Genomic DNA, 283818 nt, shown 5'->3' on the forward strand with positions numbered 1-283818 from the left:
TATCATTTCCCTGCAGAGTTTTCCTTGTGCATTTATTATTACTGCAAATATAGTTATTCTATTATATGCCTGTTATAAAGAAGGTGAAAAAAGAAAAACCACCGTCTAGAAATAATTATTTTGCGTCTTACATATTTCCATTTAAAAACAGAGGATGAGCATCTACCTATGTCAACAGATTTCTATATGGACAATTTTTGAGGACCGCATTGTGGTCTCCTGTGTATATACTAATTAAGTTAACAAGTGTATTTTTTAGGCTTCCAGATCTAATTCAAAAGCGTGGGGTTTTTTTTTAGATTTTATTTATTTATTTGACACACACAGAGAGAGATCACAAGTAGGCAGAGAGGCAGGCAGAGAGAGAGGGGGAAGCAGGCTCCCCGATGAGCAGAGAGCCTGATGCGGGACTCGATCCCAGGACCCTGGGATCATGACCTGAGCTGAAGGTAGAGGCTTAACCCATTGAGCCACCCAGGTGCCCCAAAAGTGGGTTTTTTTTTTTTTAAATGTAGTCGTTAAACAGTCTGGATATTGAAAGAGTTATGCAGCCTGAAAATATATTTGCAGCATGATGTTAGGCAAAAAGGAGTTTACCAAAAGTGTATGTGTGCTGTCACTAAAACTATTTTAGAAAATTCTGAAGAAGAAATGATTGAAGAACATACATTAAAGTGTAGTTTGCTATGGTGATAAAATTATATGAGTTTTTTTTTTTTTTTACTTGTCTCTACTTTCTGTGTTTTCTGGCAGTGTGCAAATAGCACTTCAATTGAAAATAATAGTTTTTTAATATCCCATGACAGTGAAAGTAGCTCAGAGCTTGCAGTTGAAGAGTGATTGTCCCATCAATAATTCTGCTCTCGGGGAGCCTGGGTGGCTCAGTCAGTTGAGCATCTGCCTTTGGCTCTGGTCGTGATCCCAGGGTCTGGGGTTGGGAACCACATGGGGCTCCCTGCTCAGCAGAGTCTGCTTCTCCTTCTGTTCCCCAACCCCCACGCTCCTGCTCTTTCTCTCTCTCAAATAAATAAGATCTTTAAAATTTTTAAAAAATAATGCTGCTCTTGAATCACCTGAACTTTTACTAGAATGACAAAACTAGATTAGAGACTCTCCACTGCTTCTCTCAAGAGTTCCACCAAACAAATTCGGGAGAGGTGGGCTCGGAGAGGAGTTGACTCTGGGAAGGCCCGGGCCTGCTTGCCCGCAGAGCAAGCACGAAAGCAGCGTGTGTCTCCCACTCCTCGGGCACCTGCTCTGCAGAGGGAAGGGGTGGTGGGGCCGGCAGGGCTCCTGGCCCCTGGAAAGACCCTTGTTCCCTAAGAAAGCGAGGAAGGAGAAGGTTAACATGTCCACTTAAGCGGCCACTTCTCTCTCATGAATAGAAAAGAAAATCGGTTTCGTGTTTCTGATTTCTCCCCTCAAAAAGCATCTTTCCCAGTGCGAACTCGATCGACTGGGGAAGCTAGCCTGAGCCAGCTGCAGCTAACAGAGTGTGTGAAGCGAGACGTGAGCCAAGATCAAATCAATGTCACACAAGCGGTGATGACCTTGTTTTGTTCGTAAGGGATGCGAAATAGAAACCCGCTTCTCCCTCTTGTGAAGTAAATCGAATAAATTGAAGACAGCCATTTCAGTTTCAGTTTCTTTTAATAAGTTCGAACACGGAGACAGTGTGGGGCAGAGGCCACACGCTGAGGGCGGGCAGGAAGGCACCGGGGGCTACGGCCTCCCGGGGGCCAACCACTCCCCCGCACCTGCTGCTGCCTCTGGGCGCCTGCCTCGGCAAAGCTGCCCCTGATCCACCCGCAAGCCAAACCAATCAAGAGGCCAACATTTTGGATACTGATGCCTCCCGAAGGAGCTTATCCCACTAAAAATAGGGCCTCTGGAAACCACCCCAATGCTTGCTGCTCGCGAGGGACCGTGGAGCAGTATTCGAGAATCCCTAAATTCTGCACTCTCTCTCTCTCTCTCCCCCAGCAGCTAGCTTTCTTCTCAGACCATTTGTCACGGAGACATTCAGGTTTCATGACCTCACACGCATTCTGTGCCCTGTCCCAGTGGAGTCCCCGCTCTCTGCGCCCTGATTCCCTGCAGGGACCTCCAGCCGGTGTCCGAGTCCGGCACCCTCTTTCTGGAACCACATGCCCTGCTCCGTTCCTGCTCCCTGCCGGAGCTCATTCACTGTCCCTTCTCCACATCCTCTGTCCCCCATCCTGGCTTGTGTTTCTCCATAGCCCTCACCCGTATCTGAATCTACCGTGCATTTGCCTGTTTGTGGGGTCTCTGCCTGTCTCCCCTACTAGAATGTGAGCCCTGTGAGGGCAGCTCATCGATGCAACTTCTCTTGTAAATGACAATTAAAGAATAGCCATCGACAATCGTCCGCCGAGGGACTCGTGCCCATCCACCGGCCCGTGGCCCACCTGCCTCCAATCTACGCAAAAACCACTGGACGGAAACAGTTAACCCCTTGGGGAGTAGCATCAGAAACACCAAGTGCCATCGCACGAACTGTTATTTAGAAACATTGCCACTGGGACACCTGGGTGGCTCAGTCGGTTATGTGTCTGCCTTCAGCTCTGGTTGTGATCTCAGGGTCCTGGGATCGAGCCCCCCTTTGGGCTCCCGGCTCAGCAGGAAGCCTGCTTCTCCCTCTGCCCTTCCCCCTACTTGTGATCTCTCGTGCGCTCTCTCTCTCAAATAAATACATAAAATCTTTAAAAAAAGAGAAAAACACTGCCGTTGTTCCTTTTAATTTGGCCGTATTGAAAAGTCACAATTTGTTTTCATTCTCTCCCCTTTCCTGTTCCACATTCCAGATGAAGATTTTCCATCACCACGTTTTCTGGTTCGTTTTGCGTTAGTCACCCGACAATTTTCATGAAACAGGTCTCCTAGTTGATTAAGGACAGAGTCTCTAATCGTCCTGAATCATCGTTTCTGTGACTGAGCTTCCACCAGACGCCATCTGAACAAACACGCCGTAGCGCCACACACTTTCAACAACAAGAGGAACTTCGACACGGAACCATTCTTCGGTTTCTGACGTTCTTTGCTGAAGCTGTCCTCCAGAGGCAGCAGAGAAGGACACACTGGCCGCGCTGTCATCTGCGGTCAAGGAACTCTGAACATAGGCAGTTCCTACCCTCCCATCGAGCAACACCTAGAGCTGTGCCCAGCAGTGGACAACCGTCAGAGATCCAGCGTCAGCGGCGTCCGCCCGTCCTGTTGGAGCCACCGAGGGAGAAGCCTGTGTGCCTGGCAGAGTCATGGAGGTCACCTGGGACAGAATTACGAGGGCTGGAGATGGGGTCTTGATCCTCACACCTGCTCTGCAGCCGCAGAAAACTGTTTGACTGCTTGCCTGTGTTTGTTTATTCCTGCCCCTGATAGTCACACTAACGGGAAAGAAAGCTCTTACGGCAACGACAAGCACAGTGCTGGCCGTGACCATGCAAGGTGGCCAGGCTGGTCCGCACAGGTGCCCCCGTAACACCATCATGACAGTGGGGAGAGCAGAGCTCAAGCAGATTGGACAGGGGAACATGGGGTCGGCAAGTTTTTTCCCGTAAAGGGTCAGATCGTAAATCTAGTTGTTGCTTGAACAACATGAGTCTGAACTGCACGGCTTCGCTGACGGGCAGATTTTTTTTTTCCCAATAAAACGCTACAGTACTATAAACGTATTTCCTCTTCCTTACAATTCTCTTGACCTGTTTTTCTGTAGCTAACCTGATGGTACGACTGTAGTACCTAATACATGTAACATACAAATAGGGGTTTCGGTGGTCAGTAAGGCTTTCTGTCAAAAGTAGGCTATTAGTGGGGGCGCCTGGGCGGCTCAGTCAGTTAAGCGTCCGGCTGTTGATTTCAGCTCAGGTCTTGATCTCGGGATCATGAGATCGAGCCCCGCATCGGGCTCTGTGCTCAGTGCAGAGTCTGCTCGAGACTCTCTCCCTCTGCCCCTCCCCCCATGCTCACTCGCTCTCTCTCTGTCTCTCAAATAAATAAATAAAATCTTTTTTCAAAAAAGCAGGCTATTAGTCATTAAGCTTTAGGAGGTCAAAGTTATATGCAGGTCAAAGTTATGATTTTGTGGGGTGGGGGGTTAGTGCCCCACCCCCCACGTGGTTCTAGCGTCAACTGTATTTTAGGTTTTGTGGCCCTAAATCTCTGATGCCACTACTCAGCTGTGCTTCTGTGGGGTGACAGCCACTCAGACAACATATGAACGGAAATCTACGGTTGTTGTCCCATTAAAACGTGAAATACAGGTGGGTCCCTCTCACCGTAACTGAAAAATGGTATTACAGATTCAAATATGAAGACACATTAAGGAGAAATATTAATTCTTTTTCAAACTTGCATTATATAGTCAACAAATAATTGAGCACTGAATACTTCGGGTGTCGGGGTCACAAAACTAATGACACGCTTGCTCTGCTCAACCTCCTGACAAAGCAGCAGAAGAGGCAGATACATGGCAACAGGGCAGTGGGATTGATGCTCTCACAGGAGCTGTACCGGGTCAAGGTCTGGCGAGGAAAAAGGATGAGGGGACGCATCCCCCGCTCAGACTCAGAGGGAATGGGAGCACGTGGGCAGGTGGCCTGCGGCGGGGAGAGGAGACTGGGCGCCAACAGCATCAGATCCCACTGTCGCCTTCCCGCGTGGGTCTCAGAGCCCGAATGACCAAAGGGGTCGAGGCCAGAGGAGCGGGTATCAAACGCATCCAGATGGAGCCCACCAGCAAGTTTCCACTCTGTCTGGTGGACGACGGCGCACCATTAACAGAGTTTAGGAAGGGAAAGGACTCTATCCAGTTGTTGTTTTAGAAAATTCGCTCCACTAGGTGTCGGACTGGAGAAAAGAGACCATTTGAAGGCTTTCTCCAGGGTGGGGTGAGAGGAGCTTGGGGCCAGAACCAAGGCAGGGCAGTGGCCATGAAGAGGCCTTTGACATGTGTCTAGGTCTCGAAATCCAGGAGACCTATTGGATCCAGGAGCAGAAACAGGGGGTGAGCAGAAAACTGAACCCCCGTCCAAATAAAGTCTGGAGCCCGGTCAACAGCATTGTACCAACGTTAATTTCTTAGCTTGAATAAGTCGTGCGGTGATTATGCAAGGTGTTAATGTGAACCCGGGCTTCTCCCAGGGGGCTGTGCGGCTGGTGAGAACACGGAGGGCGGGGGGTCACGTCTGTCCTAGAAATATGTTTCATTGTAACCCTTTGTGTTACAAATAAGTCATTTTTAATCCATAGATGCTTCAAAATAATAATTTTACATGATACCTTAAATTGGTAAAGAAATGACCAAAGGTAACCTAAGCTATGTTAATGTTCGTGTTCAAGAGGAGAGGTTCATCTCTGGCTGTTTGTGATGCAATATTTCAGACTAAACTTTCTCCTTCCAGATGAGTAATTTGATCAGAAGCAAATGTGTAATTTGGGTAATAAAGGAGAACCCAGGCTCAAAGCTAAGCAGTGAGTGTTGATTCCCATGGGGTCAATTCAAAGGAAGAATTATGAAAATGCAAACAAGCAACCCCCCAGGGGAATTATGTTTGTGGCAGGTAAGGAAAAAATTAGGAGAACGGGGAAGGGAGGTCAGAATGAATGAGTGCTTCTTAACTGGTTTTTCAGAGCAGAGTCCATCTAGATTACCCAACTTTGGGGAAACATGGCAAAAAGAATACAGTTGTAACCCCTCAGTGGTTCTTGCAATTTCTTAACAATAGAGGCAACTTTGGGAACTATTATAGGATCTGAAAAAATATTTATGTAAGTTTATCTGTCCATTCTGTTTCACTTCATTTTCTTTTCTTTCCATTAACTTCACAATCTGAAAATTAATATTTTAGAGACGAGAAAGCATGTCTCATATGCTTCCCTTGTTATAAAATGAAGCCACACTCACTTGTGCTTCTCTCCACTGTTCATTGACCCTTCCCTCTGTACGCTTGGCACAATTTGATGGTTGGAATGACTCTTGCCAAAAGTAATGCTGGCTTTTTTGGAGGTGGTGAGATTTGGGGTGATTTTTTTTTTTTGCTCTTTATGTTTTTCTATAGTACTTGAATTTTTAATAACACAAAGGCGTCATCTGCAGAGAAAAAATACAATTCATTACTTAAAAGCGAGAAGGCCAGCCTTACTTGTGAATGTGTTGGGGGTTCTTCATGGGGTTCATGTGGAGACCACAGCCATGCTATGGTCCCCCACATGGGGAGAGCCTTAAGGTAGAGAAGTTGACGGCATTCCAGGATGTTCGAAGTGTTCTATTAAAGTTGAAAGTCCATCTGTTGGCCTGAATGTGTCCAAATCGGTCTGAGTAGTGAGTTAACTGTTGCCAGGGCATCTGTCCCGATGGAGGTGGGGAGGGTCACCATGCAGGCCAGGTCCCTGGGAGCTTCCTAGGGAGCCCTCTTTGATGGACTTTCAGTCCACAAAATCTCCTTCAATGCTGAATATTTTTTCCCAGCTGTCTTACCACATCCCTGCCATTAATATTCCTTTACTATTCTTATTAGTAGCTTATCCTACTACATATATATGCATAAGTGACACTGTTTGCCTATGGTCCAGAAAACTGAATCCCTACCTATATATTACAATTTATTTATGAGCATTTTATTTTAAAATTATTTAAACATTTATTCACTTGACAGAGAGAGATCACAAGCAGGGGGAGCGGCAGAGGGAGGGGGAGAAGCAGGCTCCCCGTGAGCAGAGATTCCCATGGGGCTTGATCCCAGGACCCTGGGATCATGACCCGAGCCAAAGACAGACGCTAAACTGACTGAGCCACCCTGGGGCCCCAAATCTGAGCATTTTAAATACAGAACTGTGAAGACATTTTCACAATATATGAAAAGAAATGCATAAACTATGAATCTTGGAACACTGAAAAAATAAATAAAATTTAAAAAAAAGAACTGCTCACTACAAGCAAATTTTAATCCCATGAATTTAATGTTATATTAATAATAAAGATCTATAAATACGGGATTTCACAATATAGGCAAACAAAATAATCTCATTCAAAGGCAAAAGGATATTTGGTAAAAGTACACATTCTTATCAAACAACAGAAACTTAAAAAACTAGAAATTGAAGGATGTTTCTAAGCTTGGTACAGAAAATGACTCAAAGAAAAGGTGAAACCTATAGTGTGATCATTGAATTTAGTCCTCAGTATAGTAAGAAACATCAGAGACGACTGGCTTCACCCATCACCCCTTCCCCCTCTTTGCCTGACAGACCTTGATTTTGTTCCGTTTTCTCTTCCTTTCCTATCCAGCCACATGCCACAGGGGAAGGTGACCAATCCCACCCCGGAGAAGTAAAAACAGATATCTAGACAAAATCTTGTGCAGGAATATTCAGGGAAGCTTATGCACAAGGGCAAAAAGGAAGAAACAGTCCAATGTCCATTGGTCAATAAATAGATAAATTATGTGATATGTCCATAGACTGGAAGATTATTTGTCCCTAAAAAGGAATGAAGTTCTGGGAGATATTACAACGTGGGTGAACCTTAAAAGCAATGCTGAGTGAAAAAAGCCAGACATGAAAGCCCACATATTGTAGGATTCCTTTTATATCAGCTGTCCGGACTGGATAATTCCGTAGACGCAGAAGGTCGAGCAGTGACTGCTGAGGGCTGGGGGGTGGAGGGGATGGGGAGCCACCACCAATGGGTACAGACTTTCTTTTTGGGGTGATGGAAATAGCCTAAGGTTGATTTGGGTGATAAGGCACAACTAGGGATTTACAGAGAGTTGTTGAATTATACAGTGAAATGGGTGACTTGCTTGATAGGCAGATTAAACCTGCTACCAAAAAATAAGTGGAAGATGGAGAAGTAGAGAGAACAAATATGACCTTGGTCTTCTGAGGGACTTAACAGGCCCTTGATGGAAGGGGAGAGATTAAACATCGAGGTAAGGCAATTGTTTTAAGATAGGATCATGACTGCGGGGCAAGAGCCAGTGCCTGGAGAGAAATTGAAAGGACAGAATTGTGACTGAATGTTCTAGAAGAGAGAAGATCTGACGGCAGATCTGATGAGACTAGCCCCAAGCGAGAGGGCTGCAGGGGGCCTCCGACTGCACTGCTCCTGTGATCTTGCCTCCTTCTAGGAAAAGCAGTGCCTCTTTGGAATGAGGTCAGTCCTGCTGCCCAAGTGAGGGCAGACCCAAGCGGAGTCACGCCTGAGGTGACCCCCGCTCAGAGGACACACCCCGAGAGGCTCAGGGGCCGCACCGACTGGGAGAGACCCCGCCCCACTGAGAAATTCTACCCGGAGGGGAGGCCGAGACTGGGCCCATGCCTTGGCGCAGGGCTGCCTCTGCGGACCCTGTTGGAAGCCTCCCTGCACCCTGTTCCTCCCCAGAGAGAGGGAGGAAAGAAGGAAACAGGGCTTTGGACCCAAGTTCTAGTTCAATTCTGTAGGTATTTGTGATAGGTTCACATGAGGTGTTCACATGAGGAAGCAACTGGCAAATCAGTCCATTGCATTTTACATACATTTCTGGACTCATGGATAACTATTCCGATTCCGTCTTTTGCTTTTATCAAACATGTAGAAACATCAAGCGAGTCTGGATTTCTGCTACAAGTTGAAACAGTTTTCCTTTTTGCAGTACTTAAACAATCCTGCTTAAAATAATTTCCTAACAATTAACTCCAATAATACACATTCAACAGAAATAGAAATCACGAATCTCCTAACTCTTTCCTGCAATCAGTGGGAATTCAGGGTTAAAACTGGGGACACCTGGGTGCTTGGGTAGCTCAGTTGGTTGAGCAACTGCCTTCAGCTCAGGTCACGAGCCTGGAGTCTTGAGGATTGAGTCCTGCATCGGGCTCCCAGCTCCACGGGGAGTCTGCTTCTCCCTCTGACCTTCTCCCCTCTCTCATGATCTCACTCTTAACTCTCTCTCTCTCTCAAATAAGTAAATAAAATCTTAAAATAAAACAAAACTGGGGATGCCCAATGGTTGAAGCCAGAACAGCTTGTCTTTACCCATTAGGGGTTCAATAAATATTCCTTGGCTTTAATTAACTGGGTCTGAGGAAGAAAACATGGTCTACCTATACTTGCTAACGTTCTCTCATTCAGCCAGGTGGCTGGAGTTTCTACTTAATAAGACAACAGCATATTCTTCCCGCACACTTACAAAGCCCAGATGGATGCAAGTGGAAAAAGGTCTTCCCCCACTGAACTCTTGATTCAGGATGTCAAGATCAATGAAATAAGTCTTTTGAACCATTTTTAATGAGTTGGAAAACAATGAGCTCATAAGTAATCAAGTGAATAAATTATTTCTAGTTCAACAATCTCACTTGCTAAAACCTCCAGGACGAAAGAGTTCGTACCAGAGAGCAGTGGCAGAAATGTTTGGATTCGCAGAGAAGGAACAAAGCAGGAGGTCACCCAGGTAGGTCTCCTAGGTTATGGCGTGGTGGGACAGTAAGTGGCTGAAGAAGGGGGTTAAGAGGATGGAGAGGAAGTAAAGAGGGACTGCAGAGGCCCGAGCACGTGTGTCCACACCACCACGTCCTGGTGCTGTGTGTGTGCTCCCATTTATCCTTCTCAACAACGCACACATAGGACTCCCATTTTACAAATGAAGAGAAACCGTTTCACAGAGATAGGCCATTTACCCCAGGTCATCCTGTGTGGAAGCCATTTGGGAAAAAAATATGGCAGAACTTGGTAACCAGAGAGACGTGAGCAACAAAGATGGCCCCTGGGTTACGGGTGCAGATGCCACTGGCAAAACCCAGAAAGGTAAGGAGACAAAGACAGCACCTCATCTGTTACTGAGTGTGGACCAGACCCCTCCATAGAGAGGCCAGGTTCTCTAAGATCTATGGAAACCCCCTCCCAGCTACGTCCCCTTCTACTACTCCCACACTGCAGAGGCTCTAGGCAAACTGGGCGTTTCTGCTCAACCAGGCTTGGGTTCTTCCCTGTCCCTGAAACGTCACAGACGTCACACTTCCCTTCTGAATCACACCATTTTCAGTCTGTTAGCCTGGCTCCTCACCTCCCGCACTAGGTAGTGACCACATGAAGAGGAAGCTTCACTCAGAGCCTAGAAATATCCCTGGTACACAGTAGGTGCTTAATGTTTCATGAGTGAGGGCGTGGATGCATGAATCAGGTTTAGGGCCCTTATCTGACTGACTGCTATATATCTCCACATTTAGCAAAGATAAATGAGAAAGTATGTTTTAAAAAAAATATATGAATGGAAATTACACCATTTCCATGATTGAAGTGTGCAATCCCATTCAAATAAAAAAGCTCTTCTATGTATGTTTGACGGAACCTTCCTACTTACCCAGGTAAGAACTCTGCCTTTGCGTGTGGGGTGGAGGAGGGAGAAGGGAAGGGGCCAGTCCTGGAAAGTCGGGGACTGGCTCCTGTCCCAGGTTTGCCCTTCGCCAGCTGGGAAGCCAGAATGTCTCTGGGCCCCGGTGCCTCAACCAACCCCCGTGAGGAGGATGGTGGTATCCACCTGTGGGGAGCACGGAAGGATAAGAGAGAACTTACATGCGAATAATTCAGTGCAGTGTCTGCCCACAAGAAGCACTAATACGCAGACCGTCACCGTGAGCAGCAGCGGTTAGAATGGAGGCTTGCTTGCCAGCCTGAGCTTAGGCAGGTCACCCCCTCTGTGTCTGAGTTTTCTCGTCTCTAAAATAAGGACGGTGATACCCGCCATATCTTCATTGGGTTAAGAAAACACAAGGAGGCTTCGTAAATAGTCAAGACAGTTGTAGAAGTCTGTTCTTCGGTGCCCGGGAAACCGTGAGAATGCATGGCATGCCCTGTCACGGATACCTTCTGGAACCACATGTTTTACAGGGACGAGAGCTCACGCCTGAGGGCTGCTTCCTTACCTCCAGCAAGCATCTGTTCCAGGGACTGGGGCCACGAGGGGGCTCCAGCAGCAAGGAGGACACCAGGGCACCGTTGACATTGGGGGCTGGAGAATTCTCCAGTGCGGGGGCTGTCCTGCGCACTGCAGACTGTTTGGTGGCTTCCCTGGCCTCTCCCCATTAGATGACAGCAGCAGTCCCCTCCCTGCTTATCCCCCGTTGTTAACAACCCAAATGTCTCTAGGCATTGCTCAACTTCTTCTGGGGGGCAACACCACTCCGCACTGAGAACCACTAACGGCGCATCCTTCGACAGCGCCCTGTGCTGAGATAACGTCCTTTCCTTAGACCATCTGCCTTGCAGATTCCCCCTGTATCTATACCAGGAGAGCTTGTACCTAAATGTGTGTCTGCCAGCTCTTTTCTCATCTGGCTAAAATCATCTGGTAACAGCGGTGTAGTTCCTACGAGAAGACGTGCTCGGAGTGACCGCTTTTGGAGACGGTCCCAGGTTGGCGTGGTGGTGAATTGTAAATGGTTCTGAGCCGCAGAAGAGACAGAGACAGTCTCTGAGAGAGGTAAAATGTATAATGAAGGCAATTCGGGAAAGTCTTGAGCCCCACACGCTGCCCTTTGCCTGTGGATAAATAGGGTCTGTCCTGAGGATCCGCGATTCCTTTCTTGTACCTGTTGAGAACGCTTGAATTCACTTAACATGAAAACCCAATTTCTCAGAAGGAAAATAAGCAAATCTAGGTTTCTGCTTTCCCTGCCAGAGCTTTCAGTTTCCCTGGGAAGCTTCTGATCACTGTGAAGATTCTGTGCAGGGAGCAAATGACGTCGCCCATGACTTGCGTGCTTAAAAACACGCTCTCGGGTACTTCAGCATTTCTATATCGGGTCAGGTTCCCAGGTATAAAATAACGTATCGCGTACAAGATGGGCCTGCCTGACTTTCTCCTCCGTTATTTCTCAATACCAGCTTGATTGCAGTTTCTATTATTGGAAAGTGCGCAGTATTTACATACTTGGCAAATACCTCCAGAATTTAATTTCCTCTTGTCACTACCTCTTCTTAAAGAGCTGTGTCTTCCCCTCCAGTTGAACCGTTGAAACAAAACCTCAGTTTGCTGGAGAAAGCAATGCTTCCTCTCCAAAGATTCTTTTGGTGGGTAATGAGATGATTAGTACAGTGGAGTTTTACCACTGGTACTTTTAACTGAGACAAAATCAGCTATTTACACTTGGCTACGAAACAGGAAATCTCTCTCTCTCACACACACACACACACACACACACACGCACAGAACGCCCTCCTGTTGGCCCCTTTGCCCAGAAGATATATGGACATACAGGAGTCAGCCACCCTGAGGCACCAGCGGTGAATCTGCCATTCCTTTGGTTATTCTTGTTTCTGGTCTCCATGGCTATGAACCCGTTGTATTATTTTTATACAGCGCAGTCCTATGAACACAAATGTAGCTGGTCCTCAGCCTGAGAAACAATTTGTTTCAGCCCTGGAAGAAAACTGATTATGTTGAATTTATTGAATTTATTGTATTTATTAAAACTGATTATATTGAATTTATTGGAAATGGCCATCATTTCCTAAGGGATTTTTAAGAGTCACATTATTGACACACTGATTTTTGCGACATTCGCTGGACTGGGAATTTAAGCAGGTGCAAGTGACGATGCTTTGGTTGTTCCCCTATTCCCAGGCAGATGATGCCGCTCTTGGCTGCCTCCTTAGAAGAGGCCCAGTAAGCTTCTTCCTGGACCATATTCACGTTCACCCCATTCCTCTTCTGTGTTGGGAAACTCCAAGTGTTTCGTTTGACTTCTTCCTCTGAAATCCATAAAAAGGAGAACTGTCAGCCCTGCACCCCACACATGTTCTGCATTTCCTCTAATCTAACAGCTTATTACAACAGCCACTCCCTTCTCCTCCTCCTCATGTTACACCATCTCCTATCTGCTTTCTATTTTTCCCTTCTTCTTTCTTTCCTTAATTCAACTTTAACCTGCTGTCCTCCAGGTACTTTTCAGGTTCTGAGGATGCAAAGGAGATCTGTGTGCAGCTTGAAGCCCAAGGACTATACATAAGATCCACTAATCCATAGAATCCAAGGCCAAAGATAGACATTCTAGAACTTTCCATGTTAAAAAAGGCAGTTGCATAGAAATGGAATGGATGCTGGCGAAAAATGCTCCACGGTATAAACCTTTTAAAGATGTTCACTGTTATTGGGTATTTTGTAATTTTGACTTGACAACAAATTGGTGCTGTAACAGGCTTTTCTTTCTGATATGAGGCATGTTGCTCCAGCCAGAAAGTACCATGGAAATTTGCAAGACACAAATAAATGTTAAAACAAAGTTCGTCAATTGGAAACATAAGAAATCCTTTCTGAGAGAAAAATATCTCATTCGTAGTATGTTCAAACTTCTCACCTGTTAGGCACTTACAAAAATGTATTTTGAGGAGCACCTGGGCCACTCAGTTGACTGAGCATGTGACCCTTGATTTCGGCTCAAGTTGTGATCTTGGGGACATGAGATCGAGCCCCATGTGGAGTCCTGCCTTGGGCTCTGCATCCAGCATGGAGTCTGCTTGGGATGCTCTCTCTCCTTTTCTCTCTAGCCCTGCCCCTCCCCTGGAACAGTAAGCAAGTAAGTAAGAAGGAAATAAATAAATAAAATCTTTACCAAAGTGTATCTTAAAATGAAGAGTGAATGAGTACATTTTCCCCCTGAATACATAAAATAAATATCTGTGTATCTTCAGGCTCGTCCTTCTATCCTTGAGACTCATTCTAACTTAGGCCGGCTACAAACAGAACAAAATGCATGAGCTCTAAGGCCCAGCTTTCAAACTACAGAACACAGAGATAACAGGACAAAGAAATGTGTGAGCTTCACTCTGAGGAGGGAGGCATCAAGATCTTCAAGTGTGTACTTCTTTTGGCTATTGCTATTGACGGAAAGATCTAAACACACCTTTGTGAGTGAATCTCTTGTTTGTTTGTTTTTTTTATTTTTTTCAAGATTTTTATTTATTTATTTGAGAGAGACAGAGACACAGAGAGAAAGCACAAGCAGGGGTGGGGGTGGGCAGAGGGAGAGGGAGAAGCAGACTCCCTGGTGAGCAGGGAGCCCAATGTGGGATTTGATCCCGGGGCCCTGAGATCATGACCTGAGCGAAAGGCAGACACTTAACCGACTGAGCCACCCTGTTGCCCTGAATCCCTTGTTTAAAGAAAGAACCCAACATCTTGTTAGACTTAATGACAATCATAATCACTTATCAAATACTTATGTGCCAGACACTGTGCTAGGAATTTCACACATAGGATCTCATTTGCCTTCTCTTTCAGAACCCCCAGAGAGAGTTTGCTTGATCTGGCCCCAACAAGAGAGAGACCCTTGAAGACATCGACTTGCTCAAGGTCACCCAGGTGGGAAGTGGCCTCACCTGCCTCCATGGAGGCTGAGCTCTGGGTGGTAACCTCCTTGCTCTGCCGCACATCATTTGGGGACAGGGACCACGAAGGCAGAGACAGTTCCACCTGCATTTTTACCCTCAAAATGAATATGCCATATCAGTAGAGAACAGTGGGCGTTACAGGACTATTCCTCACCCAACCCATCAAGCGCAGTCAATTGACTAATTTAAATTTTTGAAAACACATCAGAGTCAGACTTTCTGACTCCCCATGGGTGCACCAAAGAAAACAGGCGGTATCATTGGAAAACATCGGTGACTGAGTGAAATGTGATTGAAGACAGTTTCATAAATATGCCAGCTGATTTTCTCAATAATTATGGTTCCCTGATTTTTAATCCAAGGTCAGCATCATCCCTTCGCAATGGGAAAAATACAATGCGCTTTTCACCCAAGTCGTCAGCAATTCTATTGGTTGCTCTTTTGTTCATCCAATATCCCAACTAATGTTTTATCACATCCTTTAAGAAATCTATCATTTGCTTTAAAAGATAAAATATAAGGTAATGCAGTTTATAAAATAACTGAAGCATGTCCCTAAATACAGTCTTTCAACAGTAACACGGCTACCTAAACAACAGATACTGATATTCTCATTATCGGTCTTTTATATCCTATAGGAAATTAGTCAAGTAAAATAAGATAGAGTTATTTGTTTTTGAAAGCCCTGCCCTTCACTGTTTGGGTAATATTTGAGGAACCATTGTGCAAGAAGCACTATGGATTCATGGGGATAAAGGAAACACAGAGTAAAGACAATCTGTAGTTTGCAAAACCAAGAGAATTTGGTGCATGTTGTAGGGCACCTGTCCAAAGCTGCCTAATTTCCTTCTCCTGATTTAACAAACAGTGATCACCTCACACCAAATGTACTCTGGAACGTGTTTTTCAGGAAAAGAAAGCAGCCTCTGCCTGCACAGTGAGTGATTGTCAAGCTAGGAGCCAGTTTGTTCCTAGAATAGAGCATGGGGACCAGGTCCCTCAGTCATGAACCAAGAGACTGATCTGTATATGGGAACAGTGAGATTTTCATCAGGACGTGAACATGTCACGTAAGCAGTGCTAGATAGAACGTGAAGAAGAGAGACATTGGGTGCAGGGTGGAAAAGGTGTTGGGGGTTGGTGAAGGATTTAAAAAGTTACCCTCCAAACTCAGGAGTCAAATTTCAGTCTTTTAGACATATTGGTGAGGAGAGAAGGAGGCCGAAATGAAGGGAGAAAGAAAGAAATGAAAGGAAGGAAGAAAGGAAGAAAGAAAAGAAAGGAGGAAGAAAGAAAGAAAGAGAAAAGAAAATTCTCTGTAACTTTGTATCCCTGAAGTAGAGCACTACTCACTTCAAATCTGTAAGCAGTTAGAAAGAAAGTAACCTTGCTTCCCGGGAACACTTTAGGATCATTGTTTGATGTGCCCTTACAACTTATTTGACAGTAACTCGATGCTGATGTATTTATGCTAGAACTTGGGATGCATAAAGCCTTGACAGAAAGCATAGGAAATGTTGAAGAAAAGAAAGGAAAATCATCAACTGTCAGAAGGGAGAAAAAAAGCGGAATTTTGACTGCCTTACGTTCTAATTTTAAAAAGTCATCATGATTGTGAAATATATTTCTTTTGTGGTCTAACTTTCTAAATGTTTTGCCACACAGTGAGGATCCCGCTGCTCCAAACACTAGTAGGAGAGGGGACCTGCCATGTGCACCTGCTGTGGGCCAGTGCCCACACCTTGCAGGCATGCTCTCCTTTAAAGGGGATTCTTTAAGTAGGATTTTCTGCCAGCACTATTTGGTACCAAATATGAGAGGAACATTTCCCTCTCAAATATGAGGGGAGAAATTCTGCCTTACAGAACAGTGTGCTCTGATGGCGAAGAGTGTGTTGTCCGTTACCACAAAAGCCTCTTTGTGACAGGCCTGACACAATAAAAGCCATCACAGCAGAAGCTGTATCCTTCTTTGTGGATGGGTGTGAAATTATGCAATGCAGAACCCCAGCCTCCTCCTGCTTTCTTGCTTGTAATACCGGTTTGCATTCGCAATAGTTTAAAGTGGTCTGGAGCCGGGGAGCTCATAAGATATAGGAGACACAATTAATAGTAACTCCCATACGCTTCCCTTGGAACAGGTTTGCCGACTTCTGGACTGTTCTCCTCACCGCTGGTAACATAAATATCACCTCCCCAATAACAAAAAGCCACAGTTACAAAATATATATCCTGTCAGGTGTAAGGTTTCTGCCAAGATCAATGAGAAGAGCTTGAAGGTCTTGGAGTCCCACGTGGAGTTCATGAACTGTGCGCAGTCACATGGCTTTTCAAGTCTGAAGACACATCGGAAAGGATTTTTCATTCACTCATCCACCTGCTCGTACATCTGTCTAACATTTATTTCGGGACTTCTGTTCTGAAGGGACTTCCCTTGTGCCAGATCCTGAGTTGGGCTAGTTCAGCAGGGAAGGGTCAAAGACTGGTGTCAAGGTTGACAATTACATCACCTCTCCAAAAAAAAAAAGAGCTACAGAAACATTGTATTAGATCATAATTGAAGCAATGTTAAATCCCTGAAGGTTATAATTATATCATAATGTAGGAAAACGCCTTTGTTCTTAAGAGATAGATAGTTAGGGGTAAAGTGTCATCATGTGTACAATTATCAGAAAGTTTGTCAAGAAGTATGTATGCATGTGTGTATCCTATATAGAGACACGTGTATACAGAGCATATATTTCTTCTGTAGAAAATATATTATGCGTGTGTATGTATCTATACAGAAAAATCAGATGTTATAAAATAGCAATCATTGGTGCACCCAGGGCCAAGACAATAGGGGTGTTCATTATATTTATCTTGTACCTTATCTGTGTTTTTAAATTTTTCACAGTACAAAATCGGAGGAAAATTTCTCATCTCTGACTTCAAGGAGCTTACTGTCTAGAGAACAGAATTTTTTTCTAATAAAAAAGGAAGAGAAGGGAAGACTAAATTTTAAAATGGAGGATCAGAAGTCTTTGGAAGGATGTTGAAGCTATTCGATCAAGCTGCAAATCTTTGGCAAGGTGGCTGGTATCAGCTGCACACACAAACTCAACTAGAAACAAGGAAGGGCCATGGCAGATGCACTTGGGTCCAGCAAAGCCCACAGTGGTTGCTCCCAGGAGGCAGACCTTGCAAGGTTCCTGGAGACCAGACTCCCTCACCGTCCAGCCGCTGGAGAGGGTGGTCTGCTGTGGCCTCAGTTCCTCAGAGATGGCAATAACCATCCACCAGCCGGAGCCAGGCCACAACCTTCATGCTACAGGTGCCTCCAGTCAGTGAGCGATGGCCCAGTAACACTGGAATGGATATTTAGTAATGGGGAAAGTAGAGAGGATGTTGAGGAACACGAATCAGAAGGAAGATGCAGCAGGGCGCCTGGGTGACTCAGTTGGTTAAGCTGCCAGCTCTGGGTTTCTGCTCAGGTCGTGATCTCAGGGTGGTGAGATCCAGCCCCGCCTCAGGCTCCGCACTCAGCAGGGAGTCAGAGCCTGCCTGAGATTCTCTCCCTCTCCTGCCGCCCCTCCTCTGCCTGTGTGCATGCACGCTCTTTCTCTCTCTAAAACAGACAGACAGAGATAGAGATAGATAAATCTTTAAAAAACAAAAGAAGAAAGAAGATGGAGCAAACACCTCTGCTTTGTCTCTGTTCAGGAGGACTTCACAGAAGCTAATGGAAACAGATGAAGCTGTACAGTTGGCCGGCCAGGCCTGACTGGACCAGGGGTTGAGGGGCTCTTCCCTGCCGCTGTGGCAGGTTTGGCTGTGCTGTGAGGCTAGAAGCCTGAGCTTTTGTGTTGGCGTCAGTAACACAAGAGGTAGACGAGAGAAGAGCAGCAGAGGGGTCTCTTGGGAACGGGCGGGGACTGCAGATGTGAGAACAAGGCACGGGGGAGGGTCCGATGACCTTCCCTCCCCCCACCCCGCCTGGTGGTGACTTGGCCCAGAAAGCTGAGGTTGTCCTGCAACCCCTGAGTCACCCAGGATGGGATGAGGGCCAAGCCGTCTCCCCAAGGACAAAGGGCCACCTGCAAAGCTATGAAGCATAATCCTCCTTCTGTCCCCACTACATTACTGCTGCAAGGACGTGGCCCCATTCGTGGTTAGCAAGTCCCCCCCTCCCCGCATCGTAAATAACAGTATCCGAAGTCAGGAAGGCCCTCTCGGGAGTGGAGAAGAGCCATGATGGACTTGGAGGGAATTTTCTCCACCTTGACAGGAGCTATAATTCTCTCCCCATCACTCGCCAATTACGGATGCAGGACTCAGAGCTCAGGTGTTCGACCACAAAGCCCGAGTCCTTTTGTGCTGTGTGGCCGTGATTTCCCCAAACCGCAGGATGCTGCCTCACCATCAGACCTGGAACAAAGGTTTCTCTCTACCCAGTCCTGTGCAGTGACGTCAACACATTTGCTGGGCTTTCTAATACCCCCCACTTAGAGCTCTTGACCTTATAATGCTTTTGGTCTAGGGGTCACCTCACCTCATCTGAACCGTGCCCCCATACATGGTCCTGCCCTGACCTCTACCCTGTTTGCCATCTGGGCTTCCGGGCCCAGATTTCTCTGTTTGGTTAGATGTGTTCCATCATAAGAGCATCAGCTTGGAAATTCCAGTGGGGGCCTTGGTCTGGCTTGAAATACCTTCTTATGCATTTTGAGTCCCAGATACTGTGCAGATCACCTACAGGGTCTCTTTTAGTTATAAAAATCACTTGGCTGGAGCTTCTGTTAACTCTTTAAGTCAACTGAGTCTATCCCACTTGCTCCTGTTTTTCAGAAAGAACTTTTTTTTTTTTTTTTAATTTGACAAAGCTAACCCCTGCTCCATCTTTTGGGCTCTTTTCTACATCTCTGAGATCTTGTTTTAATTATTTTCCCCCTTTTCCTTGGAGAATGTTTTGATCACTCCCTTTTGGGGCTCCCTGTTCCCAGCCAGCACCTCCAGTCTCCTTCCCACACTCTCACAGACCGTGAAACCCAAAGCACTTGCTGCTACCAAGAAAAGTGGCCATAGAACGTTTTAGGGACAGGAAGACTCTAGGGCTTGTACCGTGTGCTTCCAGGGAAGCCAGCTTGGACCCTGGGTATGACCCTACACCAGAGATGGGCGCTCAACCCAAAGGCAGCTTTTTCCCAGCTGGACACCAGAGAAGCCAACAGTGTATGAGGTGGCTAGACCCAAGTTGTGACTAAGAGAAACCCTCCAATCAATCCTGTCCCAGAAGCACGGCTCTCCAGTACAACCTGAAGGTCATTGACCTGTTGAGTCCTGACCTAGGAGGGTCTGTTTTCCAGTTCTTCTGCCAACATGCTGTACCTCCCAGTGTGGAACATCCTGGAGGCAAATGGCTTCCATGCTTCTAACCTCACCTCTTGAGATTATCTGAGGTGTGCTGTTTCCCTCTCCTTGCTCCTGTACCACTTCCTGTGGGATGTCATGGGCAGTGGGGTCAGGGAGCCTGACTCTACACAGGCCATGGTGTTTTGTCACCCCTCAACACATGAGCAGAGCTCAGCACATGTATTTGACCAAAGCACTCTCCTCTCATTTTGAGTTTCTTTTAATAACACCACCGTTTCATATCTCCACAGTGCCTTGGATGACTTCCTTTCTCAACTTCTGTGGTGCCTCTTGAGTTTGTTGTCACCTTCCTGTTCTCACTGTCACTACCGTCAAGCATGTAGATGCTTGACTTTCTGACCTCATGCCTCTCCCCACCAACCTATCTTACAACGTTCTTAATAGGCAGTGGTTGCTGGGCATTCTCACAATGATAATTGTTGGCTCACGGAAGTAGTGTTTTGTGACTTTAAAAACACTTAGAGGATATTCAATTTGGTTGTCCAAGCTCGAGGTTCTTATTCAAGGTCAGAGTAGACCAGGGACACATACGTCTTCTATCTTCACAGACAGAGTCTTTCTGTTGGAGCTACAGATAAGAGCTTCTCTCCTCCCATATTCTAGAAAACTGTCTTCTCTGTCCTATGGACCAAGACAGGAAAATCAAAGCTCTTGGCAAACACAACCCAGTGTTTCTATGATAAAAGGTAGAGGAAATGCCCCTGGTGTCAGAATGGGGGCCGTGGGCTCAGAGAGAATAAATGAGTCAGAGATACCTCTGAGAATGGGACCCGGAGAGCCCACACCAGAACCAGCACTTCTGTCTCTCTTTACATTTTCCTCTTTCACAGCCTTTAGCTGGAGATTATCTGTTTGGTATTTATGCTTTCAAATGCTCACACACAAGTACAAAAGCACGGTCTAATTGATCGAACAGAATTTTAATGCATATGTAATCATATTAAATGACTAAAATAAATTAAATGGCTTTTTCTTTTCTTCCCCTATTTTTATACAAGGGTGCTAACTTTCTTAAGGCAATTAAATACCTTCTTATAATTTAGACATTTTCAACATTTAGAAGCAGCAATGGTTTGCCCGAAATGATAAGCACAACTCTATTAGACTATTTCAAAAACAATTTTAAATTATTTTCTTTCATCCTTCTTTGGCCAGACTGTGGATGAGGAGTTGACAACTCACATTAAGTGATAAGAACAAACCGAAGAACCCACAAGTGTCTTTCCTCATGGCTAAGCAGTTATTGAGGGGGGAGTTTAGATGTTGGCTAAAGCTGTTGGAGCCAAGGGTCAAGGATAGATGAAAAAAATGGCAAAATTGGAAAGGCAAACTGGACCAGACTGCCCCTAAGTGCTGAGCAACTTGTCACGGGAAAAAGAAGAAGCGATCTAGAAGGGGGAGAGCGGAAGACAGCCGGATAAGAGGATGAGCCCGTGTAAAGCTGATGTCTTAGACTTTGGGGGTCTGGGGAGAGAGAAGGGTAGGAAACATGGCTGCAGGAGCAGAGTGAGAGTCTGAGAGCAGGAAGGAATGGGGAAAGAGGATTTTTAAGAGAAGGTAGAATGTGTTAGGAACGTACTCCTTCAGAGGCACGGCAGTAAAGGGTCAAGTTCTTTTGCTTACTATAGTCCTTCTGAATGAGATTCTGGCCAAAGACTGGCCTTAAGATGAACAAGAGCTGATGCCTTTTTGCAGGTTAAATTTACAAGATAAGAGTCAAATTAATTTGGGAAGACTGGTGTAGGCCTCCCTGCTCCCCCAGAGAATTTTTAATGGCTGATTCCCAGATGAAACTTTGTTGTGGGGTGTGGAAGCAAAGAGGCAATTTGCTAGACAATGGCCAGTGTAAAAGTCTAAATTCACAGATACTTAGACTTGTAAAAAGTCCAAATCCACAGATACTTGTGGACTAGAAGATCTTTCTTGTATTGCAAAGTTTCCTTCTAACCCATACATGACCAGACTTGTCTATGGGGTCATTTAAATTTCTTAATGCTTGTATTCCTCAGTATCTCTTCCCTTCGAGTGATTTCTAAAAAGATATCAATTGATTCTGTCCCTCCCCATTGGCTTTCATCTTTTTAAGTAACATCTTTCTTAAGCAAAACCACTTTGCCTGTACAGGACCCAGGAGAGAAAACGTCCAAGAGAAGCTAATACCATCGAGCAGACCACCCTTGAAGTCCAGGCAGGTTAGTTATACCGTGTTTGTGGAGCACTTTTAGACCTCCGTTTCCTCTGACACTTGCTGGTCGGGTTTCTCAGGTATTCATCTTCAGGGAAAAAAATTAGAAGGAAAAAGATTGACACATGGTGCCCTGCTTGTGTTAAGGGTTCAAAGGATGGATCTTGGCAGAGTGGATGGATATTGGGTGGATGGTGGGTGAAGGAGTGGATGGATGTTGGGTGGAGGAGGACATGGATGTTGGGTTGATGTTGGGTGCAGGAGTGGATGGATATTGGGTGGTTGTTGGGTGGAGGAGGAGATGCATCCTTCCCTCCACAGCCAGCCCTGTGGTGGGGCAAGGAGGGGAGATAGAGACACACTGGGTCCTAGAGCGTTCTGGCATGAAAGAGGACAGACAAGGAGGTAGACTGAGGTCTAGGGTCTCTATAAAGCAGTCAGGCTTCTGGGCCAGACTTAGGAAGTAACTATGGGGACTGAACATTTAGTAGACTCTTCTGGAGGCCAGATGCCAAGTTCTGAGTCCTCTGTACCTATAAAAACTTTTTGTTCTCATAAGACGGACTGTATCTCTTGTCCAGTTGGTTTTTAATTGCTTCCCAGCACTCAGGTGACTGATGCTTTTTCTGGTGTGTTTTCTTAGCCTATTTTCAGTGAAGGGGGAAGGCCCAGGACTAAGAGGGGATTGGACCAGTGGTGCTAATCTGCGTCCCAGGAACCCCAAGCTTCCTCCCAGCCCCTAGTGACACCATTTCTGTATGGCCTGGGCTTTGGGTCCTGCAGCTCTCTCTGGGTCTCCCCACCCCTGCTCTGCAGCCCAGAGGTAGCCAGATAGCTGGCCTTTCCCCCACCTCCCTCCCCTGCAGGGCCTGGAACAGTCTCCCAGGCCCAAGTCTGTGGTATCAATCACTGCATTTGTTGGAATGACGTGGGAATGGATCCTTTCAGGAAGAATGAACCCATCAATTATTCTTCATTCCAGTTATCAGCTTGGAGTAAATCTGTAAATATTATTCAAGGACCTTACCTATAAGAACTGTATGAAACTCTAGACCCATTATAATTGTCTTCATTCTCAGAGTGGCTCATGGTAGTTTAAAAGTGAAAAAGATCTGTTATGGGAGAGGGCATGGTGCCCCCCCTCCAAATTCATATGTTGAAGTCATAACCCGCAGGACCTCAGAATGTGACTGCATTTGGAGACAGGGTCATTAAACGGGTGATGAAGTTAAAATGAGGTCACTGGGGTGGCTCCAATCCACCGACTGGGGGCTTTATTAGTGGAGGGGATGAGGATGCACACACAGAGGACAGTCACGTGAAGACATAGGGAGAAGAACGCTGTCTACAGGCCAAGGAGAAGCTGACCCTGATGACACCTTGCTGCTGGCCTTGCAGCCTCCAGGCCTGGGAGAAAATGACCCTTTTTGAGCCCCCCCCCCCCAGTGTCTGGTACTTTATTACGGCAGCCCCAGCAAACAAATATAGGGTCTAAACCCCCAACTGCAGGGGTAACTCCCCCCCAAAAAGGTGACTCGGATTTTCTAGTCATCCTTGGAGCAGGAAGGGCAGGGCAGGGGCAGGAGGCAGTGCAAAGAGGAAAGGAAGAGGGTCCATGCCCAGGAAAGTGACCCCGAGTCTCCCCGCAGAAGGCCTGCAGCGGGACCCCACCTCTGACATTTGAGAGCAAAACAGAAGCCCCTACTGAGGAGACTAGGGTTGCATTTAGAAGGAGATGACACTCTCACTCCCCACACATCCACGGAGTTACAACTCTAGGTGAGAGCCCAAAAGAAAAACCATCATAGCAAATGCAAAAATGCAAAATGCATCAAGAGTCTGAGCTCATTTTGCAAATGGGAAACCAGCAGGTCCAGCGTCATAAGAACCTCTTGCCACTCACAAGTCGGGAAGCAGGGGACGGGGTAGGGCCGTCCCGATCTTGGATCCAGAAAGGCAACCATGGCTTCTGGACTAGCTCCCTTCGAACCTAGCGGCAGTTTCCTGCTTTCCACTCCAATCACGCCCCCGTTTGTGCCTCTAAAAATGCAGGTAGCTGCTCTAAGGGCCCTTTTTGTACGAAAATGCCATGGTTTTGATTCATAATGATGATTCATAGTGAGTCAACAAGAAAAAGGTTGAATTATGTTCTGATGGTTCCACTTAAGAAAACAGGCAAATAGGTACCCTACAGTAGAACCATTTCCATCAGAGTTAAGAGAATTCGAGAACCACTTTGTTGTTTACAGAGGTAAGGTTCAGATCCCGGGCAGGAATTTAGTGGGACCTCTTATTCCTATTGGTGCTCCATGGGGATGAACTGTGCGTGTCTCTGCAGCATTAAGAAGACTACATAGCATGCATTTTCAAGGTCAGGAATTTCCACGGGTTGAAACAGCACATTGTTTCAGTACGCATAACAGCATGGAAAGTTGACATATCATAGCTAACCCATCCCGGCTTTCTTTCCAAAGCGGGACTGTCCAAGTAAACAAAAACCGTGTATTTACAATGTAGTTAGCACCTTCCTTCTGAAGAAGTCAGTGGTTTCCAAATACCGAGAATTGGTAGATACTCTTATCTGTCTTTACATTATTTTAAAATTGTGATTATTTCAACATTCAAACCAAAGGATATGAAGATTGTATCTCTGTCTCTTGCCTCTTAGGTAAAAAATGCATTCATTTCTTCTTGCTTATTTACCCCTCGAATAAGGTAAGAACAAGGTGGCAGGACCGGCAGGCGTCTGCCTGCTTGACGCCCGGTGTGGAGCGCAGGGCAGACAATGGAACGTGTGGGAGAGAAGTGTCGAAGGCAAGTCCCTCTGCTCAGGGCCTACTGGCTTCGCTTCCCATACCAGGACCTTTCTGGACTCTAGGTCCTTCTTTCATATATTTCATTGGTTCATTTTCATTCTAAGATAAGCATTTTAAAGAGAAAGAGAGGCACCTGGGGGGCTTAGTCGTTAAGTATCTGCCTTCAGCTCAGGTCATGATCCCAGGGTCCTGGGATGGAGCTCTGCATCAGGTTCCCTGCTTGGCGGGAAGCCTGCTTCTCCCTCTCCTACGCCCCCTGTTGGTGTTCCCTCTCTCACTGTGTCTCTCTCTGTCAAATAAATAAATAAAATCTTTTTAAAACAAAAAATAAAAATTTAAAAAATAAAGAGAAAGAATAATTCTCTTAGTATGGAGTGTGTGGAACATTTGAACCACTGACTTCGCTCTGTGGTTTCCTGCAGTGACATCATGTTCCCAGACCTCCTGTCGACAGAAGCCGATGCTGAGGCCCCTCCCTGCCCTGAAGAGGACCCTCTGATCCTTCCTCCATGTCCTCTCAGGAGAACACGAACACGTATGCTTCCATTGCCTTGTTCAACACACGTTCGTGGGAGGCCTGTGGGGTTTAGGTCGATTCACAGAGTATTGGAGTTACAAGGAATTTTCAAAATAATCAGGACCAAGGCCTTCAGTTTGCAGCCAAAAAACCAAGGCTCTGAGCCAAATGACTTGCCCAATGTGGAGGTTATGGACTTGCAGGTGGGACTGGAATCCAGTCGCCTAGGTCCTGGCCTGAGACACTGGGGGTGACCTCTGTCTCTGCTGGCTGCGGTCCAGGAGTGGAGGGGAAAGGCACAGTGCTGCTTCTAGTGAGGAGGACCACCCCTCACCACCCAGCCCCCACCCCCACAGAGCAAGCACTTCCCACAGCCCAGGGCTCAGAAGCTTTGCACAAGGACACAGCTTTGCATTTCTGCAGTGTGGCCAATATGCTTCTTCCTTTAGCCTGGGATTCTCCTCCAGCCCAGGGAGCCAGGATGGTCCACAGAACAGGAGACCGAAAGAGTCACTCCTTAGCTTTTGACTTTGTTTTCATTTTTTTTATTGATAAGACACAACATAAAATTGTACACTTAGTTTTCAGCGGACAATTTATGGCATTAAGTACATTCATGACGCGCAAACATCACCTCCATCCACGTCCAGAAATTTCCATCATCTCAAACCGAAACTCTGTCCCCATTAAAAGAGACCTGCCCCTGTTTCCCTCCGCACTGCCCCTGGCCATCTCTGTGATGCTGTCTGTGAACTTGTCTATTGCAGGTGCTTCATGTAAGTGGGATCACACAGGATTTGTCCTTTGCGTCTGGCTTATTTCACTTAGCATTATGATTTCAAGGTCTGTCTGTGTTGTAGCACGTGTCAGATTTCATTCCTTTTTCCATAATTTTTTTTTTTTTTTTGCTTTTTAAAAGTGTTTAACTGTCACGAAATACATGTAACATCAGATTTGTCATCTTATTCATGCAGTGGGGAGTACGTTCATATTGTGCTGTAACCAATCCCCAGAACCCCCCTGGAACAGCGGAAAGTCCGTCCTTGTTAGACAACTCCCCATCTCCCTGTGCCCCCATCCTCTGACTACACCATTCTACTTTATTTTTTTTTTAATTTTCTCAGTGTTCTAAGATTCTTTTTTTTAATTTAATTTTTTTTGGTGTCCCGATTTTTTCTTAATTTAATTTCATTTTACCATTCTACTTTCCATTGCTATGGATGTGCCAATTCTAGGTACTGCCTGTAAGTGGAATCATGCAATATTTGTCCTTTTGATTCCGACTTTCTTCACTTGACATAATGTTGTCAAGGTTAATTTTTGTCATACCATGTATCAGAACATTCCTTGTTAAGGTTGAAAATATTTCATTGTATGAATGTACCACAGTTTGTTTATCTATCCAGTTATGGGTGGATATCTGAGTTGTTTCCACCTTTTAGCTACTATTAGTGATTCTGGCTTAGCTTTTGATATTCAGAATAAACCAAGGTAATGGTTGATGGGAGTGAGGTTTAGAATTTCCAAAGCTCAGAGTTTATGCCACGAACAAGAGTTTAGTGAATTTGTTATAATGTAAAAGACTGTTTCCCTCCCTAAACTGGAAGTGGGGGTGGGGGTGATGGGGGGGTGGTAAAGGGGGGCTTACTGCCCAGTGCATCAGTCACCAGGCAAGCCCTGACCGGGGACAGCAGAACCTCCACATCAAAGATGTGGACATCCAAGCATTGAGGAAATGAGAGCAAGCCTCATTTCTGGGGGGTGGGGAGCCCTTCCAGATTTCCCCTAACTATAAGAACATGGGCCCTTAGAGTGGGGATGCTTGTGGCGGGGGCAGAGTAGGACATCAGGAGCAAAGTCCTATGGGCTAGAACATGAGCGTCCATGTGTGATACCATCAAGGATTCTGTCAGGGTTCACAGGGGCCTGTGGAAAGGGTCTTCCCAAAGGACTATGGGCACCATGAGGCATGCTTTTTCTAATCAAGGCAGAGAAGCAACACTGAGGTTCAAGTTCAAAGAAGTATAAGCAGAAATGTGAATGCTCTTGATGTTCACAATGGTGATGTCATCCCTCTAGCTCCTACTCAGTCCCCTTTCTGCCTGTCATCAAAAGGAGGAAAGAATGTGCATAATTTAAGCCACAAAGAAATAGGCTCCCTTTTGACTTAAAGAGGGAAAGAAGAATTAGTCCCTCTCTGTCCTGAAAAGACAGGAGGGAAATGTCAGTGGATGGAAATGACAATGAGCCACTCTGGAATTCTGGGAAGCTGGACGTGGACCCCAGGCTCTGGTCCTGGAGGGACACTGACATTTATTCACCTGCATTGTGGTTTCCCATCTATAAAACGAGGAGCTGAGGTCAGATGCTTTTTCTCACCCCCGCCTGATTCAGCGTGGAGAACTTCTTTGTAGATAAGCTCTCTGATTGCCCCTCTCCAAGTAGGGTGTTGGTCCCCTGACCAGCAGCATCTACCCCACCCGGGAACTTGTCAGAAAGACAACTTCTCAGGCCCCACCCAGATCTACTAAATGAGAAACCCTGGCACCAGGGTGGGGCCCAGAAGCTCTGTGGTTTGACCAGCCCTACAGGTGATCTGGGAGTGCCTCTGAGTTTGAGAACCACTGCTCTGATACAGATAGAAGGCTGTGTTGGTGGACTCTGGTAGGCCCTCACCACTTCACCGCCGGGAACGATGGTAAACATGAATAGCACTTACTCGAGAATAACTAGACGCTAGGAGAAGCAGATGAGACTCATTTTATTTGGTAATCAAGCTGCACCAAAGGAAATAAAATTCCCCAGTTTTCAAATATGTAATGCCTTCCATTTATTTTAATGCAGTTAAATAATTTTGGTTTTTTTAAAAGAACAGTGCTATAGGTAACCAGACATCTCTAACTGATTAAATGCAAAAGACACAAAAATTTTTCACAGGTAGATGACGTCCTATTATAATTAAGTTACAGAAAGATCATTCCAAATTATTTTACACAGGCCATGTCACTGAGTTCTTTTAGGGGGATAACCTGTAAAAACAAAACATGTTTAGATTTAAGTAGATAGATGATACACATAGGCATAATGTTATAGGAGTAAATATTATTTTTTTTTCCTTTAAAGACAAATATAATCCCCCTAACAATTTGCAGGTATGTACATTCGTCTTCTCTAGCTCATTTTCTAGTACAAAAAGGCTGACTAAGGTTTCCAGTCATGATATTCTTTGGATAGGAGACAAAGATGAGCTCTGTGTTATCAGCTGTGAAACAGAATGTTCTTCTGAGTTGCTGCCCTGGCTTGTTCTCAGAGTAAGAGAATGTTCTGTGTCTGGGGTGGTATTATACCCTGGGAAAACCATCTCACCCCCCACATCCAGGAGAGTTTTTATATTTCAGTGTAGCAAAGGCCAAGCTATGTGTTTGCTTTTGTTAGTTTTGTTTCCTTTTTAACTCTACAAAGTAAGCTTTGCTCAGGGGGCTTGTCACAACTGACCTATACCCCATTGCTTTCAAGTGAAGAAAGAACATCGTGTTTTTTCCTGAATTAAGGTTCTTAATGTTAACAATCACATTTTAAAAGAATTGAAGGATTTAAGTGGTACCACTGCTGTCCCCGCCCCCCACCCACCCACCCCCACCAGGGGAAAAAAAAGTACTCACAACTGGAAAAAGGCAAAGTATACTGGAGTGTGTGGGCCCTTCCAGCCCTGAGATGGTCATGGCTGCCGCCTGGAGGAACTTCCTGCTTCCTGTGCTTCTGGGAAATGAGGCTCAGGGCATCAGGTGACCCTCAGTTCTTTCCTTGAAAGCCAGCCTCCCTGTCCTCATCAACGCACATCACATTCCCCTACTTTTATTCTACATCCGTACTCACGATTGTCTTTCCTGATGGGGGTGTCCAGGAACTTAAAACCCTACTGATTGTGTTCCTTCTATGGCATCTTCAAGGTAGAAGGTGTCTACCTGAGCACAAGGGTGAAAATCATCCTGACCCCTTTCATCCATCCAGCACCAGTGAGCTCAGGATCTGCCTGTCAAGCCCCAGGAGGAGGAGGAAGAGCTCTCATCATACTCAGCCCTGCAGGATGGTTATGTAGCTGGGGGTGACAGTCCTGTCCACCACCCGGGGCACAGAAAAGGGTCTTCCCCAAGGATTCTGGGCATCATGAGGTATGCTTTCTTTAACTGAGACAGAGAAGCAACACTGAGGTTTAAGTTCAAAGACATACAGCCATGTTTTTTCTAGCTCTCCCACCAGCAGCCAGGTCCCAGAGTCAACTGCGGTCCCTGTGCTGCAGGAGAGCCACGAGTCACCTCCTCCTCCAGGACCCTGTCCCCTCGGGCTGTCTTTCTCCCACCTCATAATCTCTCTGTCCCCTTCACTTGCTCCTTCTCTCTCTCTCTTGCCCAACCCCCCACTGGGGCAGCCCCACACTTCAGCCCCTAGCCCTCCGCCTTCCTGGCACTCAGTCCCCATGTAGCATGGTCACACTTTCTGAGGAGGAATACAGCAGGCCCTGTTACAGTAGAATTTCACACAAACAACTAATAAGTTTGTAGTATAAATGTGTCCCCCTTATTGCACAGTGCCAAATATTTACTTTACTTGGTTGACAAGTAAATATCACATGAAACAGACTTAGGGTAAAAATTCTTTATCTGAATTCAAATTGAATTAGGTGTCCTGGGTTTTATCTGCCAACCTTAAAATGATCTCATCCAGTTTCGGGGCTTTTATGCCATCTAGATCCTGACTCCTCCTCAAATGCTTATCGCCAGCCTGGATCTCCCTTTCCTGGACTTCACACTCCTGCTGCCTACGCCCCATTGCCACACGGATAATTAATGGATATCTCCACCTCAACACATCCAAAACAAGTCTCATCTTTACCTCGAATACTTGCTCTACTCACAGGCAATTTTGTTCTTATCTGCTTAGTCAAATCCCTGAACTTAGGATTCTTCTCTTTTCTCATGCTTTGGTCCCAGTGTCTCTTGCTGGATCCCTCCAAACACCCCCTACTCATCTTCTGCTTCGACCTGGATCCCACACAGTTATTTTTCTTAACATACCAGCAAGATTCTTTGGAAACGTCAGTCATGTGGTGTCACCTTTCAGCCCATCCCCCCGCCAGGCTCCCCATGCCACTCGGCCTAAAAGCCCCAGGTCCTCACACCATCCTGCAAAACCCCCATAACCCAGTACCCTGGGTCCCCTCACACGTTATCTGCTCCTGCTGCCTCCTTGCTCCTCCAGCAGGCCAGCATGTTCCAGACGCTTGGTTCTGGTACCCTTCCTCCCTCCTGGAATGCCCTTTGCTCAGATACCCCTCGGCCAGGAGAAGTCCTGCCCCTCCCCAAATCTTTGCTCAGATCTCACCTTCTCAGGGTCCCTGGGTGATTCAGACAGTGATGCGTCTGCCTTCAGCTCAGCTCACGATCCCGGAGTCCCGGGATCGAGTCCCCCATTGGGCTCCTGCTCAGAATGGAGCCTGTTTCTCCCTCTCCCTCTGCCCCTCCTCTGGCTCATGCTCTCTCTCACTCACTCTCTCTTTCAAATAAATACATGAATAAATAACCCTTCTCAGAGTGGCTACTGACCACCCTGGGCACCCCAGACACCCCTTTCCTGACATTTGCCATTTTTCCAGGGACAGGAACTTCTACGGTCCTATAACCAGACTCGTGAAATGATCATTCCTTTCCTGGCTCTTCCCACCAGAAAGGCCCACAGCCCCCAGGAATCTTTGCTTGGTTCCCTCAAGTGCACCAGGCACCCAGAAGACAGCTGCCTCACGGTGGGCACGAATACTTGTAGGATGACTGAGGGAGTGAAGTGCAGCTTGGGGGACCAGAGATGACCAGAGATGACTGCAGGAAACGCCGCCGCGGGTTGGAATCATTATTTCCCCAGGGCACAGTGGGTGGAACAGAAATTACTTGCAGAACATAAATCTCCCTTCGAGTCCTTCCTTCCCACCCCTTCCCACCCCTTTTCTATCCTTTGAAATTAAATGCAGGCGGGTTCAACGCAGGAAGAGGCTGCCCTATTTCTCCAGTTGGGTGGAGCCCCAGGGAACTGTGTCAACTCCCCACACAGCCACCGGGGCAGTTTCCAGAGATAAGCCTTCCCGGGGCCAATCATTAACCTGCTGCCAGCAAAGGGCTGTTTGTTCCTGGGTGCGGTGGCTCTGTCTCCGTCTCTGAGGAGTTAACAGACCCAGACGGAGTCCCGTGACACCAATGGGATGAATGAATTTCACTGCAGCAGGGGCTAAAAGCACTATCACTTGGTTCTTCATAGTTATTTTCTGGGGTGACCTGGTCAATTTAAATTCCGGAGAAGGGGCACCTGAGTGGCTCAGTCGGCGAAGCGTCTGCCTTCAGCTCAGGTCATGATCCCAGCGTCCTGGCATCGAGTGCCACATGGGGTTCCCTGCGCAGGAGAGAGTCTGCTTCTCCCTCTTCTCTGCCCCTCTGCGCTGCCCCTGCTCATGCGCTCTCTCGCTCTGCACTCTCTCTCAAATAAATAAATAAAATCTTAAAAAAAAAAAAAAGTTCTGGAGGGTCCTGAGAATGTCACTTTTGGGGGGTGACATACGAGAAGAACTGATCCAAGCTGTTTGCTGAAGGGACTTATGCATCTTGAAAAAATAAGACACGAGGGAACCGGGTGGGGCCTTATCCCTGACCCCACTCTCTCCAGCAGGCTCAGGACTCGCTGCACTTGGCGAGCGTGTGATCCTGGGCAAGGTGACATGGTTTCAGGGCACAGGCTTCAAGCTAAGTGACTTGGATGAAGGTCCATCTCTACTTCCCTCTTGGGATGCTCTCAGCCCTCCTGAGCCTCAGTTTCTTTCTTTTTTTTTTTTTTAATAGGCATTCTATGCCAAAGAGATATTGTTAAACACAAATGAAAAATGAATGTAATTACTTAGCATAGTGCCTTGAATGTAACCAGCACAAGATAAACTGTAATTATTTCCATGTGGGGAGGAAGTTAAGTGCCAGATGCTGGCTGCTGGGTTCAAAGAAAACAATTTAGTACTAAGTTTTCCCCCAAAAAAGTGCAACTCATTTCCCGTAAGAGTGTGGTTTTGCTTCAGTGAATATTTGAAAGTCAGGTAAGAGTTTACTTCTCTGTCCTGGCCAGACATTTTGCTGTTCCTATGGTGATAACATAGGAAGCCTGTAATCTTAAAACAACTCGTAAGTCAGCTGTGTATATGTAACTGGTTCCTAGCAATATTTACCTGTCATGTCTCCAGAGAGTTGGTATTAAGTAGTAGAAGCATGATAAACTAGATTATTTTTCATTATAAAGAAGACTAAACTATAAGATCGAGCCTTAAAATAAAAGAAAAAAAATGAAAATAGACCCCTATGGAAAAACACACACACAAAACAATTGCACAAAGATTCTCTGAAAAAATGCCAACTATTTCAGTTTCTACTGATCATCTCAGGCCGTCTTACCTACAATATTCTTCCTGAAGCCCTTTTCACAAACCAAAGCAAGGCTCAGTTCCTTCCTAGGTGGCCTGAGCAAAGAGAAATTTACTTTCCTGTTAATATCGGGCTGGGAAAGCTTCAAATCTGTTGTTTTTGAGAAGAGATCTAGAGTTTTTTCCTGGATAACAAGTGGAGAAATTGGAGTGAAATTTTCTCCTTTCAGCTTTATTTATGGGGAACAACATACGTAACAGTGACAGTCCCCACAGTGAATCCACCCATACAAGGTCGATCTGACCATTAAAACAAGAAATAGAACATTACCAGTATCTCTCCTTATCCTTTACCATTCGCTGCCCTCACACATCTCCAAAGGTAACCACACAGACTTGTAACATATAACCCAGGGGCTACTTCTCTAGGTTTTAAACTTATCAGTGGAATCAAAGAATGGGTTATCCCTGGAGTCTAGCTTCTTTGCGTCAAAATTTTATCTGTGATTTTTTTTTAAAGATTTATTTTAGGGGCGCCTGGGTGGCTCAGTCATGAAATGTCGGCTTTTGGCTCAGGTCATGATCCCAAGGTCCTTGGATGGAGGCCCGCATCGGGCTCTCTGTTCAGTGGGGAGTCTGCTTCTCCCTCTGCCCCTTCCCATGCTCATGTTGCCTCTCTCTCTCTCTGTCTCTCTCTGTCAAATAGATAAAATACTCAAAAAAAAAAAAGCAGAGTTAAAAAAAAAACAATGATAATAAAATAAAGATTTATTTTAGCGGTGGGGAGGGGTAGAAGGAGAGGGAGAGAATCTCAAGCAGACTCCCTGGGTGAGCATGGGGCCTGACTCTGGGCTTGATTTCAAGACCCTGAGATCATGACCTGAGCAGAAACCAAGAGTCAGTGGCTCAACCTACTATGCTACCCAAGCACCCCTGTGATATTTTGTTGTGTTGTTGCATTTACTTGAGTTTCTGTTGGGTGTATGCCTCAATGTATAATTGCTAGGTCATGGGGGATGCATAAGTTCCACTTTATCAGGACACATGACATGGCTATCCGAAGTGCCCCATCTCTTTCTCTGCCTGCAGGGTGTTGTTCTAAGCACCCCATTGTCTCAGCAATGCCTGGTACATTTCATTTGGATGTTGGCTATTCTGAAGGACAGGGAGCAGTGAAGTTGGTCATCCTTTCGAATGTGTGTTGATGAGTTGGATACTCTCCTTTTGTGAAGTGCCTACTCAGATTTTTCACATTTTCTATGGGGTTGACATTTTCTTCCTGATTTGAAGGATACTTTAATACATTGTAGATAAGGACCCTTAGTCATTCAAATAACAAAGATCTTCCCACTCTGGGTAGCTTGCCTTTTGACTCATAATGCTGTATTTTGATGAGCAGAACTTCTGCGTTGTGGAGTGATCCAATTTGTCAGTCTTTTCCTGTATGGTTAATGCCTTTTGAATCCCATTTTCTTATCCCAAAGCCATGAAGATAGTTTTCTATTTTGTCTTCAGGATGCCTTACTGCTTTATCTTTCACGTTGAAATCTGCCGTGCACCTGGGGATGACTTCTGTATGGTACGAGGAAGCAGTCAAGTTCTATTTTTTCTGTGTGGCTATCCAAATGACTCATGAACACTTTGTTTGTTTGCTTGTTTGTTTTACTAAGTATTCCTCCCCAACTGTCCTATAGTGCTACCATCGTCATAAATCATAGGTCTATTTCTGGGCTTTCTGTTCTGTCCCATTGGCCTGTTGTTTATGGCTGCACTGTCTTAATCAATGTAGCTTTTAATACACACCCATAGCTCTTGGATCTGAAACGGTGGGTCCCTCCTTCCTTGTTCTGCTTGGCCTTTTATGCTTCCATGCAAATGTTAGAATCAACTTACAGAGCTGCTAGGTTTGAATGGATTGCATTGAAACAATAGATCAGTTTAGGGAAAATTTACACCTTGACTTGAATATTTGAGTTTGTGTCCATATTATTCCATTGATTTAAATCTTCTTTAATTTCTCTTAGTAGAGCTTTCCAGTTTCTTACCTAAACGTCTTACACATCTTTCAGTAGATTCATTCTCAGGTATTTGAGTTTTTTGATGCTATTGTAAATATGTTCATTTTTTAAAATTTCATTTTTTTCCCCTAATTATCCATTAGGGGTGTACGTTCAGGTGATGCAAAGCTGTGTGACAAACTTCCCCACGCTCAGTGCTGCAAAATCACCACCATTCTATTCCGCTCTTAGTGTCTGTGGGTGAGCCAGACAAGGGACCACGAGAAAGACTTCCTTCTGCTCCAACATGTCCCGGGGCTCCGCTGAGAAGACTTGAACAACTGGCGGTGACTCACATGGCAAGGGCTTCTTTGTTCCTCTGAGGGCACTGGGGCTGGACTGACTCACAGCCTGGTTTCCTCTGGGACTGTCCACAGAAGCCCTTCATATGACCTCCCATGTGCTTGGGTGTCTTACAGCTGAGCTGCTAGGATCTGAGAAAGGGGACACCGGCAGCTACCCTGCAGAGCCCAGGTATGTTGCAAGAGCCAGGAGGAAGCTGCCCAGCCTTTTCTGACCGAGCCCTAGGAATTCCACAGCATCATTTCTATCACCTTCTATCAGTTACCGTCTAGTCCGAGGGCCACCCAGATACAAGGGGAGGGGAAGGGAACGGCAGCTCTTGATGAGGGAGTGATAACCTATAGTGCAGAACAGCATGTGGGATGGGATGGCGACGTGGCCGGGAGCATCTTTGGAAAATACAGTTTGTCACTGACGCCAGTGCGGGGACCTGCCAAAGTCACTTATTAATTCTAATAAATTATCCATAGGTTCTTTGGGAATTTTAGTTATCGAAACATGTCATTCCAAGTAATGGATTTTATATCTTTTTCTCCAATCTTTATACTTTTTTTACTTCTTTCACCGTTACTGGTTTCTTCGTGGTCGCACCCGTGATTCTGTCATGCAGTTGAACCTGCTTTCCCTCCAATCCTGATAGGACTAGTTTGAAAAATGTTCTTAACAATGACCCAGACAGTGCTAAGATTACAAAGACAGGGTGGGGCGGGGGAGTGGTGGATGGTAAGGGGGATGGGGTAAGAGGGATAGATCTTCTTCCTCAAAAGAATAGCCATAGCCTCCTCATTCATTTCCCCCTCCTCTAGGCTCAACTATAGAATTGGCTTGCAAGCGTTTATTTCACAATTTAGCCAGGCGTTGGTTGTGAAGACCTCCAGCCAGCTGCTCCAAGTCTGCCTCTCCTGACGGGCAAAATCCAGTGCCTTGGGCCACGCGAGGGCCTCTGGGAGACGGCTGGTGGCCCTTCCTGTGTCCTGTAGCTTCACCTGGACCCAAGACTCAAGTCCTCGAGACAGGGTTGTGCCGTGGCAGGGACAAGGGTGGGTGTGGGGGCTGGGGCAGGGAACACTTCAGTCTCTCCCTCGGGCCCACATCTCTGAGCCCCACAGGGGGAGGAATGGAGAGTGTGCACCCCGCCTTGGGAAAAGCCACCCCCAACTCCAATAGGACCGAACTCCTCAGCCAGGCTCCTCCCCACACCTGCTTTCTCCAGAAACATTCTTTCTATGTCTGTGTGCCCCAAACAAGAGCAGATTTATTTAATCAGGGGCAGGACAGGATGGCAATTTACTAATCATCTTAAACTGCTTACACCACACACAGCAGATGAACTCGAACTAAGACCTGAATTATGGAAGGACGGGCCACGGGGTGGAAACCAGAATCATGAACGGAAGCAGGTGACATGGCAGAGGGAACAGACCGACAAATTCCAGTTCATGGGCAAATGCCAAACACCCAGCCCGAGGCACAAAGGGTCAAGGCTTAGGACTGGGTCTCACCGAAAAACACCCGCAAATGGTCAGGGTAAGTACAGCGAGCGCTTCACATGCGAGGCACGCACAAACGTTAAAATTGGTATTAAGACTGTGAAATCTGAGAGACATCGGGAAGAAATTAACAAATGATAGTGAGGGGGTGACGAGTGGCAGCAGATTAATGCACGAGGTCACGCGTGAGCGAGTCACAAAACGGGCTTCTTCGGAGACTCTCTCTTAGGGCATCACCCCAAAGGAGAAAAGCTTGTTTGCGGTAATGGTGGGACACTACGGGAGGTCAAGAAGCGGGTCTTTGGGGTCAGGCGCACCCGGGAGGCAGTCCTGCCTTTGCTCACCCGCTGTGCAACCTTGAGGAAGGGGCGTCACCCCGCTGGGCTTCAGCTTCCTCATTTACAAAACAGTGGCAGAGGGGGTTCCCACACCAAGTGCGTAGTACTGCCCAGTAGTGGGAGCAAGGAACGGTCCGCAGGAAAGGAAAGCAGGAAGCAGGCGATATTCCACAGAATAGTTATGAAAACTGTTGTACACTGAGTAGGTAGATAATTTGGAAAGCAGTAAGAAGATAATTATGAAAATCCTGATGAGCAACTCCTTTAGGACATACGACATAAAAATACGATGGCATCTTCTAGATGATTATAGACAAAATATGCACGCACGTGAGCAAGGACGGGGAAAGAACACAGTGTACATGAACATGAGGAAGGTGATTTTATGGGGAGTTGAAACTTTTCCTTAAATGTGTTTATTACACAAAGTTGAAGAAGAGGTTTCCGCGGTCAGTTGTGAGGGGGACGCCGCAGCAGCAGGCAGGGGAGAGGAGAGGCTGCTCACAGGTGCCTCGGAGGAGAGAATCGCCAGTACAGTGTGGGGAGGAGGAGGTGCCGCAGGAGGAGGGAGCCTCAAAGGGACTCTGAAATGACCCCCCACAGATGCAGGGGACCAGCCTTGTGCGCGTGCACGTGAGACAGCACTGGGCAGCCCAGGCGGGGTTGGGGCCAGAGATCGCCAGGGGCCTTAGCTCATTTGGGATGCAGTGAGCGTTTGTCCACGAAGATGGTCATCGGGTTATGGGGTAAATGTGTCGGGGGCTGGGAGCCAGATGCCAACCAGAAGCAAAGGTCTGTAAGTCGTCTTTGCTTTAATGAGTGGGTGGAGTAGAGGAGACAATCATGATTTTTTTTTTTAAAGATTTTACTTATTTATTTGACAGAGAGAGAGACAATGAGAGAGGGAACACAAGCAGGGGGAGTGGGAGAGGGAGAAGCAGGCCCCTCCCTCAGCAGGGAGCCTGATGCGGGGCTCGATTCCAGGACCCCGGGATCGTGACCTGAGCCGAAGGCAGATGCCTAACGACTGAGCCACCCATTCCCAAGAATGATCATTTTTTGAGGTTCTACACTACTTCAGGTGTTTCCCATCTACTGTCTCATCATGAATTTTAGGAATGAAGCTGAGGGTCTAAAAACTTACATGACGAATTGGGATCCTTTGGGGCTCTTGGATCGCTCTGTGAGTGCAACACCTGACTCTTGATTTTGGTTCAGGTCGTGATCTCAGGGTCGTGAAATCGAGCCCCGCCATCTGCTTAATAGTCTCTCTTCCTCTCTTCTCTCTGACCCTCCCTTCTCCCCACCCCCTAACTCTCCCTCTCTAAAAGATAAAATAAATAAAATAATAAAAAATAAAAAGAATTAGGAGCCTTTGTTGCAAGTGACAAAGCTAACTTAATGAGGAAACAACTTCTACAGGGGACTGTGGTGGCACCCAAAGCCAGAGATGAGAGAGGGGGAAACCACATTCCTTATTTCTGTTTTGCACAGGCTGCCGGGTAAGGAGCAAGCCGATTGGAGAATGGTGAGGGCAGAACAAGGACACCCATGGAGACCATTTTCTTGTTTACAGCCTCTTGGAAATCAGTCACGAAGCTAAGCTTTGTTGAACTGGCCATGGCTTTGGCTTGCAACCAAGATAAAATGAGTGATCGTGGAGAAGAGATGTCGCATGCCTTTTGCCAGCTTTGGTCCGGGACTCCAAGACTTTCTTCAGGTAAAACTGACTCTCTGTGTATGAACTCAAATGTATGGCGTATAGACAGACTTTTAATAACTACACTTAGAATAATGAACATGAGTTTAAGTAAAAATTCTCTTTTTAGCATTTTTATGCCAGTGGCATTTCTTTCAGACAGGCTTTTCATCTGAAAGCCTGGAGAAGACAGTGGAAAGAATTTTGAGGTGGAATCATTAAAAAGGGAGTCTTGGCTTTAGCTGCCTCTTGTTAGCTGTGTTTTCTACGTAACTCAGGTCAAGTGGACCCAGCCTTCCCAGACTCTGAAATGAGACTGTCTACGAAATGAGAGATGTGGACTAAAACAAGTACTTCTCGTCTTTGATGGGCAGATGACGGTCCCACCTATGTCATTAAGATGCAGTTGCTGATTCGCGAGGTCTGGGGTGGGGCCAGAGACTGCATCCTGCCATGCTTCCAGGAGATGCCCGAACGAGGGTCCACAAGCACACTTGAATTAAGTTACCCTCGGAGGTGTCATTAGGCTACAAGCTTAAATGGTTGCCAGCTCCAGAAAAGCGTATGTCACAGTAACAATGAATACTTTATTTTTTAAAAATGAAAATGCTTGAGTTTTCTGTTTATAAAAGGAATTCATGCTTATCAATTTTTTTTTTAATCACACAATTTTTAAAATGCAAGTGTGGAGAATCATCCAGGGTTAAATGTACCACTCAAAATAGTGTGCTCTCTTTTCACTGGGTGGTAAAGAACCCAGGTGCTAAGTTCCAGTACTCCTGCGTATTACCTCGTCTCTTCAAATCAGATCATGAGGCTGGTAACTTTTTCCATGCCTGGCCACTCAGAGTTCCCTGATTTGGACGGGGTTCCTCCTCTTGTGGTAGATTTGCCCCCCGATCATAGGATTTCCAGCTGCTTATTGCCCAGATCCAGGAAGAGGGAAAGCTTTTCTAATCATCCCTGCCAGATTGAATGGACCTGAAGAGATCTAGAAGAAAAAAGAGATACCTGAATAGTGAGAATAATTTTTAAGAGACTTAAAACACAATTCCCAGCTAAGATCATTAGAGCTGTTGGACATGGGGTCCTGCGTCCACGTTAATGTTTGGGGAATGACTCAGGACATAATCACCATTGATGGAGGAGGAAATCTTGCCTCATTCCTCGGCACTCTCCTTCGTAATAGTTAATGTTATTTGAATGTTTAATGTTCACATTAAAGCTATTTGAATGTACTTAAAATGATTGCAATAATAACGAAGCCTTAAGAGCTTGCCGGTCATTACAGACAATATATGAGACATTTTCAAGACTCAATTAGAGCTGATTGAAATATACAGCTATTAAACATCAGATTAAAGATTCCAAACATCAAATTGACTTTGCTATTTACACATTTTTCTTTGTCTACTTGGAACCGCCACAACTCCTAATTTAACAGACAGTGAGGTAATTATAATCGCAAATCTATGATATGTTCATATTTTATAATTTGAGGAAATTTTCGAAGTGTTTATATATTTATATGGATTTACTTATATTTGTAATCATAATACCAGGCAAACAAAATAAAGCAAAAGTGTCAGCGTTCAGCTAACAAGGTGTTAAGAGAACAGGCTGTTTGAAATACTCATTAATAACTCAACCGTGTAGTTTGGCAGTTAAATATACAGTATGTAAGTTAGCATTTTAGATAAATGATCTTCATCATCTTAAGTACCAAAATTTAGGTTAAAAAAAACTTTTCTGAAACACATAGCATTCCCTCTTTAACAGAGCATTCTGAAAATACTTTAATCTTTGGGCTACAATATGTGAAATTATCATCAATGATCCTTTGCTTCTGTTCTAAGTCGTCAATTCTTATGATAATTATTAAGACTAATAAGAATAGTCTTGTTCTAACAGTATGGCTTTGGAAACCTTGAATCATTGGGTTTTTACTCATAATCATTTTCTTCTAAAAAAGTTATAAATATTCATTGTTGACATTTTTTCAAAATGCAATAAAATATAAAGAAACAATAATAATCACCCTAAACCTCACAGTTTGAGAAATAATCATTAACAGTTTAATGACTTTTTTGTACACCCCATGAGCCTCCACGGACTTGCATGACAAGTAACCACGTACTGAACAGAAATTTGTTCTCCACAATTCAGGAGGCCAGGAGTCTGAAACAAAAGTGGCAGCAGGGTTAGTTCCTTCTAAAGAGGCTTGAGGGAGAATCTGTCCCACGTCTTTCTCCCAGCTTCGAGCAGTTGCTCGAACACAAGCCTTGGCATTCACTGCCGGGCAGACACACTGCTCCAAGCTCTGCCTCCAAGCCATCCCATGGCCTCATTCTCTGGGTATCTTTCTCTCTTTCCTCTCCTCTTCTTACAGAACACCAGGCCTTGGATTTAGGGCTTGTCCTAATCCAGGATGAGCTCATCTTGACTAATTACATTCTCAAAGACCCTGTTTCCAAATAAAATCACCTTCTGAGGTTCCGGATGGACATGAATTTGGGGGGGGGGCACTATCTGATCCATTATAGGCCATGCAATAGATATTTGTGTAATTATAAAGAAGAGTTTATGTTTTATATATAGCTTAGTTCCCTCTTCACTTAACATGTTGAGAAAGTTTCCTCATGTCTCTCAAATGCAGCATTTTGAATTTAGGTAGTATGTTCTAGTACATGAATGTCACATCATTTATGTCCCTAACATGCTACTTCAGACATTCAAATGGTTCCCAGTCTTCACTATCATAAATGGCTCTGATGGATCTACATGTATCTAAATCTTTGAGGTCATTTCTGCTTATTTCCTTAGCATAAATTCCTGTGAGTTTAATTATTGGATAGAGAGTCTGACCATTTTAAAGACTCATGATAGATCTTGTTTATTGAATTCCAAAGAGAATGTACCAACTCACTGTCACCAGCGAGAGAGAGGAGAGAGCCCATCGTATGGCATCCTCTTCACTTGTAGGGCAATTCTTTGAATGCTTGACAAGTGGAAAGGCCAAGAAATGACAGCACTTCTTGTATTTTCATGTGAGGTTGCGTATTTGTCATTGTTGATGGTTCTTGGCTATTTGTGTATCTTTTTTTGGTCTGTTATAATTTATATTTTTTATGTCCTTTTATTTGTTTGTTGTTTAAAGTAGGTTCCATGCCCAGCATGGAGCCCCGCCTGGGGTTTGAACTTGCAAAGCTGAGATGGAGACCTGAGCTGAGACCAAGAGTTAGACATTTAACCAACTGAGCCACCCAGGCGTCCCAGTTTATGCCTTTTTAAGTTTCTCCACTGATCAACATTAATTTCTTACAGTCTTGCTGATTGAACTTGCCTCTTGCTCTCACCCCTTACGTTTGCAGTGCCCTAAGAATCCTCAAGCAGACTTTCTGCTGAGCATGGACCTGGACTCAGGGCTCCACCCCAGGACCCTGAGATCAAGACCTGAGCCAAAATCAAGAGTCGCTGCTTAACCGACTAAACCACGCAGGTGCCCCGAAATAAATGGGTTTTCAAACATAATTTGAAAAGTTATGAGAACTCTTTAAAATTGCATTGGCTGTAAGAAAGGTCTTGCAAACATCTTTTATAAGCATTTCTCTATGGCCAAATTAATTTTCACATGGATATTAAAATAAACCATTTTCACAAATGGGTTTTCTCCTTGATCCGCTTTCAGACTCCTTTGTAATGTCTTTGATGTCCTTCATCCTCTGCCTCAACCAAGTCCCATCTCCCTCCCTCCCACCACACACCATCAACACCCCACATACCCCTATGGGACCCAGTCCAAATCCCCTTTCCTCAACCATGAATGCCCTCTTTCCCCCCCACCCACCGTAACTGAAAAACTTTTCCATCTTCTCTGTTCTCATGGCATACAGCCTTGTTTTGCTTTTAGCAATTGGTAGGTCTGAGTAATTCTGCAGTGTGGTCTAGTTATACATGAGCATTTGATTTTTCCCTGTCGATCATAAACATCCAAAGACTGGGAATGAACGCAGGAGTCATACCTAAAAACTCAAATGTTATTGGCCACTACGGTTCCAACGGTGAACATTTGAAGGGCATACCTTTTCACTATTTGGAGGTTGAAATAATGTTGTGGGAAGGTTAGAGACCTAGCATTTCTGGGGTCTGAACAGCCCGCCCTCTTTTAAAGTTGGATGACACTGTTTCCTCATCAAGGTCTGCCCTGACCCTCTCCAACACACTTCATGTAAATGCCACGCGCACGTGCACGCCCGAGTGTGCCTGAGTGTGCCTGTGTGTGTGTGTGCGCGCGCCGGAGCGCGAGCCTGTGTGCAGGGGTGATCGATCCTGGGGGGCTGCTCTGCAGGGAGCGACTACATGGACCTCAGAGCTTCTTTCTGCCGGTTCTTAACGTCTCTCCGATCCCTGCGTCTCCAGCATTATCTCCTTGAAGGTGCTCCGGGGCTCTCCTGGGTGGAGAGCCACCTCCTTCTCAGCACAGCGCGGCGGCAAGAGGTGAGGGGGGGGGATTGCAGAGTGCGGGCATCCTCCAAAACAAAGCGGTCGCAGACTTGCTGAATTAAAACCGAGCCAGCTGAGGACGATTTCCAGGTCGCCGCGCAGCCGGGGCCCGAGTCCGTCCGCGCAGAGGCTGGAGAAGCCATTTGGGCCCGGGGATGCAACAGGATTTGGGGAGCCGCGGGCAGGCAGAGAAAGGGCCACCTAGCGGGCTTTGTTTCTGGTTCGGGCAGGTTCCCGAGCCACAGATTTCAAACGCGGAGCCAACCGGAGCCCTTCCGCGCACTAATTGGAAGGGGAAGGGAGTGACTCATGTTACACCAGCCCGTATCTTCCCTCCCCGCAACTGCTAAATTGTAGCTTTAAAAGGAAGTGACATGGGGTGGGGAGAGACGTCAGCTGAGGACCACTTTTTTTTTTTTTTTCCCCCTGAAGGGTCCACCCCATGGGTGGAGTCTCGCTTTTTCTTTCCAGTGTTGGCTGACTTACAGCTCCTATAAACTAGTGGCAATTTCTGCACCCCAGCCTGCTCCCTTTCAGTTTCTGATTTCTGAGCCCATGTGCCAGGGGCCGCCAGAAAGGAGGTATGTGCTGTTCGAGCTGTTGGCAGGCGACTTCACCTCTGGGCGTGGCGGATGTCTGTGTCTCTTTCTCTCTCCCTGCTCTCCTCTCCTCGGCTGGACCTCACTAAACCTCTGGAAGGGGTAGGTACAGAGCGAGGCAGAGTGGAAGGTGGAGAAGGAAGTGAGGCGACCGCGGGGACGTGGAGGGCGCAGAGCCTGAGAGGCAGAGGGGTTCGCGCCCTTTCTTTGTGCTCCGCGGGGCCAGCGTGCCTTTCCCTGTTGTGATTTCGCTGCTGCTCTGGGCTGAGCCCCCCACCCCCCACCCCTGCGGCCCCCTCCCCTCGGGGGAGAGCGTTTTCTCTGCCCTAGAAGAAGCCCGGGAGAAGGGTTCCTGTTACAGATCGGGCTCCTGTGTCATGCAACACGTTCTTCCGTCCCTGGCGTTTCTATGGCAACCACAAAAATAATACTACACAAAAGGCAGCCCCGATAGAAATGGATTTATTTGTCTCTCGGCCGGAGCCTGCTGCTCTCCGCTGCCGTTGCCGGGGCTCGCTGAAGCCAGCCTGGCTGCGCCGCTACCCCTCGTCACTTTCATTTTGGTTTTTCCCTATGGCAGGAGGGCTGGGGGAGGGGTGTTGTCAAGGAAACGGGCATGTGTAATTACCTCTTTATTTACTTAATTTTTGGCCTCTGAATTTCTCCATCCTCTCTAGGAATTAGAGAAGGAATGATTCGGTGTTTGCGCGAGTCCTCAGATCTGGTGTGTTGTAGAAAAGCAGGACAGTTCTCTAGATGCGATTCGAATGCTGTAACCAGACTAAGCCGGGCGGAGCACTCACTTACGAGCTGAGATCCTTGAAAAAAGTTTCAGAGGATGTCTGGCCCTCGGCACTGATAGACGCATGATTATCTGCCTCACAGGTTTGCCTCGTGGTCTAAATATTCAAGAGGGTTCTTTGCTCTAGCAGGCACTTACTGGGCACAAAAATCTAAGTTCAACAAGTATGAGTGAGTAACCCAAGGTAACCAACAGCAGGATTCTCGGTGACTTGCGTGTCATGCTCAGATACGGTCCCCTATGCGATCAGCTCTCATGAAGGTGAGGGTCTGTAGACCTTCTCTTTTTCAAAATTAGGAAACCATTAACCCAGCTGTGATTATTCCTCAAGTGTCTGCAGTTAGGAAAGAGTATCAAGGAGTGTGTGTGTGTGCGTGTGTGTGTGTGTAGGTGGGCAGGGACAATGGGGACAAGTCAAAGTCCTAAGTTAAAAGTACCCAATCTTACTTTCCTCTCGGGGGAGAGAAAGAATTGGTTTTCAGGAAAAATATACAGCATGAGAGAAGAGTACCATCTACCCAGGAAGGAGCCAAGTGAAACAGGATTGGAATCACGGACACATCTGCTAGAAAGATGCACTCCAGATGGGCCTGTTAACAGGTTGGAGTCGAACGGAGGCTTTTATTCAGTGTATCTGAGGAAATATTTAATAATGGACACCATTGCCCTGATTCGGGCTCCCGAGTTAGAAATTAGCCTTTATGAGACAGATCGATAGTCCTCTCATCCTCGATTCTTAAAATTATCTCTAATTTTGAATAAAGATTTGTGAAGGTTGCTCAGCCCTCGTAGTGCCTTCCTGCTACTGCAGCCAAAAGCATTACTTAGAAACCTCAGAGTAACCCCTCAGCATGGAAACAGGAAGAAGGGGTGGTTTTCATGAGGTTCTGGGCAGAGATCCTTACCTAAACATGCTATTATCTAGGACTTACCAAACTTACTACAGTGCAAGAGATCTCAAGTATTACAGATACCAAGCTTATCTGAAGAAGGGGACTGCCCAGCATGGCAGGAGACTACCTGGAACCAGAGTTAAAGCCCAGAGAACTAGTTAAAGGAGATAAAGTGTAGAGAAGGGTCCTTAAAAAGCACATGACTCTCGCTTTGAAAACGCATTGCCAGTACACATGGCATTGTCGGCTTTCATGAACAGTAGGCTTTCGATGTTTGCAAAGAGCTCGAAAAGAAGTCTTACTAACTTAACTGTTTTTCTGGCTTGAAAAGGGTCCTTGAGGTTGTAGATTTACCCCATGACCCTGCAGAGCAGGTGGCCATTGTGTAGGTCAAAGTGTGTGATGGAGTTTCTAGACCTAGCAATTTCACAACAAAAAAGCCTTATTGGAATGGCGTTCAAAGGGCAAGACTCGTTTGGTAGTGTGGCTAGAAATAAATAAATAAATGCTGCCCTGTCAATGGACCCTGAGCGGAGGTTAAGAACATAATCGGCAGCCTTGACGTGGGGACGGTCAATGGAGCTAGAGACGCAAGGCAAATTCAGGGTCCCAGGAAGGAGGCTAAGTAGATGTGACGCCAAAGAAGGGACTTGTGAAGTTGGAGCCAGTTGCCGTGGGGCTGGGACCTCACGGTCTGCAAGGCTCTGGATTGGGTCCCCAGGTTGAAGAGCCACCAAACCGGGGTGACGACAGGTGCTGGAGAGCAGGAGGCCCGGCAGGAGGCAGACAGGAGAGCAGACGCGGTGGGTCTGAGAAGAACATGACCATGATCGGGACGAGGGCTTAACTGTTGGGAGGGGAGGGGATGGACAAGTCAAAGGGGAGAAGGCAGAGTTGTCCCAGCTAACGGGGGTGGGGGCTGAGAGACGGAGCAGGGTTCTCCGCTCTTGTCCGAACTGGGAAGAAACGTGTCTTTAGTGTGGAAATAGGGCCGGTGTACTCGGTGCTGGTGAATATAGATTCGGGGACAGAATTTTGTTTAAACCAGAAGAAGAAGGAAGTTGTGAGTAGGTGGTAGAATCCTACCCGATCCAGTCATCTTTGAGGGGAAGGCCAAACTTCCGATTTAAATCAGACCTTAAACAAGTAAGAAATCCAGGAGAGGGAACCCCACCTGCCCCTACAACATCATCCTGATGATACCTACCGTCGCCATCACTTTGAATTACGGCTGCTCAGATGAACATGCGGCCAGTTTATGACATTTTGTGCAATCTGCTCTATTCTCAAAAGGAGGTCTAACGGTATGTGAAGACTGCAGTCACATTTCTAAATGGTTTTTGAGGCTTATGTGTTTTGGAAAACCTATGTGATCAAGCCTGGCTTAATAATCACCCAACACCACCCAGAGCCTGGGCAACTCTAATTCCATAGACTTTGTCCAAGACAGAATCCGTTTGGAAAGCAAGTGTTAGGACTCTGAAATTTGGCTTCCTGGTATGGACAAGGGACAGCCACAGCTAAGGCTGTGGAAAGCAAGCTCACATCAGAAACTCATTTTTAACAACATTCATTGTATCTTGTAGCCTTTTATGGTATTCATTGTATCATTGTATTGCTGTGTTCTTGTGTCTGCCAAGGGCCATGGACACAACTAGGAGCAAAACTGGCAAACAGAGTAAATAGCTACAGTTTTCAAATGTCTAAAGGGTTTTTTAGGGAGATGCTTCTAATGATGGAGTAAGGAGAAAGATTGTAAAAGCAATTTTTAGTGAACATTATCATGGAACGATCTATCTAACCTGTCTCCTCTATTTTCCAAGATGTACTCTTGCCCCACCAAAGATTTTCTACCTGTTTTCGATTTTGTCTTCACTTTGTTATTCCAGTCTGGTTTGTTCTACTTTGTCCTGTGTTCCTAAATCCTACTTTCCAGTCACCCTTCATTCATTCATATATATACGCGCTTACATCATCCATCATTTTGTTCCTTCACTTAACAAATGATATTGCCTATCATGTGTCAGGCACTGTAAATTACGGATATAGCAATAAATAGGAAACCAGTTCTTTCCTAAAGAAGCTGAGGAGCAAACAGGGAGACAAATGTGGAAACCGTCCCTCAAACCGGGGACAGTTATTTTGAGAGAGGCATTTTTTGGCTAATGGCCCTGCATGCTTCTTTCATTGAACAATTTTATATATAGATTGTGCTGGGCGGAGAAGGAAAGAGTGGTTAGTTGTTTGACCATGGTCCATTTTATGACTTTCTTGTATCTTTCGCACTGGTTGAGTTCATGACTGGTGTCAGGAAATGTTTGTCGATTAATGAGACGGGAAGAGGTGGGATTTCTCACCTTGGAGCTATAGGGGAGGAGAGTCCAGAAGACTTACCCGGTTGTCTTTCTGGAAACATAACTTGAGCCTTAATCTCTCAAAGTTCCCTCACAGCGACTTACTTATCGACTTCCATGGGACCGTAGCTCCCTCAAGATGGACTTCAAGTGCAGCATTTTTAAAAGAGGAACTCCCACTGTCCTCAAAATTACATGCCCATGGGTTTGCCAGACAGCCCCTTGTCATTTAGAGCTAGATTTCCCATCGTGCATTGCAAGTCCTTGTCTCCTTATGACAAAGCCAAGTAGGTTTCAACACCTCAAATCCAAATAGCCAAAATAAAGAATGTTAAAACCTTGTTGGAGTATTTATCCTCTTCATATTTCCTGATGTCGTGACGCTCTGCTCTCATTTGATTTCTGCCTTCAGCATGGAAATCATATGGCCAACATCTCCAAGTTCACCCCTGCTGCTTATCTGAGCTTCAGAGAAAACATTTAGCAAGTCCCCCTTCTTGTTCGGTAGTTTGATCTCTGATGAGGTCAGCTTCTCCCCCCAGCAGGAAGCCGTTCCAGTTAGCTCTGGCTGGCACACATCTCTCTCTTCCGAATTTGGGTTATACCGATCCGCTATTCCATGGGTATTTCTGTGTTGGCTCCTCTAGGAAAAGAGGTACATTTTGGGCTTCATGGGAGTCTGAAGCTGACCCCTGAAATTCCTGCAGAAGATCAGTCCTCGGGCTGGGGGGATGGCAGGTCACCTGCAGAAGCCACTGGAGATGCTCAGGGGAACACAGCCAGTTTGTAGGTCCTCTGAGAATGGTAACAGCTCTCTTTAACGAGGACTTCCGTGTGCTCCTCTAGTCCAGAGACCTCCCATCTCAATTCACATTAGCCTCATAACAAATCAAGCAGGTAGAACTATTACCACTCTCATTTTATGGATGCAGAAAGTAAGGATTAGTGAGTTATTCACCTGTTTCCTATTAACGAGCAGAGGTGAGATTTGAACCAAGACCGCTCAGCGGTGTACCACTGCCCGCTCCATGCCGTTGGTGCTGTATTCATCCATCTGTGCCCAGGGCCAGCACAGTGCCGCGGACTGAGCAGACGTGTGGCCCTCATTCCTGACCTCCTGATCGGATCTCTACTATGCAGACCTTCCCCGGTATCCCTTTCAACCTAGTGTTTGGGAGCTGCAGAAAGACTAGAAGGTCTCAGTAGTGGTTTGAACCTGGGGAACTGCTGGGAGCAGAGCCTGGAAGACCAGCTGCTGTGGTTTTTCAGGGAGCTTGGTTGTTCCGGTTTAGCCAGAGAGGGGGTCTGGTGGGGAAGGGCAAGGTGGGGTCTGGTGGGGAAGGGCAAGGGCCCTGTGGTTCAGAGCTGAATGACCGTGCAGGACATAACATCAAATTAAATATGAACTGTTCTCAAAACGAGTTGCTTTTAAGATTCATCTGTTTGTTTGCCAGAGAGAGAGCAAGAGCCGGAGGGGCAGAGGGAGAGGGAGAGAGAATCTTAAGCCCACATTGCACTGAGCGAGGTGCAGGGCTTGATCTCATCATCCTGAGATCATGTCCTGAGCCAAAACCAAGAGTCAGATGCTTAACCAACGGGGCCACCCAGGTGCCCCTCAAAACGAATTTTTAGCCACGGACTGAGCCCTGCTGAGCACTTGCTCCGGAGGACAACTATGCTGGCGGCTTGAATGGCTCCGACGGCCGTGAGTAGAGAGGCAGACTTTCTTTACTGTTGTTGCTTGTCCACAGATCTATCCTCGCCTGTAAAGGCAGAGTTTGATCTGGAAAGACACTGCCTGTGCTTCTCTCGGGCAAGCTGTGAACCGAGCACGGGCGAAATGAATGGACTGGGAGCAAATCTGGTCTTTTCCCATCTCCGTCGGCCCCCGCGTGAGCTGTCACCTCGCTGTGGGCAAGGGTTAACCTGGGCTGATGAAATTTTCGAGAGCCTGTGCATCCCAGGCGCTGCTTCCCACGATGCCACGGCCATCACACACCGTCAGCGCCGTCTGCACCTTCCTCCTGGGCCCACTCTGGGCCCCTTTTTCCTCTCTTCTGCTCTCGGAGGAAGGGCAGGTTGCACAGACCTAAGGTGGTGAGCGGCTTCCTTCCCCAGACCTGCGTATCTCCCACCTCTGGCCTCTGTTTTCACGACATTCATCCTCCAACCCATCACCGTCCTTCATGAAACGTCACTCCAGCCACCATGGCCTTAAACGGCAGTTTGCTCTTTCTGGTTCGATCCTAAGGACGGCCTGGGTGCTTATTGGTGGCGGGGGCTTTCCAACTGCACTGTTACTAGCACTGAATGGAGTACCTGGCACAGAATGGGTGTTGTAGCCTCTGGAAAGGCGGGACAGGGAGCCAGGGGGCAGATTTGCCTCATCTGAGCCCCACCCGCACCCCGGCCAGGTCCTTCCAGGCTGACATTCCTTTGGACACATTCTTGATCTGGGCGCTGTTGACATTTGGGGCCAAGTAATGCTTTGTTATGGGGCCATGCTGGGCCCTGCAGGGTGTTTGCCCATATCTCTGAGTCTATCAGTGGAAACCGCCCCCCCCAACCCCTCACACCAGGAGTGACAGCCAGAAGCATTCCAGTCATTGCCAGACGTCCCCTGGTGGGGCAGATACCTGCCCTTGAGAACCTGGGGGAACTCTGGACATCTGACCTTCAGAAACCGGGTCAGCGGGCTCCAGGGTCCAAGCAAGCACATCTCTCCGGACTGACTTGCACTCACCAGGTTCACAAGGACCGCCCCCACCAAAGGGGCAATTTATTCATTTAAACTGACAACGAAGATTTGAAAAATTATAAGAAAATTAATGAGGGGCAGACGTGTAACCATGAAGTACTCCAATCTGGCCCAGTCCTCGGCCTTCTGCTCATGTGGTCCCACCCTCTCAGCCTGGGGGGCCTCAACTCCCCAGTGGGCAGGGCAGCCCCCTGGGCGGGATGGATTAGCATATCTCCAGAAAGAATTGTGAGAGTGCTTCCTTTAACCGGCTTCTGGTCTGTCTGTCGGATTTCCTGATTCATTCCAGTTTCTGAGCCAACCAGGGAGCTCCACACCCCAGTCTCACTGGTTATTTATTTGCCTCTTACCACCCTCCCCTCCCAACTGTGAAGGCATTTCAAGTCTCCCCTGCCTTCTTACTTAGGCCAGAGGGCCCTTTCCCAGCGCGTGCCGGAACCGGCCCCTGCTTCAGGTAAGGCCCTGGCTCCCCGGCCCAGTGCCTGGAAACGCTGGGCCCCTGTCCCTTCCTTTGTCGCCCTTTCAGGACCCAAAATATGGGCTTGGGGCGGGAGGGTTGTCACGGCTCGAGTGAGTCTGCTGTTCCAGACTTACACGCAACTCCAGAGTCCTCTAGGGCATTTCTTACCGAACCTTCCATGGGCCAAGTGCTGTGGGTACAAACATCAACCCAACAGGAGGGCTGCCTACAGGATAAGACAGGAATTTAAAAAATAGTGCATATACTCGCATGATGCATTCTTTCCCACAAATTCCCTGGACTTTCTTTCAGGGTTAAAGGACCTTCCGTAGCTTCACATAAATGAGCAGAAATTCTACCCTGAACCCCAGCATCGTGTGGAAATTTAAGAAGCTGCTCAAGACCCAGTGATATAATGAAAGTATTGTGGTGTCACTGAATTCCTCCTTTGGCCTCCATTTCTGGTGGGAGAGTGGGGTTCAGGTTTAAGTAGCGGAAACAGGGAGAGAGGACCACAGAGATATTTTAAATGTGCCCGATTGTTTTAATTATTTATATTGGGTCCAATTTTAGCCAAATTGCGACTTCATCCCTCCCACCCCACTCCTTCTGTCCTCTCAAATGACTGAACTGTGATTTGTCTTTAAGACAGTCTGGTCTTAACAGCTTTGCTCTGGCTTGGCTCCCCAGAGAAGATGTGCCTTTCTGGAACATGTGCTCTGCCAGGCTGGGATCTCGTTGTGTCCTTTGGGTGTTGGGCAAGCAGTGAGCTGCAGTTTCCTAAGAATGGGTACACCATGTGACTCGACCCTGCCTGCCTCTCTGGGCAGGGAGAGGACTAGCGGACTGGCCATCAAGGTGGCCTTCTGTTATCAAAGGCCACAGGAGCATTGCAGTAGCCAGAATCTGGAGATGGCCAGGCCTCCCTTTCTAGAAACTTTCTGCTGGGCCACAGAGATAGGGGCCTTTTCAGGGGCCATGAAAAGCAGCATGGCAGAGGGAGGACCAGTGTAGGGTGGCAAAGCCTGGGTTAGGTCCCCAACCCTGTCCACCTGCTTACTTTCTGTGGGATCCTGGCTTCCTTGAGATCAGGGGCTGTTTCTGGGTCTGCACTGGCCCCAACACTGGGAGGTAGCCTTGCATGGCCTTTCTGTCCTCATTTCTCAAACTGGTCGGGGAGGAGGCTGGGGTAGAGGCCAACATCTTCAACCACCAGCATGGTGGGGCCATTTTGGGGGTGTGTGAACACATGTGCAGAGCCGCAGGATAAATCAGGCTCATGTCACCCAAGCGTTTGTTCTGCCGAAAGATCCAAGATATATTTTAATTAAAAAAAAAAAAAGAACGTGAACATGCCATGTTATAACACAAAACATTTACATGAACTTTTAGGGCAAAACACGCTTGGAGGTTTGTATGACTTTAGGTCATCCCTCCAGATTCTTCAGTTAGCTTCCTCGGCTGACGGGAACATCCCTGCAGAAAGTTTTTAGAGGAAAACGGAGCTGGATGATCTCTAAGTGATCCTTGTGGGAAGGAGTCGGTCAGTTTATCATGCTGCCCCTTCCACGCCTCTCCTCTTCACTGTTGTCACTAAACAGAGTCTTGGGGATGGGAGGGGGGGATGGGGCAGGCGATGAGTCATCCATGGGGAGTGGCTGGCCTTGACTCTTCTTGTCTCTCTGTTCCTGATGGTATCATCGATGGAGGGTTGCTTGAGTCCCTCTCTTTTTTGCCTGTGGTCACCCACCATTCTGGACTTTCTTCCCTTTTACTGGAATAACCCTCTGGATTAGCGCAACGCCCATTCTGTTCTTTCTAATCTCTCTTTCTCTCCCATTGCCTTGACAGTCTCTCTCAGGAGTTGCTTTAACTCCTACTGCTTATAGATATCTTTTGTCTTATCACCCGTTTATGATACATTACCTCCTGTTCTCATAAGGATTTCTGTCACCGGGGTTATTTTCTGAAATTTGAACAGAATAGTCAGGCCTGTGAAATTTGCCAATTCAAATGTTCCCAAGCTGTCCTCAAGGTTCCCATCACTTTAAGGGTCCCACGCCTTTTAGGGGTTGAAGAATAAGCCAACCCAAACCTCCTGCCTTAAATAAGAAGCCCGGGTGTAGGCAGACCTTGTTATACTAGAGGGAAAGAGGAGAGCCCAGTATCTAACTACCCCCAATAAACCACTTTATTTCTCTTTACAATAAGACGTTGGTGGAGGAAAAAAAAATCTGAACTGTGTACTTTGCCCAGGCACAAGCAAACCAAGTTTTATTAGATATATTTGAGAATAATAAGGAAGAAGGGTAGGCTTCTCCTGTGTGTGTGTGTGTGTGTGTGTGTGTGTGTGTGTGCGCGCGTGCACACCTGCGCGCATGCTCTTTTTAAAAACCACGTTTTTGGGCCACCTGGCCGGCTCAATCAAGAGAGCTCGAGGTTAGGAGTTCAAGCCCCATGCTGGGGATAGAGATTACTTGGACAAATAAAACCATGTTATCAAGTGTGGATATGCTGTATCACTTGACCCAGTGTTTCACTGAAAATGCAAACCGTGCCTTCAGAGTCTCGGGGTCCCATGGCGTGTGCGCGTAAGGAGCACTGCAGCATATTCCGGTGAAATTCCCACTTGAATATTCGTGTGACGCAGGGCAGGGCTGAAAGGGAAAATGTACTCTGGGATCACGGGGAGTTTATTGTCTAATGACGCCTAAAACAGCAAGTCTGCCAAAGCACACTGCATTTAAGAGATGGTAGAATTTCTAGTTGGTGACAGATTGGACCACGTGGCAGATAGCCCCACATCTGCAGTGCATGGTGGGAAAAATCATGACTGAAATCCTGTGTACTTTGTGGGGCTTAATCTGATGTTCCCTGAACCTACTCACAGAGCAAGTGCAATCCTGAAGTGACGAGCTTGACAGGCTCGGTTACCTGTTGACCTGGGCAAATGGTGACAAAGAACTAATCGATAGCAGGGGAGGAAACGAAAGAAGAGTCAGCTAAAAAAAACTGTCAGTGGTTGCAAATCACTCATGTCCGGTCGACACGGGGTCCTGAGCCCTTGGTGTGGTGTCCGACGTCCTCCGCTTACGAAAGCAGGACAAGCCAGAGGACGCTGGAAAGAGGGCCACCAGAAACAAAGAATGGTTTTGTCCACTTTCTTTTCGGGCAATTTCGTTCTAAATTTTAACTTTCCAGAAAATTATTTCATTCAGAACAAGTTGTCCCCTGGCTGAGATGGGTGAGGAAGGAAATGGCGACAGATAACATTGAGGTGGCCAGCTGCTTGCTTTTGGCCACAGCCCTCCCCCGGGGAAGCTGGGCTCTGAGCTCCAGGTGCCAGATGGAGTATCCTGTTTGGTTCTTACCCCAGGCTATGGCAGAAGGAAAGGGGAGGTAAATCAAAGGAAGGAGCAAGCCACCATGGAGCTGACTGGGGGAGGGCATCCTGAGCTAGCACGCGTCCTTGGCCTCGGATGCAGAGCTGGGCACGCAGTGCAGAGGGTGCAGAGGAGTATCACGCTGCTGTGAACAAGGGACTGTGTCTCCCTCACTTGAGTCTGGTCTCAGGGTCTCTGTGGCAGAGTCTCACCCATATTCTCAACCTTGCCTGTCTGTTAGAATTGCCCACCTTGGACCTACGGATTGAGTCTCTGGTTCCTTGATTTTTAAAAAATGTTTTTTAGATGATTCTGATGGGCTGGGAGAATTGGAACCATCTGACAAAAAAGTGGTGGCTTGGAAGACAGTGACTCTGGAGGAACAGAAATCCAGAGCCAGGACAAGGGCGATGAGGATGATGATGCTAGCTAGCTATGTATAAGGTTCTCATGTGCCAGGCGGAGTTCCAGAAACGATGAATCCTTACCATGACCCCATGAAGTAGGACCTTTCATCTCCATTTTACAGACGAGGAGACTGAGGTTAAGTCATTTGCCCAGGGTCGCATAGCCCATAAAGGCAAACCAGCTCCTTGTCTCTTGAGTCCCTGCTCGGGTATGAAGGTTGACACTTGGCAGGACTCAGCCTCTTCAGATCCTCGGTACGGAAGGTTCCGTGCTAGAGGAGTGTAGCAAGGGGCAAACGGTCTGTGTGTAACTAGAGTAGCAAGAGTCTGGTAGGTTCTGTTATCTCTGACCAACACAGATTCCTAGAACAGAGGTCGAGATAAATTACTGAGGTGTCCCACATCAAATACAGCTTGGTAGCATTCCATTTTTAGCTGGATTTTGGGCAAGTAAAATATCCCACCTGACTGTAGGGGATGCCACTTTGTTAGTGATGATGCCTTAATCTGGGTGTGGTGTGGCAGCTACGTTCCCCTGACTCTGTGGTGAACTTACTAATACACCGTGAGCTGGGTGTTTGTCTGTAACGGTGTGGTGCGTGTGACTGGCCATTCAGGTCACTCGTGTTATGAATATTTATTACTCCCCTGCCACGGCCAGGTCCACATGTGGACACTGTGGATCCCAGATGAAAACACAAGCGCCTAAGGCACTCAGGCTTGTAGGAAGGCAGACAGATACGCACAGGAAAACATTTACCGATGTTCCATGGCCTTGGTACTGTGCTGAATCTTTTACATCATTTACTCATGTGGTAAGGGACCATTACCATGAAGTGGTTAAGTCCTTTAACCGTGGACTTCACAGTGAAGATAGAAGGGGCCATGAGAAGACCGGGAGAAAGGCGTCTGGAGTTTAAGGGGAAGCAGCGGGATTGTAGTCTCGGGCAGGGTTTGGAAGGACGGACACAGGCTGGGAGGAGAGGGAGGGAGGGCATCAGGTGGAGGGGACAGAAGAGAGGGGAGAGAAGGTGTGCCCTCAGGGGAGACTGTGCTGACCTCACTGCCTGGCCTCACTTTCCCTTCTAAAAACACACTGCAATTCCGGGAGACTGGCTGTTAGCGTTTAAAATTCTCTCCTCATCGTGCCCTATCCTGTAGCAGGCTCCTTGAGGCCTCTGTCCAGGGGTGGTGCCTCGGTCAGTAGTTGTTGGAGGAACAAAAGGCATCCTCTGAGGAGGGGGCCCTTCCAGTGGGAGGGACTGTCACCCCGATCCTGAACAGCATCCCGGCTGCAAGCCGCCAAGCCGGTGGGGCTTTAGTAAAAGAAGACACTGACCCTCCTTCCCCAGGAGAGGTTTCTGCTAGCGTGCGGTGGGGTTCAGTACCAGTCCCACACGCGTGCGGTGTCAGGTGGCTGCGGGTGTTCTTGACGGTGGCCCACCCGCCGGTGCAGTTGGGAGAACAGAGGTGAGGGTCCAGTGTCACGGCTCTGAGCTCGGTGCTCGGCTCTGGCTGGTAGCTTGTAGCTAGAAGCTATGGAGTCAGCTACTGACGTATTTTTTTTTAATGAACCCCTTTCCTGGAGATTTTTGTTTACTTTCTGGCAACTCTTAAATGCCTTCTTGAGTTGGGTGGATTTGAGGAGCTGCCATTGGGACGGCAGGGGGCCACCGAGTGGGCATGGCCTCGTGGGTGTGTGACCGCCAGGGTCACACAGGGACTTGCACTTGGTGTGAGATTGTGCGGTCGCGTCTTGAAGTTCTTAGTATGTTTTGAACAAGGGGCTCTCCATTCTCATTTTGCCCTGGGCCCCCGAATTATCTCGTCCATGTGGCTTTGAGTCTAGGGAGGTGTATTGGATGTTGGTGAATGCCAGGTAGAATGGGAAGATGACAGTCCTGCCCTAAATCTGGGCAGCTTTTCAAAGGCAGGACCCTGTGAGACAAGATGGCCACAAAAAAATAAATCCGTGATCACCAGCAGCCCAGAGCGGAGGGGCTACGGCTATCGCCACTGTCATGTCGGGTCATCTCGGCATAGGACGGATGGTTGTTGCTTAGCAAAGCTTGTGGTGATACTGTCCCCAGGTTCTTGACCTCTGGCCATGTGACTAAGCCTTAAACTGAATCTTGCTAAGACCCAGTCTGAAGAATGGCTCTCTGTGGATGATGTTTCCATGGTTTTTTGGGAGCAAAATAGAACCACCTTCCAACATAGGAAGATGCCCAAGACAAAGACTAAAGTTGCCTCAAATAAGGGAAATCATTTCTGGTGATTGTGAGAGATTCTTGCTCGGCTGTGTCCGTTGAAGTGTGTGTGATGTTTTCTACGTGTTGGTTTGCCTTTCTGACTCAACACATTAAAAAAAATGGATATTTCATGTTTTCTATCAAAAACATCAATTTTATATTCAGTAGAAGGTAGCTTTTTAAGTGACAAAATTCTAAAAATTGATACTTGGACACTTTGAGGTATTTGTGGACATTCTGCCAACCCTGTTTGTAGGAAATTTGCTTTCCAATGGGGAAGCATAGAGAAATACAATGGTGACGTTGCTGCCACGTTAATTCAGTTATCTCTGTCAAGACACATCACTTTTTAAGGAATGCAGTGAATTTACGGTTTCCATCTCTGAATTGTCATTCTCGATCTTGGCGATCTTGCGGGGAAATTGGAAAAGTATCGTAAGACTGGAAACAAGTAAAATTCCCTGTTTCCATAAGTGGGGAGATGTAAGTACTAGAGCCTTTATTCTGGTATGCAGCACTTGTCCCGAATGTTTCAATTTAGTAACTAATAAATAATCACAGGAGCCAGCCTGCCGCCACTGAAGCTATATCATGCTGAGTTGACTTAACTCATTTTGTTGGTACCATTATTGGGTGAGTCAGTTGGGAAAATGGTGGTGCAAAGGCGTTATTTTTATTTAAGTAAAAATATAACAGAATGTACGCTAACATCTTTGTGCATATGATAGTGAAACCGGGGTTTGGGATACCAGCTGGACTCAAGAACTAATGGGACAACAAAACAGGCTTGTTTTTATTTCCACTGTGAAATAGAAGACGGAACTCATGCTGTCTTTCTTTTTTTTCTATTTTATATCTCCTTCTCATTCATTCCTGCCCACATTCCTTTTTAATTTTCATGAAGAAAATTAATTTGAATCAGTTCCTCATATTCAAAGGATTGGCCTGTCATTCTTTTTCATTGTTGGGAATTCAACCATTTAAAAAAAAAATTTTTTTTTCCATTCATTCATCTAATTTTTGGATGACTTTTTGAGATCTCCTTTACATATCATAAAATTCACCCATTTTAAGTTCAATGAGTTGGGATGTTTATACAGCAATTTATACATACAATTGTGCAATGGCCACCAAAATCCAGCATAGAGACTTTGATTATCCTCAGCGAATTCCCATCCCTTCGCGTGTGCTTCTCACTTGTCCCCTTATCCCCATGTGATCAGCAACCCATTTTCTGTTTCTGTAGTTTCTCCTTTAACGGGAGCTTCATGTCGATGGAATAATTCACTGTCTAGTGTTTTCTGTCTGGCTTCTGTCATCGAGCAGGGTTTTCCGAGGCCTGTCCAGGTGTTGCACGGCCCTGTAGTCTGTTCCTTTGTTTTGTTGAGCATGACTCCATAGTGCGGCTAGACTGCGTCTCATTTATTCACTCACCTGGTGAGGGATCCGTGGTTTGCAGCATCCATCCAGGTTAAGTTTACCACTTTTATTCCTGATCCAAAGGATGGGTTACAAATAAGTCACTTTTTCCTCGCTACATCATCCCTACCCCCAGAATCCCACTTGAGAAACACGAACATGCATAGGAAGGGCTTGGAGGAAGCAAGAGGCAAGCTGCCTCCCGCCGTCCCCGGCCTTCAGCCTCTCTCTCTCTCAGAACAGTGCAGCAGGGGTTTGGAATTGGATGCTGTAGTTCAATCGAGTTAACAGCTCTGACTCTGGGGAAACAGCAAGTCCCTCCCACCTAAAACTAGACAATAGGGAACATACATTCCTGACTTCTGTCCCGATTCATTTGTCTTCCAGCCAAAAAAAATGTAAAAATTTCAGTGTTGCCCATTAATGAGCCCATTTTTTATACTCAATTACTTATCTCTCCACTGGTTTCTCTAACTAAGTGAAACTTTTGGCAACTCACCAGATTTCGTTCATAAGCTCTTTCTGTAAGCGTCTACCACGCACAGCCCTGTGCTGGCTCCTGGGGGATGGGGTAAGCCACCAGACACCGGGCCTGCCTCAGGGAGCGTTGCTCCTGGGAAGCATCGTCCGCTTCTGCTCCGTTTGGCTGTTGAAGGGCAGCTGACTTTATAGCTCCAGTAAAATCTCTTTCACATATTTGAGCCCTGAAATTTCATCAGAATTTAATCACAGTGAGTCTGCCCTAGGAAATATAGCCTATTATGTACTTTAGTGGGTCGCATTGATAGTAAGGAACATAAGCAGAGTTTTCAATGTCGGGTATTTAGAATCCTTGACCTACTGAAGGTTTTCTCTGAATCTTAAGCATAGAGCCCAGTTATGCTATATGGTAGCAATAGCTTCTCTTGGCCTGCATGCCTACAGTTGATTGCCTCTGCTCTTTGAGACTGACTGGAAGACTTAGGGGGAGTAAATATCCTTAAAGCCTTTGCCCACAGGCTTCTCTTAGGATCGAATGGTGAAGTCCCATCCTACCTTTATTTATGGTCTAGGGTCACAGATATCATCCAGCTTAGGAAGATACAATCCACATCCTTGCAGTGTTCTGGTGAGCACTCCCATCATGCCCACAGACATGGCCACTGCCATCTTGCTCTGTTCCCTGGGTGAGGGTAGGGTGCCTTTTTTTTTGCAGGCTGAAATTCCCCTCTAAGGACTTACCCATTACTTTTTTCCCCCACAATGTCAGGACATGTGTGATTATATCACAAGTAGAGTGAAACTGACTATGTTTATGTTTTGTCATCTGTAGGGCCAGGAGTTTGTTTTGCCTTTTTTTTTTTTTTTAAAGATTTTATTTATTTATTTGACAGACAGAGATCACAAGTAGGCAGTGAGGCAGGCAGAGAGAGAGGAGGAAGCATACTCCCCACTGAGCAAAGAGCCTGATGCGGGGCTCGATCCCAGGACCCTGGGATCATGTCCTGAGCCGAAGGCAGAGGCTTTAACCCACTGAGCCACTCAGGCGCCCTAGTTTGTTTTGCTTTTTAAAACAACTGTATGAGATAGAATTCATACCATAAAGCTCACCCATTCAAGTGGACAGCTCAGTGGTTTGTGTTCTCTTCAGAGTTGTGCAGTCATCACCACGATCTACTTTTAGAACATTTCATCACCTCAAAAAAAATTTAAAAATTAAAGAATAAAGAAACCATACCCAGGGGCAGTCACTCTCCATTCCCCTCTTTTCCAGCCCTGGACAGCCACTAGGGCACCTTCTGTCTCTGTGATTTTGCCTATTCTGGATTTCTCATACACAGCACCATACAGTATGTGGTCTTCTGTGACTGGTTTTTTCACCTGCTCTAATGTTTTTGAGGTTCACCCATATTATCGCATGTATCAGTCATTCACTCCTTTTCATGGCTGAGTAATGTTCTATTGTGTGGATACAACCATTTTGTTTGTCCATGCAACAGTGGATGGACATTAGAGCTGTTTCCATCTTTTCGCTATTATGAACAATACTGCTATGAACATTCACATACAGGGTTTGGGTAGACTTCATGTTTTCATTTCTTTGGGGTACATACTAGGACTGGAATTTGGGGATCATGTGGGAACTCCACTGAACATCTGGGAAACCAGAGCCGGTGCTTTTCATTCACTTCCTAAAATCTTTGGGAGCCTAAGGAAACAAGGGTATTTTGCATAGATGTCTCACACCTTCAAAGCCAAGTCCCTTTGGTATTCAGGCCTATCTCAAAATGTTATCAGAGACTTGGTACAGGAGAATATTATGCATGAGATACCACAGAGAAGGGATGAAGAAGAAACTGTCAGAAGGGCTGTTGGTACAGCTCAGGTAGTGGTGATTATGTGGGGTTTTATGATGGGGAACCAGGGCTGTGTCCTGTCCAACCTGATGTACTTCTGTACTGCCCTCGGGATAGTAAAAATTGTTGGGTGTGTTCAGCGGTGTGTGCCTTTTTCTTTTTGTTTCTTTTTTATTTTACTTTTATTTACTTTTCTTTTTCTTTCTTTTTTTTTTAAATTTCAAGTCAGCTCCACGCCCAGCATGGGGTTTGAACTCATGACCCTGAGATTAAGAGTTAGCTCTGTATACTGAGCCAGCCAGGTGCCCCAGTGTGTGCCTTTCTCTGAACAGTTTTAAGACACCAGCTTTTTTGAGTTCAGGCATTGTATTTCCAGAACTCTCGACTCTGCCAGGACTTGCTTTCTGTATTGAATCCATTTTTTGTTCAGTATTTACTGAGTCAGTATTTACTGATCTTTAAGAATTAAATTACTGTTTGAATAAAGCTTAGATCAAGGATCAAAGGAGTAAGTCTCCAGCAATAACCATTGCTCAACTAAACTTCTGTCTGTTTGAAGGGCCTGTTGAAATGGTACCTTGAAGTTTTGTAAGAATGTATTTCCCCCCATATTCCCTGATATTTAATTATTTCTTACTCTGTACAGAGGAGGAACATAACCATGAAAAACGATAACAATGAATTTTCATATACATAAATTACCTTTTAATATTTTGTAGAATTTAAAACCAGTTGTCTTATTTTTCACCCCCAATAGTTTTGTGGAGTCGATTGCTGGGAATGATAGAAAAGGAAACTGGAAGCGCAAACTAGACAAATCATAGAACTTCGTTGAGCCTCCATTTCCTTATCTATAAAATGGGTACACTGATAAATCAGAGAGCATTGTCAATACCAACTAATGTGCAACATACTTAAGTCTGAAAAGTATGATGCAGAAGTTTGAGTTTTTTGTTTATTTTGTTTTGAACTAAAATACAATACCCAAGTACAGTAATGATTTACCCCAACACTCTTCTACCAGGAGTATTTACCAGAATAAAGAAGAAATTACTGTTTTCCATGATCTCTAACTGAGAACATCCTCTGGGGTGTTAATTGACCATTTTGAAAAGCAATTTGTTAATATCTGGGAAAGCTAAAGGTGTACTGTTAGACTAATGTAGCAATTCCAATGCCAGTGGTCATTAATGATCTTTAAGTCATACAAAAGAATTCTTTTCTGCACTTAGAACAACTGGATGCATAAAATTTCAAAAAATAGTGAGTGTAGAAAGGAAATAATAAAAGGATTCAACTATTATTTATATACATCTTTATAACTAAAGACTTACATATTGTCTGTGAATACAGATACATACACTAGAAAAATAGAGACAGAAGAAAACACATGAATTTCAACCTCAGATTAGGGAAGTGACTTCAATATCTATAATAGGTTAATCCTTAAAACACACACACACACACAAACACACACACACACACACACACACAGCAGGGCACCTGGATGGCTCAGTCAGTTAAGCATCTGCCTTTGGCTCAGGTCATAATCTCAGGGTCCTGGGATCGAGCCCTACATCAGGCTCCCTGCTCAATGGAGAACCTGCTTCTCCCTCTCCCTCTGCCATTCCTCTGACTTGCTGTCTGGTTCACTCTCTTTGTCAAATAAATAAATAAAATCTTTTAAAAAAACCCACAAAGCAAACATGATTAAACAGCAATGAGGTAAAATATTTTGTATGTTTTGTGTATTTAAAATATTTCAGAAATTTTAAAAAGTTTGGTGGCTTATCATCCAGACTATTTCCTAAGCATAGAGATATACTCCTCTTGTCTTACACAATTTGTTTCCTGCCATACATACTTTTGTTGATTGTGCATATTATAAACATCTTTTTGTCACTCAATATACTTTCTCGGTGTTCTTCCTGGCCCTCCTAAGTCTTTCTGTTACAATGTAATTACTTGCTCAGAGAAGAATTTTTAGAGGAAACAAAACGGCTTGTGCTTCCTCTTAATATTTTACAATTATTTTCCATTTATTCATTTGCAATTCAAAGTGATTTCTCATTCTCTTCCGATATATTTGGTTCCTGACACTGAAGGAGCTCATAACCTAAAAGCAGAGGTAAAATTAAAGTCTGGTTTAATCAGGGCACAAAGAATCCTTTGAGTTTCTTAAGCAATTCCTCAAAACTGGGCATTCACAATGTGGAATTTTAACTTACTATTTCCAAAAATAGCCATCAAACAAGTGTCAGTTGGAAAGAAAATTCTCCTATCCTGGTGGACCTCATTCAGTCCCCGGCTGCTGTCCATGACTCCCTTCAATTGTCCCTGTGCCCTAGGATGCCCTGAGCTTTGCCTGTGTCCCAGGAGGCCCTGCGGTTCTCTGTGTCCCAGGATGCTCTGTGGTTTGCCTGTGTCCCAGGAGGCCCTGTGGTTCCCCGTGTCCCTGGACTCCCTTTAGTGTTCCCTGTGCCTGAGGCTGTTGGTGCTTTAGCCAAAAGTGGCCCAGGGGCCTTGTGAGGCTTTGCTGTCCCCTCTGGTCTTGGAAGCATTCCTGTTCTGGGTTCTTGAGATGCACCAGTTAAGACAATTAAAGCTCCGTGCTGTGCTAGGATTTCCATTCCCTGATCTCTAGTGGGTAACGTGTCCTTTTACAAATTTGAACTATTTTCCTTGTTGCAGAAACATCCTCTAGATAGATAAGTGCAATACTGAGCTAGCAGGATCCTTACAAGCACTGAGAGTAATTCTGGGATCCTGGAATGGGAGAAGTATGGCCCAGGCAGTGACTTCGGCCTCCGTCTTGGTTTCCCTCATCCCTGTCTGAGATTATGTAGGCATGGATGTAGCTCCACAGTAGAGCTTCCCGGTTTCCTATGGAATCGTAACGAGGGATTGGTAAAGGCTGGTCTGTGATAGGCAGTAAGATTTGCTGCCTCTGAGAGAGAAAACAGCATCTGGTCGAGGGCCAGGGAAGAAGGAGCCCTCCGAGGTTTGTCCCTACACTGCGTGATGGGGCCAGTCACCTGACTCTCTTGACGGCCTGTGTTTCACCTCTATGATGAGCAGTTAGAGTTGGCCCCTGTAGTTCATTTCTTCTCTGTTGATTGGTATATAAGGGTTGGAGTTATAGTGTGAGCTAAAGGAATAGGTAGGATCTTTCACTAAATGCCTTGGATACAACTGGTTCAATATTTGGAAACAAGTCCGTTTTGATCTACATGGATTATCACAGCCCAAAATAAACGTCAGATCAAATAGTTAAGAATAAAAATTAGTTATGGAAAAACAATGACCTATGTTTTCTGCAGGGTGGAACCTAAGGATAGAGGGATGCATTTTCTAACTCGAACTTCATGAAAGAAATCACAGTTCTTCATAATAATCTAAAGCTCCAATGAGCTAAAAATAAGAGCAGGCAAACTGAGAAAAATGGTCATTCTAAATGGACTAGGAAAGACATTATTCTATTTAATATATGAAGAGCTCATGAAAATCAATATGCAAGAGATAAATGGGCAGTAGATAAAAAGGAAAGTCAGGAAGAAAAAGCAATAGTTTAATGAATGTTAAAAATATCTAACTTTACTTGTCACCCTGAAAAATGCAAATTAAAACAATGAGACATACATTTAATGAAGAGTGAGTCTTGTTTTCCTTGTTCTTAAGTCAGAATTCTTATTTTTGACAGACATGTGAGGAAATGAGTATTTTTGTATTTTGCTGGAAGAATGTAAATAACTACAAACCTTTTGGAAATGGATTTGGTAATATTTACCAGATACCCCTTAAACTGCTCCTTGGACCTAGAAATCCTACCCATGCTAAGGAAATAACTGAAAAAACAGAAGAAAAGTTACTCCCCAAATTATTAATCATTGCTTTATTTATTATTAAAAAGGCAAAAAGAAGTTTAAACAGATAACAATGAGGCAGTAAGATAATAAATAACTGAAGAGTTATTTTGTGATAAATGAATGTTGAAAATTATCTCACTAAAGCGGAAGAAAAGGACATAGGAAATTGATTCAACCTAAGAGCTCAACTGTATTTAAAAACAAAAAGCCTTCTGCCATGGTTGTACCTAGCAAAGAAAAAAAACATAAAAAGTCTATGCATTCACCAAAGACACTGTCTTTGATGATTATAGGTGCTAAAATTTCTGTATTTTAGAATTTTACAAATTTTCTATAATGAATGTGAATTACTGTTATGATTAGGGAAAGGGGAGAGATTATCTTTATAAAAATATTCCATGACTATGACTCAGTGACTTACATAGTATAATTTTCTTTACTTTTACCAGGTTTGTGTTTTATTTTATATTTGTATTCTTATTTTTTTTTTAGATTCGTATTTTAGTAAAAAAGTCTTTGTTTAAAACCAAACAAACAAAAAACCAGTCCACTCTAGTCCCAACCAATATCTGAGCTCCCCTGAGGAGGTTTAAGCAGGTAATTTGCTTTCATTTTAGTTGTTTTCATGTCGGTTTGATATATGGCTTCATGCAATTTTAGCATTTGTAGACGAGGATTCCCTGCTCATTACACAACGTGATGACTTAGGGAGGAATCATGGGGGTTATCTGCATGGCTTTTGCAAGGAGAATAAATTGTTAGGTCACCTGCCCTGTGCTTTCTGTAATGGGAAAGAAACCTAGGACAGTGTCAGTTCATACTGTCGCTTTTGCATTTTGCTTTTGACGATCCAGAGTTATTGCTATGAAGATCAAATTACATTAGGTCATCTAGAGGTGCAGACTGGACCAACATTTATTGAGCATCTATTTATTCCTTTAAGAAATGAATGGGGTGGGGGTTCATCCTGGGCCGGGAAATCTTACTCAGTATGTGCTGTAGTTTGTCGAGCATAGTTCTGACCCACATAAGACACAGAGAGGTGGGGTGCGTGCCTGGGTGGCTCAGTGGGTTAAAACCTCTGCCTTCAGCTCAGGTCATGATCCCAGGGTCCTGGAATTGAGGCCCGCATCGGGCTCTCTGCTCAGCAGGGAGCCTCCTTCTGCCTTCCTCTCTCTCTGCCTGCCTCTCTGCCTGCTTGTGATCTCTGTCTGTCAAATAAATAAATAAAAATCCTGGGTGGCTCAGTGGGTTAAGCCGCTGCCTTCGGCTCAGGTCATGATCTCAGGGTCCTGGGATCGAGTCCCGCATCGGGCTCTCTGCTCAGCAGGGGGCCTGCTTCCCTTCCTCTCTATCTGCCTGCTTCTCTGCCTACTTGTGATCTCTGTCTGTCAAATAAATAAATAAAATCTTTAAAAAAAAAAAAAAAAGACACAGATTGAGGTCCGGAGAGAATCCCCTGCCCTTACCTTCAGAAGCCTAACGCAATGGTATAAAGTTAGAACAAGACATATGAATCAATGAATCTTTAACTGAATGGATGAACGAGTAGCTTCATGGGCAACCTAATGAATGAATAAAGCCATCAATGGGTTAATGAATGTTTACTCAGATCCAAGAATACCTGTCCCGGATTCTACCTCATGGAAGTTGAAAAGAACATCACTGTTCTCACCAAGCAGAAGAAGAAAAAGACAGAGAAGAGGCTGTGTTTCGCGGTTGATCGCTGCTGTTATTTAATGAAACTTTTCGAGGAATAGTCCGTCCGTAGTGACCCCAAAAGCGCTGTTCCTGTCTGAACACTTCAATATTCTGTGGTCGTATTTCAGACCTCTCTAGCAACAAGGATACTGTAAGTCAACTTATTTTGGGCCCTCACAGCCAGCAGTTCTGTCTTCAATAAATGATTCATGTCAGGAAAGCATTTGAGTGCATTTCTTTTCTAATAAGTCTCTCTTCAGGTCCATTATGCATGAATCAAGTCAGGGAAATTGCCTGGGTTCATTGGCATCCCTTTATGAAAATCAAAGAATGAAAGATTTAAAATCTAGCCTTATTGATCTCCTACCTTTACCAGAAAAGGAAGAATTGGCAGCAACAGGGCCTCCCAGAACCCAAGGGTCAAGGATGGTTAAGGAACAGTGAGGAGGACAGAGAGGGATCCAGCGGAGTAAGGACCCCACTCACTGGGGCCTGAGGCACAGAAGAAAAAGCCACTTGCTTATTTCACCCAAAACTGGTTCCCCCAAGTGGACCCTCCCGGAGCCCTCCCCCGATACACACGACGAACCCCAGTGATAATGACAGAGCCAGCGGACTGCCTCCTCTAAGCCCTACTCCCTGGTCGAAACCCCAGGGTATCAACGCCATGGCCATTTCTGTGAATCCCAAGCACCATCGTTGATGCAATGGAGAGAAGCAGCCCCACTTCCCATTTTCTGAGCCACAAACTTGAGTGAAACAGAGCCCGTGCACACGCCTGACCTCCCTGAACTCTCCCACCGCCCTTATCTATGGTCAGTGGTCATATCCCACCGACAGATGGGGAAGCTGGCACTGTGGGAAGCCGAGCGGCCAAGCCGGGGCGGACGCGTGGATGGTCCAGAGTCCAACTCAGACCCAAGTCAACACTGGTGCTTCCCTCTCTCTACTTCCATCTTTGATAGCCGCTGAACTCATGAGGGCTCTAATCCAGCTGATACAAGCCGATGCAGGAGAAGCTCCCAATCAACGTAGCGCCCCCTTGTCTGGGTGCAAACAGACTAGGTGAGCTGTTGTGTGGAAGAGAATCCCACGCCATGTGGTTTTGTTCCATAGCCTTCAGGCTTCGGCGACTACCACGTCACATCTTCTCGGCCTTATCACTTCATACCTAATGCTTGGAGCAACTTTACTGGAAAATCAATGCCAGACAATGGGCTTGGCTATCTCTGGTGGGTCAGTACCCCTATCCCCACGGTCTCCTGGCCTGGCTACTTCTAGACCATGTGGGGTTGTTTGGCCCAACTGGAGCCTGCTTAAAGGTGAGAGCTCCTAAATACTGACGAGATGAGGGTTGTACCCCCTCCCACCATGGGTATCAAGAATGAAAACATTAAATTATAAAACACATGTCAGGAAATTTCCAACGAAGTTTTAGGTTGGGCTGTAAGTCTTCTTTTAAAGGCTTTTCATTATTTGTTTTTGATTGAGTTTTGAAATATTAAAGATGAGATTTTATGAAAAAAATTTAGGTACCGTGATTCGCTGGTGACCTAAGTTGCACCGTAAGTTGGCCCCAACCTCACCTTGCTCAGAAGTCAGCCTCCTCAAAACTGCTTCCTGGTGGATACAGACATACCTTTTATCTGCTTATTCTTAACTTATTCCATATCTCCGGGAAAGTACTGGCATGTTCAGAGGGCACCAGGACAACCGTGGTCTTGATCTTATTAACACTGCTTTTTATTTCTCTTCAGCGACATAAAGGCAAAAGTCCATATCATGAGTTCAACTTCTTTCTCCCATACAGTTGAGAGAGCTAAGGAACTAAAGAGGGCCTCAGAATCAATGGTTTTGAACAATCTTACCTGAGGACAGGAATGGGGACAAAATCAATTAAAACTCTTGAGTCGACTTTGGGGGGCGTCTTACAACTCACTTCATCTCAGGGTCATCCCGGATTGTGTGGATGACAGAAAAGGTCCAGACAAGGACTCGTTACAACAAACAGAAGAGGGGGGACTGGCTGGTTCAGGGGTAGAGCGGGCAACTCTTGGTCTCGGGGCGTGTACGTTCAAGCCCCGTGTTGGGTGTAGAGATTGCTTAAAACTAACAGAAGAAACCTCGAGAACCACAGTAGAAAGATGAGTAAGACAAGATGGTAGATGCTTTGGGGTCATGGGCAAAGCAGCTGAAGGGGAAGGAGACGCGCCAGGCAGCCTGGGCGCACCGGCCGGCTTCAACTAAGGAGCTCCTTCCCGCCGGCGGAGCTGGGCGCTCTCTTCTGTGCGTTCTGCATGTAAGCGAGGCCCACTCCTGGCAGGAGGGGATTGTTACCTCCATCGCACAGACACACACACTGAGGCGAGATGAGAAGCCCAAGGTCACGCAGTCAGAAAGTGGGGATTTAAACCCAGCGTCTGCCCACAGAGCGGCTCCGTGGCTGGCGTGGCCACGCCGCTTGTCACGGCCGGCGTGGGAAGGAGAGAAGTGGGCACCGTGAGACCGCAGGCCTGACCACGTTGCCTTGGTGACAGGAGGACGAGTAGGAGGTGGTTTATATACTGAATAAAGCTCTCTTTTTTGTGTGTCGGTGCCAGCTGGTGCTGCATCTGCCGCACGCCTGCTTCTGTAGGCCCAGAGCTGGTCCCGGGCCATTTCCCCACTCGGAGAGGCCTGAGGGGATACGTGCCCAGGAGAGCCTCAGCTTCCACGTATTTCCACACGTGCCCCCCCACAGGTGTGTCACGGACCAGCAGCCGCCACCCCGCAGCGGCAGCCGTGGAAGAGAGACACCAATTTCCATGCAAACATCCATCCTGCCTCCCTTCCGTATTTAATACGGAATTAATAAGCTTTCCTTATTAATTGGAATATTCTTACTTAAAGCAGGAATGTCGGTGCTTCCCCGTTTGGAAGAGGAGTTTGCCCTCGTTTCACCTCCGTGTTTGGTTTCATGGTATTGGACTTTCGGGAAACTTCCAAAACTGAACATCATGTAACAAGGCATTTTCCACGTCCCCAGCAGAATAGTTCGCACACTCTGGGCTGTCACGAAGGTGGCCGGCCGGGGGGCGCCCTGAGACGGCACGCACGCCGTGAGGTCAGAGCCCCCCGCGGCCCTGTGACCGCGGGGGAGCTGGACTGGGGTTTAGAAAGGTCCCACATGGCTCCGGAAAGAGGGTGTGACTGAGGCTGTGGGGGGACCGACCGGCTGGGAGGTCGCTTGCACCTCAGGGTCAGCCCAGCGTCCAGAATGGGACCGTGGATTGAAATATGACATGGTGTTCTGAAGGCCAAGTGCATGGGAAGCCTCGCTACCTCGGGCTTCCTGGGTCCAAAGCAGCATCGTAGCGGTCGGAGCCTAAGCCTGAGTCTCAGACATTTAGTTACTCTTTGAACTTGACACGCTCCCTAGTCTAACTAACCCCGTTTCCTCTTCTGTAAAATGGGGGAACCGTGACTCCCCCGTGGGCTTTTGTCACGGGCAATGACGTCATGTGTGTAGAACATTGGTGTGCGGTTCCCGTTGCACCGGTTACTACTCGGAAAATCTCCTGTTTGCCTCTGGACGTTTTCATCTCGTGCTTGTTACAGCTACAAAAGGCCTTAGAGAGCATCGGATTTAATTTCCTTCCATCTCTGTTCTCCAGACAGAAAAAGTTGCCTAGGTTATCCATCGGTGTTTGCCTCTGAGTCTTGGTCTTCTTGGATTAGATAGAAAACCTCTTCAGAATGTCTTTTTCTCGTATAAGCTACTCAGAACCAACTATGAAATATAAACTTAGACGCCTCGACTTCCTATAGACTTACGTTTTTATCATCCTAAAATTAGACTTCGGGGCCAGAGGCTTTGGGTTCTCACTCAGAGGATGGAAGGAAAGCGCTGAGCGTGATTGACGACTTCTTCGGAGCTTGGTTCGGTTTAATGGACATCCTGCACGGGCCAGGGATGTTGGACAGAGGACTGGCCCATCAAATTTTAACAGAAGCTAATTGTAATCGGCTTCTGCCAAACCGTGTGATGAGGATGATGTCTTTAGCTGAGCGCTATTTCAGTTAGAGATGGTCCCAGAGACAGTTGCATTTGGTCTAGAACACTTTCTCTCCTGTCTTGTTTTGGGACTTGAGCCAATCCTAGTCTCAGGAATCCAAAAACTAAATTTATCCTTGTTTGTCAGGACCAAGTGCTAAGTGTCTGCCTCAGGCTTCCACAAGTTAGTCGCTGCCCTCTTGGAGATCTCTGCGAAATTCGTTCAGCCTCACGGAGAAGGTGGGAGCTGACGGTTCCAAGAGCAGAACACACCTCACTCATTTTCCCTGGGGCTGCATCCATGTCCCTCTCCTCCGGGGCCGCCGGCGGCCCCGGGCATTCTCTGCCTTGCCGACCGGAAGTACTGGTGCAGAGACGAACTCACCAGCTAACCCCATGTTTGCTTAGTCCACGCTGCTCTCTGCCAGTCCCTGTAGTTTTCCTTTTCTTTTCATCTGGTCAGCCGAGCCCCTTTGAGAGCCCCTCTGTGCAGGAGCTCAGGAAGAGGGAAGGAGCCGGATCCCCTGAATGAGGAGACCCCATTGAAATAACAGGAAACTCGGGTGGGTGAGGGCATCGGTTTTCTGTATGAGAACCAGAGATGGTTCGATCTGTAAAGGATCTCAGAGGTCACCTACTCAATTTCTTCTTAAGGAGGAAGATGTTGAAAGAGTCAGGCCAAGCCCAGACTCCAGGTTGGCTGACTTGTCTGAGTGTGTGTGTGTGTGTGTGTGGAGGGGGGTTGTGGGGGAGGGGGCGTATACATAAAACCACTGCTGTTAGTGTTTTCCTAAGGCTTTCTTTGCTTCCAGTACTTTTTCTATACTTGATTTTAAAGTTGTGAACCATATATATATATATATATATATATATATATATATATGTATATATATAAATTTTGGGTCCTTTATCTCGTAATAGCATATTGAAAATACTCTCATTTTACTACAAACCTATTATAGTGATACTTATTCAACCGTATGGGTTTCCCATCATTCACTTTATTGTTTCCTCATGTTGGAAATATAAGCAGTTTCTAATTTTAGGTGCTTATAAATCATGCTTGCTGAAGATCTTCGGGTAGAGAGAATTTTTCTAAAAGTTAATTTTGTTCTTAAGAGAGTTTTCTCAGAAGCCGCGTTACTAGACGAAGCGGTGTGAAGATGTGTAAGGTCGCTCTAAAAAGCCCGCGTGGTGGTTCTCACACTGAGGCTCGGAGCCCCGCGGAGCCCCGCGTGACCTCGTCTCTTTCAGCATGGGGTCTTAGTATTTTCCTTTGGAATGTAAAAAATAGGTTTTGGTTTGTTGGCTTAGTATTTCCAAAATCTTTTCTCTCTTTTCTGTTTCGTGACCTGTTCTGGGGTTTGGAGTTAAAAGAGCCTAAATAAGGGGTTGTTTTGATTTCGGCGATGATGCTAAGTTGGTCGTGGCTATTATTTGAGCAATTCACTTGGACTGATTTCTTTGGAAGAAAGGCCTCCTTCTTCTAAAACCCCGACCTGGTTCAGTGCCGTATGTACATGCAGCAAACAAGCCAGCCCTTCAGACACACACGAGCGCAGGAGCTAATCCCCTTTCTCTCTTCCCGAGTGTAACTGAAGGTCGTGTTTATTTCATAGTTTCGGAATAGTGACGAAGGCAGACGCTGTCAGTCTTAACCAAGGGTCTCCTGTTTGTGGCCTGATTGAGCGCTTTAGGTGGAGGTTCTCTGTGTCTATTTGGAGGACGATGCAGTTTGCATTCTCTCGTGGGGACATTCCGAGCTTTCTTTATTTGCTTATGTTTCCACTGGAGGAGGTCAGCGGCCAATGGCACCATCTGCTTGACCACACAGAACTCGCTTCGGGAGTCCCTGGGAGCGGAGCTGAGCAGCTGTGGGCAGGCCTGCGGCTCTGCGTCCCGAGAGACAGCCGCGAGCACTCTGTGGCTTGCCCTTTCTCTCGTTCTGAGGGCCACTTCTTCACGCCTGCAAGGACTGTTCCAGAATTAAGAAGGTAAAGCCTACGGGAGCTTTTGTGATCGCATCGTTTCCCGTGTCTGAGTCACTTGTGGAAAAGGAGAGGTTAGAATTAAAACAGCTGGGGGAGGAAATGTTTTAACACACTTGAAGGTAAATGAAAGAAAATGTCAGGCTCTGGAAATGTAGTGAGAGAAAAACTAAGTCGATTTCTCTCTCACTGCTTTCCCAGAAATGCCAGAGTAATACCTCTTAGCGGCTCCCCCTGGCCTCCTTATTTTCTTGCAACCACGGAAAAATTCTCCCGTTCCTTGGGCGCTCCCTGTGTTCCAGGCGCTCTGCTAAGGGTGTGACGTTCGTTTGGAATGTAAAACATAGGTCTTGGTTTTTTGCTCAGTATTTACATTTCTGGATTAGCCTTGATCGTCACAGCAACCTCGAGTTGATTTCACCGACAAGGGAGTGATTTCTAGAGCCGTCAAGTGGCTGAGCCTGGATTTCCAGCCGGAGCTGCCTGACTCGAAAGGTCCCCTTAGCCTTTCCTGGTCTCTAATGGTTGTGCTGTGTGGCCTTTCCCAAGCACCTGTGCCTGCATGCAAGGTGGCCCCCGGTGGCCTCCACGTTGCAGAATTTCTCTTGTCTGTGGCTCTTGGACTGGATTGTCACCTCTGCCCGCCCCTGCCAGGGGCTGCCAACACTCCTGTTCTTTCTCCTCAAGTCTGCGAACGATACGCTTGTTCTCCACCAGCCACCTGTGGTTTCTCCCCTCGTGCACCACCTGTGTCCATCATCTGACCACATCTAACCGCAAGGCAGGCCGGGATGGGGGTCCATCCACCTCTCTGCCCCGGGAAGGGGAAGATCTCCTTCTCATTAGTGAAAAGAGTGATCGGTAGAGGAGAAAAAAGAAACCACCATAATTCTTCTGCCAGAAACTAGCCACTATTAATAGATGTCTATGACTATAGAAATAGATGGAGATGTGAATGATATAAATATACACATTATTATTTTACAGACCTGAATCATGCTTCTTTGTTAGCCGTTTTCACTCAGTATATTCTTACATTCTTCAAAGGCCTGGACTCGCTGGTTTAATGTGTCTGTGGCATAGTTGGTTCATGGCCACTCAGCATCCCCCGTGTGTAACCCCTAGGTCTCTCCCGCCCTTGTATGAACGACCTTTTTAGGCTTTAGGTCCTGGTGGTACACAGGGAGACTCCTTCCACGGAATAAGGAGCCTCCTCCAACATTAATGACAGATGTTTCAAGCAGCTGGGAACCAATTTAACATAGACTCAGGAGGAACCACGTGCCCTCAAGGACTGCCAGAGACTTTGTCAAATGATGAGTTAAATTCCAAATCTGCTAACCCCTCAGTGGCTGGGAAGTAACGGTAATTTGGAGTGACCTATTCTCCTTGAACCCATTACAAACCCCGGTAACAGGAGCTTTTCATCTATATTTAAAACGCTGGTTCAGTAATTTTCAGATGATGTGTATTAAGCTCATGGGTCAGACTTGACCTTCGGAAAAATTCAAATAATGTATACAGATTGGTTTCCTGGCATTTTTTTTTTTTTCCTGTTCTCTGTGCTTTCCTTTAAAATGTCGTGTGTCAGCAGTTCCTCCTCAATGTCCCCCTCACTCCCCAGACTGTGATTGGCTTGAGCTTTAATATCTGGCAAGTGCTCCCCACTTCTGTTCTTATCCACAACCAACTTGTGCTTCAAGCCCTGATCACGTCATTTCTTCCCTCTGTCCCCTCCTCACACCTGACCTGTGTTGGTCTCTTGCAGCCGGATTTCGCTTGTCACAGGTGGGAAGGGAATGCCCGGTAGTGTTGGGCTTGAATTCTGCACCTGCCGTGCCTGGAGCCGGCACTTAGGGCCGGCAGGTGAGTGCCGGGCCGGCCGGGCCGGACTCTTCATTGTGTAAGAACCCACGACAGATAACGGGCACATGGCTTCTTCTCGGCTGCCCTTGATGATAAGAAATATCTCTGCTCACAGAAACAGAACAGGGCAACAGCTTCGTGGTTATTTGCTGGTTTGTAAACTCCTTCGATCATTGCTCTCATCGTCTGAAAAATAAAATTCTTTGTCATTTCCTGGCTTCACATAAACGACGGAAGTGAATTTGCCAGAAAGGTTCTCCCCCTAACATTCCAGGTAGTTACCAATCCAAGAGGGAAAGAGGCAAACTATTTTAAAATATTTTCAATCTACCTGTGTTCGCCCCTGGAAAAATCTTTATACCATCTTTTCCCCATATGGCACTAAATTGGCTGATTACCACATTCCAGAAAAGGTTCTTTTATTCAATGCAAGTAGAGTGATTCCCCCAGACCTCCATCTGGAATGAACTTAAGACTATGACACATATTCACCCAGTAGACGCCTCCTTAAATAATTTAGCCTCGTCTCTTTTGCTATTCAGTCGTAGGACAAAGTCAGTAAAATTGTTTAATAACCTCGCGGCACTGCTAATCTTTCCTTTTTCAGGCAATTCCTTAGCTAGTCCTATATTTTGCTCTCGCCTATACAATTGAGAATCAGTTTAAGTTAAAAAAAAGAAAGAAAGAAAGAAAAGCAATCGTTTCCATGGAATCCTTTTTTTTTTTTTTTTAAGTTTTTATTTGTCAGCGAGAGAGGGAGTATGCATGAGCAGGGGGAGGGGCAGAGGGAGAAGCAGGCTCCCCACTGAGCCAGGGGCCCGATGTGGGACTCGATCCCAGGACCCTGGGATCATGACCTGAGCTGAAGGCTGATGTTACCTGACTGAGCGCCCCAGGGTCCCACCTCCCTGGAACCTTGATCCCTCTTTATTGATAAAGAGAGACTCAGAAGAGTGAATTTACCCGAAGATCCATGACCAGTTAGAGGCATGGCAGAACTTCAAACCCAGACAGCTGAACCCGCACTTAGCCGCCACCACACCAATCTAGGAAGAGGGTTTGAGGAAGTGCGGGCAGAACCAAACCACCCAAACCCACCTGCCTGTGATTCCCCTGAACCATCACGGGTATGGCATTAGAGTCCCCCTCCATGTGATGCTAGTAAGGGTTTTACTCAGGGGCATGGTGGTCCCTTGTCTTTTACAAGGACAAAAAATCTTACATTTCCTTTTTAACACCCTACTCCTGCCTGGACACCGAGGAAGACTGCATTTTATCCCCTGCCTTTCCAGTGCCAGTTGACTTCCTTTTCTTAGTGTTAAGTCAGCACACAGAGGATTTGCCGAATACTCCACCAATCCTAGAGCCCGGAATCCTAGTGAAGAACCATCCTTCTTCTGGCCAGATTGTATGGAAGCTTTTAGTGGCTAATGTAGGGACAGTGAATAAAGCACATGAATATTCAGCATCATCCTATCGCTGCTGCCGAACTGTAAAGCAATGTGGCTCCTCGAAGTCAAGTGCATGGAGAGTGGGCTGCCGGCTTAATGCCTACCCGTTCGCGAGAGGCAGGGAATGTTAGAACAGGGTGTGTCTGAAAGAGCTGGGCAACCTGGAGATGTCTGTGGGACGTGCCACCTGGGAAAGGTCAGAGATGTGGTGCATCAGTCTCTGCAGGGGCCTGGCTTTGTGCCCGAGTGCAGGCCTTCTGGGAGAGTGGGGAGTCTCCGCGTAGGCAGGCCTAAGGTTAGTTTTCATTTCCCCCCATCAGAGATGTATGGAAACTATGCATGAGTACTGGGTACGTTCCAGACTGTCTAAGCAAGTGTGAATGTTCTGGAAGAACATACCTCATGTCTGTTCTCCTGCCCAAGACTATCTTCAGAACCAGTCTGGATGGCCAGACACAAGCCCCATTCTGCACTTGGAGCCTCACTTGTGATTCTGAACTTCAGTGAAGGCTGTGCTCATTTTTGTGTTTGGGGTCATCTCCGGGCTGCTCTGTACAGCCCAAGAGGACACCCCCCACCCCCGGTTCACACCCCAGAAGCAATGCAGCCCAAGCAGGTGCACAAGAAAGAACTCAGGAGTAAAACAGAGCTACGATTAGTTATGGTCTGTGACAACTGTAGGCAAATCACCCAACCCATGAGTCATCTCAGATTCTTATTCTGAAAAATGGGATAATAATAATACTCATTATTCATGGGATTCATGGGAGGCTTAAAGTGGTGAAGTAGATGTGAAACTATTACATAGATTCTTTCGTGTTATTAATAAAGACTGCAGGGAAGTCCAGGGTCTTCCAGCTGTGACCGTACAGAGTTCATCCTAAAGCTTGAGCTCATTTCTGGGCAAGTTTGCAGTGCGATTCTGCTTGTAGGGGCATGAGGCTGTGATGCCTGACCACTCAGCTTTATTTATTTTCCCACCAGAGTATCTGCACCTCCTGCCTTTACACTTTTTCTCCAGGCTCGATTCGCCACACCATGAAGTCATATCATTATGCCATTTTGGGTTTGGAGACTGTGAGTCTGGTCGCTATGCGTGTTTTGAGTTTCTTTCTGATTTTAGAATATGTACACGTGTGTGTGTTCACACGCCTGTGTGAGAGTGTGTGTGTGTGTGTGCATGTGTGTGTCAGGGGGTGGGGTGGTTGGGGGTGCTTCTCTTCCCTTCATCGTTGGTTATTTGTGTTTGCCCGTATCTCAGAGTCCCTTCCTTGCCCACCTTCGTTAAAGTGTTCCACCTTGTATAGATACATTTTTTTCAAATTAAGCTCCAACTATGTGCCAATGACTGTTCCAATGGTTGGGGAGAAAATGATGATTTTCAAGGTAATTGTGTCCCCGGGAGAAGTGACAATGCAGTGCGGGAAGGCAAACAACTGGACGAGCGCCAGGAGAGGACACCCCGTGGCATGCTAGTACAGGGACTTCGGGAGGGAGCGCCCACGTCAGGGACCACCCCCATCTCTCGCAGGCCAGGCTTGCCAGGAGAAGAGACGCGGTGGGCGCGGGAGCTGGAGGATGGGAAGTGGAAGCGGGTGGGGGAGGGTGTTCAAGCAGAGATGGCAGCAGGAGGGAAGGCCCAGAAACACAGCCGCTGCTGCGAGCCCCAGGGACAGGGTCCCGCCCAGTGGCGGAGCCGGAGGACTCCGGAGAAGCTGTGGAACCCTGGCCAAGTGGCTTGACCTCTAGGGTCTCGGTTCCCCCCTCTAATAGCAGCAACTAACGCACGGGGCGTTGGACGATTAAAGGAACTATTCATTTTTAAGGGCTGACACTGGGCCTGACCTGAGTGAGCTCCATGTAAACCCTGAATACAAATAAACCAGCTCACGTACAAGATGTTGAAGCTTCAGAGCATCTTTTTAAGAGGTGTTTTTTTTTTTTTTTCCCCTGACTCTAAAAGCACAGACAGTTTTTTGTAACACGTATCATTGGTTTGTGTTCTAGACGCTGTCCCGAGTGCTGGGCCTTTTTCCCCTCTGGAAGGATTCTCCTGCGAGTGTTTATTTGTCGGGATAAAAGCGACCGCGCGCCATGGACCTCATCGGGTTGCTGAAGTCTCAGTTCCTGTGCCATCTCGTCTTCTGTTACGTGTTCATCGCCTCGGGGCTCATAATAAACACCATCCAGCTCCTCACTCTCCTCCTCTGGCCGGTCAACAAGCAGCTCTTCCGGAAGATCAACTGCAGACTGTCCTACTGCGTGTCCAGCCGTAAGAGCTTTCGCGCGTTCTCCGTGTGCGCCCTCCCTGTGCGGGGTCCGACGTGGGGCTTCGAGGGCCCCCCCCCGGGCTTGCCCTGTGTCCTCAGCCGCTTCTCGTTCTTTTCTCGTTTGTTTCGGGTTTGAGATGACTGTGTCGTCCTCACCCTGAGCCAAACTATTTCCTCAGCGTGTCATGTCAGTAGCCCACGATTCGGTTCAGGCCCGGAGGGGTGATCTCCCGTGGCAGGTGCACGGGCGTTCTGTCTCTGGGTTTGTAGTCTTCCCCCTCAGAAGCAATCGGCGTGAACAACTCCTTGGTTACTCTCTCGGAAACAGCATCCGTGTGTAAGGGGATGGCTACGTATGTGTGGCTCTCACGTGTGGATACGAACGCAGGCGGGTCTCCGAGTGTCTGTCTAGACCCATGATACATACTCGTATTCTTTAAAACGAAATGACAATATAACATAGTGTTCTCTTTCTTGCATCTTTTCTTTACCTCTTTATTTTGAGAGAACTGTACATGGATGTGGGATTGTAAGAAATAGCACAGATTGCTGCCGTCTACCGATGGGCCAGCTGTCCCCAGTGGGAGGGAACCCCTTGCATCCCGCCAGGATGACGTCCCAGCAAGAAAACCGACACTGACACAATCCACCAGCCTGAGTTAGATGTGTCCATTTTTATATACGTGGATGTGTGTGTGTATGTGTGTGTGTGTGTGTGATTACGCTAGACTACTTTAAACATGACTCATTCTCCTGGCCTGAATTTTAAAACCGAAATGAAAAGGAATAAATCAGAATATTGGGAATGTCCAGAGATGGATTTTGTGGTGGATTGGCCTTAACTTTTCCCTAGTCTCAACAGTAGAGAATGCAGTAGGTCATTACCAATTACAGATGTAGGTATGAGTGTAATAAAAAGGATGAGATCTTTCAAATCAAGCAATTTAAAAATCTCAGCTCTGTGACATTATGCCAGGAGTCCGAAATTATTGGTATCTTTCTGAAGCCCTTTAAATGAAACAATCAAATTTGAATTTGAATCACAACAATACAAGCTGCAAACGATTATCCAAATGGATTGCTACTAATCCAATCAGTTATTTTTTAAACTTCGAGATACTAACTTGTGAGAAAAAAAAATGATAGAAACATCCTTACTCGTGGTTTCTCTCACCAACTCAGACCTCGCACATAACGTCTGATGCTCTTTCTGATGTGGTGTCTGTGCTGACCCCCTAGGTTAGTGTGTTTTACACAAATACGTCTTGAAAGTATTCCTAAGATCATCGAGGCAAGTTATAACGGAAACAGGAATCTTTGTTCCACGTGTCTATGCATGTCGGGTGCACAGCCATTCAAGGCAAGAGGACGTAATGCAAGTTTCTTTGTCATACGCCGTACTCTCACATGGGTCTGCCATCGTCAGAGCAGGGCAGAGGCTGTAGGAGGTGGCCTGGGCCTAAACTGTAGCTGTGTGAAGAGAGAAGAGTTTGCATAGTCAAGAGAAGGTGCTGATTGTCTCACATTTACCTTCCTATTTTAAAAAAATATTTCATTTATTTATTTGCCAGAGAGAGAGAGACAGAGAGAGCACAAGCGGGGGTGGGGGGCAGGGGCAGAGGCAGAAGCAGGCTCCCAGCTGAGCAAGGAGCCCCAGGTGGGACTCGATCCCAGGACCCTGGGATCATGACCTGAGCTAAAGGCAGAGGCTTAACCCACTGAGCCCCCCAGGTGTCCCATACCTTTCAATTTCGAGTGGCTTTTTATACTCTAGCAAATAGGTATCTACTTAAACAACATTTAACAAAGCAAAGCTGATTGTGCTTTTCACTAAAACCCGTAATTATGTGATTTGTATGTACCTATGAGATTCCAAAATCTGTCAGTTTGCAATTTGAAATCAAGTCTGTTAGCTCTGTCCTAACCCCGGCCAAGTTTCAACCAAGTGGTTCAGAACTGGGTTTCTCATTTGGTGTCCAGGAGTAAGAGGGAGAGGTAGAATTCGGGATCAGAGTTCCCAAGAATTTTGCTTGTAGTGGAGAGTGAGGACACACCAAGGTTACGGGCAGGATCATGTCAAGTTCTTCTGAGGCTGCTTCTGGTGGAAATTCAGATGGGCAACAGAGTCAGAAAGCAAAACAGATTTTTATCCATCACAAACTGATCAAGTTATTTTAAGATAATTCCAAATGAAACTTGGGAACTAAGCATCCAAGACCGGCAGCACGTGCCCCCACGGGCAGCCTCATGGGAAGGCCTGGCAGCCCGTCCATCCGCGGGCGGCTCCCTCACGTACACCCGCGGTGGTCTGTGCCCACGGCCCCAGAGCAGAGCTTCCACGGGCCATCTGAGAAGACACGGAGCCATTTTACAGCCTTGGGAACAGAGAAGGGAAGGAGCGGTCCCGGCCCCTGGGAAGAGAGCAGGAGGTAGAAGGTCAGGGTGATGCTGCCTGGGCTCGGCTTGTGGGCACCTCATTGTAGTGAGTCCCATGCAAATTCGGGGCTCATCCTATTCCCAGATTCTCTTTACCTGTTGCCCTAACACGTGTTACACAGCAAAGCTGCTCCTCTTTCCCCTTCCACGTGCCGTCTGTGGTTGGTCGATTTCTTTATACCTGAGCGCTTCGCGACGACGGCGACAGAGGACATGAAACAGACAGACTGCTGGCCGGTGATGGTCGCAGGCTGTGGGTCGCAGGCTGTGGGTCGCGGGCTCCTCGGCAGCCTGGACGAAGAGATGGCCAGGTTCCTTCTATGGCTTCTCCCTCCTCCTCTCTCTCACTTGAGATGAAAACTGTTCGTGGGGTTTAATTGTGTGTTCTGGTGTATGAATCACTCTAAAGCTTAGAAAACCAGCAGCAGCCATCATTCGCCACTGATACTTTAAGAAAAAGGCAGAATAAGTTGTTTCCTGGAGACTCAGACCGCCCTTCCCATTCACGTTTTACTAATAGGGCTCTGTCATCATCCCGTTCTCTTCCAATGTTTGTTAAGAGCTTGGTGTTGTACCAGGTAAATCTGAAGGAGTCAGCAGCCCTGGTGTGGTGAAGCCGGCCTGGGAAAGGCCACGCTGATGTGAGTGACACGTAGAGACAAAATGCAGCCAAGACAGCTCTACCCACAAGACACACAGCACCGAGCATTTCATTCTGGACGCCGGGACTAACATCAGGCATCCCACTTGGAAAGCGTATTTAATCTGGATGGCTGGGTTTGGGATGGTTGCTTTAGTTGACTTCCGCATAGATTTGGAGGCAGGAAAGGCAAAGACAGCAGGACAGCTGGGTGAGGACGGGCAGGGCGGAGCCAGTCTGGCAAGGGGAGGAGCCGGGAGAAAGGGACATCGGGAAGCCCAGCAAGGAGCAGAATTGAATTACCTTTCCTTTGCACAGGATGTGCCTTTTAGTAATAGATGGCCAGGACCGGCTGGCTTGTTTTTCTTCCCCTCTGACACTGCAGGTTAAAAAACAAACCAGAAAGATGAAAAGAACCTATTAATGGCAGAGGTTTTTTTTTTTTTTTTTTTTTTTACTGTTTTTTTTTTTCCCCCAATTTATTTATTTTCAGAAAAACAGTATTCATTATTTTTTCACCACACCCAGTGCTCCATGCAAGCTGTGCCCTCTATAATACCCACCACCTGGTACGCCAACCTCCCACCCCCCCGCCACTTCAAACCCCTCAGACTGTTTTTCAGAGTCCATAGTCTCTCATGGTTCAACTCCCCTTCCAATTTACCCAAATTCCCTACTCCTCTCTAACGCCCCTTGTCCTCCATGCTATTGGTTATGCTCCACAAATGAGTGAAACCATATGATAATTGACTCTCTCTGCTTGACTGATTTCACTCAGCATAATCTCTTCCAGTCCCGTCCATGTTGCTACAAAAGTTGGATATTCGTCCTTTCTGATGGAGGCATAATACTCCATAGTGTATATGGACCACATCTTCCTTATCCACTCATCCGTTGAAGGGCATCTTGGTTCTTTCCATAGTTTGGCGACTGTGGCCATTGCTGCTATAAACATTGGGGTACAGATGGCCCTTCTTTTCACGACATCTGTATCTTTGGGGTAAATACCCAGGAGTGCAATTGCAGGGTCGTAGGGAAGCTCTATTTTTAATTTCTTGAGGAATCTCCACACTGTTCTCCAAAGAGGCTGCACCAACTTGCATTCCCACCAACAGTGTAAGAGGGTTCCCCTTTCTCCACATCCTCTCCAACACATGTTGTTTCCTGTTTTGTTAATTTTGGCCATTCTAACTGGTGTAAGGTGATATCTCAATGTGGTTTTAATTTGAATCTCCCTGAGGGCTAATGATGATGAGCATTTTTTCATGTGTCTGATAGCCATTTGTATTTCTTGATTGGAGAAGTGTCTGTTCATATCTTCTGCCCATTTTTTGATGTGTTTGTCTGTTTCGTGTGGGTTGAGTTTGAGGAGTTCATTATAGATCCTGGATATCAACCTTTTGTCTGTACTGTCATTTGCAAATATCTTCTCCCATTCCGTGGGTTGCCTCTTTGTTTTTTTGACTGTTTCCTTTGCTGTGCAGAAGCTTTTGATTTTGATGAAGTCCCAGAAGTTTATTTTCGCTTTTGTTTCCTTTGCCTTTGGAGACGTATCTTGAAAGAAGTTGCTGTGGCTGATATCAAAGAGATTACTGCCTATGTTCTCCTCTAAGATTCTGATAGATTCCTGTCTCACGTTGAGGTCTTTTATCCATTTTGAGTTGATCTTTGTGTACGGTGTAAGAGAATGGTCGAGTTTCATTCTTCTACATATAGCTGTCCAGTTTTCCCAGCACCATTTATTGAAGAGACTGTCTTTTTTCCACTGTATATTTTTTCCTGTTTTGTCGAAGATTAATTGACCATAGAGTTGAGGGTCCATATCAGGGCTCTCTACTCTGTTCCACTGGTCTATGTGTCTGTTTTTATGCCAGTACCATGCTGTCTTGGTGATCACAGCTTTGTAATAAAGCTTGAAATCAGGTAAGGTGATGCCGCCAGCTTTAATGGCAGAGTTTTTAAAAGGGGCCGGGGTGGAGGTCAGGGAGGACAGCCGACGACTTTAGTGATCCAGCCAGGAAAGGGCTGCTGCTAACACATAGTGCAGAAACTCCCTACCCCCCACCCCCCGCCGTCCCCACCCCAACCCCGGTGCCCTGCTGCCAAGTTCCCTGTTGTGCTGACTCGCTGTGTGGCTGAGCTGCCCTGTTGAATCCTCCGGGCTGTGAGACTCATGGTTTTCCGTGTGTGTCCGATGCACAGCTCCAGGGGCAAGACTGCATGGTGGCGAGGGGGCAGCGGACATGTGGAGTGCCGAGACGCAAAACATCTGCCTTCCTGCTTACAGCCTGCCTCTTCTTTCTTCCCATTAGGGCAGGTAACTCCTTGGATAGGTAACTTCAAAACATGAACTATATTTGAATAAACAGGATGGGGTGGAATGGCCCAGGATTCCAAGGTTTTTCTGATAATGGGTCTAGATGTTCTGTTTTTGCACTTGGGAAGATGTTTCCTCCGTCTTCAACACCCCTGGCTCTCCCCCTGACTTGGTTATCGGCCACTTTACTAATAGTTGCCAGGAATCAAGCAGGAAGAGAGAAGCGAGCCTGTCCTCACCGCCTGTACCACCACTGTGTGTCCTACCTTGAAACAGACATTGGTTTTCCTGCTGTAATAATAATAGGCATTAGCAGTGGACTTCGGGATATCTGAGCCACGTTGGAGCTGTGACTTAAGAAGTGGGGCTCAGCAGTATGGTGAGCTGGGCAGAAGTTGGTCTATGATCCTCTCTGGAAGGATCTGAGCTCAGTAACTTGCCAGAACAGCCTCAGCAAAGGGACGTGCTTGCAGGCAGGTTGGAAGGTACGAGATGCCCAAGGAACTGTGTGTCCCAAGGCACGGAATTCCCGGGACGTGGGTGGAGTTGAAGATCCTGGAGACAGGGAGGCAGCTCCGTCCTCTTAAGTCAAAGCGGTTCTTGACCCAGCCAGCAAGTGTCATTGGTAGGAGACTGATCCATCAGAAAAAGGGTCGCTGTGACCTTTTCCAACAGGACCTTGGGAGAAACATTGTGTCCTGTTACCTTGGCAGCTGGCCGGATCTCAGCCGGCATGTCTCTCTTCCCAGCCTGATTAATGGCAAGGCTGCCTTTCTCATTTAATCCAAACTGATTTGTCAGTCTTGCTTCGTGGAGAGGTTTGACTCCTTCACTTGCTGCAATAGTTTCTCCTCTGGGACATCAGCGAGTGTTTTGGTTAGGTAATCCCAAAGCCTCTCGTCCTGCTCCCGCTCATGCAATCTGGGCTTCCGCTGACAGGAGGGTCCGGGTAGGAGCTGCCGATAGCTCTGCTGGGAGCCACGGCTGGAAATCTGGACGTCATCATCAAAGGTCTTCTGGCGAGGCCTTAGCAGGTCCCAGGGGGCGGGCGCCTCCCGGAGCTTACAGATAACTGGCTGTAGAGGGCCACATAAGCGGAAAAGCCTCCAGCAGGCGCTCTGTCCTTCCCCGCAGCTGTGTGATCCGACCGTGGCTTTGGTGAACGGTCAGAGGGAAGGGCTTCTGCAGACCGGTGACAAGTGTCGCAGCGCTGCCTGGAGGTTAGCAATCGGACCCGAAGGCAAAGCCCAGATCCCTGAATAGAGCAGGGGCGGAGGGAGGGGTGCCCGCATTCCTCCCAGGAGGGCTCTTCCTCTCCTCACTGTCACCCTAAATGTGCTGGTCTCCCCACCCCCCAGCTGGCAGGAGCGAAAACACGGCTGGCTTCGCCTGCAGTCACCCTCTGACGGCCTGACCCGCAGGTTTCACAACCTCCGCAGTGATGTTTGTCGAGTGCTTTGGGGAATGGGCAGAGAGCATCTTGTCCTCCTAATTTCTGTTTGTAAGGACGATAACCTCCTTGTCCACCCAGGAGATGACAGTGGAGTCCTAGACTGGATCCATGAGAGAAGAAGGATCAAGCAACAGAGATCCTCGGCTAAGTAGCTCCCCCTGCCCCCGGCAATTTTTCCAAGTTTGGAGCCCCGACCACGTGCAGGGCAGAGAGGCTGCTGGCCCAGGATAACACAGGAGGTAGAGGGGCTGTGGTTCAATCTGGGACTCCTAAGAGCAGTGATACCTGGCGTGGCCTGGGAGCTGAGGAGCCTGGGTCCCGAGCTGAAGCCAGATGTCCCCCTGGGGACTATAGTAAGTGACATTCCCTGGCACTACGGAGAAAGGAAAAGAGAAAGGCAGTCATAGGAGGAAGTTATTTTCATTCCTAATCATTGCAATCCCTGCCATCTCTGGTGTTGATGATGTATTAGGCATCACGCTAAATCTTCTGTATCCATTACACGGGTTAAGCCCATAATCCCTGTGAGCAGGCGATCCCCCATTTTGTGGCTCAATTAACTGAAGCTCAGAGAGGTCAGGTGACTGGTCTAAGGTCATAAATACAGCTAGTCATTAGGAGAGCTGAGGTCCCCAAATGCATTTGTTTCTACTGTATTCTGCAGCAAAGACAGTACGTGACAAGAGTTTTTAACACCCGCGGCTAATGTCCAGCAAACACCTGCTAGGATCACGCCTGGGCATGCGGTCACTGTCTTGGTCCCTGGTGACCACTCGGGCACCTGTCGCGCTCTGCCAGGTGTTCTTCCACACACACGCGTTGGCATTCATTCTAGGGGTCCTACATGTCCCCAGGAGGAATGAAGGGGACCCAACGGCTGCCCTCAGAGGAGTCCAGCCTCGTGGGGAAGACGTGGGACCCAAACCATCGTGGAGCAGGTGATAAAGCTAGGACAGAGGTACACAGGGAACACAGAGGAAGAGACGGTCCATCCTGTGAAAGGGTCCCTGTTCTACTGAAGCGACGTCACAGGCCAGGGGTGAGGAAAGGCGGAGGTTTTGCAACATCTTGGCAAGAAGAGGAAAGGAGGTCTAGCCTGAGGGAAAAGCATGTTTTAGCCTCACCAAGGGAGGAAGCTGGTTTATTCAGGCCATCCCGCATTGAAAGGAGAGGCACCGACCAAATGTTGAGACCAACCTGTGTCTGCAGACTGGCCCAAATGGACAAGGCCACAGCCGCCTCACAGGGCCGGGAGGACAGGAGGACAGGAGGACGGGTGAGCAGTGGGCTTGAAGCCCCCGGTACCATAGACGAACTCCCACGTATTTGTGCTTGGGGATTCCAAGCACCGTGAACATTAGTTTATATCAGGATTTATTTTTGTCTTGCTCTGAGAGGCATTGTTCAAAATGTGCCTTGAGAAATTGTTAATTTGTTCCTTTTGAAAAATCTGTTCACACATAATCTTCTATAGACAGATACCCAGCTGGGTCATTATTTCTTTGAACCATGTTACACCCCAAGGATATAATATGAAGTAAAAATAGAATGATGCCAAAGTATAGAGTAAAATACCAACCTTACAAATATCGACGGGAAATCAGTTTATCGGAGTGCCATTTTTAGGAATTATAATTAAGGATGATTTTTTTTATTGCATTTATATTTTCTGAATGTCTTGTATTTCATACAACGAGCGTGCCTTACAAAGAAACAAAAACAAGAAAAACCCAAACACCCAAAAGAACTAAATAGAGAAGGGCTTATGGGAAGGAGTAGAGGGGGAAGATATTAAGGAGCCCTTTGCAATAAAGGTGGGGTGTGGCCGGAGTCCTGGGGACCAAGGTGACGATTTCCACGCTCTGCTTTCCTATTTTTCAGACCTGCGTACAACATAATGAACCCCACCCACAGCAAAAACAGTAGTGAGTCCATAGAAAGGAAGTAAGAGGGAAGCGTGACCCCAGAGCCACATGCTGGGGTTATGGGTTGAATTGTCACCCACGTGCCTGGCAAAGTGGCTTGATTTAGAAACAGTGTCTTTGAAGACAAAAAACTTAAGATGCGATCAGTGGGGTGGGCGTTAATCCACTAGGACTGTGTCTTTACAAAAGGGGAAATTGGGTCACAGCGACAGACGTGCACGGGGCAAAACGATGTGAAGACACGGGGAGAGGACCCGACACGGAGAAAGGACCCGAATGGGGCAGTCTGGGGCCGATTCTGCACGGCAGCCCCGCGGGGAGCCGACCTGTCTACACCGTGGTCTCCGGCTTCTGGCCTCCAGAACTGGGAGGCAGTGTTGTGGGTGGGAAGCACCGCAGTTTGGGATACTTTGTTGCAACAGCCTGGGAAAACCAGTACACTTTCCTTTTCTAAGTCTCTTCCAGTCGGGCTTTACTTTGCGCTTACCGGTGGAGGGAAACTGCGGCGCCAGTATGTGCGGACCCTGGGATTTTTCCTCGCCCTCCCCGCCCCCCTCGCCCTCCTCGCCCTCCTCGCCCTCCTCGCCTTCACCGGGCTTCTGCTCACCCACCCGGCCTTGCTTTACCGGTAGCGCAGGAAACAGAGGATGCAGATAGACTGCCCTGCTCTCATTCATGGACCAATCCCAGGAATCCCTCTTCCCACCTCTCAAAGTCAGGGACCTCCCATGAGTCCGGTGGGGCTGGTAACAGCCGATGAGGAGGACAGCGACACGCTCACCGGGAGGGGGTGGGCCCACGTGCGTCCGGCCATGAGTGACATGTGGGTCTTCCAATGAATGGAGACGGGGGCTGCTCTCTTCTCAGACCCTGTCTGTCTTGTATTTCCAACTGGCGTTTATTTTTTATCACTTTGAGTACACTATTCAGGTCCAGAACCGCTTTGGCTAACCACCAAAGCCACCTGCCTGGGAAAAATAGAATTAAACGGCCCTTCAAACCTGGAGAAAGGTCTCAGAAGTCAGGGAAAGGGAATTGCTTACACATAATGCAATACTTGGGTCTGTCTGAGTAACCATCTCTCTGGCTATTAAAGGGGGCAATCCATCTTCTCTTCCTGCTCTTTGCCTTGCATAAAGAAGTCATAGCAAATGAAACAATCTCAGGGAGGCATTCTGTCCTCGCTCCCATGTGCCTGGTTTTTGTAGTGTCAGGGATCAAGGACGGTGCCTGCCCAGCTTCCTGCAGATTCAGTGTCTTCTCCTCCTAATTGGTGTGATGCTCCCCGACAGCCAGCCACTGCTGTGGAAACCATCTTATCGAGAACTGGGCTTTTACTTTGCGGACCTTTCCCACGCAAAGCTTGTTGCCAAAGTAGCTCTTTGTACCAGCACCATTGTGTTTATTTAGGGTCTGCGATCTGACCACAGCGGCCCATTACCACCTCCATTCGTCAAGAAATAGCACCGCTGTCCGGTTGGTGCTCCTGGAGATGGGAAGCGCATCCACTATCCCAATGGTCTTACCTCACGTAATGGATTCAGGAAATGGGGTTTGATAGGCAACACTGGACTTTTTTTTTTTTTTAATTAACATGTAATGTATTATTTGTTTCAGGGGTACAGGTCTGTGAACCATCAGGCTTACACATTTCACAGCACTTACCATAGCACATACCTTCCCCAGTGTCCATAACCCAACTACCCTCTCCCTACCCCTTACCCCCCAGCAACCCTCAGTTTGTTTCTTGAGATTAAGAGTCTCTTATGGTTTGTCTCCCTCCCCAGTCCCTTCTTGTTTCATTTTCCCCTCCTTTTCCCCCACGACCCCCTGCCCTGCCTTTCAAATTCTTCATACCAGAGAGATCATGTGATAATTGTCTTTCTCTGATTGACTTATCTCGCTTAGCATAATGCCCTCTATTTCATCCATGGTGGTGCAAATGGCAAATTTCAGGTTTTTCTGATGGCTGCATAGGAGATATATATATATATGTACACCACATCTTCTTTATCCATTGATCCGTTGATGGACATCTAGGTTCTTTCCATAGTTTGGCTATTGTGGACATTGCTGCTATAAACATCCGGGTCCACGTGCCCCTTTGGATGGCTACATTTGTATCTTTAGGGTAAACACCCAGTAGTGCAATTGCTGAGTCATAGGGCAGCTCTATTTTCAACTTTTTGAGGAACCTCCATGCCGTTTTCCAGAGTGGCTGCACCAGCCTGCATTTCCACCAACAGTGTAGGAGGGTCCCCCTTTCTCCGCATCCTCGCCAACATCTGTCGTTTCCTGACGTGTTAATTTTAGCCATTCTGACTGGTGTGGGGTGATATCTCATTGTGGTTTTGATTTATTATTTCCCTGATGCTGAGTGATGTTGAGCACTTTTTCATGTGTCTGTTGGTCATTTTTGTGTCTTCTTGGCAGAAATGTCTGTTCATGTCCTCTGTCCATTTTTTGATTGGATTATTTGTTCTTTGGGTGTTGAGTTTGATGAGTTATTTATAGATTTAGGATCCTAGCCCTTTATCTGATATGTCATTCGCAAATATCTTCTCCCATTCTGTCGGTTGTCTTTGGTTTTGTTGACTGTTTCCTTAAGGTATCTAAGAGTAATGTCGCTGTGTTAGTGTGTTTAACTTGAGTAGCATCATTTCTGTTATCTTAAGTGTATGTTTGGTTACGTGTGTGTGCATATATGTTTTATGCATAGTAGAGGGATATATAAATATACGCACACCCACATACATATATAATCCTTTGTATAATAAATTACTTTATATTTTACGTAGAGTGCAAATTTCAAGTGAGGGTAGTAAAGAAACAGCAAATTTGGTAATACACATGTGATCCTGAATTGTCTGAGCAGATGTTTGTCTTTGAGCAAGGCATCTTAGCTGTTGATGTGGTTTATAAATAAATTACTCCTCAGCCAAGGTTCCCATTTGTTTTCATAAGCATTAAATTTCACTTGTGACTTAAGTTACAGCTTTCAAATTAGGTTATAAGTTTGACTTTGGTGTCTCGTCACTTCATAAGACCATGGTGTGCGGTCTCCAAAGTGGGGTGGGTATTCCCTAGGAGGCAAACAAGACAGGCCATCTGGGTATAGAGAGAAATTCATGTTTCTGATTTATGTTTCCTTTATCATTATACAGGGATAAGATAAAAGACACTTAAAATATGTTATGAATTTTATAAAGCATAAAATTTGCATGTGCTAATGGTGCATATTTAATTTTTTACTTAAATAATCACAAAGCATTTGTAGGCCTGAGCCTATGGGTTTCAGTCCCAGCATTCTGGAGATAGAATTTAAGTATCACAAAGTTTGAGGCAAGGGAGAAACGGGCTGCATAGACACAAGTTCCAAAGCAGAGGAAAGATGAGTGGCAAAGCCCCTCATTTCCTCTACTTCAGTCGATCTTGGGTCCAGAGGGGAGAGGAAGCATTTCCAAACAGTTCGAGGCATCCCTGCTCAGCCCAGTCTCTCCGAGGTCTTCAGAAAGGAATTAAAAGTATTGGCCCACCTCCACATTTTGTTTCGAAGGAATAAAAATTCCTAGAAATGCCTTGGTGTTTTATCGTAATTCATAAAATACATACGAAACCGCCATCTGTCGCAGTGCAGAGAGGCCATTCTGTGGAAACCATTGAGTCGAGTGTTTTCTCTCCTGTTCTCAGGCTGCCTTCGTAGTCCGCATGTAGCTGTTTTTGGGTCGATTTATTTGCATGACTTGTGTCTGGGGCCATGGGAAGGGGTGGGGGCAGGAGTGCCCTGCTCTGGTGTTCCCGAAAGGAAGCTGCGTTGGGAACTGTGTGTCCTGGATTCCTGTGTGCTGGCCTAACCCCCTTGGTGACAGGTCCTTTGTTTTTCCACTTGTAAAAGAGAGAAAGAGAATTTCACACGCTATAAAAACATAGGGTGAAGGCATTCTTGCGGTTAGGATGCACTTAGTCAGCAGGCGTGGGCCAGACGGTGCGGAGTGTGTCCTCCAAAGAGCTCTGATACCCTGGGCTGGGGGAGGAGGACGACGTGGTTGGGGGGGTGGAGGGATTGGGAGGGACATGCTAGGGGCCGAGGAAGACCCGCCTGGGAGGCGCCATAGCTGTGTCATTTCTTGCAGGACACTGTGTGGAGGAGGGATGGATGGGGCCCACAGCCTTGGGAGGAAGGAGTCGGGCCTGTGCAGAAAGGCGCCCGCAACACGGTCAAAGGCCTGTGGGGACAGGAGCTGTCTGGGAACAGCAAGGCAGGTGGGAAACGCTGAGCCCCTCCCGTGAACCCCGAGGAGCCTGGGAGAGCTTCCCTTCAGGGGACAATGTGTCGCAGGTCAATGTGTGCACGGAGGAGTTGTTCCGATGACCTTTCGAGTCCCTCCCAGCGTTAAGAACCTGAGTCAGGAACATTTATCCCGTTGACAGGGCTGGAGGGCGCCTGCCTAGGCCTGGGGGCTGAGAGAGAGCGTCGAAGGCTTTCTAATGAGGCAGCCCTCTGAGTTTAACGCGGGCGTACGGGGCCCTGTTTCAGAGAAAGTGGACCAGATGGAGATACGCTGGACGTTCAAGGCATGTTTACCCCCTAAAGGAGGGGGAGGCTGGAGTGGCATCAGTTCCCTGGGCAGGAGGAGGAACATCGTCAAAAAGGAGGCCTACTTGGGTGACCGCTTTACCTGATAATGGCTCCCAGGAGGGACATGATGGGCGCGGAGTGGAGGGCTTCCCCCCTCTGCCTCCTTCTCCCCCTGTGCGGGTCCTTATCTGCCCTGAGGGTCTTGAAGGTGACCAGCTTTCAAGTTTGCCTCTAACCGGCAGGGTCCCCAGGCTGTGGGACTTCCAGCTTTATAATCAGGACAACCCCAGGCAAATTGACAGGTTAATCTCTGTAACTTTGGTCAAGGGCAGGAACCCAGACCAAAACCTGTCTCCAGAACTAAGAAATGAGCTAATGTTCACCATCTGCTCCTTGTGGGTGATCTTAGGCCTAAGACAAGAAACACTATGGCTGTGTGCACTCCCAGGCACTAATTTTTTACTTAACCTGCCTTTTATCTTGTGAATTCGCCACCTCTCGTTGCAAAAGGGCTATCTTGTGACAGACCCCCTACCGTGACATTTTAGTTTGCACATCCTCTGTGCAAACACCACGGCTGATCGTCCTGGGTTTTGTAAACATGGGTCTTCGTGTACCCTGCTTCACCTAGTCGTCCTTTCTCAGTGGGGATGAAGGAGCTGTGTGCGTTCAACAGGAATTATTTTAACGGGAGACTTCCGTTTCGAGGTTGACTGTGTCTGGCCAACGTTGCAGCGGGAGGTCCTTTTCTTACCCTTCTCGTGATCATTTAAGCCAGGGCTTGACTGGATGGGGCAGTTCCTGGCTGAGATGGGCAAGTGGAAAGCCATCTTTCATGTCATTTTCACCAAACTAATGGGTGTGGAGCTCAGGACTGTTTTCTTGGGACAAAAGTGGGGAATGCCACATTTGAAGAATAAGGGGATGCCTTCCAGCAAAGGCACTAGGCGGGTGCAGGGCGCAGAGCACTGGTTAGTGTGTGACTAAGGACCTCAGGTCTTCATCAGGAAGCTCTGTCTCAGTCCCACCATCTGTGAAGCCCGTGCTGGCTCTTCCCTCAAACCCTGGAGAGACGAGTCACTTCCTTCCGTGGGGCTCCCTGGCCCTTGTCCCCGTCCTGACTTACCTTATTGCTGTCGGGAATGTGAGCTCCTCAGGGGCAGTGATGTTTGATTGGGAGTCGTCCCAGTGGCTGGCCCCCTCCTGGCACGGAGCAAGAGCTCTCCCTGTGACGATCGTCACATAAGTCGGGGGACCCCCCTGGCCTGGAGTGAGCCACTATGCACATGGAACGCCCCGCTTGATCCTGAAAATATGCAGGGGTGGGGACGGGAGGACCCAGCTGGACTCGTTGCGTTTCACTGTTTCTAAGTCATAATTACTGAGTGAGGCCAAACCTGTCTCTGGAGTACTGATCTCGTGTAACACACAGGAGGGAACAGAAGACCATGTGACTCACTCTTGAATAATATGGGAGAGACCTGAGTATTGTAGGATTTCAGTTACTCTCATCTGGACGAGTCGGGGAAGGCTCTAGAAAGGGAATGACATCAGCCAGACCCCAGAGAACAGAAACCAGGGGTGAGGAGAGAGGCAGAAGGCACGTGTGCCCAGACTCCCACTTGCGTGGGGCCGAAGCAGCTGTCTGGACTCGACTAGCTCACGGTGCCCCGATGCAGGGAGGGGGGCTGGGATTGGCGTCCACCAGCCACCAGACTCAGCTCCCTTAGCTCCTCTGCGCTGGGCGCTCTGATTGTTGGTAGATGAGTTTTCTTCTCCCAGCATGGCTGCTAGGAGCTTCAAACTCTCATTCTAATTGCTTCTGCTACCGAGGAGGAGAGAGCCCCCCTAACCCCAGCTCCAGGCCTGGCCCAATCCGAGTCACAAGCCCATCTCTGTAACCAGTAGAGCCGACAGTCCCCAGTGCCAGCTGCTAAGATACTCCAAGTCAGTTATGACCACAGCAGCACAAACTTACAGTGTATCATATTATGAGACAAAGGTAAGAACTACTCAAATCTCGCCTCTCCCTAATTAGTGTATTGCATTTTACTATTACGTCTCTTCTGGTGGTGATTTACACCATGGAGGCAGCAAATCTGTACATTGGGCTCTTGTCTTTCCCCTGGAGAGCTGGCTGGGAAACATTTTCCAGCACGCCACTGTCTGCACCGTCGCTCTGGACAGGGAGGAGTATGGAAGTGACCTTGTGCAGGTCACATGCCCCCCACTGAGTGTGGGCTTCTGTTACTCAAAGAAAGAAGGACCCACCTGGTCAAAGACACCAGCCATGACAGCAGGCGTCTAGGGGTGGACGAGTCGACAGAGGGCCTTGCCAGGGGTCATCATAGCACAGGCCCAGGGGTGAGCAGGGAGGGGGAACCAAGATGACAAAGGGACTCACCCTGAAAGCCAGGTGCAACCTCGCGGGGAGAGAGGTCTTTGCACCAGGGACCCCGGACGACCCATGCTGGAGTGGCCCGGGGTGGGGCAGGGAGTGGGCAGTACTGGCCACGCCCAGACAGGGAGGGCTGTGCCAAGGGGGTTGGGGTAGCCCTCAGCCAGGCAGAGGGACCGAAGTTACCAGCTGGATTTTACTCTGTTCCAAGACTGTGGGTTGTTTCTCACTGGAAATCTTCCGGGGCCAAATGGAGCAGGTGTCCCTGCCAGGTTGTCGCTTTCCCCAGGGTGTTTGGATGCTCATAAATATGTGACTGTTCCTGTGCAATGCGTAGCTTCAGGTAGACGGGGCAGATCCGAGTCCCATATCTCCGACAAGAGGCAGGATTGGTGGAGAAGAGGAGAGATGAAGTCCAGCACCTCCCCGTCGGGGAGCTCACACACGCTTGGCCCTTTGTGTAGACGAGGGAAAGGCTTTCATCCTGGGCTGGGATATGGTCGGCACCGCTGCAGTGAGCCTTGAGCACAGGCCTCCGTCTCAGCCCCCAGCAGCACATACCCCACCTGACACCCCATACATCTTTGAAAAGCAAACGTGCAAACAGTGGAAGGCCCTCCGAGTCAATCTGGTAAACATCTATTGAGTACCTACTGTTAGCAGCTCCCAGGCATTGTGCTCTAGGTGCTGGGCACACAGAGAGGACTGAGACCCAGGTTCTGACCTAAGGTGCCTTGTGCCCCATCTCTGTCCTCTGCACCCCCCCCCACCCCGCTCCAGTGGCTTCCCAACAAGAGGACCGTGTTTTCCTGGGCACTTGTGTCTTTGCACGTCTCCACACCTGTGCTTGCTGTACTCTGGCCCCTGGCATGCCTCCTTGTTCTATCTGCTCGTCGTCCAGAAATGTTGAGTCAGGCCAGAGCCAGGCTGATGGGAACGCCAGGGAGCCCGGCACAGCACATCCTGAGGACGGTGCGGCAGGTGGACATGAAGCCGAGCAGGTGTGGGAAGGGAACCCACGCTACTTAAGGCAGGAGGTGCCGTCACTGAAGAAATCACCTTAAAAGAGAGCTCTGGAGGGGCACCTGGGTGGCTCAGTGGATTAAGCTGCTGCGTTCGGCTCAGGTCATGATCTCAGGGTCTTGAGATCGAGCCCCGTATCGGGCTCTCAGCTAGACAGGGAGCCTGCTTCCTCCTGACTCTCTACCTACTTGTGATCTCTCTTTCTCTCCCAAATAAATAAATAAACTCTCCAAAAAAAAAAAGCACTGGGGTCCCAGATGCTGCCCGAGCATTTCTGGAGCTTTCTTGAGTGGAGCTAGGCGGGTGCATGGGGAACGAGGGGTTGTGTGAAAGCCGTTGGGCTGCGTGCGTGGAAGCCCGAGCATTCTCGCGGGTGGGCAGGGGTTGTCTGCCCTCCTGGGGCAAGAGGGCTGTGTGCTTCACACGGTCCCCCAAGGACAGAGAGACGGGCTCGGGGTGGCCTCTCCGGCTCATGGCTTTCTTCCAAGAGCCCAGAAAGCATCGCGCTTTGCTTCCCTTGTGTGTGAGTTTATTCTCACCCAAGCCCACGACCCTGACATGGGGCCGGAAGACTTTGAAACCCGTATCGCCGTCTAGGCTTTGGGGCAAGTGTGTTACGGTCTCCGTCGACGGGCTGCGAAGGATCCTTGTCCGATCGGAGGCAAGCACGCTCTTGGCAGCCTCGCGGATTTGGCTCTGGTTGAATGTCATTGTCTGTTTGTTTTCTGTAAGCCTGTCAACAGGGCGAGGAGCCGCGGAGAGAGGCAGCTTGTCTGAGCCGGATCAGCTTCGCAGCTCTGGGGGCAGAGAAGGGTTGACAGCCCTTCATGCAAGGGTGTGCACCGAGGTTTTCCTGCGGACACACATGAACTGATTTTGTCTCCTTCCTCTGCTCTGATGCGTATATTCAGCGGTAATGCTGTATCCATAGAAAAAACCGGGTACATAGACTGGGTACATACACCGGGGACATCGTAGTGGGCAGGGAACTGTATATGGAGACTTGGAGAGTTTGAGCCACCAGGAGGACCCTTGGGATTTTTATTGTGGTTGAGGTGGGAGAAACGGCTCTACCCAGTGGTTCAAGTGACTGAGCCTTTTCCATCTGGCAAACGTCTCTGTACTGCGTGTGTGTGCTTGACACCAGGACGTAAAAGACAAGGACGTTGAAGGCTCAGAAAGAACTTACTGTGGGTTGGAATCCGGTTGCCGTCCATAGCAATCTGTGCCAGAAGGCCAGACCTGAGAGCACACTCATGCTGAGGCACCGGGATATTTCTGTGTGATTCCCAGGAGGGCCTGGGCTGAACCAGAGTCACTGGGGATTTATGAATATTGTGTAGATCCAGGAATGTGCAAAGTAGCAGAGAAGGAATGAGCTGTGACCTCCAGGAGCCTGAGATCCAGCACGTATCTGCCCCCTTGGTCGGACACACATTCCAACCCCTAGATATACAGAAACTCAGCTCTGGGAAGTCATTTACAAACAAAGCAGCAGATTTGAAGCGCCTCGCTCGGGGGGGGGGGGGGGGGGGGGGGATGCAGGGGAGGGCTCCTAAGTTAAACAGGATTAGTGTGTCTTGCAGAACTGTGAAGATGCCTTCCTTATCAGTATTAAATTGTATTTAGGTCTGTAGAAATGAGAAGTGTCTGTAGATACTCCCTTTTGGGGATTTAAGTCAGTTATTTAAAATCCTATATCAAGGCCATGGTTGTAGCCTCCCTAAAGGACCGACTGTCCCTGGGAAGCTGAATGTGAAGCGATTTTTGGATTGTTTTGAGGCTGCAGTTAGCTGGCCCTGTTGCCTTTATCTGAGTCCTACCTGAGGAAGGCAGCAGAACAGGTTTGGGAATCTCCAAAAGCCTAGTTTTGGAAGACTCCAGCTTTGCAGTCTGGTCCAGCACAGTTCGGAATGTACTTTTACTGAGTCCTTCCCCAGCGAGGATTCTGGTGGCCGAGGGCAGGCCCCAGGCTCACACTGCTGGCCCCAGGACTGAACAGTCTGGCAGCTCCTCTGGGGTGTGGTCAGCCAGAAATGGGGCATAAAGAGGGTCACAGAGAGCAGACTGGAGAAGTGATGTCCCCCTGTACCCCGCCCCCCAAGGGTAGGTGCACCCGTTGACCTTCAGGACCCAGGCCGGCCAGGCTGGTTTGGTTTCTGCAGCCAGACGACTGCTCAGAAGCCCCAGGGCTGAATGACCCCGGACCTCCCCACAGTCCCTGCCTCACTCGTCTCCAGGCTTCTGCCTGTCTCCTTCCATCCCAACGGCCACCTTGGGATTTGAACACACCACTCAGCCTATTCTGCCTCTGGCATTTCTGTTCTTCAGCACATCCTCGTCGGGTCTCCAATCCCTCCTCTGTATCTGGGCCTCAACTGGCCTCATTGATTCACTCAACAAACATGTGCTGAGCACTTGCTCAGTGGCCTAGGAGCGGGGCAGACGACGGAGGACACCTTCCCTCTCCCTTGGAGCTCCCTCCCAACCCCCGTCGTGGGCATGGCTGCTGACCCTCCAGGAGTCGCCTAGCCTCTGACAGCCTCTTGCTGCCCCAGTGGCCCCCGGACCTGAGCCCCCTCTCTGACCGCACCCTGCCCCGTCCGCACGTGGGTCTCGCCCCAGGTCTCCCGCAGCCTGTGCTCTCAGACTCCCCTTGTTGGACCGAGCGCAGGCTCTCAAGAAGGGCACTAAAGGAAACAAAAAGAATGATTCCCTCCTCGTGCCTTTGTTAACATTGTTAGCATATTTTATTGCTAAATTTGTGAAGACTTTTTCTAGGGGCTTAGCGACATCTTCCTCGCCAGTGAGTGGTCTCTAAACCCTTTGCTCCCCAGGCGTAGAGATGGATGTGGCTCTTGGATGAATTCAAGTCAGGCAGCGAAGGAGGAAGCGGACAATCCCCTCTGGGCTGGGCTCCGGGGCCGACTCGGGATTCTGCTCCTGCCTTTCCATGGAGAGCAAGCGCTGTCTACACCCTACACCGCAGGTTTCGACCCCCTGGGGGTCGCACCTTGGGAAAGCACCGCTCTGACCTCTTACCCTCAGGCTTCCGCCTGATTTAGGGGCAGCTGAAATTTTTCCATCCGGCTCGCGTTTCTGTTTCCTTGACGGAGCCAGCCTTCCCCGTGGGATGCGTGCACACGCTTCCAGTAAGGGACACACTGTCCCCTCTTTGCGGGGAACCCTTTAGCACGGCTCCTCCATGTCGATGACATTCCCGGTGGCGGGGCCCATCACGCGTCGTGTCTACTTGTGACCTGCTCCTTCCTGTCGGGCTGTGAGAAGCTCCCCACTTCGCCCTGGCCGCTGTCTGAGGGTTCCAAATTCCGAATTTATGGACTTCATATTGACTTTTGCACCCGATGTAACTACCTGGAGGAGAATCCTTTATTTAAGCCAACCAACCACAAAGAGTTTCCCTTGAGTCTGTATCATTATTTTCCATTTCTTCGCATTTTTTTCCTATAGCTACGACTCTTGAAAGTCTATAGCTAGACGAGCAATAGTTCCTTTGCACCCCAGTAGCTCAGGGTGGGCGTCGGTGGGTCTGGGTGGGCGCTGACGCGGTCTGCGGAGAGGGATTGCCCCGCGCCCTTACCGGGTTTCATCTTCCATCCCGCGCGTGCTGCGGAACAGAAAAACCAGCTCAGCTCAGTGGTGTCGGCGCTGTCTGGCGTGAGTGTGTGTGTGTGTGTGTGTGTGTGTGTGCGCCTGCCTCTGTAGACCAGAGTGCATGTGGCACACCCCGGTGTGGACAGCAAGGGAGGCCGAGGTGGGAAGAAGGAGGAGCGTCACCCGGTTGCAGAGATGGAGAGATGCACGCGCGGCGCGCGCTCCCTGCGCCCGGGCGGGAAGGCCACGCGGGAAACGTGCAGAGCGGCGTGTGCCGTCGTGGACCCGCTTCCTTTCCAGTCCCGCGCTGTTTTCCTTGGCGGCTGATGTTCATATCAAACAAGAAAGACTGAGATGGAACATGGGCGCTTGGCTTCCAGAACACCTGTTTTTTCCACTGACAGCTCCTGCCTTATTGGGGTGGGAACTCAGCCTCCCCGGGTTTGAACGAGCCGAGCAGGGCTGCGTGTAGGGGAATTGAGAGGCGAGGAAGCCGTGGCTTTTGGTTCTCCTGGTTTCCCTCTTGTTAGCATATGTAAGTCAAATAGCTCAGGGCATCTCTTGGCTGATTCTAAACCCCGTCTCTCAGGTGCCAGCTCCTACACAAGCCCAGACTGCGCTCCCCCTCCCGGCTGCGGGCAGCCCTCTCACCAGGGGCTCCGGTGCTGCTCAGACCCCCCCTCCGCTTTCCTTGTTCTGCCCCCGGGCCACCGTTTTTGTTCCCAGTGACTTCCCACCTGCCTCGCCCGTGTCCAGCTTCCGCTCCCTCTCCATCCCCTTATCCTAGTCTACCATTTCTTTCTTTCTTTCTTTTTTAACCAGAGGAATACAACTTTCTGAAATACTGATCTATTTTTTATGTCGATGGCTGATGGCGTCCGTCTGCACCCAGCCTGCCCCTCACGTCTCTGGCATCGGAGCTCCTCACAGGGACCGCTGTCTGGCGTCCGGGCACATGTTCCAGCCGCGCGGAGCAGTGCTTTGCACCTCGCAGCCCTGATAAATACTTGTTGAAAGAAACGATTCAGGGCATTATACTAGCGCTATCTTCTTAGAGAATGTGTTTACCCAGCTTCACAGCCTCCAGAGCAGAGCCCAGTGTCCTGAATGACAGTTGGTACCAAAACAGCCTGGAGGCTGATCACGTGACCTGGGAGGCTCTGTTCTCTTCTGCTCCGTTCTGTGCTGTTTTGTTTTCTCGCTCAGATCTGCCCCGGAGTTCGGCAGGGTCCTGGTACCCCCTGGAGAACAAATGGGCGTAAGCCAGGGCACCAGGAGCAAGAGGGGCTTTTATCTCTTCTGGGACTGATTCCATTGACATTGCTAAGCAGCCAAAGACATTTGAGCCATTTTACCTCCAGGAGATTTCTAGAATCACTAATGGATTGCTCGCTTTTCTTTGCAGAAGAGAGATCAGATCAACTCAGTCTGCATAGATTTTGTGGAAACATGAGACTAATTCGCGTCTGCGTTGGAAACAGTGTCTGGATAATAGCTTTATACTTTCTAGGGACCCGGGATTTCCTTGGAATCTTCCACTGCGTAGCTAGAAGGACTACCTTTCAAAGCCCATTTTCTCTCTCTTGTTCTGAGTGGAATTTCAGTTGTTCTGTCTTTGACCTCGTGGGTTCTTTTCCTCTGCTTCTGTCCCGCTCGGCCCACCCACTGACTTTGTTATTTTGTTGCTGCTTTTTCAATTCCAGAATTTTTATCTGATTCTTCTTTGCGTCTTTTATTTACTTGTCCAGACTCTGCTCTTCATTCCTTCCAGTGTGTTGACGGTTCCTTGTTGAGGGTATTGCTCAGAATCCTTACTCAGGACCCTGGTTCAGGATGGCCATTTTAAAACTCAGGTCGGAGGAGCCGAACGCCTGTGGCATCTCGGTGCTCACGGGTGTCGCTTGTCCTTCCTCATGAAAGCTGAGACGCTCTGGGTTCTTGGAACAGGTAGTGATTTCTAGTTGTATCCTGCACATTTGGGGCATCATGTTTTAGACTCTGCATCTCGTTTTATTCTATCTATTTATTTATTTTTTTAAGATTTTATTTATTTATTTGACAGACAGAGATCACAAGCAGGCAGAGAGGCAGGCAGAGAGAGAGAGAAGAGGAAGCAGGCTCCCTGCTGAGCAGAGTCTGACTCTTGGGGCTCGATCCCAGGACTCTGGGATACTGGGATCATGACCTGAGCTGAAGGCAGAGGCTTTAACCCACTGAGCCACCCCGGCGCCCCTGCATCTTTTTTTTTTTTTAATATTTTATTTATTTATTTGACAGACAGAGATCACAAGTAGGCAGAGAGGCCGGCAGAGAGAGAGGAGGAAGCAGGCTCCCTGCTGAGCAGAGAGCCTGATGTGGGGCTCGATCCCAGGACCCTGGGATCATGACCTGAGCCGAAGGCAGCGGCTTAACCCACTGAGCCACCCAGGCGCACCCCTGCATCTTATTTTAGACCCGTTTCAGCACGTGTCCTCTGACACCGTGTTACTGGGGGAAGGGCTGCCATCTTGCAACTGCCCGCGAGGGTAAGTGCCGGGGCCTCATCGTACTCCTACTGACACCCTGAAGGCTGGAAGGGTGCCTTGCTGGTGCGGAGCAGAGGAGGGTCAGACTTCCCACCAGGTCTCCCCTGACAGCACCTGAGCGCATGGGGGACTCCGAGGCTCATTCCCCAGGGAGGCTGGTGAAAGTCCCCGCTCCCCAGTCAGCCTTCCCAGACACCATCCAGCTGGGGAGGGGGAGGTAGGGAGGAAAACTCTGTTACAGCCAGAAAGTGGTCCCCCACCCCCACCCTCACCTGGGTCTTTGCTGATGTGAATCAGGGTGGGGCAGTGGTTTTTCCATGTTTGCTTGGAACGTTTTCTGCCTTACCCACTGCCTATTCCCTGGCCCCTTAGCTAGAAAGAGGAGACAAGGGTGGGGGGCTTTTTTCACCTACATCCCATTAGCTTTTCCACGTTGTCAACAGCTACAGCACCCAGTCTGGGACATGTGAAAAAACCATATAAACACCAGGGAACTGACCATCGTGTTCTCCCTCTGATCCCAAGAAGGCTCCTGCCTCCTCCTCTCCAGCTTTCGGAGCCTCTGTGTGATGACCGCAGGTGGCCGAACGGGAGAAGTGTGTGTCCTCCACTTTGCCCCAGGTGCGAGTCCGGAAGGACGGCTTTCATGGCCTGTCTTCGAAGAAACAACTTTGAAAAGGAGCCAAGAAGCAACGAAGAGAGAGTTTCACACTGGCGTGCTTGTTGTTGTTGTAATTTTAACTCTTACAGTGCCCGCCCCCAGGCTATTCTTCAAAATTGACTTGACTTTCTCGGTTTTTGTTTTATTTATTTATTTATTTATTTTGTGATCTGCCAATAGGAAGATTCATGCTGCCTCTTCCCTCCCCTGAAAATGTCACTGCTTCCTGCTTCGGACGCTAGGGACCCGTCTAACTGATCCTCCATATCAGTCGGATGTCTTGAGTAGAAATAAGCTGGATGCCGGGTTCACTGCCATTGATAAGATGAACTTCAAGGCCTCTGTTCCTCTCTCTGGGGCGTGTTTGTTCTTTCAGGTTTCTGACTTTCAATGTGTCCTTTTTGGTCATTTTCGAGAGTGCCTGACTGATTGACCACAGCTGATGCAGGAAGAGGATGCTGTCACCTCAGCATCGGGAAACTGGAAGGGGACTCATGACTGCCCTTGCTCCAGGAGACACAGAACTGCCCTTGCTTCCTCTTTTGGCCGGCTCTGGCCATTTGGCCTCACTGCCTCAGTTTCTCTGGCTGAGCCTAGAGAGCAACTTGGTCTGGGACCTAGAGGTCAATGGCACTTAGGTGCCCACTGTCTGAGGTTGGGCAGCCTGGAGGGAGGCAGGTGGAAGGTGTATGTTTTAGGAACGGTCATGCCCCTGGATCATGACTTGTTTGACCCTGGGCAAGTCTGCACTGCTGCGCCGTTCACACTTGCCTCACAATACAGAGTGTCCACAGCTAAAACTTTTCTGCACGCACCCTTCCGCGAAGAGCCGTCATCCTTTCTCTGCCCCCGTGTCAGATTCTTCTTGCTCAGTCGACAGGCTGAGGTCAGGGCCAGTGCCATCTTTGGTCTCCCTCCAGCACTTTCTAATCGATAGTGCTGTGTAGGCGTTCAAACTGGCTAGACTTTTAAAGTTGATAATCTTTCAAGTATGGTGGGGAGGTGGGGGTGGAACCTGTTTTCTTTTTTCCTTGTAACTACAACTCACTCATTTCTATAGCTGATTCTGTAGTAGTTACACATAGTCAAGGGCAGGGGAGAGGGAAGGAATGAGAAGTTCTTCACAGCTTCGTTTCACTGCAAGTATGCGCTTAATTCTGGAGGAAAAGTCTTGCTTCTTCTATTAACTACATCTGAATATAGGTGTGTGTGTGTGTGTGTGTGTGTGTGTGTCTACTATACTTTACACCATAGCACACAAATTCTTTGAATTTGAGGGAACTACTTTTTTTTCTTAAAACAGCAGCTGGTGACAAACAACTGTAGATCAGTTTTGATTGACATTTTGTTTGCTTTTTTGGATTGAATTAGCATTTGTAAAATTGAGGAGAGTTAAACTTAATCACACCATAATGGGATAATGAGAACGGAGTGCTGTTCTAGGTGATTGTCTTTGATAGCCAGGTAAATACAGAAGGAAAAGGAAAGTTTGGGTGGGGGTGAGGAAGTAGCTGAAGTGTTTACCTTCCAGCCTGGAGCCACTTGCAAACGTGGTTGTGTGAGCATCAGATTGAAGGCGTCTGTTGTTATCAAATCCAGTAAGATGATAAATAAAGGCAGTGGGTCAACAAAGGCAGTTTGAGAACGCAATAATTGAGACTTCTACCCAAGGCCAACTTAAAGAGCATTTTCTCAACTATCAGACATGTTTAAAATATATTCGAGAGAGACTGGGCGGCTCAGTCTGTTAAGCTTCTGACTCTTGGTTTCTGCTCAGGTCATGATCGGAGGGTTGTGGGCTGAAGCCTTGCGTGGGGCTCTGTGCTCAGCAGAGAAGCTGATTGTCTCCTTCTCCCTCTGCCCCCACCCCTGCTGGCATGAGCTCTCTCTCTCTCTCTCTCAAATAAATAAATAAAATTTTTAACAAATATATATATATAGACATCTATATATTCTATACATATATATTCTATACATATATGTATATACATATTCTATACTGATGTAGAAAGATCAATATAGAATATATATACATATATGTATAGAATGTTAATAAACATTCTATACATAATACATATTACATACATTCTATATTACATAATACATATTACATACTATTACATATTACATACTATTCCATACTATACAAAATACATATTACATACATTATGTATTACACAATACATATTAACAAATGTTAATAAACACACAATCCCTTTTGTATAAATTTATTAATATGGAGATTAAATGCGTTCAACTCCCGAATACAACTGAGGAAAAATTTAATTTTTCAAAACACGTCGTCCCAGCCCATATATTTGGAATTGAGAATTAAAAGTCCAAAATTGTTTTCCAATCATGGAACCTAGAATCAAAATTAGATAGAAATATCTTTTGACCTGGGGGCCACAACCGCTGTTATGAGCCCTGATTACTGCTTATTTATGTTAATGGTATGCAAGTCTTTGCACAGCCATCAAAGGAGGACTTGATTAAATAATTTTGTGGTGAATTTCGAAGGTCAGAAGAAGGGTGGGATGAAAATACAACAGAAGAACGCAAACTCCACGGGAGCAGGGAGCTGGGCAGCGCGCTGGACAGGCAGATCATGGGACGTCTCCTACAGGACATGGGGCCGTGGGTCCCATGAATTCCAGCCAGCACAGTTCCATGAATTTCCAGCCTTTCATTATTCATTTAACAGACATTTGTTGAGTGTCTATGACATGCCAAGCACTATATTGGGTGCTTTTTAAGAAAGAGTAAGACTCAGCTCTGTGCCCTAGAAAAGCTTTCAGTCTAACAGTCGCATCAGGGGAGAGGGAGAGAGAGCATCGACGATTACAATGCAAAACATGTTCCGGTTACTAAACGCTGTATAACACAGAACCCCAAAATGCAGCTGTTTAAAACCACCATTCCATTAACGCCTGCCGATGCTACAGGCCATGACTCTGCACAACACTCCGTGGGAATGGCCGTACTCTGGTCCAGGGAGTCTGGCTCTCGGTGAGAAGCCTCCAGAGCTGGGGTCTAGAGTAAGCTGGTGGTGTCCTACTCACTCATGTAGGGTTTACGTTGGCTGTTGGCCAAGACCTCAGCTGGGCCTGTCTGTTGAGCGCTCTCTCCAGGTCATCTGGCCTTCCTTGTGGCAAAGCAGCCTCAAGGTGGTAGGATTTCTGAGCGGGTCATTCAAGGCTCCAGAATGTGTGTCGCAGATCCCAGGGAACAAGGTGCTCTGCCTTTTACGACCCAGCTGTTGGCCAAGACCTCAGCTGGGCCTGTCTGTTGAGCGCTCTCTCCAGGTCATCTGGCCTTCCTTGTGGCAAAGCAGCCTCAAGGTGGTAGGATTTCTGAGCGGGTCATTCAAGGCTCCAGAATGTGTGTCGCAGATCCCAGGGAACAAGGTGCTCTGCCTTTTACGACCCAGCCGTGAGAGTCCTCCCTCACTCACACCAATTCTGTTGGGCACAGGCATGCTAGCAGCCCTCTCAGAACTGGGGGCCGGGGGGATTTGACTCTCCCCCTCAGTGGTGGAACGACCCCATTCTAGAAGAGCATGGGGCATAGGAGACGTTGGTACAGCTCTCTGTGGAAAACCCAACTGGTCGCAGGCTAGTAATTTTTAAATATGTCTTTGACAATCCTTTCTGTAAGAAGTAGAACTCAATTTTCAACTCTCCAGTGTGGGCTGGTCTTAGTGACCCTCTTCTAGCAAACAGAGTGCTGGAAATGATGTTCTGTGACTTTGGAGTCCTAAAAAAAGTGTATCTTCTGCCAGTACTCTCTCTCCATCTCTCCGTCTCCCCCAGCTCCCACCAACCCCCTCCCACCCCCACCCCGACGCCCACTCCCATTCCGGGGAGGCCAGACACCGTATCTTGAGGACATGCAAGCTGTCCCGAGACAGGCCCGTGAAAGGAATCGGGGCTGCTGCTGTCAGCCGCGTGAGCAGCCATTCCCTTCGGCCCCAGTCAAGCCACAGCCGACATCTTGTCTCCAGCCTCCCCAGAGACTCCAAGCCCAAATCCCTCAGTCTTGTCAGCCCTAGATTCCTGACTCCAGAAGCTGTCGGACATCATAAATGTTTTCTGTTCTGAGCCATTCGGTTTGGAGGTACACTTGTTCCCAAACAGTAGATAACCAGTTCATCTAGAGGAGTGAGTATGTTTGGGTGTTTATAGGAGAGCCACCTTGTCTAGGCGTGCTGGACCAGGAAGGCTTCCTGGTGGAGGAAGCATATGGGCTGAGTCTTCAAAGGCTCAGGCTGGGAACAGCAGGCTAAGGCATAGGAACCTGGATATACCACAGAGGAGCAATGGAAATAGGGAAAGAGTTATGGGGAACAGTGACCCAAGTCTAACTCATTGTCTGTCAGATGGGGCCTTCCTCATGGACCACTCGGAGACTGAAGAGAGCTAATATATTCTAAGGGGCAGACCAGGACCTGGGCTTAGCTGGGGTGCAGTGTTTCCCCACCCGTCTCCCCCAGTCAGCCTTAGCATCACTCTCCCCTGGAGTTGGTAGAAGGGCAGCTCCAAGCCTGCCCATGCCCTAGACCTAAGACTCTAGGCCAGGTCACCACCTGTAGATGGTACCAATGGCCTGTGAATGTTTGAGAAGCCCCCCTGCAGGGGACAGACGTGGGGTCCCGCTCCAGGGCCCCCGGCACCTCATAGGAAGAAATCATGGCAGGGGAGATAGAGACAGCAGCCTGGGGAACCAGGGACTCATAAAAGGAACAGAAAACCATGCTGCCTCGTGGTGACATATGACTTTCTTACTTCTATCTTCTATTTTTAACCTGAGGTCCTCTTTGAATAAAAATAAAACTTAAAAAAAAAGGAAATTAGTTTCTGTAATTTCCTCTTCTTTTGGTACTTTGCCATCTCCCTTAGGACCGCAGCGCTCATTAATCTAGTCCCAAGGCAAATCGTCATTTTTCCTTAATGACTTCCTAACCTTCGCCTTATCTGATTAGGCGTCCAATTAAGTCTGCCTTGAAAAGCCTCCAGGACCCTCGCCTCCGTTGGCTGATTTTCTCCAGGAAGACCTGGAGGATCAATAGTGTGGAGGAGGCTGGGCAGATCCACGGGACAAGGTTTCCTTTGTATCGCTGCTCTGTGCCTGATGACTTCCTCCGCTCGGCCGGTCCCCTGGCGGCAGACAGCAGGGGACAGGCTCTGCAGGGCGCTGCCGCGCTCCGGTCTCTGCTTCTGGGAGGTGGTCTCGCCTTGGGCTCACCAGTCTGCAGGCTGGATGTGTCAACCCAGCTGTGACAGGGACTCGTTATTCTCCAGCAAGGTGGTCAGTGATCTCCATGTGGATGAATCTGGATGAATCAGAAAGGGTGGCCGAGCGGAATGGCCTTCTCGGAGAGGAGAGCCACGGGATGGCCACGCACCAAACCGTCCGGGAACAGATGGATCCCCTTGGAATTCACACATGTCATTTGTTTGTCCCTGACTCTTCTTCTTCTTTTTTTCTTTTTTTACTCATTTTTAAAATTCAGGACATTTAAACTAAAAAACAAGCAAACTCAAACCGTTCACCTGTTTTTCCTACCTCTGACCCTCCACTTCTGGCCACCACCCGTCTGTTCTCTGTACTTATGAGCTTATATTTATTTATTTTTAGATTCTACATGATATTTGCCTTTCTCTGTCTTAGTTCACTTAGCATATGACCTTGAGGTGCATCTGTGTTGTTGCAAATGGTAAGAGTTCGTGCTCTGCTATTGGCGAGTAATATTTTACAGTATGTATTGTAAATATGCATATGTGATTGTATTATAAATATGTAAATATATGTATATTTACAATATCTACCATAAATATATGTAAATTATAAAAAATATATACTTACACACACCTCACATCTTCTTCACCCATTCACCTATTAATGGACACTTAGGTTGTTTCCCTGTCTTGGCTACTGTAAATAATGCTGCACTGGACATGAGTGTACATATAGTGCTTTCCTTTTCTTTTGGGTAAATACCCAGAAGTGAAACTGCTAGATCATACGGTAGGCCTATTTTCAATTTTTTGAGGATCCTCCATACTGTTTTCCCAAGTCGGCGGCACCAGTTTACATTCCCACCAACAGTGCCCAAGAATTTCCTCTCTCCCCATCCTTGCCAACACCTGCTACATCTAGTCTTTTTGAAAGTAGCCATTCTAACAGGTGTGAGGTGGTAGCTCCCTGTGGTTTTGATTTGCAGCTTCCCGATGATGAATGATGTAGAGCATCATTTCATGACCCTGTCAGTCCTCTGTACGTCTTTTTTGGGAAAAAGTCTATTCAGATCTTCTGCCCATTTTTATTTATTTTTTATTATTTTTTTTAGATTTTATTTATTTATTTGAGAGAGAGAGAATGAGCATGAGAAGAGGGAGGGTCAGAGGGAGAAGCAGTTTTCCCACCAAGCAGGGAGCCCAATGCGGGATTCGATCCTGGGACTCCAGGATCATGAACTGTGGGAAGGCTGTTGCTCAGCCAGCTGAGCCACCCAGGCACCCTCTTCTGTCCATTTTTAAGTCAGATTTTGTTGGTTTCTTTTGCTCTTGAGATGCAGGAGTTCTTTGTATATTTAGATAGACCCTATCAGATATATAAATTATTTATTGAAATATCATCTCTCAGTCGGTGGGCTGCCTTTCCGTTTTATTGATGGTTTCCTTTGCTGGGCAGAAGCTTTTTAGTTTGATGTAGTCCCGCTTGGTTGTTTATGCTTTTGTTGTTTTTGTCGCTTTTGGTGTCAAAGTATCATTGCCAAAACCAATGTCAAGAAGCTTACCACCTATGTTTTCCTCTAGGATTTTTTTTTTTTGCATTTTTTAAAATTTCTTTTCAGTGTTCCAGGATTCATAGTTTATGCACCACACCCAGTGTTCCATGCAGTACGTGCCCTCCTTAATACCCACCACCAGGCTCACCCCTCCCCTCACCCCCTCCCCTCCAAAACCCTCAGTTTGTTTCTCAAAGTCCAGTTTCTCATGGTTTGTCTCCCCCCACACCGATTTCCCCCAAATCCCTTCTCCTCTCCTTCTCCCAATGTCCTCTGTGTTATTCCTTATGCTCCACAAATAAGTGAAACCATATGATAATTGACTCTGCTTGACTTATTTCACTCAGCATAATCTCTTCCAGTCCCGTCCATGTTGCTACAAAAGTTGGGTGTTCGTCCTTTCTGATGGAGGCATCATACTCCATAGTGTATATGGACCACATCTTCCTTATCCATTCGTCCGTTGAAGGGCATCTTGGTTCTTTCCACAGTTTGGCAACCGTGCACATTGCTGCTATGAACATTGGGGCACAGATTTCAGGTCTCACTTTCAAAAGTCTTTAATCCATACTGAGTAATTTATGTGTTGTGTAAGAAAATGGTCCAGTTTTACTTTTTGCATCTGGCTGCCCAGTTTTCCCAATACTATTTACTGAAGAGGCTGCCCTTTCCCACATTGTGTAGTCTTGATTCCTTTGTCCTGGATTAATTGACTGTATCTGTGTGGGTTTACTTCTGGGCTCTGTCTGTTCTGCTCTGCTGACCTATGTCTGTTTGCCAATCCTATACTGTTCTAATTATTATAGCTTTATGATATAGTTTGAAAAAGGGAACATGATGCTTTGTTCTTCTTTTTCAAGATTTCTTTGGCTATTTAGGGTCTTTTGTGGCTCCACACACATTTTAGGATCGTTTGTTCTAGTTCTGTGAAGAAAATGTCATTGGAATTTTGGTAGGGATTCATTGACTCTGTAGATTGGTTGGGCGTAGTATGGACATTTTTAACAATATTAATTCTTCCAATCCATGAACATGGAATAGCTTTCTATTTATATGTGTCTTCTTCAGTTTCTTTCATTATTGTCTTGTAGTTTTCAATATACAAGTTTCCCACTTCCTTGGTTAAATTTATTCCTAGGTTTTTAAATTCTTTTTGATATAATTGTGACTAAGATTGTTTTCATAATTTCTCTTTCTGATAGTTCAATATTAGTATAAGGAAATGCATCAGAGTTGTGTATTGATTTTGTAGTCTTAACTTTACCGAATTCGTTTATTAGTTCTAACAGTTTTTTGATGGAGTCTTTAGGGTTTTTTAAATATAATATCATGTCCCCTGCAAATACTGACAATTTTACTTCTTCCATTCCAATTGGATCCCTTTTAATTCTTACCTAATTACTCTGTCTAGCACTTCCAATACTATTGAATAAAAGTGGTGAGAGTGTCTTGTTCCTGATCTCAGAGGAAAGCTTTTAGCTTCTCAGCATCGAGTATAATGTTAGCTATGGGCTTGTCATATATGGCCTTTATTATGTTGAGCTCTTTTCCTTTTATGCCCACTTTCTTGAGAGTTTTTAATCATAAATAGATACTGAATTATATCAGGTGCTTTTCTTTTTTTTTTGCATCTACTGAGATGATCATATGATTTTTATCCTTCATTTTGTTAATGTGGTGTATCACATTGATTGATTTGGTAATGTTGGACCAAGCTTGCATCCCTGAAGTAAATACCACTCGATTCATAGTGTATGATCCTTTTAATGTATTACTGAATTGGTTTGCTAATATTTTGTTGAGAATTTTTACATCTATTTATCAGGGATATTGGTCTATAATTTTTTTTCCATACGACATTCTTGTCTGGTTTTGCTATCAGAGTAATGCTGGCCTCATAAAATCATTTTGGAAGGGTTCCTTCCTCTTGTGTTTTTTGGAAGAATTTGTCCCTGATCCCTTGCTAGGAAAGGTGCGACCTCTTGTATACTCAGTCAGCATAATAAACGTGATTACTAAGGAGGATGAGAGGCACAGATAAATTCAGAGTATTCTTGAGCAATCAAAGAATGAGATTATGCTGCACTGTGACATATGCTTAAAGACACACATTTTCTTTTCTCTCCTTGTCTAGTCCCGGTGTGATAAGACACTGGTCAGAGATGGGAAGAGAAGAAGAGAATGCAAGTCTTCTCAGATAATTAGAATTTTACTGCAGTTATTTGGGGGAATGAGATGGCATATTATTTAAGATACGACTCTCTGAATCAGCCAGCCACCCCATTCTTTACTGGCCTGTAAAAGCTTTACTATAGTGCTTAGTACACAGAGCTTAATTAAAAATTTAATAATACTTATTGAGTATCTTCTATAGGAGTGGTAAATTTAGTTAACTCTAATATTAGTCCATTATTCGACTGCGATTTTCTCATGGAAATGAAGCACAGTTCCACAGTCTCCTTGCCAGGTTCTAATTCCAGAGCTGAAGATTGATTGTCTTTTCCTTCCTTCCCTCCTTCCTTTCTTGCTTTCTTTTGTTCTTTCTCTCTTTGTCTCTTTTGTTCCTTCTCTCTCTCTCTCTCTCTCTCTCTCCTTCCCTCCTTCTTTCCTTTCTTCCTCCCTCCCTTCCTTCCTCTTTCTCCCCTTATGCCTAGATTCATCCCAGTTCAAGGTTGGGTTTCCCAGAAACACTCTTTGTGTTTGTCTTTTTCTCCATCCCCGTATCACTCTGCCAGTGTTCAAGGCTGGTGGCTCTCCAAGATTTGAAGGGGCAAGCTGGTGTTCTCGGAGGCCAAGAGGCATAAATTTTTCATGCAAGAATTCGCATGGTGCAGGGGGGCCTAACCCCAAGCAGCTTCTGCAGCGGTGGTGATGAGCATGGCCGTCCCTCCGCTGCTCTTGGCCAGTCAGTAAGGGGCTACTGTGTTCAGCTGTACCAGTCAGGTTCCCTTGAAAAGGAGTCGTCAATGTCCACATCAACAAAGAACCTCCACAGAAGCACCTAACTTTAGAGGAGGGTTTGATTCCAGAACTGGGTACTACAGCCAGGACAAGTGAACACATAAATCTGCTCTCCCAGCAACCACGGCTGGAACCTCAAGACACGGTGTCTGCGTAGGGCTACGGGCCTTCACTTTGACCTCTGCAGCCCTGTGCCCCGAGCAGGGCGAGAGCCACAGGAGGGTTGGGCATGCCAAGAAGACGCGTGGAGGAAATGCAGCCAAATGCCTGCTGAAGCTGTTTGCCGTCCGATAGAAAGGGCCTGATGTGTTTCTGCAAGTCTGATGCCTAGTCTTGTAACGTGTTATTTATGCAGAAGAGACACCAATTATTGTTTTTTTGTAATTTCTCTGCAATTACCAAACTGGAATCTTTTTAAAACCTGCATTGTTAGGCATGCCATGTCCAGATGTTCTGTACTAAGCCAGTGAACCATGTTGAGAATGTAGACAATCTGTTCCCGAGGCCTACTGCCCTGTGGATTTCAAAAACAACTTTCAGGACTGCAGAGCATGAATTAATGTTAGCCATAATTCTGGAATATCTGAGCCTGAGAATATTCTGGAGTTCAAAATATAGACTCTTGGACACTACAAGCTATCTTTCCCTTAACAAGCTGTGTCGTCCCTGTTCCTCTGAAGACGTCTAAGAGCTCTGGCTCATTTCTCCTGTTAACACACACACGCTCTGCCAAAGGAGAGGGAGAAAGCAACAGGGAGTCAGTGTTCTAGGGGCTGTCCCAAGTTCTTGAGCAGACTCCATGCTGAGCAAGGAGCCCTAAGCGAGGCTCGATCCCACAACCCAGAGATCATGACCTGAGCCCAAATCAAGGGTCGGACTCTCAACTAACCGAGCCGCCTTTAAAATGAGGAATAAGGCAAACTCTTCCCTCAGCATATCGGTAAATGCAATGGAAACACGCTCAGTTCTTTGTCACGGGAGGGGGAAGGGAAACGGTAAAGTTACAAAATACACAGCGAGTGAGGAAGAAAGAAGTGGAAAGCCAAGGAAGAGCAACAGTAAAAACAGAAGTGGAGAAGACATCCTCCCCCGGACAGAGAAAACATTAAAATGGAGGGAACAAGGCCTTCGCCTGAATTTCGGTGAACTCTGCCGGGTTGTTCACTTTGGTTGACCGTGAGGCTAGGACCAGATTTCAATCAATCACTAATGAATATTGATGATGGTGAGCCCAGGAAAGTCACTGTATTCCCAGAACTTGACGCCTGCAGGCTTTAACCGTCTGGCCGGCGCCTTCTGCCGGGACCCTCCACCGGGAGGAAGAGCCGGGTCATCAGGCTCTCCTTGCCCTGCCCCCTCCACTCGCCCATTCTTTCCAGGAGCTTCTGCAAGATGACTGCTCTCAGTTAAGAGGAGCAGGGAAACTCCAGATCTGGTTTCGAGATAAAAACAGGAGCAGGTGCCAGTCAGGGTCCGGACCCCCCCTCAGGCCGGCCCCCCGAGGCAGGAGGGAGCGGGCCTGTGCTCTGAGAGATTTTTCCAGAGAGGGCAACCAGGTTTAGACCTTGGGAATTTTTCCCAAGATTACATGGAATAAAACATTAGGAAATCGAGATTAACAGGTGTACTTACCTTCATCGGGAATTACTCACGATGCCCGGGAACACGTGTTCCTTTGCAGCCCTCTAGAGTGAGGACAGGCGTTGGGTGCCGAGAGCCCTCTCTGAAGGTCTCATCAGCACATTAAGTGTGCTGTCCTGACAAGGCTGTGGGGAAGACACCGATGTGTCTCATTTTTTTCCAAATGACCCATCTCCCCAAACGTTTGTTAATGTCACCCCCCCGAGTGTTACTGAATTGGGGTTCCATGGAGCAGAGTATGGGAATGTGCTTTTGGGTGTAGGTAAAGTCTGCACATGTGGGTCCAGTGATTAGCTTTTCTGGAAGAGGCTTGTGACCACACAGGCCCGCTGTGTGCCAGGACTGCCCAGAGGGCTGCGTCCCACAGACAAACCCCCCCACCCCACCCCAACTTTGGCTTTTGGTCTCTTCCATTTGAAGAAACACGGAGTCATTTTCTTCTCCAAAGCTCGACCTCTCCATTTCCTCCTTCCCAACCTCACACCATCTTTAAAATCATGTCCGCTTAAGTCCTTCCTGGGCTGAAACCCTCCAGTGGCTTCCCATTTCATTTAAAATAAAACCCAGAGTTCTTGTGGTTTCTGAGGCTGGCCTGGCCTGGCCCACGTCCGCTGACTCACTTCCTGCCGCTCCCATCTCACACCTTGTGCTCCAGGCTCTGTACCCTCCTGCTGGGACCTGTACGCATCGGGCACCCCCCCACCCCCTTCAAACCCCACCCCGACCCCGGCAATATTCGCCTTTTTGGTCCACTCTGCGGTAGACCCTTCCCCAGCTACGTCCTGATGCCTTCCCTGGCCACTTGCTCCTGCCCTCCCCGCCGCCCCCTCAGCCTACCATATTTTCCCGGACTGTGCACACCACTCCTGCTCCCTCAGTGTTTCCTCCCTCGTGGACAAGCTCTAAGAGGACGGTTATTTGTTTTTCTCGTTCACGGAGGAATTTCCAAGGGCCTGGAGCCCGGCTGGCCACCCAGGGAGTGCCCCTCAAATGTTGCTCAGGGACTGTGTCCCGGTGGAACTCTCCCTGCCCGTCACCTTTCCAGTGTCTTCTCTCCTGGCTTCTAGGATTTAACACATGAAGTTGAACTCTGACGCTCTACTCTGGTATTCTGCTCTACCCCGGCTGCTTCAGACCTGCCTGGGGATGCGGGTCCTGCACCCCAGTCCAGCTGCTCAGAGCCAGTGTCCCCCACACAATCGCTGTGTGACATTTGATGTGCTTTCCCGCTACACTTGGCACAGACCCTTTTCTTCCACCTTTTCAGACTTTCCCTTCTCTTACTTCTCCTGATTTCCCTCCAACCTCCCAGATGCACGAGCTCCTGGATTTTTCGTAATGTTGCTTTAAATATTCAGCGCTTGGTGTCCACAGTGTACCTTACCATGTCCCTCCCTGTTGCATTTCTCCATCTCCTCGAAAGAGAGTGTTTGAAGATGGTGAACGCAATCATTCAGGAAGGAAGTCAGGACTTTCCTTCTGTTCTGTGACTGTGGTTTCCTTGAGACCCGTTAAGCTGCGCTAGTCCTAAAACTCCGATACCTGGAGGCAGTCTTGGTTATCAGGACATGTCGCAGCGTAGGAATTATGAAACCTTGAAGGAGAGGGAGGGGTGCCCGGGTCCCCACGCAAGAGTGGGCAGAGCCTTACCATGATCAAAATGCTTCGGGGTAAATGCGACTGGACTCAACCTTGAGCAGCATCACATTCAAGACTTGGCTTGATGCCTGATGGGAGAGACTTGACCCGCTCGCTGCCCACTGCACCTGCCATGAGAAGGAGTTGGGGGCGACTGCAAGTGTTGAATGAGCCTGTCGGGAGTGGTGACCCTCCCTAGGTCTAAAGTTTCTACACGTGTGAAGTTTCAGATCTGAGAGATAGAGGATGGCTTTCCTAGAATTATTGCTCATTCACAACAGTCAAAGACAACCGAGGCATGGCACAGCCGGATACATTAGACATCCCAGTGTTTCTTGTCTTCCTCTGGGTCTCTAACTACTTCATGCGGTTCTAGCAAGTATGTTTCCTCTGCATAGACCAGGAATACACTGAGGGAACTGACGTCAAGTGCGTCTACAAACCTCCTTTGGCCTTTTAAAGATGACTGGTTACTGGACGAGATACTAATTCTAACGATCATGAAATCCCTGTAATTCTAAGTGGTTCTAGAAGTAGGAATGACTATGTATTCATTGCGGGACATACCACAATGAATGTTTCTTTGGAAAGCGTCTGTTCCAATTTGCTGTCCAGCCCAGTTGTTGTCCTGGGATGCTTGTCGTCTCTGGATAATGACTTTTTCCCCTTTCGGCCACTGGAAAGAGCTAGAATCCTACCCTGAAAACAGTAGCCAGCTTCTCATCCTGAGTTACTCTTCAACTTGATTTGGAGTTAAATGGGAAGTTTGCTTCAAATTCCAAATGTTTCCAGCATGGTCAAATTAAACTATATTTTATTCTTGTGAAGAAAAGAATTTAGGTCATTTTGGACATAGATAATGTTGAGATCTCCAAGAGGCCCCAATACATAGTCTCCTTCTCAGTTCTTTTCCTAAAAAATTCGAGAACTTGAGCAAAGACATGGAGGATGGTAGCCAGAATGTTTCCTCTGTCCCTGATGGAGCCTGTTGGAAGCTATAGCTTTGTAAAATCCAAATGGGCCCACTGACCGAGTCTCGGAATTGAGCAGGCAGTGCTGGCCCAGGGCAGCCTCCTAAGATCAAAGACAGCAGTGCCCAGAGAGTGTTGGAATGCTCAATTACCCCACTTCTCCTAGGTCAGGTGAGTAAACAGATGTTAGGAGGGCGGGCGTTTGCGTAGAGAAACCAGAAGTGAAGAGAGGCTCCCATCTGAAAGGCGAGAGTATCAGATCACTTACCGTGGAAAGTCTTTCATTCATTCATTCCTCAAACGTTCACTGGACCTCTACTCTGTAATAGGCACCAAGTCTGATGACATAAAGATGAAAAAATGTTTCTTTCCTCAAATAATAATAGTCTTGTGGAGAGCTCTCTCTCTCTTCCTCTCTCTCACATACGCACACACACGGGAATGGTGAAAAAGTTTGGGAGTGAGGCTGATCTAGGACATGAGAACCACTCATGTAGGTTCTTTATAACACGCTAAGGGGCTCTAACTATACCTTGCAGATTAGTGCTGTCCGTTAGAAGTATAATGAGAACCACATATGCAGTCTTTAATTCTCTGGTAGCCACATTGAAAAACTAAAAGAAACAGGTGAAATTCATTTTAATAATATATTTTATTACCATAATACATTCAAATTATCATTTCAAAGTGTTACCGTATAAAACACTGGATGGCACAGCTATAGACACCGATTATTAACCCCATTTTACATGTGGAGACCTTGAACCACCTTGAAGGGAACGGACCCGTTTTCAGTATGGCTGCTAAGGTTACTTTGCGCACTCTTGCTCTATGAGAATAAAGATTAAACCAAAATGAAAAATTAAACTAAAAATTAAAACCAACTAAAAACACTGAATAAAAAAGTATTTTTGAAAATCTTCTTCAAAGTAGCAAAATGGTGTCAAGGTAGCAGGACATACCAGGCAACATCTAAAGGAAGAAAGGAGCCAAGAGAGTTCTGGTGATTTTGAAGGTGAGGAAGAGAGAGAAGAAAGTCACCTTGGAAACGTGGGGTGAGCAGAGTGCATAAAACAGGATGGTCACTAGAAGTCTGGGAAGGAGAGCAGTGTGCCAGCCCATACACGGTACAGCTCTGGTCCCAGTGGCGTAGGCTTTGGGCCTCAAGGTGGAAGCACCATTTCTGCCTTCAAGACTGAAGAAAAGGTTCCCAAAGTCATCCTAGAAGAGGTTGAATCAGTGATCCAGCCCAGTCTGTGCTAACTCCAGAGTTTGAACTTACTGAGGGAACAGTAACCTCCTTGGGGCCTCATTGTGTCCACATTAACTGAAACTCTCTTCTGCAACAACATCTTTACCCTCTGGGATGACGCAGATGCAATCTGTCAGCTCGTGTAACCTCTATCGGACGAAATCTCAGTTATTGATATTTTAAACGTCAATCGGCAAAAGTCAAATGCAATTTAACCTTGACTGTGTCCTTACCCTAATGACTCAATTAATGTCTCCAGGACTGTGACAGGTGGGAAATGTATATATACATCTTTAATCTTGTCTGGCTCTAGTTTCACCAGCCTTCAGAGCTGCGGGGAGTGGAAAACCTCTCCACGCGTACCTGAGATATTTGTCCCCTTCTCTCTCTGCCGCTTGGCATCCTAACTTCCGTGGTCTGGAGGCTTGGCCCCCTTGATCAGAGTCTTGCTTCTCTACACTCGAGTTTATACTGTGATGGTATAATTGTCCCAGTTTTGTTCAGTTCCTAAGTACCAAATTTCTACCGTTCGACCCATTTCTTCCCATTAATTTGCATACAGCAAAGTGGTTAAGAGTGTGGGGTTTGGGTCCACTGGGCCTAGGTTGAGTCTGGCTCTGTGACCCTAGCTGTCTACTCAAGTCCTCTATGCTTTGGTGTTCTCATATGTAAAAAGGGTCTACTATAACTGCTTCGTTCAATAAGATAATGTTTGTAAACATTGTCGCTATGCGTAGCCCATAACGAGCACGTAGTCTATACGCTATGATACCTGGAAACCAGGTATTAGCCTTGTTAATGTTATGTGTCCTTCAAGGATTCAGAAATCAAGGTAGTGATGCAGGGGTATTTTGAACCCAAGAGTAGCAGCGACTCTAACTGAGTTCTATTTGTGGGGAATCTAGATTGGAAAGACTGTTTGCCTCTGAATATATTTGTCAAGAACAAAGAACAAGCAGTGACTACCATTACAGCCTTAGATTGGAGTCTGTTGGCTAAAACAGATCAAATTATGGCTCAAGAGCCAATGCCTTTGACTCTCCTAATAATGGCTTTCTTTCTGCTGCCTTTCCCCTAGAGATGGGTATTTCAGGTCATGTTGATATCATTCCTTTTCCTGCTGGACCTACTAGGGCTTGGCAGCTGCTGATCTTCCCTTCTCGCCCCCACAACTGCAGTGAGATTTGAGGTGTTTGGAGGTGCGGGTGGAGTGGGATTCCTTCTGCCGTCCTGGTCAGCATCTTAAGACCAGGTGTCTGACAGCACCTCGGTTTGCTTTCTTCCTGGCAAAGTGTCTCAGTGACTCTGTGGATGGGCTATCGAGGACTGACACCAGCTGAAAGGCAGGAGAGAACATGCCAAGGGCAGAAACACAAACGGTAGCTTATGTGTCTTCCAGAACATTCTTTTACGCAAGAAATGGAAAAGGATCAACACACCCTGCCCTTTTTAAAATTTTTAAATTTTTTAAAAAAGATTTTTATTTATTTATTTATTTGACAGACAGATCACAAGTAGGCAGAGAGGCAGGCAGAGAGAGGAGGGGAAGCAGGCTCCCCGCTGGGCAGAGAGCCCGATGCGGGACTCGATCCCAGGACCCTGAGATCATGACCTGAGCCGAAGGCAGAGGCTTTAACCCACTGAGCCACCCAGATGCCCCAAAATTTTTTAATGTTTTAAGAGTGGTTTAGGTTTATGGGAAAACAGAAAGTACAGTTAGCTCCTATGTAAGCCCCTGCCACCTGCCACACACACACGCGCACACACGCACACAGCACACACAGAGTTCCCCGACCATTAGCATCTTGCATTAGTGTGGTTCAAGACACTATCATACACAACAGTGTCACTGCCCTAAGACTCCTCTGTGGCCCACCTGTGCACCCTTCCCCCACCCCCGCTGCCTGTTGCCAGGCACTGTTCCCAGACGTGCTACGATGAGGGCAAACACGCATCTCAGCACGGATCAAATGACAAAATGGGACATAGAGCCCAAGCCTGCCCACGTACTGAGACTCTGGAGGCCAGTGCCAAGGTTGCCATTAGGCCTCTGCTGAGGGGATATGGAATGGGTTGGAAAGGGATTGTGGGCGGGAGGGAGCCAAGGGAGGGAGCCCCAGGCTGCGCCCACCAGCACTCCTGGCCTTGGTCCTAGAAGTGAACAAAACAGAGACCCTGGGCAGGTTACAGACGTGAGCCTCAGTCTCAGCACCATGTGTCGAATACTAACCCTGGCAGGTGGCCTGGGGCTAGGTAACAAGGTAGAGTATGTGACAAGCCCAGCTCACGGCCTGCACCTGGTGTGTCCTCTCCCCTCCTCCCTCCTTCCTTGACTCCCCTCTTATCTCCTGCTCCATCCCTCATGTCCTTCCTCTGTCCCCCCAATCCCCACACACCGCCCCCCAAGTCAGCCTGGGCTGGGGTTACCTCATCTCCGTTCTCCTGAGTCCAGGATATGCTGGAGCCCCTGCCTCACTTGGCCTTGGGCTCTGGCGGCTGCAACAATCAGCCATCACAGCCGAGCTGCTGGGGATCACGGGGGACGCTCACAGATGGCAAAGCCTCTTACTACTTGGCCTTGATGTTCCCAGGGCTGTTGGGCAATTAGGGCTCAGTAAGGGGTCGTTGTGCCTACTCGCTGGCTTCAAACCTTGATTAGGTAAAGCTCAACCAAACCCCAGTAAAATGATTTCTCAGGGACCTTTGAAATATTGGGATATAATTGAAGCAGAAATTTATTATTTAACAACTGCTAAGATTCTCCGAAACACGTGTTCTGCACATTCATGAGGCCACACAGGTGAGAAAACGCTGCCACCAACTGCCGGAAATCCCCAGTGGCAGCAGGACTCCTGCTCCCCCAGAGTCATGAGCTTGGGGAGCCCTGTCCCTTCCGTCTTGTCATCTGTAGAATGAGGGAGTCGGGCCCATCTCCAGATGGCTGTCGGGGTCCCACGAGGTGAGGTTAACGAGAGCCTGTGGGACCCTGGAGGGTGGTCAGCCCTGACAACTTCTAGTCCATCCAGAGCTGCCTTCCCAGACCCTCCTCAGTGCTCGTTGCCATGGCGACGATGGTAAGGACTCAGACTGCCAGATTTAGCAAACAAAAATTCAGGCTGCCCAGTGAAATTTGAATTTCAGCTAAACAATGCAGAATTTTCTCACATGAGTACACCCCAGATATTCCATGGCTCATACTTTACTAGAAGTGTATCTTTGTTTTACTATTACACGAGACCTACTAATGCCGAAAAATAACTTGTAGTTTATCTGAAATTCAGTTGTGCTGGGCACTTTGTGTTCTGTCCGACAACTTAACAGGGACAGACTTACCTTGTTGAAAACACGGTGAGATGTTTCACTTGAAATGGCTGATGTTAGGACAGATTCCGAAGTAACTGTTAGCCTCATTTATCCCTTTTGAGAGAAGAATACCCAATTTATACGTTATTCTCGATAATTAAAATTTGCCCCACTGTAGTTGGTCCTGTACTAGAAAAGGCAAAGTTAAGTACCCTGTGGCCTCCTAGGCTGAGAGGAATGTCTCATGCAAAGAAAGGTTTTTGTTTTTGTTTTTGTTTTGTTTAATCTCTACACCAAAAGTGGGGCTCAAACTCAATACCCCAAGATCAAGAGTCGCATGCCCCTCCCACTGAGCCAGCCAGGTGCCCCAAAAGACGGTGTTTTAAAAAACAACTCCAGAATGGTTTCTTCCTCATATGGCCCTACAGATTATTTTGAGAATTGTGTGTATTTTAGCATCTTAATTTTTTTGTATCCTTTTCAAAACTACAATTTATGTATTTTTCTGTGGATGATGAATCGGAGTTATGAAAATAGGCCTAATTATACCTCAATGAGGGCAGGTGAGAGGAGGCAGCAAATAGGTGAAAATTAAGAGCAGGTATTTATCTTAAGTAAATTCTAAAATTTGCTTTAAATGCTCTTAACGTGATTAGCAATTTCTTAATGTTACTTAAAAAAAAAAAAATGCTCTGGGCTAGAGGACCCTACCACCCTCGACTGATTTTTTGACATAATCTGGATCTTTGTGAATTTCCTCTTACCTGAAACTCACACCTTCCCCAGGTTGGCGAATGACAAATATTTGTCTGCACAAGCCCTGTTCTGTGTGCTTCAGGCAGCAAAGCAACCAAATGGGCAAGGCTCCACCCTCCCCCGAGGGAACATGTGCTCTCTGGGGGGGTGAATACCTACCAGGGAAGCCTCCAGAACGTGAGAAAGAAGAGAATCAAGCTGACCATCACCACGACTACCTGGAGGTTCTTTTGCAAACATTCGTCTTACTTAATGTTCACTGCAATTTTCAAGTGACAGTATATCACTCTTTTTTCACAGAGAAATCTGAAAGCCAGAGAGGTTGAGTAAGAGGCAGATGTTACAAAGCTGGAAAGCCATGGAATGAGATTTCAAGGCAGGTCTGTGGGACTTCAGTGTACTTCAGAACCGAGTCCCTAAACAGGGGAATTTGGAAGAGACAAGTTACTTGTAATGGAAGGGGCTGGGGGGCATCAAGAGAAACTTCCCACGTAGATCTCCTTTGAGCTGAGACCCGGTCAACAGAGAAGCTTTTGACATGCCATGGAAAGGAAGGGCTTTTGGGCCAAGAGATGAACTTAAGGAAGAGGCCAGACTTGGGGGTAGGTAAAGAGTTCTAGGTGGTTCCAGGAACTTGATTTTAGCTCAAGGTGTGTGGAAGGATGAAGAGGAAGAGCCGGGGTAGGCCAAGCAGTAGGACCCAGCTAAGGAGTCTCACCACCTCTGTGGATGGGGGGGACCCAACAAGCGTGTTGACAAGGTTAAGCGGGCATTGGGCACAGACTGGACGAGAGGAGACTGGGCACCACTGAGAATGGAAAAGAGGTTGGTTAGCAGCAGACATGGGTGAGGTAGGGCTGGGGACCAGGGCGATGACAGTGGTTGGCAAGGAGGATGTCATGGGTTGACCCGATGACCCATGAGTGCGCCGTAGGTTAAAATTCCTGCCACAAATCAATGTTTGTTTGCAGAGGAGCCCTAGAGGTAGCAGGAGGAGGGATGGACCTCCCCCTAGGCTGGTTGTGCGTGGAAGACTTAGCACATTCCAGAGTCTGATCCTCAGTGTTTCGGGCTATGACATTTGATTTATTATTATTTTAATCAGGCTCCAATGAACTAATATTAAGCCATCTTATGCTACACTTATGTATGAAAATAAGAATGCAGCTCATAGTCTATTTCTTAGTGGAGACAGTAAGATGAAGCGAATGCTCATCTTTGCTGATCAAGACGTTTTTGCCCTGAAGGCTGATGTACACTGGAATTCACATCACATTCAGGAGGCAGATGGGTACATCTGCCATCTCAGCAAAGGGACTCCATGGTTATGCAATGGTAGGGGTGTATCAGCCCCGTGGGCAGGCCTTGCTTCTGTGTGACCAGTATGCCTTCTGGTTGATTCACTCTTTCTGCAGCTGTGTCCATTTCTTTACCTGAAGCTGGGGTCTGCGTGTTGGCCAGAAGACCCTTTGTTCTCTTTAAGGTGACTTCTGTTCATCTCTGCACTGTCATTAACATGTGTCTTACAGGTCTATGCGGAGAATGCCATCTTGTGCCTTATTTCCTGGTTCTTTGGCAGAAACTCAGTGTGGAATGTGGGTTTTGCCCACGCGCACATAGTGTACACGCAGCTTATGAATTGTGACTTCCATTCAAGGTTAGAGGGAAAGGCCCCTTGTTTTCAAGGAGAACATCTGGTCCTGAGGCTTAACGAGGGTAAAACATCTTTGTGTGTATGGGTAGGTAAACACTTCAGTATGACCACAGCCTTCAAAGTTCTTGGTTTTAAGAAAGCCTTCTTTCCTTAAAACAACTTAGCAAATAATTCTGGGAGAACCATTGTGATGGAGACCTTAGGAACAGGTAGTAGAAGTCTAAGCTTCCAGACACCTCTGGAAACATAAATAGCCCATTTTGGTCGTAACTCAAGGAGGCAGAAGAGACCAGAAGCCCATGAACTTGCCATCACAAAGCAAAAGACACAGAGACCCCTTCATGAGTCAAGGGCGCTTCAGAATTTGGGGTCACGGGGATTTGGTCTGGTCTTGCAGGGCACTAGGGCTTGAATCAGAGAAATAGGGAGGGGTCAGTGTGTGAGGGGTTGGAGGAAGCAGAGGGGTAAGGGTCTTTTCCCTTAAGAGTTGGCTGTCAGCCAGACCCTTCGAAAAGTGTTGGTAAATCCCCATTTCACCTGGGTGTTACTGACCTCCCTTCTGTAAGAGAATTTGGAAGATTTCTGCCCGTTCCTCCCCATGACTTATAGGGACCTGGCAGAAAAAACACTTAGCAAGTACGGAGTCACTCAGTCAAGGTCAGAAACATGGTCCACAGCCAATAAATCACCAAACAGTCACCTAGCTTTTATTTACCAAGCACGGACACAGGAGCGTCACCACAAGCTAGTGGTGCCATTTTCCCCACTTTAGACATCAGGAGGGTGAGATGGGGGACTGGAGCTCCCCAAAGTCACTCTGCGGGACAGGGTGAGGCTTGGGGGCCCAGAGTCCGTGGCCTGGACTTGATGTGGTGACTGCAGGGACAGGGGAGGAGCAGCATATTATGAGAGCTCGTTTCTACTCCATAGCGGGAGCAAAGGGGGAGCAGAGAGATGGAGGCTTTCGCTCAGAGGACATTAGACCTTCCTCTAAATCGCTTAATAGAATGGAATTGAAGTGCAAAGTATTCTCAGATTGTATTTTACTCTTCATCCCTCTCCAAAATTAAAATGAAAAAATGGAAATCCACTTGCAGGTTTACTCTGCATCTCACACGTGGATGTCTCACTAAGACATTTGTTTCTTTCTCCTCGCTGCCTCTAGAGAAGTGGCAGTGAATGCTTGAGGCAGGACTAGAATGTTTTGGGGAACGCCCTTGACCCTGCACTCATTGCCTCCTCCACGTATGCTTGTGTGGGAGAGGGAACGTGTTTCCTTTCGCTTTTTTTGAAATTACAGAACATATAAATAAACATGAGTAGAGAGGACTGGGAGGAAGCCCCAGATTCATGGCACTTCGATGTGACTTTAAGTATTTCGTCTTAGAGGCTGTGGTTTTTCAGGTGAATCCCGGACATGGTGTGTCCTGAAATGCCACTCCGAATTACCACAAGGTGTGTTTTCTAAGGAACAAGGACACTGTAAAACAAACTCAACATTATCCCCACTGGCAAAATTAATACCTCTCGGCATCGTGCGATACCACCCAGATTCAGACTTCTCCAGTGATTTCCGAGCGGTCTTGTTTTTGTTTTTGTTTTTAACATTTGGAGTGTTCACGTCAGGATTTAAATAGGGTCCTCCCACTTGTTAAGTCTTTTTCTTTTTTCTTTTTTCCCCTTCTTGCCTCTGTCCTGCGGAAGGTTCCGCATTCTGGCTGCGTGAGTGCTCACAGGGTGCGGTTTCACCTGCTCCTCTCTCCCTCCACGGGAGCCTGGGGGTTAGACATGAATGCTGGGTAGATCCGGACGCGGTGGTTCTCCAAGAGGAGTCCCCGAGGCAGCGCCTTTTCTCACTGCGGGCCGTGTGCCTCCTCACAGTGGAGCGTGGTTTTTAGAGAACAAAACTGGTTGCTAATGGTGTTTGCTGAACCCGAGCTACCGCTGCTTCCCAACCTGCTGAAGTTCGATTTCTTATCTTGCCCAGCACCTGGAAGCGGTCGGAACCTCCTTTGGTGACTGAGTGGGAAAGTGTTTGAAGGGGACAGGCGGGTTTGGGAGAGAAGAGTTGGGGCAGGGAATGAGGACGGAGCGACCCAAGGATGTGCCGTGCCAGGGGGAAGCTCGAAGGCCAGGGTAGGATAGCCCTGTTACCACTACACCAGTCCTAGCCAGGACTGCAGGATCCCCTCACTTGACTGATGTGTCCCAACCCCAGCCCCTGTGTCCCCACCACCGGCCCCTCCCTCCCTGACCCTTGTTTCTCAGCTCTCTCCCCAGGAGGTCCAGACCAGCTGCTCAGAGCAGGAACCTTAGAATCTCTCCCTAACCTTCTCTTCTCCGGTACCCCATCCAGCCTACCGCAGGCCCTGTCTGTTCCACCTGCCAGAACCCAACTCACCCTCCAAGTGCCCACACTCTCTACCCTCTCCCTGGCTAATCACACAGCCCACTTGCTGTCCCTGGTCCCCAACCTGAACCTGCTGACGTTATTCCCCCTGAGGCTGCCAGTCACCTCTTAAGTGTATTCCTAGTTCCAGGCACTGGAAACATCCCCATGTACAAAAGCAGCCCTTGTCTGGCACAGACCATATGTAGTTAGAGCACAGCATGATTGCACTAAACTGCTGTGACAGCCCAAACGTCCTCGGAGCCCTCGTGAGAGATCGGCTTCCCGCCCCACTCTGGCCCCCTTCCCCTCCTGCTGCCCACAGGCCTGACAGCCATCTTCCAGGTTAGATGTTTCTGTACCTGCGTGTTTATGTCTCCCCTGCTGGAATTCGCTTGCTCCCTGTCCCATTCAAGCACCTCCAACTGTTCTGGGCACCCAGTGGGCTCGGGATTTGAAGACTGGATAAGTACGGTCAGTCACATTTCCAGGACTGGGAAATCAGGTGACACCAGTGCCTCAGCTCAGTAATCTCTGAGCAGCTCACCCAAAGGGAGTTTCACGGAGCCAGGCATCAGGGCATCAGAGTGGAGCAGTGGGACTTGGGATCTAGACCCTTACTTCCCCTCTCCTCCCTCTGAAGGTTTTGATTGGGGGTGGCAAGCATAGGGCTTCTCCTGGCTTTTCTATTCCTCACTCGAGATGGTCGTATTTCTTGACGTCGTTTGGACTTGCCGAAAGATGGACCCAGTTGGAAGCAGAGCCTGACTCCGCTTGATAGAAAGCTGATTTTCCACCCCGACGTTATCACTCTATTGTTCATACTTTAAAGACTTGGAGCGCTTTACTGCCTGTTCTCCATTCACCCCTGGCTCAAAATCTGCTGCCCAATTCCCATTGCCTTCATTTGGAAGGATGTGTGTATGATGGGGAAGGGAGGGGTGGCAGCCCCCCAACCCTAGCCCTGCCTCCTTCAGGCATCTGTTTTCATGGCCCCTTGTTGCCACGTGCTCAAGGCTTCAGGGGAAAGTTACAATGTAGCAACATTACCTTTTTACAATTTGAGCTTCAAGTCCATTCCCTCTGTACCCTGCTAAGGGCAAAGCCTGCCTAGAAATAGGCACTTCATGGGGGCCGAGAGGGGCACAGGGATGAAAGAGATGGCTTTGCACGATGCAGAGCCCTGCTGCCTGGCTTCCCAAACTTTCCCTCCTCCTCCCCCATTCTGCGGAGCCTTTATAGACATTGTTTTCCATGAACGTTAACAGCACAGGTGTACTGTGTGTCTGCGTATGGGCGTCTTGCTTCAGCATCATCCGAAGGTCTGGGCATGGAAGTGGGGAAAGCTAGAATGCCCCCAGGTTGTGGACTGAAGTGGAGCGAGCACAGCAGGCTCCCTGTCTGGTGTGGCCTGCAGGGAGCCCCGAGAGCTGCCTGTGGCAGGAAGGCACATGGTGGCACACTCCCTGGAAATGGTGCAGATAGAAGGAAGTCCAAGCAGTGCCCCAATGAGTGGAGCGCACTTAGCATCAGGAAGTTTGGAAGACCCGGGTCTGTGGCCTGGGATCTGAGATTTCTTGGAAATGGGGACCTGTGCTGAGCCTTGGAAGGCTGGATAAGAAGACGCATGAAAAAATGTTCATCATCACTAGCCATCAGGGAGATTCAAATTAAAACTACATTGAGATATCACCTTACACCAGTTAGAATGGCCAAAATTAGCAAGACAGGAAACAACATGTGTTGGAGAGGATGTGGAGAAAGGGGAACCCTCTTACACTGTTGGTGGGAATGCACGTTGGTGCAGCCTCTTTGGAGAACAGTGTGGAGATTCCTTAAGAAATTAAAAATAGAACTTCCCTATGACCCTGCAATTGCACTCGTGGGTATTCACCCCAAAGATACATTTGTAGTGAAAAGAAGGGCCATCTGTACCCCAATGTTTATAGCAGCAATGTGCACGGTCGCCAAACTATGGAAAGAACCAAGATGCCCTTCAACGGACGAATGGATAAGGAAGATGTGGTCCATATACACTATGGAGTATGATGCCTCCATCAGAAAGGATGAATACCCAACTTTCGTAGCAACATGGACAGTTCTGGAAGAGAGTATGCTGAGTGAAATAAGTCAAGCAGAGAGAGTCAATTATCAAATGGTTTCACTTATTTGTGGAGCATAACAAATAGCATGGAGGACATGGGGAGTTAGAGAGAAGGCAGTTGGGGGAAATTGGAAGAGGAGGTGAACCATGAGAGACTATGGACTCTGAAAAACAATCTGAGGGTTTTGAAGGGGCGGGGGTGGGAGGTTGGGGTACCAGGTGGTGGGTATTATAGAGGGCATGGATTGCATGGAGCACTGGGTGTGGTGCAAAAAATAATGAATACTGTTATGCTGAAAATAAAAAATAAATTAAAAAAAAAAAAAAGAAGTGGTGGGAAGACAGGAAGTGGGGAAGAAAGAAGTGTGAAGCAGGAGGAACCCGCTCCAGCCACATTTGCAGTTTGTTGGGGACACGGTGAGTGGGGCGTGGGGAGTAGGCAGCTGCCCAGTAGGGTCTGGAGGTGGACAGACGGGGACCAGTATCTAGATCTGGTCTCAGATCAGAAATCCCAGCCTCTGCATCAGGCCCCATAACATGAAAGGTGCGTTTGGTCACTTAAGTCTGTTCCTTTTTATAGTGTGTGTCTGCTCCATGCCTGTAGCAAGACCCCCTGGGATCCGCAGCTGAGACCAGACCTTCCTGTTTTCTCAGCTCCCCAAATTATTCGGTTTCATATTTTTATTCCAGTTTTTGCCCAGGGCCTAGAGACTGCCGGGTGGGTGCCTGTGACTTGATGGATGTCCCCCAGGTGAGAGGTGCAGGACAGGTGAAAAGGAGCGTGTCCCCTCCCAGACCCCCCCGTTTTCCTCCTCTTCCTCATTCTTATAAACAGCCAAACAGGTGCCTCTGCCTCCCTCCTCACTTTCCCTCTCATCTGTCCGCTTCTCGTCTCCGATCCGTGATTAAGCTGAACGGAGACAACAGAAACAACTCTGGGCTCCAGACCCAGTACCCCTACAGCCGCCCACCCAGCTCCTGTCGTCCCGCGGGCCCCAGAAATCAAGGCCACAGATTGGGCGTTGGCAGGTCACTTTCTGCACCACACACCCCTCCCCCAAGCGGAGTCTGCACAACTGGCCGAGCGGGGTGTGGCCCCTGGTGTAGCATTCAGGGCTGTCTGAGCCCTCGGGGAGTCACTACAGGAAAAATGAAGACCGCAAAACTGGGCGATCTGAAAGGTTTTAAATGGGGCAAAAATATCAAAAAGTGCTGCATCGTATTGTAGAAAGTTTGGTGGTTAATCCTGTCTGTCGAGAGTTTGTGACTGCCCCCGAAGGCCCTGCTGGCTCACTTGGCATCCCTGGAGGACCAGGTGAACGGGGCGTCCCTTCCCCTCCTGCCGGGAAGGAACGTGCAGGGGGAGGCTGCCCGGGGTGGAGGGAAGGGCGCAGGATGAGTCTGGTGTCTGTGATGCGGGGACTGGAGGGGAGGGGAAGGGAGGGACAGCGGGATGGAAACCAGTTTTAGCGATAAGGTACTGATAAGGTCCCGGGGACCGGAGGAAATCAGCTTCCCTGCCTACTGTTTTTTGTTTTGTTTTTAAGATGCCACCTATTGATTTGACACAGAGAGAGAGAGAGAGAGAGAGGGAGAGAGAGGGAGAGCGCACACAAGCAGGGGGAGCAGCAGTCAGAGGGAGAAACAGGCTCCCCGCTGAGCAGGGATCCCGAAGCAGGGGCTCAATCCCAGGACCCAGGGATCATGAAGGCAGACGCTCAACCAACAGAGCCACCCAGGCGCCCTCTCCTACCTTTAGAAACAGAGTTTCACGCTGTGAGGGGGATGCCTCCTTTTCTCCTGTGTCCCGTGCATCTCCTCCATCTTTAAACAAATACGTATCTTTCCATCTAGATCTATTCTGAGGTCAAAGTAAAAGGGCTTGAGGGCTGGGTCAGCCCTGTCTGTGATCATGGTGATATGGGAATGTTCTCGAGGACCCAGACAGAATGTGAGTCCCGAAGTGACTGAACTCCTGGGTGTCGCCCCACTTGGCCAGCGAGGTGAGGAAGCTGAGGGGGGCTCCGGGGCCCAGAGGGGGCTCCTGGCTGGGCCACTGCAGAGCCACTAGAGGCCCCAGGAGTGCAGAACCCGCTGTCGCCATGGCGTCTGGGCCACTGCAGAGGCCAGCAAAAAGCCCGCCAAGTCCCTAACCTGAGGCAGTGGCCCTGGGTAAAGGGATTTCCAGGTCAGAATGGGAAAGGACTCTTGGCTGGGAGAGAGGCAGAGAAGAAGAAGGAAGGGCATCTCCCAGGTCCCTTCTGAGGTCAGGGACCAAAGTTTTCCCATTGCCACCAGTGAAGGCCGATTCTAACCTGTAGCCACGTGTGCCCAACCGGCGAGCAGGTGAGGGGGACTCCAGGGTCTGAGGATGCCAGGTGGGGATGCCTTGGTCCGTGCATGACGCCCCTGCAACCGTCATACATCCTATGTGGACCAGTCACCACTCGCTTTCTCGGAGAGCAGGAACAGTCTGATCAAGGAGAAACGGGAGGCATCCCCCGGATGCTCTTGGTAATGAGGTGCTCCATGAGGACATCCCTGAGGGGCAAGAGTGGCTTCTTCACGCTCCAGAGTTTTCTGCCATTCTTTGACTTTTCTGTCTCATGGCCCTTAGTTCCCCACGGGCAACTCAACCTCACGGTGACAGGTTCCTTGGCTCACCAAACAGTCACCACACACAGTAGGGCCAGGCCTGGGAACCTGGAGGTCTACATGTTTTCTTCACCTGACAGCACCTGACCTGGAAGAGTCAAATCCCAGCCACTTTCCCGAGCGGTCTTCCTGGGCAGGGGCCTCAGCTCTCCCGTCTCCTTGTGGCTTCCTACAGTCTGGGGCTCCGGGGCCCGGACAGAATGTCCTCTCCGTGCTTGGGGACCTGAGGGGCCAGACCCTGAGGGGCCGTGTCCACCAAGAGACCCTGCACTCGCTCACCCTAATAGCCCAGGTAGGACTGACACACTACGGTGGTCTGAGCCGGGCCCGGGGAGCCCCCGCGAACGTCGCCAGCTCACGGAGAACCCCCTCATGTTAGCACAGCAGCCTCTGGACCCTTGTCTGCCGCTGTCAGAAGGAGCCCCCCCGCCCCCCTGCTTCTGCTTGCGTTTTGCTCGGGTGCATCGTTTTCATTCCTAGCTGTACCATCTTTTAATTAACTGCTCAATGACCGGCCCCCGTTCTTGTTGGCTCAGAGCTCCTATGGCTTTTTCCTGGTTGCTTCACGAGGGTTGGTTTGGGTACACGGACGAGATGGTAAATGCTTTGGGGGCAAAGACCTTATTTCGCTTCTCTCCTATTTGCTCTGGTAGTGTTTGTCGTTGACTCCCAGCATCGTAATGCCGGCTGAGAGGTGTGCAATCCACGGCGGCTGGCAAGCGATTTCCCCCCGAACCCACAAGGGAAGGACGCTGCTTCCTCGCGGGCGTCCTTGGCGACAGTCACCTGCCCAAAGTCCTGATCAGAATCGTCTGCACGGTGCCCTTTGGCAACTTCCTCAGTTGAGTTGGAGGTTCCTGAGTGCAAGGAGATGAGGGAGGGAGAGGGTTGGAGCCCTCACAGAGGGACAGGGTTGAAGCCCTCCCGGGATCTGCTGCCACCCTGGGCAGGTGGTGGGAGCAGGCAAGGCGGGCTGTAGACGCTGCCGCTGGCAGACCCCCCCAGAACCCCGTGCGTGAGGACCAGGGGTGCCTTGCCTGCCCCGAGCCCGGGCGCCATGGTGCAGGGTGCATCTCCCTCAAATGACAGATGTCCCCCCTCACATGGGACCAGCCTTACCACGCAGGTGCCCTTCAGCTAGGAAGATGGGAGCAGCCGTACCACAGGGTAAAGGAAACCTTAATTCATGGTGGTATTTATAAGTCGTGTGTCATTCCCTATAAAAGAACATCCAATGAAAATATCAGTGGGGAAATCATTCAACTAAAGATAAAAGCTTTCTCCGTATCTACCATGTTGGGTGTTGGGACCAGGGTGCCGGAGGCTCCAGAGGAGGAGACCCAGGTGCTGCCCGCAGGATGTCACAAGGTCATTGGCATTACTGCCTGCTCCATGGGGAATAGTTATGGAAGGACACGCGTGGCCCCAGCCTGCAAGGAGCTTAGTTGTATCGGTTCAGGCGGCAGTACACACACCCTCTCCTGCTCTGTTGGTTCAAGCGCACATCGGTAGATCTTTTCAGAGGGTGATCTGGAAATATCTGTACAATTTTTAAATATGTGTACTCTTCAATCCATAATTCTACTTTTGGGTATATCTGTGCTGGAGAAATACTTTCACAGATATTTTTGTCTAAAACGTGCATTTTCAAGGGTGTTTATCGCAGTGTTTATAACAATAAAAAAGCAAGGGGGAAAATCCTAATCAATGGCAGAATGGCCAAATAAATCATCTATGTCCGCCGCACGAACAGCGTTGCAGCCCGTGTGTTACTCTTTATGATGCTGTCATTCTGGCTCTTTTTGACCTAGAAAGAACAAAAAAGCAAAAAAAACACACACAAAAAAACAAAAAACAAAAAACAAAAACCCAAAACAACAGTTTCATATATTGAACATATATTAAAACGGGGATAATAATAGTGCCTCCCAGCCTCAGAGGGTTAACGTGAAGATTTCACACAATATGACGTGCAAAGCCCTTGGAGCCGTCCCCAGCACACGGCTGGAGCGCAGCCAATATTTGCTAAATCACTATGAATATGTGTCAGCAGGGAAAGATCCAGAATATACCATTTGGAGAAAATCACTATATGTATATTTTTACAAAGGTCGATAAAGTATGAACCCATTTATGGGTGGGAAACACATGAGTGCGTGCGTGTGTGCGTGTGCGTGTGTGCGTGTGTGTGTGTGTGTGTGTGTGTATCTTTGTGTAAATGCCTAGGAGCAGGACTAGGAGGCTTCCTTCCAGACTCTTTCTAATGGTTAACGCTGGACAAGGGAGCGGGTTGGGGACAGGGAGGAGGACGTGCCTCATCAGGGTTCCATGGGGGGGCAGAAATGCTGGGAGCTCCGTGGCCGCCTGTGGAGCGACAGGTTGCAGGGACTGGTCCTTGTTCAACCACAGGGCTGGCCAGGCTGCGTGGGCAGCTGGGGGTGTGGTCTCTGCAGCTCATGTTGGAGCCTGAAGCCCCGGGGAAGGCAGGCAGGAAGGTGTGATGGATGTAAGACGAGGAGATCAAGAGGTTGGAACCCCAAGCACCGTCTGAAGCCCTACGAGGACAGACTGAATCCCAGGTCAGTTGTCATTGCAACTGGTGTTGATGGCGTGAGGGCCCTGCATGGACCAGCGGACACACACCTGGCCCAGGAGTCAGGGAAGCTGCAGGAGGGGGGTGTTAGGAAGGGGAGGGCACATTGCAGGGCCCCCCTCGTCTGCCTCTTTGAGTTGAGGAGGTGAATCAGCCAATCAGTAGCAACGTGAGTGACTTACACTTTCCTTCCATCTGTCAGACCTCCCAGGATTGTCCCTCGTGCCCCCCCCCACCTTAACTGGAAACAAACAAACAAATCAAAAAGGAGTCTGGGAAATGTAGTCCAGCCTAACCTAATGGACAGGTCACAAAGCCATCAAAGGGAATTTCACCTTTTCCTCTGTATACTTCTGGATGTTTAAATTCTTCCACAATGTGACTCTATAAATGTATTTATTGTGAATAACAAAGAAACTGAAAGCCTTTGGTAAAAGGAAAGAAAACTCTTCTTCCCGGTGAGATTTAGTGCTTAGTTATACAGCTAATAGTGCCCTGAGAACCGATTTCTCCACTGTTAGCTGGGGGCCCTCAGCACCATCCCTGGGCCCCAGCACCCTCGCGCCCTGCTTCTGCCCGGCTCTTCAGTCTGTTCCCACTTCAGCCAGAGCGAGCTTTTCAAAATGCAAATGAGATGCTGCTGTGTGCCTATTTAAAAATGCTCCAGTGGCTTCCCGTTGCCTTCATTATGAAGCCATAAATCATCGCTCCCCACTCCAGTCCAGAAGCCGCTGGAACGTTCTCCCTCCGTCTCTCTCTCGGTCTGGCTCCGGCTGGCTCTCCTTCCCCCACCCCTTCCTCTTGCCTTTCGTGGTTGCAGAGCCTTGCGTATCCTGGTAATAGAAGGCTGGCCACTTACCGATCCCCTACTACGTGCAGCATTATGCTGGCTGCCTTGACGGCCGGCGTCATCTGATTTAATAACCTCAGCTTGGCAGAAAGTCCAAATGCTTTTCATATCCCTGTTTTGCAGACAAGGACAGGGAGGCTTAGGGGACATTGAGAAATGAGCCAGTGGTGAGTGGGACGCCCCAGGATTGGAGCCTGGTGTGTCTGACCCCCATATGCATGAATAGGACATTCAGCAGCCCCCGTCCTGTGAACGAGTCTTTCCTTCCCCGCCCCACTGCCTTGTGAATGGAAAACTGCCCCCCCCCACCCCCAGGCGGTCGGCTCCGGGAGGGTAGGCATCCAGGCCACACCTCCACCTGGCGTGGTGCTTGCACACAGTAGGTCACTGGGGTTCGTTACGCGCATCGATACGCCGGTGCGGTGCTGGGCTCTGGACTCAGGCCAGCGTCAGAAGAACCGGACGATGCAGTCCTTGCACCCAGGGCTGTGCTTTGTCGTCGGGGAGCTGCTCTCACGCTGGGTCACAAGCTGCTTGAGGTCCTGGGGATGGTGCTGGGCAGGTGTTCATCGGCCCTGCCTCGCCGCTGATGGGGAGCGGCGGAGCCCAGAGAGGCATCCGGGAGCTACTTGCAGAACGACAGTGGGATGTGATTCACAGGGCTGGCCACCCTTACCTGGCAGACTCCCATGTTGTTCTGCTTTGGGGGTTTATCAGTGCTCTGTGGCTAGTCCTGGAGTGGATTGGTCCAGCCCAACCTGTCTCTTAGAGGAACTCAGTGCAGCAATATTAGCGTCCTTCTACCAGGTGGTAACAAACTGTCCCTTAGTCCTGGCCAGCGCTGCTCCTGCCCCTCCTGCCCTCCCTATGCACCTACCTTCTCCTTCCCGGACTTGCCACATGAGGTCCCACTGATGTCACCACCTGGTGGACAACTGACTGCGGACTTGGCATTTTCTCGGAGGAATAGGCAGACACTTACTTTATGGTCCAGTAAGGGGAGGATGTTGGTTCGTTTTGAATGATGATGCTGGATCCCGAGTGGCTGACTTGCTGGGACTTTCCTCTGAGCTTTGTGTGTTCTGCCCCCACTGTGTCCTCTGCCTGCATCCTCGCAGAACCCGTGAAGTGACCCATTCTAAAGATTAGCACTGCCTAGAAACTAGCCCGTGATGCCTTCTAGAGAGTTCTAGTGCACCTGTTAGAAAGCATCTGTGTCCAACCTCAAGGAGAAAGGTTTTAAAACATAGGTTTGCCTGGAGTCAGGATTGCACCTGCTTGTCTGCGTGTGTGTGCCCGTGCATGTGTGTGCCTGTGTGCGCATGTGTGGACGGGGTGGGGGGTGAGTGAGTCCTCTGCTAAATGTGTACCCCACTAACCGGGGATCAACAGGGCTACGGCCTTGGCAGAGAACTCACACCCACCCATCCTCCTGTTGAACACCTTCAGCTTTCCAAATTCTCCCTAAAGCTTCTATGTAGATAACAGTTTTTACCCAATGTACAACTCCTTCTCTGGGCAATTTGTACCATATAGACAGGCATTTCCTGAAGCAACCAGGCTGGGAAGGGGTCACCAGGACTACAAGCCCTCCCTGAAGAATAAAGTCCAGTGGGTCCTTATTGCCTGCAGGAAGCACTGCCGTTTTCCAAGTTCCTACACAGAGTATTTTAAGTTTCACTCAGGCCCACAGTGTAACGGCTCTAATGGAGCCTCGCTTCCCCACACCCTGGGTCTTCATGATTTTGGGTGCACACGAGCCTCATGAACAGGAGAGAGAAATGAGGTATTCATTCCTCTGATGGAGTTTGTAAGTATCCTGATTAGTCATTTCCCAGGATCTTCAGAATTCTGGGCATCACCTCATGCTGCCTCTCAGAGCGCAGTAAACACGAGGGCGCGCGTTCCTGATGCAGTCGGGCTTCCTCGCTGACTTCTCCCCAAGGCCCTTAATCAAGGAATGCAAAGTCGTTTGGCTTCTCCAAGCTTCCTCTCCTTCCCTGGATCCTGCAGGGGAGTCTTTCTTATTCCGCTTCTGCTTCTAAACCACGTCAAGGATGGGGGCCTCGGCGGCAATGGTGCAGACCTTGACCCTTACAAGTTGCTTTCTGCCCCAGCCGGGAGGGGAGAGCCCGACTCCAGCCGCGTCCAGCAGAACCGAGCCTTGCTCACCACGCATGCGCGAAATAAACGTTTGTCTGTTGTTGTGGTTTGTTCCAGAGCTGGTGATGTTGCTGGAGTGGTGGTCGGGCACGGAGTGCGTCATCCACACAGACCCCCAGGCCTACCCCAAGTATGGAAAGGAAAATGCCATCGTGGTTCTGAACCACAAGTTTGAGATTGACTTTCTCTGTGGTTGGAGCCTGGCCGAACGCTTTGGGGTGTTAGGGGTAAGTCGGATTCCCGTTTCCCCCCTCGCGCATTTCCCCTGTTCACTGCTATGACTTGCCTTTTTGCTCTCCGTCATTCAGGATTACAGAGGCATTCGCGGTTTCCACCTGACGGAATGCTCTTCACCAATTGCTTTGCATTCCCGCTTGGAATCAAGATGAGCGTCTTCATGAGCAATAATGATACTGAGTCGGCCATTATCACGTGCTAGATATGTTACACGCAATTTGTTTCTTGACTCCTTGCAGAGACCTTTATGAATAGATGCTATGTAGACCCCCTTTTTTAAAAAACCCAATTATAGAGGGTTTAAACCATCTGCTCGAGCTCCCACAGTAGACGTGGGTTCGGACTGGACTCATGGTTCGAGGCCACTCCGTGTCCTTCATCTCTGCTAAGGGACAGTGCCTCACCCCTGCCTTTCCTTCATTGTGGGCTTAAGAACGTGGAACCCCCAAGCCACAGAGTTTCAATGGCAGAATTCAGAATAAATATGAAATTCTGTGTCCTCCAACTAGTTGGACCTCTTGCATGCCTTTGGGGCTAGGCTCCCTTAGCGGACTTTTGTCACCTCGGAAACGTCGAGGTGTGTACTGGTCACACCTGGATCAGATAGCCGAACCGAAGCTGTCTCAGTGGGGAGCTGTTGCAGTGGGGCTTACACTGTGGGGTGGGGGCAGTTTGCACCTGAACTTGGGGTTCATTTGCACGGGGAGCCGCCCCTGCGGACAGCCGTGGTGTCTGCTCACGTCACGTTGTTTTTGGCGGACCAGGCGGGACACGTCGGGTGTTCAGAGTGGAGGAGGTAGAAGACCAGCAGAGGAGCTGGGGTGACGGAGTCCCGGGTCTGACCTGGAGGGGAGGCTCCGTGGGCTCAGTCCCCGATGAGCCTGCGGAGTCTCAGAGTGGCCAGTGGCATGGGGGGCCCCTTTGACTCGGCCAAGGAGACCCTTGGTGAAGGAGGACAGTATAGCCTGGGGCACATTTTGTATCTGCTTTTAAACACTGATGCACTTTTAAATTGGGGGCAAAAGGAGAGAGAAGGAAACATGCTTAGAACCGAGTCCCATTGACATCTTTGGGACCAAGGATAGTCCTTATGATGCCGTTAAACTATCAAAAGGCAAGGGGGAGGTCTTTAGCCGTTTTTCAAGAAATGGAAGCAGTGAGTTCCATCACTGTTGCTGCCTTGAGACTTCTAGAAAGCCGCACGGCCTGTGGCTGAATCACTGGAAGGATTTCTAGGAAAGCAACAGGCCCTCCTGCCAACAGTGTTCTTTGTTTCCCTGTTTATTCTTCCAGTTCCAACTCGGTATCTGTGTACGCATGTGCGCTACGTGTATTTTCAGGAACAAGACGGAACATTCTAGCATCTGCCTTTCTCCGTTTTAGAGACCCTGGGCAGAGAGCTCAAGTAGAGTTTTGTGGTTTTATTCTGTGCAAGAGGAGACATCCCCCTAAAATGTCACCCCCCGAGCCCCGTTGTGGATGCGGGTGACTGTGACTGGGCACCTCGCGTCTTTGCACCCTGACTGCCAGCTCGTCGGTTCTCCTGCCTTAGAGCTGGACTTCCCGGCGTGCTGGCGTCCCACAGCCCTGGTTCTCCCTGGGGGCTTGGGCGACGGGTGGTGTTTCCCGGGCTTCCCACGTGGCTTTGAGAGGTGCCCAGGCTCCGAGTGTGAAGGCGCACCCGGCCCGGGGCAGGAGGCTGTGGCACAGCAGGCTACTGGACCTGCAGGCACCGGCCCGTCCACGTTGCCTTGGCATCTCGACGACCACGAGCTGTTGCTGGGCGCTGTTCCCTGCCTTTAACCGATTCCTAAATCTTGTCGCGTTACTACTATTTACACTTCATCAATAAACTCCTAAATCATTGGTTCCAGGGTAGTAACTAGTAAGTCTGATTTCAGAGCTCTGCTCCTTACCCCACGGGGCGTCAGGAAGAAAAACTGCGGGAGCCTCAGGGGCCCGGGGGCCTTTACATCCCAAAATGACCAGGGCCACCTGGGACAGGGACCAGGCTTCCAGTTCCCTCCTGGCTTGTGGTCGTCACGGGCTCGTTCTGAGGAGTGGGAGCGTCAGTACCCTCGCTGGGTCAGGGAGGGACTCGGCAGGAACTAACAGAGTGAAGGCGCAACAGCAGCTCACAGACGCCCGCGGCCTTGGGGAAACAGGCACAAAAAGATGGAAAGGGTGCCCTCTTGCCTTGTGCTCAGGGAGGAGTAACGTGGAGAGGGGACCCAGGCCAGGAGAGGGGACCCAGGTCTGAGAGAAGGTCCCAGGCCAGGAGAGGGGACACAGGCCCAGAGATGAAGAGGCTTTCAGGGAACGGGAACACTACCTCCATGTCACTTAGGGTCTCAGGTCAGAGACTTTGGAGTCCTTGATGGAGTGACAGCTTGAGCACAGCGCTGAGACTGTGGAGGGCCACACGGTGGTTAGCGGGACAGCCGTACCGCCAACAGCACAGAGATGTTTCTCTTCCAGCTGTGGTTCCGTAAGTGAACACCACAGTCACCGGGCTGCCTTTCTTACTATTGAAAACCGAGCAGCCGGGGTTGCCGGTGGAGGGGTGTGAGCATGGTCGTCTGAGACTGTTCTAGAAGTTTGGAGGTTTAGAAGAGCACCAGGCTGCGAGGTAGACAGGTTGAAGCCTCAGATGGGGGTGACAGGTGTTCCCCTGGGGAACTCTACCCCGTGGGGCTTCTGGTTTTCTGGATTACTTGCTAATGTGCTTCCTGGAGCCCCGGAGTCCCCTGCCAGGACTGGAGGGAGGGTCTAGACAGGGGCAGGAGGCGGCCACCTTCCCCTTTCTGCCAAGCTCCGTGCACCAGCCCGTGCAGTAGCTACACGTTCTGAGAACGGTTCACGCTGGCCAAGGAGAGGCTGCCCGGACGGGACCAGGGAGACATCGGTGACCTCTTTCAGGGTCAGGGGCTGGGCCAAGTCAGGGGAAAGCTGCCGGACCCTCCTCCCAGGGGAATGCCCTGTCCCCGCGGCAGGGAACAGTTTCCATCCCTGCACGCTGCTGAAGCAGCTGCGGTCCAGCGACGGGCCATGATGCCGGGTGAGCTGCTCTGGCCCTTTCCACGGTGGCCCGTTGATTCCCGCCACTCTTCGGAGGACACGGAACAGCAGCTTGTTGCAGTCGTCGTTCAGCGGTATCCTTGGTCTTAAATCACCTTCTAAGAAAAGGCACCTGATTGATCCCTTTTTAAAAATAGTGCGTGACACTGAGATCTTTCTGGACTCTGGGGAGCTTGCTTCTCAGGAGAGAAGGTTCCTCACGGGGCAGTTTCTGCCCACACACGTAACAGCCCAAGAGGAAGTAAGTTTAAATTGAAACAAGTGAAATTTTGCCAAAATTCTTGAGAATGGGGTAATATGAAATTGCTTGTAAGGGGAAAAATGATAGGAGTTTCTTAAAAAGGAGAAAAAGGTCTTTAGAAATTTTGTAAGCATCTGAGGCCCCATACGGTCATTTCCAGAGGCCCTGGTTCTCCTCAGAACTGGCTTTCCCGCCTGGGCCCAGGCGCCAAAGGCTCTGGCTGTGACCTTCGCAGAACGCGCCGGCTCTTTCCTCCCTGGGGAGGGCCCGGCCTGTAGACAGTTGAGAATCCGTTTCTCACAAACTGTGGTGTGCGGTGCTGAGCCTTGGGGTTTCTGAAGCTTCTAGTGTATCGGTGTCCCGCGGTAGGTGAAACACATCCGCGTCACTTCACTGCGGTCGCGGCTTACGGTAGGCTCCCCACGATCACGTTTGTGGGGTCCCCCAGCGGCCCCGGCCCCCGGTGGGCGCTTGGCACACAGCGGCCCCTATGGTCAGTGGTCACCGGCGGGTGGGGGCAGTGCGGCTCGGAGGTTGACCTGGAGGCCACTTGCAATATTTCTCTTCAGATCGTTCAAGAGGCCGCATATGTCACATCTGTGGCAGCGTGACAAGCCACCAAACAGAGCCACCGAAGGCCGCGGGTCTTACCGCAGGTTGTGTGGTCTGGGGTTCAGGCGCAGCTCAGCGGCGGGTCCTGGCAAGGGTCCCTCCTGAGGTCACCCTCGAGCCGCCGGCCAGGGGGGTGGTCTCCTCAGAAGGCTCACCGGGCCGGCCACCTGCCTCCACACCCATCCCTGTGTTTGTTGCCAGAGCCCTGAGTGTGTGTGTGTATATGTGTGTGTGTGTGTGTGTGTTTTCTGTAGAAAACAGTGCGAGACGCTGTAAGATACAAAGATGGGTGTGAAAATACAATCTTTGCCTTCAGTGACTTTATAACATCTGAGGAGAAGTGAAGAAGAGACATAAGTGCCTGTCACAGGACACAGGGGGTTGGAGGGAGCAATGACATTGGGTTGACCGTGCTCACTTGGGGCGACACCAGCATACTTCACCACAGAGCAGTCGGCCCTACGGCACCATTTTGGGGGCCCCGGTCATTCCCAGTGCCCCCCACCCCTTTGTTAGGTGAGGAGGGCCTGGAGGGCTGGGGGACGAGCTGGGGTCGCTGTGGTAGAGGTAGAAGATGGGGGGGCAAGTTTGGGTGTGGGGGCAGCTCTGCTTACCAGACTGTGGGGAGGAAGTTCGATAGTTTCACAACTGGTGTCCTGTTCTGGTGCTTAGGAGCCCACGGACTTTTGGCCGCCAGGGACACAGGAAACTTCCAGAAGGTGATAACATTGGAACAAGTCCTTGAGGGCATGCAATTAGAATCAGTGGAAGACTGATGTGAAGGGATGATCACGAGGCAGCGGACGGAGGTGGGGAGACCGTGGGTGGCACGGCCCATCATGAGCAAGCAGGCGGGCGCCATGTTCCTGGGCCGCACGGACGGGCTCCTCTGCTCTGGGCCCGGCCAAGCATGCACGTTAGCGGTCCCGCTCCCTTCACTGGCCCCCGCGCAAGGTCCCTGTGGGCTGGTTTCAGACTTACTGAGGGGTATGGGCTGCTGCTGTTTTGCCGAACGCTCCTGGCTTCTCGGTAAAATGACCTGCAGATACCCCAACACCCCAGAAAAGCTCCCTGGAGCTGAAACTAGAACAGAACCCCAGCCGCTGGGGTTCTGGGTTAATTTTGCCAAGATGCTTCCGGTCCTTGACGTTAAATATGATGCTTTCTGTGAAAGGTGACGTGTTTCCAAAAACCAGCATTTCTTCAAGTTTGATGGTGGAAGGATCGCTTTTCTCCCTAAAGGTTTTTCGCAGGAAAAATGTCAACGCAGAATTGTTTAGAAAGGCTACACGGATGTGATTTCCTATAAACCTCCGCCAGTTTTAACATCCTCCCAAACAGTGGGTTTCCTCTGTCTTGTTTCGAACACGTAAAACTTAGCAGAAAAGCAGAGAGTCTGAAAGATGAAACTGTGCGTTCCGGCTCAGATATCGAGAGCAATTCTTTCTTTTCCCCTCTGCTTACTCCAGAACAATTCTCTCCTAAGGGTGGCAGGGGAGGGACAGATGCGTAGGCAAAAAACCGCAATGTCTCAGCGTCCCACAGATGTGGACTTGAACCCTGGCTCCTGCATTGGGGAGGAGAACCTTGGGGAGGTTATCTGACTTTTCTGAACCTCAGTTAATAATTCCCATTGCGCTGTTGTAAGGGCTTAGTGAATAGACAGGGCTTACTGCATATATGTACTTGTTTAATGAATATGATCCTGGCTCAGGTGCCTGGCACAAGTAGGTGTGCAATAGTGCTTAGTTTCCTGACCTCATGAGCTCCCCTTCCCTGAGTCCTTTCTTGTAGTGAAAAAGAGGATAAAGTGCGGAAGACCGAAGAGAGAGCAAATGTTTTACGAAACGGGATTTAACCATTTAACCGCAGCTAGATTCCCGCGCGACTGACATCCACCATCCTTCTTATGCAAAGCAAAGTGAGCTTACACTCCTTCTGTCGCCGTTCCTTCACACACGTTTGTCAAGTTCCTGTTGGCTACAGAGAGATGAGACGTTTTTAGATGTGGAGAAGTGTTTTTCCTTTTTAAAGATTTTATTTATTTATTTGAGAGAGAGAGAGAGCGAGAGAGAGAGAGCAAGCATGGGGGGCGGGAGGGGCAGAGGCAGAGGGAGAAGCAGACTCCCCGCTGGGCAGGGAGCCCTCATGGGCTCGATCCCATCACCCTGGGCTCACAATCGGAGCCTAAGGCAGATGCTTAATGAACTGAGTCCCCAGGCACCCCCAGATATGGGGAAATGTCTTGTGTTTTCTTTTCCATCACATACACCTGCGGCTCTGGTTCCTCGGCTCCATTACAGTGGGTTTGCCTCACCCTCGATGCCAGGATCCTATGAGTGCGTGGAAACCTGGCCCCCACCCCACCTTCCATGGCTTAACCAGCAGCATCCGTATTGCGCTCGGCACCACCCACGACACTGAGAGTGAGCGGGCCGCCGCTGTGGGCCGCCAAGCAGTCACCCGCCAGGTGTGCTGGGACCTGGTGTGAGGCCGAAAGGAAGCGGAAAGAAGGGTGAGGGCCTGAGACGCCTTACAGACCCGGCAGCCAGGTGCGGCGGCGGCCAAGGAAAGAGGTCAGTAGCTCAATGGAAGGACAGCGGCGTCCTGAGCTCGTAACCGAATAAATCCCTGGAGATGCTGGGGTGCGCTCTGGTTTTTAAAGTGTAGAGCTGAGGTAGGCACACCAAGGTGTTTTTAATTCTTTTTAAGCTTTTATTTATTAATTTGAGAGAGCGCGTGTGCAAGAAGGAGCAGAGGGAAAGGAACCATCAGACGCCCTCCCAGCGTGGGGCTCCGTCCCAGGACCGTGAGTTCCCAACCTGAGCTGAGATCGGGAGTTGGACGCTTAACTGACTAAGCCGCCCAGGCGCCCCGGTCTTTTTCACGAAGCAGGATCTTCTGGCAATGTCTTTAACAAGCCAGGGTTGGATTACACCAACGGATTGTGAATCCAGACTTGCTTAAAGCAGCAGTAGCATCGGGCTTCCTCCCTACTCTCCCCACAGGCCACAGCAGACCTTCCGAGCCTGGAACCAGCTCTGACTCTGCAGGGTCCCCAGTAACTGCTCCCTCTTTGTCACAACCCATCTGCTAACGTGCCCAGGGCGCTCCCATTTCCCCGTCTCCCTGGGCTTCCTTCCACTGCTTAGCAAACACCCGCTGGCCACAAGGTGCTGGCAGTAGCTCTGTTACCTTCTGCCCTTGCAGGGCCCTGGTCTCCCAGCCCCGCCCCTGGAATTCCTTCTGCTCTGTCTCTCTCTCTGCCCAGGCCTAAGGCCACCCCGGGAAGGACTCAGGCTGGCCATGCGCAACAGAAGCTGGGAAGGGGACGCCAGGATCTGTGCTCAGGAAGGGGGAAGTGGACGTTGCCTCCTTTCTCATCTGTTTTATCAGGAGCTCTGATGGTGTTGAGCAGAGTCAAGTGTGACAAGTTCCCAATGTTCAAGAGTTTCCTTTGTCCCCAGATGCCCTTTCCGCACTCCAGATCTGCACACCAGGCAAATTAAGAGTCGTTTGGGGTTTGGTCAGGGGATGGAGACTTGGGTGGGGGAAGTGGCGATCAGGGCCGGGGAGCTGGGAGGGCTCTGCTCCACCTCGATAAATGGTCCACGTTCGTTCCCAGGCGAGAGATGACTCCTCGGAGAGTGGTTTGGTTTCATGCTTGTCTTACGCATTTCCCCTGTGGCCGTGACTAATTGCGGCCCCACGCTCGTTTTGTTTTCTGATACTCTGGAGGTTTTTCTGGGAGCATAAGGTCCCCAGCATTTTCTTTTTTGGCATCAGAGAAGGGAGACAGACAGTGAGAGAGTGACAGAGGCAGAATTAGGCCACCTGTATGTGACTCTCGTGGGCACAGATGGCGTGCGCACACACGCGCGCACATGTGGCTCGTGATCTGAGCTCCGTCTTACCCCTGCCTTTTACTGTGGTGAGGGAGTCCGCTTCAGAGACACACTCCGGCCCCATCTTTTCCAGACTTGGACCCACCTCCTTGGCCACAGACCATGTCTGTTCAACAGCTTACAGGTTTCAGGGGCGGAAGTAACACGGCATTGGTAGCTTTCTGTTTCTCTCCTCCCGCTAGATGCTAGACGTTGAGCGTCCCAAGGCCATGAATATTCACCTTCATCGTGGCGTCCCCACCCGGCCCAGGGCCTGGCACAAAGGAGGTATTTAACAGACACTTGTTGCACAGGCAGAACAGTTTTGAGGTTAAAGTTCGCATGTCACACATCAAAAAAGAGGCTGAACTGTTGGCTGACTGGCTAGTCCTCTGCAGTGATGGGGCCCAGCTCATGGGGGAGAAAAATTCAAAGGGTTAAATGTGGATGTTTTAATCTGCTTTCCAAGTGCCACGAAAAGACCCCATGCAGGCATTTTATATTTAGTAGAAACCAATGACCTTGGGTGAATCCAAATGACGCACTGTGACCGCACCGATAAACCTTCAGGAATGGCCATGTGTTCGGAAGCCAGAAGGAGGTATTTGTGCCAGCAGCATGTTGACCAGGGACCATCCTACTGGTGACTGTTAGTCCCTAACTGTGTTTTCTGCCGGCACCTCCGGAGCGGTCAGAGGAGGCGGGAGCGTCACGGAAAGGTGGCTGCGCAGGATGCCCTACCAGCTCCAACCGTCCTACGAACTCAGCATTAACGCTAAACATTTTCATCTTAGTAGCTGGCAGGGGGCCTATTAGAGAAAAACTTTAACTAGAAAGTCCCAGTTCTGCTCATTTTTCATCACGGAGGCTGTAGAACTGACACAAGTGAGGCGAGAGCCACATGATCTCAGGGTCGGAACTACTGGATCTCAGTGCAGCTTCAGAACAGTTCTTTCTAGCACCACGGGGTCTCTGCACAGGGGTTGACCAGTTGGCTGGAGGCGTTGAAGAGGTTCATGGGGTGTCGGAGGGGTCACAGGGTTTGCTGTTTCCCTGAGCAACTGGGTGGTCCCAACTGCACTTATGGGCTGTTCAGCTAGGTTGACTGGGCAGCTGTGTAAGACTGCTCTCCCCCTCTCTCTCTCACACACACACACCCTCTCTCTCACACACACCCTCTCTCTCACACACACATACTCACTCTCACACACACATACTCACTCTCACACACACAGTGTCTCTATACACACGCAGTCTCTCTACACACATGGTCTTTCTACACACACAGTCTCACCCATACACACTCCCCCCCCCACACACTCACTATCTCACACTCTCACATAGTCTCTCTCTCCACACACACAATCTCTTTCACACACACTCTCTCCACAGTCTCTCTCACACACATACTCTCCCTCACACACACACTCTCTCACATAAACACTCACACATGCTCTACAAATACATAGTCTCTCTCACACATCTACTTATACACACTCTCCTACATACTCTCTCGCACAGTCTCTCTCTCACACACACTCACTCTTTCTCACAATCTCTCTCATACACACACCCCTCTCACCCACACATACTCGTTCTCTCACACAATCTCTCATACATACCCCCTCCCTCTCTCACAAACACAACACACACACACACACACACACACACACTCTAATGTGAATCATGTCAGTGATGCCCTTCAACTACCAGAAATGGCCAAGCTCTTGCTGTTGTGGATTCCTCATAGGAAGTTGTATTTCCTATGAACATTTTTTATTTTCCAGATGTGTTAATGTCTAGAGGGACTTGTGGTAAATCAAACTCTCTCAGATCTACCCTCAGAATAAATCCAGAATTTGCATTTTGGGTCTGTGGGACTAATGAAAACAAATCTTCCCAGTAAATCCTCTCAGATCTACCCTCAAAATAAATCCAGAATAAATGAAACTGATAATTGTTTTTATACATTCTTTCCCGAAGGCATTGCCGTCCAGCATAGAAGCCTTTGCTTAGCCTGGGATGGTCATGCTATCGATGGCATATTTCCTGGAGGAATGTAAGCATATTGGAGTAGTAAGTTTCTAGTCTCTTACTAGAAATGAGGGAACCCCTGTGAATCTCTCGGCACACCACTATCAGGGAAGGCTGGAATTCCTGCAGATTGCTACCATATGCTAAAGCATAGGTTAGGAAATGGGTTGAATTGAGAGGGACGTTTAGCCTCTGTTCTTACTCTGTGGTGGTAATAACAGCTGTACATCGAACACCCGTTGTCAGGTCCTCAACTCAACACCTTTGTATACGTTTCCATATGTTATTAAATCTTCAAGCAACACTTTGAGGTAAGTATTCCTTTCCTCATAATACAGTTGTGGAAAATTGAGGCCCAGGAAGGTTAAGTCTCTGGACCAAAGTCACACAGCTGGGCCATGGTAGAGCCTGATCAAAGTAAGGACTGATTCCAAAGCTTTCCAAATCCTGTTATCCCTGCTGAGGAAAGGAGATCAAATAAATGACCTTTGATTCGAAAGGCAAAAGTTTCTACCTTAATATTTTAAAACATATCTTATAACAAATAAACATAGTTGATATCAAGGGTTAGGCCTAATGAGAACATCCCGAACTTTAAGGTTGAAAGATGTATTAATTCAACATAGAAACAGAAATATCTCCTCTGTTCCTTTTGATCATCATCAAATGGGGTATTTTGATCTAGTCTCACTTATGTTCCAGAAGCAAATGGTTGAAATGTGCTGATGTCAACTACTTCTTAAAAGGGGCATTGTTAGAGAAGCACTGCAAAGCATTTTGATGAGAAAAAACAGGAAAATCTAATAAAACAACAAAAAAATCCCTTCTGATTTGACTGCTCACCTATAGCTACTGTTATTTTCCTGTTTTCCTGTAGTCATAATCAGACTCTAGACTGAGCTTTGATTCCAGACCTTTTAAAAATTTAATATTATATAATAAGCATTTCCCCAGTGATTAAATATTCGTTGGAAATAAATTTTAGTGGCTCTAAATCAAAGGTTAACAAACTTTGTAACCAGCAGGGTAGTGAATATTTTCGGCTTGGTGGGCCATATTCATATTGCCTCTGTCACAACTGTTCGACTCAGCTGTTGCGCCGTGAAAGCAGCCATGGGCAGTGGGTACGCAAGAGAGAGTGTGGTTGTGTTCCAATAAAACTTTATTTATAAAAACAGGTGGGGAAGCTGCTTTGGCTCACAGGGCACAGTAACGGCTCTGTAGTATCACATACACACTGTGCGTACAGTCTGTCATTCAGACTGTACATAATTCAGTGAGCTCTTCTACTGTGGGGCGCTTAGGTGATCTGCAGCGCTCTCTCCCACTCAGTTCAACAGCGATGGCCATGTGGGCTCCGAGCTCATCTCTTTGGTCTACACATAGATCCCACATCACTGTCAAAGTTCTATTTCCTCTTAGCAGTGGGTTATCAAAGACTAACTGCTAAGACCCACTGGGGGCTGGTGGCATTGTTCCATTAATAGGAAATACCCCCTGAGAGTGCTTTCCCCACCAGACAGCTAGGATGGATCACATGGGGCTACTCACCTTCCTAGACCCGTGGCTGCGACCTTACAGGATCTGATCCCCTTCTTGGTTATAGAACAGATCATCTTTTAGAATCCCTTCGTGTCATTGCAAAGTATTTTTGGAACGAGTTCAGGAATATGTAATTTTTGTACACAGTCCTGCCAGCCAAGGAGGTAAGTTTAGTTCACCGGTGAGGATTTTCTATCTTGTTTTCATCTCACAGGCCGAGAGTAGGGAGTTCATGGAGGCATGGAAGCAGAGAGCCTGAGAACATCCCCGCCGACAAGAGGAGGGGGGGCGAGGGAAGGCTGCCGGGGCCTCCCACAACCTGAAACCTGGCAGTGGACACACGCTGATCGGCTTTTAAATGCTCCTCTGGGCAGACTGGGGATTCCCAAGGCAGTTTGGTTTTGTGCTCTGAGTGACAGGCACTTCCTTCTCATTTATAGCGTAAGAAAGCACCGGTCAGGATAATTAGTTCATGCTTTTAGGATTTAAAGTAACTCCATGTTGAGAAGGAAAAAGCCGACTGTAGGAGAGATTTTTACCCGTGACGTGACTGATCTCTGTCACGGGCGCTCGTCCGCTCAAGATGTGCAGAAATCCCATGGTTTGGCCATGAAGACATTCAGCCCATCGCCGGGCTGTAGCCAGACGCATCCTGGTGGCGCAGCAGCTCCAGTGGCCTCGGCATTTCTAGCCTTTAACCCAGGGTCACCATGTGATGTCAAAGCCGTGACACACTCCGCCACCATGGCCCACGGCCGGGCCTCCTGGCCGTCTCTCTTTCTGTCACGGAGCAAAGTCTTCCCAAAAACCCCAGAACACCTGCACCGTAGCAGAGCCCTGAGCCACCTCAGGAGCACTGGGTCAGAGGCCCACACTCAGCTAAGGGGCCCGGGGGACACCAGGCTGAGGTGACGTCCCTTATGGTCACACCCACAGCCTGAACATGTTGCCTTTGGAACAGGACTGAGGCTGTAAACGAAGGAGGAGGGGACAGTGGCTGTGGGGTAGGCGGCTCTGCGTGTCTGGCCCCGCGCTTTGGTGGGCAGAACGTTTCTCACGGACTGTGCCCTGCGGCAGGCCTCGTGGCCTCAAGTCTCCGCTTCCCCAGCTGTCGGCTCCGTGGTTCCGGGCAAGTTACTGAATGTCTCTGAGCTTCGGTTTGATTTTCTATAAAATGGCCGGGGCCGGGGGGTGTCTATGCCTTTGGATATCAAATGGAATAGGATTTATATACATGCATCGCCCGTGCCTGGCACTCTGGAAGCCCTCCCCCCACCGGTACCGCCAGCGAGTTCTCGGACCCGCCGGGACTGGCCTCCAGGTCCTCTGGGGGCAGGCCCCGGCTCGGACGGCTTGGTTCTCTTCGAGAGAGAACTTGCATGTTGGGTCTGTGGGACTAACAAAAACAAAACCCATCCAGACTCGGAGACACTAACTGAAGGCTGTCTTTCCCGCTGCGGGGCAAGAGGTTTACTGTTGGGTTTGTAACGTAGAGGGAGCGAGCGGCTGTTCCTGGCTTCCCCAGCCTGCGCGGGTGGGTGGGCGGCTACGGCCCATCGCTCTTCACCCAGCTGCAGCTGCGTCGTGGTTGCGGACGTGACAGGCCTCCGAGGTTCAGGGCAAAACTAGACAGTTGTCACCAAGAGCACCGCTAAGCCTGCCTGACCGTCCAGATCACTGCCCCTGTCACCTGTGCCGTCGATCAAGGACAGCCATCTCAGAGAGTATCTTGGCCAATTCCAAAATTAAGGGTGAGAAATAGAGAACCCAACTCACTAGATGAAAAGTAGTTTTTCCTTTTCCCCCACTGCCCCCACCCTGCCCTGATGCCCCGGATCCCTGGTCTCCTCCAGGCAGACGGTGAAGCCTGGCCCAGCTGGGTGGCAGCCTGCGCCGAGCAGCCCCAGGGGCCAGCCTGTGGGTGGGCCAGGTCCTTGCGTCGTGAGTCAGCCTCGGGCAGTCTCAGGTGGACGTCCCAGCCCCACTGCCAGCCTTGGAGATGAGCCAGGGAGGGGACAGGTGGAGACCCCCCACCATGATCTGGGGGCCTCAGCTCAACCAGGCCCCCCCATTTTGCAGCGCCACGACCCAGAGAACGCTCCAGACCCCATTTGCTAGTCTGTGAAAGGAGAATGATGTCCGCCCAGCTGGTGGGATCCAGTGTGGCCGAGGACTGAGAGCCAGAGAGAGTTCGGTGTTAAAACTGCCGGAGCGGCTTGGAAAATGACCCGAGCATCTCTGAGATCCTTCAGTGTCCCTCGTTGTTCCCAACGCCGCCCCGATGCCTACGCCCCCTCCCCACGAAGGCCCTCTCCCCTCCTCCCCGCTGTGCAGACTTCGCACAACCTTGGCCTCTGGTTGACGGGGCAGAGGCTCCAGGGTCAGTGGCTTCTTGCTTCCTTGTGCTCTGGAACCATCCCGCTAGGCCTCTGGACAGCATGTCCGCTGCTCTTTTTCTAGTAACCTCTCCATGAATCACTGTGGGCTCCATCTCTGTTTCAGGGCTCCAAAGTCCTGGCCAAGAAGGAGCTGGCCTACGTCCCGATCATTGGCTGGATGTGGTACTTCACGGAGATGGTCTTCTGCACGCGCAAGTGGGAGCAGGACCGCAAGACTGTCTCACAGAGCTTGCTGCACCTCCGGGATTACCCCGAGAAGTATTTTGTACGTCCCACCCCGAGCAGCCACGCCCCCGGCCCCGAAGCAGTCCTGCGTGAGCAGCCGGACGGGCCCCACACCCGTCCTGCGACCCGCCTGGCTGGCCGGCCGCACAGTCCCACGCTACCCCGTGCGGCTCTTTGAACTAACGGAGGCAGAAACAGTCCTCAGAACACGCTTGTTGCACACGCACTCAGGATGCTCCTGTCCCACTCACACTCAGAGGCTCTTGTCCTGCTCACGCACACCCGCGCTCACTCCTGTACGATCTTCATGGTCAGCTTTTGTCCCCACAGCTCCTGTAGGAGGAGGCCCAGCCTCCAGGCCCCACCCTGAGGTCGGGGGCGGCCGTAGCTGCGGGGCCCAGCCCTGCTCTGGCCATAAGGGCTCCTGTGGGACCGTGTGTGACTGGGGTGGATGATGGACAGAGCGTGACCCAGGGCCGCGGCGGGGGGGCCGAGGGCCGTGCGTGACCTTTGCGCTGTTCCTTCCAGTTCCTGATTCACTGTGAGGGCACTCGGTTCACGGAGAAGAAGCACCAGATCAGCATGCAGGTGGCCCAAGCCAAGGGGCTGCCCAGCCTCAAGTACCACCTGCTGCCTCGCACCAAAGGCTTCGCCATCACCGTGAGGAGTTTGAGAAATGTAGGTAAGGAAGATCCCGGTGTCCCCCGCCCCCCGCAGCGAGGAGCCCCAACCCCAGCATCCCCGGCAGCGCGTCCCCATGATGGTGGCCGGTAGCTAGATGGGAAACGGAGGATGGCTAGCCAGGATCCAGGCTGCTGCCTGCTCTCGGTCTCTGTCTCTGGCTCACACACTCTCTCCCGGGCACACCCCCCACCCCCAAGCACGCTGAGCAAACACTGCCCTCTACTGCTCAACACCGGAACTGCAAGGCGGTGGTGACCTTGGGGAATCCCTGGGTTCAGCCTGACCCCACACCTCGTTAGCCCAGGGTTTTGGCGTCCTTTTGCTTTGTCTGGCATTTCTTGCCCATCTCTTGGCACCGGCTGCCTCCAGCTGACGAACTCTGTGACCTACCATCTGCGCCGGCTGACCCCGAGTCACCCTGGGAGAGAGTCAGAAAGCGGGCTCTTCCCTCTGGCCGCACCCGCTTTGCTCCTTGCTCCCCCGCCCCTGCAGCCCGCCCCCCTCTCAGAGACCCGCCCTCCTCCTCTGACCCTTCGAGGCGAGGCCGGCAGGCCGGCGGGCCTTGGGTTCGAGGCAGCTCCGAGGTCACACGGGTGTCCCCATGTCGTCCCCCACGCCCCGGGCCAGGCGCTGCCTTGGCGGGAGTCCCGGGATGGTCAAGCAGCCTCTCTTTGCCCACGGTCGTCTGTCTTCGGGCCCCCAGGTCTCCTCTCCCTCTTGTGAGCCAAGGGATCGGAGTGGCGGGTGAGGGGTCTCCTGCGGCGCTGCCCGGCCGGGCGACCGCGTGCAAACGCCTCCTCTGGGCGCCCGAGCCCGTGGCCGTGAAGCCGCTGGGTAGCAGGGCAGCTGCGCCGCCGAGACACCCCCGCCCCGTCCTCCGGCCCGCGGTCCACACCCCACCCCACCATCCGCGAGCTGACCCGGTTGTCTCCTGCCCAGACATCACCCCGCTAGTCCTCCGCACCCCCGCACACCCCTCGCCGGGGCTTGCGGCAATGAGGCCGCTCGCTCCCTCTGCTCGGCCTCCCAGCTGTCTGTCTGCGGAGCCCCGGATGCACCCCCTGGATTCACCCCAAAGATAGAACCTGCCGGTCACTGAGCTCCCTGTGGTCCCAGCAACCCGGGTGGAGGTCGCCTGTCGCCTGTTCCTCCTCCAGCCGCTTGCATCCTGCACCGCCCAGCAGGTCCGAGCTGGCTCCCCACTGTGCGGGCTGCAGGACCCTGGACGCACCACCTCGGAGGCTTGTAAGAGCTGCAGGGAGGGTTCAGTGAGAAAACGGGCAGAGGACCCAGCCTGAGGCCTGGCCTGTAAGGGTCAGATGTGGGCTGTGGGTTGGAGCCCCCACTGAGCCAGCTCGCCTCACCTTCGCGCCCTGCTGGGGGTGCCCAGCTACTGGGTCCGGCTTTTCCCGTTGGCTTCGGGCCCTGGCTGAGCTTGGCCTGAGGCCGCAGCAGTCCAGGCATCGGGGCAGGCTGTGTCCCCTGCCCCGAAATAAAGAGCTGCCCTCCAAGGGCACTTCGGATTTGCCCCCAACGCAAGCTTGCCCCATAGGGCCTGGCGAGAGTGTACTGGCCAGATCTAATGAAGGAAACTGTTTATTTCCAGTGTATAGATGAGGAAGTTGGGGCTTGGAGAAAATTTAAGGAACTTGTTCCGAGTGGCTCGGCTAGGACACGGAGGCTGGGGCTCAGAGGCTGGGGCTATGGCTCCCCTCCTCAAGGGCTTTGCAGGCAGGTGGATTTAGCGATGGGCTATTTTATCTCCCCTCTTGAGGTTGCCTCTCTGGCAAAGGAGGAAATTGTGCAAATCATTAGTTGCTAGGCAGTCGTCTCGGGACCCCTTGTGGCTGCCCCCCGACCCGTCCTTGATTGACCAAGTAGGCCCCTTCCGTAGTGTACATCAGGCTCCTGTGTAAGAGCCCGTCTGGAGGGAGGCGTTGGAAACCCACTGAACCGCATCAGCTCCATGTCCCTTTCTTACTCTCAGACCTGTGACCCCACGGCCACCTGCGTACAGCCTAAGTGCCTTTTCCTATAATGCCCACAGAATGTGGTGAACACCGAGGCTGCTCTCCACCGGCCCCACTCTGTCCGTGGAGAGTGACGCCTCCCCCACCGGGAGACAGCCAGCCTCCAGTCCCAGGAGAGAAAGGGGCCGTCGTCTGGCTTGCCGGGGGTTGGGAGCCACCCCCCAGCATTCCTGCGAGCCAGCAAGGGAGACCCCGGCCTCTCCTCAGCTAGGACGAACGAGCTGGCAGTGGGCCTCCTGCAGACCCCACCAGGGGCCAGGCAGCAGGCCGAAGATAATGGATGGTGGTTTTCTGGGTGATTTTTGAATCTTGGTTCTTCATATCCCCACCTAGACCAAGAGGCCCCCGTTGTCCCCCTCCCACCCGCTCTGTGAATAGTAACCGCACGTAGGCAGAGTCTCCGTAAAGTATGGGGCTCACAATCTATTATCGCGGAGGGCCAGGCCCCGGGGGACACGCAGACTCCTGCCAGCTCAGCCGGCGTGCAAGGAAGGCATCGTGGGTCCCCTTCTCCGGGGGAGCTGGGCTCAGGGCGGCTGAGCGGCACGTCCAAGAGAGGATCCCACAGGCACCAGGCTGACTTCATAACCCGTGCTCTTTCCACTGTCCCGTCCTGTCATCCCTTGTCCACGCTGTACTTCTGTCCCCTCATGGTCATTCACACACTCCCACCCTCCGCGCACTGGAGCCCGGGCCAGGCCCCGCGGCCCCGCGGCCCCGCGGGACACGCCGACATAACTCGGGCCGACAGGTCAGCTCACCGTTGGGCAGAGGCACTGACCTCACGTGTTCTTCTTTGCTTCTCAGCTCCGTTTCAGTGGACTGTGGTTCACGTCCTTAAGATGTCTCCAGCGTCTTGTTCTAATTTTGTAGCTATCTTACTTCTCTAGGGGGAGAAATTGCTTATAAAATATTATGCCACCATCCACTCGGACGCGTTCTCAGGTAGTAGGCTCTAGACTGGCCGATCTCATGTCTGACTCTGTTTAAATGTCGGTACTTGTTGGAGAACTTCTGGACGGGACGCCGCAGTATTGCTTTAAGCTGTTCCGACCTCAGTAATAACTCTTTTCTCAGTTACTGAGTTACAGTGTTTTTCTAGTTACAAAAGGTGATGTGTGTTCAATGTAGGGCATTTGGACAGTATAGAAAAGCATGAAAAAGGTCAGAACCCGTCATCCCACCGTCCTGAGATAGCCCGTTAGCAAATCTCATTGTTGTTTTCCAATGTGTATCTGCGAAACAAAATTGGGTTCACACGCTATATACTGCTTTGTATTTGTTTTATTTTTTTATAGTTTCAGCTGTATATGACTGTACACTCAATTTCAGAAATAATGAAAATCCAACACTGTTGGGGGTCCTAAATGGGAAGAAATATCACGCCGATTTATATGTCAGGTAAGTTGGTTCCATTTCCTTTCCAAAACAGAGAGAGCCTATCAAAGTAATTAAATCACAAATGGCCTACAGACCTCTTTCCAGGGAAGTCTGTTTAGTGTTTTCTTGTCTGTCATCTGTCATGAAGTGAACTTCACAGACTGTATTTATATTAGGAGCTCAAGACACACAGCGCTCATGTCAGTAATTGGGGAAGCCTCTAATTTCTGATCTCTCAGACCAATTCATACTCATCACAGAGCTCAGGTTGGACAGACAGAAGACAGCATTTTATAGTTACTTTGAGACTGAGTATGAAGAGATGATTATCCTGACCCCGCTTCTTGGAGGATGTGTCTACGATACACAGATGTACACAGACAGGAGCATGTGTGATTTATAGGGAGGTCTAGGAACAAATGGAGAGCGTTTCAGCGGTGTCTTACTTCTGTGTTATATCCCAAGCCATTACTGAAAAGACATCCCGTGGTATTAGACACACCCGTTCTCTTGGCCCGTTGCGTCAGCTTCCAGAACGGGCCTCACCCTGGGCTTCTGCAATGCCCTCGAGACGGGTGGGAAACGATCGGAAGATGCTGCCATCCGCCAAACCCAGCGGGGACTCGAGCATGAAACCCAGTGCGACGAGGCTGAGGGGCGGTACTGGTTTCCTGTGCACTAGGTTGTCTTCCCAGAAGGCTAACAAAGATGATCTGACATGGCTGCTCTTGGGGAACCAGCCAAGTGTTCTAGAACATTCTGATTATTTTTTCAAAAGACTTCACAGATACTGCCAGTAACACAGGACGACGTAAATTCAGGGGCTGATCGTCACCATGGGGGCGGCAGGAAAGGCTCAGCCCTTCAGGAGAGATGTTTCGGTGGACTGACAGCCTGAATTAAACAGCTTTCTAGCCAGAGAGGACCCCAGTTCCCCCTTTTGAATAGGAAAGCAGTGTCCTAATCATGCCTGTTCCCTAAAGCTGCAGTCGGCAGTCTACCTTACTCTGCAGTTGAAGGCACTTGAGGGCAGGAAAACCAGCCTTCCCGAGGGAGGCCTTCTCCCAGAGGTAGAGGAGGCTTTGCCCCCTGAGCACTTAGACACCCGGCAGGAGCTCTAGTCGGTGGCCAGCTGGGCCCCAGGTATTTGGGGGAAGCCTGGAGCGTGGGAGATAGCGTACCCACGGGGCCGCCTCTCCGGTAACTTCTTCCCCAGAGCACACCCAGGAATGGGGCGTGAAGAGCCAAGACCACACCACGGAGGCCACGGAGGCCACGGAAGCCGGTGCCCTCACGGCCGGGAGGGCGGACTGTGCCGCTCCCCTCGCTTCTCCTCGCAGTGCAGGTTCCCTTGCAAAGCCCTACAGGCTTTCTCGTGCTTTGCCTCAATGCAAAGCATTAAAACAGGAAGGGCAGGAATGTCAAGGAAGTTCTTGAAAAGAGCAACAGTGCCGTAAACACCCACCATCCAGATAAAGGGTGGGCAGGCTCCCTATCCTTTTTCAAGAAACACAGTTAGAGATCTGGTTTCCCCAGTGAGCCAAAAAGAGCGATGTTGTTGGGCATTTATGGGAGGATCTGTGGGAGTTGAGGGGCTAATACTTCATCGTATGAAAACTTAGCCCTGTACGATACCGCGTCTGTTATAAGATGGAATCCCACATTCCCTCCACAGGCCGTGGTGTGATGGATAGGTTCTAGAAATGGACCGTGTTGCTAAGGTAGTCCCGAGCCACAGACGGGCATGAAGCCGGCCCTGGCAGTCACGGGGGACACAGGATTTCCTGTGCACAGCATCAGGGTGAATAAAAAGGCCTAGAGCTCATGAAAGCCAGCACCCCGCGGGCGGACACACAGAGCTAAATCTGCAACAGGGGACCAGGAACAGGGAACCAGTGACTCCCCCTTGCTCAGAGGGGCTGTTGGCAAGTGCTGGGCCCCCAGCCTCGAGCCACCCTCACACCCCCCTTCTGGTGAGCAGAAAGCAAAGGTGAGCAAAGGGACAGGCTGACCCTTCAGAGACCCGCACTGCACCCGTGTCTGGAGCTCCCCACCACGGTCTGGATTTCCCCGTCTGCCGAATGAATTGCCCCCCGCCCCCCCGCGTGACCTAGGCTCCTGAAACAGAGCCCGGAGACGTCAAGTATTGTTTTTTTGTTTTTTGTTTTTTTAAAGATTTTATTTATTTGACAGATCACAAGTAGGCAGAGAGGCAGGCGGAGAGAGAGGGGGAAGCAGGCTCCCCGAGGAGCAGAGAACCCGATGTGGGGCTCGATCCCAGGACCCTGGGATCATGACCCGAGCCGAAGGCAGAGGCTTTAACCCACTGAGCCACCCAGGCGCCCCCGAAGTATTGTTATTTTGAAGCCGTGGTTGGGGCATCTGACACCAGTCTCCTCCCTGCTAGCTGTTCTCTGCTTTGCAGGCGGATCCCTCTAGAAGAAGTCCCAGAAGACGAGGACGAGTGTTCAGCCTGGCTCCACAAGCTCTACCAGGAGAAGGTCAGTGCAGCGAGGTTGGGGGGTGGGGAGGCTCTGTGGGATCCAAGGACCTGTTTCAAGGTGGGTGCACCATGGGGGCCTCTGGGAGCTGGTAGTGGCGACGAGCCTTTCTCCGTCCGTATGAGACCCCACACTCCGGTTAGTTACTGCCCTGGGGCTGACACTCTGCTTGGCAAGGGGGGAAAAGAATAGAGCAAAATGGGTTTAAGGGGGCTTCATGGCAAGAAAGGAGGGTGTAGTGGACAGAAAAGGAAGCGAGGCCCCCTAACAGCCCGTGTCTACGTAGGAAAGGTAACCTCTGGTTCTTGGGGTCTGGAGGGTTCTTTTCAGGAAACGTGTATGATCCCGATGGCTGCTGGGCCTACAAGGTGGCTGCCTGTAGGGTCTCAAACGCCCCCCAACCCAGGCAAGATGGAAGGTCTCAAAACCGCCCACACAGGCAAGACGGAGGCTTGCAAGACTCCGCCTCGGCTGGGGTCAGTCCCCACCGCACCTTTCCTTCCTCTGAGCAGGGCCCTATCTCCACTGGCTCCTCTCCTCAGCGGCACAGGCAGGGGCAGGGGCAGAGGGGCTCACATGCTTACGGCTCTCATTGCTTCGTCTCAGGAAGGAGAAAAGGTCAGTGCCCAGCTAGTGAGGAAGGCGTTTTATGACTGCATCTCTGCCCACAGGGACTTATTTCTGATTCATCCTATGTTTTGAGGCCAAACCGGCCTCGAATCGAGCACGTTGAGTGGGATGCAGATTTCCTGTTGCCGAATTCCATCGGTACGGACGAGAGGGGCTGCCTCTCCCCACTCCCCTAGAGAAGATCGTCACTAGAGCTCTACGGGTGTCTGCTCCAGTCGGAGAAGCATTTTAATCTTTCCTTTGAGAACGTGTCTTGGCCCCAGAGACTTCAGATGACCCCCATCAAACGAAGTAGAGACTTCTCACAACTGTGCTTGGTTTGGGGGATCAAGATCCTGACACTGTCGCAGCAGGAAGTGGCTCCCGTGCTCCCGAGGAGGTGATTTTCCAATGGTTCCTGTAAAAGCCCATTTGAATAACTGGCCATTGGGGGGCCTTTTCCGGATGGGTTGCAGGGATAGGCAGGGACAGGCATCCAGGCTCCTCTTCCACCGAGTACACGGGGACCGCCTGTCTGTCACCGAGCGGGGACCATGCAGGTCCCTCAGCCTCACAGGTTCACCCTGTAGGTCTGAGGAGGCCTAGAAATGCGTATTCCTAGGAGGCCGCCTCTGACCCATGGCCTGCAGGCTTGGAAATGCACAGCAGCTGCTTTTAAACCAGGTTCCCAATTAGGAAGCTCTGTGCTGCCACAGGCCTGGGCCTGGTGGAAACACGCAAACGATGTATATTTTCTTCTGGTTTCACGCACGAGGCGGCATTTTCCCTTGTGCCGTTCTCTGGTTTAATCGTCTGGGCGGCATACGACACGTCGCAACTATTAGCAAGCAGAAAATTGCACTAAGGCCTCAGAAAGGAAAGGCTGCGTAAAGAAGCACACGGGCAAATCTGACAAACGCGGGCCTCAAACCTACCAAAGCAAAGCAAAGCAAAGCAGGTTCTTCTCCGTGGGCCCGTCCTCTGCTGGGTTCAGGCGGGAGAGTGTGACCGTCGTGTGACCTGAACCTGATAAAGTCTGTCCAGAGGTTTCCCTCTAAACTATGTACGCACTAAAATGATAGGGTTCAGCTTGGAAGGGCTTCCCGAAACGACCATCTGGGGCTAAGCCCTTATGCCAGAGAATGACGTGGTTTGCCCAGCTTGCAGGTAGAGCCAGGTGCGGAGGACAGGCCCTGTCTCGCGTCTGAGGGCTGTGTCTGTGAGCAGCCCCGGGAGGCTGACCTTTTCCCTGGAGGGACCACCCGGGAGCAGCTCCCGGGAAGGGGCAGCGCTGCCTCCAAGAGGAACCGTGGACAGACGGGAAGAAACTCCAGCATCCTGTCGTTCCTGGGGCAGCCCTGTCCCCTCAGGAGCCTCGATGGGTCTGGGGCTTTACGTAGCGGAAATGCCGCGGCCCCACGGCGCTTGCCGAAGTGGAGTTCTGGGTAGGGCGTCGTCTTTCAGACGCCTGGTGTGGGAAGACGGTTCTGCCGACGTTGAGCTGGGGACGCCAAGGCACCGATTCCCCGGTGTTGCTTCCACGGACAAGTGTCAGCAAAATGCAGGAGGGGTGCTGGGCGCCCCGACAGGGACATAGCAACGTTTCATTCTGTTCAGGCAGGGACATAAAACGAGATCCACTATCGGCCACGGCCATTTTGACAGTCTCAGACAGGAAGGGCATCAGCTGCGACAACCGGGCCAACCTTGAAGTAGAACAAACATAGCGTCTGGAAAAGGCACAACTTGATGACTTGTCGGCACCCGGGACGGCGGCTGGCTGGCGGTGTGGGAAGCCGTCCATGTCCTCGTGTGATCCCTTGGGGACAACGGCGGTGCCCCCGTCACATTTTCCTAGAGCCATCCCGGTTACCCCATCACGTGGTTTGAACCAAGTCTGAATTTCATCCCCGATTCAAGTTACGTACTTCCCCTCCGGCGGGCAGTCTGAAGTCTGCCGAAGGGATGGGGAACTCGCCATTAATGGTACCCACGGAAAACCGGGTGAAGGAAGCAATGGCCAAGCTGTCTTGTGGGTGTGCGGGGCCCACGGGGGCCACGGCTGGGCACTGCTCTGCGGGGGGTGCCGCAGCCAGCAGGACATCCTTCAAGCACAAGAACGAAGTGTTTTCCAAGCTCGCGATGGCTTTCGCGCAACACCACGGGCATTTCCTTCTCATCACTCAAGGCCAGACGATCAGGGGCCTGGAGGGGGGCCCCCACCAGGGCTGCTGTGCTGGACGGGGCAAGGGGGCTCCCTGAGGTCCCTGTGACAAGGGCACGACCCCCAATCATGAGGGCTCCGTCCTCGCGAGAGGCCCCGCCTCCGAGCCCAGCCCACGGGAGATTAGGCTTCTGCACGGGGGAATCCGGGAGTCCAAAGCGGCCCTGTCACCGAGTTAGCGGGCTCCTGTGCACCCCCAGCCTGGGATGAGAAAAATCACCCCGGCTCATGGCAGGGAGGTAAAAACGGGAGGCCTCGACAGGGTTAGGGCCCTCGCTCTGGGCCTCGGACAAGTCATTGTCGCTTCCCCTGAGGGTGTCTGCTTCGGCCACAGGCTCTAGGACTCATTTTAATAATGACCCTCAGTGGAGAAAAACGCGTCGTTCTCAGTACCTGCTGACCGGGGAAAGGAGAAGTATGGTGCATTTTCGAGATCGCTCTCGGGCTGTTAAAGGGATTTCGGCCCCTTGGCTGTAAGTTCCAGATAGACGGAAGCTCCTTTTCCAGGAAACTCAACTCTGGGGACAGCCGGGACATCAGCAGGCTCCAACGGGGGCCCCGCGTGACCCGGAGACGGGTCTTGCTCCGCACGCACGCCGCCGGCCCCCAGGATGCTGTCAGGATATTTCAGTCCATTGCTGTTATTTAGAAGCGGGCAGACTCCCCGTGGCTGCCAGTCGCTGGCCCTTGTGTCCACACGGAGCCTGGGAACGGGTCTCTCTGCCCCCGTTGCCTGCCGCCCGGCCCCGCAGTGTCCCTCTCTCCCACGGCCACCAAGCAGCACCTGGGGTCTCCCGAGAGCAGCTGGACGGCGCTCAGTACATAGGCCCAGCCTTGGGGGTCCCTGGTGCACCCTGTGCCCACCCGAGACCCCTGCAGGCTCATTGGTCACCCACACACACACACACACACGCACACACTTGGGGACCGGTGGTGCCCTCATCCGTGGACTTAGCTGCGGCCACAGGCGGTCCAGGTGTCCGGTCACGGGCGGTTCAGGTGTCCGGTCACGGGCAGCCTCGGGGCGCCGAGACCCCTCCCCTCATTCCTCCATCGAATCTTCGGGAAGGGGGCCACGTTCACACGCCCTCGGTCACGGTGTTCTGTTAGCTCCGCCATGTCCGTGCTCGGTTCTTGCCGCACCTCATCGAGGAATGAAACCTCGCGCGTGGTCATCGCCGGCGCGGGCATCCTCGGAGCCCACCGCCAAGGGGGCTCCTGTATTCCCGCCTCAGGTCGGGCAGCAGAGGAGACGGGACGGGGGTCTCGGCAGTACTGCACAGCGCCGCTGGGCAGGCCGTGCTGTCGTGGCTTAGGTGCAAGAGGTGAGCCCGTGGCTCTGCCCGAGGCTCCGGGTTCTAGCGTGTTCTGTGGGCGTTCACTGAAGGCAGGCTCCGCGTCTCCGTTCGTTCTCCACCGGCCGTTGCGGGCAGCAGGCAGTACTGCATCTGGGCGACCAGAGCTGGGCCTCAGAGGCCGGCCACCCAACTGGAGGCAGGGGAGCACCGAGAAGCAGACCAGGATGGAACGGGGCTGGCCTGGCACCGAAGCTCAAGCTGCCACGCCAGGGCTAGTGACAGGGCCGTGTCACTGTGGGGAGGGGACTGCCAAGTTCAGTATCGGGAAGGCTCATCAGGCGCCTGTGATGGAGCCCCTGGTTCTGCTCAGCTCACATGGCCTCCCCCCGCCCCGGTGCCTCGGGCAGGGCCTGCACGAATGCGGGGTCACGCGTGAGCAAAGTGCCTCAGGGTCGCCTCTCTGTCCGCAGGATGCCTTCCAGGAGGAGTACTACAGGACGGGCACCTTCCCGGAGACAGCCATGGTGCCCCCCCGGCGGCCCTGGACGCTCGTCAACTGGTTGTTCTGGGCCTCCCTCCTGCTCTACCCTTTCTTCCGGTTTCTCATCAACATGATCAGCAGCGGGTCCTCCCTCACCCTGGCCAGCTTCGTCCTCGTCTTCTTTGTGGGTGAGTAGAGAGCAGGAGACCTGCGCCAGCCATGCTGCCGAGAGGAGCATCTGATGGGGGGGGCAGCTGGAGGCAGAACGGGGGGTAAACTCACCCTAGCTGTCGCAGCCCCTAGGAACAGAAGGCACAGCCTGCAGATGCACCGGGAAAACTAGCTTGCAGGCCTCACGGTCAAACACACCCAGAGCCCCTCCCCGAACGCGAGCTCTGCGGACAGCACTGCTCACGGTCCTCATTCCTTCCTTCTCCCCGGGAAAACCTTCCTGGAGCCCAGCAGCAACGGGCAAAGGCCCCTGGCCATTCAGAGCAGGTGCCGGCCCCTCTGGGGAAGAGCGTGTGCTTCTAGAAGTTGGCTGCCACGCGCAACAACATCAAATAGAGCGGCCTGGGAGCACTTTTGCATGAACCCCTACTGGCTTCATTGGCCAGGGGTCTCGGACTGCTCTGATTTCGTCATGGCCCCAGGGTTCCCTGCACGCTGTCGCGGGTCTTTGAGGTGCGGCAGCCAGAGGCAAACGTGGTAGGACCCCCTGGGAGAAGCAGCCCATTTCACTGCCAGCCCCGCTGGAATGGTCCCATCTCAGCCATTTATGCCTTCTGAAATGTGTGGTACGTGCTTGGTGCCGGGCTCCTCTGGGGGCTCAGATGTGCTCCCTGCCCTGAAGGAGCTCACCAAGTTTGCAATCTCTGACTGCAGCGTGTGACCGCGGCCCTGCTGTCCAGCTTCCTGGTGGCTTTGCTGGGCACTCAGGACTCAGGAGGGTCTTTCGTGCTCTCTCTTTGGGCCGATCCCACCTGAAGGCAGGGGCCTTTCCCCATTCACCGCTCTGATTCTTTTCCCGAGAGCAGAGCCGGGCACTAAGGGGACGTCCGGGCTCTTGCGCTCTCCATGCTTCTGGTCAGTTACTCAGCTTCACTGCAGGGTGTTTTGTGAGTTCCTGCCCTGCGTTCACAAAAGAATCCGTTGTCTTGGAGGCCAGCATGGCAGAGGAATTCAGTAAGCTTTGATGCCGTGGAGGCTTAGCATCCTTGATGGGTGGAGAGATTAACCCACCAGCAGAACAGCCTCTCTCTGTTTTAATGTCACTTAGTCCGACACCCATGCTCCAGGAGAACTACAGTGGGATCATGTAGCGCCCCAAATTAGCCGGCAAGATCTCAGCTGCTGCTTGGGGTCTGCAGACAGCTGGCATCTCAGCATTCTTCCCGCAGATCACTCTGGGGTCCCCCGTGGGCTCCTCCTAACCTCTGTGCTTCCCATTTCTTCCCATTTCCGCAGCTTCTATGGGGGTTCGATGGATGATTGGTGTGACCGAAATCGACAAGGGCTCTGCCTACGGCAACATCGATAGCGAGCAGAAACGGAGCGACTGACCCCAGACACGTTAGCGCCCGGAGGGGCCCTTGGGGACTGGTGGACGCTGCCAGCCATCCTTAGTGGGACCCGGGGACGAAGCGGGGTGAGCCCCTGCTGGGAGGGCAGGGCGTTTTGTCTCGATGCCAGATGGGGAGGAAGATGTTCTTAAATCTTTTGTCCCCCCATAATGCTTTAGTGGGTTTTGATTTTCTTTTCGTGTGTGTGTGTGTGTGTGTGAGTGTATGCGAGTGAGTGTAAGGGAGAGGATACATACAAGTGAGAATGGTGTGCGGCTGAGTGTGAGCCTTATTCTGTCATCATTCAGAGGGGATGTGAGGCACAGGGGGAGGGCAGGGACGGGGAACGGAGGGTTCTCCTTCATTCTTCGGTGCTGAGTTTTCTGTACTGGATTGCAAAAGAGTAAAAGGCGCTTTAGGTAAGATGACTAAATTATGCCTCCAAAAAACCATTAAAGTGTTTGGCTCCCTGTGCTACGTGTTTCCACAGACTGCTCCGTGCCCACACTCCACCCTCTGCCGTGGTTCTGGGGTTCCAGATGGCAATGACCCAACAGCACTGCCTGGGGGGTAGCAGGGTGGATTCAGCTCGCAGCGGGAAGCTGGAGGGGGCCCTCCTGGCCGCCGACACAGGTGCAGGCACTGGGCGGGGAGGTGGTTAAAGGGGACGGCAGGTGCTGGGGGACGAGCTGAGACATCTGGGGGACATAGTGAGAGGCCATAAGGCAGCCCTGGGTTTTCCGATCTGCCTGCAACGGAGTCCCTCTGGCCCGATTCTGAAGAAGCTGAGCGGAAAAACAGAGCAAGGGCCTCTGGCAGCCATTTGAGAAATGACTTCACGTGCACAGCTCATCTCAGTCAGCAGGCAGACACCAGTCCGGGAGCACTTTTTGAAAACACCGTGCAGGAGCCAAGGGTCGACTGCAGTAAACACCAGGGTACGTGGCTCCCCTGGGCGTCTGCTTTTCTTCCGGAAGCCCAGACTCTCACACTACGAGGGAGGGCTGCCCCTTGACACGCCAGGCGTTCTCTGGAGTCACAGCCACACGCATGACCTCCGCGAACTGCTGCCGGTCCTCAGAGGCCACATGCACAACGTGCAGGACCAGCGGTGACCTCTCCAGCGAAGAGCCTTTAGCCATGGGACACTGTCCTCCTAGGCCACGCGCTGATGGTGCTCACAAAGGTGGGGATTTCGGAGCACGAGGTAAGCAGAAGGCTCTCCCCCTGCACAGCTGCCCGCGGCTGGAAATGAGCTCTTGCTTGCTGCGCTCACCGAAGGGAGAGACGGTTCCACCCAAAAGGTGGACATAATCTATACCGAATCCTGTTGTTCAAGGTTTACTCCTTTACTCACCAAGTGTGTACCAAGCACAACGGAACTAGGTGAGCTAAGGAGTTAGGAGAGTGCCCAGGAGAAGGACCCTCATTGTCAAGAGCTGCAGAAACAGAGAGAGAAATGGATTCTGGCTGAGATTCTCCCTTCAGAAGGGAGTTCCCGGGAGGCCGGAGCCGAGCTGACATTTCCAAGTCCCTCGAGAGCAGGGTGATGAGCCCTGCATTTGCTCACCCTGCGTCAGGCCGCGGGGGCAGCTCAGGCGTCTGTATGCACATCCCCGAGTGCCCACCTGCACCCGGCGGTGGGGGCCGCTCTACGCGGGGACTCCTCGCTCCACAGCAGAGCTGCGTAAGGCGGTCAGGGCTCAGTCCTGCCCGCAGCTGTACGGCCCCCTCCTGGCACTCGACCTTGGGTGAGCCATCCTACCTCGAGTCCCAGTTTCCCCATAAGTGAGGGAGATCATACCTGCCTCCTGGGTTGTTTCAAGGGTGAAAACGAGGCCATATATGTAAACACACGTTAAGAATCCGAAAGCACTAAACACAGAAGGGAGGAGAGATTAGAAAGCTGCCTTTGCAAAATGCTCAGAAACGACCCTGTGGTGTCCAAAAACATGTCCTTCTTCTGTCCTCGCCCCATGAATAGAGTGAGTGCTAGTAACATATACTGCCTTCGCCCTAGAACAGAACACGCGAGCAGAGGCAGGCCGCTGACCAGCGCTGTGGGGCGGGTCCGAGGAAGGCAGGCAAAGTACTGCCCTGGGAAAGAACTCCTCTGCCCTCCTTTTCACCCGGGCCTCGGGTAGCAGGAGAATGTGGTAGTCTGGGGACAGATCCGGTCATCTTCTCAGCTACTTGGCCTTCCCACGAAGAAGCCTTTTGTTAGGAGTCACGGGGAGCTGGCTTTCCTTCTGCCCTGCTGCTCTAATGGCAGAGAGCATGGTGCCCCAGAAAGTCTCAGCCCTGGATCCCTGAACGTGGGCGCAGGTCGCAGAGAGTTAAAACCCCACGGAGGTTAAGCCACCTGTAGTGAGTGCCAGTCCCTAGCGGTGCGTCATGGACGGAGAGCTTCATGTCCTCACGCTGTCATCTCATGGTAGCTTGGGGCAGTCCTGCTCAGAGCCCGCTCTGAGCTCCAACGTAGCAGGGAAAAGTAGTTTTCCTGCACTCTGGACAGCGCTGGCCACTCTCCAGACTTCCCTGCAGCTTTGATACAGGAAGTCTGAGGCACTTCCAGGAAACCGAGCCCCCAGCGTGACTTCTTTACTAAAAACACCGGGCATCTAAAATGCAGCTGGCGGCTGGGGAAGCAGACGGATTCGGCGACTGCTGAGCGAGCAGGAGTGACCGCGGAGGACCAACTAACGCGCTCTGTCAGTTGGTCTCGCATGTTGCCGACTTTTTTCCCGAGAGAACACCACCTTTCTCCTGTGATCGCACAGTAGGACTGCAGTTAGCTCTCGACTGCTCTGTTCTCTAAATAAACGCATGTAAAACTGTACAAGTAGCTGCTGGCGTTTCAAAGTTAAACCCATCCATCTTTTTCTAATAGACCTGTAAGTGGACCTGATCAACAGTGATTCAGATGTAAAATCCAACCATAATCAGCCGGGAAGGGTGACGAAGGAAGGGACGGCGTGCCCGTCACCAGAAAGGACCCTGTCGGCTTCTGGGTTCCCTCCTGGTGGAGCCAAACTGTGATCCGGCTGGCCCCCCATGCAGGACAGACTGGGCTTGACAGAGGCTTTAGAACTTCCTCGTAAACCCGACTAACGTGAAAATTCTGCAGGGCACCTGTTCTCTGCTCAACAAGGCTGCATCCAGCTTGCCCCAGAGCACTGGGCAGACCGTCCACGTATCTGCTGGGCTCAAGCGTGAAGAACAAATAGCCCAGGGCCCGCCGGTTTCCCAAGCCAGCACGGGCGGAGTACCGGTGCCGCGTGAGCGTGGCTTGTGTCGGCAAGACCACGGGACCCGGGACCACGTCTGCGGCCCACGTCCGCGGCCGGCTGTGGCAGGCTGGGCAGGGTGAGTCTCAGCTCACGGCCCGCGGGCCGCCCCATCAGGCGGCCGTGCTTCCCCCTTCAGCAAGCACGTCTCGGCCTTCGCCGATCCAGGGCTCACGCTCCGCTCGGAGCCCAGTGCGACGCTGACAGGCGCTGCCCACGTCTGACAGCACGGCACCGGCGGGTCACAGTCCTACCTCTCGTTCTATAAACGCTCTTCCCTGAACGACACGGTTCAAAAGTCTCCAGCTGGAATGAGACACGGGGGCTGCCTCGGCGGGGAAAGGATGCCGAGGTTGGGCGGCGAGAGCTGGCTCTTCCCTGTGGGCTCAGCGCCGTGACACGAGGCCGTCCTTTCTCTCCGCCTGTGCGGGACGGTCGGCAGCTGCTGCTTTGTGAAATGGGGAGACGGCTCGGTGGCTCTTCAGACAAGGGAGTCCGCCTTGACACAATGGCCTGCGGAGCAGCCCCTCCCCCGGCGTCAAGACTCACGGTCGTGTGCGGCCTTTGCCAGGGTTCCCTCGGGAGCGCCGGCTGCGGAAGGTCCCTCACGTGCGGACTCCTTCCCGGCCGCAGAGAGGCCTGGTGGCTGTGCAGCTACCCGGCTGGCCGCCTCGGAGTCCGGCGATTTCCTAAAACTGTCTTCAGAGATTTCATCAGAAAACGTTTTTAAAACAAATTTTTTTTTTTTTTTTTTGGCCAGGATGAATAAGACTCAACTCACTTCCCTGATCAACATGGTAGACCCAAGGGCAAGCCCCTGTTCAGGGCCAGCCCCTCTGTCCTCCGAAAGGCGCCCGGGGGAAGGCTGGGTCGGCCCCGAGCCCGACCTGTCACCCGGGCACGAACGAGTGTCCCGATCTCTAACGCGCTCCTGCAGCCCTGCCTCCAGAGTTCCCACGAACGTACACGAAAGCAACCCCTAACGATGTGTCAAGGCTCACAGTCCTCACACAGAGGCGCTGCGGACTCAAGGGGATGGGGGAGGACCAAGCACTTACTCCATTTCCCTCGGCCATGACGTGCTAAACCACTCGACAGGTACTGCATCAGCGAAGAGTATCAGAAACTTCCCCTCTGTGGTCGGCGTGTGTCTCCTCCTCTGACTGGCGTGGCCACAGGGCAGGGCTGGGCACCGGGCACCGGGGGAGGCTGCTGGGGGGTACCAAGCCCCGACTCGGGTGCTTTAATAACTGGGCTGCCCCGTCTTCTCTTGATGCCCTTTCCTCGAGTACAAATAAGACCCTTTCTTAAGTGCAACGAAGCATTGAACGTTGGCGGCTGGTCAGAACGTTGTACACGGTCAGTACGTCCAAGTTCCAGAGTTAGCCGTGACAAAAGCAAAGCTTTTCTCCAGGGAAGGATAAGCAGTTCCAAACCAGGCCGTCCACAGCCCCTGCAGAACTTGTCCTGTTTTAATAGGAAGGTTCTGAATTGTCTGAAAAGCATTTATTAATCACCCTAGATCTTTTCAGTATCTAGAAAAATTTCCTAGGCCTATGTGAGTAAAGTGTTCCACTGAGGAAGACTCATATAATTTTTACCTTTTTTTTTTAAACAAAAGCATAGTTTTGATTTACATGTTGAAGGAACTAGGTATTTTTGAAATTTCTGTCATCTCTGTTCAGTTGAGTTTTATGGGAAAAAGCAGTACAAATACACAGTTAGGATTCCTGAGTAACAATCCCTTTGAATGTGGAAAGTAAATTAAACGACACCAACTGCACTCTTTCTTAAAGTCCGTAGTCTTTAGCCAGATCGTTCCCAAACATTTCAGGGAATTAGGAAAAGTCACCAATGGCGTTCCAGAGTGCCATTCCATCCCTGTGTCTGCAAGTGAGGAGGAAGGGAAGCGGTGAGAATACGGACACATCTCACCAAAAAAAGAATGGCCAACACACACAAGATACGATGCTAACCATCACGCGAAAGGCAGACCAGAACCACAGAGAACTACCGTTTCCCATAGGGTGGCCTTCATCAAAAAGGCAGAAGTACGTCCCGGGGACGACCCGCAAGGGTAAGAGCCCTCACATGGCGCCGCTGAGAATGCGGACTGCGCAGCCACTGGAAACCATTGGGCAGGTTCTTAAAATACTGAACGTGGATTTGCCCTGTGACCCAGAAGTCCCACTCCCGAGAGAGACGCAATGGCTGTCTGCAGACCTTGCATAAGAATGATCAGAGCAGCACAATTCGTCATAAACAAAAACAGAACTAGGAAATGGAGAAATAAAATATGTAGCATCTCTGCACGCCAGCGTGGTCGGCAACACAAAGGAATCAATAAGGCCGCGTGCTCCTAGGCGGACAGACCTCAGAAACACCGCGCGGCGTGAAAGATGCCGGAGAGCAGAGACCACATACAGTAAAATTCTACTTAGATGAAATGTGTAGAACAGCCGAATCTAGAGAGACAGATGTGGCTCAGGGGTTGCCTGAGGCCAGGGGCAGGGTTGGGGACTGACTGCAGACAAAAACGGGGCTTCCCTCTGGCGGGATGCTCTCAGGCAGACCGGAAAGCACCGCTGCACAGCTACGCGGACAATCACTGAACTGTACGCGTCCAAGACCGTGCGCATCACACCTCGAAAAGCTGCTGGAAAGGACAGAGACCTTAACCATATTCTCAGCGTCTACACAATTCTTCATCTCTTGGAGAGGATCTAGCGTCCTGGAGGGAGGGTGAGCGCGTCGTGCCCAAGAGATTCCTTGCCTTGAAGCGGCTGCTAGGGGTCAGGAGTGAGGCTGGGAGCTTCTCAGAAGAGGTTAGGAAGCTGTAAGGTCAATCTTTAAAAAATGAAATTGTGAAAAGAGGAAGAAACCATCAATGGCATGTACTTCGGGCTATTTTGGAAAACTGCTGAAATGCTGACATTCTGAAAAAGATGCTTTCTTGTCAAGACGTCATTCAGCAGCACTGGACACTGACCGTGCCCTGACACATCTTGGTTTAAAGGTCCAGAGCCTTCAGTGCACGGTAACAAAGCCTCCACTCTCCTTGGACCTCCAGTGCCTGGGGATCGTAAGAGAATCTAAAGGGGCCTCTGGCATCCACGGTGGCATTTCCTTTAGCCCTTCGGCTTCTCAGTGAGGAGACCCCGGACCCTGCAGGGCTCCCAACCGGGGACCCAGGGCTCACCTCTAGCACATCCGGTCGCATCCCCCTCTATACAGGAACATGTGAAGGAAAGGGACAGACCTCGGTCTCAGATAACGTGTTGGCTCTGAAGCTGATAACCAGTAAAAGACAATATAACTGAGCTTTCCTAAAATAAACCATTTATTGAAAAAAGAACCTTTTTCTTAAATTTCATTAATCAGCCTTTGCATAACAAACCTGTGGCTTGCCAACAACAACAAAAAGGTAAGGTTTCACAGTCAGTGCACTCGACAAACAAGAGTTTAACAACAAGGCCCGGGACACCTGATAATACTACAGCTGCTTTCGAACCCAGGAAGGTCAAAATCCTACGCTGATGTCACGATTCTCGGGTCCCACAAGAAGCAGGTGACGGGGCGATGGTCCGTGTACAGTAGTCATGGCACTTAACATGCAGCGTCTTTACCTCGCGGACACCGTCACTCGGAAGGGCCCCGGGCCACGTCAAACAAACAGGAGCAGCAGGAGAAGTGACGCTTGTCACCTGTGCAGTCTTCAGTCTTGGAAGGTTAAAAAGGCTTATACTGCTTTTCAGCACAGTCTTTATGTAAATATTACATACAGTAGTGATTACGAGAATTCTCCGAGCACACACTACCAGGCCGCAGACCGATTAGCTTCATTCTTCATCTGTGCAGACCTGCGAGAGAGGCAGGAGAGAGCTGAAGCCAATTCGTGGCAGGCCTATGGCTCATAGGCAAGCCGCTGCCGCCGCCGCGAGGACCCCGGCTCGGAGCCGGCAGGGACAGGAGGCTCCACTCGTGCACCCTGGGACATCTGCCAACCGGCCCCTGAGAGCACTTTGCAGAATGAATCTGTACACTACCGGCCGACACAAACTGTCTCGACAAAGAAATGAGTGTGTTTTAACCACCAATCCCTAATATCTACGTAGCAAATCCGGTCACTCGTCCCTTAACTGCACTCGCCCCGCTTTCCTGCACCTCCCCCCGCTCCGGCAGGGGCTCCCCAGCAGCGCCCTTCCAGCGCGGCGTGCCCCAGGGCTCCATGCTCAGCACGTTTCTCCTGGAAGTACTCTCCCGGCAATGATCCGTCCCTGGATCCGCATCCGAGCCCCGCTCGGTCCCAGGTGAGCCCACGTCACCTACACGTGTGTCTGGAATCCCGCCCGAAGCAGACGTTCCAAACATGCCTGAACCGTTACCTACCGAAGAGGACACCCCCGCCTCCCTGACCCGGCCATCGGCCAGCTGCCTCTGCACCCTGCCGGGCTGCCGGGCTCTCTCTGGGGACCCAAGCCGGGGCCTGGGAGTCGTCCCAGCCCCCTCCCCTCACTCGCCTTTCTCATCGCATCAGCTATTCGGTCCGTGGCCGCTGCAGCCCCCAGAGATCACGGATAACTGGCCCCTGACCTCCCCTGCCCAGCCCACTAGCCGGATCAGCGCCTTTCTGACGACTCTGCCTCAAACCCCAGTGGACCGCGCCAGGCTTCTCCACACACCACAGCTCCTTCGCGGGGCTCCCGCTCACTTCCGCAGCCTTTGACCATTTTCCACGTCCCGTGATCCGGCTCTACACAGTTCAGCTTTTTCACCCTCGTTAGCCTGCCGTAGCCACACCTCCCCGCCTGGCCTCCCCACACCCTCTCGAGCGGCTCAGACACCTCATTCCAGAGCAAGCCCCGACGGCTGAGACTGCCTGGCTGGAGGGGCTCGCTCTTCTCCGCGGCCCGACAGCGCGGCCTACATGCCCTCAGCCCAGCTCGGAGCACAGCGCTTCGTCACGACTAAGCCCCGGGCTTCCAGGAGCAGAAACTAGGGTTTTCAGCCAGTCCCATTCCCAATTCCACGGGACGGTCCCATGGGTACCGTAAACACACCCGGACGGATCAAGCAGAGAACCTCAGTGAACATTTTCTGGAAAAAAAAGATACACAAAATTCCCTGGCATAATACATTTAGCTCTCTTGCATTTCAGATATACATACAGACATTTCATATCTAAGTTTCCACATGGCCTTTGGTGCCAGATACAAACAGAACTCAAACATTCGAACATGAAAAAGGTGCAGGGATCTGCCCAACCTTGACGAAGGAGTGGTCGAGGAGCTGGCTGGCCGTCCACCTCATCCGGGGCTCACTCTCAAGGCAGTGAGAGAGGAAGTCCTTTCCCTCCGGGCTTAATCTTTCAGGGATCGGTGGCTTGTGCCCCATTCCCACTTTATACATAATCTGAAAATTGTGTTCATATTCATGCCAAGGCCTCTAAAAAAAAGAGGGGGGGGAGCAGGTTTAATAGTACACGGCCATAAAAAAACGAAACTGCCCAATCTTTTCAGGCATCGCAGTGCTAATAAATACCTAGAGGCCAGCAAGCTTTTACTTAGAGGGCCAGTTCGGAAGTATTTTAAGCTTGCAGGCCCCACCATCTCTGTCCCAGCGCCTCAGTTCTCCCACTGCGGCCTGACACCACAGAAGATACGTGAAGGAACGGGTGTGAGTGAGCGCCAGTAAAACCTTATTTACAAAGCCAGCTGCTCAGCACAGTCTGCCGACCCCATCTGGATGTTCTATTCGTCCGGAATTATCTAGAAGCCACCGTCGAGCAAGTAAAATATGTAATATGTAAAATGATATAAAAATGTCAACAAAACATATGAAACTCCACAGTTCTCTCCTAGGGACATCCCTATGCCACCTTGTTGAGTAACGAACATCAAATCCTAATAGTGCAAAGCTCTGGTTACTTTATATTTCATAAAACGTAAGAATAAAATGCTACTTTGTTCAGCAGCCTCAAGGTAGAATACATTTTCCTACTAATAACACTTGAGAGGTTTCTGACATTTTCTGCTTTATAAATGATGCCACTACATACACTACACACACACACACACACACACACACACACACAGAGGCCCCTTTAGATATGTATACAGTTGTTCCTTAGCAGTACTTTCATCAGAAGATACATTTTTTAGAATTTGCAGATACGCAAGCACACAGAACAGTCTTGCTGCCCTGAGCAGCCTCGAGCTCCATCCAACCATCCTTCCCTCCCTCTCCCAGGGCCGCTGGCAACAGCTGGTCCTCCTGCCTCCCCTGCCCTGCCCAGAACGTCACATGCTTGGAGTCACACTTCACGTGTGTGGGGCTTCAGAGGAGCCACTGTCGCCGGCGGAGTGCGTTTACCGCATTTTAACGTAGCTCCCCTACGTCGTCCTCTGGCTGAATGGCTCACCCCATCGCCGCAGAAGCCCCATCGTCCGGATCGATGGTCTGCTCATCCGTGCACTCACGGAGGGACAGCTCAGCTGCCTCCAAGTCTGGCAACCTTGAGGGACGTTGCACTCGCGTGCTAGTGTTTTTGGGGCAGAAGTTTCTAGTCTCCCATGCCTTTCTGTAGCTCCTCGCTTCTCCACGTTTTCACTTGAGCTTCCAACTTTTTTTACTCACTCGCCTAAAAGCTGTCTAAGTCATTAATCTCACAAATATCTGGTTCCTAGTTTGTCACTTGTCTTCACGTTACTCTATTGACAGGTCACATCTTTCATATTTAGTCTTGTTCTCTAATTAGCAGAATGTGTGTCCATGGTATGCTTATAATAGCTAATAAAACCACAATCACAGTTCTGTTCACGTGAAGTGCCCTCTGTGGTTCCTCCTCCAAGTAAGCTCTGCTTACCTTGCCGGTCACCATCTCTATGACGACACACCCCAGACTCCAGATGTCCGCAGCACGCCCATGGCCTTCTCCTTTTGCTCGAGTGATGACCTCAGGAGCCATGTATGCTTTAAAAGTCACAGAGACAGTGATAGGAATGGGTTATAAACACAGCACCCCACAGTCATAGAGCCAAGCCAGCAATTCATACTGTGTGATACTCCACATAAATGAAACAACGGCTTTGTTGCAGGGAACAGAGAGGACCTTCTCTAGGTTACATAAAAGGAAACATTGAAACTAACAGACATTTTTCAAATCAATTTTCTGAATGGACATTTTAGGGACTGAATTATTATCTAAAGGACAATTTTTTGAATGGCAAATCTTCAGATAAACTGTATTCACAATAATATAAGAAATTTAATGTGCAAAAGAAGATGTAAAATTCTACGACACTGACAATCAAAACAAATCATCTCCACATGGACGTGTCCCCTTTTTTTTTTTTTTTAAAGATTTTTTTTTTTTTTTAATTTATTTGACATACAGAGACCCCAAGTAGGCAGACAGGCAGGCAGAGAGAGAGAGAGAGAGAGAGAGAGGAGGAAGCAGGCTTCCCTGCAGAGCAGAGAGCCCGATGCGGGGCTCAATCCCAAGACTCCGGGATCATGACCCGAGCCGAAGTCAGAGGCTTTAACCCACTGAGCCACCCAGGCGCCCCTGGACGGGTCCCCTTTTAAAGGCACAATCAAGCAGACCGGCGGGGCCTGCAGGCGTGGGCTGGGCTGCACGGGCTGCACGGTCCCATGTGCTAAGACACTCAGTGACTGCTGGGTGTGCCTACCCACTCCTTTTCCTTTAAAAGTACCAACAAAGCTCTGAACTTCCTGCCTCCTCCAGAGAAACATGAATTGTCACAAGTGTTGGACAATGAAAGGGTTAGGTTCTTAAAAAAAACAACTCATACTGTTGTATTTAACATACTGCTGTGTTTTAACCAGAACTATTTTAATAAACCCCATGTGAACAACAGAAATAGGTTTTCTGGGGAGAAAGAGAGGCCTTTCCTCCCTCCTCTCACTTCAGGGGGAGAGAGTGTGCGCTTCAGACGTGGCAGGCGGGAGGGCTACGTGCCCGCGCTCAGAAGCCCTCCCTCCTCCCTGGGCCGCGCTGGCCACAGAGCTGCAAGGAAACCCAGGCAGCAGGCGCGCCGCAATGAGTCGCCTTGGCAAAGGCACAGCAAGCCAGTCCCCACCTGCTGTCCCCAGCGTGCTGTTCACTTCGCCTGGCATGGTCTGCGCGTTGTTCTTGAGCTTGACTGAGCACCCGAAGTCGCCCAGCTTGATGAGTCCGGAGGAGGTGAGGAAGATGTTGGCACCTAACAAACAAAAGGGCGCTCGTCGGGCTCGGGGACACGCGGAGGGCGTTTCCAGTACAGGGCGGCCCCGGTTCCCAGGAACAGGAGTCACAAACTAAGTAGCATAAAGATTTATAAGACCTGACTTCCAAAGCACAACCACAGAAAGACTAAGCCTTGTTCACGAACATGAATACAAGGCAAAGACACTTTCACATCAGTATGGCTGGCTCTGAACACGCTCTAATGCGGAAAGCGCAGGGGGACCTTCTGCAGGAAGTACACGGAGGCTACAGCTGCTGCGGTGGCCGCGTCTGAACGCCAGAGTCGCGAGCACGCAAGTGGCTCCTGGGACGGGAAGCAACGTGGAGTGAGAGCGGGGCACACACGGCCCTTCTCTGCGGGCCTGGCTGCGGCCGCCCTGGGCTGACTTCGCGCCGTTGAGGGCAGAGAAGCCCCGGAGCCCCCTTACGTCTCAAAGCACTGCGCACGTGTCCCCCGACTCTAGCCGGTATCTCGGGCCACTGCTCACGGCTCCAGGCAACTCTAGGCTGTAAGATATTGTCGCCCTGACGGCAGCACACACCTCTGGCACCATGTGTCTGAAGGCACCGTTCTCAGACAGCATTAGAGCCACTTGAATGAGCCCCGTGGTGAGCGACACCTGACGGGGACTGCTCAGGGCCTGCGCACTCCCAGAGGACACGGTCCCCACCGTCGGCTATGCGGGGCAAGCGTCACGGCTCTGGAGGTCGTCCACACATGCACACTTGCCATACTGAGTCGTAAAAAATGCCACAAGGACACAAGTGAATGGACTCCATTCAAGGACCCTGACGAATTCCCTTTACGGCCATGGCCGATGACACAGGAAGGTGTCATTTTGTGATAGGGCTCAGGGACTGAGTACAGGTGTCTGTGGCAGAACACCTGGAAACAGGCCATGCCAGGCCCGATAAAGAGCCAATCCGACAAATGCTCAGAACGATCCCAGGCAGCAGAGCGATGCCGTAGACGGGCAGGCGGGGAAGCAACAAGGCTGGTGGGTACGGGGGACTTGGGGGGGCGGGGGCGTCCACTGGAGGGAGGACAGCCGAGCCTTACACTCAGACCGAAGCCGGTTCTGCTATAATCCAGCCCTGCCCTGGGTCTAGTGCCTGGTTGGAAGCCAGCCAATTCTAGAATGAACGCCTAGGCCGGCCTCGGACTGTGTGACAGAGTCAAAACCTACTGTCTAGGGCTCATCAGAAATAAATAATTTGTCACTTGAATTATCCCCTGTTTCCCAAAATACAAAGGTCAGGACAAATGCCAGAGGGACAGCTGTGAGACGAGCGTGACTATTCCTCCCATGCCAGAAGAGAAACGCACTTCAGACTTCATAGGAAAATACATCAGAGTCTTAACCTAGAGACAGGATGCTCTGATCAGACGGCCTAGTAAATCTACAGTTGGCTAAATCAGCCTACAGGAAGAGAAACAGACCTCACTGAAAACAGTGTTATGCAGAAAGACAGAGTCGTCTGCTCATGGATGGGGACGTGTGTCCTACACGGCCTGTCCACACTGGGTTCTTTATGGAAGCACATTCACAGTAACAGCGCTTCTTTGTAGAGAAAGGACATGTGGGAGTGGGATCGCGTGTCCTGGCAGCATCTACTCCGTGGGGAGGCGCGCAGTCCGGGCTCCACGGCAGCCAGGTGAGGGGAGGATTACCTTTGATGTCACGGTGAACTATGCCGTGCTCATGGAGGACATTGATGGCGATGGTGATCTGCTTTGAATACAGCCTGATGACATGTTCCTGAAGCCCCAGCCTGGACACCTCTTCTAACGTTCCCTCGTCACAGTACTCCATGAAGATGTACATTTCCTCCTGCCGGAGAAAGAAGACACAGCCTGTGTTCACACGTACACCAAAGGGAAGAGTTTGGACAACGTCACCGGTCACGCCCCAAAGGAATCTTTCTAATGGTACGCTACGCTCATCATCCTCAACACTGAACTTGTCTCGTAACGCTCATTCCTCGCTCCTACACAGAGTGTCTGCCTGCCTCCTGTCTGGAATTATACAGCTGGTCGGGATAAGAGTGTCTTCTCCAAATCATAGGTGATAAATTGTCTATAATCCTCTAAAATTAAGTCTGCTATATAATCTCAGACAGGAACCAACAGGGCTGTCCCTACCAATGTATTATTAAGTACTGAAACACATCCTTTTCAGGTACGAATTTATTTGTGAAAACACTTAAATCACCACTACTCAACTTCCCCTGGAAGTTCAGACTCCACCGAGATGCTCTAAGTTATCCTCTTTCCCCTCCAAGGATTTACTTCTAAACACAAGGGGGGAATTGAATTTGAAGTTTTAACTTCCTCATTTCTCAACAGTTCCTTAGTATACATAAAAGAAAAATCAGCATGATCAGTGAAAAATGGGGGGAAAAAAGTAACACGCTGCGTAAGGGGCATTTTGGGAGAATCTTCTCATCAGCAGGATGGGTTTCAGTGCTTTATGATGTCGGGTTAACGACTACAGTCTACAACTTACATTTTAGGAAGAACTCCTCTAGTTTCAGAGAGAATGCAGAAATGATGTAACTCATGGAGATTTCCTGATAATTAGGCAAAGTTACTGTGCTCTGAAATGAGAAGACCTGCGATGTAGAACAGGACTCCGACTGTGCCCTTACTGATTGCTCACACAAAACCATGTCATCCAAGTTGGCTTACTCTATGAAGCTCCACACCAAAATACCGAACCAGGTTGGGGTGTTTGATGCCCTCAAAGATTTTCAATTCGTCTGCAGTTTCCTTGATAGTTTTATGGTCATTCGGTTGAAATCGAATCTGTAAAGAGAAAAGTGTTGATCAGCATTGGTCCCGTCACAAACCAGAAACAAGGGGGTCTCCAGACATCTGTGTCATCTAGACCCACGAGACTACGGTCAGTGTGCCTGTAACCAGACTTCAAGTCTTTCTTTGCCTTGTCCTTCCACGTGAATGAAACATGCCTGCTTTAGAATATTTGGTGAGAGAACAGCTAACGGGATCATTTTCGTAACCCGCAAACTGAATTCACGAAAACATTAAGCATTCAATAAGTGAGCACAAGCATATAGGTTCTGGAAGACAGAAAGCTGTGAGATGATTGTGCCCTTAAGTTTATAAAGGGGCACCTATACCCCAATGTTTATAGCAGCGATGTCCATAAAAGCCAAGCTATGGGAAGAGCCCAGATGTCCTTCAACTAGATGAATAGATAAAGAAGATGTGATGTATACACACGCACGTGTGTGCACACACACATGCAATGGAATATTACACAGCCATCAGAGATGTCATCTTGCCATTTGCAACAATGCGGATGGAAACAGAAGGTATTATGCCAAGTGAAATAAGTCAGCCAGAGAAAGACAATTTACACGATCTCACCCATATGTGGCATTTAAGAAACAAAACAGAAGCATAGGGGAAGAGAGGAAACAATAAAACAAGACAAAATGAGTGAGGAGATAGCCCATAAGAGAGTCTTAATCACAGGAAACAAACGGAGGGCTGCTGGAGGGGAGGAGAGTGGGTGGATGGGTGACTTGGTGACGGGCATGAAGGAGAGCATGTGACGGAGTGAGCACTGGGTGTTACAGAGACTGGTGAGTCACTGACCTCTACCTCTGAAACCAATAATGCATTATATGTTAATTAATTGAATTTAAATTAGAAAAGAAAAGAAGTTTATGACTGGGGCACCTGGGTGGCTCAGCCAGTTAAGTGTCTGCCTCGGACTCAGGTCATGATCCCAGGGTCGTGGGATCGAGACCGATGTTGGATTCCCTGCTCAGTGGGTAGTCTGTTTCTCCCTCTCTCTCTTCCCCTACTTGTGCTCCCTCTCTCTCAAATAAATAAAATATTTTTTTAAAAAGATGTATTTATTTGAGAGAGAGTGTACACACACAAGCAGGGGTGGGTGGGGAGTGGCAGAGGGAAAGGGAGATGCAGGCTCCCTACTGAGCAGGGAGCCTGATCAGGACGCGATCTCCGGACCCTAGGATCATGACCTGAGTTGAACACAGATGCTTAACCTGTTGAGCCACCCAGGCGCCCTAAATAAAACCTTTAAAATAAAAAAAAATAAAATAAAAAAGAAGAAGAAGAAGTTGACAGCCCAGCAGGAGCAAGGGAGTCGCACGGAAGACAAGAACCACCACAGGAGCTCAGAGAGAGAGGGCTGTGGTGGCTCAGGCCTCTTGCCCCACAGGCTCCTCTGCACTGAGGTCCAGAGGGTCTCCTCAGCAGTATTTGTCTCCTGATGGGCCTCCTCAGGTTTCCCCTGCTCGCCCCCATCCTCCCTCCAGCTGCTGCGACGCTGCTCATTTCTTTTCTTTTCTTTTAAGATTTTATTTATTTGACAGAGAGAGATCACTAGTAGGCAGAGAGGCAGGCAGGGAGAGAGAGAGGAGGAAGCTGGCTCTCCGTGGAGCAGAGAGCCCGATGCGGGGCTCGATCCCAGGACCCTGGGATCCTGACCTGAGCTAAAAGCAGAGGCTTTAACCCACTGAGCCACCCAGGCGCCCCAAGAGACGCTACTCATTTCTGAAGCTGATCATAAACAGTATTTTCTCCCCAGCTCCCAGCTAAGACGCTGTTACCAGGGTCCTCTTGGCCTTCGGCTAACTCTGCTCGCCTCGCTCTGTGTGGCACTTGGCACAGCTGTGTGGTGGCAGAATTACCTGTGCCCCTGGTCCGAGCATCCTCACTGGTGCCTTCCTGGAGTCAGATGCCCAGCTACTCTGGCATCGCAGGGCATCTGCCTTACGACTCAACAGGAGACACCAAGCTGGCTCTAGGCGCCAAGAGCCTCGAAAACAAGTTTCTTCCCCAAATCTCTGCTACACCAAAAGGCCCCCACAAGGCCAGACCACTCACCTCCTTCATAGCCATCAGCTCGCCGGTGTCCACACTGATGCAGGTGTAGACCTTCCCGTACTGCCCCTCGCCTGTGAACAGAACACACACTGCTCTCAGTCACCAAAGCGAGGCCACTGTAAGTCACGCAGATGTACGGTCATCTTCCCCAGGTCTGGATCTAGATTTACAAGACCTGTAATTATCCACTACTGCAAGACCCAAAATGTTTCTGAGTGTTCCCCCATGACTGAAGGCAATCTCTGGGCTGTGCCTTACCTGTAAAAATCTAGAGTAGAAGTGACTTTGGCAAACCCTGGAAGGGGCGTGAAGGTGCACACTCCTGCGCACTTCCGGCCCTCAGGGAGGTCAGGGCTAGGGGTCAGGAGGAAGCCCGGCCACAGCTAACCACACCTCATCACTGCACGGCCAGGGATGTGTGGGAATGGATCTGACTAACACATCTTTGGGGACATTCAGGGGATATATGGCTAAGACGGGTAGCAAGAATTGATAAAATTTATAAAGCACTAGATTTTTTCAGTATTTTCTGCCCTGACAGCTCTACAGACCCTTGAGGGTTTCCGGGGCTCACAGAGTCCTCTTGTTACAACTGTGTTGGCCTCTTCAGACCTAAACACCCCCGGAGAGACGCACTGAAAAGCCGGGAGGGTCTGAAACACGGTCAGGCTCCTTCTGTCACACCATCCTCATCCTCCGGCGGTTATTTCGCAAGAGGCACTTGGCCGGGAAATCATTAATGGGCAGTGTTTTAGAATTGTACCCGGTCTCGCTTCAAAATGTGCTGGAAGGAATAAGGCCGTAAGAACATCAATGGGACCTAATGGGTAAAATTTACATAGTTCTCCATGGGCACCTTCTGGAGTTATCAAGCAAAATGATTCAATTTAATGAACCATTTTAAAAAATCTTTACAAAATCTCCTCTTGTACTGCTCTTAGAACACATTTTACAGACATTTTACACAAACTAAAGAACAGAACCTCTACAAAAGACATGCCATGTCACAAAGGATCAATTCTATGGTTTAGCCTAAAGACGAGGTTTTTCAATCGAGGTTCCTCAATTTCCTTACCAATTTTGTTTCCTCTTTGCCACTTGAAGGTCACCTTCCTCAAGCCTACGTGCATGACGTTATCGTAAGATTTAGGGGTGTCACAAACTTGACCAATGATATTCTTTCTCCTCATCTCTCGATACCTCTTTTCTTCAAACAATCGGACTGACTTCTGGATAGCTTCTATGGGTCCTTGTCTGGAAGCACCGTCTAGAGGGAGAATCACAAACTCAGTAGTTCCAGTCACCAGCAGTGAGTCATAGGCCCACAGACAACAACAGGAACAGAGCAACACAACACACGTGAGCACTCAGCACAGCAAGGCCGAGCGTCCTCCGGTCGGATACCCAGCAGGTGCGTTCCAGTCCATTCCAACTGCACAGCTGCAGAGGATGCGATGCCACACACACACCCCCACACCCAGCAGGTGTGTTCGAGTCCATTCCAACCGCACAGCTGCAGAGGACGCCACCAACCACACACACACACACACACACACACACACACACACACACAATCCAGGCTAGTTGGTTAGAGCCGATGACTTCCTTCCCCCAGATGGCTGCTCAGACAGACACCGCAGGGACCTCCCGTTTGCCTCCAGGCTATTCTGTCTCTAATACACTTTTTAAAAAATAATTTTTAAATTTTTAATTTATTTGACAAACAGAGATCACAAGTAGGCAGAGAGGCAGGCAGAGAGAGAGAGAGGGAGGAAGCAGGCTCCCCACTGAGCAGACAGCCTGATGCGGTGCTCGATCCCAGGACCCTGAGATCACAATCCCGAGCTGAAGGCAGAGGCCCAACCCACTGAGCCACCCAGGCACCCTCCAATATGCTCTTGTTGGCCAGAATTGTCTTACAGGGACAATCTGACCATTCCCCCTTTCCTACTTAAATTATTTCACGGTTCTCAACAACCCATTTACCAAAAATTGAAGCCCTGCCTATGGGACTCATGGCCCTGCAGACTTTGGACCCGGTTTATCTTGCCCAGTTCATACTGTCCTTCTCTTCTCCTACCGCAGGCCCCAGAAGAACCAAATGGAAAAGGCTCATACAGAACACCCTGAGCCGTTTCTCACTTGGAGCTTGTGTTCACACCTTCCTGGCCAAGATGCTGTCTTCCCACACCGTGCCTGGGGAGTGCATCTCACGCGTCACAGCGCCGCTGAAATGCCACGCCTTTCCTCAGAAGCCATCTCAGATGAGAAGGGAATTCAGTTGTCCCGTTCCGGAAAGAGTCCAGAGCAAAGCCTCTGAAACCAGAATGCCCGGGGAAAATCCTCACTTCGCCATTTTCCAGGTGTGTGACAATGGGCAAGTGACCTGACTTCTTCATGTATCAAATTCCTCCTCTGCGGAACGGGGGCAGTGTCTCTGGCACAAGGGCTACCGTAAGCGTCCCGTGACACCCGCACGTAAAGCACTAAGCACCGTGGCCGGGACACAGCAATACTTAGTAAGGTTTCGCTACTCGTACTACTATTTCTTACCTTCTCAGGCTCCACATCTCCAGAAAATAAGTCTCCGATTTATTTTACCACGACTTACAGTGAGAAATAACTTTTACATGCACAGCGATCTAAACAAGAGTTTCATGAAACAATATTCCTCTTCCACACGTGGTTGAGACTCCGTCCTGTTTTCTTTAATGCAGACTTTACAACCCACCGAAGGGTCCCACCTGTCCTGTCAGCAGCACTGCCTCAGACACGTCCAACGACATACTCCTCATTCCGTACCCTCCCTACCTAAGAGCCTGAATTTTCTGGCCAACAAAGAGATCACGGAGGACGAGGATAGCTGGGGGGTTAATTTGAGAAGAGAAATTTCCCAAGATTCATAATGTTCTAATTGTAATTGTAATTTCCTACTACAACCACTTCTTGAAAACATGAATCGCTCTTTTCTTTACCTCAGTATAGAACGCATCAGGTCTCCTGGGCACAACAAGACTTCACAGCTATGAGCCCATGCACTCCACTGTCAAATATTTCTGGGAGGGGCTTTTTAAAAAATTTTTAAACAGTGAAAATTTTTCAAGATTTCTCCACCTTTGTTAATGTGAACTATAACTATCCTGAGAGTTCCCAAGTTTTCTCGACCACAAAGTATTTGTTTTGAAAATGATCACAAAGACCTGGCACGCGGGGGAACTACTGGCAACAGGGGAGCCACTGGAGAACTCTCCTACCTGTCCCCCAGGCTCCAGCACATGGATCTCCGTGCCCTTAACCCTCCGTACACACCTCACCTGCCCCAGACCTGGCAGTCATTTCTTGACGTCCTTCCTTTTTTGAACATCCCACCTTAGTCCGGTATCTGACACCGCATCACTGAGTGATACGCTACCCCATCTCCCTACCTCCTCCCCACTCAGGGCTAGCAGCTTCCTCCGCCCCGGGGTCCTCCCAGCTCCTCCTTCCCACTCCCTGAACACACCAGGTGCTCAAGAGGCTGCAGGGCTGGCCACCAGCTCTGGGAGAGGCCTTAAACACTTAGCTGTCACTGAAGACTGGCCATGGTGCATCTTCCCCCAGCCCCTTCAAGTTCACCTCCATTTACAGCTACACAGTCACTGGGCCTCCCTCCAGATGTGTTTTTATTCTATACTTTTCCTCCAGGCTTGATGCAGACCAGTTTCTCCTCCAAGAGTCAGCTCAAGCCTCACCCCTCCGTGACATCCCCCGACTGTTCCCCACTTTGATGGACAACATCTTCCAAGGCGTGACTGTTGGTAAGAGCACGGACTTGGAGACAGAGGCGGGGTGTGCTGGGTCCCAGCTCTGTCGGGTACCTGTCAGTGCTCTATCAGTTACCAGCTTTGCCAAACTACGCGGCTTCTCAAAAACGTTATCATACAGCATTAAGACATGACTACTTCTTCATTTCACAAGTATTAATTATATTCCCCCCATGCACAAAGAACTATGCTAAGAGCCCATCCAAGGTGACATACGGGTTAACCACCACGACTGCCTGAAGAGTACAAAGATCAATAAAACATGTTCTGATCCAAAGGAGCTTATAATTTATTAAAAGAAATAGGAAATACTTATAAACACAGTACACACAGGAAGTAATGTCACACATATAAAAGAGATCAGAAAATGTTAACATAGAAGGACTGATAATTCAAAATCTAAAGCATATTTTAACTGAAACTTCTCACTTTATCCTTAAGCATTTTAAGTTCAACATTCTCTCCCTTACCCTTCGACTGGCTGATAAGTGTCCGAAGCTCCCAGCTTCTTCGAGCTGACCCACTTGAATCACCTTTTGGATAAGCTGGTTCTGCAAGATGTATGTTTTTCACACAAATTAACATTCATGGAATCTTATGTAATCGAGAGCAAGACTGAAATGGTGCACGGCAATGATTAGTTACCATCAACCTGTCCTTTTTGGTAATTCATTTCTATTTGATGTGAGTGTGAGAAGCTGTCTTGATAATCACTTCTAGGAAACTATACCAAAGTAAGAAGTTGTCAGTGGCATTACATGATTTTAGCCACATTAAACTTTCCACAAATAACAAGACATCAGAAAACAGAGCAGAAATTAGATTCTCTGGGGAGCCCACTCAAGAGGCCCAGCATTATAATAAAGCCTCAGTGTATCACTAACAAACCTACTGAAGGTTTGTATTTTTGAAGAAAATAAGAGTGCTTGGCAATTAAAGTATCAGAAATAATTTTTTTTTTTAAAAAAAAGCAACAAAAGTAGACCTAGAAAATGCAAGTGCAGTTAGAAAGGCATTTACAGTAAAACGCCAACATGTTGAACATCAAATGTTCTCTGGGAACTCTGTCACCTCTTTCTCACTCTTCATTTCTTTCTAAGGCATAACGCGTGGAAAGTGGTAAACTGAGGCAGAGGATTCAGCAGGTCGAGACCAGAGTCTGAAGCTCACCACTCACCGTCGCGCTCCTCCGTGGGGCTTGAGTGGCGGCTCAGGGACCGAAACTGTAACTCGGCGGCGATGGACGCCAACCGGTCGTTCTCAGGGACGCTGGAACCCCTGTTTCGGGATTTTTAAAAATTGAGCTGTCAATTCAATGGAACTCGAAAGACCTGAGATTCTTCTAGAGGGGTCATTCTCAGCTAGGGGCAATTCTGCCCACTGGGGACACGTGGCATCTAGTGAGCACAGGACAATGGGAAGGGCAGCCCCACGTACAGAATTATGTTCCCACAGTGAACGCGCTGCTACTGAGAAACCCTTCTCTGGAGCTGGCAGGACAGTCAGATTTTTATCCTTCGCTGCTGACACACAAGAACCTGACTGAGTAACGCTCTGTTTTAAGTTAAAAACAACAAAAGTACAAACAAGATTTCTAGCCAGGATCTACTGGCATATGTGGAAAGCTCCACGGTTAAGTCCAGGATGGATCAAAATTATTAGCCAAACAGGGCTAATACTTACAATTCTGATCATAGTATGGATTTATGTACTTAATTCCACTTACAGTGCTAAAATTATTACATGATTCAAAAGATTACAAATCTCTTCATAGGAAAATGCAAGGGCACCCCTCGTGATTTTTCAAGCGGTCGCCAAGCAAAGGTGCAGAAGAGCAGGAAGCTTAGCATGTAAAAAGCAAAGTTAATTTGCTGCTTTTCCAGAATAAGGTTAAGAGTGTTTAGAAATCCAGAAGGAATCCGTGAAGAGTAAAACCCAGAATTAAATGAGGGAAGTGTTAAAATTATAGTTCAAGTAAACCAAGATAAGTATGGCCTGAGTTTGGTAACAAGTTTCGTGTGTACTGTGTGTATAAGTGATATTATGAAGTCTGGTAGCATTTATGCTCTTTTCCAGCAGGTGCTAAATAGATTGAAGACGACAGGGTTCTACTGAACAGACATTTGCACATTACGGAGTATGCAATGCTTTTCTATTTCCCTAAACTCTCAAATCTGGCATAATCCTTGTTAAGTCTGAAGACGGGGGGACATCCTCTATTGCCACGGAGTTCATCAAAAAGTCTTGAGGCCACTTCATGGAAAAGTCACGGATGTTGAAGTGAAGAGACACGTGACTCCTCACGCCACGCCAAAGACTGCGGTGCCAAGCAGAGGTCACTCGGCACCTCTATTTTCCTGATTTCCCAGACACAACATGAGCCAAGCCCACATCCTCTGAGATTTTTGCTAGGGTAAAAATACACTTAAAGGGAACAGTGTGCTGGCGAATGCTTAACTACTAGTTGTGGAGTTCCACAATCGCAGTGGTGTAACAACCGGCTTGCAAAATTTCTGAAAAATTAACAACCAGTCTCGCAAAGCAGCCAGAGCCAGCTCCGACAAGCCAGACACCGTAAAAAAGTTCTATCAACCCTGGTAAGATCACTGAAGCCCGAACAATTTCCTAAGTCAAACCAAATCAAATCAAAGCATTCACGGGACACTGGGGGCAGGGGAAGACCTGCCAGTGCTGATGGGTCTCTGGGACAGGAAGGGCGGCACAGCTGCCGCAGGGAGTCCCGGCAGCATCCCCCACGGCACACTCACAAACCCCGGCCTGTACCACGACATCGGCAGGACACGCGCCGTCCACCTGGGGTCTGCTGCACAGGCCCCCCACAAAGGGGCTGAGGCCCAAAGTCAAACTGAACAGGAGTCGGGCTCGATCACAGGACTGAGGCAAACCACCACTGGCTAAGCGGGTCTCCACCTGGCCTTGCTGTCCTCGGCCCACTCTCACAGACACACCACCGGACGGTCAAGAGAACTTGACTCCTTTGTAAAAAATGGCCTTCAAGATGGCACACAATGGTGGTGGTAAAATCCCTGTGTCCAGAATCATCTTAAAGATGAGGAACATTTATGAAATGTCTTCACTACGGACTGAAAACCACCTCCACAAAGCTGAAGACTAAATGCACACGAAGGCTGACCACACGTACTTCACTTTTATACTGAAATACACTTAAAATACCGTATTACCTCCAGCTCACAAATGCCTTGAACCATAGTTCAAGAACCTCGAAAGAAGCAGGGGGCGCTCCTCCCCATTCTAGTCTTACAGGACTGGTGTGCAAACGCGGACGCAGCAGGTCATGGGGGAGCCCTCTCCTCCCCTGTGTCTGCACGTGACGGGAAGTGGCTTCCCTTCGCCCTGAGTGACACGTACAAAAAGATCGCTTCGGTGCCTCTCTCAGAGACAGGAGGGTGTATGTGGAAACACTTGCCATGAAATGCTCTCCACAGTAACATGAAGAAGGTAAATGGGAATCTGTTTAATGGTAACTGTTCATTGTTTTGGTTGACAGCTGTAAAATGCGTTAACTTTTCTTAGGTTATAAACATTCATCACTACAAATTAGGAACAGTTGTTATTTTAACAGAGAAGAATGGAAATGTTTGTAGAAATTCTATACTGTTATAAAGTAAGTCTAAAAACATTTTAGTGTTTCTTTCAATTCTAAAGCTGTCTGTGATCTTTCTGCCAACAACATACTAATATTTTTTCTTTGGCTCAAGATACAGGGCACAGAGTGTCACCACAGTTTCATCTTTTTTTCTCTGATTACCCTCAACCCGCAGAGTTTTATTTGACTCTCTCGGAAGATGAGAAGAGTGATGGTGTGTCCCCTCTGCCAGACACAAGGGGAGAGTTACGAGTGACCGACTGTCCTTTCTCCATTAAGAATATGGGATCTTGGGGCCACTGGGTGGCTCAGTGGGTTAAAGCCTCCGCGTTTGGCTCAGGTCATGATCTCAGGGTCCTGGGATCGAGCCCCGCACCAGGCTCTCTGCTCAGCAGGGAGCCTGCTTCCCCCTCTCTCTCTGCCTGCCTCTCCATCTACTTGTGATTTCTGTCAAATAAATAAATAAAATCTTAAAAAAAAAAAAAAAAGAATATGATACCTGAACAAAATCCTCTGTCAAAATTAACTAGAATGGGAAGAAGTGCAACTCACTCCTTACCTATACCGAAGACTCAAGCGAGACACTTTCTGGCACTTGCCAGATGTCTGACAGCTCTGTCCAGTAAGGATATGTTCTCCATAAAAGATACAAACCCCGTGAACTCAGTTTTCCGTTTTCATAAATTACATCTAATCAATAATTCTATAAATTAGAAAATCTGGTTAGAAAAGTGATCCTTCTAAAAACTCCCCGCCTAATGGTGTTAACTAAAAGCCTTCTCTGAGCTACCTTGGGACCGACCCCTCAAGGCACTACTTGCCCAAATTCTCATGTCCCCTTTGGTGGGGAGCAGGTGTATGTGGAAACATTTGGTCTGACACTCTCTCCGAAGAGTTGCTATTGGCAGGGAGTCTGGTCATTTTGGTTAATGTTAGCTCCGAGGAAATATTAATCAGGCAAATTATCTACTTGTGCTGCTGGGTGCTCGAGCCTGCGGGGGTGACACGTCCCCCCACTGCGGAAGTGCACAGGAGGGGGCCGAGGAGGCATGCCGCCGGCGGGGGGTGACTACCTGGTATCATGGGCACTGCTGGCGGGTTTGGGTGGTGCAGAGTCGCTGCCCGAGGGGCCGGGGCGAGCGGCGGCGGCGGCCGCAGTGACAGGAGCAGCAGCGAGGCTGCCGTGGCTCCGCGCGTCCGAAGGCACGCTCCGAGTGCTGAGACGAGAAGAGAAGCTTCAGGAACACAGCCGAGAAAACGGACTGGACGCTCCAGTGGTTTTCAGTTAAGAATAAAATAGGGTGAGGAAGTGAAAAAATACTTAAAAATATAAAATGCAAATTTTCTTTTGAGATTCAGGTCTAGGTGTAAAAAAGAAAAAAACTAATTACCTTGAAAAATAATTGTGGTCTTTTCCTAGCAAATACTGTCAAATAAAATTAGCTTTTAAAAAGTGATTCTACAGGGGAGAGAAAAGGCTCACTCCGTCCAGATGCAGAAATGCCACCACATTCAAGGGAGATACTTTGTACTGGAGTTTCAGAACTCGCTTTTGTATTTAAGTCGCTTCAAGGTTATAGACACACGTGAGAGTCAAGACTGGAAAGATCATTCCAGTTCTTCTTCACTTCTACACTGATGTTTAGGATTGTTTTTCAAATGTTTATTATGCTACGCATACTCAAATCTGTTTCCGTAAGGTCATTTTCAAAGAAAGAGAAGGAAAGAATTATTCCAAAGCTGGCCAGCATTTAGTAGCTCGAGGTTACGAACAAGCTGAGAACCTAGGGCACCTGGAAAGGCACAAGTCTGTGGCAAAGCTGCATGTCTTTTTCTCTTGCAAGTAAGGCCCTCCCTGTGGTCTATCTTCGAGAAAATGCAACTCAGAGCATTTAAAACAGTATGAACGAGAACACAGAAACCCCGCTCAGTGGTCAGAGCAAGCATCCAGAAGCTGGCAGAGCGGGAGCGTGCGCCTCAGAGAAGAATCCAGACTGTGACTGGCTAGGCAGGCCCCAAATACCTGAATCCCTCTGGAGTCGGGATGATCAGATGTGGGTTAGGAGGGTCACTGTGGCACCGCGGCACCTTCACAGGACGGGGGCTGTTCCGATGAATAGCTGCCAGGGACAACAGTGACAAAGGCAACTTGTTAGAGGGGTCAAAGGGAAAAGCCAAAGCAGGTCACTACACGTAAACGAGATGGGACTTAACTTTGCTGGTGGCCAAAATAAACCCGTTCTGTAAGTAAGAAAGTCATTATCATGTAAGCAAACATTGTAGAATATGCATTTTTTAAGAACTAATAAAAGGTATTATTATACGTTCAAACTCTGAGCCGTCAAAAATATTTCTGAAATCCTGGAGAGAAAGCACACAATGGACATGAAATAAACAATGTGACCCAGATGGAGACTGAAATGAGGCATCTCTCTAATATTCTTGAAGCGGCTACATTCTTAGAGAGATCCTGGCCCATGCTGACACTTCACTTGGGTTCTGAGTCAGGGACGGCCACAGTCAATTTTCCGAGTACATAGAGTTTTATTTAATTCCTTTAAACCACATAAGGAGGATTAGACATGGTTTAAATGGGTTATTCTTTTTTAGAACGTGTTTTCTTCTCTTCTTTGTTTAAATATTCTGGTAAAAACTAGATAAAATTTAAAAGGCCTTTGCCTAGTGATTACAGAATCGCTGATAATTCTTTCCTGGAACTAGACATCACTGGCATAGCACACGTGTTACATTTGGTCTATTTTGCCCTACACGTGTAATCTTACTTTTGACTCAGTCTTACTTAACCCTCCTTAATTTTTTAAAAGTCATCTCTTCTCTTCATGTGAATGATTTCACTCCATATGTTTTATTTCATCTATATATGCTTTATCCTAAATGGAAATACTTCCTTCTTTGTGATTCTAGTTAGTTTGTTGTCAATAACATAACACAGAAATGACCGAAGTCCCCAAAATGGAGAGATCTGAAGGGGAAACTTGCAAAGCAAAAATCAAGCAATTATTAAGAAAAAATTCAGGCAATTTGTGTCTCTGGCTCACTATATCAACAATTATAATAGTAAATGAAAGAACTCCAATAACAAAGGTAAAAAGAGAAAAAAAAAACAATAAAAATGTTTACAGAAGGAAGGTGATGTCTTTAATTCAGCAAAAATAGTGGGAACTTTGGAGTCAAAAATCACTACAAAACTTCCCCCTTGAGGTGTTAAAAAAGGGAAGATGTGCTGCTAGAACAAGGACGCAAATCTCCCATTCCTCACGTATGACAGAAAGAATTTCTTCTCAGAGTATATATAACAAACTGCTGCAAAACTGGGACATTTCACCAACAAGAAAATCCAAATGGTCAATAAACATAAAATAGATTTCTAATTTCTAATTTCGCTAGTGGCATTTACTACAGAGATGTTTCTCATGGCAAAAGCTAACCAAACAAATGTTCACAAGGAAACGGTGCAAAGAACTACTAACACACCCTTAACGGACACAAGGCAGCCAGTAAGGAGAACGCGGCCGATCTCCACCCAGCAGCAGAGAGGAACTTCACAGTCGTCAGGAAAGGAAAGCAAGACACGAATATCCAACGGGATCCACCTTTCACGCAGTGGAAGCGGCGGCCCTACCTATGCTCGCGTGACGCCGGGGGCATAAAGGAGGCAGGGCCACACGCACCTGCACCACGACAGGAGCGCGCGGAACCCAGGGAAGGTGCCTCCCAGGCTGCTGCCGGCGCTTCCGAGGGTAGCGCTGAGGGAGAGGAGGCCCGCAGGCAGCGGGAAGGACAGCTGGCTGCCCTCCCTTTCACCAAGTGCCCTGGTCAGGAAACAGCACAAAACCGGAGGCAGACTGCCGCCACGCACAGGACGCTGGGGTTTACGAAGCGTAAATGCGGAGCCCTCGTTAGCACCCGATGAGCACTTGCAGACGGGCTCGGCGACAGCGATGTCGTACGCGCAGCCCCAGGTCACCAGGCCGTCTGGCAATCTGACTCTCAGCCGGCGCTGCTTCCACCAAGCCATGTGGCCCAGGAGACAGGGAGCACCTCTGGCCTCCCGGCAGCAGGTAACCAGCCACCCCGCCAGCAGCTGGGGGACGGGCACACGGGTAAGGAGTGATCCCGCCTTAGCAGTGGTTACCCTTCAACCATGGGGGCACGACGGCTTTTGGCTTTCCTCCGTAGTATTTTTCTACCTTGAAATTTTCTACATGTACATTCTCTACATTTCTCTACATACTCTTTCTACGTTGTACTTTTTTTTTTTAATTTTATTTATTTATTTGAAATAGAGAGAGCAAAGGGTGGGAAGGGGGAAAGCGAGCCACAGGCTTTCCGCTGAGCAGGGAGTCTGATGCGGGGCTCGAACCCAGGACCCCAAGATCATGACCTGAGCTGAAGGCAGACGCTTAACTGAGTGAGCCACCCAGGCGCCCCTCCACGTTGCAATTATGCTACCATGAAAATGATTAGTTAAGTATATTATAATAATATTAGTAATGTTATTATATCATTATATTAGTAATGATAGTTAAGTATTTTAAAGTAATGTCAAGTAATGATAAATTGATAAATGTGACAAATGATAAATAATGATAAAATGATAAAGGATAAGTAATTTTAAAGTAATGATAGTTAAGTATTTTTAAAAAGTGATTTTTAGAGCACCTAAGTGGCTCAGTCGGTTAAGTAACTGCCTTCGGCTCAGGTCATAATCCCGGAGTCCTGGGATCGAGTCCCACATGGAGCTCTTAGCTCTGAGGAAACTCTGCTTCTCCCTCTGACCATCTCCCCTCTCACGCTCTCTCGCACTCTCTCTCCTATAAATAAATAAAATCTTTTTTTTAAAAAAAGTAATTTTTACTCAATTACTGATCATGTATATATTCTTAGTGAAATATTTTAGGAGATCAGAAAATCAAAGTTTTTAGGATAATATGATTCATCAAAAGTTCCATAAGAATATAGAAATGCTATAAAATTATAACATTATATAAAATATTCAAAGAGTTTTACAAATGATAACTTTCATTTCATAACAAGCTTTGGAGGAAAAAAAAAGGTATAAAATGAGTAACTAAGTAAATTTTAAAGATAGTGAAACCAAGCATTAAAACCTGGTCTCTGAGATTTTCTGAAGCTAGCAAGCACCCTTGAATACACAGCTCCTGCTCAGTAAGTTTACCATTTATGAATTATTTTATTTTGTAGACTTTAAACTGCTTCAAAATTTCTATGCTTTCATTTCTGGATGTTTATTAGATATAAATAGTTTTGCTTTTACAAACTATCTCAAGAATGGGGGAAGACACAGTCTTTTTCGGATCTATTTGGTTTAAAAGTTTCAACATACTCCATAAAACTGTACGCTAAACTGTCACTGAAAACTATAATGAAAGTGCATCATAGCATAACTTTAACTTGTATTTTTTTGTGTGTTTTTTTTTTTAAGTAAAATCAATGAAAAATTTACACTGTTAGTTCTTAGCTGTGGAGGAAAAAACAAACACATTCTGCTGAGGTGAGGAAGGGGCGGAGCAATTACATTCACTCACCTACGGCAGGAAAAGGCCCTTGTTCCCTAACAGACAGCTGTCTCTCCAAGTCTTTCCTTCCCAGAAGAAGAGATTTTAAGGGGGTGAACAGAATCCTTGTTGGTGTGCAAAATCTTAGTTATTCATTAAACTGTGTAGCTAACACCGCTGGGGGCAGTGCATATCCTCTGCTGGCACTGTCATCTTCCTGCTGGACTCAGAACTGTTCAGAGTTCCCCATATACACACCTCATGCCTGTCCCTGTCATCTTCTTCGATATTGTTGAAGAACTTCTCGACACAGCTGCACCTGTAAGGTGATGGGCCTGCCCAAACCAGGAGGTGCTAGGGGAAATGTTCTAACGGCCGTCTTACCAAGGTACAAACCTGTAACAGGACTGTGTGGCTTTCCTATCACATGGCCAATGCACTCATTCATCAGGGCTTGAAGACTCTAGGGGTGGGAGAGGACAAAGGAAAGAATGTCCATTCTCTCAATGATGCAAGCAGCACAATTAAGCTTTCCACCTACTAAAAGAAATATGCTGTGCTATCCTTAGTAAATACTTTCAAAGTTCATTTGGAAGACTGTAAGTCTAAATAAAAATTAAGCATAAACTGCACATAATTTAAAACAGTAATAATAATATATGCCACTCACTTTTTATTAATAAAAGCGAGTTAGCATTCAACTCCCCATAAGGCAATAATATGCACGAGCAAAGGACTTCTATAATCATTTCTACTATTCGGAGGCTAACAGGATTGAATTCACATGTTGACCATTGTCTTTTTCAGCTGATGGAATGTACTGGAATAACAGTGATAATATTTAACATCTGGCATGCTCTCAAATGAAGCATGATGTAGTGAAACAGCTAATCCTTGTTCTTCATTAAACTGCTAAAAAGCACCAATTAATACATCAGCACTTTATAAAATGTGAAACTGACAAATACTTTAGAAGTGCCAGGCTTCACAGCTATCCTCTGACTAGGTCGGTTGACCAATGTTGTTATAAAAAGAAAAGAACATGGAATATTTTACTATGCTGTTACAAGTACTTTACCTTTCAGCGTTATCATTACAGCTAGGAAAAAATATTTAAGAACAACTATACAAAAATACACAATCCGGAACAGTGATCAACTTATTTCAATAATAATGATGATAATAATAATAATAATAAAACTCCAGAATATTCCATACCAAGAAGTCATCTTCTGGCAAAGCTGAAATAAAGGCAGGTTCAATGGCTTGTAGAAAGTCAAAACCTTGGGTTGCCCACCTGTTACATGAGGAAGTTCAACAGTCATAAAATGAAGAAAACACTGTAGTAGTTTTAGTAGTACTGAAAAGTAATCTGGAAAATTATCATCTAAGAAAAAAACACATTTTTTGACTTTATGTAAATGCCTGGGGTTGAGTAAATTTATAGCATGTGTTGAGAAAAAAAGGACAAACAGCTTCTTAATAAAGGCACTGGTTACCGATTTGTTTCCATTTACATTAAAAAAAGGCTTAAATTTCATGAGGGAAGGGAACAAACACCCCAAAAAACAGCAATCAGAAGACCTGTCCAGGGAAAATGTGAACTCCCATAAAAATGAACCATTATGGAACAATTTTTTTTAAGTTATTCAAATATTACGGGGCTTTCTGTGGTAATAGTTTCATTTAAAAACAAAACAAAGCAAAATCCTATCATTTACGACTTCAAAATGCTCCTTTTTGTGTCATCTGTTCAGAAATCTCACATAAAATATACATATGAAATGCTACCATGCCCACATCCCTCTCATTCCCGCATTTTCCAGATTCACAGGCTGCTCCAAGCTTCACACACACTCTCTCTCTCTGCAGCAGAAGTACTGGCTTACTTGCAGTTCTAGGAAACATCTACTAGGTCATTACCTGGGTCTTGTACCTCGACCACTCTCACATTTAGTGAGGACATAGTTCATCCATTTCCGGGCAAAGCTTATATATTTGTCTCCTATCTTCTGTCTAAACTCTCCAGACATCAAACGAACAACTTCTTTATGATACTGTAAGAAGATTTTGTATATATCAAAAGAAGTAATGACTATACAAATACAAATATCTAAACACTACAATGGCTCATGTTTAATGTCATTTTTCTAAAAACAAAAAACAAAAACCAAATAAAACTCAAATATTTTCAAGAGTATGAAAAGTTCAACAATTGATTAGCTGGGTATAACAGCCAGTGCTCTTCATTGAACACTTTGTCAAAAACAAATGAGGTGCTCTATGTTGGCTAATTGGACATCATAATAATTTTTTTAAAGAGTATGAAGAGTTATAGATATTATGTCTTAAAATGCAGTTTCACCAATGTCTTACCCATAAGTTTAAATTATGAATGCACTTTCATGATATTAAATATCTCTTCAAGAAGGTTTTTAAAATGTAAGTAGAGAGCTTACACACAGTAGCACAAAATAAAAACTGGGAAACTGCTGACAACTTAAAAGGAAACCAACATTTGCGATACTCAGCAATGGATAGGGTGACATTCCTGACGAGCTGGGATTACAACCAGTAAGCTGATTTGCTGTACAAGATTCCTCACGCATTCAGTAAGTTACAGAGCAACTGTGAAATTACACTGTGCTCTTCCCCTTATTTTGTACCTACCTCGAACCCAAAGTTGTAACCCTGAATCATCGCTTCCCGGTAGTACTGCTGCAACGTGACGGACTCAGACTCATCGACTTCGGCATCGAATTCTGAAGTGAACATGTGGTCCACTCGGTCAATGGCATCGCTTATTCTGTTGCAAAGCTCTAGTGCATCATTCTAAAGAGTCCCAAACCATAATTAATCCAAACAAAGCAAATCACCTGGTACTTAACTGTATTTTAGAGGAAGATTTCTTTCATCATCACAGACATTAACCACCATGATGTATTTTGACCATATTTATTCTGGTCACTCAAAAACAAAGGAAATGTATTTTTTATTTATTTTGTTTTAATTTGTATTAGGTATTCTTTAACACCTTATGAAATAAAAGCAGAAAAACATCCATTTGAAATGATAATGCCTCATTGTGGTCTTTGAATACATGCTTTCATCTTTAATATTTTGTATATCAACCACCAGCTACTTTTTCCCCTGGGCAGTAGCTGAAGTATGATTTCAACTGAACAGGAATTCAATCCAACAGGAATGCTGTATCGTCCTTTATGTCTCCCTGACACTCCCTAGTTCAGGGGTTCTCAGTTGGGGTCTCAGTTGGGGTCAATTTTACGCAAGGGGACACGGGCAATCCTATTTTGGTTGTCAACTTGGGGAGATGGGATGAGAAATCTACTGGCAACTAGCGTGTAGCGATCAGAGATGCTGCTAAACATCCTACGAGATAGGACAACTGCCAAATCAAAGAATTATTGACCCAAAACATCAATATTGCTGAGGCTGGAAAACCGTGTCCTAGTTCAGGCTGTGCTGTCTCCCTAAGCAGGACGATAATCACCCCAAACGGGACCCCCTTCCACTCACCCTTAAACACACACATATGGACACATGTCTCCACTGGGCAATTCTCCTACAGGCTTTTCCGAAATATTCTTCCTAAACATTTAAATACTCTTTGAGGCTTAGACAAAATAAAATCCCAAAGCTCTCGATAGCCTTATTTTTGCCTACCTGATTTTACCAGCCTTATCTTCCATGACCTTCCACCATGCACAAAAGATCTAGTCAGATCAGACTACTGGATAGTCAGCGAGCATCCCCAGTACCCTGACCCAGGGACGCTGATGCTCAAGTGTTCCTTCCCAGTTTTTATCTTCTGAAATCCTCCAAAGTGAAATGCCTCCATGATGGCAACTCCCAGATGCAACCACGAGGATCTAATGTCTCCCCATTCGGTACTTCAGTGCTAGCTCAGGTTGCACTGAATTCACCAAATTCCTTACACTCAAGAATAATCAGTATCTTACAGAATTCTGCACTCTCCAGTCTATGGACTTAGACTAAAAGAAAAGACAAAAGTCCCCTACACTGGCATTCAAGTGGGAGGGCAATCAAGGAGAGAACGTGTTTCTAGGTAAATGAGACAAGTCAGCCTGACAGAAGAAACAATCGCTTATCAAACTACTTATGGTTTCAAGAAGTGCTTATTCTTCAAGAAGTCAAGCCCTAATGTGACCAAGTTGGTATAACTGATGGGCTGTGGTAAGTGTGGTTCAGACCAAGACCGATGAACAGAAAACAAGGCAGACATGGCAAAACCAGGAAATAATGGGAAAAGGTGAGGCTCTGGCTTGCCCTGAACTCTGAACGCCTAGTGCCTGTCTACAAGCGTCTTACTCTACTACATTTAATTTGGCTGGATTATCATCAGTTAAATAAAAGAAATAAATCTCCTCTTTGGTCACACATTACAAATTTGGAGTACCTCTAGCAAACACCCCTGACTGCTAAAGAAGAAAGAAACCTGCATTAGGAGTGAAGAGACCTAAATTCCAGTATCAGCTTGGCTACTAACCAACCATGCGGCCATTCAGAAGTCACATATCTGATCAAAATTCTATCCCTTCCAATTCCAACATTCTACAGTTCCCAGAGAGATCTGGGAGGTTGCAGTGAAGACACGGGACAATGTGCACCGGGAAGAGGGAGAATGGTTAGCAGCCACGTAAGACTTCGGGTCCCTCGGGTAGGATGACACTGTCGCACACAGAAGCCTTCCCAGTGCCACCTGCACACACGAATCAAGGAGCTCAGGCGGAGTGCTGGGGACGTACCTTTAGCTGCTGCAAAGCTCTGGCAATGACCGGCTGACTGGATGTCTGCTCCTGGCGGAGAGTCAGGAGTCCCTCGATGGACTGCTGGAAGGTTTTTCTCTGGCTGGTGAGCTGGGCCGACTGCATGACCACGAGTAAAAGATTATCCACCTGGGAGGAGAATCAAGCACGGGGCTTAAAAACAGACCCACCTACTGTTTCCCGCGCTCGGTCAATCCCTAGCCCCAAAACAGCGCCAACCTCGTCAGGGCGGCCGGGCCAGGAGCCCCGGGGTCAGAAAGGAGTTGGCGAGCACAGCTGCTCCCTGCGGTGGGAGCCGTGCGCTGCGGCGGGCACCGCCGCCTGAGGTCTCCCCACAACGCGGAAGAATCCCAAGGAATCGAGCTGGCACAGCGTCTCGCAAACATCCTAGAACCGCAAGTGACTCAGACTCCTACAGCAGTGTGCGTGTGTGCACGTGTGAGTGCATGTGTTCGTGTCCGTGCGTGTGTGTGTTGGAGCGGCCTGTGAAGCTGGAAAATGCAGGACTGAGAGGGTGAGAGGCGTCGCCTTCCACGAGACAGACAAAATCGACACTTTGTTATCTTTTTCTTCTAAGTGACAGTCACTGCAGTATCGTGCATAGACGTGTGGGTGATGTGATCAGAGTTACGTGTAACGGTCATCTCAGAGCACCAAAACACACGTGTGCACATGGTGCACACGCACACACACAGACCTGGAGGAGGGAAAGTGAGGCTGGAGGCAAGGAACTGAGAGTGAAACACCGGACTGGGTCAGGACCGGGATGACAAAATCTGACCGTGGCAGTGGCTCTGGCTGCAGGGAAAGTGTCACTGATGGGAAACGCTTCCAGTGTGTTAGGGCTGGTGATGAGCAGGCAGGGTAAAAAGATGAGTCTATGTTAACTGTCACATTCTGGTTTCAACAACTGAGTGGCCAGAGCAGCATCTGGTGACACATGGAGCACAAGCAGAGAGATCGTGTGAAGTCAAGAGGACAGTAAGCCAGCGTGCTCAACGCTGGTCGGGCCCGTCTGGGGCCCGTCTGAGGCACACGCGAGCCCTCAGCACCACTGTCCCGAGGGGAACACAGACAACATGAGAGCCTTCCCACGGGTTTCAATCAATGAATTCTACAAATCACCATGGGATCCCTATTGGGTGGGTAGATAGCATTGTAGCCTTTACTACAATGTTAACTAATAACAAGTAAACCAGAGTACGTGAAGAAGCAGAATTTTCGAATTGCAAATTCAATGAGGGAGAGAATTCCTTTTAGATCATAAGCATACAGATCACGGCTGAACTAAGGAAAGATATAAAGATTTCCAATAATCCAATACAATTTAACACACAGAATTTGAAGGAACGTTTTAGTACAAGTTGTGATATAACATTTTTGGAACATTGAGGCATATTTTGGAGAGGTCTACACTTGAGACTCCAATCACTCAGGAGCTGCTAACAACTTATTTTCCCTAAAAATATTTTCAGAAAGTAATCCTGCTTCAAGGTAGGGGTGGGAGGCGTGGACATGGGACTGGGGGTGGCACACCTGCATGCTTCTCAGGGTGTCGACAGTCTCCACCTGAGGCACGATTTTCACCGGCTGAGCTTCCCACGTGGCCCAGCTGTCTTCCGGACCCAGAGCGCGGTCACTGTGCTTGGTGAGCAGGAGATGGGCATCAATCAGGGCGTCATCTGACTCCTTGGAGCAATCCTTTCCCGCGGCTGCATTGAGGAACTGCAAAATAATGCTCTTCTCCGTGGCAAGATTGCCTGGAACAAACACCTGCAAGTTTTCTAAGCCAGGAATCTGCACCTGCAGAAGAAATGATCCCACATCTTAGACTGGGGAATGTCACCTATTATAAAAGTGTTATTTGAAATAAACAGAACTAGACAAAGACAAGCGGGTGCGGCGAGGCAGCGCTGAGGACACTGCAGGGAGCCCCAGCCCCCTGTGCCTGGAGCAGGATGGGGGCAGGCTGGGGTGGGGCATGGGAGTGCCGTGCGGCAGGCCTGGGAAGGCCCCTCCACTCACTGAGCGTCCTCTAACTGTTTTATTTTCAAGAAGCAAGAAAACACCCGTCAGGGGAGGCACGCCAGCCTAAAACAGCTTGTCAGTGCTACTTTGTGATGCTTACAGAAGGTCACCTGACTAAGCAAAAAGGCAAAAAAGGTTAGTACGGAGTCACTAATCATTCTTGGTGAGGACATCCTAAGAAGCCTTTTAAAGATCACTTTAACAAGGAGCACATACATGACACTGTTGTGCAAATCACAATAACTGCAGGGAGGATAAAACTGTGGGCCTGGGACCAAATTTCCAGGAACAATAGCATACACAGAATCTAAGTACTAAGTCTCAAACAAATGGTAGCAAAGATGAGGACTCAGAAAGGGGCTCTAGTGATGGAGCTGGGCACTGACGGCCGAAGTCCCTGTAAAAACTGAAGTGTTTCAGAAAATGTGAGGGTAAAAACAAAACGACTTAAAAATCAATTATTAGGAGTGCCTGGGTGGTTCAGTCAGTTAAGCATCTGCCTTCGGTTCAGGTCTGGGATCAAGCCCCATATAGGGCTCCCTGCTCAGTGGAGAGTCTGCTTCCCGCCCCCCCACCCCGTCCCGTCTCCCCAGGTACACACATGTGCATGCTCTCTTCCTCTCTCTCAAATACACGAATAAAATCTTTTAAAAAATCAGTTATTTTGGAGCACCTGGGTGGCTCAGTGGGTTAAGCCTCTGCCTCCGACTCAGGTCATAATCTCAGGGTCCTGGGATCGAGCCCCACATCGGGCTCTCTGCTCAGCAGGGAGCCTGCTTCCTCCTCTCTCTCTCTCTCTCTGCCTGCCTCTCTGCCTACTTGTGATCTCTGTCTGTCAAATAAAGAAAATCTTTAAAAAAAAAAAAAAAAGATTTTCTTTATTTGACAGAGAGAAAGACAGCGAGAGAGAGAACATAAGCATGGGGAGAGGGAGAGAGAGAAGCAGGCTTCCCACAGAGGAGGAAGCCCAACACCGGCCTCGATCCCAGGACCCTGAGATTGTGACCTGAGCAGAAGGCAGCTGCTTAACGACTGAGCCACCCAGGCGTCCCAACTAATTTTAATACAGTATGAATAAATATTTGGCTACTTTATCTGCATTCTAATAGTAAGTTAGTAAATACGAAAAACTTTGTTTTTCTGATTATTTCATTGAAAAATTATGAGAAAGTCTTATTACTGGGATCAATATATAGCCAGCAAAGCCTAAAATATTTACTACATGGACCATGAAGAGAAGGTTTTCCTGTTTTAGAAAAAAACAAGAAAGGCATAATATTCCAATTATACCATCTTTAATATTTACCTTAACATACTGTTTTGATTTCAGAACGTCCAGAAGGTCTCTAACTGGGGCTGAAAATATGAACTCTGCTGCTATTTCCAGGTCCTAGGATCACAGTTACAAAGAAACTTCTTTAGGGTTAGCTTGTTAAAAAAAATGAGGCAAAAGAAAAATTTTTAAAAATCAATTGGGATAGTTAACTCACCTTTCTCAACATTTTAGCAAATCCAAGTGCCTTGGAGGCTCTTTCCCTAGCTTCGTGAAAGAGCTCCTTCAGTGCTCGACTAATCTCTATAACCGATCTCCTGCCAAGTTGATGAAAATCCAGTTAGAGTGCATTAGAGTAATTAAGAAATAGACAGCAATAAAGATAAAGCAAATTCTAAATCACACTAATAAAGGGTGAAGATCTGGATAAATGGGAGCAAGCAATTATTGAGAATGTACTTGAAATATTCAGAAGCTTGCTCTCTTGCAGTTTTCTAGAAAGTACTTGTATTCTTCAAATAAATAAGGCACACACAATAACCTTCAAACAACAGTAAGCTTAATTTTCTAAAGATTTCCTTACAATGATTTCTAAGAGTTTGAGAAAAAGTTCTTACATTGACTCCCAGCTCAGGATCTTACTAAAAAGGAATATATGCATGCCGTGGCGGGCTGGTGAACATTTAACAACCGGCTTCTCTCAAAGAACTGTTATATGGTGCTCCGGGACTCCTGTGGTGTAAACACGCCCATCGCTGCTGCCCGCAGGCCACCAGTGTGTCAGCACTGAGTGGCAACTGGGTTAGAGCTGAGCGGGATCGCACCTCGGCTCGCTGGGGCCGGGAAGGGCCCGCCCGTCACCCACGGCACATCGCTCGGGAACAACCAGAGCACCATCAGAACCGTTCTCTACTTCACCACCTCTGATCTCCAAATTTTCCCTGCTTATTCAGAATTTTGAGAGTCACCGCGCTGGCTCTCCAAACTGCAAGACCTTCTAGAAACAGACTCATTCTGATTCTCGGCTCTTCAGCACTGTCCCAGGTTAAGAACTGTGTGGACGCTTCTTGCTTTAACCCTAGGACGATGACATCTCAGGTGTTCTGAACCCAAAATGTGTTTCTCATCCAATTTTGGATGATGAGAGCAACCATTTCAGCTCTAGAGAAGTCAGCTCCCCCTGAATGTTTCCTAAGGTTGAATCACACAGTACAGCTAGTAATTGGTCACGGAAGAGCTGTATGGCTGACAATCCCACAGGAATAGCAACTGAACCTGATCCAACCTGAATACCATCTCATGACAGTGGAAGAAATGCAACAGATGTGTAAGGCATGGTTTCATGTATTCAAGCTTCAAGTCCAAAAGAAGGAAGAAGCCATGCATAAAAACAGAAACGTGCCAAGTGCCAGTTAAATGTAGTAGTGGACTGCTGCAAAGGTGGGGGGACAGAAACATGATTACTGAATTAGAGATATTCTAGGACACAGGGTGAATTCGCTCTGCTCATTTTTAGTCAACTTACACTGTCTCTCCCTTTCTCTAAAGTCACTATTTTCGTTAGGCTAAATTCTAAGTTCATCTTCCAAGAAAATTTCGCAGAAAATCCTAAGCAAGCCCATGAAAAGATAAAACAGCAATAAATAGAAATCTTTAGGTCTCCTATGGAAATGCCTAAGGTCCAACATGCTTGGGTTGGAATGGGGCCAATTCTCGACTCCTCGCCACAAGCAGAGCTCCACGAAGTGAGGGATGGGACGGGAGGAGCACCTGATTTCGTCGGAGGCACTGCCGTCATCGGCGCTGGTCCAGAACTCCGCGCAGCTCTCCTGCAAACCGACCTCTAAAAAACTTCCCGTCGACTTGAGCAGCATCCCCGCGATGTCACTAGGAAACAAGGACACAAAAGTAAACCAGGGAAGAAAAACTGTCCTTGCGTAATTCTTGAAAAAGACAGTGAAAGGGTCACCTACTGTTTTAATAGTTTGAAAACCAACAATAGTAAGAATTTTCCTCTACATAAAATCATGATGCACGTGAAAAAGAAGAACTCTCCCATTTATGGACAAGTATCTATATTTGTTCTGTTTCTACGGTTTTATCATAAACCTTAAAACCTTAAATTATATTCAGAGCAGCCATATAATTATTGTACAAGTGTAAGTCTCATCTTAAATGTCCAAAATGGTAGAAAATAGTCTCGAATACATATCTAAAGCAAGCTGTTTTTAAAAGCTTAATCAACTAAATGATAGCACAAGAAAAACAAAGTGAATTTCTTAAATGCACCTGTTTTTACAAATTTCCCTCACCATTAGCTTTCCATCCTCCATCAACGTGGAATATTCCCTACAGGCCATGCTTCTCGTCGAATACACAATCTAAACGCCACAGTTAAAATGTGAGCCCGAGTGCATGAAACAAAACTAAATCAGTCTAGTAAAGATTCAGCAGCAGCTTCCTGACCTCTTCACTCAAGGAAAGGGGCTCCTAGCTAGTAAAAGACACTGAAACAGGGTCAAAGGACTCATCAGAGGAGACCGAACCCAGGTGCAGGCCTGGCCGCACCGGCCCGCAGGCAATGAGAACGGAAGCCGGACAACAGCAGTGGGAAGGGGAGCTTGGTCAGCAAGGGAATGGAGGAGGGAAGGAAAGTCCAGGAAGAAGAATGAATATGAGCAAAAGGCATGAAGCTGTGTTAAACAAGAGCCCCGCTGTAGAATGAAACTGCACAATGTGAAAGGAGCTCAGAGGTGGCAGAGTAAAAAGACTTGAGAAGTAAGTCCGAGAGTAAGACCGAGAAAGTCCACTGGGGCCACACGGGGAAGGCCTCGTGTGTCATGCTAACTCGACCTTTGTTTGGTGGGCAAAGAGGCCGGGCTTTAAAAGTAACCCGGTGGGAAAGTGACCCGATTACAAACCCACTGTCAAGAACAACAGTATACAAGAATATCCACGACGGGTTTACCCCACAAACACTCAGCATCGGTTATGTACTAAGTAGCAGGGAGCAGAACAGATAAAAATCCCTCCAGTGGGGGCACCTGGGTAGCTCAGTTGGTTAAAGCCTCTGCCTTCGGCTCAGGTCATGATCCCAGAGTCCTGGGATCGAGCCCCGCATCGGGCTCTCTGCTCAAGAGGAGCCTGCTTCCCCCTCTCTCTCTCTGCCTGCCTCTCTGCCTACTTGGGATCTCTCCCTCTGTCAAATAAATAAAATCTTTAAAAAAAAAAACCCCTCCAGTGTATAGAGAATAAAACAAGAAATAAAAAAGAAAAAGATATAGTTCAGATACTGTTAAGTGCTACGGAGAGAAATAAATCAGGGCAGGGAACTCAGAAGTGCTCGTGAGAAGGAACTGCCACATCAAATATGGGGAAGACGACATTAAGACAAAGACCCAAAGGGAGTACAAAATGGGTCATGAAAGAAAGCGGGGGAAGAGCAGGCCACGGACAGGGAGCACCAAGTGCAAAGGACCCGAGGCAGGAGCATGCCCCGCCCGGGGAACATGATCCGGAAGCCACAGCGGCTGTGCGGCAACCCAAGGTGGCTCCCCGGGTTGGCTCTCCCTGGCTCGGGAGGGGAGGACAACAGCGGCCGGAGACAGGGCGACTGTGCCTGGCCGGGGGAGTCGCGTTCAGACACTCCCACTCTCACCAAGGAAGCAGGGAAGCCAGGAGTCTTTGGAACGGAGGGGAAAATGGTCTGAGGTGCTGTGAGCAAGACCCCTGGCTGTAGTGTTGAGAGCGGACCAAAGGGACGAAGAGCTGAGCACAGAGACTCCTGGAGAGCGCCCACAGTCACGTGAGAAGGAACAGCCTGCCAAGAGTGGCAACGGGAAGCGGTGGAAGTGGTGTGGAGGGGTCAGATTCTGGATCTTTCCTGAAAGATTGGCGGTAGCGTGTGAGACAGAGAGAGCAGTCAGGGATGGCAGGGAGACTGATGGAACCTGAGCGAAACAGCACGTAAAGGAGATGGGCGTCGGGATGACACCACAGGCTTGGCCCAGTGAGGACCGTACCCTGAACCAGGCCCTCAGCGGGGCCTGGAAAGCCTGTGAGCTGCTCGGAGCAAGGCTGGTGCAGGCCAAGGCCAGAGCCCCCAGCACACAGACCTGAGGGAGGAGCAACAGAAACAAGGAGACTGACAGGAGGAAATGGGGACGCAGTGAAATCCACCACTTGAATCTGCAGCGCCAAGAAACAGTGACCTTTCAGACCATCTCTTCTGCAGGCGGCCCAGCCTGGGGCCAGAAAGTGCACACAGAAGAAAGGGCAGGCCGAGCCAAATGACAGGAGACGGAGAGAAGGCGAGATGCTGCAATGGGCACGGAAGGCCCTTGCTCAGAGGACTGACTCTGGGAAGCGACCTGGACCGGAAAGGCAGATGCCCGGGGAGTCAGGGCCTGAAGGGCTGGAGAGCTCTGGAAAGGAGCAAGCTGCTGGCTCGCTGGAAACACAGGCGGACAGGATGTGAGGAGGATGTGAACAGAACAGACGGGAAGGGCAGAAGTGGGAGCCGAGGTCCTGAGCAGGGCACAGAGATGGCGGAGTCAAGGACACTGTGCCACTGCGGTGGGAAGAGAGCCGGGCGAGCCGAGGCCCCGGAGGAGAGACAGCAGGGAGGGGGAATTCTCCAGGCGGGGTGCCAGGATGCACAGAAAGGAGACAGCAGCACTACAGTGGCGGACGAGGCGGCACACACCGACAACGGCCGAGTCTAGAGCCGAGGGGTCCGGCAGCGGGGAGGGGCCCCCCGCAGGGGCCACTGAGGTGCACCCCACCATCAGCCGTCCACTCCTGGACAAGAGATGTTCCATTTCCAAACACACACCTGCAACCACACCCCACTCCCTCAGGGTTTTCCTCTGTTTACATGTCTAACCTGTGCCTCATAAGGAGATTCTGTGTTTACTAGAACATCCTAGAACAGTCTCGGGAAATGCATACCTCGGGTTCCCTGTGTCCCCACAGAGACTGATGCACGCAGGTCTACAGTCCTGTGCTACTCTTCAGAGGCCTAAGAGGGTTTGCGCAAAGGCAGGGTTCCTCAACTTCAAAACTGACACTTTGGGTGGAATATGCTTGGTTTGGGGGGCTCCGCCGCGCACTGCACGATGTTTAGCCGTGTCCGTGGCCTCTAATCAGTCCGACCTTCCATCACCACAGTCGAAACTGTTTCCAGATGTTGCCAAATGTCCCCATGGGGCAACCCGCCCCCAACTGAGCATCCCCACTCGAAGGACCCCAAAACCCAGGGAAGAGGCGCATGCGCGCACGCGTACACACACACACACACACACACACACACACAGGACTGGTTGTCACGTGCACGTAACTGAACAGGCAAACAGGCCGGCGGGCACACGCAGGAGCACAAGGGTTCCTACCAGAAAAGCTTTCCAGCCTGTGCTTCTCCTCCCCGGATGTAATGGGTTATTTCTTTGGTGAAATTCCATTCTTCTTCTAACAGGTTTTTTAGACTATGGGATGCTTGAGGTAACTGCTGCAGCATTTGGATCCAGCTTCTCATGTAATCAAAATACACCTTAAAATACAAAAACGTAAAGGAGATACTTGAGAATGGAACTCAACAGCCCCCGACTTTCACCTCTGTTAACCTGGAAGCTACGGATCGGAAGAGCCGGGTGAGGAGGTCGCCAAGCACCGAGCACGGAGAGAAGCGAGACTCTTCGTCGCAGAACTGCCATCTAAATGGGGAGGCCTCTTCACGGCACAGCGCAGCTCCCCGGCAGTTCAGCACATTATTTCCAATCTCTACAGATCACGACAAAATAAAATGTTCACAATCTACACAGAAGTGAAAAAAAAAGAATCAAAATAATAGCACCCCAAAACATTCATTATTAATATATTGTGAACATTATTCCTTTGAGAGGTTGGGATTGTTCCTTGTTTAACTCCTTATTTTAACGTTAGGTAGTATCTTCTGTGTTGAGAGGGAATGAACACACTTTTCACCATCCCTTCCTGACACCCAGATTTCTACGACAGTGTTTTTTTCAAGATTTATGACATATAAATTATGATTTCTAAAAATACCCAGTTCCCAAGGCCTTCCCGTTCCTAACTCCTTATTTTGATGTATCCGCTGCGTACTGGGGTTTCTCTCCACCAGCTTTTCTCGAGGCAGGGTCACAGCTGCTAGAGCACAAACCCTCGCTGCCGCTGGATTCTTCTACCGAAAGGACAACTCGCTGAGCGTGTAGTACCTTAGCTACATACTCCCTGACCGGGACGCTGAAGGTGTGGCTCTTCTACCACCTTCGTACGCTGCGTGTTGTTCGAATGACGGGCCCTGACGCCGGCCTCATCGCCTGCTGCCCCTGCTTCCCTCCCACCCGGAGCTGCCTTGCTTTTCCTCTGCCCCGAGGCTCCAGGGCTCTGTGTTTAGTCTCAGGTCACAGTTCTCTCACCAGGCTACCTCTCCGAGTTCGCTGGAATGAACGCTTTCTGAAATCCAGTACTAATCTTCAGTAGGCAATTTCAGGTCTTTATTTTAAGAAAACGGTCTTCTGTTGGTCTTCTGGGCCTCCAGCAGCCACTGTGCGGGGGGAATCCGCAGTCCGGGGCCCCTTATGAACACTTCAGAACGCCGGTGTCTGTACACGTGGAACCTACCATTTATGGGTCTACCACCATCTTCGCCGAATAAAATAAATCTCTTCAATATGAGACCAGGACCCTCCTCTGGCTTCTCGGAGTGCTGCTTCCTCTCCCTGGCCTCCCTGAAATCTGGCTGTCTCCTGAGGATGGCCCTTGTCTCGTCCAGCCCTGCCACGGGGCGCCCGCATGACCACGGGCTTCACGGCCCGCTCGCAGCTGGCATCCTCCTGTGCACCTCGGCGCCTTCCCAACCACGGCTCTTACGGACTTCTTTCAAACCAAAACAAAAGAAATACCTGCCCCTCTAAGATTTACGTCGCCAGATACACCACTGAGCCCGTTCCGCATTCTGTCACCTCCTGACTTCCAGCTGCCCGTCCTTCGTCACACGCCGACCCCTCACCTCGTCTTCTCTCCGCCCCAGGCTCGGCCGCCACACTGGGCTTCACCCCAGACCTGTCCCTACAGAATCACCTCCGAAAAGGCTGCCTCTGAGCCCTCCTCTCGTCCCCCCAGGCTTCCGTCCAACCATCACCTCTGCGACTGTTCTCTGACTTAAGCCTCACCTGGACTTCAGGCCGCAGGTTTCTCTCTCCAGGTCACAAACCCCCGCTCCACCCCCTTCCTCCTTATTCAGCTTAGAAGCCACGCGGTCACCCTTCCCACGCCCCTGCTGCTGCCGCCCCCCACGCCGCCACCTCGCCCGTTCTTTGCAGCTCGCCTGCCTGCCGGACCGCCACACGATGAGCCTGGCGAGCCCGTGCCCCACGCCCACACTCAGGAAGCTGAGGACACGCGTGTCACGGGTCAGGGAGCAGCCACTGCTCTACACGTCATAGTCCCAGCCGCACGGTGTACGTTTCTGCTAATATTTATGTCCCCCTCCACCCACTCTCCTCCTTCCTACAAGCACAGTTTGAAACTCCCCGATTTTTCTCCAAGCGCCGGTGCCCACCCTCACCCATCTCACCCCCCCAGCGAAGGAGAAAAGGCCTGAGATAGAAACCCCTCATGTTCTCAGTACCAAGAACGCACAGTCACATGTGACGCGCCGTCCTCCCCTTCCTAGCAGTGGCCGAGCGAAGCTTCCTCCCGATCTCAACACTTGTGTTTGGAGACTCCCCTCCTCACGGCGTGGGAGGACCCGCGCACTAGCGAGTCCCTTCTTCTCGGATACGCACGTAATTCTGTTCGTTTGTCCCTTAACAAAATCAGTCCCAAAGGCTTTCATGGTCTCTGGTAACATCAATTTAAAAACTCTCCCCGGACCCGCAGCCTTCACTACGAACCCCACTGCAAGAGCCAGGCCTCAGCGGAAGCCCCGCTGCGTGCGTCCCGGCCCTCCCTCCCTGGTCCTGGCCCTCCCTCCTGCGCCTTCTGCAACTGCCACATCTTGTTCATCAGTGTCACATGTTTGTTCCTCTTTGGTTCTTTTTACGTAGCTTCCTTCGATCGTTTGCATGTTCCTACATCTCTATCGTATTTACTGCCTTGGTTCTTTTGAAGGCCAGGCCCAGAGAAATGAGCTAAGACAGCGGACAGCTTCAATATAGCTTGTTGCCTCAAGCGAACGCTCACCAAGGTACGTCCCCAGACCTGCACACAGTCAGGGTGACGATGTCACCCAAAGTAAATCCCCCGAAGTCACAGAGATTTCGCCGTCACAGAGATTCCACATGGTAGCCTGCTGACCTCCGCTTCCCCTCCCCCCCGGGAAGCTCACACTCCTCCTCAGCCAGCAGGATATGCTCCCGCAGCTCTGGAAGTGTCTCCACTTCTGCTCCCCTGTCTCGCAGATCTGCCCCTGACAAGTCCTCCATGGGGACTCCTCCTGCTTCTCTCCTGACCATTCATACCCAGATATCCCAGCTCTAATGAATCCCTGGCTGGGCTATGAGATATATAGAGTTTGGGCCAACCCTCATTTTAGCCCAAATTTCAAGGCAAATAGAGTTTTCTGGAGGTAAGGAAAGGAGAGCAGTGTAGTCAATTTCCTCCTTTAACTAAACACGGAATTTCATTCTTTACTCTTCATTCTTTTTGCTGTTTTTTGGTGAGGTTCCAGAGAAGGGTGTTGTGGTACCCAAGATGTGACTGATCATTCAAAGGCCATTCTCTCCCTCCTTCCTAACGAAAACACCAATTTTGTTTGGGTTCCCCCAGTTTTCAAAATACGCACCTGCCATGAGCCACTGAGCATACTTTGAGACACAATTTTAAAATCACTGCTAATTTCTAGCTCTTCATCTGTGAAATTATGGAGATTAAGGCAGATCTTGCCCCACATGGCTCATTGGCAGCAAAACCAAGACTAAATCCTAAGTACTTGTAGCTCTAAGGAGTAACTTCCTTCCCTACACTTCAGATGGCCCACAGGTTCACCACCGACACTGAAGCTGAAGGACCTGGAGGGCACAGTTCACCTGCCTCCTTCTTCTCCCTCCTGCCCCAGTGACCGCATGCAAAAGGGTGCTGTGCGTGCCGCTGTAAAACCACCAAAGACAGTTCAGAAAGCAAAGCATTTTCTGGCTTTTTAAACTCCTTCTTTAACCATCCACTGACAGAAAATAATTTGCTCTTGCTTTTTACCATGACTTTTCAATGGTAAGGACTTTTCTAACCTAAGAAATAAATGGTATTTCAAAATGTAGCCACATTTTCCACACTCTGATCTTTTATGGATGCTCCCGCCAACAGGCAGGAAATAATTTCAAACTCAAAATTATTTCTTGTGATATGCCAGATATTGAACATCCCCTTCGTACCCTCATTCTTCTTTCTATCCTTCCACGACAGAGGCTGGAAAGCTAAGTATTTGCATCCCCAGCCTCCACGACAGTCAAGAGGCAGGCACCAGGTTTGGCTAACACGACACAGGGGAACTCTGTCAGCAGTGGCTCCCGAGACAGCGTCACTGCTCTGGACCGAGCTGGCAAGGATGTTTTCTCCCTTTTGCTCTTTTCCTCTCCTCTAGCAAAGTAGGGGTGATATCCGGGTGTGCTGGAGCCATGCCAAGACAGGATAAGTGAAAGGTCACACAAAACAGGTCTTTAAAGCATTCCAAACACAATATACCCTTAAGCACTGTCATTTTTACTTTGTGTCGTTGACCCGTCACATGGCAGGACCACCCGTGCATGTACTCTCATGCCTCTAGCCTGTCGTTACAGACTAACACTCTGCGGGGCAGTGCGGAAGACAAGGGCACCTCGGGCCACTTCGAGCCCTGGCTTACGAAGCTTCCAGGCTAGCTGAGGAAGCTTCGAGCAGAGCAACAGACCACTGAGCACCAAGAGCACAGCCCCCATTACAGCTGCCGTGAGAGTGCGGGGAGGGTAAATGTACATTAAAGGCTGAAGCTGCCAGATAAAGCTTTCTAGAGAAAAGTAAAACTTCCAAGTAAGTCTTAAGTGGATAGATAAGGAAACGGGACAGGTCTACCAGGAAGGACTAAGAGGAGCAAAAGACAGAGGTAGGAAAGCACCAGGAAGGACAACACCTGTGGTGTGAGAAGCCCAGGGAGCTCCTCTTGGGAAGAAATCAAAGCCAGCCTGCTCCCGCTAGACCCCGTATTTACAGTTCCCCGGATGTGCGCGGTTCCTCCGCGAGCTCTTGACTCAGCTAAGAGCTCCCAGATGTCCCCAGGCTAGCTGAGAGGACCCGTCTCCAAGTCGTCCCTGCACCTCAGCAGGATTCCACCCTGACGCTCAGGGTGCAAGTACCCCCCATGCCCAGGTCCCAGCAGACCACGAGCCTCTTACTGTCCACTCCGGCCTCCCCAGCCCTAGCGCGGGCAGCAACACAGAAATGGCTGATGCCAGACGGCGTGATACAACAGGACCAGACTATGATTCCATTTCTGGGCCATTCTGCTGTAAGATGAAGACTCTTAGGTTACACAGTGAACTGAGTTAAGCTTCATCAAAAATTCTAACGCAGAAACCACTAAGGATTCGTTAAAATGCGGATTTAGGTGAAACAAGTTTAATCCAATACGAGATGACAAGGTCAGGTTGGAGACTGCCCCCCCCCCGCCCCCGTGTTCACTCTCACGTGCTCGCGCTCTGCTCTCTCTTGCACACATTCACACCCCCCGGGGGGCTCACCATCAGCATTTTATGCAGGTCCTCCTCGAAGGCGTCCATGTTGCAGTCCGTCCCGTCCAGCTGGTCGAGCACCTCGTGCAGCATGAACTGGTAGTACTGCTTCATCAGCAGGCCGCCCTTGAGCACCTCTTTACACTCCCTCGCCAGCTGCGGGGCACCAAGTCTGTCACTGCGCGCACCCCCAGCGCATCCCCCTCCTCAGCCCCGCCACCTCCAAAAGCCCTACCACGCTCTCCAAGTCCTTATCAGTTCCGTTTATGTAACTATCTTAGTTGTCTCAATTAAGAACTGAACACCGAAAAGAAAAGTAGTTAATATAGCATGAATACACAGAGAAGCTATCATCCGGGCAAAGGCCGATTTGTGAAAACCTATGACCCCACAAGTACATCTGTGTAGACAATAAAGCACAGAAAAAGATCTACTTTTGTACTAGTTTGCATTCTATAAGACAAGGGTAGGAGAGAAAAATCCCCTAACAAAACTGATGATTTTTGTCTGAAAACATAATAGGGATTCAAATTTACATACATGCCACAGAGCATGACCATCTCTGTAATAATTCAGCATAGCAACTACTGTGATTTGTGACCTTTACCATCAAAAGCCTCTAATCACCACCAAACCCAGGATCGATGTGTTGAAATGAGATGGAAGCCAAGGGAAAACAAATCTAAACAAAGAGCTGAGTGCCAGCATGGGCAGGCCCAGCAGGAAACGCTGGAAAGGAGTGGGAGGCTGACATGGGATGACTGCCCTTTAAGTCTTTTCATCATAATAGTTATCATGTATTATCATAATATTATTTAAAATGATGGGGATAAATAAATTATGATGAACCTATGTAACAGAGCACTCCTGCAGACATTAAAATCTTATTTTTAAAAAATATTTCAGGGCAAAAATTCATATATATTTTTTTTCTTTGACTTCTGTAGAAAAAACAGATGGAGAAAAATATACCAAAATAATTACAGTGGTTATCTCTGAGTGGCAGCATAATAGGATAATTTTCATTTCTGTCTATATCATTTTCTGTTCTTTTCAAATATTCTAAAATAAATATGGATTGTTTTTATAAACATAATTTCCCCCTTAAAAGGTTCTAAAAATAATTACCCACATAAGAGAGCCATGGCTAGAGTTAAATTTATTAAAAGCTGTTCTGTTCAGATGTAAATTTCTCTGTTAAAGATGTCACTTAGGGGCGCCTGGGAGGCTCAGTGGGTTAAGCCTCTGCCTTAGGCTCAGGTCCTGATCTCAGCGTCCTGGGATCAGCCCCCCATAGGGCTCTCTGCTTAGCAGGGAGCCTGCTTCCCTCTCTCTCCGCCTGCCTCTCTGCCTACTTGTAATTTCCCTCTTCAAATAAATAAATAAAATCTTTAAAAAAAAAAAAAAAAAAGATGTCACTTAGGTGACATTCGCTTATAACCGAATCTATGAATGATCTTAGCCAAAATTTGTTTTATTTTGATCCTAGTAATGCTACATTCATCTATGTATTGTTTTTATTTTAACATAAAGTGCTGTTTCATCCTCACAATAGCCCCATCAGCAAAAGGTAAACTCTGCCTTGTCTTACCAGGTTACATTCCTGAAGAATTCATTTTGTGAGGAAGGGAAGTATTTTACCCAAACTTCCTAAATTACCACTCCAGTCAGGCGGACAAGTGGGAAGCACGGCCAGTGGGGACGGCAGGACAGTAGCCGGCAGCAAGGTGCTGAGCAGCAGAGCGAGGGAGGAAGCGGCGCTCTGATCGGCGCCGGACGGAAAACTTGACGTGAGGACAACGAAGTCCGCGAGTCACCCCCTGCCAGCTAAACCTATTCTGTGCCTATCATATGGCCTGTGCTTGTCCCCAGATGCCATCGGTCGTCACCAATGAGCTCCTAGCCCTTCCATCATGAGGGGATGGACATGCACAATCGACAAAAACATACCTTTCTCTTTCTTTTCTTTTTTTTTTTTTTTTTGCCAAAATCTGACATGTTTATTCTGCATAGTGGATATGGTAATATCATAAAACAAACATTCTGCAGCATTCACTGAGCTAGATACAACAGCTTCCAGTCATTCCTGTTACCTCTGGAGTATCAAACTCCCTAGAGAATCCCATCCAAAATGAATGAAAACAAGAAAGCAGCAGCTGTCATTACTATTTAAACCACGCAACTGTCTAAGCAAACAAAAAGTCCAAACATCTCCCCCCACTGCATACTCTAAAGACATTTATCTGTTTCCACACAGCTTAAATAGAACAAAAAATAAATAAATTCAAGGAACTTAAACTACTTCTAACGAGTGAATTTTAAGATTCCAGCCTCCAAAGACCGATGTTTACAGACTATGTTACTTCATCACCATACTTTTATATCCTTTTGGAATAAGGAAGCGATGGCAGAAAGGTTGAGCAACAATCTTATCTCTGAGGACTCCACACAAAGAACATTTTCATTATTTGCAACAATTAAAAAAAACCCTCAATCCAAAATAAAAACTATAAGCCTGCAGAATAGCACAGTAATCACTAAATATTTTTAAGAAGTGCTGGAAACAGACCTGCTTAATACTCAAGAGAGACGGTTCCCCAGCTGGTCTCTGTTCCAATCTTAACTTCAGACACTCGTGTATCACATTCAGAAGGACTCGACAGAGCACCAGGAAGGCAGGCTCGAAGGAGGGTAAGTCCATGGACTTCAGCTCATCCCACGACACAGTGCTACACTTCTGCTCCGAGGAAGGTGGCTTCCTGGATAACTGCACATAATCGGAACCCCACATAGGGTGTGGAAATTCGGAAAACTAGAACAAAAATTCAACAGAAGTTAAGAGAGCATACGAAACCACGTCCTAAGGCTGCGGTTATCAACTATTATTCTCTATAGTTTGCAGACGATCTACAAAATCACAATTTTGCAGGAAAATACTCTTTAGAATAATTCAACATTTTCAACACAGACCCAAGAAGTTCTAAAAGTAATAAGAAATCATAACAAGGACACCAAATTATAATATTTTTCTCAAAAAAATCATAGCAGAAAAAGAATCAAGTTCATCATTTGCATCAAACATTATTTTATCATCATACTTAAAATGATTAGAACACTTTATTTTTTAGGTTATATACATTATTAGCCATGACTATCTTCAGACTGAGAAAACCAGAAATTACTGAAATTGGAGAAAAGATTACAAAACCAGGGAGCTATTTACATAAACACAAAAATCACTTGGTGCACCCAAACTCTTCTAGTCCGTTGCTCTCCTGAGCTACACCAAATGATGCTGATAGAAAAAAAATCATAAAATTGACCTGGCTGGTCCCACTCAAGTATCTGTTATTCAGTGTTCCCAGGAATCCCAGTGTTGCCCATCCCTCCTTACAGTTACCCTCTTCAAATGCCTTACACTTTTCCTTATAGGACAGGGGATGTGGAGCTTTCCCCACTGTCCTTAGACCCCTGGCAACATCATCCTGACCAATCATATCCAAAGACCTTCCCTTCTCTTTTTATTGAGAAAATTGAGGCCAACAAATTCGAAAACCTCAACTTCTCGTCAATTTTTTTTTTTAAGATTTTATCTATCCATCCCAGAGAGAGAGATTGAGAGAGAGGGAGAGAGAGAGCAGGGCGAGGGACAAGCAGACTCAGCACTGTGGGCAGAGTCCGACACAGAGCTTGATCTCAGGACCCTGACATCATGACCTGAGCCAAAACCAGGAGTCGGACGCTTAACCAACTGAGCCATCCAGATGCCCTTCAACTTCTCTTCAGTTTAAAACATCACCAATTGTAGCTATTCTGCCTCCATGTCATTCCTATCTATGCTCCCTCTCATGGAGTGAATTCTTAATTGGTCTCCTCTGCTCACATCCTTTTATGCTCAACACATACTTCTGCATTTAAATTAATACATACTTCAGTTTCCCACAGCAGCCAGGAATTTTTTAAATGATACATCATTTCTTAAATGTGGTCAATGTGGTTAGGTGTAAGACATGTCTGTTTAAAAGCTTTAGGCAATAATAAACGCTTGTTTTCCTCTGGTGTACTGAATGATCTCAGGTCAAAGGCTTCTTCAAAGCTCTACAAAATTCCGCAAACTTTCTCTGATAAAATTCTAAAGAGTTTTTTTTTTTTTTTTTTTTTTTGCATTCTCTAGAGTTCCAGCCTGTTCACCCATCTGCTACAGGCTCACTGGGAAAGAGAACAATCCCCACTTGTCCATCGTGCAAGACAACACTGCGTGGGAGGCTCAACAGCCAGACCCACACTGCCGTGGAGGAAACGTGTTCCCACGGGTGGTGCCCGGTGGGTCAATCCGTGTCCAGTGAGGAACAGACATTAAAAAACTACTGAGCACTGAAAAGGAAACAGCAGTTTTAACTAAGGGAACCAAGGCGAAGCATCGAAACAGCGACACTCACTAATGGAGGAAACAGGAGAGACCCATAAAATACTCTACTGCACAATCGCACTGAAGTCCTCCGGAAAACATTTAACAAACCAACATTCCCAAAACAAGTTCAATAAAGGCAGTGAAAACTGAATGAATGTGGTAAAAATTAATAGCTTAGACATTAACTACAGGAATTATTACCACAACAAAGAGCGAAAGAAAAAGGAATGGAAGTTTTGAGTGAAAAATAGAGACATGGAAGTCAGATCTAGGAGCGTCACAGGAAGATAAAACAGGAGGCCAGAAAGAACAGGAGGAGGAGCTGGAGGAGAGCTTTTTGCACAGTCAAGATACCACTAATATGCGAAGAAGAAAGAAGATACCTCTTTGGACACGGAAGAACTCAAAGTACAATTCCTTTATCTTCACTGAAGAACTTCACTAAAAACTACTGAGGAAGTACAGTAGGGTCTGGTCAAATGAAAATTAAATCAGAATAAAGATCCCAAGACAAAAATACCCAAAGAAGTGAAAAGCCATGAAATTAGCAGGAGTTATACAGGCAGATACAACTCCATGATGATAACTTGGTGGAAGATTATAATCAAGTTCTAGAAAGGAGTATTTTTTTTTTAAAGCATACTATGAGAAAAAAAACCCGAGTATTAAATTCCCAATTATTTCAATAAAACACAAGAAGAGAGGAAGGGGCAAAAAAGTACAAGAATGGCATTATTTGCTACTATTTCATCTGTTTATTATTATTTCCAGTGAGAAATACAGGATTAAATATGGTATAAAATCTGTGATCAACTCAGGAAACCTGGCCTAACTCAATAATCGAGACATCAATAAAAACGTAAGTACAATCATAACCCCGCTGGCACTTTGGGGAGGTTAATAAATTCATTCAATGAAATTAATGTGGAAGAAAGTAACATGCAAAAGTAAAAACAGCCCAGAAATTTTTTAAAAGAATAAAAGGGAAGAACTGCCCTAAGTGATGACAAGTTACTAATAAACCTACTTTATTTAAAACAGAAAAGTACTATAAACAGATCAGCAGAGAAATGTATCAAATTATCTCTAATCAATACATAAAAAAGTATACAGCAGTTGAAGAAGTTGTAAAATGGATAATCCAATGTTAAAGAAAACTGAAAAATAATTACATCTATTTCCCCCATAACTATAGTCATAATTTTTTAGTTATACAGCTATTTTAGAAACTCTTAACTGATATGAGAAACTAGAGTATATATTAACGTAAATACAAAAATATGTTTGAACATATACATATGGAAAGACTCCAAATGTTAATACAGGTTTAATAACCTAAACAGAGAGCTATACATTATTTAAGATTTTATTTATTTGACACAGAGAGAGAGAGATCACAAGTAGGCAGAGAGGCAGGCAGAGAAAAGGCGGAAGCAAGCTCCCTGCTGAGCAAGGAGCCTGATGTGGGGCTTGATCCCAGGACCCTGAGATCATGACCTGAGCTGAAGATAGACGCTTAACTGATTGAGCCACCCAGGTGCCCTATATATTAGATTAAGCCATATAAAATTGCCATTTTAGTCAGTCAAAAATAACCAAATACTGGCAATTTAGTACAGGGTCAATAGAGTAACAGAAATTCTGGAAAGACAGTGGTGGCAGCAGGATTTTAATTTCCCTTAGTTCCCCCATAAGAACGGAGAGAATGAGGACACAAAGTCAAAACTCCTTGAGACACATGTCCAATGGCATCTCCATGAACTACAAAGTACAAGAAATGGGGGGAGGTGAACCATGCCAGACCCTGTAGTATCAGCACTTATGCAAGGGAAACATAGGGGATTAACAGGGTGTCTGATGGGCCCAAAGGGACAAACACCACAATCACTAATGACTATTCAATAGAAAGTTCACTGCTTCTATTTGAGGACTTGAGGGAAACAGTGATTTGCGCACAAAGTCATGAGTGAGGTCAAGGGGTTGCAACAGGTCTGCAAGGGCTGAAGTGGTTTAGGCCTCCCAAACTCTTACAACGTATCAGCTAAAATCCCCTTCCAGGACGAACCCGCTAGACTGAAATCCAACTGACCAGGGAAGAAGAGCAAAGAATAAGAAGGTCCAAAAGTAGGAGGGTAACACACCAGAAGATCTCAAAAAAAGAGAACGTGTGTTTTGGCAATTCAGAAGAAGGAGCTCAAAGCTACAAACCCTAACACTTTCTAAACTCTCTCTTTCCTTAAAGTTCATGAAAACAAATATGTTTTAAAATGAGGAACAAAAAGACTGTGGTAGAATCCAATACAGGGTTATTAAGCAGAGAAATAAGGAGCAGAATAACCCTAGAAACAGCGAAAGGCTGCCAGAAAGACATGTCCACTAAAAGGACTGCAGTCTGATTTCCCCAAGAAAGCTAAAAGAAATTAAGAAAATCATAGAAAATATAAAACAACATAAATTATAATTAGAAAGACTCACAAGATCACTTTATATCACTATAAAGTGATAGTACTCGAAAGATAATTTTTTTAATTGAAAATCACTTTAGGGGCACCTGGGTGGTTCAGTCAGTTAAGCACCTGACGCGGTTTTGGCTCAAGTCATGATCTCAGGTTCATGAGACCGAGTCCCGCTTTGGGTTCCTAACTTAGTGGGGAGTCTGCTTCTCACTCTCTCCCTCTCTCCCTCCCCCTGCTCCTGTTCTCTCTCTTTCTCTCTCTCTCTAAAATAAATAAATCTTTAAAAAAAAAAAGAAAGAAAATCATCTTAAAAACACAAAGCTAACCAGTAGGAACATGAGCACAAATAAACAGAACAGATGATGGCTTCAGAGAAATCGAAGGTAAAAATGAAGACAATTTTATAAATCAGAAAGAAAGAGAGAGAAGGAAGAAAGGAAGGAAGGAAGGTAGGGAAGGTAGGGAGATTGGTTTGAAATAAAGTGACGGAGAGGCAAAGTAGATCCAAAACACATACAGTAGTGGTTCCCAGAGAAGAAAACCAAACTAATGAAACAGAAAAGAGTTAAAACATTAAGAAATTCACTTGAAATTAAAAAAAAAGAAGAAGAAGAAGAAGAAAGCAAACAAAACCTGAAATTATATACTAAAAGGGCACTATGTATTCAAAAACACCAATGTGGAAAAACCAACACCAGGTAAACTAGTGCAGTTTAAAGAAAAACAAAAAAAGACAATCCTTTGGACACTCAGGTTATAAATAAATTAAACAGACCAACAAGTCTCTACTTATAAGCAGAAACAAAAAAATCACATTTCCATGAGACTTTGCAACCTCAATGCTGCTTGCCAGAAGACGATGAAGGATATATATTAAACTTATTCAAGGACAGAAAATACAAGCCAAAGATGTTATGGCCAAACAAACTTGCAAAAGTCAATGCTGCAAATTGTCAGGAAAAGCCAAGAATTCAGAAAACAATGGTCTTATGAGCCCTTATCAAGGACTCTACTACAAACGAAATGACTCAGGAGGCTGTTTACAAAACCAAAACAAGAGCCTTAAAAAAAAAAGAAGTAAAGAGAAATGAACCTAAATCTAAATCTCTTATCTCTGTCTCTATGTCCATCTATGGAAACATACACACACACTCCTGTGGGGCTAATAGAAGGTGAGAATGTAAGGGAGAAAGTTCAGTCCAAAATGGCCATACTGCAGAGTCACCACACCCACCAAACCCCAGGAGAAAGGGGAGGGCATATGCAATGTCCTACGTAGCATTTCACTGGAAGAGCAAATCACTTCAAATGAAAGCCCAGGTAAAAGAAAAGGATTAATTCCAATATCCTCATGGTTGAGAACGAGCAAATACCAATCAAAAAATGTTGGGGCAGGGGAGAGCAATAAGGGAATTATAATAGAAGTATAACCTTAGCGGGTAAAAATAAACTGGTCATATATTAAAAGTAAAGAAAATTGCATACACAGCTTATATTAAAAAAATGGAAGAATATAACAGCTTTTTTTTTTTTAAGCTTATCATTATCAGGGAAACCAGATTCCCTTGAAAATATATTATTCCATAGATTCTCTCTTAAAACCAAATATTTTTCATAATTCCTGCAAAATTAAGTTTAAAAAGCAATACCTAAAAATAACAAATCAAAGATCTATGAATGGAGAAATAAGATGTGGCCCATCCACACAATGGAATATTATGCAGCCATAAAGAGGAATGAAGTACTGCTACAAATACAATGTGGGTGAGCCTTGAGAACAAGATGCCAGGTGAAGGCAGCCAGTCACCAAAGACCAAATATATGATTCCATTTATATGAACTGCACAAAACAGGCAAATATAGAGAGACAGAAAGCAGGTAAGTGGTTGCTCAGGGCTGAGGTGATGAGCGGAAGGACTGTGGAGGTGGCAGCTGAAGGAGACAGGGCCTCATTTAGGAATGCTAAATATGTTCTAAAAGTAGCCAGTGGTGGTGGTTATCCAACTCTGAATATAGTAGAAACCACGAAGTGAACACTTCAAAATGGTGAATTTCATGGTATGTGAATTCTGTCTCAATAAAGCTGTTATTTTAAATATACAGCCAAAGAAAGAAGAAATTCTAATTATATGTCTAGTTAGTGGCATAATCATAAGAATTATTGAATTATCTTGAAATGCAGTAATTTGGTGGCATATCCCAAAGGGTATAGCCCTAAGGATGGTGGGGGAGGAGGGGCTTACACTTTTTCAGTAATCATACTGCTGCTGGTACTACTCTGAGATTATTGTATATGTATTCTGAAATATAGTCAGCATATTCTAATAATCTATTACTCTGAGACTCTTAATGCCATCATTTCTATTACCACCACAAATGGAGATTTTCACTGTAGAAGAAAAGTCAAGAGAGATTACGTAAAAAATTGAAAATTGTTAGTATAAAATTGGAATGTATTTTTGAAGAGAATCAAAACAATGATCAAAGACTTCTGTTACAATGAGCAATGCCGGTACTATAGTCCTAGAATAGCACTTCCCAAGAAAAGAAACAAGAATTCCCTGAAGATAAATCAGATTCCCAGTCTCAAGCAGACATATAACATAAGCTTAAAGTAGCTTCTTACATCAGCTATCAAAGAAGTTATGAAACACTCCTCACCTGGGCTGTGATAAAAGGACCTCAGCCAACTTGAATATGTTCCCACTGTCCAAAATGGGACAATGTGAACATCAATTATTACAATTACTTTAATGGATTATAATAATGATTTCGATGGGTTGAAACATATCAAATGGGTTTAAATTCATGAGTGCAAAATCATATTAATAAAAAAGCACTCACTGGTCACCAATAAGCCAACTCATTTTTCTGATAAAGGGTAAATAAAAGGGGAAAATTCAAGCATATTTACCCTGTCCCTTCTGTTCAATTATTCCACTGGGTAACCAAATAATGACTGAGGAAATGACTAAGATACTGTAGCAATATCTTATTTAATACAGCTGGTAATTACGCTAATAAGAAGAAAAGAGAATTAGAAATATCACTTTTCAATCCTTATTGAAGTAAGCGATCTAGACAATGATCGTTAAGTGCTGATGTCTCAAAGAGACAGTCATACGTATGTCCCCATGAAGCAGTATTAACACCATCCTTCAACCAATCAATCAAGAAATCCTGGATCTAATCAAGCCACTAGTTCTTACAGTCAGTTTACACAAAACACAGAGAAGAAGGAAACACAAAAAAGGACTGTATATGCAACTGTATATGCAATCACCAAAATTCAGATGGTAGGAGAACCTCTATAGGATGAAAAGTCCAGGTTCTTCAATACACATATGGCCAAAAATAGGGAGGGGGAGCTACAGATTTAAAAAGACTTAAGAAATATAATGAACTGGGGGCACCTAGGTGGCTCAGTCAGTTAAATATCCAACTTATGGTTTTAGCTAACTAAGGTCATGATCGCAGGTTGTGGGACCAAGCCCCATATCAGGCTCTGTGAGCAACAGAGTCTGCTTAAGATCACCTCTCCCTCTCCCGCGGCCCCTCCCCACCGCTCACAAACTCTCCCTCTCGCTCTCAAATAAATAAATAAAATCTTTGGAAAAAAATATAGTGAACTGTTATGTTTTATGATTATTTGAAAACTGACTTAAATTGTACAATATTTTTTAAAGAAAACCAAGGTAACTATGACACAATCAAAATATGAACACTAATTTGATCTTTGATGATCAAGGGAGTTAATGCTATGTTTTAGGTATAATAACTACTGTGGTACACTTCTAGAACAAGCCCTCATCCTTCAGAGGAACATACTGAACTATTAAGGGATAAAATATGACACCCGAGATTTTCTTCAAAGTGATGGGAGAAGGTGTCAAGTGGCTAGAGGTATGGGCCATGAGTTGATAACCAGTGTGCTAGAATTGTACAGATTCAAAGGGACTCATAATATTATTCTGTCTACTTTTACTAATATTATTCTGTCTACTTTTGCATGGGTTTAATACTTTCCACAACAAAAATCTTTGAACTATGTAAAAATAAGGGAAAAATATACAATGTTTTATAATCTCTCACTACACACAAAATAAAGTGTTCAAAACTAGAATAAAACTTTTAAATTTACCTCTAGTAAAAAACATCATAAACAAGTTAAAAACAGTTTACAGCCGTAATAAAAAATGAATAATATCCATAAAATAAAAACAGCTCCAATAGGTCAAGATTGTAATTTAAAAAAAAATAGAAAATGAACAAAATGAATAAAAGTCAAAGACAACATGCAAGTGGCCTATAGACTTGACAATAAGCTCAATGTCAATAAAAACAAAAAGAATTAAATTAAAATAAAATTGTAGTTTTTACTGATAATGGTTGCAAAAATGAGGACAAATGGGATTTCTCCTACACCACTGGGTAAAGTATACATTAGTACAGCCATTTTGAAGACCAACTTCCCAATATCTATCAAAGATTTAAATATGTATACCCAATGACTCCATAATTTCATTTTGATTAACCATTCTTACAAAACAGTGGAGTAAGTTCATAAACGGGAACATACACGGTATTTGTAGCTATACCACTTATAAAGTAAAAAAACAAACACACAAAAAAGTAAGTGTCCATTAAGAGTGAAATGGTTACACTCATTAGGGAAATGCAAATCAAAACCACAGTAAGAAGGGCACCTGGGTGGCACTGACAGTTGAGTATCTGACTCTTGGTTTCAGCTCAGATCATGATGTCAGGGTTCTGAGATCGGACCCCAAGCACAGCCTGCGTGAGAATCTCTCTCCCTCTCTCCTTCCGCTCATGCGTGCGCATACTCTCAAGATAAACAAACAAATCCTAAAACACACACAAAGATACCAACCTCACACTTAATGAATGGCTAGAATCAAAAAGATAAGTAACAAATGTTGGTAAAGATGTGGAGAAAAGAAAACATTTGTGCGCTGTTGGTGAGCATGTGAACTGATGCAGCCACAATGGAAAACAGGACAGACATTCCTCAAATATTAGAAACAGACCTACTATGTGATCTAGCAATCCCACTTCAGTGTATTTATCCAAAGAAAATGACAACACAGACGCAAAAAGAAATCTGCACCCATTTTGTTCACTGCAGCATTATATACAGTAGTCAAGATATGGAAAAACCCAAGTGTCTATCAATGGTGTGAGATTTTACATATACAAAAAGGAATCTTATTAGTTACCCAAAAAAGAAGGAAATCCCGCCATTCGTGACAAGGATGGATCTTAAGGACATTTTGCTAAGTTGAAATGAGTCAAACAGAGAAACACAATTACCATATGATACGACTTGGAGGAAAAATCTAAAAACAAAACAAAACTGAACTCAGAGATACAAAGAACAGACTGTTCAAAGGCAGACAGTGGGATTTAAAAAATAGAGTCAAATGATTCATTCCGATGACGGCGTAATGCGTAGCAGTTAACTGGAACTGAGGTAGAGCTACATATACAAATATGGGGACGACCCCAAAGAAGAAAATTATAGAATACAGCATTATCGCTTTTAAAAAAGAAAGCACTTGTCATGATGAGCACTGGCTGTGGACCTGAAAGTAACATTATGCTGTATGTTAATTGGAATTTAAATAAAAACTTTTTAAAGATTACCTGCATTACATAACAAAGATATATATTTATATAAGCACAAAAAGTAAAAGATGCAAGCCAGAGAATTACTACTCTGAGCCAGAGTACAAGATAAGTAGCAACTGTTTCTTTATATACACATTCAATAAGTAAGACAATAGAAAGTGAATTGTTTTACAAAATACAGGAACAGATCAAAATACAGTTGACCCTTGAACAGCATGAGTTTGAACTTTGTGGGTCCACTTACATGTGGTTATTTTTTGATAAATACAGTACAGTAAATGTATCTTCTCTTAGGATTTTCTTAATAACATTTTTTTCTCTAGTTTACCTTATTGTAAGAATACAATATATGGTACGCATGACATATAAAATACATGCTCATCGACTGCTAAGGTTATCAGCAAGGCTTCCGGTCAACTGGAGGCTATTAGTAGTTAAGTTTTGAGGAAGTCAAACGTCATACACATATTTTCAACTGTGCAAGGGATCAGCACACCCAACCCCCGTGTTGTTTAAGGATCAACTTTTTGTTACCCTTCAAAAGTTTCTATGGTTCTACACCAGGGGTCATATCACAAACTGAAATGCTTACAGGGCCGGGTGGGTGATGTCAATGGGGGACTCGGGAAGGGTGACAGAGAAAGAAACGATGGGCACTGCGGTCAATCGCAGCCCGCCAGATGCTATCACGTGCGAATGTGGGCCCAGGGGGGCTAGACCTCCTCCTAGTACTTTAAGGAAAGCAAAAAAAAAAAAAAAAAATCCAGATTTTCATACGGAATCTCATATCCAAATGCTAACCACTACATCAAAAAAATACTTAAAGCACTAGGTGGGACGAAATAGAACTCAGGAGGCATATACGGTAATGGTAAAAGCACAGCTTCACAGCCAGTTCGGGCTTCACCTCCCGGCTCTGCCACATGGGCCATCTACGCCCTCAACCGAGTCACCTGACCAACCCGCCTCCACCAGCAGCACTCCGGTAACGCCAGCCCCTGGTCTCGTCGCTCCTGGCGTGCTGTCTTCACGGGATGCAGTCCTCCGCGGGGACCTGAGCGTCCTGTCCTCTGATCGTCTCCATCTTACCTCAGGGGTGACTCCGCTGGCTCACGGCCGTCAAAAATAACATAGAACTTCCTACTTCCCCTCAAGTAAGTGTGCTTCTTCTGGAAACAGAAACCTATCGGCCAATGAGCAAGTATGTGCTTATCAGGTTGCCGCGAACGCAACTACAAAGCCCGTGTAACTTTACTATCGAAATCAGACACGTGAAGCAAATAAAACAATTAGCTATAACAGTTGTCCTAATGAACACCGATCTGGAAGGCGGCGGCAGGCGAGGACTGTAGCCTACTCGGTGCTTCCAATGGGCTTACTCAGAACTGCACTGGTGCCGGTGCCGCTACACGGGAAGCAGGCTGGAGGTCTGGCGAGAACGGCAGCACTCGGGTCCCACCCCAAGAGACTGATTGGCCCTGCATCCAGAGAGGGTATCGCATACATGAAGTTTCAAAAGCTCCCTGGGTAATGCCGGCATGCGGCCAGGCTTGGACACCATTAGCAGAGTCTCAAGTCTGGTAGCCCAGAATCCTGGACTTGAATCCCTCCAACAGTCTACAGCTCCTGTGATCTGGGGCAAGTGATCTACTCCCCCTATTAGTAAGACAGAGAATGAACACCACCACTTTATTCGGTTGCTGTGCCTAACACGTGGAAGACTTGATAAAGGGTGACTGTTATTTCATATCCTAGTTTCTACAGGCCTCATCCACTCTAAATATAGAAGGCAACCTGTTGTGTTCATAGGAAAAAAATTAGCTTAATTATTCTTGGATCATAAAACAAACAATATTTTACTGGCCATTAAACTTGTAATAATCACATCATTTTTCATTCAAAGGAAAGTAATTTGCAAAATACCCAAAACTCTTCCTTAGGATTTGAGGTACTATGCATGGTAACATGCAATCAGGCAATTAAATATTTTAAACACTACACTAAGTAAAAATTTTATCTGTCTCTTCTTCTGAAAATGTATAAATTTTATAAGGTAAAGTCAAAAGGAAGGAGCATAAAATAACCGTATCTATCATAATCTACGGCTCAAATATTTTACAGGTATTTAACATTTTAAATGCACAAAACCCAAAGGACTATACAACCCAAAAAGTAAACTTTACAGCAAACAAAAAAATCAACTAGAACACTGGGGAATCCCAGGACAGAACGCAGACTGAGATTAAGTGACCCTAACTATAGTACAGATGTATGATATGATCTTACTGAAGAGGGTGAAGAAAAAGGTGCTGACCTAGCTAACTCTGGAAAATTCTGCGGTGACTCTTAAAGACTAAAGACGAAAAGAACTGTACTGAAAGGCTAGACTCTGGTTGGCAAGTTTATTCCTCATGGGGGTCCTGGTTAGCAATTCTGAAACTACTTTACATGTATGCCCTAGGGGCACAGATCTGTGAAAACCGGTACTAATGCGAGCCAGTTTCTCACCACAAGAGAAGAAATTACAGCTAAGGAGAGGAAAGCTAGGATGAACTGGTGAAGCTGGATTAGGCCTGAGACGTCCGTGTGAACTCCTGTTTATTTTCCAGGTAGCCGGACAGGTAGTCGGTCTGCAAGGAGGTCACCTGATCAGTCAGTCGGCTGACCAATAACGGAGAAGCAACCATCAAGCTGTGCACACAAGGGGTGAGAGACACTCCTCTATTTTCTAACTCTACCTGAGTGGGCCTGGAAGCAGTGACACCCCAACAGTAATATCCAGCGCCCAGATCTTCATTTCTAAATACCATCCTCCAATAAAAGGAACCAGAGCTCCTTGGGAAAATGGCTGATTTCAGGACCCCAACAGGAAAAATAAAGGACGATGCCATAGAGTAAGAAACTGATGAAAAAGCAAAACCACGGGTGCCTGGGTGGCTCAGTCGTTAAACATCTGCCTTCGGCTCAGGTTGTGATCCCAGGATCCTGGGATGGAGCCCCACATAGGACTTCCTGCTCAGCGGGAAGCCTGCTTTCCCTCTCCTAGTCCCCCTGCTTATGTTCCCTCTCTCGCTGGGTCTCTCTCTCTTAAATGAAAAAATAAAATCTTTAAAAAAAAAAAGGGAGCAAAACCATACAAAAAAAGATGCAGGCATGTCAAAAGGACACAGAAGCCAACTGAAAGCGTTCCAGTGGCTAAAAAGGGAACAATTTGAGCAACAAAATAAAGAACAATACTACTGGGTTATAACCCAAAGAAAAAATAAATATTTATGACTGCCTAAATAAATGGGAGGGAAGAGGTAAATCTTTCACACAGAAGAATTCCAAATAATACATGTAGAAACTCCCTACTAGAGGGAGAGATTCATTGCTGTTCCCTTTAATGTGGTTCACTGGTGACTCACATCACAGAGTACAGCAGGGAAAGGGAAAATTGCTAACTTGTGGAGGGACCCAGCAGACAATACCTTCCCGGAGGGACCAGGTTAAAATCACCAGGGACAATACAATGCCACGAGGGCTCTTCAACTCGGCGGCATTCCTGCCCAAGCCTAAGAAAACGCCAGACAAACCCCAATTCAGGAACGGTTGTACAAGCCGTCTAGACTGTGAAACCAAGGGCGGACTGAACAACTACGACAGATCAGAGGAGACCGAAAGACGTGACTAAGTGCAAGGTGGCGTCCTTGACTGGGCCCTGGAACAGAAAGGAGAATTTAGCACAATAACAGAAACCCAGATAATGTCCGCACACTAGGGAACAGTATCTTTTTTTTTTTTTTTTAAGATTTTATTTATTTATCAGAGACACAGAGGGAGAGAGAGCGAGCACAGGCAGACAGAATGGCAGGTAGAGGCAGAGGGAGAAGCAGGCTCCCTGCCAAGCAAGAAGCCCGATGTGGGACTCGATCCCAGGACGCTGGGATCATGACCTGAGCCAAAGGCAGCTGCCCAACCAACTGAGCCACCCAAGCGTCCCAGGGAACAGTATCTTATACCAACGTTAATATATTAATTTTGACAAATATAGCAAAGTTAAGTAAGATGCCAATATTAGAGGAAGATGAATAAAGAACATATGAAAATTCTGTACTATCTCTGCAAGTTTTCCATAAATCTAGAGCTATCCCAAGATTCCAAGTTTTTAAATTTAAAGATCTTGAAATATAATAAGATTTTAGAGAAAATCACTTTATAAAGCATGTTTGTAAGCCAAGGGGAATTAAATATAAGATCATATGTTATTTATAAACACTAATCACAAGTAACTTAATCATAAAGAATAAAAATATAAAGACACAGATAAGAAATCCTTCAACTGTACTCATTACTATTATCACACAAGCCAAAACAACAGTGCAAAATAGAAGACAGGTATCGGGTACAATCTGTGGGGCCAGCCGGTCAATACACTTCTATCCAGAATGAAAATAAAATTGTCCTTAAACCTAAAGCCTATCTGCTGCTGAAAACACAGGCCCTTCAAATGCAGGAGTACTTGGCAGAGATTAAAAGGTTAAATACACTTAAAAAATAAAAATATAGACTAGTCTAGCCCATACTGACTTAACAGTTAGCTTCAAAAGAAAAAAAAAATTAACAAAGCTTCTAAAAATTAAGAGTTTATATCTGGCTTCTACAGCATTTTACCATTTATACAAATACCTTTTTAAAGCCTCACAACAACCCTGTGAGGTAGGTAGGAAAGTATTATAGTCGTTTTACAGATGCAATGACTTAGGGTCAGAAAGACTACGTCATTTACAAAGTCATGTGGTGAGCAGCCCCACACCAACACCAAGAAATGGAATCCAGTTACCTGATTTTAAAAACTGTGGCTCTTTCTCCAACATACTTAGTCAAAGACTAAAACAAACCCAGAAGGAAAGTCTACATACATTCATACACACACACACACACACACACACACACAAACAGCCCTCCCCTTCCAGAGATTATGTTCCTGAAATGGAAACAAAAATAAGTCTTACTTTCCCACTGAGTTCATTATAATCTTGAAGCCTCATCTTGATTAGTTTGGACTGAATTTCTACTTCAGCTCTTGGTTACTCTTGTTACGTGACAAACACAGTATTTTATAAAACAAAACTTAAAACAGGACCTTCTGTACTTCATTTTTGTTTTGAAAAGCAAATAATCTGCAAATAATTCTAATAGCCTTAAAATCACACACTTATGAGCTGGAGTTTATATGCTCCATAAGGATAAACTTTTCAGTTGAATCTCAACTAGTCAAACTGAAGAATACAACGTTGACAGGAATTCAAAACTAGGGGTGACCTACCATTATCTGTTTTCAACTTGAGTTCTAATAGAAAATGTAGTGCACTCATTCCCAATCTTTTTCTTGTTCCAACACATCTAAGGGATGCAAAGCTCCACCATTAGTAGTGACAGTTCGCTGTCACAGAGGGAAGAGGGAGACAATTTGGGGGTGGGAGTTTAAAGCAGTTTTAAGAGGCCCCCACGTGCCTCCCAGGGCCCCTACCATGAGTCCCTCTCTTTCATGAGACCCACTGAATCAGAGATGAGGTAACGGTAACAGAGCTGATTGGCTCATACTACTTCAAAAACAGTGCTTCACAATGAAAACTCATCATCACTCCTGTCTTGCCCACATGTGTCCTCATTAGAACTGAACCACTCCAGCGAAAAGCCCAAACCAAGTAAGTCATTCACCATCTGAAGATTATGGCAAACCCTTACTCCTATCTCGTTTTGTTCTACTGATTTTGAAACCTGCACTATAATAAAATCATATAAAATAGTTATTTTGGACAAAAGGGGAAAAACAGTCATTTGCTCTAATAAAAAGATGTACATAAAAAATCATTCAAAGTTAAAATACTATTCAAAGAAGATCTCATTAATCCCACGGTCCTGAGCTCAAGCCCTGCATCGGGCTCCCTGCTTCTCTCTCTCCCTCTGTCCCACCCCTGCTCATGCGCTCACACGTGCCCGTATACATGCGCTCGCGCTCTCTCTGGTAAATAAATAAAATCTTTAAAAAAAAAAAAAAGATCTCATGTATAAATTCACTTTAAAACTTAAAATTAAAATAACACTCAAAGTAAACTAACTTCCTATAGCTACAAAGTGCAGATTCCTTTTGCAAACATCAGCACTACTATGTGAATGTCTGACCCCTTCCTAGGGATTCATGGTCTAGTTCATGAAAAATAAAAATCTTATCAACTGATGTTCTCTTCCAATGTTTCCCATTATTAAAAAAAAAAATGCTCTCTGTTGTATCACGCCTCACGCCAAAGCAAGTCACATTATGTACTAAACTGAAGTTTAAAAAATAAAAATAAAAGGAGCATACATACGTATGTGCATAGCTACTAAAATTGAGAATAGCAACCAGAGACAGGTATAAAGAATCTCAAAGATCTGGGTGCTTTTGCGTTTAGCCAGATGAACATGCAAGCTCACCACAAGAGAAACATTGCTCTTCTTCCTCTCAAGAACAGTATCCAACAGCATGCCCTTCCTAGTTTGATCACCCTTAAGAGTAAAAAATTTGAGAGACCAAGCTATCAAAACAAAATCTGCAGGGTTTTCAAACTGCTTTTCCTAGGAGGCGTACTCCTCTCACAAACATCTCACGTGTCAAAATGCGGATCTGATAATTAAGGCTTCCCTTAAACTTCTATCACCTATGCTCATTGCTAACTGTAACACGTCAACTTTTTTTTTTTCCTTTTGATCATTCTGACATTTCTCTACAACTCACATCTCCTTTGGCTAAAATCATGTGTCGCATCTATTCCTATCGGTTGAAAATACAGGGGCCAAAAACTGGACCTGCTACTCAAAAAGGGAATAAGCTACTGCAAAGACTCGAGAAAGAACCAAATCCATGACCTTGGATGCCGTATTCATTTAAAAATATTTTAGCATCATGTTGACTTTTTTACTGACTCCTATTCAGCCTGTGGTCACCCAGGATTACGGCTTTCTTCCCTCTTTATTTATACCCAGTCTGTCCTTCTCCATCCTGTATTTATAAGCTGGACTTTTTTTCCTTCCCACACCACCTTACACTTAATTCACTAAATTTCCAGCAGTTTTCATAGATCCCTTCCCACATTTATCACAGTGCTTTATAGAAATGTTTAAACCTGCAAGTTACAGTGACGACCACTTACACCTTAAAAACATCAAGACTACGGAAGTACATAATCATCAACACAGCACTCCGTCAGGATCACGGGAATGCCTACCCGAAACCTACCTCCACCGGACGGTCACTCTTTACCAGTGCTATACGTGCCCTTTGCAAGGAACCGTCCATCAGCTTGTGAAGTCTTAAGATTAGCTTTCTTAACCCCATTTGCTTCAGTGCTTTGTCTACAAATGGTCTATAAATAGAAGTCAGACAATGTCTGCTAAAGCCTGCTTCTGCGCTGCAGTCTGGCGCTCCCCAGCCCACGGACTCGTCCTCAGACTCGAGCCTCTCCAGCTTCTTCTGCACACGGTCCTGCGAACGGACGCCACAACTGTTGGCAGCGGGCTGCGTGGGCTCCGGGGCCCTCGGACCTGAGAGCTGCTCTTCCTCACTCTCGTCCGCGCTACTTGCCAGCTCGCTCAAGTCCCCTTCTGGGTAATCACCCTCATCTTCCGGCTCATTGCCTTTGGATGATCGAGGAGAAGGGATTTCAAACACCGGCCAGCCAATGTCTGATAAATTCTTGATGCCCAAAACAGTGCCCATAATCCTTAACTTCTGATTTAAGTCTTTCGTGATGTTTAACCACAGACAGAGTGCCTGCACCCTGTCCTGGAAGTCTTTCGCAGCATACTTTTCGTAGTCCTTTTGAAGAGCCTGCAACGATGGATAAAGTGCTTCTATGTACTCCAGCAGCTCCATTATCCGCTTGACCTGCTCAAACGACACCCTCTGGCGTTGGAGATGCTCGTGGTACGCGGAGTAACCCACCAGCTTTGTTCCATGAGGGGCTCTGCACTGCCCTTCTACTGAAGTACCATTGAAACTAGCTCCGTTTCTAACAAAGGCAAAGCTCCCATAATTAACTTTGAAAGTAAGGATTTCATTGATAATATCTGGGATGGCTTGACGGGCTGTATATAAAAAGAGGTCCTGGTCATTAATGGTCCGTCCTGCATGCCAGGCTTGTAGCTCTAACCAGATCAGTTCATTCGATCGGTTAAACCAGAAAGCGGACGTATTTTCCTGTCCTCTTTGCTCCCTGTCCTTCTTCTTTGAGACTGAGGTAAGCTTGAGCAGGAGTCGCAAAGTCTCAAAAAACTTTAAGCGATCTGCTGGACAGTCGGTCCTAGAAGTCTGGCGTGCAGTTCTGGCTATAGGCATGGGCACGGATACCGGAAGCTTAGCGTTGCTGCAGCCAAGACTGAGGTAAGGCTTATTAAGATCCACATCTGGAATTGATTTTTTGGGCAAAGACCCACCCACTGAGTCCAACATGAACGAGCACTGCACATTTTTCTTATGATCGCGCTCTGTTGTCCTAAGAGCTGCTCGGATCTTTTTCTCCTGTTTATAGCTGTATTCTTCCACATTCTCCACCGTTTTTCCAGTGTCTTTGTGTGGAGGCTGGTTCGGTGCATTTGTTTTTTCTATTAAAAAGAAAGAAACAGATCATCGTGTTAACTCTAAGACATGAAACTACCCTCAACATCTTCAAGAAAACTCATCTTCACATGTACTTATTTTTTCAGGCTGTTACTGAAGAAAAAAATCGTAACTATATGCTGAAAAGTAAAAGATTCAAAATATATACATTTCTCTCTTAATTTCTAAGGAATTTCCCTGCTTTATTATACTTGCTATGCTCTCTAATATCTTCCACAAGCCATTTCTCTACATTAAAAGCGCAGTTATCCACAGAGTGAAATCGCCACAAGTTAACCGCCTTCAACTTAAGAAGGGACAAAGAGCACAGCAGATCTTACAGAAACACGGTTTGGAAAACCCATCCCATCCCCACCTCTGCTGTGAACTGAATGTATTAATTCGGAGCAGACCACGTAAGTTTCCTGGGTCACTTCTCTCATTTGTAGAATTAAGTAGACTGAGCAAAGAATCTTTAAGGCACTTTCAGATTATCCTCATAAAAAAATGAAAGACAGATAATAGGTAAAAATGTTAATTTATTCTACTTCTCGGTTTCTTTCCCCCAAATGAACAATAACATTTTAAATTTAGCATTAACAGAACTGAAGACATACAGACTAATTCAGTATCATTTGCCTCAACTGGCATATTAAATCATTCAAAATTAATGCAAAGAAAGTAAACATCACACTTTCTCACCAAACAATTATTGAAAAGTGCTATTAATTTAATCCAAAGCTTTGGAGTGAACATACACACCCCCTTCCTGCCTGTTTGGCATTTCTGCCACTATTGACCACCTCTACCTGGCTGAAATGCCTTCAGCCCCTTGCCTTCTAGATACAACGGTCTCTCGGTTCTTTTCTGCTTCCCAAGTCACTCTTTAACAAATTCCCTCCTTGGAACCTGGCTCACTCCAGAAAATGCTGTTCTCCGTTTCACTCTTCAATCTCTTCTGCCTTACTCTCCCCATCCCTGGGTAATCCTCACTTCTACTTCATATACGGATAATGCCCAAACCTAAAACACCATTCTGATCTCCCCTCCACACCCAAGATATACTTCATGTCCCTGAATCTAGAGCACACATTCTGTATTTTAACATCTCCGAAATTAAAATATGTTTTATAATTGATGATATGAATATGTTTTAGAAACATATTCACTAATAGGTTTCATTTACATCTTATTTTATATATTTATATGTTTATATATTTATTTTATATATATAATATCACAGTACATATTATATATACATATATATAAAATCACACACACACACAACATAAATAACAGTTTTTTTAAAACCTGTATCTAAATTATCAAGAAGTATAAAAAGGGTTCTTTCACTAAATAAAAAATAAAAATTCTAAGTATAAAATCACACTTGTGTCGGGGCATCTGGGTGGCTCAGTGGGTTAAGCGTCTGCCTTCAGCTCACGTCATGATCCAAGGGTACTGGGATTAAGCCCCACACTGGCCTTGCTGCTCAGCAGGTAGCCTGCTTCTTCCTCTCTCTCTGCCCTGCTTATGCTCTCTCTCTCTCACTTTATCGCAAATAAATAATAAAAAATTGAAAAAAAATTTAAAATAAACACACTGTGTCATCAATTGTAAGCATTTTTCTTCTTAAAACACATTATAGTATGCCTCAGATTTGATGAAACAGGTTATATTTACAGGAGTTACAAACTAATATACCCAAAATCAATTCACTAAAGGGAACCTGTTTAAACCAGTTTGCCTTCTAATCACTTTAAATCAAAATAGTTTTAAAAGAATTTTAGGGGCACCAGGGTAGCTCAAGTCAGTTAAGTATCTGACTCTTGATTTCTGCTCAGGTCATGATCTTAGGGTCATGAGAATGAGCCCCACATTGGGGTCCCACTCTGGGCATAGACCCTGCCTAGGATTCTGTGTCTCCCTCTCCCCCTGGCTCTCCCCCTACCCGACAGGCACTTATGTGCACTAATTTACTTTATGGCCCATCAAAAAAATTTTTATCTGTCTACTGGGATTTAATATACAAATGGTTATTATTACTTTTTAATTACCAGTATTTTTAAATGATAGAATTTTTATCCATAGTTTTAATCTACCTTACTTCTAAGGTCTTAAAATTTTTTATGCAACCCATTCAAGAAATTTCTTCACAATTTTGTTTCTAGCTACAAATACCTATCAATATGCATTCATAAAAAATTTGCCCAAGTCCGGACTTTGTCTCCTCTTTGATGTTTTAATTGTGTTCTTTATACCTTTATTGACATAGCACATACACACCATTCATCTCTACTTGGTAAAACAATGGTTATTTGAAAGCAAAGCTAACAAGTTCTTCCAAACTTAACTCCACGGTATTTTATTTTTCAAGGTAGGAATTTATACTATACTTTGTCACTGTGAAACACAAAATGACATATGTGGTATCACTGTTTAAGGCTAGAGGTAAAGATAATGAGTTTAGTTTTTAATACATGAAGCTGGAGGTGTCTATGGAAAGCTATGTTGATCTGTACTTGAGGAACTACAGAACACTCATGAAGGAAATTGAAGAAGACACAAAAAGATGGAAGACCATTCCATGCTCTTGGATCGGAAGAATAAACATTGTTAAAATGTCTATACTGCCTAGAGCAATCTATACTTTTAATGCCATTCCGATCAAAATTCCACCAGTATTCTTCAAAGAGCTGGAGCAAATAATCCAAAAATTTGTATGGAATCAGAAGAGACCCCGAATCACTAAGGAAATGTTGAAAAACAAAAATAAAACTGGGGGCATCATGTTACCTGATTTCAAGCTTTATTACAAAGTTGTGGTCACCAAGACAGCATGGTACTGGCATAAAAACAGACACATAGACCAGTGGAACAGAGTAGAGAGCCCAGATATAGACCCTCAACTCTATGGTCAATTAATCTTCGACAAAACAGGAAAAAATATACAGTGGAAAAAAGACAGTCTCTTCAATAAATGGTGCTGGGAAAACTGGGCAGCTATATGTAGAAGAATGAAACTCGACCATTCTCTTACACCGTACACAAAGATAAACTCAAGATGGATAAAAGACCTCAACGTGAGACAGGAATCCATCAGAATCCTAGAGGAGAACATAGGCAGTAATCTCTTCGATATCAGCCACAGCAACTTCTTTCAAGACATGTCTCCAAAGGCAAAGGAAACAAAAGCCAAAATAAACTTTTGGGACTTCATCAAAATCAAAAGTTTCTGCACAGCAAAGAAACAGTCAAAAAAAGAAAGAGGCAACCCATGGAATGGGAAAAGATATTTGCAAATGACAGTACAGACAAAAGGTTGATATCCAGAATCTATAATGAACTCCTCAAACTCAACACACACAAACAGGCAATCATATAAAAAAATGTGCAGAAGATATGAACAGAGACTTCTCCAATGAAGACATACAAATGGCTATCAGACACATGAAAAAATGTTCATCATCACTAGCCCTCAGGGAGACTCAAATTAAAACCACATTGACAAGTCTGTTTCTATATCTAGTTTTCTTTTAATACTAAATCCCTTTGCAATTAATAAAAAGTCTGTTATGCTGAAAAGAAATTTAAAAAAAATAAAAATAAAAAGTAAACCATAAACAGCTTCTGAAAAGGACAATAAATTAAAAGTATACAGAATGTATTACATGACAAGTCCTATTACAGTGTTACAAAACTAGTTATAATAACTTCAGTAAGACTAATGGAACAACTGATCTGCGTGGCTGTAAATTAAGTGTTGTGATTTGGTTAGTGCAGTTACAGCGATCTTCCAAAGTAGTTACTTTTTCCTTTGGCCAATCACCAATAATTTCTGCCTAATCAGAACACGAAAAGGAAAAGAAAAAAAAATTATAATGAAACCAAAAGCAACCAAGGACAGGGAATATGGTTCACTTGTTTAAATAGATATGAGACATTCAACTGAATTTTCCCACCATCCATATCTAGAACTGGCTCCTTAGAATATGTATAAAATATATTTTTTATCAAGTCTTTCAAATATTCTGCTCTCCCCTATGAGTACTATCCACACTTAACACACCAGCCTTCCTCAAGCTCTCAAATGAGTAAGCGTAAACAGATAGCTGCTCTTTACCTCTAAGTGGGAGATGGTCATTACAGCAATGATGTCCTGGATTATCAAACAATGTCAGCAATCTGCAGGGGCTTAGAGATCGAATTCATTGTTCTCAAATATCAGTCAACATTAAGAAGCACTTAGATTCTTGCTAAAATGTGGACTCCTGGGCCCACTCCCAGTGTCTCTGATTCAACCTGGCTAGAATGGCGTATTTTGGGAAACGCTTTCCTTAACCCCCTCATTTTCAAGTAGAAGCTGTACAGAGACTATCATAATCTTCACAACACTGGGAAGACTACCATGAAACACGGATCCTAAGCCATGTTCGTATCTTCGCGCCGCTGTTAATACCCGTCACAGTGCTCAGAGGCCAGTACGACCCACCCAAGGAAAGGTTAGACACCAAGTGTCATAAAGGACAGATTACAGAGAGTAACTAATCTGTAAAGACTTTAAGTAACACCACGTACTTGACTGGGGGCTTTGGAAAATGTACGGAGCTCAAACGAAGGTAGCAAGAAAGTCAAGAGTATCTTTAAAGCCCGGGAAGAAGAGCATGAAGAGACACAAAGGCAAAAAGAAGCGAGTGGCTGCAACAGGGAGTCTGTATAAGGAGAGCCTGAAACAGAACTTTGACTATAAGGTTGAGTTTAGACTACAGAGCTGAAATACAGATTTAAGTCCACTCTAGTTAATGTTAACAATGAACTATCATGTGACTGACCGTACAGCTGACCCCTTGAACAACAAGGGTTTGAACTGCATGGTCTACTTATACACAGATTTTTTTTTGACATATATTGTAAATGTACTTTTTCTTAGATTTTCTTAAAAATATTTCCTTTTTGGGCACCTGGGTGGCTCAGTTGGTTAAGCCACTGCCTTCAGCTCAGGTCATGATCCCGGAGTCCTGGGACGGCGTCCCATCTCGGGCTCCCAGCTCCATGGGAAGTCTGTTTCTCCCTCTGACCTCCCCTCTCATGCTCTCATTCTCTGTCTCTGTCTCTCTCTCAAATAAATAAAATCTTTTTAAAAAAATTTCGTTTTCAGATTGTCTGGGTGACTCAGTCAGTGAAGTGTCTGACTCTTGATTTAGATGTGGTCATGATCTCAGAGTTGGGAGATCGAGCCCTCCACTGGACTCCACACTAGGCATGGAACCTGCTTAAGATCCTCTAACCCTCTGCCCCTCCCCCACCCTCTCTAAAAAATAGTAATAAAAAAAGTAAAAATTTATTTTCTCTAGCTTACTGCATTGTAAGAATATAGTACATAATACATACAAAAAATATGTTATTCAACTATTTATGTCATGGTAAGGCTTCCGGTCAACAGTAGGCTATTACAAGTTAAGCTGTTGGGGAGTCAAAAGTTATACACCAAATTTTGACACTGCTTGGGGTTGACCCCCAAACCCTGACCCGGCATTGTCCAAGGGTCAACTCTACGATCAAATCAGCTCAATTTTACAGCAGTATTACACTCTCAAACACAAGCTGCTAATCCTACTACTGTTAGCAAAAACACAAGACTTCTATACACACGCACGTACATATATACTTTGAGGTACTTGTTTATGATAGGGAAATCAATATGTGTATATGCACATGTGCACATAGGTTCAAATTCCGATATAAATATCTTGAGATATCCGTTCTCTCTCTATAGCCTGGCTACTGCAGTATGTTATAATATTGCTGGCAAAATAGAGCTGATATGGATCACAGGCAGATTCACTCTGAAAAGGATGTGGCTTGAGTGTTTTAATTCTTATTTTACCTATTTAAACTGTGAGATGAGCTAGATTTACTTCCTTCTGCTATGTTAAAAGGCACAAAAATTTAAGGATGAGATAGTATGACTATCTCTCCCTTAAACCGATCTTAAGAAGAATAGCTGTATATGACTAATTATTGTCCAAAATTAAAATCTTTTAATTTTTTTTTTAAGATTTTATTTTATTTATTTGAGAGAGAGAGACAGTGAGAGAGAGAATGAGTGAGGAGAAGGCCAGAGAGCGAAGCAGACTCCCCATGGAGCTGGGAGCCTGATGTGGGACTCGATCCCGGGACTCCAGGATCACGCCCTGAGCCGGAGGCAGTCGTTTAACCAACTGCGCCACCCAGGCATCCCCAAAATTAAAATCTTAATTGCTATAGTTTGGCAGTTATTTATCATTATCTAAAAGTACAATTTAAATAATGCCTAAATTAAATTCTGTTACTCATCAAAGTATGATATTAAGCCTGGTCAGTGAGCTAATTCAAGAGCTTAACTGGTAGGTTACGTCAGTCAGGATGTCACACAACTGACTTCTCTTAGGTAATAAGGAACTAACCATTCATACCTAGACATCATAACACTGCTATCATATTTATCACAGCTTCTAAAAGCAGCAGTTCATGTTTCAAAAACAAAAATGTCTTTAACATTCCCAGGGAAATGTCAAAATTGGAGAAAATATTTTTTTGCACACTTCTAAACTGAAATCACTGGAGAGTCCACCAACATCAAGGAAGAAAACGCTGCAACAATGACAACCTCGCCTTCATTCTTCATAGCGCCATCCCATCTGGGCTTGGAGACTTTGCCTTCGTCCTTCACACACACCCCCATCCTGCCCCAACAATGGCAACCTCACATCTTTCATTCTTCACACACAAACCCCCTTTCCATCCCATACCAACAATGGCGACCTCACCTATGTCCTTCACCTCCCCGCCAGGGACTCCTCTCTCCTCGATCCCCTGACAGCTCAGATAATCACTAAGACAGACACTTGTTTTGAATTACCCTGCTTGGTGGTTACACAACTGCATATTATGCTTGGAAATCACAAACAATGAATGACACAGTGAATCTTCGTACAGGATTTGTTGTGTCCATTTGCAGAGCTTCTCTAGAGTCTACTCCCAATGGTGGATGTGCAGGGTCAAGGACATAACCAACCTCCACTTGACTGAATTAACAAAATCACTTTCCCACAAGGATTAAGGCATTTACATTCCCATTAGCCTTGTATCAAAGCTGCCATCTCCTCATACCTTTGCTAGCAGCTGCTCACCAAGGTATAATAAGAAATATATTTGGGTTTTGTCCAGATTCCTGGCACAGAACTGCTAAAAACTCTTGGAATCCGTTCAGTAATTATTCAAAAGGAGCCCCTTTCAATCACATCTGTATTTATGCTAAGGGGTGCTCCCAGAGAGTAGCCTCAGGATGGGCTGGTCCTAGGCAACTAATAATTAGCGGGCTGGAAGCTTCGGCACCCCCCATCCACCACCCTAACCTCCCAGAAAGGGGCTGGAGGGAGCAGTCTGGAGAGTAAGCTCTCTAAAGACTCTTTAACAAGGAAATGCGATGAGTTTCCACACTGGTGAATACATCCAGGCGGTGACAGGCTAAGGCCGGCAGGACCTGGAAGGCCATGTCACCCCCCACACCTGGTCCTATACATCTCTTCCATTTGGTTATTCCTGAGTCCTTTATAATAAACCGCAAACACAAGTAAAGTGTGTTTTGAGTTCTGTGAACAGTTCTAGGGTCTCATGGGAACTCTCCATGCTGGTTAGAAAGTGGCCTGGGGCTGAATTTCCAATTACAAAAAATGAATCTATGGTAGTTACTTACTACTGTAGATTAGTAGCAGTTATTCTGAGCCTATAATAATAAAAATATTTAAAGAATCATATCCATATAATCAGTTCACGACAATGGCTACCATTGTTTTAAAAAAAAAAAAATTAATGGTTACTCTCACCTCCTTGCAACATAGTGCCCTCAGTTACCTTTCTGGGTCCTTCTAGTCCTTCAGGAATGCTTATGATGTTGTCTCCATTTACAAGGGAGAGGCGCTGGAAGCACAAAGACAGCATGATGACCAGAAACTAATTCCCCAAAGCTTTATATCAAATGCAGGTAGAAGCTGGTCCCTTACAGCCCACAACCACACCCCCGGCTGCTGAAATGCTCTGTGTGATCCCTTCCACACTGACTTTTGGTGGCCCTGTTGTGGCCGAAGCACGCAGCAGAAGTGGTGCTGTATGACTTCCTAAGCTAAGAACCCTTACAACTTTCACCCTGATCTCTCATGACCCTAGCTCTAAGGGAAAGCTAACTGCCACATAAGAATCCTAATTACCCAGAACAAGTATGCTGTGAAGAATCCCAGAATAGCCATGTGGAAGGTCACGTGGGGAAAAAAACAATGCCGGCCTGCTCTCCACCCAGATGCCAGACATGTGAGTAAAGGAGCCATCTTGGACCATGTGGAGAAGAACTAAGGCTCCCACTTAGGGCCATGACAGTATCTCCCCGACTGAGCCGTTCCAGCGAAAGCTCTAGACATGACGGGTTTGAGACAAGCTGTGACCTGCCTAAATATGTGGGCCACAGCAGCATGAGCACAATAAAATGGTTGTTCTTTCATGCCACTAAGTTGTGGGGTGGTTTGTTACACAGCAATAGATAACCAGGAAAATGCAAATATTATTGGTGACATTTATTAAAATGATGAGTCCAACTTGGACTGCAGTTCTAAAGTGAATAGTATGATTCAGAGAGCCCTGGCTTGTGGCAGCGAGAAAGAAAGAATGCACCAGTTCATGTTCCCTTGGAAAGCTTTTAAAATAAATCTGACCAACCTAACTAATTCTAAAAGCTCTAGAAAATACTGAGGGACCAATATATTATCATGAATCACACACTAGTTTGAAACATGGGTCTCCTGGCCTCAGCCTTCAGGTCACAGCACAAATGTCACTTGTTCAGCAGTCTTCTAGCCCCAGGGCTCCCCGCTCCCTCCTCCCGCTCCCTCCTGGGGACACCCACGGCAGCCTCTCCTCACCATCCTTCACCCCAGCTCGACCGCCTGAGCCTGCGCTGCTGTCTACCTGCACGCTTCCCACGCGAGACGGGGCTTTCACCACAGATGGTAAAAGTTAGTATTTCCGTGTGCTGGGTTTATAGGTATTTTTATTTCTTTTTGTCTGTAGGTTCTAAATTTCCCATAACACATAATCTTTTACAGTAAGAAAAAAGAGTAAGCTTTTACAGATTTTGGTTTCTTAGGTCTGCTATTAGACAAGTACAAGTCAAAAGACATATGGCCATCTATTTCTTCACCTGAAAAACAGCAGGAACTGGAATAAGTGGTCTCTAAGACCTTCTCCAGATCTCAAAGTCTATAATTTTATGAAATAAACAGCTGAAAGAAATTAAAAGTGAAGAAACAAACTTCCATCTTCCATTTCCCACACACCCTGGAAGGACAGTAGGAGCTCAACAAATGGCTAGTGACGGGGGGCACGTGGGTAACAGAGTCAGTTAAGAGTCCCAACTCTTGCTTTTGGCTCAGTAGTGATCTCAGGGTCCTAAGATGAAGCCTCACATCCAGGCTCTGCACTCAGCACAGCGTCTGCTTACATTTCTCTCTCCCTCTCCCTCTGACCCTCTCCACCCCCACGTATACACGTGCCCGCGTTCTCTCTCTCTTTCTCTCAAATAAATGTGTTTTTTAAAGATTTTATTTATTTATTTGACAGACAGAGAGAGTACACACAAACAGGCAGAGTGGCAGGCAGAGGCAGCAAGAGAAGCAGGCTCCCTGCCGAGCAGAGCGCCCAACGTGGGACTCAATCCTAGAACCCTGGGATCATGACCTGAGCCGAAGGCAGCGGCTTAACCAATTAAGCCACCCAGGCGTCCCAGAAATAAATATTTTTTTAAAAATCTAGTGACTGGATTTCTGATTAGTGAGAGACAGTACAGTTAACTCAAGTACTGCCTTCAGGTAAGCTTAGTATCTGCTGCTTATACTGGGAAAATGTCCAAATCAAGCCCCAGGAGAACTATTTCTAAAAATAGTCCTGTCCCCATCTCAAGCCTTCTGGCCTCAAGTTACTTTAAAAACCCTAGACCTCAATTTCTCAATCTATAAAATGTGAGAATTATACCCTCAACTCCTAGTCTGAAATAGTATGGACCATCAGGTAAAGAAAAAGCAGATGTGCTACTGGCATCGTTTCAGTTTTACCAGCTCAAAGAGAATCTGTATTAACTAACAGTGATTCTTTAGATGCTACTTCAGTGACACTTGTTTTAGATAAGGCGCTTCTACAGTCATCCTTGAGAAAATGAATAAAGATTGGTTTTAAAGATGATAAATTGCAATGGAAAGCTATTAATTTCTTGGGGTAGTTAAGTACAGGTCACAGGTTAATATCCTAGTGCAAATAAAGTAAAGAATTAGGGCACCTGGCTGCCTCAGTCAGTAGAGAATGTGACTCTCGATCTTGGGATTGTAAGTTTGCACCCCACTTTGGGTACAGAGATTATAATATAAATATTTAAAAAATCCTGGGGCATCTGGGAGGCTGACTTTGGCATCTGACTCTTGACTTTGGCTCAGGTCATGATCGCAGGACAGTGGAACCAGGCCCCACGATGGGCTCCACACTCAGCACAGAGTCTGTCTGTCCCTCTCCATCTGCTCCTCCCCCCACCTGTGCACACACTCTGTCTCTCTAAAATAAATAAAATCTTTAATAATAAACAATTGACTAACCTGAAAATTTTTAAACTTAAAATAAAAAATGAAGGCAAAAAAAATCACCTTCCCTGTGGAAAAGAAAGACTATTACAGCTTAGGATTTCTTCCTGGGTCAAGATTCCACCCAAGCAAATAAATATAACAGAATCGATTTCTCCTGACTGCCTTCTTTCTTGAGGAAGGGCTACAACAGGGACACAGAGTGAACTTGCCACCTTACAACCACAAGAGGCTAACATGTGGAAGATGTGTGGGAAGGGGAACGTGGCCAAACAGAAAGGGAGAACATGGGCCAAGGAAAGAGAGAAATGGGCATGAACTTGATGTCAATAAGGGAGAGCCTGTGATAGGGGAAAATTCTCAGATAAGATAAAGAATAAAATCTGTATTTTATGCAGAAAGAGATGAATGAGTTCCAAAAAGCTCCAAGATCAGTTTTAGGACAAGTGGCTCGCTGAAATTAATAGGGGAATCCTAAAACAATCAGCCTTCAGTGACCTGATGATCTAAGCCAGACGGAGGGAACAAGGAGGCAGCAGGTCAGCATGATTTGATTTATGTACCTCAGAAAAGAACAGCTGTGACATGTTGGAGGAAGTATGAAATGAAAACAGAAAACACTCCCAGCTTCTAGGAACAGAACATTATCTGGGCTCTGAGACGTCAAACAAAGAGAAAAGTAGAACACAAGTACTGTCCGTGGTGCACGGTACTGTCCAGGCACTGTTAGCAAGCAGGTGGGCTGTGCACACTTAGGGCAGCTTCAGGGCCACTGCCAGAGAGCACAGGTCACAGGCTGGTGAGGGAAGCCCGGCCCTGCCTCTCCCAAACTGCCCAGTACATCACATCTGGAAGACAAAAGCTAGAGATGCAAAGAATTTTAAAAAGGCACCTCACTCCTGTATCAACAGCCGTCTTCGATGAGTGCACAGATTCAGGCATGCTTGGGCTCTTCTACTGACCAAACAGAATACAAGCCACCAGCTTTAGCAATTACACAGGACAAACCTTTCTATCTCTGGTGGATGACTTTCTCCTTTATTAACAATACTGCTTATGGCAGTAATTCAAAAATTAAGAAGTAAAATTTAAAAGCAGCATTAAAATCAAATTTAATATAAAAGGAAAAACATTGTCATAGAAAGGATCAATCAGTAGTTACGTTACACAGATTAAGCACTCCAAGTGCCAGGCCTGTGTATCTTTGTACGTACCAGACTCACCTTTCACACCAGCTCGAGCGGCAGGCTTCCCTACGCTATTCCTCTGGTGCTTGGTGGACCTGCGTTTCATCTGCCGAGGTGTGCTGGGGGGAGAGGTGCCATAAAGGTTCTCCGTGTTGGTTTCATCTGAAAAGTCCTCTGCATCAGACTCAGAATTCCTGCAAGCTGAATCTCCCAATGTGCACTCTGGCCTATGAAAGACAGAGAGCAGAGAAAATATTCAGTAATGCTGTAAGTGAACTCAAATTTAAACTTCTTGAAGCTTCTTCTAAGAACTCCTTGTAAAACTTTTCTATGGCTTCGTCTCGTCCTCAGCAATGTGGTCTTTCTCCTCTATCTGTACTTGTGGAACTGACAAGGAGAACTTTTTCGCCCAAAGGCAGGGATGTCTGTGACAACTTCTGCTCTGGCCCCAGACCATCTGAGTGTCACACGGGCAGAGCTGGTGTGCAGCTTCTGGTGTTTACAGAATTCTGACAGAAATGAGTTTAAACCTAAAAACTTACAGACTGAGGAAAAGGAGAGCAAAGGACCAGAAGACACAACTGGGAGAGACCGAAGCATGTAGCTTTGTGCGGCCCCCGGAGGCTCGGGGATGAGTGGGCAAGTTCAGCCCTGCCCTGGACCTCAGGGCCTTGCTTCCTCTCTTCAAAGCACACACAGCAGGAAGCACGGGGCGCTCTGCTGTGATCCGAGCGGCAAAGCAGGGGCTTCTGACAACTTAGGGCAGGTCAGTGTTTCTATGTTCTCTGCGAACCACTACAGGGCAGAGCTCGGCGGTGGGGTAGGGGGGTGGGGGGTGCAGGAGAAGGACACGGTAGAATAAGAGAAAGGAATTAGTTTGTCTTAACCTTCAAAACACACTCCTCCTCAACTTGTTCTCTGGCAATGCTTCTTTCCAATCGTCTATCCCCAGCCAACTTCTCAAATAATATCAGTATTTTGATATAGTTCTTTGCAAAGCTAACAACAACAAAAAACTTATTGATACAAACAGAACATATACAATCCTGGCAAACTAGAAGGAATCAATCATGAAGTTCCTTTTAAATATATATCACAGTCTGGCCCGTTATGAATATTCTTTCTAAAATACACTTCATACTTGACAAATGTAACTCCAAACTATATCCAAGGTATAACTAGTGTTCTTTCTAGTAACTTTTATCCTGATGTAAAAATCAAAGTTATTATAAAAATCAAGATGGAAAAAGAAAAACCACTCTAAAATAGATGACACCATTTTATTGAATTACACTGACAAAACTTTAGAAAACGAACTTCCAAAAAATAAAAATGCTGCAGAATTATATAAATTTATAGCACTGAAATCCATAAAGAATTCCTCGGACAGGTCAAAACTGATTTAACCAGACAAGACTACTCTAGCCACTGTGAATACTGTGTACCCACACATAAAGACATACAAATGACATGCCCTGAAAGTTAACTACAACAAATAAAACTGTGAGCCAAGTTAAAAATAAGTTTTAAATATATGTATTCCCTTAGGCTAACTACATAACTGAAGTATCACAGAGTCATACAACAAATAAGACAACTTCCAGATGAATGTGAATTTGCCAACATCCAGGTCTTCCACCCTCACTGTGAAACAGCGGATTCAACCGAGGGGAAGGCGTGGCTGGGCGGGACAAGGCTGCTCATCTCCCCTCCCCGGACTGTGCGCTTACTGGCAGTTTTGGAATGATTGCTGCAGATTGTGTGGTCGGAGGGACTTCGGTTCAAATCCTGACTGTGCTGGCTATTAGTTATGCGGACCTTAGCCAAATTATTTAAAATCCTCACATTGCTCATTTACAAAGCAAGGGTAATACTTAGACTCCAATGAGGATTAAATTCAATAACGCGGGCTTAACAAAAGGGTAATCTAGACTGAGGGTTCACTCAATGATGGCTACTCTTCCTATTCTAAGCCTTGGAAGTCACCAGACCCATCTGCAACCCACTAAAGCACCTGAGTTCCTTACTCATCTGCTTAACATTAAGAGTGGGGGTACCAGGCCGGCTTAGTCAGTAGAGCATTTGACTCTTGATCTCATTGTGAGTTCAAGCCCCAGGTTGGGCACAGCGCTTACTTAAAAATAAAAATCTTAAAAAAAAAAATTAAATTAAAATTGAAATTAAAACCTTTAAAAAAGAGAGAGAAAGAAGTGTATCTCTGAGTTCAGCATGATATAGGACTGAAGACCATTTTAACATTTTTAGCATCTTTTAAATTCTTTCAAATTAAATTCTATAACTTTTTTCTTCCCCACAAGGATAAAGTCTATGGTAAGGAAAGATAATGTATTTCATTACTTTTGTATCTCAAAGTTTCTAGGATAGCATTCAAAACCACTCAGTGTTGCTTATTAGCACAATAATATATTTCATATAGTAGAATGGTAATCACTACAAAACTAAGGCGCAGGGGCACCTGGGTGGCTCAGTGGGCTAAGCCTCTGCCTTGGGCTCAGGTCATGATCTCAGAGTCCTGGGATCGAGCCCCGCATTGTCCCTCAGTGAGCCCCACTTCACCGCACATCACCCCGCATAGGGCTCTCAGCTCAGCAGGGAATCTGCTTCCCCTCCTTTTCTCTCTACCTGCCTACTTGTGATCTCTCTCTCTCTGTGTCAAATAAATAAATAAAATCTTAAAAAAAAACAAAAAACACTAAGGCGCAAACATCTAGCCAGTTCCATTCATCAAGACCAGACAGCATGGAATAGCAGGCTAAAGAGAAAAACAGAGTCAGATAAAGGAATAAACAAGACCTCATTGAAAACACGCTCTCTGTAGTGAGGAGAGAAGTGAACTCAGCAGACAGAAGACCTAAGGCTAATAAGTCACAGCCTTAGTAGACAGGTGACTGCATACCTGACATAATCTTTCTAAAACTAAGAAAAAGACTAATATCTAATTTTTAAAGTCAACATTCTAACTACTTCAGGAAATTCAGTTGTGAATATTCAAAATAATCAAAACTAAACAATGGAAATAAACGGCTGTGTGGAAAACATTAAAATATAAAACAGGCACATAAAATGGTATGTTTCACTAGTATCTAGCAGTCGTGGGTGGATGAATAAATTAATCAAATGCAAGGAAAAATGGAGGAGGATTTTTTGAAGGGGGACTGAAGACGTCCAAACTTAAGTGAGCCAAGTCTCCAATGGCAGGCCCCCAAACTAAGGTCAGTTCATGACATTTATTTTTCAAGTGAGTACCCCTGTCTAATCTACATATGATGGAAATAAGTATGGTGCTGTAGGAGATAAAACAAGTCAAAAAAGCACACATAGTAAAAATGTTAGCTTTTATGTAAAAACAGAAAAAATATTTCTGTTGTGCTGTCATCCAACTATGGACAAGTTATTCTCTATACATGGAAAATTTCATTTGGCTTCAATCTCCAAATAAAAGTAGAAGACTAAGTCCCTGTAATACTTACACGGAAGCTGAATATCTCTTGTTTTTAAGCCTGCACCCATCATAAAACAAAGTCTTTATACCCTCACACAGATACAATAAACACTACTGATTTCAGAGTATTTCCAAATTATTTAATTATCCTAACAGCAAATATAAAGAATCACATGGAAGCAAAGAGGAATACTGTCATAAACAATGCATTAAAATAAGATAAAACAGTATATTTCCTCACTCTTTAATCATTATACCACTTAGAAAACAAGGTAGAAAAAATGCCATATGGGGCTGCCAGATACTATATAACTCAAGATTAAAATAAACTTTAGAACAGACATTATATAAAGGTGAAGTTATGCATTTAATACTTTCTTAAGATTTACTTAACTCCACCAAGATGCTATTCACACTTATTGGAAATGTTAATCCATTCCATCCAATTAACTTAGTAACTTAGCACATGTCAGTACAAAGCCCAAAAATATTTAAAGAAATTAAAATAAAGTCTAGCATTCAGTAAATAACACTCACAATGTCTGCCAACCTATCAAAAATTACCAAGGAAACTATGACCCAAACAAGGGAAAAAGATCAATAAGCAGACCAGAAATTACGCAAGCAGAGCTTGCAAAGATGAACACTGTATCTGAAATGAAAAATACTCTGGGTGGGATTTAAAAGCAGATGAGACACAGCAGAAGAAAAGATCTGTGAACTTGAAGACACAGCAACAAAAACTATCCAACATGAATTAGGAAAAGATTAAGGAAAAAATAAAGAAAAGAAGAACAGAGCATCAGTTATCTGTGGGACAGTATCAAGCAGTATAACACATGTTATTAGAATCCAAAATGAAAAAAGGGAGGCACTGAAAAAGTCTACAAATTAAGGGCTGAAAATTTTCCAAATCTGAAGTAAACTGAAAGTTCACAGATCCAAGTAGCTCCACAAACTGCATATCATAATCAAATTGCTGAAAACCAATAACAAAGAGAAAAATCATAAAAGGAGCCAGAGGAAAACAATTTAGTTTGGGGAGTCTTAACCTAGAAGCAATAATGTAATAGGGAGTGGGAAGGAAAATTAAGCAAAACTTTCTCTTTTTTTCCGTAAAAGAAAAAAAATTTATACATAAAATCTAGGAATATAAGCACTAGCGGTAAGTTCAAAAGAACCTGCATCATTTCAATTAACTAAAACCATCCAAAACCTCATTTTTGTATTAGCTCATGTGAGATGAGCTAATGTGGTCGGCTGACTAGTTCAGAATATTTCCTGGGTACCAATTATTTTGGATAAGGAAAGTAGCACAAGGTCTACATCAACTGCCCTGAAACACTGGCCTTATTTGTGCTGAAAAACACAGAAATGTGAAATTTCTTTCTAGGGCTAAACTTCTAACAGTCACATAAAACAATGTCTCGCTCTTTTAACATAAAACTTTACTGAAGTACTATTCACTTGACATAGAACCTGGTCTAACAAAAGTATGTCTTGAACTCAACTGAAGGTGGGGGGGGGTCATTTTTCAATGGAAAATGTGTGGCAGACAAGACAAAAATTCAAGTAACCTCGGGTTACACAGTTCTGCTCTGACACAGTAGGTAAGCCACATGGCGCCTGAATAGTTCAACTATGAAATAATGAAATTGGATTACAGGAGCTCAAAAATATGTGGTTTTGCAAAAGCCCTAAAAAAAAAAAAAAACCTTCATTAGAAGTTCTTTAGCAAAGTCCTTAGAAATAAGATATTTTAGTCACTTATGAAGTACAGTCCTCACCTGTGTGAGGTCCTCTCCGCCACTTTCATCCACCTCCTCAATAACCTATTCTCTATTAAATAATGATGAGAGGAAGACCTCGGCTGCTGAGGGAAGAGGAGGGAAGGAGGAGGCAGAGACGATAGATTTTCTAGGTTTCCTTTTTAAAGAGCTTGTATAGTTTGCTTGGCCCGTGGTATACATCAAAAGGAGCTAAGCTAAATTTGAGGTTGCATGGTTGGTTCATACTGGAAGAGCCGATTAATAAGCTAGTTGATCTATATCGGCAGCCTCTCATTGAACACTCATCAGCTAACCTCCAAGTAAACTGCTGTCAAACCTCAAACTCATCCGACATTTGCTAGTTTACTTCTTCATTGATTCAGAGTACAAAACCTTGAAAACCTACTTAGTTTTCAAGACAGACATTTTCTTTTTAACTAAAATTTATCTTTTTTTTTTAACAGAAGTAGATTTAAAAAAAAAAGATGTCCCATGGAAATGAACAAGAACTATGCCCCCCCTCAACCAGACCCAAAGCTCTGTGAGGGTGGGGGCCTCATCTGTCGTTTTACCACTGTTTCTCAGCTGTCTAGAACAGTGCCTGGTACACACTATGTGCCCATTACTATCTGCTGAATAAGTGAATTTGTGAGGCAAATAATATTATCTTTGATACATTAGACTTAATCATTACCTAAACTCTATTAAAATGCAATCACAATTATTTGAAGAATGTAATTTTTTAAAGGCTGCAAGAATGAAACAATGGTTGATTTCTGCTAGTAACGTTACTGTGATACTATAACTCTAGGTGCCAAGATAACTATCTACTATCCAAAACAGCTGCAATGGAGTAAAGCGTAAGGAATAACAGTTTTAGAATCAGATTCACATGGGCTGAAATTCTTATGTCCCCACTCTAATTAGTGAAAATACAAGTCTTAATCAAATTACTATAAATAAGTTTGCTTGCAAACACTTTCATTTATTACAAGCCTTCTTATCAAATGTCACTGGGACCTGCAGTCAGCCAGTTAATTTTCAAAATACATAACGAAAGCATTAAAAATGAAACATGCACACTTAAAAAACTGAAACATCTCTGGTGGCTGTCACTTTGATGGCCTCCCAGGATTCCCACCTTCCTATAATCACCTCCTCTTGATCAGGAGGGACCCTGTGCCTGCGTTAACGAATGAGATGTAGTCCAAGTGACGCTGGACCAGTTATAGCTGGGAACCTGAAGGGAAGCTAGCCACCAGGGAAGAAGCCCAGCTACCCTGAGACTGCCACGGTCTTCGAAGCCCAGCCCAGCCTGGCAGAGAGGCTGCCCGAAGGAGAACTAGGGAGGTCAAAGTCTCGCTGAGCTTCCAGCTGACAGCCAGCACCAACTTGCTAGCTTGTGAGTGAGGCTATTTTGGATCTTCCAGCTGTCCCTGAACCCAAGCCAACACCATGAGAAGCAGAACTACTCAGTACTTTAACAGATAATAAATGGTTTTTACTTTAAGCCATTAAGCTTCGGTATGGCTTATTAAATTATAATAGATAACTACCACACATTTAAAACTTAAACATTTACTTTCACTTTGAGTCCACGAATGAGATTAAACCCATCACCGCTTTGATGAGAGTCAAAGCCTTGCCCCAAAGTGTGGTTCCCTGAGAGAAGGCATGAGTCACATACACCACAACCGCGTGCGGTACCTGTGATCTACACTCTATTTCTTCAAAACAGAACAAGAATCTAAAGACTTTTGTGGGACAGTTTTTCTGGATTTTCATGATGTTTCTTCCTAAATGTAAACAGAAATTTGACAACACTTTTCTTTTTGTGACCCATTTTGAGACTTTCCAAAGCACTGCAATTCCATTTATATAGAAACCACAATTCTCTTTTGCATTCAAATTTCATAGATTTGTGTAAGAGTTTACTGAACTATGCAGTAACTAAACATACAACAGACCTACACAGATTTAGGAACAAACAAGGAACTACTGATAAGCATATATTTCAACTGGTGGAAACAGAGAGTCACAGGTATTCTACAGAGTAGCCTATTAGCCATAAGCATTCATGATGCTGGGAGCATCAGTAAATATGTTTTAATAGAAGAAATCGACAGGGTCAGGTCTTAGAAAGGGTTAGGCAGTTGCATGGATAAGGTCTGCCTGACTCAGATCTCCTAGCAAAAGTCTTTTGCGTCACTCACAGATTTACACAAGGCATATTTTATCAGTCCTAAGCTACGTAGAACAAAAAACAACACAGAAAGATTAAAAACAAATATATATATAAAGAACAATTATTCCACATGGATATATTCTGCTCATCGCTAAGAAATAAAAATAGTTATACACTGTTTAAAAAATATTTTCAGATGAAAGCTTTCATAAAATAAAGTCTTATCAAACCACACAAATAAATGCAACAAAGCTTTAAAGACTTCATATTATCATCTTTCCCTTCTGGTTAAACAGAAGACTACTCAAAAAGAAACAGAACCAAAAGAAGAGAGAAACAGAGAGAGAAAGAAAAAACGAAAGACAAAGAGATATTTAAATACCTAGAGTACTTAAACACACAGGAGTGTATTTTAAACACACTAGGTATTTAAACACACAGGAGTGGGGCGCCTGGGTGGCTCAGTGGGTTAAAGCCTCTGCCTTTGGCTCAGGTCATGGTCTCAGAGTTCTGGGATCGAGCCCCACGGCGGGCTCTCTGCTCAGCGGGGAGCCTCCCTCCTCCTCTCTCTCTGCCTGCCTCTCTGCCTACTTGTGATCTCTGTCTGTCAAATAAATAAATTTTAAAAAAAAATCTAAACACACAGGAGTCATGTTATAGATGAAAAGATGAATGTGATTATCCCTGTTATTTCTACAATTTTGCTACAAAGAGCTGAAGACTTAAAAAAGAAGAGGGCAAAGAATAAGACAATTTTAGGAGTGCTTTCTTATTTTTACCAATTCTGGTGGCTCCTAAAATATGCTGAGTACTTCTATACCTACCTCATTTTTCCAAAACTCTGCAAATCAACACTACTTACTATGTATACAGATCAGCAAGAAGACAACCAAAATGGAACAAAAACCCTTCTGAGATGCACCTATTTGGGGCCTTTCAGCAGTACAACAGGTTCTACAGGGGGAATGATGCAGGGAGCACAGATGGGACAATGCCCTTTCAATACAAGAAGTGAAAATAAGCGCGCATCAGTCTTGCTGTGAACGCATTTAATGATGAAATCCCAATGAAAAAAAAATTAAAAGAAAGTACCATAAAATAAAAGTGCTAATTCATTCAAAAAGTTGTTTTAGGCTTAACCAAAGAGAACTACGGGGCATAAACAGGAAAAGTTGGAAGAAGAAAAACTGGATCAAAGCTGGGAGGAAATCAGCAAAAGGTCCTCTCCTATGCCAAGTGCATGCAAAACATTATAGAATTTAAAGAGAAACAAGAAAAATATCTAGGGGCGCCTGGGTAGCTCAGTGGGTTAAAGCCTCTGCCTTCAGCTCGGGTCATGATCCCAGGGTTCTGGGATCGAGCCCCACATCGGGCTCTCTGCTTAGCAGGGAGCCTGCTTCCCTCCTTTCTCTCTGCCTCTCTGCCTACTTGTGATTTCTCTGTCAAATAAATAAATAAAATCTTTTTTAAAAATGCCTAAAACTTCAAAGGTAGCAAAAGAATTATGATGCCCCTCTACCCACTCTTATAACTGAGAACATTTTTTTTTAATTCCCTTATTCCAATTTGAATTCGGGGGGGGGGGGGGATAAAACATTTCCTGTCAAGAATTACTCCCTGTCATTCTTAGAAATCAAGTAACTGAAGAGCTCCTGACTGTAGGAAGCAGAGGAGCCTCCTTAGCTGAGTTTCCTTAGCTCTGAGTCTCCTTAGCTCAAGTTATGGTTCTTTCTAATTTGGATTTTTTTAAATAGTTAACTCTAAATATGCCCCATGACACATACACACATTCAAAAGATGAACCCCACCTGTGGGGACGACTGATCTATTCTCCCAGGGTTTTCACTGAAGTAAAATGCAAAGAAAATTGAGGAAAGCAATTGGGACAATTGGGACATAAAATCTCTTACCTCTGCTTCGACTTCAGCACAAGAAAAGGCTCATTTATCTGAGACCAGATCTTGGTTTCCAACTCCATGCTCCAAAGGTGGAGAAATGTCTGGGTCCAGGACTGGGGCAAGGGGGAGATATAATATGAGCCTGGAGCACCTTTTAGTGCCAGCAAGTGCTCAAAAAAACAAAACAAAACAAAGTGACAAAGTGCTCAAGAAACAAAAACCAAACCAAATGGGAGTACTTCAGAAGGACACAGAAGCAGAGCTCCCACTGGCCAAAGCTGGAAAAATTCGAGTCACAAAATAAAGACACAGAATTATAGCCAACTACAACCATGAATCCATGAGTCCATATTGATATAAATAATTACTAGAAAAAAGAAATGGGAGAAGAGACCAATCTCCTACACAGAAAAAAACGAGAATAATTTATGTAGAACTCTCCTCTCAAGGAGGTGGAGTTTAACCCCCCACCACTTAAGTGTGGGTCTCACTTTTAGTGACTCACCTCCAAGGAGTAGAACACGGAAAAGTAGAGGAAAAAACCAAACTGTACAGAAGAGAAATCCGACAAACACTCCAGCCATCAGCCAGGTAGTCAAGGTGAACAGCACTCTAAACAGTCATGTTGAGAACCTCTGCCCTGATACGATGAGAAAGGCACCTCATCTGTGTGGTCATCCTCCCAAAACCCAGGTCTCCAGTCAAACCATGATAAAAAAAAAAAACACCAGATTAGTACTCCGTACAACCGTTAAAGTCACCAAAAACAAACAAAGTGAGAAACCGTCACTGCCAAGAGGCAGCGAAGCAGACATGACTACATGTGATGGGACACCCTGGATAGGGTCGGGACCCAGGAAAAGGACATTAGGGGAAAATGAACAAAATCTGAGTAAAGCACAGAATTTAGTAAATAGTGCGTCGAGGGGCACCTGGGTGGCGCAGTGGGTTAAGCCCCTGCCTTCAGCTCAGGTCATGATCTCAGGGTCCTGGGACTGAGCCCCACATCGGGTTCTCTGCTCAGTGGGGAGCCTGCTTCCCCCACCCTCTCTGCCTGCCTCTCTGCCTATGTGTGATCTCCCTCTGTGAACTAAATAAACAAAATCTTTAAAAAACAAAAGAAGACTGTGTTGATACCAACTGACTAGTTGTGACAATTGTACACAGTAAGATTTAACAACAGAAGAAATGAGACACAGGAAATACTGAAATCCTTTATACAGTCTTTGCAACTGTCTCTACATCTAAACTATTCTATAATAAAAATTCAGAATTAATGAATTACCTTAATAACATAATATGGGCCAGTTCCATGACAATGCTGAATAAATCTGGTGTGACTACACAGGCACAAAAAAACTAAGAACCAGGGCTAAAGGAAAAATGTCATATTATAAAATTAAGCAATTCTTTATCAATATAACTGATGATTGTGGTTGTAAAAAAAATTTCAAATGACAGGTGAAAAATGCCACCTAAAATAGTAACTTCCAAAAATGGGGAAATGCATCCTATTTCTATTTATGTTTTTCATCAGCTATATAATTTGTTACACAGCAATGAACAGTTTCCATTCTAACTGTGTAATTGCTACCACTGGGGACTGAATTCTGACCATTTGCCAGGCACATGCTAACCATTATGTAGAATTTCACTTAATCCTTGCCAGAGCCTTATGGATCCATTTTAGGAAGAATCTTTGTCCAGAAAGCCAATTCCCATTGATTATGAGAGTTACTCATGATCAAATACCTATTACATACTAGGTAGTCAATTAGGTACTTCACAAATGCTAGCTCGTTTAATCTTCCCGATGACCCCCCGCCCCAGGGTACTACAGCAATCCCTAATTACAGAACAAGGAAAATCAGTTGCAAAGGTAACTTGTGTGCTCAACTGGAAAGGGTCTGGGCCAGAACTGGAGTCCCAGTCTGACCCCATGCCCAGACCCCTCGCACTCCCCAGCCTGGTCCCTGGAATGTCTGCCATCTCCCACTGGCAGACAAAGAGGGTTACCCCCACTGGAAAGGAGGTTCCTACTGGCTGGAGAAAGAGCGTGGGGACAAGCTGAAAGACCTAGCTCTCTGCTCAGCTGTAGGACTCACATCTTTGCTGAAGTCTTTTAACCACTCCACATCTAAATTCCCTCGCATATAAATAAAGGCATTGGCTAAGATACGGAGTCTCGGTTAGGCTGGGGACCCACAGTGTGACTACAAGTTAACTGAAAAAAGAAAAAGTGAGGGTTTTGCTTGCCCAATTTCTGCATATAAAATAAAAGGTAGAACTCAAATCCTCAGGTAGCTGATTACCTTCCCTACCGCATCCAAGAATCACCTTCAGTAATCTGTGAAAAACCAACATACTAGTCCTCTAAGAGAGCATTCTTCAGATCAGGCTAGTGTTTCCATTCGTTCTGTGTAAACCCGTGTGTGTTTATGTCTAAAAAAGAGCATAAAACTGCTCCCTAAAGGAACAGAAAACAAGCCTTTTAAATTAGAGAATAAGCATTAGAAATTAGCAACTTTTGGGGGCACCTGGGTGGTTCAGTGGGTTAAGTCTCTGCCTTCGGCTCAGGTCATGATCCCAGGGTCCTGGGATTGAGCCCCACATCAGGTTCTCTGCTCAGCAGGTCCCTATCCCTCTGCCTGCCTCTCTGCCTACTTCTGCCGACTTGTGATTCCTCTCTCTGTCAAATAAATAAATAAATAATCTTAAAAAAAGAAATTAGCAACTTCTTTCATTCGGAACAGAATTCTGTGCAAGAGAGGAGACAGAGGTCAACAGAAAAATGTAGATGTGTATTATGTTATTGTATTCACTTTGGGTTTTTTGTTTCTTGGGTTTTTGTTGTAGTGATTGGTCTATTTAGATGGAGTTCAAAATACACATTAACTGTTTCACACTTCACTGTGTGTGCAGGCGTGTCAGCAACCCAAAGTGTTGAGCTCCTCCAGGACAGTAGCCATGTCACTCATTCAGCAACGGCCCTCCTGGACAAGTGCTGTGCTAAGAGGTGAGGAAAAATACATCTATGAACCAGAGAGTCACCATTCCTGCCTTCCCAGAGCTTTCAGGCTATACAAAGAGCTAGGTATGTAGCTCATAAGGACACCCACACAAGTCCGAAAAGTGCACTGGATAACACTTGATAACACTGGAGATTACCAAGCATACTGGCAGACAGGATCAAGCCTCGAGAACCAAGGATCGTGACAAAGGCAACCTCTCTGAAGAAGGAACACTGAAGCTGAGATTCGAAAGCTCTAAAGGCACGGACTGGAAGACAGAGAGGAGAAGCAGCTGAGCAGGAGCATGCAGGGTGCACTGGGGAAACTGCAAGGCCATGGCGACCTGGAGCAGAGTGGGTAGAGTGGGCAGAGTGGGCAAGAGCCCCCACGGGAGCAGGAAGCCAGCAGATCACACCATGACCTTCACCCTGACAGAAACATGCAGCCACGAAGGACATTAAGTAGGGGAGAGACACGAGCAGACCTGCCTTTCTCTTTAAGTATCTACCACATCACCGGACGCTACTAGACAGGTGTGCAAACAGGCACAATTTTCCAGCACTACGCAGACTTTTTCAACTACAGGCTTCTCAATTATTCAGTCTTAAAATCAACCTAAACAGTTATTCTGACTACACTATTTCAATAATCAAGACCAATTCAATGGTTGAGAACCAGAAGAGGAAAAAGAATTGCTCACCTGACAAAAACAACACCCTAAGGGACTATGAAATCCTTAGAAATGGCACATTAACAACTAAGAAGTAAAACACTACCCAGCCCCAAAAATATAATTAAAGATGTCCACACACACAAAGGTGTCTCATGAAAAATATAACTTTCTTCTAATTAAAAACAATGTAAACTAGGCAAAAATTTAAATGGGCCTAAAACAATTTTAGAAGAAAAAAATAAAAGCTCCTATTTTAATTATATAGCTTTCTTCACTCAAGAGAACATAATTGGTAACTGTGGTTGGATACATAAGGCCAATGTGAAATTTACTGGAAATGTGGAGTCTAAAAGTCCTGCGTATGCCAAAAATAAACACCACCTACAGTTTCAGAAAGAAATGTCTCACAGTGTACAATTAAATGCAACATGTACAAAAAATATAGGAAATGCAAAAAAGTTACCATATCAAAACTATATTATTTTATATCTCAATCACCAGAGTATGATTCCCCTGAAACCGAATGTAAATTTTTATTATGTGCATTTTTGAGAGGAGTCAAAAGTCCACGTTTAATCATTAGATTCTCAAACACAATCTATGACCCAAAAAATGTAAAGAGTAATGGCCTAGACAATATTCACTACACATCTAGCAGGGTTCTCTTCTCAAAAAAATCTCATCCTGACATGTATTAGATACTCAAAGGATAAAGGCTTTTAGATGCATAACTAATTCAAGATCAATAGTCAAGCTACAAGGTCACTTCCGCAGTAGCCAAGAAGAGACAAATCCCCTCCCAACCACAAATACTGGCTTCACGCAAAACTGACTTAAAAATCACATAAATGTCATGAAGTGAACCAAATGAGAAACTAATTTTCAATCTTTTGTGACACACTGTTGTTTTAGGTTTAGGATAACACAATCCTCCCCACTCCCTGCAAAAGTGGTTAATTAAAATAATTAACATGTATTTTAGTAAGAACTAATTTAGGAATAAATAAATCCTTAAATGGTTCATAATCAAAGCTATAACTAAATACAATAAAGGGAAAGCCTTTTGGGGAAAAAATAAGATTCTAAGTAAATACGGAATACAATGGTTCAGTAAATGAGAGAAAAGGAGAATGTTTCATTTAATACAATACCAGAAATGTGAGAGCAGAAGAAAACTACAAGAATAAAGTTGTAAGACTGACAAGGGTAGAAACTATAGAAGAACATGAGATTTAAGCAGTGATTTTTCCAGTGATGGTTGCCTTTATGTTTATCCTTTCTGGGGCACATCAGATTTTTTTGAAGCAATGGGTTGATAGTACTCATCAAATCTCAAACATTTACAGTCATTATTTCTTCATTTTTTTCCAGTTTTCCCTCTTTCTTCTTTCAGGAACTCCAATTACACATATGCTAACTGCTTAATATTCTCTTACATGTCACTGTTGTTCTGTGCATTTTCTCTGGTCTTTGTTCTCTCTGTACTACATTTTGCATAGATTCTATTGCTAGGTTCACAGGTTCAGTAATTTTTTTCCTACAGTGTCTAGTCTGTTGAAAATGCCATCTGGTATATTTGTCGCTTCAGAAATTGTATTTTTCACCTTCACAAGTTCCATTTGGTATTTTTCATATCTTTTATTTTTTTCCCCATTGTTCATGTTCTCCTTTAAATACCTGAATATAATTGTAACTATATTAACAATCTTTCTTCTACTTCTATCATTTTTCAAATTTCTGGGGTTGTTTCTATTGGGTGACTGCTTCTCCTGGTTATGGGTCATCTTTAATGGCTTACTGGCATGTCTAGTAATTTCTGGTTGGATATTAGACATAATAACCACATAATTCTATGTGATTGAGTATCTGGATTTTTCTGTCTTCCTTTAAAGACTACTGGGCCTTTTCTTCTTTTTTTTGAACAAGCTATTATTTCCAATTCCAATTTATCCTTTCAAGATTTGTTTTCAAGCTTGTTTAGGGTAATTCCAGATGTACCTTCACTCTAGAACAGTCACCCCACTACTAAGATGTGACTCTTCCAAATCCTTATTGCATGTCCCAAGTGATCAACACAAGATGAACTCCACTGTAACCAGTGGGAATTCAAGTGCTTCCAAGTCCCATGTGAGTTCTGGGAACCTTTCAGGTCATAGCTCCCCAATGGCTCTTTGCTTAATCTTGCATTTTCTACCCTATGCAAATGCATCTTGTATTCAAAGACTCAAAGGGGCCTGAGGTAGATTTCTGGAGCTCTCTTCAATATCACCCCTTCCTCTCCAGAACTCTGCTCTCAATTTCCAACTGCCTCAGTCTCCCTGAACTCCAATCTGTTCCCTCAATTCTAGAAGACCACTGTGCTTTGCCTGGGATTTTCCTGCCTGCACCAGTCAGGAACAACCTGTTGTCAGAAAAACAAGGTAATTACAGGACTCACTTAATTTGTTTCCCTTGTCTCAGGGATGACAATTGGGTACAGTCTTATTGTCCAATGTCTGAAAACACTTGTTCCACATTTAAGTTTATATAAAATATAACAGAAATAGTTTATTATATACCACTAAAAGACAATATATTTGTAGATTATTAATTTAAAAATTGCTCTGTGGATATTTTTAGTGTTATAATGAAATGATACACCATCGACTCCATAATATATATAAGGAAATATATATATATATTATATATATGTAAGTCAAGCAATACTTGACTTTCAAAGTGACTAACTCTATAATGTACCTAAGTATTTTATGATAGAATCATACAGCTGTTACTTTAGGAAACAAAGAGGGAAAATTTTATTTACAAACAAAAATAAATATAGAAAGGCAAACACTACCTCATTTTGGAGGTTAAAACATTTACAAATAATCAAATCCAACCCTTTATTTTGTAATAATTTAAACGTTCTAGGTCTCAGTTTCTATAATTTTATGTAAGATCAGAAAGATTCTTGGTAGACCTAATTTTTAAAAAGAAATATAAAATATCTAAAACTTAACATTTAACACATAAAACTGTTAACGCTTAATATACAAATCTATCAAAAAATGACATCTTCTCAATTAGAGATGGTACCAGAATACCAAACAAATATATAGCATTTTTCACTATATATCGTTTTTCATGGGTGCGCATCAGAAAAACTATAAGTAGTTCTGTTACTCTTAAGTTCTCCTGCTGAGGGGGAAAAAAAATCATTAAGAGAAACAAAATGCCACTAAATCCCTGTGACTTGGCTAGAATCATTCAAACAAAATTTCTAATATATTAATTTATTAAGATAAGAAGCCACTCAATTCCTGAAAGCTTATATTTAGGTATACAGATATATTCCTCTTCTGCAAGAGTAATTTTAAATGTATTGAGTCTCAATACTTCTTTATAGCTTAATATTGTGTTGGTAACACTAATGCCTTTGCTAATTTTTTTCCTCATCTATGATTCTTTTCTCAGTGCATACAGGACCTTTTATAAAGCTACACACTCCCTAATATATTTCATTACTAAAATCTTAACAGAGATAGAAATAATAAGGAACTAAGGTATTTTATAAAATACACTGAAAAAGTATTAGCTAGAGTTGGAAAATTATTTTCAGAGATAGCAATTTATACTTAAATTGAAGCTGAATTAGTTACTTTAAACCATCCCCACATAAATGCTAACTAAAAGTTACTATATCCTAAACACTATTCTAGGAACAGGGATACAAGGGGTTAAAAATACAAGGACAATCAAAACAATCCTAGAAAAGACTAAAGTTGAAGGACTCACCTTCCTGATTCCCTGTTCCTATTACTGTAAAGGTTAACAACAATCAAGACAGTACGGTTGTGCCATACAGCAGATACACTGATCAATGGAAGAGAACTGAGACTCCAGCTATACACCTAGACCTATGGTCAAATGACTTTGGACAAGGTTCCTAGACTACTCAATGAGGAAAGAGAGAGTCTTTACAGCAAATGATGCTGACATAACCAGGTTGCCACACACAGAAGAATGAAATTGGACCCTTAACTCACACTACTACAAAAATCAATTCAAAATGGATCAAAGACCTAAATGTAAGAACTAAAATTATAAAGCCTTGAGCAAAAATAGGGGTAAATCTGTAGGACCTCAGATTTGGCAATGGGTCCTTAGATGTGACTCAAAAGCATGAGCAACAATTGATAAAATAAGTTAGACCTCATCAAAATTTAAAATGTGCATCAGACGGCACTATCAAGAAAGTGAAAAAGACAATCCAAAGAATGAGAGAAAATATTTGCCAATCATATACCAGATAAGGGACATATCAAGAATATACAAAGAACTCTTATAACCCAATAATAAAAAGACGGATAAGCCAGGGCATCTGGGTTAAGCACCTGCCTTCCGCTCAGGTCATGATCTCCCAGTCCTAGGATCAGCCCTGTGTCAGGGCTCCCAGCTCAACAGGGAAGCTGCTTCTCTCTCTCCCTCTGCCTCTTTCCCCTGCTCATGCCTGTGCTCGCTCTCTTTCTCTGTCTCTCTGACTCAAATGAATAAATTTCTTTTAAAAACTTAAAAAAAAAAAAAAAAGATAAGCCAATTTAAAAATGGAGAAAGGAGCTGAATGGACACTTCTCCAAAGAAGGTACATAAGTGTCTAACAAGCATCTAAAAAGATGCTCACCACCATTAGGAAAATGCAAACCAAAACCGTAAGATAACACTTGACACCCATTATTAGTAGGGTTCTTATCAACAAGTCAAATAATTACGAGTGTGGGCAAGGATGTGAAGAAATCAGAACTCTCATACATTGCTGGTGGGAATGTCAATGGCACAGTCAGACTGGAAAACATTCGATGGAGAATTTCCAAACTGAGGTATATATCCAAGAAAAACGAAAACATATGTCCACACAAACACTTGTACATGAATGTTTATGACAGCTTTATTTCATGATGGCCAAAACGTGGAAACCAATCAATGTCTACGGAATGATGAATGGATAAACAAAATGTAGTACATCCATTTCAAGGAATATTCTTCAGCCACATAAAGGAATTAGGACTGATACATGGTACAACATAGATGAAACTCGAAAACGTGATGCTACGTGACAGAAGTCAGTCACAAAAGACCACGTGTTGTATCATTCAGTTTATATAAAATGTTCAGAGACAGAAAGCAGATTAATGGTTACTTAGGGTTGGGAGGCATGGGGATTTGAAGATGGCAATAGCTAATGGGTGTAGGGATTCTTTCTGAGGTGATTCAAATGCTCTAAAATTCACTGTGGTGGTGGTCACATATAATTCACAGATTTGTTCAACTGTGAATGTATTTAAACCAATTGATCTAGACACTTCAAATGGGCAAATTATATGGTATATGAATTATTATCTCAATAAAGCTTCTTTATCTCTTCTGCTGCTGCTGCTTTTGTTCTTGCTGGGGTGGGGGTGGGGGCAATGACACCCGAATGTGAACCAGAAACTTCCTGATGTGCAGAAAGCTGTTTTTAAAAAAAAAACAATAAAAGCAAGATCCCTACTCCTAGAGTTCTCTCATGCTCCATGTAACTTCTAGTCCTGCGTAGAGCCCTGTCTGATAACATAGAGCCACAATGTTCTCGATAGCCCTGAATTCAACTGTATATACTTTAAGGTTAGTACAACCTTTCAGCACCTTAATACAAAAAAGGTTATCTCACCTGTTCATTTTTTTCTTTTAAGGTGGTTTTATTAAAGCATGGGGACAGGACCCATGAGCAGAACGAGCTGCCTCACCTGTTCATTTCTTAAAGAAACTGTGAATAGCAATAAATTTGGGCAACTTATGGTACAGATCTCCATATAACCAAATTAACTCATTTTAATCACCCAGAATTTTCAAATTCTGGGGAAAAAAATGAAAAAGCACTAGCAAAGCGGCAGGATCTGAAAGGAAGGCAATCTATTTTTCCCTAAAACAAGTGGAAACAGGGATCTTGTGACAGGCTCTACATTAACTTGCACTCAAATACCAATTCCAGGAACAAAGCTCTTATCAAGTACATAGGATGTAGTACCAGTGGGGCAAAAGGTAGTAGAAATCTTACTTAAGAAGCCCAAAAGAGGGGCACCTGGGTGGTTCAGTGGGTTAAGCCTCTGCCTTCGGCTAAGGTCATGATCTCAGGATCCTGGGATCGAGTCCCGCATCGGGCTCCCTGCTCAGCAGGGAGCCTGCTTCCCCCTCTCCCTCTGCTGCTCCCCCAACTTGTGCTCTCTCTCCTTCTCTCACGCTCTGTCAAATAAATAAATTCTAAAGAAAAGAAAAAAAAAAAAAAAGAAGAAGCCCAAAAGAAAGGGCACTTCTTTGTCTTTTATTAGTTCACTAATTCTCAGAAAATAAGAGCATACAGAGAATCCAGGGGAAGAGGTGCCAGTAAAATGATTAAAGTCATGTCAGTGATAATTCATTGAATTAACTCTTTTTCATTCCATCAACAGATACTCAGGATCTACTATGGGCACGGCTACTAGAATAAGATTTATAATGATGCAAAAATACATAAAGCTCACCTTATAAGCTCCTTTACAGCCTACCATACATGAAAGCTGTGGCATTTTTCCAGAAAATATTACAGAAAATTATATTTTATTTTATATTTTATTAAAATATTTTATATTTTATATTTATTTTCTGGTATTTTTCTAGAAAATGGGTCTGAAGTTATTTTCCCTTAATTGCCTATGTTAGACTTTTTAGATTTAAGAAGGAAGAAAATTGAAAAGAAAAAAATTTAACTGTGAACATCTTAAACTTCAATATATATTTAAAAAAAAAAAGCTAAGCCATACTAAAAGCTAAAATGGAGAAAAAAAACACACTATCCTTAATTTATAAATGGCTCGTTAAATCTGGCATGAAAAACACTAAGACACCAACAGGAAAATAGGCAAAAAAGGCTACACTAACAACCAGAAACTCAAATTAAAAGATAACCTTTTCTGGCCTATTAAATTAGCAGTCTTTTTCTAATACTCAAAGCTACAAGGACTATAGTATGGTAAGCACTACTGGTAGCCTATAGTACATTGTACATTTGTACAATCTTTCCAGAAGCAAATGTTTAAGCAAATGTTTAACAACAGATATTAAAACTCTTAAAAGTGTTCAAATTCCTTCTGAAGTTTACATTCAGAAAATAATTTTATAAAAGCACCCAGAAGAGCAGAGTTGTATAGTAGGAGATTCATTCAGTGTTATCTGAAACAGTAAGAAACTGCTAAGAACTTCCATCGTTTATGGGATAACCACCAAAGGGAGTATGATGGAGCCATTTAAAAATGTTTTAGTATTGGGGTGCCTGGGTGGCTCAGTGGGTTAAAGCCTCTGCCTTCGGCTCAGGTCATGGTCCCAGAGTCCAGGGATCGAGCCCCGCATCGGGCTCTCTGCTCAGCGGGGAGCCTGCTTCCTCCTCTCTCTCTCTGTCTGCCTCTCTGCCTACTTGTAACCTCTGCCTGTCAAATAAATAAATAAAATCTTTTAAAAAAAATGTTTTAGTATTTTTACTGATAATGGCAAATGTTCACAATACAATCAGATAACATAACATGCCCACCTCAGCCTTAAGAGACCTCTTCCCACCTCTGCATAATTTACTGGGCAATTAATCCTCCTTGTGACATCTCTCATTACGAATGCAAACCATTACGGAGAGCCTTCCCCACGTCCTCTCACAGTCATGCCCACGGAGGTAGGACATAAAATAGAGAACCACAGACTCTAAGGTATAACGAATACGGATGAGTCCTGCTCCAGGCATTCTGAACCAGTATGTCTCTTAAAGCCTATTTTCCTCACGTCTACCTCACAAGCTTGTCGTACCCATTACATAAAACAACCCGTGACCCGACTTGAATGATGGCACACAAGCATATGACAGATGTAAATTTATTACCATTTCTGCACCAGACTATGAATTATCCAATGTTCATTACCTTATCTGTTCTCCTTAACTAGATTATAAGTTCCTTGAAGGCAAGGCGTATCTTACGTTATGCCCACGTGTAATGAAAGTATTACCTGCCTGGGGGAACAGGGTATACTCGCAAGATGAGTGCCTTTCGAAACGGCTCTAACAGAAGAGGCAAGAACCAGGACTGACACACAGGAAGCAATCTAGGCAGAGACAAGAAGAAGCCAAGAAGAACACAACACATCCAGGAACTGGGGCGACGGTCAGTGTGAGTGGCGACTCTCAATTCCAAGAGGCAAGGGGTTCAGGAGGTCTGTTTGGCCTGGACCTCCAGCTTAAACTGAAATTCGGCTACTGATGAATGGCAAATTTGTATGGGGATGCAATGGAGGGTCTCTTCACAAACGCGATTTAATTGAAACCTATGGCCTCCCTAATTCCAGCTAAATCTGCGGGCAGGGAGATGTCCAATCCAGAAAGTTTTCTGGGCTTAACGAAGGCCCTAGAGGGCCTGGTCACTAAGCCAGGTCATGTCTTAATTCTACCCATCACCGCACCCCCATGGCCCGGCCCACCCCGGCCCGACACCTGGCAGGTACCTGAGTTATGAGCTAGTCTCAAGGGAAGTGAAGATAAGGTACAAGACCGGAAGGTTAAGACAAGCTGAAGCCACACACTACCACTGACCGGTCACGACAGGAAGGTGGAGCTTTTAAATTTCATTCACAGACTCAGGCTCATGAGTCTCCCTTTTTAGTAATCATCCCTCAGTACGTACACACTCCTTTTGGATTCCTGTTAAATAACACCTGGATATTCCAAGAGCCAAGTGCCTTCTTTCACAAAGGAAAAAGTCAGCCCCGAAGTCGAACTTCATGGCAAATGTTCCTGATGCTTCCTGAAGTATTTCCCCAATTCACTTCTGACATCCTACTTCATCAGACACATGAGTGTAATCAACCAATTTCTAAATTATTTTAGTTCAAGACATGATTTCCAAAATGAAGTGTGTGAACGGGGGTGAGCGGTGGGAGGGGTGGAGAGACAACCAATAAGGGGCTGCCACCATTTTGCTTTGCCAAGGAAAGATTTGGAAAATACATAAAATCTATTGCCACCATCATCTCCAAAACATACAATTTAGCTCTGAAAAGTAAGTTTAATTTTATAGAAAAAAATCACTACCCTGTTATTTTATCAATTCACTGCAGGCTGATAACTTGAACACCTGTCTGGGAACCCCTCATTAAAGGTATATGCTGCCAAAGAAACTTTCCTTAAAAGTATTTTACTTTACAGATCTTCACGAGACTTTCCTTGTGTAAGGCTATCGGGACAAGGACTGCTACTGTGAGTCACGAAGCAGATTTCTACCCAGCTCGTCTCCTTTCTTTCCACTTCCACCTCTTGCCGCCAAAGCTCTCATCCTTCTCCTTGGGGTTCTCCTCATGCACTCGCTCTCCTGCAACCACTCCCAGAATTACACGCCTACAAAGCATCTAAGCAAACGTACCAGAGTGTTCGAGTTCCCACTCCGGAGGCTGCCTCAGGAGCCTCTGACCATCATCTGCTCCAAACACACCAGGAGTTAAGAGGCACAAACAGCATAATCCAAAGGCACTACAGAACCACCTCACAGCCTTCGATGCACAGAACTCCGAAGTTCCAGGGCAGAGAAGTCAAAGTTGCTTTAATAAAATGCTTCCTACAAGACACCTATATGTGGCAAGATAGATTTTTTCTTAAACTTTGCAGAGAACTATTAGTGGTTGAGTACTTTACAAGAGTTAATGACAGCAAATACAGCAAGGTGATTAGTGGCATAACCCTGAACCTAGGCTCGACAGTACTGTCAAGCTTATCGACTCCAAAGGAAATAAAGGGGTAGGCAATTACACAATGAACTTAGAGGGACTACGGACTAAGTGGGAAAAAAATATTCAATGGATCAAAAAGACTTTTATTTAAAGTGAAGTTTTTAGGGGCACCTGAGTGGCTCATTTGGTTAAGCAGTCCAAGTCTGATTTCAGCTCAGATCATGATCTCAGGGTTGTGAGATCGAGTCCCGCCTCAGGCTCCGTGCTGGGCATGGAGCGTGCTTGAGATTTTCTCTCCCTCCCATGATGCCCTCCTCTCTTTCTCTTAAAAAAAAAAAAATTACAGTGAACATTTTAAAGCTGCCTATTTGAGAAAAAATACATATTGGTTTAACCTATGTAAAAAAAAAAAAGCCTAAAATAAAGAAAATGTCTAATCAAATCTTGAGTCTAGTTATTAAATACTACTTGAGACAATTTACTATGCAACTAGTTTAAGGAATGTTTTTATAACAGGTCATAACAAACCAAAAAGTATTCTCAGGATACAGTCTTATGACGTCCCAACACAGTCACATACAAATGTATTCATTCATCTACTAAACACATCCTGGGCGTCTCATGCAGCAGATATAGTACTAGTCACTTCAGGAATAAAAAGAAGGTCTAAGGTGATAGCTACTAACCTCAAGTAATTCAAAGTCAAGAAGAAAGATATATGAGCAATTTTTAAAATACAACAGGAAGAAATGTAAGTAAACTATTGACATAAGACAGCTCAGGGGTGCCTTGTGGCTTGGTTAAGCATCCCACTCTTGGCTTCTGCTCAGGTCATAATCTCAGGGCTCCCCCTCCAACCTCCCGTGTCAGGCTCTGCACTCAGCAGAGTCCACTTGCCCCTCTCCTTCCCCCACTGCTCCTCCCCCCACTAATGTGTGCTCATTCTCTCTCTAAAATAAATAAAATCTTAAAAAAAAAAAAAAAGGCAGTGTTCAACCTCACAAGTAATCAAAATACTGGCAAAGACAAAAATTCTCACTGTAATGGCAAGAAAAAACTTGCATGTTCCTGGTGAAAATTAACACAAATTTCCTGAGGAGCATTCAGCAATATAAATCAAAGATCTCTAAAATTATACAAACTTCAAAAAAGATGGAAGCAACCCAAGTGTTCACGGACAGATGAATGTGGTATATACATACAAAGGAATATTACTGGACCTAAAAAAGGAAATTCTGCCATGCCACAGCATGGATGAAGCTTGAGGACATTCTGCTAAGTAAAATTTAAGCCAGTCACAAAAAGAAATACTGTACGATTCCACTTACAAAGGTGCCTGGCATAGGCAGGTAGCCTTGAAAGTAGCGTGGGCGTCACCAGGGGTGAAGGGGGCGGGGAATGGGGAGTTGTGACTTCTTAAGCGCAGTCTCACTCTTCCAAGATCAAGAGTTCTAGAGACTTGCTACCTAACAGTATGCGTGAACGTACTTCAAACACTAATGAACTGTGCCCTTAAAAAATGGTTACTATGGCTGAAAAAATACTGAATGGATACACTGCGATGCAGCCACAGGGACGAACATTTTACAGAGAACAAAAGAACCACTGCTGCCCAAAACAAACACCACAGGTGAATCTCACCCACAGCATCAGCCGTAATACGAGGGGGGTCTGGGGGATGAGAAGGGGCAGGAAAGTGGCTGAGTGGGGGCAAGAGCGGATTCCCAGGATGCCGCTCCTGGTCTGCTTCCTCACTCAGGCGATCGCCAGCAGGGCACATTCACTTCTGGATAACTGGTCAGGCTATTCACATTGCACAAACACACAAATATCTGTGTGACATTATATAACAAGAAATAGTATACAAAAATTTAAAACAAAACAACCTGAGGAAGTTACCACGTCCTGCCTAATTGGTCAACTCCTCTCTTTGATCTTTGTATTATCAAATTCTGCCAAGAGCCTGTACAGTTGCCTCTATTATAATAAATCGATTGTGTAAAATTCTGTACTTAAAATAGCAGATTATAACTAAATATATATATATATATATATATATATATATATATACACACACACACACACATAATCTTACAGCAACCGCATTTTCAGAATTTTATCCTAATAAAACATCCTGGATATACATAAAGATTGAGTTAAAAAGAATGCTCGTAACATTGTTTTTTATAATAGCAAAAGAAATGGAAACACCCTAAAAGTCCAACAAAGGACTGGTTAAATTAATTATGATCACAAAGGGCTTCCTGGAATAGAAACATTAGAAAACACTCAATGGGAGTCAGCACAGAGCTTGCTATGCAACAAAGGTTCCTACCGGTAGACTAAGACTGTGCCAAATTTTATGTAATAAGTCCCTACATTCCACTTTCTTTCTATTCCATCGCACTTTCTTTTTATTCTTTTTGAGTTTATCAGGATCTTGTAGAAGCCAGCAGGTTCCTCTGTATATACACTATCATATATAACACATTAAGTTTCAAATTAGCAAGAGTCGGGCGCCTGGGTGGCTCAGTTGGTTGGGCATCTGACTTTTGATTTCGATGCTCTCCCGGTTGTGGGATCCAGCCCCATGTCAGGCTTGGCACTCACTATAGAGTCTGCTTGAGGTTCTCTCCTTCTCACCCACCCCCTACCCCATGTGAGCATTCTTCCCCCTCTTTCTCTTTCTCAAACAAATAAATAAAAACTTTTTTTTTAATGGCAAAAGTAGAGACCTCCTCCTATTTCACTGATTTTAAAACATACATTTTCCTACATTTTAACATCTCTGTTATCACACTGCTTCCTACAACTGATTTAAAACTGCACTGTGTCATAGTTCAACTGCAGTATTTTTTTCCCTCCATGATATATAAAACTATAGTTGCATCTTACAATCAAGGACATCCCATATTTGATGAAATACTACTCTTTCAAAGCTCATTTCAAGAAGTTAAATAAACAAACATTAAGCAGATAAAAATGAAGTCTATTCAAGAGCAAAAGGAACAAAATAAATATGAACCAAAGAAAATTTTTGAAAAGAGGAAAAACTAGCATTTGGGGCCCTGTAAAAATGATGTCCAGATATTCACAATTCAATAAATTACTTCACACTATCCAGTGCAAATGAAGATGCTCAATGTTATAAATAAAACACAACAGTGAGCTGGGCCCTTATACACATCACCTGTGGTAACTGTTCGATCTTATCGGAGTCCTGTGCTCCTGGATGAGAGCAAAGAGTAAGAAACCCCACCCTTCTGTGCTCCAAGAATGGCTATCCAGAAGGGCCACCAGGTCCTCGCATATGAAGAAATAAAACCCAAACTTATCTTCTCTTTGATTTCCATTTTCATAAAACAAGTTTTCTCCCTCCTCTTTGAGGCAGTCTCCATTAATGAATGTTCCCACACTGCCTGAATCGCCTGAATACTACGTCCTTCATTGTTTAAGAAAGCAAAAGTCTCTCCCGTAGGAAAGGTCTTTTACAATCACGCTGCCCTTTATGTTTACTTTTAAAATCTTTACTGTCACTTTGGTCAAATATATATTTCAAGCATCACTTCTTGGTAATCCACAATCCTATCTTAACTAAAATGTTCAAAACTCCTGACAACTTTTGATATTCTGCATTCCCAAAATTAAACCCTAAATAGGACTTTTTTTCATACCTAAACTGTCTTTGAGATTTCCCACAGGGCCTTGGAAAATCACAAAGGATTTGTTTTTTCATCTTGTAAAAGGGGAGTGGCAAGAAATAGATTTATCTGATGCATTACTATTGGTGAGTTACTGAATCAGAGCAGATGCTTAAATGTGTCCGGGTTAAGATGTCAGAAATATTTGAAAAATGGTTTGCTGTATGAGAAGTTCCCACAGAACTGTCAATGCCGGCACAGTCTGTGACACACTTCTGTTTCTCAGGCTGCTAGAGCTACCCTGGATATTAGACAACAGACATACTCTCAGGCCTAATTCAGTTGTTTCCTCTATTGTTCATTTAGTCACAACTGCTTTAATTTCAATCTAGGATCTTCTAGGCCAGTGGTTCTCAAATGGAAATTGCTATCACTTACCTATGGGGTTTTACACATACACAGATGTTTAAGACCTACTCTAGATTTACAGAATCTCTTTACTTAATACTCTTGATATATCCTTGGTATATTCCAAATACATGTTTAGTACATTGTTGGCATATTATATCAAGACTACTGTATGTGAAATACATGAAGATTTTTCTCTATAAATATTACGTGTTTTCCATTTTCATAAATTAGACACAATAGACTCTTTCTTTTTTTTTTTTAAAGATTTTATTTATTTATTTGACAGAGAGAAATCACAAGTAGATGGAGAGGCAGGCAGAGAGAGAGAGGGAAGCAGGCTCCCCGCCAAACAGAGAGCCCGATGCGGGACTCGATCCCAGGACCCCGAGATCATGACCTGAGCCGAAGGCAGCGGCTTAAGCCACTGAGCCACCCAGGCACCCCCCAATAGACTCTTTCTTGACAGCAGAGTTAATCATTATGTTTAGAAATATTTTGTCTAAAGATTTTGGACTGACTTTTACCTTGTTTTGCATGTCATAGAAACACCCAAATTTTATCAAATGCCTTAATCTCATCATGAATCCCTACTGGATCTTACACTTTAGAAAATTAGCAGTAATAAATTAACCAGTCACTTTGCATTTTCCATCACCTTCAGATAGGTTTTTGTTTTATTCTGCTGTTTCCCTGAAAACACACTTGCAATCATCTCTAGGCTAGAGTGTCCACCTTCAAAAAACACAGGTTGTGCCAAAGCCTGGGGAAAAGGACTATGCCAGGTACTTTTAGGTGTAGGCTTTGGACAGCATGTTCAAACAACTCTGAGACCATGCCAGTGGGCTGAGTCAGGATTTCTCAAACTCTAGTCAAGAAGGTGGATTCATAAAACTGCTAACTGCACATCGGACAGAACCAGAATTGCCTACAACCAAATGCACCGATGAAGGATGACTGTGGGTTTTGTTTGGAATACTGTTGCTGTACTCATGTTTTATTTTCTGAATTAGGAACTTCCTTCTCTTTTCTCTTAAGCTATCTGTAACTCATAACAATTTGGTAGACTATGCTTCTGTGACTGAGATTATCCAGTGCATTCTTGACTTTCACATTAGTATGAGTAAAACAACTTAGTACCTTCAAAACAGAGATGTCATAATGTATCAAGACTTAAAACTTAAGGGCGCCTGGGTCGCTCAGTGGGTTAAGCCTCTGCCTTCAGCTCAGGTCATGATCTCAAGGTTCTGGGACTGAGCCCCAAATCAGGCTCTCTGGTCAGCATGGAGCCTGCTTCCCCCTCTCTCTCCCTGCCTCTCTGTCTACTCGTGATGTCTGTCAAATAAATAAATAAAATCTTCAAAAAAAAGTCTTAAAACTTGAAATATCTTATAACCTAATACTCCATCTTAAAGAAATAATCTAAAATACTGAAAAGTTTATACAAAGACTTTTATCAAATCATTAATAAGAAGTAGAAATGTGTATTATAAAATAATTCAAGTACAATTAGTTCAATTATGGTATAAACATTTAGGGGAATACTGTTTGGGGCACCTCAGTGGCTCGGTGGATTAAAGCCACTGCCTTCAGCTCAGGTCATGATCCCATGGTCCTGGGACTGAGCCCTGCATGGGGCTCTCTGCTCTGTGGGGAGCCTCTGTTTCCCTCTCTCTCTGGCTGCCTCTCTGCCTACTTGTGATCTCTGTCTGTCAAATAAATAAATAAAATATTTAAAAAAAAAAAAGAGGAATACTGTTTGTCAGTAAATATGTTCATCCCATAGGAAGGTGCTTATGATATGGTAGCTTTTGAAGATAAACTATATGGAGAAAAAATATATACATGCATATGTGTATATATATATACACATATATATATTGCAGACATAGATAAACCCAGGAAGTAAATACGCCAAAATGTTAATGGTAACTATATTTAGGTGGTAAGATTATGGTTGGTCATTTTCTTCTTTATACCTTCCAGATTTTTCAGATTTTTCCACAACAGACATGTATTGCTTTTATAATCAGAGAGATTTCTAGCTGATTAAGTTAGTTTTATTAATCAAATTTTATTTGCTTTTCTGAGGCAGCAGCTAGATCAATCTGAAAAATATTACTCTTAAAAACAGCATGCAACATTTTAAAAAATGAACAGTACTGACCTAAGTTATAAAGATACATCAAGTTAAATAACTAAAAAGAACTCCTCCCCCCCCCAAAACAAAGACTGGGCTGTGCCAACTAACCTAAACGAGGCACTCCACTGGTAGTGGGACACTTCAGATTCTAGGAGCATGGTCTATGACCCGCCAAGTCAGAATTCCAAACCCCTTTAGGAATAATATGCAAAAAAATCAAGTAATTGAAGCAAAAGAAAGAGTTTCAGAAAACTCAGGTCCCTGAATCCTTTTTCTTCCAGGTCCCTGAATCCTTTTTCTTCCTTCTATGACTTCTGCAGACATAGAAAAAACCAAATGCTTCTGGAATAATGCAGATGATTACAGCTAATTTTCAAAGTAGTTAGCCTCTAAGCATGTATGATGGCTTTTTAAGAAAACTAATTACAAGAGACTTCCCCTTTTTTCATTTTAAGTCACAAAGGAAGAAAAGAGAGCTGTACGCACGGTAACTAGCAAGGACTGAGGACTTTATATAAAAGGCCATTATTTCACCGAATCTTAACAACCTAAAAAGTAGGGGCTTCTATTTCTACTACTTCTCAAAGGAGGGACTGAGTCTGAGAGAGGCTACGTAACGTCTCAAATGCACACAGCTAACAACCAAAGGTAAGATCCAAAGCCCATCTGTGTACTACCAAATCCATGCTCTAACCAATAGAGTCACCGCCTCCAATATCCAACAGGCATCAGCCGAGAGCCTACTAACGGTCAGACACTGTGCGGGGAACTGGGACATAAAAATAAGCAAAACAATGTCCCTGCCTGCATGGAGTTTAATGTCTACTGAAGGCAAGGCACAACAAACAAACATTCACACAAATACAGCATTACAAATGGTGACACACTCTGGGGTGGCAAAGTACAAGGGCCACGAAGACTTAAAATAAAAGGACTTCCTTTAATCCCGGGGAGAGGAGGAGGAGGTCAAGGAAAGGTTGATGAATTAAGTAATGCTTGAGAGAAGACCTAGTACAGGGAATAATGAACAGGGTAAAGAAGGAAGGGCAAAAGACAGCTCTCCAGGTCATCTTTTCTTAAAAATAGATTTCACCGGGGGCGCCTGGGTGGCTCAGTGGATTAAGCCTCTGCCTTCGGCTCAGGTCAGGATCTCAGGGTCCTAGGATCGAGCCCCACATCGGGCTCTCTGCTCAGCGGGGAGCCTGCCTCCTCCTCTCTCTCTGCCTGCCTCTCTGCCTACTTGTGATCTCTGTCTGTCAAATTAAAAAAAAAAAAAAGATTCATCTGTTAAAAAAAAAAAAATAGACTTCACGGCACTGAAAATTGCTATATACACATGGCACGCATGCGAACACACACAAACAGCAAGGGAAAATGGGGCTCCCCCCACTTAGGGTCCACTCTATTTGAAAAAATTTAAATACAAATCAGTGTTTTAGAGAAAAATAAACTGCCTAAGGTATTCATATATTCCAACCCCAATTTTACTTTGAAATTAATCCTAAATTCTAAACTCATCTTTATAGTTCCTGTGGTTTTTAAGGTTTTATTTATTTATCCGTGAGAGAGAGCCAGCCTGTGTGCATGACCACAAGCCTCCCCACCCCCACCCCCAACCCCAGCAAGCAGAGGGAGAAGCAGGCTCCCCACTGAGCAAGGAGCCTGGATGCAGGACTTGATCCCAAGACTCTGGGATCATGACCTGAGTCAAAGGCAGATGCTTAACCCACTGAGCTACATAGGTGTCCTTACAGTAACATGTTTTAAGGATAAGCAACCAAGAGAACAGCCCTGAGCCGCCAGGGTAAGATGCACTCTTATTATTCTTGCTTCGGGAAATAATGCTGTTTCAAGGAAGAAATATGCAGATCATAACCTTGCCCAGCTTCTTCAAAATGATCACTTAGTGCACTTAGTGCATAAGCCATTCTCCTGACTCAATCTCAAGGGACAAGGGACAAAGTTCAACCGCACCTGTTTTTATTTTTGGTAGAGCCACATTTTTCAAAGTGAGGGTCACAACCTATTTGTGGGTAATAAAATCAATTTAATGGATCACTGTGGACAATTTTTTTTAACAGGACAGAAGAGAATTATCAGAGAGCATCATACATTGATTAAAAGGTCAAACATTACTTGATAAACTTTTATTTCGCTTATATAGCACACACATACTGTTGAAACATTTATTGCTTACTGTAGGTCACAGTCGCAGCTGGAGTTCAGTATCACCACCACAGAACAGAAATTACGATCTTACTGTCTGCTTAATCTAAAGACTGAGTACAGAAAAGAACAGCAAGATAAACAAAAAGGTTTCACCATTGGTTCCTTTCCACTCTGGGAAAGTTTTGTGGGTTTAAAAAAAAAGAGGTACATACAATGAGCTTGGGACAATTTTTCGGCAGGGGAGGAGGTTGCATTTTTTTTTTCTGAATCTTTTTTGAATCTTTCATCACTGCGTATCCTGTACAGTCTACTTAATCCAGAAAATAGAGTATTCCACAGTTGGTGGGTGAGTAACCAGTCACGTGGGCGGGAGCTGCTGCTCAGCTAGGCAGTCAGGTGGCTGAAGAGCACCTTTAGCTTTGGAACCTAACCAGGGGAGCACAGTGCCACACGAAAGAAAGGGAAGCAAGAGCCTGGAGACCTGGATCCTAAGCTGTGACCTTGGGGAAGGAGCAGCCTCTCCACACTGCTTTACTCATCTCTAAAATACAGAGCAGGGTTCCGAACTCCCTTCCAGCTCCAGTTCTTGTAATTCTACAAGCAATGGCTTAGAGGTTGGACTAAATAAACACTAACAATCCTCCCAGCCATAAGACTTGCACTGTAAGCACTTAATTCCTTATTTCAATAAGAACTAAAGAAACCCAAGTTACACCTACATTTTTAGGTTCCTACATAAAAAAAGACTTTAGGATTTTTAATGGTACAATAAAAATAATACATGTATTAAATTCTCTTCCAAAATATTCCCACTGAGAGAGTAAAAAGGTTGACAATTTCTATTAATTTTACATCTCTAAACTAGCTATCCTCTAGTAAGTCCTATTCAGAGTTCTACAGTTCAGCAGTATCCTCAAATAGCCTGCTCACATGCACAAAAGGCTTTCACTGAAAACATCAAATCTGATCAGCTTTAAAGCTTAGTATCCACTTTTCTCCACAGAAGGTTTATTTCCTCTGAAATTATGCTGAAATGAAATCCACTTATGAAATGCTTTTGACAGAATGCCTAATATATTCTTAATAGCTTTCCCTGCTACTTTATAAACATTTGGCATCCAAATGATCCATGAGACTAATACTTCTACTGATCTCTGCAAAATATGACAAATGAATACTCTTACAGGTAAAAAAACAAACTCCCATTTTGCCTATGCTGTTAGAATAAATATCTAAAGGCAAATTGTACTCCATTACATGAGTCTGAGGTCTGTGGGAAATGGAAGAATGTAGCTACCACACCTACTTTCTTCTTAAAATACAGTGGCTTTGCATGTGCCTCTTAAAAAGGGGAAAGCATTTTAACATAATATACATGATGAAGATACAGTCATATATCCTAAATAGTAGTACTACAAACATGAAAGACCATCATAAAGCAAGCTCCTCGTTTTATTGCTGATACTTCTAATCTACAAATTCTGTTACCCAGGATGAACTAAATAATTAAAGCAAACCCACCTCGATATAGTCAGCTCAGTTAGTTCACAGATACTAAAAACACTTTTGAAAAAAGAAAACTTAATTAAGATAATTTAATTTAAAATTTGGTAACCATATTCTCTTTATAAAATGTAAAATCCCATCAGTTTCAATTTTTTTTAATTTTTTAAAATTTATTTATTTGACAGACAGAGATCACAAGTAGGCAGAGAGGCAGACAGAGAGAGAGGAGGAAACAGGCTCCTCACTGAGCAGAGAGCCCAATGCGGGGCTCAATCCCAGGACCCTGGGATCATGACCTGAGCCGAAGGCAGAGACTTTAACCCACTGAGCCACCCAGATGCCCCATCAGTTTCAATTTTAATAATAATTCAAAGGACACTTAAAATTATAACTGTACTAGTTAAGAATTTACGCTCTATAATTAGCTTTTGATTATAAAAGAACATGTAACACGTTAACCACAAAAAGTTTTTAGGAAACAATTAGTATGGATCTTTCAATCTTTTTTCTGTGCACATATACACTTTTCTTAAATGAGATCATAATGAGCATTTGCAGAGATTAAGAACCCCATTCAAATTATTCAGAGTTTAAGCAAAAATACAGAATCTATTAACTCACATACCGATTCAAGAAAAAAATGGAGGTGAATCTAGAATTTAAAAATTAGCCAAAGAGCTCTTCTGGCCTCTCTGCCTTTTCTCTGGGGTTAACGTTACTGTCTGAGACCAAACTACTTCTCCATGAGCTTGACTACAGCCTCCAGGAGCTAGCTCCAGGCTCAAAACTCCACATTACATGTATTTTGGTTATTAAAAGAGCATTGCTCTCCTCCAGCTCCAATTCTAAAAATCCTAGGAAAGAATCCTGATGGCCTGGCTTGAGTCAAGTGTCCACCCCTACAGACAGGAACACATAAAAAGAGGGCATGTCCAACCTGAACCAGGGAGCTAGAGCTGACAGAGAAAGGGATGACAATGGGGGAGAGTGAGGACAAAGGAAGGACAGACATAACTGGTGGAGAAATATATACCATCTGAGCAGCCACCTCAAGTTTTGGCTCCCATGTCCTGCAAATACTGTTTTATAATCTGTTCTCACTGAACGCAGTGATGAGTATACAGACATTAGAACCACTTGCAGTGTTTTAAAAACTGGATACTCAGGTCCCACTGACCTATAAAGACGTTTCTAGAAGGACTTCTGTCATGAGCATTTTTCCATGTCACTGAATATTCTTTAAAAACATGGTTTTTAATAGCTGCACAGAATTCTAATATGGTTCTACATTTTTTTCAGTTTAATGACTTAAATCCAGAAAAACCACATACCATCCTGATCTTTTTTTGAACATAATACTCACAAGAGTCAAAAAGCATTTTATGAAAGCACCAACCACGGACATCTCCGCCACACCTTTCTCAGAAACTATGCCGCAGGATTCTTTGTGGGGGGGTGGCGGCAAGAGGGTGGATTATGGGGTGGGTGGAGACGTTAGGTGACCTTCTGTGACTTACCACTAGTAAAAATCTAGCACTGAGGGTTCAACAAATGTCTTTAAGGGACAAAGATATAATATACCTCAAAGAATGGACAGAGGAGCAAGGTATGGCCGAACCTAATTAAAGTAAGACTGAAGATTATAAACAAACACACTATAACCCAACTAACAGGGAAGTTAGTGACAAGGGACGGGAGGCGGGGGGGGGGGGTTGAAGCAGCCTCTCAAGTCTAAGGAAATGAAAACCTAAGAGTTTGTTACACGCCTCTCCTACTAGAAGAAGGGGATACATCTCATAGGTATACAAGCCAACCTTCCTGGTCTGTTAACACTAGTCACAAAAATCTTTCAACTAATTTCCCTTGATGTCACGTTCACCAATCAATTTCTTAGCTAAACTCCGGCTTTCTACAGCAGAAGAATGCATGGCCCACCAGGTGCGGACAGAGCTGAGAAGCAGGTGAAACACAGGTCCTGGACCTTGCTTATCTTATTCTGCCAAGGCAATGTCTGGTCACAAAGCAGACACTGCCCAAACTCCTTGTCTGACACTTCTTCTGTTTTCCCTTCAAAGAAACTATTTCCGACGGCCCACTGATCTGCAGCATCCAGGTGTCTTTAAAATGAACACACACCGCCCAAATAAGAAGGCTGAGACAACAGAATGTTATGAGTAAAATGATAATCATCAAGGAATGAGGAATTATTAAGTAACAGGAAGTTATTAGAGCAAATGTATCCAGTAAGCAGTCAAGACCTTATATCCCCCATATCTCAGGAAGAGCTCAGAACAAGACTGACAAGACACCAAGAGAAGACATGTGAAGGAAGTAGAAGCAACTTCTAATAATATGACAATTAAAGGGAAGCACAAAGTCCTTCTTGAGAGACAAGCTGTCCCCACTTCAGAACATGAGAAAGCTTCTGCCATCACTGGAGCCCTTTGTTACTGCTGCCAGACGGTCAGGCCTGCTCTGCCCTGCGCCGCCCCCGCCAGTGGGATCTCCGGCTGTAATGGCCTCAAGCCACGCCCATCCCTGACACCGCCCAGGCAGTCTGCAGCGGCACCAGAAGGTGGATTTCTCTAGGGAGAATAGGTGACATCCAATGTCAAGACTGAAACATGTGGGCTCAAAGGGGACATTCAGGTTGAGAGAGAGATCAAATTCCCTAGGACTGACAGCATATTCAAGTACTCTTTGACTAGTGAAACACATTTTTTTTTCAAATTAACTTACAAGAACCGTATTATATAAATAGTAAATAAAAGTACCTCGGTTTAGGGAAAAAAAAGGTATTTTTTAAGTTCATGTAACATGTACTTTTCGAGGTCAGTGAGAACAACGAGGCCATTGCAACAGAAATATTGTAAATGAAAAGTTAGATAGGAGCAGCTTTTTATCAGCCTTAATATCCAAGTTCTGTTTAAGTGCAGCTTCAAGAAATCACAGAAATAAATTGTTCCAAACTAGTTTAAACAGCTCTCCTTGTAATCTCAGGATCCGCCTACAAATGACCCAGAAGTCTGAAAAAGAAATTATAAGAAATGTTTACTACTAAGTTAAATCACTAACAACTGCTACCCTTCCGATTCTTCACCAAAAATAAGGACAAGAAGTATCCATGACTGACAAAGAGCAGCACACAATAACAGAGTACGATCACCTCTCAGCCTGTTTTGTCCTCCTCGGTGATTGCATAACTCTCACGTCAGCACACACCAAGCAGATGTGCTGGGCCGGCACCTGCCACAGGGGTGCACTGGCCAACATGTGCAGACCTGCACGCTACAAAGACCCAAGCATTAGAGCACCCTTCCTAATCAATGACACGGTAATGTTAAGGTACACGAACAAAGGTGGCAGAAAGTGTTTATTCTGTCTGTCCCAAAACCAGTTAACCTGGTAGCATAAACCACCACCTGATCGGTCTCCGGCATTGAAATGTGTTGTCTGTCTGTGTGTCACAGGTCACTGTGCTGCATACTGAAGAGGTGGTGGTACAATGAGGGTGAGGGTGAGTATAAAACAAAATCACAGCTTTGTCAAGTAATCTGTTTCAAAGATTTGCTGTTGTATAATTAACTGTAATGTTGCTAAGAAAAATATTTCTAAGATCTTCTTGTTCCACACACTGCTGTTCCCTTAAAGTTGGATGAAGCCCATTTATCCTGACCTATTTTTATTATAACAAAGACAGACAAAAACCCGGCTGAAAAGAAATCAGTTTCTTTTTACTGTTGGAAAAAGTGATTTTTCGACACATTACCGCATCTCTGTGCGCTTTTTACTTTTACCTAAGAAGGTTCACATCTATTTTCTCTGAAAGTTCCATTAAACAGTTTTATAAGCCCTGATCTGCCCATTTGGGTAATAAAATCATGCCTCTTCTGCAAGGTGTTTAAGGGTGTGCAATGTGCAGTCAGACTTGAGCTCGACTAGCTGTGAAAACTTAAGACAAAACACCTCACCTTTATGCCTCAATTTACTCGTAAAAGAGAGGTAACAGGACCTACTTCATAGGATGGTTATACAAATTAAGGAAGCAAAGAAAATGGCACATTTTAAGTGGTTAAGAAGTGTTCACTGTTATCACTCTTACAGAAGAACTTAAATGAGTCAAAATGCTCAAAGATAATCTACTAACAAATTTATACAAGCTACCTGACAAAACTTCTAAAAATGTTAGACGTCCTCAAAAGGAACAAAATGAATTCCCATTACACCGTGTCATATTATTTAGAGAAATTCTTCCTTAAAAGTTCACAAAAGTATCTCCGAAGTTAGGAAAATGAAGAACGATGCTTTTCACAGCTTATAAAGTAAGTTTTATAAAACTAAAACAAACGCATTTGAACTGACTGGGTCGGCAAGCAAGGATATGGTTCCCGTGTTCAGTTCTAACTACAGCTACAGAATTCGTTTTAAATTATGTTAAGGAAGAAAAATAAAGAGGACACTTATCTGCCTTATTCCTGGAAGTACAGAGCAAGACAGTTAAGATGCAAGAGGAACTCTGCAAGTATTTTCATTCTAAGGGACAGGGGGCAGCAGTTTGCAAGTTTACTCTGCGATGCAAAGAACGGGGTAAGAGGACACTAGAACATACAAACATAGGCACGTAAGACGAGGTAGACTTCGTTACGGGGAGTCTGATTTTCCAGACAGAAAAAAAAAATGACATAAAATTAATTACTATTACTACAGTCTCTAAGGAACAGAATGCAACAAACGCTCTGCGCACCGAAGTTCCATCTTAGAGCGTCGGGCGGTGGCAAAGTTTGAGAGAAATCAGTCCTTTACTTCATGTGCACGTGTGAGCGACAATCTGCACATCGCTAGCAGCAAAGGCGGTAAAGGGCCCTCCGAAAGAGAAACCGACCTGCCTGTTTGCAGAGACGAAGTGCAGTTTCTCCCAGGAGAGAAAGCCGGCAAAGGAAGGGGGGTGCAAAAGGAGGGCAGGAGGAGAACGCGGGGAAGCCGCCAGAGCGTGTCTGCTCCACGAGCGTCCACTTCTTCACTCGAACCGGGGCAAACCAGAGGTGGCCTTTTCGTTTAGCAGCGATGCACGCAGTTGCAGCACGGCCCCTGGCCTGAAGCTCGAGGCGGGGAGGAGGTCACAGTTCCCGCAGAACCCGGGGTACCCCACTACGCTCCCCGCCCCGCCGCGTTCGGGGCGGGCAGTGAAGCTGCAGGCAGGGCGGGCTGGCTGGGAGCTCGGGCGGACCCGCGGTGCCCGGGCAGGGGTCCCTCGGCCGAGTCGGCCGCGGTGCCCTCGGTCCAGAGTTGCACCCCGCCCCTCCGGCCCGGCCCGGGAGCCTGGATGCAGCCCTCAAAACCTGGCGGGAAGCGCAGGCCCCCACGCCCCCTCGGCCTCCGACCGAGCTTGGGCCAGGCCGGGACCCGCTTTTTGCGCCGGGCCGCTCGGCAGCCCCACTCACCTCGCCGCCCGGCAGCGCTCGGGCTCGGGCTCAGGCTCGGGTCCCGGCGGCGGTGGCGGCGGCGGCGGCGGCGGCGGCTCCTCCATGGCGGCGGCGGGGGTGACGGCGAAGGCGGGCGGGGGGACCAGCTCGGCGGCGGCTGCGGCTTCTCTCATCCGTGCACGGGGCCTCGCATGGCCGCGGCGGGCAGTAAGCTGCAGCCTGGCGCGGGGGACGGGAGCCCCGAAGTGCGGGAGTGACTCGGCTCCGCCTCCGCCTCTAGCCCGCCGCAGGAGCCGCTCGCGCCGCGGCCATCTTGGAAACGGCGACCGGCCAGCGCCGGGCTACGGCGGGCGGCGAGGGACAAGCCTCCGAGGGCGGCGGCGGCCGCGGGCGCGCCAGCGGACAGGCGGGGACCCGGCGAAGGGAGGGGCGCGGGGAACCGGGGGCCGCGGGCGTGGGCGACCGAGGCGGCGGCCGGGGAGGCACGTCGGAGCCCCTTGCCGCGGGGGCCGCTGTCGCGCCGCGGTCGCCTGGTTTCGCTCGCGGGGCGTGTGCGCTGGGCCGTGCGCGCCGGGTCCGCCGGGCGGCGGGCGGGGGGCGTGCGCGGAGGACCCGGGAGGGGCCGCGCGGCCTGGGTTAGGCGGCGATCCGAGGCTTGGAAGTGGGCCGTGAGCTTTACAAGCAAATGGATCACCGCCAGAGGTGATGCCATCCTCAGAAATACTGTTGGCTGCAACGCAGACGCTCGCGGCCACACGCGGGCTCTGGGGGGGGGGGGTCTGGGGCCCCAGAGTCCGGGGCGCCGGGGCGCGCTGCTGAAAGTGCCGTCTTGGACGGACACGAGAAACTCGGGTTTCGGAGACTGAACAAAGTCTCCGGAAACGCAGGGCAAGAAAGCCACCGTCCTACCGACAGGGCTGGAAAGAGCACTGCTCTCGCCTCCCCTCGGGATCACAGAGTGGTTTTGATCCTCCAGAAACGCGGGCGGGGGCGCCGCTGCGGTGAGGGAAGTTTTACAGATTGTTTCAGAGTTACAGCGATGCTGTTGGAAGTCCAGTGCGTCCTGTGCCCTTAGAAAGGACTGGAGGCTTCAGGTTTTAAGTTGCACGTATCTACATAATCTACCCCCCGAGTCAAGTCCAGAATTAATTCAAAAACCGCATCATTTAAAATGAAGTATAGGGACGCCAGGGTGGCTCAGTTGGTTAAGCGGCTGCCTTCGGCTCAGGTCATGATATAGTGCCCTCAAAGTACTTTACAGAAATTTCTGCTTGAGTCTCTTTTATCGTGATAGTCTGTGTTGACATTCATTTTATTTGTTCAACAGCATCCATTAAACGAACACTTATCAGATGCATATATGTGTCAGGGACTGTTCTAGATGCTGAGGTTACAGCAGTGAGCCAAACAGATTAAATCTTATCCTGGTAGAGCTAACCTCCTAGTTAATCAAGGAGAAGAGAAAGAAAACAGAAGAAAAACCAATAACATACAGCGTAGCAGCCAGTGATAACTGCCGAGAAGACCTCAGCTGGGAAAGGAGTTGGTCAGGGAAATGTTTTACCAAGATTGGTGAAGATGGTTAAACGATTTGGTTATACAACCATTCTTACTGAATTTCAGATTTTCTTTTGAAATAGTTGTGTGACCAACCAGTTAACTTTATCTTCATCAACTCACATCTAAGTATTTTAATATTTTGGATAAGTTATAATTCACAAATTCCTGAGGACTCTAAGCCTGTGGCCTATCTTTAGACCCACAAGCTTGTGAATCTCTATTTAATATACAGACCAGCGTTTGAGAGACATGGGGTTTGTTGTTTTAATTTCCATTTGACGATGCTGCCTGTTTTAGTGTGAGCCAAACAAATTTTCATTTCGCTAGTCACAGAAGGCATCACATGTAGGAACCCCACCTAACTCGTACTAAATACTCAACTTAAGTGCAGTGAAGTTTTTCTTCATTTAAGGTAATTTGGTGGTAGGCATCGGCCTGTTTTTGTTGCTTGTGTTCTCCTATTCAGTGCTAACTTCATTTCAGCAGTTCTGAACAAAGACTCCCTCAGTCCCCTGACTAGTGGGTCCCAAATCCTGTCAAATTCTACGTCCCCTGTGGAATCCACACACTGGTCTCCTTTCACTAGTTCAGACTACCTTCATGTCCCCCTGAGGTCACAGCAAGCCTCCACGCGCCCCCGGCCCTGCTCCAGCACTACCCTCCCAACCCAATCTGTCCTCACTCGGCAGTCACACTAATCTTTCCGAA

At 46.7% G+C, this 283818-nt stretch overlaps 2 protein-coding genes across 8 annotated transcripts; one reads left to right on the forward strand and one right to left on the reverse strand.

Moving 5' to 3' along the window:
• Positions 1-43591: 43591 nt before the first annotated feature.
• On the forward strand, positions 43592-162777 carry AGPAT4 (1-acylglycerol-3-phosphate O-acyltransferase 4). Of its 4 annotated transcripts, none has more exons than XM_044242683.1 (9): positions 43592-43853; positions 77728-77992; positions 135340-135509; positions 149413-149574; positions 150063-150216; positions 153547-153649; positions 156054-156129; positions 160731-160929; positions 162209-162777. In XM_044242683.1, exons 2-9 carry the CDS (start codon positions 77815-77817, stop codon positions 162301-162303), a joined length of 1137 nt encoding a protein of 378 aa, XP_044098618.1. In that variant the 5' UTR covers positions 43592-43853; positions 77728-77814; the 3' UTR covers positions 162304-162777. The 4 variants fall into 4 exon arrangements, with proteins under 4 accessions (XP_044098618.1, XP_044098609.1, XP_044098628.1 ...); XM_044242674.1 differs by having other exon boundaries at positions 43592-43733; XM_044242693.1 differs by lacking the exon at positions 43592-43853 and adding an exon at positions 50902-51012.
• A 6130-nt stretch (positions 162778-168907) lies between these two features.
• On the reverse strand, positions 168908-281662 carry MAP3K4 (mitogen-activated protein kinase kinase kinase 4). 4 transcript variants are annotated; one of them, XM_044242741.1, is made up of 27 exons: positions 281569-281662; positions 243542-243732; positions 230302-231665; positions 213094-213336; positions 210534-210680; positions 205191-205348; positions 201571-201687; positions 200018-200117; positions 199834-199917; positions 198036-198302; positions 196479-196628; positions 194362-194523; positions 193615-193748; positions 192910-192988; positions 192088-192154; positions 188175-188271; positions 187225-187368; positions 183701-183801; positions 182994-183074; positions 179796-179987; positions 178721-178791; positions 176528-176644; positions 175511-175670; positions 173693-173815; positions 172456-172562; positions 170856-171035; positions 168908-169450 (listed from the first exon to the last, which is right to left on the reverse strand). In XM_044242741.1, exons 1-27 carry the CDS (start codon positions 281652-281654, stop codon positions 169430-169432), a joined length of 4743 nt encoding a protein of 1580 aa, XP_044098676.1. In that variant the 5' UTR covers positions 281655-281662; the 3' UTR covers positions 168908-169429. The 4 variants fall into 4 exon arrangements, with proteins under 4 accessions (XP_044098676.1, XP_044098666.1, XP_044098658.1 ...); XM_044242731.1 differs by lacking the exon at positions 187225-187368; XM_044242723.1 differs by lacking the exon at positions 187225-187368 and having other exon boundaries at positions 192076-192154.
• Positions 281663-283818: the final 2156 nt, after the last annotated feature.

This window comes from Neovison vison, chromosome 1, assembly GCF_020171115.1.
Source record: "Neovison vison isolate M4711 chromosome 1, ASM_NN_V1, whole genome shotgun sequence".
Classification (NCBI taxonomy): Eukaryota; Metazoa; Chordata; class Mammalia; order Carnivora; family Mustelidae; genus Neogale; species Neogale vison.

Excerpts from the sequence above, each read along its gene's own strand:
- AGPAT4 (XM_044242683.1), top strand. The coding sequence starts at position 77,815 with ATGGACCTCATCGGGTTGCTGAAGTCTCAGTTCCTGTGCCATCTCGTC. Across the intron at positions 135,510-149,412 it reads AACGCTTTGGGGTGTTAGGG|GGCTCCAAAGTCCTGGCCAA; the intron begins GTAAGTCGGATT and ends TCTCTGTTTCAG. Across the intron at positions 160,930-162,208 it reads CGTCCTCGTCTTCTTTGTGG|CTTCTATGGGGGTTCGATGG; the intron begins GTGAGTAGAGAG and ends CCATTTCCGCAG.
- MAP3K4 (XM_044242741.1), bottom strand. The coding sequence starts at position 281,654 with ATGGAGGAGCCGCCGCCGCCGCCGCCGCCGCCACCGCCGCCGGGACCC. Across the intron at positions 187,369-188,174 it reads CCGACTCCAGAGGGATTCAG|CACTCGGAGCGTGCCTTCGG; the intron begins GTATTTGGGGCC and ends TTCTCGTCTCAG. Across the intron at positions 178,792-179,795 it reads GCAAAGAGGAAACAAAATTG|GCGAGGGGCAGTACGGGAAG; the intron begins GTAAGGAAATTG and ends TTCTGTTCACAG.